Source organism: Colias eurytheme, chromosome 21 (genome assembly GCF_061535395.1).
Source record: "Colias eurytheme isolate Ceu_HAF_F1 chromosome 21, ilColEury1 Martin Lab GWU primary, whole genome shotgun sequence".
Lineage (NCBI taxonomy): Eukaryota > Metazoa > Arthropoda > Insecta > Lepidoptera > Pieridae > Colias > Colias eurytheme.
In genome coordinates this window covers 7,626,600-7,914,957 of record NC_143000.1, presented here as the reverse complement: position 1 = coordinate 7,914,957, position 288,358 = coordinate 7,626,600, and the positions used below count along the sequence as shown (strand labels likewise).

Sequence of the window (288,358 nt, the reverse complement as noted above, 5' to 3'; positions counted from 1 at the left end):
GGTAAAAGTTTTGTTTTCGTCTGAAACACGATAGCGTTGTGTGATTGCGAAGAATATTTATCTCTTTACGTCAGTTTCTTAGTTTTATAAGCCGATAAAAGAAAATTTTCAAAGAACAAACTGCTAGTTTTAATTTTAGGCTCTGACAGAATCGGAAAGAGAATTTCAAAAATAATAATTTAACTTTTTATAAGCTTCTATGTTGCAAGATGCAAAAAAATGCTATTTTCAATTTATTTATTTCATCTGTTTAACATATTAAAATTATTATTACTACTCTGATCTTAAGCTTCGAACGAGCATTAAATATAGATTTGTCCCAAAAAAACGAAAAAGGACGAATTTCGAGCAACCAAAACCAATATTATGGTTTTAAAGCGGCAAACATCAAATATTTGTACAGAAATGCGTTTCATATTTTCGTCGTGAAATACGGGCAGTTACCGGGAACATTAAAAATTCAATACCGATTGCGACATGAAGAAAAAAACCAATAAAATGATACGAACAATACCCTATACTTTATACTTAAAACGTCTCTGAGTGTAAAAAATTGGCGCAAACCAAAAGCTCTTACGATTCTTGGCGTAGAGCTTTTCGATTCCGGGTGTATTTTATGTTATTTCTGCCTTAATATATGTAGATGTAACAACTGTTATTGGCTTAATTGCTGAAATACGGTATTTTGGGAATTTTATACGATTATTGGAAGTCATTGCTATTATAAAGTATTTATAATTTCTTTGTTAATTTACTAGATCGAGCATTTACATTCGAATACAGCTGAAATTTTGTACAAAATCTGTATAAGATAGTCATGTTTTGTCAAAGCGACAGACTTCGAATAATATTAAAATTGGTTTAGTTAAACTGGTCTCAGTTGATAAAGTTAAGCTATTTCCAAGTTATATTTAGAGCAAAACTCACAGTAATATAGCTTAATTCTTACTACTATTATCTTAAATGGTAAATTCATCTCAAAATATATAATCCTCTCTCTACGTAGCTTGTATTCAAATAATTCTTCATACAACTTACATTGTATCTATTAGATATCTAGAAACTGTAACGAATACTGTAAACTGATATAAAATAATATATTATTCTATAAGTATCTTTCTCATCTTGTTATAAAAATTTTAACCCTTACTCAGATCTGTTTTCTGCCGGTTAACACCCACCACATTTTTACTAGATCACCCTTTTGACAACCAAGATGGCCGAATTTTAGGTCCAACTACAAGATGAACACCAATATACATCCCGATATCACTGTTCATACTCTCAAGTAACCACTTGAGCGCGTAACTCAGCCCACAGGCCAGGCTTTACGACCTCCCCAACTATTTTACGACCAAGCCCTGACTGTGATTCGGCCATCTTCGTCTTTATTAACAATTGTATTTCCGAGCGATATAATACCAGCTATTTTTGTCACATTACTGTGCTTATGATGTTCGTGTCTGTGTTTAATATAAATGTTAAGGGCTTACGCTTATGTAAGATCAAGTATCTTTTGCATATTGTGTTGTTTAGATGACACCTACTTGTCCCTGAAGAAAATCGATCAGTGAAACAGATGTATGGATAATGCATCTGCCCACTAGGGGACGCGGGATTTCACACTCTCTCTCCATAACTTGTATTACAAAATATTAATTTATCATCAATATTCATGTTTGTTACAAAACATAGTTCCTACGTACAAATTTACAACACAAAAAATACGTATTATAAAAATATAGGTACAAAATGTTACACAACATGGTACCTATATACAAATTTATAAGGCAAAAAAACGTATTTATTACAAAAATATAGCGTACAATTAAATAATATGCTCGTAAAAATTTAATACATGGCTCCTAATACTTATTTTTACAATGTAATTAAATTCGTCTATGTCCATTTAAAAGCTATTTACAAAAGTTATATGATTAACTGTTTTAGTTTGAATCCGATCCAATTTATGGTTCGTTAAACTCGTCTACTTTTTACTTTACAATAAGACATTCACTTCACAGACTACTTATTGGAATAAATTATTTTAAAAAGCTTTCGCTTGTTTTCTCTTCATTGAGATTAAATTCATATACATATTCTTTTAGCGTTCAATTAACAATTTAAAATATATATTCTACAATTATACATTAAAAATCAATGTAGTATTAACTTCTGTTTGTTTCTATGCTAGTATTAAACATTAAGAAATTAAATACTTTTAAGCAGTTCTAATATCTGTACGTGACCACTCTCACTATAAATTGTTGAAACGTCGGGTCAAATAATACAATGAATAAATCGCATTTGAAATAGAAATCGGTAAAAAAGTCTTTAATTTCAAAGTGAATCAATGTTTAAAAAGATATGGTTGTATTTATATATGCGAGGTCTTATCATAAACTATCTTAAGCAAAACACATCCCCATAAGTTAAAATATTGAATAAGAAAACCTTTATATCTCAATTCACAATGGTCTTACACGCTAAATTGTATGCATAAATGAATTTAATTGTAATTATATTTTATATTAATTCTAAATAAATCTAGGTCTTCGTAGAATCAACTCAGTTCCTCAGGTCATGGAGGCGAGAGAGTACCGGTGGAATGCACATATTCCTTCGCCTGCATAACCTCAGGAGCTAAGCACTCTTCTTTACTCCGCTTAGCTCTTCTTAGGTCTTCTTTTCTCTTCTTGTTTCTTTTTTCTTGTTTTATTTAAACTAGGGGGAATTAAAAATGCAAATCAAGATTAATTTAATATCATTACATATTATTGAAAATAAATGTGTGCGTGTACTTAGTGTACACACGTAAGAAGTGAAACTTCTTTATGACCTTATTTTTCAAAAAATAATTTACTATATGCAACTTTACAGAAATACGTCAATCACACGTGGTAGGGATGAAAACAAGATGGCGCGTAACGGAAAAATGTCACGCGTAACGAAAAAATGTTACACTAAATTTTTTTCCAACCAAGTAAAAGAAGTTTCACTTCAACAAATAGATACGTTTCTCTACAAAAATCAAAATATAATTACGGTGCGTTTACATCAAACGAGCGACTGCTCAATCTAACCCCACTATGTCAAATTATTTTAGTCTAAACAGTCTTAGAGCATTCTTTCAAGTTAAAAATTCATTTATGGGTCAAGGTATACGCTTATACAATAGAATTCCTCACAATATTAAAGAGTTTAGTAGTTCTAAATTTAAAACTTACATAAAAAATGTACTAGTTCAGAGAGCGTACTACAGTATTCAGGAATATATGGACGATAAAGACCCATGGAGGGTTGTCGCGTAAACACCACAGGACAGTTCTTTGGCATATTATGTAGTTAGGTAGATATAAGTTACATATTATGTAAATTTATTGACATTATTTAAAAGAGCAACTATGGAGTTTCTTGCCGATTCTTCTCCATAGATACTGCTTTCCGAATCGGTGGTAAATGTTAAAAATACTATGTAATGACGATTCGAAAGTGCTACTAAATAGTAATCTAATTGAATAAATGGATGTTTGAGTTTGAGTTTGCTCTTAGTGCGTTCGAAAAGATTCCATGCAATGTTCTAATACTGAATAACACAATATGAGTTTTCTTTTACACCAAAAAATCACGAAATAATGATCTTGCTCTAGCTATATTCGTGTGATGTAAATGCACTGTTATAAGAAGTTATCGTACCTACATTTTATTTTGATGAAGTAATGAATGCCAGAAAAAATATTAATGGCCGGTTTCACAACTTCCGGATAAGTTCTGATTAGTTTATCTGAAAGTTAAAATTATAAATGAGATATGAAAATTTATCAAAAATCTAGCTATTAGGGACATTACTAGCAAATTGAGAAAGCTCTTAGTGTCTGTTATACAATATTTAAACCTCCGTTTAGACGGAGAAATAAAAGACGGTTAGTTAAACTAATGAATATTACCCCCCCCTTTATAAAAACACCATAATATTATACGATTTTTACACTCAGTAAAACAAACAATATTTATAAAAACATTCGCAAAATATTTTACGAGTATTATGGTATTCATTATTTTGTTTCTCTTAAAAGTTAAAATTCATTATTACAGCGTTATAATAAATAAACGTATTCAACAAATTAATGAGAATTTCGCACTCGAAATAAAATATGAATATTTATTAAAACAATAATCAACATTCATTAAAACAAAAGAAATTTTCCAGGATTTATTTAACTGGAATTATTTTGTAATACAAGTTACGAGAATCATAATAGATAGGTACACTAATAAAGAAAAAGTACATCCATCCAAAACCATTGCTAAATAACATATTATGATAAAAATGAATGCTATACAAAAAAGAATAATTTCAACGTTCACAGTTAAATCTATACTAATATTATAAAGCTGAAGAGTTTGTTTGTTTGAACGCTTTAATCTCAGGAACTACTGGTCCGATTTGAAAAATTATTTCGGTGTTAGATAGCCCATTTATCAAGAAAGGCTATATAGGCTATATTATATCATCAAGTTAAGACCAACAGGAGCGGAGCAATGCGGGTAAAAGCGCAGGGCACAGCTAGTAGAGAAATATAATTTAATCAGTCAAAATCAACAAACATTAATAATCAAATGCAGGACGCTACTGTATAATTCAGTCCACTACACACGACTCGTTAGAACTCAATTAGAAGCAATCCTACAGAACCCGTGTAATAATCTGACGGTCCTAAATAGCCTCTTTTCGGTAATAGCCGGCATTTTGTCAACTTAATGAAATAACTCCACACATCACCGTCCGAGCCAAGTATAAATGGTTCAATGTCTGAAGCCTTCCTTTTGTATAATTTGACAATCAAAATGGCGGAATTTCAGGAATTTTTATCAGGACTCCGCTAAAATACTAAGTGAAAATACAATTTCTGAGATACGCTTTTTAGGCTAATCGCGAATGAAATGTCTGTACCGTAATAATTTATTTACTCGAATGAAGACTGGAATGTATACAAGATAAAAAGTAAAACAACTAAAACCCAACTACGACAAAAAACGACGCTGAAAAAGTATAAAACAAAAGTTAAATTGATGAACTAATAAAGAAGCTATGAACGAAAAGATGTGAATTATATGCAATCAGCCCATGAATACAGGTAAAGTCACAAGCAAATGCTAGTAATATATATATATTCAAAATGTGCAAGTAAAAAGCTTTCAAATGATACCAAACACGGCATATTTATCTTAACTTTATTTTTTTACTCTGTATGTTTTGTCCGCTAGAGGGCGCCACATTAGATTTTGTGAAACCCCATATAGCCTATAACCAGCGGACAATTAAGACGCTTCTAATGATATGTCATTTGTCGAATTCTGATAAGTAGTTTAGAAGTTACGAGGGAACAGATGAACATACATACATACATACATACATACATACATACATACACCCTCCTTTTGCTTTGCCGTAGTCGGGTAAAAAATAAAAGACACGTTTGTTTATTTCTTGTAAACATAAAGATTACAAAGTAATTAAATAGTAACGTGACAAAAATAGCGTGGCAGTAATCGAAGTATACTGTAAAAGAATTTACTTATTTATATAGATTCCTACTTCTTCTTTCTTTAGGAATTAAATAAATAAATTAACATTCAAGATACACTGCAACCCTATTCTGTATGTCTATCAATTCATTAAAGTACTAAGAGAGAAGAGCAATATTCTGCTTCAATATTTATTAATTGATTGAAATCGGAGGCCTTAACTTCACCAGCTCAATTGTAAAGCTACTAAAGAACTTAAAGATATTAATTTGCACGTGAATTGCAAATCATCTTCTAGAAATATTTACTATTATGTTTGCTACTCTTGTTGGAAGCCAAAACTATGTTTAGATAGCAAAATTAATTCAGTATTTATACTAGTAACAAGTTAGATTTTCATTATCTTGACATAACATTCATCATATAGAATTACATTATTTAGAATAAAGAAGAATATTATACTAAAAAATAATGTTTTCTGCGAAACAAGAAAATACAAACAGTATGTGATTTAATCTGCACAGTATTGCTTCCCATGAATAAAGAATACAATGAGCCGATGTTATTGCACCATCTAAAAAGGTAATATGCTTTAGGAAAGCTTCTTAAGTTTCTTTATAACGTCGTAGTTTAGCGTATCCATTAACAGACTAACAGACTTTTTGACGTGGGAAGTTAATACGTCTGTCTGTGCAGCAAATTCCTATAAAGTGTAATATGAAAGTTTAATATTATTGTTTATATGTACCAGTCTTTAAAGTTGGTTAAGAACTGTCATTGCACTAAAATAAATAGAATAAAAAGTATGAGTGGATAATAATTATAGTGATAAACATACCTACACCTAGTATTATATTATCTGTGCCTACACACTAATTTCAATAATAAATTAAGAAATACAGCATATATTTATAGATTTATCATTTAAAAAAACCTTGTAATATGGAAAACATAAAGTAACTTTACCGCGTATAAATATAATTGAGTCGAAATTATGTAATTTTAAAGAAGTTTGTCGTCAATTTTTCTCGGAAGAAGAGACATTCTAAATCGTTGGTCGTTTAATAAAAACCTTGACTAAGTTACTTGTCAAACTTTTCGTGATCAAAGTAATGACATTTGACTTTATAAATCTTAATATATATATAAATCTCGTGTCACAATGTTTGTCCTCAATGGACTCTTAACCACTTAACCGATTATAATTAAATTCGCACACCATGTGCAGTTCGATCCAACTTGAGAGATAGGATAGTTCAAACAGGTACCACGGGCGAAGCCGGGGCGGACCACTATAACCGCTATATAAATCACCAATGGACCTATATCTTTTATATAAATAAATATTTACAATCTAGTATAAACTGTTCTTGAATATTTCATATTAGTATGAATGCTTGATAGTCTTTCACGCAACAACGGATGATCAGATATCAATTAATTTAGGCGGGGAGATAGATTATGTTCTAGAGTCCAGATTGACACAGGATTTAACAAAGTTTTAAGGACAACGCCATTAAATGATTTCGTTCAATATTGAACAATTATTTACATGCCATTACTTGATACAAAATCTTATATTGTAAGCGAAAAATTAAAATTTATAATTTATATTACTAGCCAAGAAAATTGCAAAGGAAATCTTATCCTTGCCCTACAAGGAACAATCTTATGAGCTTTATTCCTAGAAGGCTTTAACTTACATAACTTTAAATGCACTATGTGATTGCTTTCTAGGTCGCTCTATGGGTTCTTTTAATTTTAATTTACTCGACTCTATACTACTTAAAGGGTCAGTAATTAGGCTATTAATTGTATTTAAATAAGTAAAAATATATATGAGCAATTACGATCGACTAACAAACACAAAAAAACGTACAGACAAACAAAAATCGTCCTCAAGAGTTTGAATGAAAATATGGGTTATAGAGGATATTGATGTTATATAAAATAAAAAAAAAGACGCGTGGCACTCGGGGACTGCCGCGGTAAAGCTATTGCATGCTATGCTTTCAAGCCACACCTCCGTGCCCGTCGGAGTGGGGAGCGTGAGGTTTTTTCGTTACGGAATTTCTCGATTCGGTCCCCGCGCTCAAGGCCCGCGATAGAAGCTATGCAATAGCTTAATTAAATTATAAAAAATATTCCCCTCTCATTTACACACAAATATTGATATAATTCCTCAATTTGTTTACACAGCTCTTTTGAATTTAATTTCATCATGAAGTTATTTACTTGGAAATTGATAATTAAATTTCCTAGCAAAACAAAATATAAAATATCAGCTACTGCAATATTTACAGTGAATTTTCACACAATCATATAAAGGTCAACTCGGTTTCCAGTTATTTTCATTCTCTATTTAGTATTTATGACAATGATGTTGATTAATTGGTATTTATCCGTACAAATACTGATGAATCAAAACCACAACCTGCATTAATCTGATGGGAATTATTACATATACTTTCATTGGTATGCATAAGAGGAAACCAGTATAAGTTGATCTATCTGTTGTATGATTACGCTTCTGTTCAAGAGATCAAGAAGTGTGGAGCAAAATTTTGTGCAATTTTAAATTTTAAAGTAACACTAATTAGCTATGAATATTCACTAATATTTTTATAGAATGTTTAACATTTGCATGGTTCGCAGATAGCACTAATATAAAAAAAGACGGGTTGCACTCCGGGAGTGCCGGCAGAAGTGAAAACTTGATTATTAACATTGAGCATGTTTGATATCCATCCGTCTTACGCTTTTTCGATGGTCACGTGTCCTGACGCGAGTTTAAGATTTTATACCCAACGCCGCTAAAGAAGTTTTCATTTCAAAAAGTGCTAATCGCATTACAACTTAACTCAAATTGTATATTATTTAATAATTAAAAAAAAATGTAAGGAGCGTATGTTATATCGCTTGTGTATATTATAATTATGTTTTTTCTATCTTTTAAATTTGATTACAAAAAAGTAGTTTATCCTCATCTTTAATTCATCTTAATGCAAGCAAACAAACACACATTTACCAGACTTGATATTTCTCTGAAGCTAAACTAGTACCAAAACAATTAAAACAGTACAAATCGCTCGAACCTTAATTCCGAAATCTCCCTGATAATTAAATTCTAATTCCGTTACGTACAACGAATAAATCGTTGCTAGAAAAATCTCGATACATTAGAAAAACCTTTGTCTATGTGATTTTGAAACCAAAGACTGTATTTTTAGGGTTCCGTACCCAAAGGGTAAAACGGGACCCTATTACTGAGATTTTGTTGTCCGTCTATCTCCAGGCTGTATCTCATAAACCGTGCTAGCTAGAAAGCTGAAACTATCACAAATGATGTACATATTTCCGTTGCCGCTATAACTACAAATACTAAAAACTACAATATTAAGGATGGTCCCCATATTACGGAACCCTTCGTGCGCGAGTCCGACTCGCACTTGGCCAGTTTTATTCAATTTTATTTTTATTACCATTTGAAAAGCGCATGGTGTCGTATCACGTTTTCAAAAGCACACAATACTTTTACGGCTTCTTGCAATAATATTGATTCTATTGAGCGGGGGTATGGAATTTTCCAAGGCTTGTAGAATAATAAAGAAATTCTACTTATTTTATATGAGGGAGCGTGTATTGATTATTATATATTATTACTAGCTTACCGCCCGCGGCTTCGCCCACTTTGTCTAAAACCTAATAAATTAAATTTTGTTCGTTACTACAAGAACTATTGTTTAACACAAAAGTAATGAACAGTGAATTAATTTTTCACCTTACGCCGATGTGAATGTAGCGAAATGGCCAAGCCACATATTTTGACTAAGGTGTAGAGTTTGTGAAGTTAGGCCTTGTAGAGTTAGGGCGTGTAGTGTTAGAAGCTTGGCTCTACATGATATCTGATAACTTTTTGACAGTGCGAGTCATATGGGCTCGTCTTGGCAACATTTTACATGAAAATGTTTTTGGTGGGATAACCTTTTTGTGTATGTAGTTTTCGATAAAGGATATCTGATGTTGTGTAACCAAGAATTACAGAGAATATAAAGTTAAAGAGGTATCATAATTATTTATGTAGGAATTTGAATAGAATCGGCATCTGAATTAAAACTTCATTAAGAAGCATGAACTCGTCATTTGAGTTTCTTCTCCAGATAATTATATGCTGGTAAACTATTTATATATGTGGGAATAGGATAAAATATTAAGATGTATTTCATAATTAGCTTTATTTTTAGTCTGTGTTTTTCTATTATTTACTCTGTGGATATGTTGTCTGTAGATTGATGTTTATCTATGACTTGACTTGGTGGCTCGGTACGAAAAGAAATGTGTGGAAATGGAGGATTGTTAAAAATGTATTTTTGTTCGGTGTCTGGGAAATAAACAGATTGGGCTAATTTGGCGTTTTTATTTACACCATCCCCACATAATTTGGGGGCTCGTCCGGGATGGTGGAATAAAGAAAAATAAATGGAAGATTATGATTGCGGTGATTAAACCAGATTAAGACTTTACGAATTATGAACTAAGAAGACTAAGATTTAAAGAAGCTTATGATTAAACGATTACGACTTGAAGACTATATAAAACTTATTATTTACATTATTCAACATGCCGCCGAAACGACTATTAAAGGACGATGATGATTATGGCGAACCATCGCCGCGTATTTCCTTTACTGATTTAGAAAAATCAATGACGCCATTTTCGGGTGATGATGCTTATGGCGTCGAAACTTTCATAAAAGAATTTGAAGACGTTTCCTCTCTAATGCAATGGGGCGAATTAGAAAAACTCATATTTTCGAAGCGGCTCCTCACGGGGACCGCCAAGCTATTTTTACGTTCACTAAGTGGGATCACCACGTGGGATACACTTAAGTCTGAGCTCCGCGAGGAATTTGGTAAGAAGTTGAACAGTGCAACTGTTCACAAGAGACTTTCAACACGCCGGATGAAGATGAATGAGACTCATCAGCAATATTTTTTACATATGAAGGAACTTGCAGTACTTGGGAATGTTGAAGATGAAGCCCTGATGGAATATGTCATCGACGGTATTAAAGATAGTGAGTCCAACAAAAATATTTTATATGGCGCTTGTAATATTAAAGAATTCAGAAAGAAGTTAGACATTTATTCAGAAATTAAGAAAAAATCATATTATTCACCTAATAAGATTCAAAGTAATTCAGTATCAAAGTCCATTGGCATGAAAATTCAAAAAACATTAAGAGTAAAGAGATGTTTCAATTGTGGAGATTTAGATCATGAGTCGCCTAATTGTACTAAAGGCATTAAATGTTTTAAATGCAACTTGTTTGGCCATAAATCAACTGAATGTTCTAAAAGTATAAAGAAGAGTTTGGAAATTATGTCAACTAAGAATAATATTGATGTGAGACCTTTTAAGAAGCTGAAAATAAACAATATTGATGTAGAAGCCCTGATTGATACCGGAAGCGATGCTAATTTAATAATTATGTCTTATTTTAGGAAGATTCAAGGTGAAAAATTGTTATCTTATAGTTCAGGAACCACAGAAACTTTAACTGGAATAGCTGAAAAGGAAATTTATACAAAAGGATCTTTCACAGCAAAAATTGAAATTGATGATTGTTATTTTGAAACTTTATTTTATGTTGTTGATGATGGCGCTATCCCTGTCAACATTATATTAGGAAATCCTGTACTGAAAGAAGTAGAAATCAATTTTAAGGCTGGAACTATCACTGCAACAAGAATATTACACCTTACAATGCTAGAGAATGAAAATGAAGATATCACAAATATTGAAAACAAAGAATATAAGAATAAAATACAGAATATTATAAAAGAATATAACCCCAAAAGATGTACTAAAGAATCAAATGTAAAACTTAAAATATTATTAACCGATGATGTACCAGTTTATCAGAATCCACGACGATTGTCACCTTTGGAGCTTAACATTGTTGACAAACAGATTAAAGAATGGCTTGATGAAGGAATAATAAAAACAAGTAAGTCTGATTATGCTAGTCCAATTGTGCTTGCAAAAAAGAAGAATGAAAACTATAGATTGTGCGTTGATTACAGGAAATTGAATAAGAAAATTATTAAAGAAAGATATCCACTACCACTCATTGAAGATCAATTAGACAGATTAACTTATGCTAAAATGTTTACCTCGCTTGATTTAAAAAATGGATTTTTACATGTGAATGTTCATATTAATAGTCAGAAGTATACATCATTTGTAACACCACAAGAAAATGGAATGTTATGGAAGATTAAGGATGGAAATAAATTAATGGTTGTACCTAAGAAGATGCAAAATGAAATTATAAGAAAACATCATGAAAACGGACATTTTGGTTGTGTTAAAACTGAGGAATTAATAAATAGAAATTATTATATAGAGAATTTAAAGGAAAAGATTAAAACAAACATTGATAATTGCGTGGAATGTATACTTAATGCAAATAAAAGAGGAAAGAAGGAGGGATTTCTACATGTAATAGATAAAGGTGATTTACCATTGTCTACTTACCATATTGATCATCTAGGACCGTTGACATCCACCAATAAAAATTATAAATACATTCTTACCGTTGTAGATGGATTCACAAAGTTTACATGGATTTATCCGACAAAGACGCTATCCACCAATGAAGTAATAGATAAATTAAACATTCAAAAACAGACGTTTGGCTCGCCGCAACGAATCATAAGCGACCGCAACACTTCATTTACATCCAACATGTTTAAAGAATACTGCGAAGAAGAAGGAATTATGCATCATACGATCACAACTGGTCAACCGAGAGGAAATGGTCAAGTTGAGAGAATACATAGAATTATTATTGAAGTTTTAAGCAAATTATCATCAGACGACCCTACGAAATGGTATAAACATATTAGTAAATTGCAAAGATGTTTGAATAACACATATCAGAGAAGTATAAAGATGTCACCTTTCCAACTGTTAACAGGAATCAAAATGAATGATAAAGATGATGATATTTACAATAAAATACAGGAAGAGTTTCAGCAACATTTTTACAACGACCGTGAAGAATTAAGAAGGATGGCGAAAGCAAATATTCAGAATATACAAGATGAAAATATTAAAAATTATAATAAAAAGAGGAAGAAGTCGAATAATTACGAAGTAGGTGATTTAGTAGCGATTAAAAGGACACAATTTGTACAAGGTTATAAACTTTATCCAAAATACCTCGGCCCGTATGAAGTTATTGAGAAGAAGAGAAATGAACGATATAATTTAAGGAAGATAGGTCAGGGTGAAGGACCTCTGAGAACCTCAAGCTCAGCTGATATGATGAAGCCATGGGTAGCGACTGTTGACTCATCTGGGACAGATGATTCTGCAGGATGACCGTGTGGGAATAGGATAAAATATTAAGATGTATTTCATAATTAGCTTTATTTTTAGTCTGTGTTTTTCTATTATTTACTCTGTGGATATGTTGTCTGTAGATTGATGTTTATCTATGACTTGACTTGGTGGCTCGGTACGAAAAGAAATGTGTGGAAATGGAGGATTGTTAAAAATGTATTTTTGTTCGGTGTCTGGGAAATAAACAGATTGGGCTAATTTGGCGTTTTTATTTACACCATCCCCACATATACTTATTGTTATGTACGAGAAAGTATCGTAATAATAATATTTCATAAATAATAAAGATATTGCTTATAATACCTTACTATTTAAAATGATCCTTTTTTCAGTTCTGAATAAGAAGCAAAAACTCGGAAGTTTTGGCGCAAATCTTAAATAGCGGAACCTAAATGGACTTACAAAAAGGTTGTTTGCAAAGAGAGATTGTATTCCAAACTCCCTGATTTTCAATAGGGAATTCCGATTGTTCACTTCCGATAGATTTAAAAACCTAATATAAATCTTATCTTCTTATTTTATCCGTGGAACTAAATTATTTCGTAGACTAGCTTTCCGTCCTCGGCTTCGCCCGCTTTGTCTAAAATCTAATAAATTATATACTAAAACCTTCCTCTTGAATCACTCTATCTATTACAAAAAACCGCATCAAAATCCGTTGCGTAGTTTTAAAGATTTAAGCAAACCTACATAGGGACATAGGGACAGAAAAAGTGACTTTGTTTTATACTATGTAGTGATGAAGAGAGGTTCGCTGAAATTGAAGACTCAAACATCGTGTTAAGTCAAATTAAATTCAGTTTCATGTTTCTGTTATAATATAAGCTACTTTCAAAATTATCATGTAAAAATCGATTAAAGCCAATTTTTCAATTGATATTGAAGTTTTCTAGTTTCAAATGTATATTCTTAATACTCTTAGGGTGCTTTTCCACCATTAATGTGCGAGGATGTATAGCGAGGAATGTGTTCAAAATAACAAATAGTATCATTTCAAACTTCAAACTAAATGATGCGATATGATTGGTTAGTAATAAACACATTTAAGGGTGAATCTGACTAAATAAGTATTTTTTATATACGCTGATATAGTCATAAATGTAAAATTACTCTAATGAAGGTAATACACAAATATTCAACAATTTACATCAATAATGCAACGAATTCCCGTTCGCAACTAATAAATCACTCGTTTTGACCAGTGGCCAGTAATTTGATGATTGTGGAAAGCAAATAGAGTATTTGTGCAAATAGTGATGTAGCGAAACTGTAATATAGACCCGTAATAGGTAGGTATTGTGAATAGTTTACATTTATTGCTGTAACTGTACAGCTTAATAATGTGAAAGAATGTCAAAAATAACGCCTGTGTTATCACTACATAGTATAAAACAAAGTCGTTTACTCTGCCCCTATGTCCCTATGTATGCTTAAATCTTTTAGAGAGAGTGATTCAAGAGAAGGTTTTAGTATATAATTTATTAGGTTTTAGACAAAGCGAGCGAAGCCGCGAGCGGAAAACTAGTATATTAACATTCAAAAGATCATATTTTTTCAAATAGATCCGATAGTTCCTGAGATAAACTCGTTATACAAATAGGTTTAGGCTTCAGCTTTATATTATTATTTAGTAAAACTTATTTATGCAGTTTATTTTGTTGTTATGCTCTATTATAAGTTAAAAAATTGATTTTGATTTTTTAATGATGACACTACTCAACGAAAAACACGTTACATTGCTGTATCCACATAATATAACATAACAAGCAGTGAAAAGCAAACAATAGCTTGAGATCATTTTTAATATTATGTAATCTATCACACTTGGACTACACTAGTCTCTGTTTGCGTGATTAATATATGCTGATTTTCAGTCTCATCTGTTGGGTGAATTAATCAGCTGTCTTTAGTGTGATATAATTAAAACTATAAATAAGTTTAGTCTTTATATAATTATATTGGGATATAATAAAGATAAGCTTTATTAATAAGGCTTGTTTACTTGAAATTGATGTAAAGCTTTGAAACATTACATAGTATATTTAACCCAATTTTTTAACATTTTACCTTACTTTACAGCTAATTATTCTGTTAATAAAACGTAAGTTAATTAGTAGGTATATCAGAGACTGCCAGGCGATGGAGCGGGGATTTAGTGCATCATCCGGTGAGATGAGGCGGCGTGAGACGTGTTCCGCTCACGCCGCCCCATGAGGTCAGAGCTGGCGGGCTCATAGTTTGTGTTGGCCTGGAGACGGGCAGCTGCTGATGGGGTCACGGACGAATTCTACCTATACCCGTGGCCCCGTCGTTGATGCGGCTTGACGGAACACAGTGGGGTTTTGGTCGGTAGGAATCCGACATAACCCACGGCCCTTTCCCCGGAGGCCGTGGGTATCTATGCAAGATTTCCCCACTTAAAACAAATGTATATCACAGACTGTGATGTGTGATGGTAATGAAAAATTCATTCATGTACAATTAGCAACACACGCACATACACACACTATTGTAAGAATTACAACCACAAACTAACAAGGGTAAAAATCGCCCAATAAAACGCAACCAATCAGCGTTCACAATTCATAGCCATCACAAAAACCCTGTAAAGGCACCAAACGTTAAATCGTTTCGCGCCAACTCAAGCGAAGTTCGAGCCAATAATAGACGCTTCCAGAAGCTTCTAGAACAATCCAGCCAACTTTGTTACATGATAACTTGACCGGAGTTGCGAATGCTCCAAATGTACGTGACGATCTGGCCATCGAATAAAATTGTATAAAAGTTGGATATTGCTTCGATACTTCGTTCAAATCGGTTCAGTTCGCTATGATTATGTAAATTTGGGACTCGAAGTATTGTAATAAAATGCTGGACTGGATATTGTATTTACCTTTCGCAAATAGTATTGAAATATGACTATTACTTCGATACAAGATATTAAGAAGTCGGTCGTATGTTAGACCGCTTAGGAAACAGGATTTTCGTTTTGGATACATAATCCCGCGCGGAGTTATTTTGATCTTATTCGTTATAGGAAGGTAAATTCCAACTACCTAATGGCAGGCTAAAGGATTTTTATGATGTGAAAATTCTTTAGGCATGTTGAAAAAAATTTCAAAGTCGCAACACCGTCAATACCGTCACGTAAGGCGACGAAAGAAGTTTCACTTCATCACGACACGACACGTATACTCGGGACACACGCTCTTTTTTTTTCTAAATAATATTTACATGTGTATTACACACCGGGGCTTTATACACTAATAAAATAAATCCTTTATACGTGTTTACAGTATTTTAAACGTTTATAATATTCAAGACGTCTTGAAAAATAAATCACTACTTAAATTTCTTTACATAAAATTCTTAATAGCATAGCGGATGAAATCTTCAATCTATCATGCCATTGACTCGAAAGGAGTACCTATCTAGGTATTTGCTGACTCAGTGAGGTCAATGTACCGTACAGGGCCTGAAGTTAGATAGACCTTATGAAAGTATATAGACTTAAGATCGAGATAACATGATGTTCATTCTCGAGAAACCTATATTTTTTCGGGATAAGTATAGTTTTGTTTTCCATGCCATTAAGAAACGAAGTTTATGTTGTAATACTTTCGTAAGCACTGTCGTAGTTCTTAGAATTATGTTTCAAAATCTTATATCCACGGACAGTTTCTAAATTCATGGGATAAAACCTTTTTCCAATTTATTTATTACATTTCTATTTATAATAATACTTAACTATATCATAAGAATTCATATTATCATAACACTATAAGTTTATCTTATCACACTAATTTCCCGATATTATATTTTATTCTGAACTGTTTTATAAAAGAACTTTACATCAATTTCCAGTTTCAATTGTTACGTGAAGATACAAGAGCAGCTTAATACAAGTACACGCCTCGGAAGTTAAAAGTTTCCATTTTTCAAACAATTCGCTATAAAACTATTAAAAGCTTTATTTCCACTGGAAAATTTTGTATTTGGTAAAGATGAAACTTACAATCCATTTTCCTAGTATATATGTCGTGGCCATATCGTAGATTTGCTCATTTCATGAAATGGCCAACATAGTTTGATCAGATCGTTAAATCGTCAACGTTTCACGATTTGGTCATCGACATTTGGCCAGATCGTATAAAATATCTTAGAGAGTCCATAAAACATTAAAAAATTCAGAATATTTTAAGAACTTGTTTATTGTCATTTAAGTTAGTGCCGCGGTAGCGCCGGCGAATACCAGAAGCGAATGGTTTTTTCAATAGAAAACAGTTAGGTTAGGTTAGGTTAGACTTTAATAAACAACGCACGAGCCGAGCGAGCAAAGCCGCGTATAAATTAAGCGCGGCAAACCATCGAACATAGGCGCGCGCGGCGGCCGCGCACTATGTAGACGGGATCGCCGCGCGCGGCGACGCGAACATTGCCGCGCTCGAACGTGCCGCGGGGCGATCCGCTCACTGTCGGTTTTTGAGACCGCATCAAAGGAGCTTCAGGCGTTCGCTGGCGCGCCGTGTGGACGGTTTGTAGTTTTGGTGATTCGGCTCGCGCGGCGTATACGTAAAAATGGACAACGAAAAATGCCGTTTACTAATACAATTGTATGGCGCTAATGAATTTTTGTGGAACAGCAAATCCTCCCAATACCACAATAAATCACTGAGGTATGCGTAGGTAGGTACTGATGCGTGGGTAGAAATCAGTAAGAAAATGGATATTATACCTATTCCTGACTTGAAAAAAAAATGACTACACTTTTGGCGTCCTACAGAAGAGATGTTCGTGATGGATCGCCTGCCGCGCGCGGCAACTACGTTCAACTTAAAATATATCTACATATTGGCTCGCGCAGCAAATGAACGTCAACTCTGGTCGAACATTGGCTCGCGCGGCTGCCGCGCTTAATTTATACGCACCTCAAAGCGAGCGTGCCGCGGCAGCGGCCGGCGAGTGCCAGAAGCGAATCGCTTTTTAAAAAAGAAACAAAAATGGTCGCATTTCGTGAAATGGCCATCCACGTTTGACCAGATCGACGATCTGGCCAAATGTCGATGACCAAATCGTGAAACGTTGACGATTTAACGATCTGGCCAAACTAAATTGGCCATTTCATGAAATGAGCAAATCTTACGATATGGCCACGACATATTATACACTAAATAAATTATTTATGTAACTTAAAAGGTAATGTTTATACACTTTCCATCTGGATCAAAGAAAAGTAGAGCCGCACACGCACAAGCTGAAAAAATAAGTTGCGAATAAAAACTAGTCAAGCTAAGGGGAAAAGGTAGGTTTACAACTTTATGCAATTTGATTCGAACGATTGAAATTAAAAAGGTACTAAAAATACTCTTCAAAGAATTTATAACACGACATTAATTCATAAAATACGAAAGAAATGAAAAATATTATGATGATGGCGAGTTGCCCTAAAGTTTCTCAACTAAATGACAATTGGTGGAGAAACTTCAGTAATCAATGTTCTAAATGAGCGTCTATAAGCCATTCGGCAAATCGGTTGAATCATAAATTCATTTCAAAACTTACTATGAAAATGCAGGCATTTCAATGTTTGGTACCTATTAAGGCTGTTTATTAGAAAGAAAGAAAAAATTTATTCATATACCAACTTAAAACTAAAACGTACAAAAATAAGGTTACAAAAAAGAAATAATAATAAATAATTAATTAATTACACAGTATAAGTGTGATATTCGTTTAAGCATATGCACATACGAAGGTGTAGAGTAAATATTTAAAATAAAGCTCCATAGTTTTCAATTCGTGCCATTTATTGTTTTAGCGCTAAATCAAATGAATTATTGCGAATAATATGGAAAACTTGTTTACTCATATGCAAAATCCATAATTAATTAAACTTTGTCGGATTCCTTAAAATTCAATAATTTTAATACCAACATTTTATGTTATTCCTTAGAATAAAAAAATATATTTAAAATTGAAGCAAAATTTTGTAAAACGAATTTCGTCGAATCGAGAGTTTTTTAATGACTATAAAAAAAACTGGAATTCAATTTAGTGAAACAAAGTTCGGTGACTCGATAAATGAAAAATATTATTATTTTTAAAACCAATCTTATATATAAAAATGAATCGCAAAATGTGTTGGTAAGCGCATAACTCGAGAACGGCTGAACCGATTTCGATAATTCTTTTTTTATTATATTCCTTGAAGTACGAGGATGGTTCTTATGTAGAGAAAACGTAAACATGTACCACGGGCGAAGCCGGGGCGGACCGCTAGTTTTTATATAAAATTCACGGTTGTTACAATGTATTATTTCTTACAAAGAAAAGATAAATATTTGATTTATCTACGCCACCCACCGGTCCGCTCCCACGTTCAAAACTTTAATTAAAACAACAAATAGATAAAACATAACAAATTATTAGTATAAAATTAAATCTTGAGGATGTACGAAATTATATATATTCAGAAAGCTTATCCAATCAAAATCATAATAAAATTTAATAATCTATTGATATTACAAGTGGGTATAGGCACAGTATTACAATATGTGGTATAGGTACTAAGGTTAGTGTGTTAAATAAGAACGCTACCTATATGCTATTAAAGAACCGTGACATGCAAAAAATTGATATCCCTTCAAGCATTCGTATAGAATATGAAGAAAATAAATAACATAATACTTACCTATATGTATAATTGTATAATAATCTGTCGAAAGAACGATTTTTTCTATTCTTGTTGTTACCAAATATTTCCCTTCAATACACTTGTTTAGATATAGAAAATAATATGCCTTAGGAGAGACCTATGCCCAGCAGTGTAAAGAGAAAGGCTGAAGAGAGAGAGAAAGAGAGATAGAAAATAACTCTAAGCCACTTACTTGAGGAGTGAAATTCGGCAAGGTATTGCAAGCGGGCGGCGCCGCGGTACTCCCATAGTGTTGCTGGTATGACGAAGTCAGGATCTTCTTGTGAGCCGATGCGTGCGCGCGGTACGCACTCACACTTAACTTCATGGTCAAATTACTTGGTCAATGGTCAAAAGATTTACACTTTTACCACTAGTTTATAATTCACGGTTGTAAGTACATGATCAAATTATTAGATAAAAGGTTAAAACACTTTTACCACTATTCACAGTTGTAAGTACGTGGTCTAATTTTGTGAATGTGGTCAAACAGTCAAACCTTTTTTACCGCTAGAGTTCCTAATCCACATTTGTAATAACATGGTCAAATTATTGGGCAAAAGGTTAAAAGGTCAGAGCACTTTTAACAATACGATTTATAATTCAAGGTTGTAAGTACATGGTCAAAATATTCGTGAAATGGTCAAGTGGTCAATCCACTTTTACTACTATTCTATCTATGTTTTTCACTGTAATGAACGGTTCATGTAAGTAATGATGTTCAAATAATTGGTCAAAAGGTCAAAGCACTTTTACCACTATGCTTTCTAATTCACAGTTTTATTGTATCGTTTGTTATATCCATTTACGCCATCGTTTTCGTGCCATCTGGAACAAAAGATTTCAGTCGTGAATTATATGTTGCGTGGAACAATATCCTAAATGATACCTACGCTACGCTATTTAGTTTTGACAAATTATTTGCAATAAAATTAACGTTGGGACCATTGTGTTGCTTTTTTTTAATTCATTGTGTATAAATTTAGTATAGTTAGGTATATTTGGAAAAATTGTACATATGTTATCACTGTTATAAGTGAAGTAAAGTAAAGTATTGGTGAATAAACGAAATTAATAAACGTATGTCACGCAATTACTCTACAGCAGTTGGTAAAAATTGAAACAAAATGTATCACTTTTGCTTCATTATATTCGGAAATAATTCAGTAATAAGGCTATGTGCAAACATTATTATTGTGGAATGTTGAGACCACGCGGCGTAGGTCGATAACCAACTCAACTCATAAATATTAAACATTGGAAATGGAAACTATTGGTATACTTAATTAATTTATAAATATTTCATGTGTTTATTCAAAATAGGGTAATTATAAAAAAATATATATATCTTTGTAATTCCATGGTAGTCAGGAGAAACATACTTAAGTTATCATTGGAAAGTCACTAAAACAAGTCGTAATTATGTAAAACATAAATCGTCGAAGGCCCGAATTTAAAGTCATCGAGAAGTTCATAAAACTGGCAGGTTTAAATGACACAAAAAGTTCCAGGACGACTTATCGTCGCAAAAATTTAATTTTCATAAAGTAAAAGTTACTCTTAATGTTGGAAAGGTTACATAAATATACTTTGAAAACTTTATAGCTCTGAGTTGGTTTTTAACGCAGTGGTTAATAAGTCATGAGTCTATAAATTTTTTTCATTTAAATTTTTTATTAAACTGTTGCATGTGGAACTGAATTATCTATACGCAAATTATTAAAGGGATGTCATGATGATCAGCGTTCTGACCATCATTTTTCTTTTTGTCATTGCGTACTAAGACCCCTGTAGAACCGCCATCCTGTTACAAATGAGCAGAAATTTTGTGGGTCATTTGTAACAGGATGGCGGTTCTACAGGGGTCTTAGTACGCCCCCCCAACGGTCCAGGCCTTGTCGCGGCGGAGGGGCTCAGTAGCTCAGAGTTATGGCCCTCTGAGTGAAGCGAAATTGGACCAGCGAGGGGCTGAACGGCTGGTTTAGAGTCGGGGAGATTCGACCGGCCCGACGGCCAGGGCTAGGTGTGGCCCAGCGGCCGCTGTGTGCGGCGTGGGATGGCGGCCAGAGGTCGTGGCTTGGCGGACCCCGTGTCCACTAGGCAAAGGTGGCGCTGAACGGCAGTTGGGATTGGAAAGCCTCGACTGACCCGACGGCAGAGGTCCTGTTTGTGGGCCAGAGAGGAGCCGGCTTTAATGCGGCGGTGGATGGCGGCCAGAGGTCGCGGCGCGGCGGGCTCGCTGGTTCAGCAAGCCACGCCGTGCAGCGGAGGGCGGGATCCCGACGCGTCATTGTGATGACGCGCGGAGACTCTTGCAGAGAGGTGTGGAGCGGCGGCCGCTGTAAAACGGCCGTCTGCCAACTCGTAATCCGGTCCGTGGGACCGGACCGAGGGCCGCCACCTCTGTTGAGGTGGGGGCTGCGAGGTAATCTCTATAAAAGTGCGCCGGAGGGTCCCCCGACGTGTATTTCACACATCGGAGGACCTTCCGGCGTGCCCCCTCCGGCCGGACGGTGATGGGGTCGGGGGTTCGGGGGAACGCGGATGATGGAGCGGGGAAAAATCCATTGTCTGCGCGTTGGTGGCGTAAGCCTTCGTTCCAGCAGCCACCAGCGAGGGGGGTTCTAGTGGTGGGCCTGGAAACGGGCATCTGCTGGGCGGGACACGCGGTAGAGTCGTAACCGTTCCCGCAGTTCCGTCCAAAGCAGCGCGATGGAACAGAGTGGGGTTTTAGTCGGTAGGAATCCGACATAACCACGGCTCCATCCCCAGGAGCCGGGGGTATCTAAGAAGATTTCCCCACTATAAAAAAAAAAAAAAAAAAAAAAAAAGGGGTCTTAGTACGCAATGACAAAAAGAAAAATGATGGTCAGAACGCTGATACCGGATACCTTAAGATACTGTAATATAAAATATTACAGTATCTTAAGATAAAATATTATAGTATCTTCACCGTGTGTGACGCGCTTTAGAGCCAATTAATCGAGGAAGGCTATGGCTATATAATATCATCATACTAAGACCAAAAAGAACGGAGCAATGCGGGTAAAAATCCAATCGTATCTTGCTACAGATAGAAAGAACCACGATTTTTTAATTGCACATCAGCATCCATTACACAAAATTAATACGCGAAGGATCAGTATTAAAAACCTATTTATCTTATTACATACATCAATCAATACTTAGATAGACACGAAATTGCTTTTAAATTGCACGAAAACTTTGTAATCGTATTTTCAAAGTAAATACTGAATATCGAAGGCGGCAAGATTGGCAAGTGACTTTCCCTTATATTATCTGTAGTATATCGTAGTAGGGATGTGTCATGTGCTGTGTGGATGTGGTATCGATAGAATGGAAACAATCGGAAAGGAAGATATTTGTATTAAACCATTGCTGTCATTATAACATAATATCTGTAACATAACTTTTTGTTGTTTGTGTACTTTTATGCATGAATATAGAATCCTCATGCCGCATACTTCTATAATTCAGATAAATAACCCATTAATATTAATTCATTGCATTTAAAATGATTGTTCGTCAACTAACCTAACATAATAACTGCGAAGTAAAAGTTTCAGCGTCTATACTTATCGTGAAGTAAATTATCCGCGAAAACACATAAAAATATTTTAATACGGTCGAATTGAATAAACCTGTTTTGAAGTCGAGAGTCGTTGATGTTTTGAAGGAGTTAAACATTGTTCTTGCGATCGATATTTGGCATCGATATCGATATTTCGTTGTGAACATCACTAAAGGAACAAGTGGCGCCGCTGGGTCGAGTGAGGAAATTCCCAGGCATAGCGGGGGAAATTAAAATTCGACTTTTGGTAGACGCTCCTCACATTTATAATTATCGGTAGATGGGGTTCATGGTTGTTTGTTCATTGTGTTTTTTTGTAGATTATCATGTACATATAAATGTCCATTTACATAATAACTATAGATGCTAATATTATAGAAGAATTTTTTTTGTATGTTTCGAAACTAGTTAAGGCATTTTCGGGTTGTCTGGCAGAAATCGCTTACAGCGATAAGACCGCCCTCTGTACATGTTATTACTTGTATAGCTCTTATTTTCTAATCCTGTATTGTGTGTGCAATATAGAATTTTGAAAATATTTTTACTAGCAACGATAATAATTTCCCAAGACACCAATTAATTTATTTACGTAAAATTATTTATGTATTAGTTATTAATAGCACAGGTAAAAGCGTAAATAAGTTTCTTCAGAAGCTATAACATTCAACAAGCTTGAAAAATAATAACAATTTTATCAAGTTAGAGTTTAAAAGTTCTAGACGTGTAAACTCGTTCGCAAGTGCAGTGAAAAATCTCATGGATTATGCACATATTCATTGGTTCAGAAATTATTCTGACTTCAAATGAGGTTCCATTTGAAAATTGATAAATAAACATTGAAATATGAAAAGTAAACGCTTTTAAAATACGTTCTACGTTCAATTTAAGTTTAACCAATAATGTGAATTTATCACTTAGACTCGATACTGGTTAATGAGGTAAGAATTTCATAATTAAAAATGCTTTGTCTGAAGTGAAACTTCTGTGGCAAGATTCAAAGATACCAAAATCGTCGTTTTACTCCATGACGTGAAGGCATTGCCATGACGCGACCTTGGAATTTTACCCCCAACGCGCCTAAAGAAAATTAAAAAAAAATGGTAATGCACAAAACAAGTAAATATAATTAATACTGAGTGACATACTATTTTAATTAATATAAAATCTTCTTCCTTTGAAATGAATCCGAACTGTCCCATTAAAAAGATTTCAACATACAGAATCGAATATTTTAACTATCACAGTTGTTGAGTATATAAATTTATAATGTAGTTTATGTGTATCTGTGAATGCTATGGTACAAACTGTCTTTGTAAATGTTTGAAGTTTCTCGTTTTGACACTTGCTGACATCTGTCCTTTTCATGGTTGCTCTGTGCTGTACTGCTGTGTAATGTAATGCGTTTATCTTTTATTAAATACATCGGTTGTAAAGAAGAAGTTTTATTGAAAATATTACCAAATCCCAACAGGTTATGGGCCCAGGCATATTTAAAATATATTTTCAATAAGAGAAATCTGTAAAAGAGCAAGATTACAACCGGTGTAAAAACTAACCTAAAATGGAGGTTGCGAACTCGATGAAAATTGAGAAGTTTGATGGGAGAAATTTTAAACAATGGAAATTTCAAGTTAAATGTGCATTACGAGCAAAAGGATTGAATATCGAGAAGGCAAGACCTACGGAAACCAGTTCGCAAGTGCAATGGGACAAAGATGATGGCATGGCAATGTTCATTCTGACATCGTCCATGGATTTAAACCAAATATCTTTAATAGAAAACTGCGAGACTGCTAAACAAGTTATGTCAAAATTAGAAGCTATCTATGAACAAAAATCTGAATACAACAAGATGTTGATTCATGAAAAATTTTATCAATATTCATATAATGGCAACGATACTATGGCACAGCATGTGTCCAAGGTAGAAAGCTTGGCAAAGCAACTACGGGAGACTGGTGAGAAAATCAGTGACACAGCAATTATGACAAAAATTCTAAGTACATTACCATCAACATACCGTTCACTTAGACAGGCATGGTTGTCACTTGATGAAGGAAGTCAAACAATTCAAAACCTCACTTCTCGGCTAGTAGATGAAGAAGCCAGCCTTGCCAAAGATATAAATGTTAGTGAGACAGCATTAGTGACATCAAAAAGTAATTTCATATCAAGAAGTGAAAATAAACAGAAAACTTCAAAAGATCAACAAAAAACAAGTCATAGATTCATATGTTATAATTGTAACAAAAGAGGCCACTTCGCTAGAGACTGCAGACTGCCAAAGAGAAAGCATGATAAGAAACCTAACAATATGTTGGCTTTCAGCGCTGCACTGAAGGAACATGATGAAGAGGCATGGATTCTTGATAGTGGAGCCTCAATGCATATGACAAACAAGCGGGACTACTTCTGTGAGTTTAACGAGTGCCAAGAGAACAATTCTGTTAAATTGGGTAACAAACAGAATATAAAAATATGTGGTAAAGGAACTGTACTGATAGACAAAAAGGTTAATGGTTCATGGGAGAGGTGTAAACTTGAAAATGTTTTGTATGTACCCGACTTGAGAAGAAACTTATTTTCGGAAGGTGCTGCGACAAGAAAAGGATATATGATAATGAAGACCAATGAAAAGGCAATGATTATGAAGAATAATGTTGTTGTTATGATGGCATATCTATCAGAAAATAACCTATATGAGTTAGATGTCAAAACAATAAAACAAGAAAGTTGTAATGTTGTGCAAACAGATATAAAAGTTTGGCATGAAAGATTGGGACATTTAAATGTGAAGGAACTTCAGAATATGTGTAAAAATGGTATAATTCCTGTTACATTGAGTGGAAATCAGGATTTTATTTGTGAAGCGTGCCAATATGGAAAGCAAGCAAGGCGCCCTTTCTGTAAATCAACCAGAGGTCCAACACAGCCTGGTGAAATTGTGTACAGTGATGTTTGTGGCCCTATAGAAGAACTTTCTGTGTCTGGTATGAAGTACTTTGTTTTATTCAAAGATGGAGCTACAAGCTACCGCCATGTTTACTTCATAAAGCATAAGAGCGAGGTATTTCAATGTTTTCTTAAGTATAATGCAATAGTGAAAAACAAATTTCAACATGATTTGCACATATTACATACAGATAATGGTTGTGAATATGTGAACCAAGAATTTACATCATATCTGGAGAATAAGGGAATAACACATGAACGTACTGCCCCTTATACCCCTCAACAGAATGGGAGAGCAGAGAGAGAGATGCGTTCAATCATGGAAAGTGCAAGAACTATGTTGTATGCGAAAAACATTCCTTTAAACTTGTGGGTAGAAGCTGTCAACTGTGCAATATATTTATTAAATAGAGGTACATCAAGCCAAACAGGAAATGTTACACCATTTGAACTGTGGCATGGAGTTAAGCCTAACTTGCAACACATAAGAATATTTGGGTCCATTGGTTATGTACATGTACCAAAAGAAAAGCGAAAGAAACTTGCAAAGAAAAGTGTGAAGATGTTGTTAGTTGGGTATGAACATGAGAACTACAGGATGTTTGATCAAAATACTAGAAAGATTATAATATCGCGGGACGTGAAATTCGATGAATACAGTATGCCAGAAGAAAAACAAAGTTTTGTAGAAGTAACAGCTTCACAAGAAAGAGAACAAGATCATTTTACAAGGTCTACTCCAGAGGATGAGTTTCAAGAAAGCAGTACTGATGATAGTATGAAGAGCTCAGAGGATTTAGATGTAACTTATATCCCTCCAAGAAGTATATGTTTGGAAGAGGAAGAACTGAGAAACATCACACTACGTCCACGTCGGAATAGAAACCTGGAAGTAAATATAACTGAATTAGAATTACCTAACACTTATGAAGAAGCAATGAATAGTCCAAATTCTCACCTATGGAAGAAAGCTATAGATGAAGAACTTCAGTCACATGAAAAAAATAAAACATGGATATTAACTGATCGAACTGAGAAGAAGCCTGTTTCTTGTAAATGGGTGTTCACTATAAAGAAGAATAGAGATGGAGAAATAGTACGATTCAAAGCACGACTGTGTGCACGTGGGTTCACACAAGTCAAGGGCGAAGACTATAATGAGATTTTTTCCCCTACTAGCAGGTATGATTCCATCAGGGTGCTGCTGAGCATTGCTGCGAGAGATGAACTGCATATCGAGCAATTTGATGTGAAGACGGCCTTCCTGTATGGTGAGCTCTCCGAGGAAATTTTCATGGAGGTGCCCGAGGGTTTGGAAAAACAGTCTTCAAAAGTATGTAAGTTAGTTAAATCTATATATGGTCTTAAACAATCATCGAGATGTTGGAATGAAAAATTTAGTTCTTTTTTATCTTTTTATGGATTTAAACCATGTCCATCTGAGAATTGTGTATTTGTAGGATATTTTAAAGATGTTAAAGTAATATTAATTCTTTATGTTGATGATGGTTTGTTACTGGCTAAAAGTAAAGTTGTTTTATCTGAAATAATAAAAATATTCATGCAAACATTTGAGATTAAGACTTTAGACTGTAATTCTTTTATTGGAATGGAAATAGATAAAGGAAAAGGTTATATTAGTGTAAGTCAAAGTCAATACATTCAAACAATAATTAATAGATTCAATTTGTTAGATGCTAAGGGTAGCAGTACCCCCGCTGATGTAAATGTAAAGTTGTCTAAGAATACAGTTAGTGATAAACTTATTAATTTCCCATATAGAGAAGCGGTGGGAGCATTGTTATTCTTATCATCAATATCTAGACCTGACATAGCTTATGCTGTAAATGTTGTTAGCAGGTATGTCAATAATCCAGGTCCTTCACATGTTATAGCTGTGAAAAGAATTCTACGTTATTTAATTAATTCAAAAGATATGAGAATTGTTTATCAAGGTAATGCTGACTTAGTTGGTTACTCTGATTCAGACTTTGCAGGTGATATGGATACTAGAAAATCTAATACAGGTTATATATTTCTTATGAATGGAGGTCCTGTCACTTGGTCTAGTCGTAAACAAAATACTGTGGCATTATCCACAACAGAGTCAGAATATATGGCAGCTAGCGAAGCCGCTAAAGAAATTTTATGGCTTAGGCAATTTCTTTGTGATATTGGGGAGCCACAAGGCTCAATAACTTTAAATGTTGACAATCAAAGTACAATAAAATTGATACATAATCCTGTGTTTCACAGAAGGAGTAAGCATATAGATATAAGATACAACTTTATCAGAGAGAATGTTGCAAATAAAATTGTCAATATCAAATATGTTGAGAGTTCAAATCAATTAGCTGATTTCTTAACAAAAGCTTTGCCAGCAAATAAATTTAATTCTATAAGAGATAAGATTATGAGAAATGTTTAATGTTATGTAAACTTCATAAATGTGCCTAATGTTTAACTTTTGTAAACTTCATATAAGTGTGTCTAGTATTTAACTTTATATAAAGTTAGAATAAAAAGTGTATGTAAGTTGAGAATAATATTTAACTTTATATAAATTTGGAATTAAATGTGTGTAAGTTGAGAATAAAACAGTTTGTAGTTTATGTATTAGAGGAGTTATATTTTGTTCTTTATGAAAAATGTATGAAGTTAACTAGAATATTTTATGTTTGTTTAAAAAAAACATTTAGTTGTCAGTTAAGTTGTTATGTCTACCTTATAAATTTAGGTGGGAGTGTTGAGTATATAAATTTATAATGTAGTTTATGTGTATCTGTGAATGCTATGGTACAAACTGTCTTTGTAAATGTTTGAAGTTTCTCGTTTTGACACTTGCTGACATCTGTCCTTTTCATGGTTGCTCTGTGCTGTACTGCTGTGTAATGTAATGCGTTTATCTTTTATTAAATACATCGGTTGTAAAGAAGAAGTTTTATTGAAAATATTACCAAATCCCAACAACAGTATTAACTATCCCGAAAAAATATTATATTTAAAATAAATTCCCCAAAAATTTACGTAAAACAAGTAAAAACGTATGTTTTTCAAGTTAAATCCATAATGATGCTCCAGCCTCCACCATCTCACCAAAATGCATTTTAACGAGATCACGCCGCTCTCAAACTTTCATTTTAATTATATTTTTCATTGTTTTAATGAATTGCAAATTTTTGGTCAACTCTTCGAGGTTTTCTTGCGTTTAATTTGTTGCAGTGGCCATTGTGACTTACTTTTAATGAAACACCCTATTAGCATTTAGGTATTTTATTTCTTTTTTATTGCAAATTTTTTTTGTATAATTTCATTATTTGAATATAAGATGTCTCTACAAAGTACAGGTACCCTTGAAAACTTTTATCATCTATTGTTATAGTTAGACGAAACTAAACATGATAAATTACAAATACGAAAAATGTCACGCGTAACGAAAAAATATTACACTAAATTTTTTTCCAACCCCGATAAAGAAGTTTCACTTCATTAATGTATGTTGTAATCTAATGAAAATAAATGGTATTTCATTAAAATCAAGTCAATCAATGAAGCATTTTTATATGTATATTAAAATCCATACTAATATTATAAATGCGAAAGTAACTCTGTCTGTCTGTCTGTTACTCAATCACGCCTTAACTACTGAACCAATTTGCATGAAATTTGGTATAGAGATATTTTGTTACCCGAGAAAGGACATAGGCTACTTTTTACCCCGGTAAATAGGATAGTTTTTATCCCGGAAATCCCACGGGATCGGGAACTATGCGGGTTTTTCTTTGACTGCGCGGGCGAAGCTGCGGGTGGAAAGCTAGTCTTAAATAAAATATTGTACAATAAGCTATACTATCTTTTATACAAAACATTTCAACTTACGCACGATTCGTTACTCAAATTACCGAGATTGCGGTAAACAAAATCCATAACGCAAATAATATCTATTATTCCATATTCAATCTAATAGAGAACCATTATTATATTGGTACGGGGAAACGTATGATTACAGTATGAGTTTCTTTTATACCCAGTTTTGAAGTAAAGGCCGATTTTTCAATTTGATTAAAACTTGTTCGTCGAATAACGTATTAAACAACCATTTCAAAAATGTATTCTATTCATTTTCTGTTGGTATACAAAATACACTTTTATATACGAAAAGTAGCTGGAGAAAGTATAAATCAGGCAGTTTAAAGATTTTCTTCTAACGGATCTACAGTACCCCGAAAATTCAATGAGGAATCGGATAAGACTTACAGCTGCTCTATCTCTCTGGGAGATTATGACAAAGCAAAAAAGAGCGTGTGTGCAGAGCACACGCCTCAGAAGTGAAACATCATTGGCAAGATTAAAGCTTACCAAAATCGTCGCCTTCGTCCATGACGTGACGGTATTGCCATGACGCGATTAGGTTTCACTTCGATAGGAGATTTATGATTATAAACCTTGTTGTATGTAATTTAACTAATGCGTCGTACGTTGTGCTTTCACTCCTTACAGGATATTAGGACTTACACTCCTTACACTAGATTCAATATAGCGTCCTCTGAAGGAGCTTATTCAGAGAGATGTTTTATTTTGAATTTATATTTTTGGTTTTATGGCATTCAAATGCTTTATAAAGAATAGAAAAAATTCGATCCCGCCTCGTGATCGAGAGATGTTTTAATTTTTAATTTTAAACCATAAAGATACAAATGTTCGTTGTAACATTATTTTTCTTTAGTCATACCATTTCGGTACCTAACATTTTGAAATAGTTCTATTTATTTGAGATAGTATTCAATTCGATAAGTAGAATATAATTATATAAAATATAATATTACGATTGTATTGCAATAACTGCATAATGTTGCTAATATGTAAAAATGTATTGGTAAGCAAAAAATTATTTGAATTTGAATAAAAACAAGGTTCACAAACAAACTCGTTTACTACTAACACGCTCTTATACCCACCATCAATCATAAATGTACTTGTAACTTAATATCAATTAGCACACAATACGCAAATGGACTGGATCAATCCAACGCTGCAGGCAATAAGCAAATTCTCACCCACACGAATTACATAGCATTATTACTGCGAAATAGTTACATTTGTCATTCATTTGTCCCATGTATTATATCACTGACCCTGACTCCTTTTTACGGGAACAACAAAAAAGTAACCCAAGTAAAGTGAAACAGTTTTCAAAACCGGTCAAGTATTTTCAAAGCTTATTTGACACATCTAAATAATAATTTTCCTCTTTAAAGCATTAGTATAGATGTATGATATAACTATATTTACAAGAAATACATATTATTAAAAGGGCTCTAGTCACTACCTAAGCCCATATCTTAGCATACCATGTACATTGTACATAGAGCTTCTTTATATATTTTTTTCTATTTTAAATTTTATTTAAACTTTAAAAAGGACGTCCATTTACCTTTACCCTTGACAATGTCTAAAAGGGTGTCCTTTTTTTCCGTACTATGTGAAAAATTCATAACTTTTCTGTAAAAAATATAAAAAAAATATATTTTTCAATTTCATGACATCTTTAATTCTAGTTTCACCGTACCAAAATAACATTGGTAGAATACAGGGGGTTTACAATATTATGTCTTATTTGCTTATAAGCAGTATTATATCCAGTGTGAAAAAGTGATGGCGCTAGACGACCACCAGCACTGTTTTTCCACTATAGAAATAATACTGCTTTAAGACGCTATGCTACGGCAGAATTAGGTTACATCTTTATGATCAGCATTCATTCTCATTCTAAATTGCGCTCAGGTGGCGACGGGAATTGCTATTGCATATCAACGAGCTTCGAATATTAATCACTACAGGATCGAGATATTTGGTACGTGTGAACTACGTCATCGCTGCAATATCTTGTAAACCTTCGTAATATTATGCGTGTTATGTACATGATAGTTTGACACCTGCAACTATGTCAAATTAAACCGTAACTCTATGTTATTTGAATTTAAGGTAAATATAAAATGTTGTGTGGATACAATAAATCTATTAAATGTTTTATTTCCTACTAGCTTCCGCCCACGACTTTGTACGTGCATCCCCGTTTTTCCCCGTTCCCGCAAGAATTTCGGGAAATCCTTTCTTAGCGGATGCCTACGTCCTATACCTGCATGCCAAATTTCAGCCCGATACGTCCAGTGGTTTAGGCTGTGCATTGATAGATCACTATATCAGTCAACTTTGAGTTTTATAATTAATATAGATAGATTTTATACATTAAGCGGTTTATGAAAAAGAATTAAATATTATACACCAAAGTAACTTAAAAATTGGATTGTAATCATTCATATTAATTATTGCCTTAAATGCGATTATAATACCATACCCATTTGCTACTCTTAATTCCTTTTCATTTTAATAGATTTAGATAATTACTAGCTTTCCGCCCGTGGCTTCGCCCGCGTTTTCAAAGAAAAACCCGTTCCCGTAGGATTTCCGGGATAAAACCTATCCTATGTCCTTTCTCGGGTATCAAAATATCTCTATACCAAATTTCATGTAAATTGGTTCAGTAGTTAAGGCGTGATTGAGTAACAGACAGACAGACAGAGTTACTTTCGCATTTATAATATTAGTATGGATATCCAGCAACAAAAATAACCTTAAATTATTGTCCCCTGTATCACCACAGTTCCAATCTCGATATATTCCGGTGTACCACGCTCAAAACCAAACACGGCCAATAAATTGCTTGTTAAATGGTGCCAAACCATTGTAACCCCTACAGGGCAGGATTAAAATGCGTGATTTGCGTGCTTTGAACGAGAATTACGGTAATAGACTTGGAGTTTAGAGGTTTCAAAGGCCTTATGATATGCTAATGCTCCGTAGTGCTTTATGTGCCTTTGACGATTCATGGTATGGTCAAAATCTGCGTACCAATTCTGAATTAAGCTTTTAAATATGTTGTGGTAGAAAAGCTAAAAGTAAAGTAAAAGGATGTCAATAACTGAACTCTTCTAGGAAAATACAATTCGTTGATTCTATTTCATTATACCACAGCTTAGAAACTTTATTTTTAGTCTAGGAAGAAATAAATGGTACAAATACATTTTATACACAGCGATAAAAGTAGCTCATGTTTGCAGCTGTACGTATATATTTACTGCACATTGCAGAAATTTTCGGTTTAGTTACGTCATCAGTCAAGCTCGGCAAGAATTTAAATAAAATATTCTGCTATTTTTCTGCACAACTACATCGAATTTTCAAGAAAAAAACATCTCATACATATAGCTGTAGCGACACTATAGATTTCAATATCGTTCAACAGAGACACTTTCAAGCCACTATCCTTCAATCGCATGAAATAGGATCCTACACACAATCCGACTCAAAAACATTGGAACGTAAAAGCACGACTAAGGTTCGAGTAAAAAGGATTGAAATGAAATGAGCCACGTAAGCTTCTAGAAAGATTCTGTTAGCGATATTTTATTTTTAGCGAACGGTGTGCAATTTTATATGGAATACCTAGAGAGAAATCCAATACATTGAATGGAATGGAACTATTAATAATTCGCGTTGGATTTACTAATTATTTCAAGTGTCAAAAGGGGTAATTTGTAGCCTAGTATATACAAGGTACAAACCTAAAATTCTATATAGCATTTAATTAAGGTTATAATTATTGCTTAAAATATTCCAACTACAAATTATGCTTTAGTTTTTTAGTTAGTAGCCATTTTACACTATCGTAATGTTAAGTCACATACAATATTTATAAGCAGACATTAATTACAATAATCAAATATCGTTTACTAGAAACCAAACATACAAATAAAAATTAATACACATTACACAATCAAAATAAAATAAAACTGATTAATAATGCCTGGCCTTTATATGATAGATATAATGGCCTTTATATGTTTTTAGTAGGTACATGCAACATGACTACTGGAAGTTTCCTCAGATTACGATAGCTTTCTACGAGTTCTGCAATATAACTAATGGAATGCATGCATACTTTAACCCTTTCCCTCGGGGAAAACAGGTATAAGTAATACACTTATACACTTCTATTTTATTATTTTTAATTCCTTTCGGCGTATTTTATAACGTAAATTGTTTACAACATCTGTTTAACTTTGCAATACGTTTTTAACAATACTTATTAAGTAATATCAATATAATATATTTTATTGTATCTGGCCCTCATAGCAGGTAAAGATTAAAAAGTTAAATTTAAAAGATTAATATTAATTCACAATTATACAGCTCAATTACAACATTACAACATCCAGAAATGAAGACCTTATAAACAAACATTCACAATATAATAAGATTAAAAACTAATCAGGAAATCCATAAATAATAAATATCCACATTAAGCCTATTCAAAGTTGAAGTGACTTATCTCACCTATGAGATCTCGTGTAAGACGAACTTTCAATGGATCCTCGAATAAAACGGAATGTAGGACATTTATTTATTACTAGCTGCTCCGCGCGGTTTCACCCCCGTGGCTCCACTCCTGTTGGTCGTAGCGTGATGATATATAGCCTATAACCTTCCTCGATAAATGAGCTATCTAACACCGAAAGAATTTTTCAAATCGGACCAATAGTTCCCGAGATTAGCGCGTTCAAACAAACAAACAAACAAACTCTTCAGCTTTATAATATTAGTATAGATTTGAAACTTTAGATAAGTATAAGTAATAGCAAATATGATGAAAGTGTTTTTGGTAAAGTTTATCCTTCTTTTGTGAGATAACGGGATCAATATAGTTATTAGGACAGGGATAGAATTTGGGGTCATACCTAAGCGTACATGCCAGATACCTATAATCTACCTTCAAATATATTTCGTTCGTAACTATTTTAGTTTGTTGCTGTTTACTAAGGCGACAAAATATATGTCATTGTTTTTATATTACAGTGCAGATTTATCGCATGTCGCATGTTTCATCGCGATGGATCAAGTGGAATACAGATGGGGGTCGATGAGGAGGTTGTATTTCAAACCTCGGGTAATCCAAACGCATACGAATTACGATCATTATTTATTAACAACCCAAACCCAAAAATTAATCTAAGAGACTGCAGTCTGTGTGAAAAAATCACCCTGAAAAAGAATATTGAAAATATAATAACTCATAATATAATAAAGATTGTGTAACAATATAACTTAAACTTGCAAGCTTGCTACGGCGACACAATTTAATGATTTATATTTACGAAATAAAAATAAATTATCTTAAAGACAGTTAAAATTTTGCGATAGTCTAAGAAAAAAATGTTGTGTGGTTTTATGAAACCACGGTAAAAGTGAAACTGTTCGAACGGTTCCGAACACTGCTTTGTGTAGCGCATGTCGCGTGACGGTCGGCTGCCGAGTAGGTATACCTACTCGGCAGCCGCGATACACGCGACATGCGCTACACAGACCAAAAAGTTTGAGACGATGTAATAAAAGTTTCACTTTAAAACAACGTAGTAAACATTTCGATGTCCTTAATAAACAATCACATTTAACTACAACATATCAGCAAGCCCTTCCTGAAAGTATCAGAAGTGTAAATTACTTCTACTTCATTTTGCCAGTTTCACTCAGTCTATAATAAGGGTCAAACCCATTCCCATAATATGGAAGGACGTTAGAACATTATCGGAATCGAGAAGAGTCTTCTTATTTTGATACAATAAGAACGTAGTGTAAATTATAGTGAACTAATCGTCCCGGATTGACTCGGGATAATAATATATATCTTATATTTTGTTACTCGTTAAAGATGTAACTTTTAAATGGTAAATCGGTGTAAAATATTTGAGTTAAACTTTAATATACAAAAAAAAACAACTTTATCATGGATTTAAACCATAGAAATCTAAATAACAAGACACTAGAAGTCGTAAGCGTGCGTGACCTTGTCGCCACTCAGGTGATTTGCACATCACCAGTGCATTCGTCACTGTTCAGTTGCTCTGGAGACGTATGAGTGTATACATGGTGTGTTTCAGCAATTCCCATTGCGGAAATTCTTCCACAAGTTGTAATTATACTTATAAAGGAATAATATTTCATCGAAAAAATATTTTTTTTTAGAAATAATGCCGTTTTTCCTTAAAATTATAGAATATTTACAAGTATTACGAGTGTCACCATAGTAATCGAAATAACAATGAATGACACAGTCGACCATTCTTTTTATCACGTTTGTTCGTATTGGAGCAAAAAGTCTCATATACTTAGGGATGTTATTCTAAAATAAACCGTAAATTCGTGCGTTAGGATACATATTCAAAAGCTTAATTTAATAGATAAGTTAGTTTTCACTAAAATCAAGCTGTCCAATAAAAGGCATAGTTTACTTGTGTGTACTGTTTAGCTTTCGGTTTGAATGTGTTGATTTTGGCGACAGCGGTTTTCATACGAATTATGACATTATAGCACTTCTATGTGTCTTGTTATTTAGATTTCTATGATTTAAACACTCGCTACATAGTTAAACAAATAGTCTGTAATAATGGTTTATCTGAATATGTACTAAATAGTTAATATTAATCAAGCCTCTGTGCCGAATTTCATTCAAATTGGATTAGCAGTTCTCAAGTTAAAGCGTATCAAACATCCAATTAACCTTACAAATTTTCACGTTTATACTATAATTTAATACCTAATTAACATTGCGATTGAGATACGACTTATTAGGTATAATATTAAGATTAAGTTTCACATTTAATATGAAACTAACTTGAATAACAAGTAATCAACCTGTATACAATGAGTCAATCAATTTACTAAGAGCTTCTTGAGCAAGTTTCAAGACTACTAAATAGATATAATTTCATTCTAGTAGAAATCAACAAGACTATGAAATTAATAAATTTAATTACAATTTAAAGAATAAGGAATTGTCAAGAATACAAGAATTCAATATAACATGCATATTAATATTATATGTGAAAATTAAAAGAAAATCAAAGATACAAAAAGTGTCGATCATTAAAGATTGAGTTAGAGAATGATGTTTAAGTGCTCTTAGAATTTTTACCTTAAATATTACCCTTTAGATTCGAAGATATTATGTAGATTTTAGATATCTCTATCCTTAGTAAAATCCATGTAAAACAAAACAAGCCAGGTGCTCTCAATAACCTCACGAAATTCACAAAATTCATAAAATTATAATATCCAAAGCTGTCTGTATTGAAGTATTAGAGCCGCACAATGGTCAGAACTATTTCCCCAGGGATCTGGCCGTCGGCCAAAAATTTTAATCTCGGTCATTTCAAAGCCAGATACTGAGGATATATTTATTAATAAGTATGTGTTTTATTGAGTATATTATGAGTATTTAGCAAGACTTTAACGGATTTTAAACGCGATTTATCAACCCAATTATTCCGTTAAACTTTAATTTGTAAATGTATAATACTCTCAAAATCAAGCATTAAACAAATCCATTCATGCCATTGTTTGATTTATGTGCTCTTACATATTCTTATCAACGAAAACTATATCTTATCTTACTTCCTATTCTATCCTATTTTACTAATAAAAATGTATGAGCTCGGAATATACGTACTGATTATTTGATTAGCCATAACTACGAGTATCTCATCGAACCTGAAGGAAATTTCGTATAGAGTTAGATTGTAGCCTGGATATACACATACAATGTACTCGCACATGTATAGTCGTGGGTTCCAGCTAGTGCTATGTTTTACTTATTGGAAATGGCAATAAAACAACGAGACAAGGTGTTATAACGTCTGATTTATTTTTGGCACAATATGACTTATATACTATATTACTATGTGCTTATTTCAATCATAACTCATCTGTGAAACGTGTGCTTAATCTACCTACGTGAAAATATACAGTCGATACGTGTAGGTATGTAGTCGCTACATACCTACACGTATCGACTGTACATAATAACATATTTTGTAATATGATGAGAAGCCTAAAAAGTAGGTAATTTCTAATATTATGATTGACTAAAAATGATAAAAAATATCCTTCAAAATAAAAAAAAAGTATAGAAAAACGATTCTAAGCTTCCAAAAAATCACTCTAACAGCAAAGGAAGATGGCCTATATTCGCAATCCTTTACAAATATCTGAGACATTCATCAATCATGTCACGAAGTTTGCTTTGGACCGATAGTCTCACATTTCTATACGTAACACGCTTTTCGTTGAGCTAATGTGAATTGAGTGATGATTTTACGATGACATCGTATGGATGTTCTTATGAGATCATCTATAGATGCTACATGCTACAGCGCCTGAATAATAAATACATAAATAAATAAATAAATATTATAGGACATTTTATTTAATAAATAATAAAAATAAAAATAAAGATAGAGAAATCCAATAAACCAATAATATTGTAACAAACATGACTTTCTTTTAAAAAATATAATAATATGAGAATGCATGTAATAGTAGTCTAGAGAAAATACTGAAGAGGCTTTTATTAACGTCATTATCATATACAACAATTATGAATGAATGAATGAATGAATGAATACTCTTTATTGTACATACCTACACAGAAATACAGTTTGATACATGGTTGAGATAACTTATGACTAAATTAACTTATGATATATAAACAAACTTAAAATATTATACCTATAATCATACAAAATATTTTTTTTTATTGCTGAAACCCACGGCGTCACTCGCGTACCAGTATCTACCAATTTTTATATAAATTTAGATCCAATGAGCTTTTTTGCTAAGGAATAAAAAGTATCTTTCCATCTTTCTAAACAAAATTTCATTTATAAAAATGAATTTAAATAAATATTAGATGAAGTTCCTCTTACTTTATATTTCATGAATATTTATTTATTCCTTGGAGATTAGTCAAAAAACGCGAAGGAAGCTCCATCCTGTAATCAATATAGACCTATCTTTATTTTTTTCAAGAACAAACACTTCATTAAATTTTTTACGAACCAAAATCTGTAATATCTTCAACATTCGCAATATAAATACTATTCAAAATATAAAAGTATGTTCAAAAATAACACTGACAATAATATAAATGATATAATATTCACTTTTTTATTACATAGTATTAAATAATGGTAAATCTATACTAATATTATAAAGCTGAAGAGTTTGTTTGTTTGTTTGTTTGTTTGAACGCACTAATCTCGGGAACTACTGGTCCGATTTGAAAAATTCTTTCGGTGTTAGATAGCCCAGTTATCGACGAAGGTTATAGGCTATATTTCATCGCGCTACGGGCAACAGGAGTGGAGCCACGGGGGTGAAACCGCGCGGAGCAGCTAGTGTTGTAATATGTAATGACGTTTCAAAAGTGTCTTTAAGAAGTCTAATTGAATAAATAAATGTTTGAGTTTGAGTTTGAATGGGAAATTTACATTTTTTTTAATACAAATAATAATAAATCTTGAATCACATGTCCAAATCAAACTAGTTACTATTGCTACACTAGATTTATTACATTTTTAACAACACAAAAAAAAACATATTTTCACCTTCTTCAGAAAAGATTTTCTTTTATTAAGAAAGGGGTTGAAATATAAATAGGGTTAAAGGATATCTTTATAGCCAAAGGGGCACATTACGATTTACGATATCTTAGTATTTTCAATCGTTCCTCGTAACATTTGTTACTCTAACCTTATCTGAATAAAAAGACAAATGTTTATGTTGAATTTTATCAAATTTGTTGCAGAGTATGGGATTTTACCATGATTTTTCAGTACATTTGGCACAGTATTAGGCGTTAGCCTGGCTATATAATGTACTAGCTTTCCGCCCGCGGCTTCGTCCACGTTTTCAAAGAAAAACCTGTATAGTTCCCGTTCCCATGGGATTTCCGGGATAAAACCTATTCTATGTGTTAATCCAAGTTACCCTCTATATGTGTGCTAAATTTCATTATAATCGGTTCAGTAGTATTTGCGTGAAAGAGTAACAAACACACACACACACATCCTCAAAAGCTTTCGCATTTATAATATTAGTAGGATACACCCTTATGGAAGCATCTTTTTATCATTATAAACGTCTTCAATGTTTTAATAGTAATAGGTAGTTAGCTGGTAGATATAGTTTACCAAAAAAAAACTAGTACGAAAATTTGCTGAGTATAGATACCAATAATATATCAAAAGTCCTATAAAATTGTGTCTAAGGCTTCAATTATAAATTTATCAACATTTTATGCTTAGCCTTACAAACATCTATCTACAACTATATACTTAACAATATATTCTTGTAAGTATTTATATTTTTACATAACATTAAAACATATCTTCTACTATTCACATATTAAATTGATTAAACTTCCGTACCCAAATCTATCAGATAACCTACATACCGAAATCTATGCTTATTACAAACGATATAAAATTGCTTATCCAACACTTAGTTCCAAATTATGCCATCCCATTTGTACACAATACCTACTTTTGAATAAAACATACACTTAGAGGGAATGAAGGCGATGGAACCGAATAACAAGGATATAAAGAAACTAGAAACGATCATGATTAGTTTGGTACTTAGTCATAAGGACTAGAAAACGGTACTGTTTATTTGCACGTCTTAATGTTTGTTTATATACTAATGTAGAGTTAAATGTTAATTAATAATCATATAGAAAAATATAACTTTTATGTTACGTCAGTTAATAGTTTTCCTTTTTTCCATTTCTACACAAACATAACTCAAAAGAAGCTGTTGAATATAGGTAAATTAATACTGTACGAATTTTGGTCATATTGTGTGCAAATATTAAGTATGTTATTAGTTATCTTACAACAAATTATAGTATATTTTATGAAGCAGGTAAAAATTTATGGAACTGCTGACTGATCTATTAAATTTAAAATAAAATAAGTCGAACTATTGAAGTAAACTCGTTTATTCAATTATAATAAGACTTTGACTACTTTTTAAGCCTTAAAAAAACCTCATCTCGTTCCAAATAAAATAATAAATTGGTCGTATTCAGTTACTCTACATCCATGTACAGCGAACTGCAAATAACTCGTTGACACAACGAAATGGAGGCGCGAAAAAGTCCCTACTTATTTCGCGCCTGAAATATTAACCATTGTAAAGCGCGTCACGCACGGTGAAGATACTATCATATTTTATCTTAAGATACTGTTATATTTTATATTACAGTATCTTAACGCATCCGGTATCAGCGTTCGGACCATCATTTTTCTTTTTGTCATTGCGTACTTTAGACTCCTGTAGAACCGCCATCCTGTTACAAATGACCCACAAAATTTCGCGTCATTTGTAACAGGATGGCGGTTCTACAGGGGTCCTTAGTACGCAATGACAAAAAGAAAAATGATGGTCCGAACGCTGATACCGGATGCGTTAAGATACTGTAATATAAAATATAACAGTATCTTAAGATAAAATATTATAGTATCTTCACCGTGTGTGACGCGCTTAAGAGTTTGCAATAAAAAAGCGCGAACACAATTGTTGATTTAAAAATAGATTCTCGTAGTTATGTATTGTTCATAGTTGTGTGAGCACATAATATTATGAGCATACAATTGTAATCGAATAATAATTTATGACATGAAGTTAAAATTACATCAACAAAGGATTTTAATTTAATATTAGAAAAAATAAAATTAAAAAAAAATGTTGTGTGGTTTTATGAAACCACGGTAAAAGTGAAACTTATCGTACGGTTCCGAACACTGCTTTATACCTACTCGGCAGCCGACCGTCACGCGACATGCGCTACACAGACCAAAAAGTTTGAGACGATGTAATAAAAGTTTCACTTTAAAACACACTATGAACGTTGTCCAGGAAGCTTGTCCAGGTTTCGCCCAGTTGACCCGGGACAAATAATAAAAATACTTTCTCTTCCTGTAGTTTCATATCAATAGAATGGTGAGATGTTGGCAGCTTTTTAACATGTTTTTGTGAATTAAAACTACATACTATCTAATATTTGGATACTTATATAACGATCCTGCTAGAATTGCAAGTTATAGCTCCATATACTATAATAGACTCACGTTATTTGCTCATAAGACTGTTAGCTGTATATTAATCCCTTGTAGAAATCGTAACACGTGCTCTATGATTTGATTTAATAGAATCTATCAATTAGGGTTGTCGACACAATAAAAAAATAATAAAATTGTAGTAAATATTTATCAAAATTATGGAAAGATACACTTTTATAAGAAACGGCAAAAAGGTGAAAATAAAAAAATATATTTGGTAAATTACTTTCGTCAGCTAGATTTTTATGTTTCATCTCGAAAATGAAGTCAAATACAAGTCAACGCAATTTTCACGTATTCTATATTAGGTATTTCTTATTATTCTATTATTCATAATATTATTGTAGAAATATAAGAACGTAACATTCGCAGCCCTAATTTCAATAGACTAGCATATAGAATTCGAATATATGCTTCAATATCTAGGCTTCGTATTGAAATATCGACGTTATTGCGAGCGGAGTTGAAGATTCTGAGTCAATATTATTCCTAAAGATACAATATATTACGGAGTTTCTACTTTGTTCGATGAATATTAATCACGATTACTAGCTTGTTGCCCGCGGCTTCGCCCACTTTGAATGAAACCCAATAAATTATTTATCCTAAAACCTGCCTCGAGAATCACTCTACCTATTAAAAAAACCGCATCGAAATGACTGATAGACACAGATCTCGACTTTTTCAAATGTGTAGCTGTCTGTGGATTGGTGTTTCACCACAGACAAAACTCTTTCTTTCAATATTCGCGTTTAATATTCTTCGTTTAAAGATAATCTTGCTTGAACACAAGTTACACTCTAGAGCATTTGTCAACGTTCAGACGTTACCAAATTGCGTGTTTTTAATGAATGGTGTCTTCTGAAATGTCGCGTTAGTGTAACTGCTAATTAAATGTGTAGATTAAAATGAGAATTTTAATGCCTAATGAAGTCGGTTAAAAAGTACGAATACATGTAATATATACGTGAATAAGTGTAAGTGCGCCACCATTGTTCTAAATAAGTTCTATATACAGATAAATAATATTATACTAATTAATAATGAAGATTTTGATATGTTAATATGTTATCATTATTTTTATTTATTCAACTTTTTTAAAAGCATCAATTTAGCTTTCTTTTTCAAATTATTACCGACCATTGTAGCTACTTAGACTGACTTTATATTCAGTATTTTATATTGCTTCTAAAATTACAGAACCTTTATCAAAAGAAAAGTAATTGACTGAATATAATCTGTTACAATATACGAGGCGTTGTGTCGGAAAGATTTCAATGCTTTATGGTTTTGGGAACGAATCGCTCTGTGTAGCAGAAAATCTACAATTGTAGATCGAATAACAACCATTTTCTCAGTGTGCATTTATGTTTTAATATAATATTAATTATTAGATAAATAAAATTAAGTACCACATTAATAATTATTTATGTTATATTGTTATATGTTAAATCTCAGTGCATAGAGCAATAATAGTACTTAATAGAGTTGCTAGCATTTCATTATACGTCGATTTTTTTAATTACCTATATTATGTTTATCTGTTCCATAATACTCGGGTACCACCATAAAGACGGTACCCGGATCTTTGGAAGGCTTACGTGGGGACACGGATCCAACACGCAGAGGCCCTTTCGAGAATTTTAATGTGGTGTGGGCTTAGATCATTAAGTAATGATCTAAGGGTGTGGGACACCAGCCGCAGCCTGCCCATGACTGCACTATAGAGATACAGCCCTGGGCAGTCCGCGGCCGATATAGGACTATTGCAGGGTGTGGAAATTTAATAACTGGGCTATGGATTATGGGATGCTAAATGGACCTATATTATTAACTAACTGCGCCCCGCGGTTTCATCCGCGTAGCTCCGCTTCTGTTGGTCTTAGTGAGATGATATATAACCGATAGCCTTCCTCGATAAATGTCTTATCTAACACCGAAACAATTTTTAAAATTGGACCAGTAGTTCCTGAGATTACCGTGTTCAAACGAATAAACAAACAAACTCTTCAGCTTTATAATATTTATAGTATAGATTCCTGTTGTTTATTTTGCAATAAATTATTCGAATTCAAAAATAAATTTCTACAAAACCTTGAAAGTTACTCCCATATTGTAATTCTATCCAAGGACGAAAACTCAGTCATTTGTATAACAATTCATATACGTTTTAATTATTCATACAATTATTCAAATATCTATCTTTCGAAGTCATTTATAACCATGTTTGGGATGTTCTTAGAAATTTACGCATCTATATTCTATAGCTCCATTGTAATATTATTATCGTTATTAAAGGTCAACGACCGATTTTCTTTTCCATTCATCATACAGTTAAGGGCTTGACACACTGTATTTATTCCGTAGGGATTTCACACGTGTATACGCGACCTTACTGCCGGACAGATTGTAATTTTCTATTCATATACCCAGTCTTATTTCAGACAACTTCTAGGTTCTTTTAAAAAAAATTAATTACTTACTTCTTACTTCATTTAAGTCTTTCAGTGACACGGAGACCATCTTCTTACTAGGGTTTAGGTCAAAAATCACCACGCAATGTGTTGTGTTAAATAAATAAATAAATAAATAAAGTCGTGTGGCACTCGGGGACTGTCGCGGTTAAGCTATTGCATGCTATGCCTTCAAGCCACACCTCCGCGCCCGTCGGAGTGGGGAGCGTGAGGTATTTTCGTTACGGAATTTCTGGATTCGGTCCGCGCCCTCAAGGCCCGCGATAGAAGCTATGCAATAGCATAAAAATAAAAATCCTTTATTTTTAGATGCGTCTTTCTTTTGATTCTTGGACCTATTTTCGTATCATTTACACATTAATTTTATTTATTTCAAGATAAATAGATTCTAAAATCAAGCTAATATAATTTCTAAGCCAAAGATGTTTAAAAAATCCCACACGTTTTAATTAAATTATTGATACGAAATGTCATTTGAATTTTGACGACAAGTAAATAATTTGACAATAGCAAATAAACTTTAGCAGAATCAAACAAAACTTATTAAGAAAAGCACAAATTTCCAACGTTTAATTAACATTTAAATTAATGTTTAAATGTAACGGGAATTAAATGATTTCTCTTTAAAATGTATTCGGCAATTACAGTATACTTATAAATGTAATAGGTATAATAGCTAACTTATCCATTTAAGAATTATTATAATATAATATAATAATATAATTATATATATTATATATTATAATAAAGGGCGTAGGGATGTGACGACCCCATCGCCCACGGTTGGAATATCTATTGTCTACGTGACAATAGATATTCCACCCGTGCAATCAGTCAACCCGCAGGACACCTTGTGGCGGGGTGTCGGGGAGTAGCGACCCCGCGGGAACCGAGTGCTCCCGGGGGAGGCCCCTGTCTTCATCTCCGGCTCGCCTTCAGCGGCCGGTCGGAGTGAAGCCTGACGAGGACAGGACCCCCACCTCTGGCTTGCCTTAACCGGCCGGCCAGAGTGGAGTCGCGAGAGCTTTTAGCTCGAAGGGTGGATGCGAAGCGTAAGTGGCGAGTGGGCACGTGATGCTGGACCCTCAGGGAGCGCGTGATCGTAGTTTAAAGTCCAGGGACGCCTCTCCACCCTTAGCTGCTCACAATATGTTGCCCCCTTGTCGCACTATTGCAGCGACTTATTTCGGGGGCCCATACAGTGAGAGGGCGAGTCACCACCTGCCAACATATTTTTACTTTCTTTTAGTAAAAAGGCAGGTGCCATAGTTTCCCATAGTCCTCAGTACCAGTCCATTTAGCATCCCAATCCATAGCCCAATCATTAAATTTCCATACCCTGCAATAGTCCTACATCGGCCGCGGACTGCCCAGGGCTGTATCTCTATAGTGCAGTCATGGGCAGGCTGCGGCTGGTGTCCCACAACACATTAAAATTCTCGAAAGGGCCTCTGCGTGTTGGATCCGTGTCCCCACGTAAGCCTTCCAAAGATCCGGGTACTGTCCTTCTGGTGGTACCCGAGTATTATGGAAATGAGAAACATAATAATAATATAATATTATTATTAGAAATATAAGTTTAAAGTAAATTTTTATATACCAAGGGGATTATTGTAGAGCTAATATGTATTAATATTACTTTTAGTGTTTCTGATATATTTTTAATACGTTCGATATTAAATATGAAAAAAAATATACCTATTTACATAAAAGTGAAATACAAAGGATGCATAAATTAAAAGGGACACGCTTCTTATCTCGAAATCAAAATACTTAGAGAGTGTAGTGCACTATCGAAGTTCTCACGCTAATGAGGCATTCTTTGAATTTCTGCTCTCCTGGTACCTTGTCGGAGTATGTACTATAATAATTGTGTACCTATAATTTTTTTTCGTAATAAAATATTTTTCCAATACTATCGAGTTTTCTATGAATTCTTTATAATATTATATTCTCCCATGGAAATTTTTATGAAATTAATTTGAGAGAGGTAAGACATAGCTTCAAGCATCGGGACCACCCTTTAAAGCTAGACTCAGCCATTTAATTAATAGCCTAACTTTTTATTAAACGACTCGTATGTAAAAAGAACATTTATTCGGTCATTCACCTCTATAATAACTGTTAATTATCTTTAAAGAGCTTCGTTGAAGCCGGGCAAATTAAGTGAACCCGAATACTGTTTAATTAAGATTACGTCGTCATAATAGGCAATACATTTTAATCGGCCACTGATGTTCATTAAGAAATGATACTTGTACATAATTACAGGACAGGGTTGATTAATTTTAAAGTTAAATTTAAATTGTAAACCCCGTTTAATTTGAAGATAGTTCAGATTTTGTTAAATATTTTCATGTAGAAAGAAGCTTTATTTCTATCTCAATTTTTACTTTCGAATATTTAATACTTATAGTGTGTAAATATTGCTCTATATGAGAGAGAAAAAATATATTAAACGGGCAAATAAATCGAATTCTATAGGTGATCTCGCATTTCGATCTCCACATGTAATTATGAAAAGTATCATACTATTCTACAAAATAAAAAAGACGTGTGGCACTCGGGGACTGCCGCGGTAAAGCTATTGCATAGCATGCCTTCAAGCCACACTTCCGTGCCCGTCGGAGTGGTGAGCGTGAGGTTTTTTCGTTACGGAATTTCTCGATTCGGTCCGCGCGCTCAAGGCCCGCGATAGAAGCTATGCAATAGCTTAATAATTAATCGCAAAATTAGTTTTCGGTCAACATGTTTATTATTTATAAAGAAGAACAGAACAGATTACCATCCCATGTTTTCCATTAGTTTCCATTCCCTGGAATTATTTTTAAAATCTCTAACACACAAATCCAAACAAATGAGAAACACTAATTTATTAAACAACAAAATCTATAAGTTTCATTCTCGCAAAGGGCTACGAACACTATTTAGGGCCGATTTTTCAATGCTTGGTTAAAACTTATCCGTCCAATAAAGTGTTACACGATAATATTAATATACCACGGAAACTGACAAATACGGACAATTAGAATACGTTTTTAAAATGGTAGTTTTATACATTATTCGACGAATAAGTTTTATCCAAGGATTGAAAAAGTATAATTATTCAAATTTAATTATCATAACAGTATTTTTAAATATGCAAATTGATTTCACCACGAGCGAACATTTCATTTTGTTGGAAAACAAACAGTTTTAACATAACAGTTAAACACTGCAAGAATTGGGTTTACCTGTCTCTATATTTTTACTCTTTTTTTAACGCATAAGTTATGTTATGTAGTAAATTGAGTATTAATTATACTGGAATTAGTTAAAGCTGGTTTAAAGTTAAGACTGAATATGATTTTTATGGAGTAGAAAAACTAGGTTTATTTAAATCTAGGTTCCCGCCCGCGGCTTCGCCCGCGCAGTCAAAGAAAAACCCGCATAGTTCCCGTTCCCGTGGGATTTCCGGGATTGCATCATTTTCTCGGGATAAAAAGTAGCCTATGTCCTTTCTCGGGTATCAAAATATCTCCATACCAAATTTCATGAAAATTGGTTCAGTAGTTTTTTTATTGAGTAACAGACAGACAGACAGAGTTACTTTCGCATTTATAATATTAGTATGGATTTGTCGTTGGCCTCTTTGATGGTTTTCTATGAAGAGCTATTATTGTAATAAATTAAAGGGCTTTGATACCTTAGAGTGAAAAATGAACACACTATAAAACTTTACGAGAGAAAGTTAAAATACAATTTACATAAATACCAAACTTTATGGGATTTATTATGGGATACACGAAACGAACTCACTTTTAATAATAATTCATCAATCCTTAAACCAGGATGTATAACGTCATTAGAGGTATTATTATAACACAATATAATATTATCATAATCGTTTATTGTAAATCGGAATATGCTCTTAGCAATAATACCGAATATAACTTTAAGATCAAGTTCGTCTACCGAAAATGTTTGTTCAGTAACATAACGCAAGCAGAGCCTAAAAGGTTTGCTATTCTGTGGGTAATTTACCCTCGAAAACGTAATAATATATTGGTTATATCACATCACACATTGTTACAAGAATTACATTGAACCGTGTAATTGGGTTACATTCTTTCTAATTACAATCAATATGTTTTCAGGTAATTTATTTAAAAAAGAATGCAATTAAAAATAAGAAAAATGAATATAATTTTCATTATCTTTTCTACTGGAAGAACCCCGACCAGTCAGAATTAAAAACACCTAAGTCTGATAGAATTTGTGTGCGAACCGCTATTGTAATCCACTAGCTGTGCCCCACGGTTTTACCCGCATTGCTCCGCTACTTTGTGATGATATATTATAGACCTTCCTCGATATCGGCTATCTTACCGAAAGTATTTTTCAAATCGGACCTGAGATAAGCGCGTTCAAACAAACTCTTCAGGTTTATAATATTAGTATAAATAATATCGGTTCAGAACTTCTTGAAAGGAAAACTCTTGCATGTATGATATAGAAACTAAGCGCATTAGGTACCCGTTAACAAGAAATTGCAACCTTTATACTTGTTTATAACGCATCAAACGAAGATACTACAAGGTTTCTGACACACCAATTAACTAGGAGTACGAGCTTTCGATTAGTCCGAGAGTCAACGAACTTTAAAGCTATCTAATTTATTTTCTTAAAAATATAATACTTTACCAGTTAACACAGAAATATACTTCTACGTGTCTGAAAGTGACATATAATTTATGTTTTCATGTGTTAGTAAATGCTTTTATTAATTTTAGATTTTGACGCTTTTGATAAATAATTTTTTTCCTAGAAGGACGGTCAAGTCGCGTCGTAGAAAAGGTCGGATCAAGCGTTTTATATTGTAATAATATTATTGTAACTTTTCTGTTTGGTACTACTGTGCTGGTAAGCGAAAATTTATATTTTCTTTTCTCGTTTATATTAATGTAAGTCAATAAATAAACATCTAATTTTTATGTAATGCAATTCGATTTCTTAAAATCGATGGATTGAGTTATTTATTAAAATAATACATAGATGTTGAGTTATAAATATATGAAACCTTCGTTTGGCAACACAAAGGTCCATTTTATCCATAAAATATAGCATCTTTTTAGTGAAGCATGCCTATTTATTCTCGAAAGCTATGAATAAAATTGAATATAACCTATAAATCAGCTCTAGGACTACACAATTTGAGATTGTGCCGCATAACGTTTACTACGTGCTATGTGCTCTGCCAAACGATATTGTCTTTATTCTGTAATGCACCGCACTTAACTTTTGGCACATTGTGTATGGATTTGAGAAGCTATAAATGTCGTTTTGGTTTAAAGTTTAAACGATTTTCTAGTTGTTTGATCAACGATCGTCACGATTGTTACCGAGTGTTATATCACTTATCTGATAGATATTCAAAACTTTTATAAAACACTTCAAAAGTCTATTTGACAGAATTTCGTATGCTGTGGGCAGCACATAATTACACCCCCATCACCCATAATTCATCGATTATATTTAATTCCTGTTAAATAAAGACGATTGCCATTATTCAGAAAATGTGGAATTTACACTCGTTAAACCATAACCCTTAGAAGTTGGAATAAGTCAAAAATACCAAAAATACCTTTACCCAAAAAAATCATATTACTTTTTTCAATTTCATTCGGTTTCCCTTCAAGAAGTTTACTTTAGTTAAAGTCAGCCCTAACCACTTAGCAACCAGGCACTTTATCTTGTCAAAAGCATTAAATTGATTCGCTGTTTTTGCGGCACAACATGTACAAGATTTATCACCAATAATCTTCCATACAGTAAATCTTCGACTTGTACGTCAACAAGAAAAAATCGTATAACCCATTTGTCTCTGTATCCAACAAAGTGTTCGTTTCTTATAAATATTTTTATACTTCGCAATCTGGGTGAGAAATATTGCAAGACATTCTTGTAGCAGTTTAGTGTCCGTATAATTTATTTGAAATACGACATAAAACGTTGTTTATGAAGCTCTATATTTATTTAAAAATGCTATTTATTTAAATACTTGAACTTGTTATATGTTTTAGTAATAAGTTTTAACGTATATTTCCCTTGAATAGTGAGACTTGTCAATAAAGAGGTATTTGAATCTATGATGCAATACCCCAGTTAATTGTAATAAAAATAGTCGATTTGTAAGAGCACGTAGATCTTATATCTCTTAAAATAAAAATCAACAAGGAAACAATTTTATCAACCCCAGAAGGAACTCAGGACTTTTATGTGTAGTCAAATATTCATAGTATTCTATTCGTAATGCCGTTTCTGGTAGGAATTCGATAAGGTCTCTATTATATTGAGCTAGCGATATATTCTACGTCAGTATATATTTTCTTGATCATATTATTTATTTCATTTTGAAGCATTACTTAAAACGATAGAATGTATGGATTGTATAAACCGCCCATTATTTGATATTATATTATCAACAATTATTATCGGTTTGGATTTTAATATTTCCATGCTTATAAACCCTTATAGCGTGTTGGATATTTTTACAAATTATTTGTAATTTTAATTGATAGATAATGTAAATTGAACATATAAGAGAGAGGTTCAACTGCTACTTATGTGAGAATTTCAGTCTCTACCAACACAAAAATTAATAGCACGTGAAGAAATATACGAGTTATCCTTAAATATTTCGCCTAAATAAATCCTGCAATGCGAAGTATTCCAATATGAAAGTGTTATAGATTCATACCGATCTCAAATTTGATCAATTGTCACAAATCTCTAGAGTTATCTGATTTCGCTTTACCCTCTCATTTCTACATTTTATAAGACCGTTTCAATTTTGCCCTATTTTACGTATACTAGCTTGAGCTTGCGTCTTTCCTCGCGTTGTATCCGGGTCAAAGGTAGCCTTTATTAGGTATCTGACCCAGGATGAAAATAAAAGAAATATGTAATTTTCTAATAATATACCTAGCTATCTTTTAGTGAGAAAATCATGACAATCGATTCAGTAATTTGGAGCCTAGTAAAACCAAAACAAACAAACACACACACATAACTACTGCTTTAACGTCTTATTGAGTAAGAGTTACTTACCTCAATAAGACCTAGATCCATACATTCATCTATCATCACAAACTATATAATATTATAAGGGCAAGTCTGACAGAATTATTAAGTTCAGGGCATCAGTAAAGTAGATCTATAATATATAAACTACTAGCTTTTCGCCCGCGGCTTCGCCCGCTTTATCTAAAATATAATAAATTATATACTAAAACCTTCCTCTTGAATCACTATCTATTAAAAAAAACCGCATCAAAATCCGTTGCGTAGTTTTAAATATTTAAGCATACATAGGGACATAGGGACAGAGAAAGCGACTTTGTTTTATACTATGTAGTGATAATTGAACGCAATAAAATGCAATAAAGAGCAGCTGCAGAATTTATGGACGCTTCCCATTAAAACTATAGAGGGTCTATGTTTGGTCAAAGTTTTGATTTATACCAGGCTGCGACTGATTGCTCTGAACATCACTGAATGTATAACTTTCGATTAATCCTGTGTTAGAGGCTTAGTCGAAGATGGTCATGGTATTAGCTGCATATTGTTTTTTATTTATTACTTTATTCTTAGCTATACCTTGTTTCACAGATGATAGAAGTAAATAAAACTTAAATAGTTATAAATTTATAAAGAATAGAAAAAATTCGATCACGAGGCGGGACTCGAACCCGCATCCTTCGCGCCATTCCGGGGCGGATGCCTTACCAACTCAGCCACTCGTGACCCGCCCGGATGCGGGTTCGAGTCCCGCCTCGTGATCGAATTTTTTCTATTCTTTATAAATTTATATTTATAAAGCATTTGAATGCCATAAAACCAAAAATATAAATTCAACTTAAATAGTTTTCACAAAAATTTGTGGGACGTGATTTTATGATAAGAATGGGAAGAAAATTATGTTCTTACGTATTAAATATTAATTCGTTCATAAATTAAGCTGACTCAAGAAAATTGTAACAACTTTTCCCAATCATTCAATTCCTTTCATTTATTAGATAAATCAAGTGGTATCAATGGTGAGAAAGCTACTTTTTACAATTGATAATGAATTTATATTCTAGAAAAGTGTTAATACAATAACATATTAACACTTCTAGTAAACAAATTAATGATCTATGTCTGTCTTTATGAAAAATGCCGTAAGTTCTTGGAAGATACCTTGATAGAAGAATTTCTAGCCGGTTTTTCTGCGTAGAAAATACTTTAGGACACGGTGGTTACTGGGAAAACTATGTTATGACGATTCTTAATTGCTTCTAGATCAAGTCTTATTGAATGAATAAATGTTTAAGCTTGAGTATAAACAATGTCCAAGTTCTAGAAGATTCCAAACCAGATCAGAAGCTGCCAGGTACCCGTAAACTGAAAGGCGTGAAGCCCAATATAAATCAGACTCGGATTTAGATCGATGACGCCAGCTGACGGCCGCACCCGTGTCAATGTGTCGACGGTTTGTGAATAATTGCTGAGAAGGCTATTAGAGATAATTCTTGTACTTTTTACAGGACTTTTTACTTCAAAAATAATATTTTTTTAACTGAGTCATCATTTGTACCTTCTTATATGTGGGACCAGCTTTCGGCGCGTGATTTAAAATAAAAACCCGAATAGTTCCCTCTCCCGTGGGATTTCCGGGATAAAACATATCATATGTGTTACTCCAAGTTACCCTCTATATGTGTGCAAAATTTCATTCTAATCGGATCAGTAGTATTTCAGTGAAAGAGTAACAAACATACATACACATACCTACATTTCTTTTGTTTTTGAGAACTTCTGTTTTAACTTAGCACGAGTTCTCGTTTTTCGTATATAAGATGGTTTATAGTAATAGGATGTAAAATTGTGTTAAATTATTTATGAGCTACTGCAGTATGCTTAAACTTGGCAACTACATAGTATTATAATCGTTTACAATAAAAAAAGAAAACTTACAATGTTGTATATTATGCATGTTATGTATATGTTGTATGTTATTATTATGCATAAAGTTAAAATAAACTCTAAACTAACTGTTGGATTCACTATTAAAACCTGGCTTTGCTTGTTTTGTATAAGCTGTAACTATCCTTCCACGAATCCATATCATTTCCACGAATAAATTTTAACTTGACTTAAAGTTTAACTTTAGCCAACTATCAGTAAGTATCTACATAATATTATAAAACAGTCTTCCACCGGACCTCTGTGTGTCTGTTTACGATAAACTAAAAACTACTACATCGAATTTCATCCTATTTTCACAAGTGAATAGCGTAGTTTCCAAAGAAGATTTAATTACATAATTCATTATGTTTTAACTACACGAGCGAAGCCGCGTGCAGAAAGCTAGTTACTAATAAATAGTTCCTCGCTCTCGATATCAAGGTCGGCCCCACATCTCAATCACGGACATAATGAAGACCTTCACTCGTGAGGGATTTTGGGCAGAAATATAAAATGCTAGTCAGCTGATAATTCTTAATTATCTTTCGTGTAATATAGAGATACAATTATTTTTTGTAAGGCATATTCGATATGATATGATAGTCCTCACATATTGTAATAATCATCAACGGGTTAGAATCAGTGCGTCTAACTAAGATCTCATGAAAATTTTTGATACACAATAAACTAAAACTATAATACACTAGCGGGTTTTACCAGCATTTCTCCGCTCCCGTTGGTCTAAGCGTGATGATATACCTATAACCTATAGCCTTCCTCGATAAATGGGCTATCTAACACCGAAAGAATTTTTTTCAAATCGGACTAGTAGTTCCTAAGATTAGCGCGTTCAAACAAACAAACAAGCTGTTCATGTGAGTAATATCATATAGATTTCAGATTACGATTGTTTATTCTATTAAAACGATCAATAAAAACATTAAAATTCAGGTTATTAACAGAATTTTTCAAACATTTTCTCAAAATATATAAATACGTATTTTTAACCCCATTAATCCTGAACACAAATGGAAGGATGAGTATATTTTATAATCTCTATGTGATTTGGCACTCAGCGGCCTATCCATTAATGTTCGTACATTTGAATCTCATACATTGAGTATTTGTGGGTTATATGCTATTATTGTGTATGTGGTGGTATTTATGTTAATGTGTTCTAAGCAGTCTTTTAAATATTATCTTATATATAAAATTCTCGTGTCACAATGTTAGTCTGCATACTCCTCCGAAACGGGTGGACCGATTCTCATGAAATTTTATGTGCATATCGGGTAAGTCTGAGAATCGGCCAACATCTATTTCTCATATGTACCACGGGCGAAGCCGGGGCGGATCGCTAGTGTGTATATAAAAGCACGACTAGTGCTATGTGAGTTTCATAATCTATAATATAAAGAAAACTAAGGGATTTTCAGTATCACACTCAGATTGGTGTTATTTTTATTAAAACTTATTTAAATTTGTATGAGGTATTACGGCTTAAGATTCACATTTCTATACAATTTTCTGAATAATGTAAATCGTAATACTTACCATTAAACAAATAATATAATAAAAATTAGATTTACCCTTAAGTAAAAAGGTCATCAGGTAATCAATACACTATATACTTCACAAAGACTATTTCCAAAACATTTTAACCAAAAACATTGTTTACAAATCTCTTCAGTTACCGAAAACAACATTTAAATAACCATTTGTACTGAAATCAAAACAATGCGAATAAAAGCTTAGATATTTTGTAATCTAAAAGGTATTGGGGAAACAAAAGCTTTTGCAGATGGTTTATATCATACAATGAGAGTATTAATTTTCTTAAATTATATCTCACTAGCGGTCCGCCCCGGCTTCGCCCGTGGTACATGTTTACGTTTTCTCTACATAAGAACCATCCTCGTACTTCAAGGAATTTAATAAAAAAAGAATTATCGAAATCGCTTCAGCCGTTCTCGAGTTATGCGCTTACCAATACATTTTGCGATTCATTTTTATATATAAGACTAGAGGTCCGGCCCGGCTTCGCCCGTGGTACATATTTCGCAATAAAAGGTAGCCTATGTCCTTTCTCGGGTATCAAAATATCTCCATAACAAATTTAATGCACATTGGTTTAGTAGTTTAGGCGTGATTGAGTAACAGACAGACAGACAGAGTTACTTTCGCATTTATAATATTATTATAGTATGGATATAGAACATATACATAATGTGTGTCTATGAAGGCTGTTTTGTTACTCTATATTATCTGAATTAAATTAAAAATTCATCTTGATTTATTTCAATGAACCAATCTATGAAATTTGAAATATTATTATTTAAACTCAATATGTAAAAAACGATTGTACCTACAAATTATATCTGGATATTCCTTGCTTGTTTTTGAGTAAATAAACTTTATTTTATTTTTTTATCTCTTTAAAAATCCAGAGCTGTGGACAAACGTTTGCATTATATCCGCATATTATTCATATAACCACTATATTTCAAAGGAAACCATCGGAATGAAAAATCAAACAAAAATGTTCCTCTTCAGGGGTGGATAATATAACTCCCATGGGAGGCCCGTCCCTACAGTGAAGAGAAAAAACATAATAGACTGATATTATGGTAATGAGGTGGATGATGTTTCGGCTTGTATTTTCTTGTTTTTTATTTTACGCGAGTATTTAAAAATATATATTACTAGCGGTCCGCCCCGGCTTCGCCCGTGGTACCTACATGTTTACGTTTTTTTTCATAAGAACCATCCTCGTACTGCAAGGAATAGATTCCGCAGCTCACGCGATGACAGAATTTTTAAAGTGAAACTTCTTTATCGGGGTTAGACAAAAATTTAGTGTAACATTTTTGCGTTACGCCGTACGCGTGACATTTTTGCGTTACGCCGTACGCGTGACATTTTTGCGTTACGCCATACTCGTGACATTTTTAAGGTCATAAAGAAGTTTCACTTCTTACGTGTGTACTCTAGTACACGCATACATTTTTTATTAAGGAATTTTCTACACCTTGGGTTACATTATTGCATTATTTATAAATATTTCGAATGTTTCATTTATGTACCCCCACATGTTGTATGCTCATATTATGTTGTAGATATCTATCAAATAACAAAAATGCAAAAACAGAGCATCAAACATTGCAGGATAAATATCAGTAAAAGCAAATGCAATCGAATACAATAAAACACAATTACTCCACTTAATCGGTAAGAAACAAGCGTAAACAATCAAGGCAGGACAAAATATAGACACTCAATAATCACTGATAAATCTTAATTAAACACGAGTTGAAACTAAGAAATCTCCAAGTTTTTCCAATTAAATGCAGAATAATGAAGTCGTAAACAAATTCTTTTCCTTTCGTTAATTACAAGCTCGGATAACTGATGAAGACTGAAGACAATTAGAAGAATTTTCGAGAAAAATTAGGAAGGGTACGTTGGCGGGACTCTCTGGAATGTTCAGTAATTAATTTTGAATAATCGAATTCTTTTTAGAAATGACTTCCGGCTGTGAAAGATAATTTTGAAACAAGACGGTAAAGGGTTTAAAAATTAAAAACTTTGAAGATTTTTTCAGGATTGATGTTATACACATATTTAGCATCGAATCAAAACTCGCGTAAACCTTATTTCCAATTTAACCACTCATAGAATTCACAACAATAAAATCTTAATACTATTATAAAGGCGAAAGTTTGTAAGGATGTATGGATGTATGGATGTATGGATGTTTGTTACTCTTTCACGTAAAAACTACTGAACCGATTACAATGAAATTTAGGACTCATAGAGAGGGTAACTTGGATTAACACATAGGATAGGTTTCATCCCGGAAATTCCACGGGAACGGGAACTATGCGGGTTTTCCTTTGAAAACGCGGGCGAAGCCGCGGGCGGAAATCTAGTAGTAACATACGTATTAGAACCTACATAAAACACATGGCATTCATTGTATGCTAAAATATATATTACACTCTAAATGCGAGGCCATTAATTAAATCACATCCTGTCAGATAACGTATTAGTCAAAGTAAAAATTCCGACGAACCAACGCGAAAATATTCATTCCCCATGTGGCACATTTTTTTCAAATTATCTGTCATTATCAATGAAAAATGGCGGCGCCCATTTGTCAAATGTACATTGAACTACGCGGAGGCGTTATTCAAACTCGTTCCCTTAAATGGGGCTTAATTTCTTAGGTTATCACCCTTTTAAGAATCTTATTCAAGTATTGATAAATATTCGGGACAAGGTCTTTCTTCTTAAAGATGGAGTTTTCCTACGCCTCTATACTTCGCGATTTACTCGTGGTACCTACTGTAAATCGGTTCATTTTTTGTTTTGTTCATTTATTCTATAAAAACAAAATCTTCAGGAAACTAACTATTTCTATTTAAATTGAAAACTGTAACCTAAATATTAATGTATATATATTATATGTGTATATTATATGTAGTTAGTAAAAAGTTGTAAAGTTTTTAACCATTTTACATTGTACTGCATTGTAGACCCAGATAATATAATACATATTGAAGTAATCTTAATTAGAGATTAGAATTAACAAGAGATACGATACCTACATGTAGGTGTAGATTATTGATTATATACTAGAATGCTATTATACCAGGACGATGAAGAATTTCTAGATTCTTCTAAGCCTTTGATGAGAAAAGTTTTGCCACGGCTGCCGCTTGATCTAAAATCTAAATAGTAAAGTGCTGTTAAATTATAGACTTTACATTTATTTCCGCGGCTTATTAATAAAACCATAAAATTAATTAACTCAATTACAGAAATTTACTTTAGGATCATTATATTACGAAGCTTTTAACTTCTGAATGTTTATATTATGTACTAGCGGTCCGCCCCCGCTTCGCCCGTGATACATATTTCGCAATAAAAGGTAGCCTATGTTCTTTCTCACGGTCTAAAGATTATCTGTACCAAATCTCATCAAAATCGGTCCAGTAGTTTATGCGTGAAAACCATACATACATACATACATATTACATACATACAAACCCTTCCTCTTTATAATATTATTAGTATTAGTATAGATAAATATACTCTCATAAATTAAGAAGCTAAATAAATTCTCTCCTATAGCAACATGATGAAACCAATGTAATCATTACCCAAATTAACTCAAACCTTATAAAAACAGCTGATATAATATTGAACACAATTGACTATAAATCGTGTCTATATTATTCACTAGCTGTGCCCCGCAGTTTTAACCGCGTTTATCCGCTTCTATTGGTCTTAGCGTGATGAAATAGCCTATAGATTTCCTCGATAAATGGGCTATATAACGGTGAACGAATTTTTCAAATAGGACCAGTAGCTACTGAGATTATCGCGTTCAAACAAACAAACTCTTCAGCTTTATAATATTAGTATGGATAAAAAAATCCCTTTTTCTCAGTAGCTTCTTAAATATCAGCTTTGTACATTTTCCTTGACCAAAACATCAAGAACACATACATTCTCCTATATTTAGGACACACTTGACGCTGCACCTGACTGACATGTATGAATAACAGCTATTCATCTCCAATGTACTGACAAATCGCGTCTGTGACCTAGGAAAAAGACGTGTGGCACTCGGGGACTGCCGCGGTAAAGCTATTGCATGCTATGCCTTCAAGCCACACGCGCCTGTCGGAGTGGGGAGCGTGAGGTTTTTCGTTACTAAATTTCTGGATTCGGTCCCCGCGCTCAAGGCCCGCGATAGAAGCTATGCAATAGCTTAATAAGGCCTTTCGTATTGTATGTATGGAAAGTATGATAATTGGTGTCTAAAATTATTGAATAGAATTATGGGCAATTTTTTCATTCGAAACCATAGGTTAAAATGTATCCCTATTCTGATAGACTCATAGAGAATAACATAATTATATAAAATGCTGAAGACGGACAAATAAAAGACATTCTTGAAATGGTTGTTTGATATGTTAGAAGAAAAAATAAATGGAAACCCATCGCTACAATTGCTTTCAGATGAGACGAAAGTCTAATATTCCTAAGGAGCATATTCACAAAAATTTTTTTTTCTCCAGAGCCTCGCTCATCGTCGCAGAGTGGCTAGCTTATCGGTTTTTTACCGGATACACTTTGGTGAGTGCGCTGCGGAACTACACGAACTTGTTCCGCCATCCCCATTCTTCCATCGATCGTCGAGGCGCACAGATTCTAGGCATCGCCATACGGTGGACGTTCCATGTACCCGGACTAAGCGGTTCGATTCCACATTCTTCATCCGAACCGCGAGGGACTGGAACGCGCTTCCTGAATCTGTGTTCCCCGACGAGTACAATATGGGGGTCTTCAAGCGAAGAGTGAACCGGTACCTACTAGGGAAGCGCGTACCATCTTAGACCGCATCTAGCTTTCCATCAGGCGAGATTGTGGTCAAGCGCTTCCCTATCTAGAGTAAAAAAAAAAAAAAAAAAAAAAATTTAATGTCGATGTGAAACCTTATTACCGTGTTTTATAATTGTTTCTTAATAGTTAGATATAATTTTTTTAATCATTAAACATCGTAGTTTTATTCAGTACATCATTTAAAAACAAAAAAATAACATTCAACATCATTAATTTTATTCAGTACTAGCGGTCCGCCCCGGCTTCGCCCGTGGGCCCGTATTTACGTTTTCTTTACATAAAAACCATCCTCGTACTTCAAGGAATATAATAAAAAAAGAATTATCGAAATCGGTTCAGCCGTTCTCGAGTTATGCGCTTACCAACACATTTTGCGATTCATTTTTATATATAAGATTTCATTTAAAAAACAAACAATCAAACAGTAGTAGTGTGGTAGGAGTAAAACATGACACATGAAAATGTAAAGTAGGTGTAAACAAAATGGCGTTAAGTTGAACAAAAGAAGCCCAGTAAATATAAAACAATTGGCTCAAATTGCAATTAAACCGGCAATTAATTTAATATGAACGCCGGCACAACTTAATTAAAATTACAGTAAACGAATGCGCTCTTTATTATACGCCTCCATTTTATTTTCTGTGTGAAACTATGAAAGAAAGTTTAAATCATAAAATAATAAGAAATGAACGGATTTCATTCTATTTTGTGCTCATTGTGATTTGTGGGTGGAATTATTGTATTTAAGCTCTTCTTTTATTAATAAAGTCAATATTATTAAAACTTGATGTAGTAATAGTAATTAAGGCGAATCTTTGGAAATAAAATTCAAGGGATTGTCTATATTATGCAATTAAATATTATGTCCTTTGTTAGTTAATATCAAAACTTTTGTAGTTTGACATGATAATATCGATATCAAGTTTCGGATAACATGTTAGTGTTATTAATGAAATCGTAAAAAGATTATTTACCCTTTTTATAGCGTATATTTAACATTATAACGTTTATAGACTGTAAAATTTTAACCATGGTAGTAGGTATACAAAACAACTGTCAATTTTTACGTAACATTCAAATCTAACTCTGAATGTAACGTAAAAATTTACTAATCTCACTCGTTTACCAATATATCAATATGATAATAAGTAAAAGAAGATAAGAATAGATAGATCTTTAATTTAGTTAATTATATCACGCCTCATAATATATTTAATGAGCCTACCTACGTTACCCACATTCAAATACTCAGACCCATTTGTGCCAAAATGCAGGAATTACGTTGTCCCAGATTCTGTTCGCATCATTAGCGGAAGTGCTCGCTTTGTGTTTAAAACAAAACTCAACACGTGTGATAAACTGGAGTACTTTTTATATTGAATCTAGGATATCTTCTAGGTTACCTGGATTTACGATTACATCTATGTCACTAGCTTTAACATTTAATCTAAGACTAGCTGTGCCCCGCGATTTTACCCGCATTGCTCCGCTCTTGTTGGTCTTAGCGTGATGTGATGAATATATAGCCTTCCTCGATAAATGGGCTATCAAACACCTAAATAATATTTCAAATCAGACCAGTAGTTACTGAGATTACCGCGTTCAAATAAATAAATAATATTAAAGTATAAATTATAAATCTTGTCCTAGGTTTTAATCCTGATATAGCTGAAATATTTGCTAACAATTTTCGATTAGTTTTACAATATTTTTTGCTTTACAATGTATGTTATAAGCTTTGCCGCTGAAAGTCAGCATGAAACAGTTATACTGCTAGCAGGTTTCTTTTTCTATTTTGTTGTTGTTTCAATAAAGACGATCTTCTATTACTTTTTGCCAGAGATGAAAGCAAAAACTTATTGCGATGTAAAGTTAGTTTAAACGGAAAATAACAAATAATTAAATTCAAAACTATACAACTTGTTTATTTATTTAAACATATAAGTTTGTGTGCAAGTCAATAATAAAGAATACTTTCAGTTGTTCAATTCTTATTTAACATGAAGTTAGAACATTTTACAGCGAGATCTGTCAGGAGCAGAATACTCAATTAAAAATGCATTTTAAAATTTTATTCCAGAAATTCATCGCCGGCAAATTTTAAGTTTACTTTCAATCAATTCTCTGATGAAGTATTTTAAGGATACTTGGAAATAATGGTAAAAATCTGAACAAATAGATTGCTTTTAAAATAATTTCTTCTGATTTCAAAACACACATACATAAACATAGATATACACTTTAAAACGTTTCAATGTTTTTCACACAGATTAATCAAATGATATTTTACTAGATTTCCGCCCGCGGCTTCGCCCGCGTTTTCAAAGGAAAACCCGCATAGTTCCCGTGGGATTTCCGGGATTAAACTTATCCTATGTGTTAATCCAAGTTACCCTCTATATGTGTGCTAAATTTCATTGTAATCGGTTCAGTAGTTTTTACGTGAAAGAGTAGCAAACATCCATACAAACTTTCGCCTTTATAATAGTATTAAGATTATACTGTTTACGGTGTCACAATCTTTCAATTCCATCTATTCACTTAGCTGTATTCCCATTATTTATAAATCTACTCACAGCTAAGATCAAAACAATAATAAATGAAGTGCCAACACACATACAGTATAATAATTTGATTAATCTGAAGCTAGTATTCACAGGAACACAGTTTCACAGCCGACCGGGTCCCTTACGAAGCCTTGTCAAGACATCTAATTCATTGATTGATTTATCATATAGATAACACAATTGACAGCAAGACAACATGGTTTGGGGCTGTTTGATAGATTTACGAGGTATTGTACAATTTTAGTTGAACTCTCTGTACGCTTGAAATCTGACCAATTGAACAACAATTAATTTAAGAAACACTTAGTTATAACATACAGATACACTGCAGATTTTGTGGTGATAATATGAAAGAAATGCAATAACTATTCTGTCAGTCTTATTATTCGGAACTGCAAATTGTGATTTTTTTCTGATGCGCTACATGTTTCTTTGATAAACGCTACATCTTAAAACTTACGAATGAGGATGCTTTTTATTTTTTTCTACACATTGATACTTACTAATATTATAAATGCAAAAGTATATTTGTTCATGTCTCTATTTGGTCCTAAACGTCTACACGTTCGTTCTACACGTCACAACGGAATTTTTGCACGCCTCATAAGCGAAGCGTTGAGGTGGGTACTACTGTCACTTCGCGCAAAACATCTGATTTTTCAAACTTAAAATGTCTTTATGTATCATTCATTGCACTTGTAAGATAATACATACACACTAGGGTGGAGTGAAAAACATTTTTTTTCATTTTCGTTTCGGCATACCTGTAAAAAGATGTCATTATTGCTCATAAATACACATGCAAAATTATATTTTGCAGATGATACATTTAGAGGTGCCCCCAACATCATGAACTTTCAGAAATTCAAAAAAATTAGTCGAAAATCATTAAAGTTTAATTTTGACAAATTAACGCTAAATCAGATTCTGTGTTATCTCGTTGGTTGCCAACGGGACGACACAGAATACATAATATTTCAATATATAAAAAAGTGGCTATCGCTGGCTACCAGTGGCTCTGGTCGGTGGCCCGTTTGCGCCGACTCTTATTGTAGGAAACGTTGATTTTAAACAGTGCCGTTAAGGAAATAACACTAATGTTAGTAATATTTCTTAATTAAATTTTACACGTAAATACAATTAAGATCATAGTTTAATATTTTTGATGTGAGTTCTATCTATAATTTCGCTTAGTTACAGTAAAGTGTTGCAAGTCAAAATACGACAAACGACATGTTGTCCTGTATTTTGTTTGCCAGAGAAGTACCCAGTGTCTCAATTACCAACTTATACTGAAGCTAAGAAACTATTACTATGAATATATTAGATATGAATTTAAACCTGATAAAATAACAAAATTCATGATTTATCCGAAAGATTAGCTACGGAAATGTTTGATGTGTGGCGAAAAGTATCGCTTCCCACTATTAGCTTTAATAGAGTACTACAACTTATTCGACACACCATATTCGATGAATATAGACGCTTATTAAAACCTTACCAAGACCGACAAACTAACAAAAAAGAACAAGAAAAGATAACTGAAGTATTTTGTCACTCAGTACCAAAGGTTATTTGATATTTGAAGTTGCAAATGCATTTTTTTTTAACTCTTTTGTACTTGCTCAAAAGATTATACCGACTTAACTATGTGGCAAGAATGTAAGAAAACTGAGCCTCTGACTTCTAATTTATCTGAAGAAACCTTAAAAGACATCGTGAAAAGCGGTTTGACTACGTTTCAGAATATCAAAGATTTTCTATGCCTTGCCCAGGCCGTAAAACATATTATCAAATTGGTGACATAAGCTTCAAGTGCAGTTTGCTGAGAAAGTAAACAAAATGATTTTATAATGGCAAAAGCATCAGTATCACGACTGCTAATGCCTAATTTTGAAAAAAAAAAACAGCCTTATCTATACTAATATTATAATCTATACTAATATTATAAAGCTGAAGATATTGTTTGTTTGAACGCGCTAATCTCAAGAACTACTGGTCCGATTTGAAAAGTTCTTTCGGTGTTAGATAGCCCATTTATCGAGGAAGGCTATAGGCTATATATCATTACGCTTAGATTAACAGGAGCGGAGCCACGCGGGTGAAACCGCGAAGCGCAGCTAGTACTAAATAATTACTTATTTCTGATATTTTCATTCCTCTATAATATCATTTTCATTAATGAAATACTAGACTAGAGTAGATAATTTTTGAAACAAAAAAAAATCGCAGTCGGATGAAACCCATTAGAAAAGGAGGGGAATATGATGAAAATTAAAGGAAAAATAAATTACGGTCAATCCGAGTTCGGGAAAAGGGAGGGGGGAGCTTTTAAGAGAAAAAAATGGTTTCTCTTGATTTCCGACAAAACTACAAGTCCTACGGAAAAAAGTTCAATGGCAAAGTTGTAGATAATAAAAAGATCTACAACTATTGTATTGAAAATTTTTTCACATAACCTCAAAATTTAGGTGAAAAATTCAAAAAACCAAGTTTTTGGTTTTTTATTTTTATCTACTTCAAAATTTATTTTTTTTCTACGAAATTTGGTGGAAACTTGCTTTATTATGTCCCAAATACACTGTAATTTATTTGACTGAAAATATTTATTTTTTCGCCTTATTTTGAATTAATACCAAAAAAACAACCTAATTTTCAATCGAAAAGTCACCCGTCAAAATATCAGCTTTTTTCAAAAACTTGGGGAGCCTTTTATTTATTGAAATCTCTACTTTCATATGGTGTAAAAAAAATAAACATTACCATAGTAAATGTTCTCAGAAAATGCATACAAACAGTGTGAAAATGAGCTTTTACTAAATCAGGCACACTTCTCAAACTACCTGAAATGTTTTTATCGACATCATTTTGCTTTTGAATATGCTGTAAAATATTATACTTAGAACAGATAATTTTTTTTCTTTTGAAATATTACCGAAAAGCCGATACAAGAGAAGATATAGAGTTCGAGAAGTGTGCCTGATTTAGTAAAAGCTAATTATGACACTGTTTGTAAGCATTTCCTGAGAACATTTACTATGGTAAGGTTTATTTTTTTTACACCATATAAAAGTAGAGATTTTGATGAATAAAAGGCTCCCAAAGTTTTAGAAAAAAGCTGATATTTTGACGGGTGACTTTTCGATTGAAAATTAGGTTGTTTTTTTGGTATTAATTCAAAATAAGGCGAAAAAATAAATATTTTCAATCAAATAAATTACAGTGTATTTGAGACATAATAAAGCATGTTTATACCAAATGTCGTAGAAAAAAAATAAATTTTGAAGTAGTTAAAAATAAAAAACCAAAAACTTGGTTTTTTGAATTTTTCATCTAAATTTTGAGGTTATGTGAAAAAATTGTCAATACAAAAGTTGTAGATTTTTTTATTACCTACAACTTTTCCATTGAACTTTTTTCCGTAGGACTTGTAGTTTTGTCGGAAATCAAGAGAAACCATTTTTTTCTCTTAAAAGCTCCCCCCTCCCTTTTCCCGAACTCGGATTGACCGTAATTAATTTTTCCTTTAATTTTCATCATATTCCCCTCCTTTTCTAATGGGTTTCATCCGACTGCGATTTTTTTTCACTTTTTATTATTTTTAAAGGGATCTACCCCAGTGTATACGTTAAAACAACTAATCAGGCTATTATTTAGTGTATCACAAAGAAGTTTGTTATATAATAGACTTGAAGGCCATAAAAATGCTGTGATTAAAAAAGAAATCAAAGTTTGCGAAAAAATCATATTTTTCTAATTTTCAATTGGGTTGGGGCACCTCAAAACATCAAGACAGGTAAACAATATTTTATATGCTGAATTCACTCATTAAAAGGCACCTTTCTGTCGCTATGCTGTTTGAAAAAAACAAAAAAAAAATTCTTTCATACATTATCACTCCACCCTAATACACACACATAATATTAAGAAAACAAAAATAAATCTATATACATATAATAAAATCGTAGGAAAGTCAAAACTGTACATTGAATATTTTTTTTAAAGAATACATAATCCATGATCTATAATCGATATAGAAGCCAAAAATATAGTTTTTAGAATTTTTGTCTGTTTGTCTGTTTGTCTGTTTGTCTGTTTGTCTGTTTGTCTGTTTGTCTGTATGTTTGACCGAGCTAATCTCGAAAAGTACTGCATAGATTTACTTCAAATTTTGCATGAATATTCCTAAGAGGTCAGGTGAGGATAGTTTAAACATATTATCATGATATCACCTTCGGGGGAGGAGCTGTGAACCTTTATTTTTCTTACATATTCCGTGTACTACGACAGCGTACAATCTAAAGACTCATGTTTAAATGTTGGTTTCGAGTAAGCCATGCTATTATCTAGCTTTACAAAATAAAAACTATGTCATTTACGTAATTTGGGCAGAGAAACAGTTTAATGAATTTAGTAGTATAAAGACAAATCTGAAACAGCGCCATCTATGAGATTTCGTAAAAATCAAATCAATTTACATGTTAACACTACTGAAAATACTGTTGAAAATTAATAATTTAAATATAATCATGTTATTTATTTAACTCTTTAACCCATATCTTCCCTTCCCTATAAGGTGCGCTTATATTTCGTGTGAATATACTACATTTTTAAAAGTGAGGGTAGATGTTTATTATTTTAAGTCAAACTAGACACCATTACAATCTCAGAGCAATATTACAATTAATCTAATATTGATTGTGTTCATTGGTTACATTTTTAAAATCTTCGTGTTTTATAAATTTATAAAGAATAGAAAAAATTCTATCACGAGGCGGGACTCGAACCCACATAATTTCGTGATCGAATGTTTCTATTCTTTATAAATTTATTATTTATAAATTTATATTTATAAAGCATTTGAATGTCATAAAACCAAAAATATCAAATTCAATCTTCGTGTTTTGTGAATTTTCACCATGCGTTCCCACAAAAGGTAAGTTGTTACTTTTATAGGTATTTATTATTTATAATGATTTTTTAAAGTGAAACTTTTATTACATCGTCTCAAACTTTTTGGTCTGTGTAGCGCATGTCGCGTGACGGTCGAACCGTACGATAATTATCGTACAAATACGATAATTTTGTGCCTAAGTTTCACTTTTACCGTGGTTTCATAAAACAACACAACATTTTTATTGGTTTTATAAAGGTTTTATATTACACTTTTAGAATGAAATAATAAAATGATGAATTCTTTTTGACTTTTACAAGATTTTGAGGTGTGTTGGGAACAGTAGTTTGTTGATAAAATTTTATTTGTAAGTAGCTTTTTTTATAGATTTACAGTTAACTTTTGATTTTGTTATTTACAGATTCAATGCTCATAAAATTATATCGCCTTTGGAAGACGATTTCTGCTGATATTTTTACAACACCACTTGAAAATTGATGATTTGATGGTAAAGATAGTAGCAGTGAGGATTAAGTGGAAATTAGTAATCATCCGCTTCGTCAATTTTTGACTGAAGTTAATGTCCGACGTCCAATGGTTCAATCATTGGAAGTATCTCGGGAAATTTTGGAGGATATTTTTCAGGAAGGAGAGGAGGGGCAGCCAACCACATATCAAAGTACTACGTTTTAGTACCGAAAAAAATGTTATTACCAAATGAAACATAAATTTTGCACTCACAACTGTACAAGTTATGATTTTTATTCTGACTTTGCTGTTATCTGATTATAATATTTATCGTTATGGCTATCGACCGTACTGGGATGAGAGTACATGATATACTCATCATCCAGGATTGCATAGAGCATTTTCACACTGAAAAAGATGTTTTCTTTGAATCGTAGTTGCTTCATTTATTTATTTTTAATCATTTTACATAATATGTTTTATATTTGCCCATTTTCATTTTATTTTATAAATAAAATGGAACCAACATAACTTTGTTGTACGTATCATTTCTCTATTAATAACCCGTAGGCATATTTTCCAAGCGCCCCATTTAAAGTGCGGTTCTGAAATTTTAATGTATAATACTTTTGCCTAATATAAGCTCAAGCTCATTTTTAGATGAAAATAACAAAGAGAACTTATTTATTAAAATTTAGTAGATAAAAGAAATTATGTTACGATTTTATAAGAAAACACAGTATATTTATCAGGCGGCGGTGATTTTCCAGGCAAAAGATATTCATCAGCTCAATAAAATTGAATAGTATGTTGTTAGTTATTCTTTAAATTCACAGATTGTAATGAGCATTTCCGCATGCAAGTTGTATCGTAGTTTAGATATATCATATTTTTACACACCTTTACACTTGACACATTAAAGTTCCAACAAAACCCTCAAATTTTTGAGCAGAGTTGAGCAAGATAATTTAAAAAATGTGCTGTGTTAAGTATTATAGAAAAGGTTAATTCGTTGATAATTATTATTTCTTCATCATTTACATGTTGTTAAATGTTAGTAAAAATAAACTTTGACTGTTAATACTTTTGTTCAGTATTTACCTGTATGATTATTGCTTGGTAATTAATATGTATATTTTCATGTCGTAAGTATAGTAGCTAATTATAAACATAAGTGTGATGTGAAACTAGCTGGATTTATTTTTACACACTCACAGCCATATATTTTATATTAAAATAGTGTTAATAGTTAATCATAATATTTTTTCACAATTAAAAATATTTCCTTTTTTCTGATGGTATGTAAGTATGGCATCGAATTAAACCGCGCTGTCGTTTCGTTCACTAAAAGTGATGTTATGAGGACCGAATATGTAGCCGCCTCAACTTACGGAAACGAGAGTAACCTGCGTTGTCTGTTAGTTATTGTATAGTCGAATTTAACGTTACATGGAAATTGGAATCTAAATATATTATGTATACTTATATTAAATCTGTACATGAAATATATTTCCTAAATAACTATCACGGGGTGATTAGGGATCGACACTGATGCCAACGAAGCAAACAGTAAAATTTTTGTCCGTCTGTCTGTCCGTATAACCGTTATAGAAACAAAAACTACTCGACGGATTTAAACGAAACTTGGTACAATTATTTTACATATTCCTGAGCAGAGCAGTAAAAGTAGAGTTAAAGCTACACAGAAATCATATTGTATGAAAGAAATGTTCTCCTTATTATATAAAAAATATCTCCCGACATCATAAATGTATATCTTTTATGGTTGACTCACAATAACACGTGTAACTTCCGATAGCTTAGGAGTTCGAAGCTTTCTGATTATATTTGTCTATAAAACTCTCAGTCCGTTTCAACTCAATTTTTATTTTCATGCATCAGTGCCACCTAAAAAATCTTTATCTCGAAAATCGAGCAAAGCTAAGAAAATGAGAAATAAGAGTTCTCAAGAATCGTTAGAGGTAAGAGGCTTACTATAGGCCGAAAACAACATGTGTTATGCCGAGAACCTGAAACCGCTTCACAACGAGAATTGCGGCTCACAGCTGACCGCGAACGGCATGTACTATCCCGTGAGACCGAAACCTTCACTGAGAGGGTATAATGTCTCACAGCTGATCACGGCCGTCATATTTTATCTCGAGAATCTGAAACTTTTACTCAATATGAAGACCGTTTGACAAATGATAGGGTGCACCATAATATTATTCGATCTCTTGAAGATGAACATGAGCATAAGCAATGACTAGAGTAAGGACGCGAATATTACAATTAATTGAGACAAAAACGATTAATAAGTTTGTTTAATGAAAGATTAAGAATTGAAACTATTCGGTCTCTGGAAACGGACGAATAGCGAGAGGCTCCTCTTAGTGCAGACAGATTTCGACATAGTCTTAATGACTTAGATTAGAGGTAAACATAGAAGATCAATCTACGAATTCGGTGGTGGGGTCCGACAAATATAAAAGTGGGTTTGCTTATAACCTCACAATTGATTACAGATCATAATAATAGTAATAATGCAAGAAATTTAGTAAAAGCAATTAATACATACGCAATACCTATTCTCACCTATTCTTTTGGCATAATAAATTGGTCAAAAACAGAATTAAAAAACATCCAACGCATTATTAACGTAAATATGAGCAAAAATAGAAAACATCACCCCAGATCATGCATTCAGCGCTTAACTTTACCAAGAATTGATGGAGGCAGAGGATTTATAGATATTGTCAACCTACACAATAAGCAAATAACTACTCTCAGAAAGTTTTTCCATACTAAAGCACCCACAGTAATGTTACATAATGCCATTGTTCAAAATGATAAAAAACTAACTCCACTTAATTTAGCTGATAATACAACCCAACGAAATGAGACCTTAATCAGTAAGTGTGATAAACTAGCAGCATGGACCCAAAAGTCTCTCCACGGAAGGCATATACAACACCTTAATTTGCCTCATGTAGATAAGGCAGCATCAAATGCATGGCTTAAGAGAGGGGAGCTTTTTCCTGAGACTGAAGGTTTCATGCTAGCTATACAGGACCAAGTTATTGAGACACGTAATTATCAGAAGCATATTATCAAAAATTTACCATCAGATATTTGTAGAAAATGCAATAGTGCCCCAGAGACCATTCAACATATAACAGGAGATTGCAAAGCAATAACCCAGTCCGATTACAAACACCGGCATGATCAGATAGCCAACATTATCCATCAAAAATTAGCACAAAAATACAAACTTATTTCGTACGATAAAACACCATATTATAAATACATACCAGAAACCATTTTAGAAAACAACTCATATAAATTATACTATGATAGAACTATTTTAACCCTTAATAGGGCGGAGGTAAAAAATATTAAAAAAACAGTTTTTGTGTTATTATTTATTCGTATATTAGGACCTATTTTAATCGTATTCAAGAAAATCTAAGAATATATAATCATAAGTACGCGAAAATTGGGTGGTAATTATTTGACCTTAGCCCGTCAAGGTACAAGAACTAGAGCTGCTACAGTCCCTAGCTTCTCTTTCTTCTGGAGCAATATGAAAGCTTTTGAAGCATGGTGTAGCACATAAAGCTACTTTGTAGATGTTACAAATAATTCTCGATCGTTTTTGAATGCTTTTCGTGCTACATAATCGACATCTAGTAAATTTTTCCTGGTTTTCTGGGTAGTGTGGTACAGAAGAGCGTCTGATTTCAGCGGGTACTCCGAAATTCCCACCTTGTTTATTCTTGAAAATAATACTTGTTGTTCTTTTTTTGCATGTGAATCCATCTATTAGACTCCGAGCCAAACGCGCATATTTACAGTTAGCACTTTGGTATGCTATGCCTTGGAATCTTATCTGACCAATTTTGTTAGTGCCCCAAAGTGGTGCTTCCGAGATACTTTCGTCACTGCTTTCAATATCGGAGAGATTTCCTTCTAAAATTATCTCGATTGCAGTGTCCGAAAGCTTCTTTTTCTTGATGTTAGTATTCGACATTTTCTGAAATAGCAATTGCGAGAAGGGTAATGGTAACTATATAACCACCAAATACTATAATATGTCGGTGTAACCAGGCAATGGTATAAGTTTTACCACCGAGTTTACAATGATTTTCTGAATAGTACAAACTTCATTTCAAAAATTACTATAACAGTCATGCAGCTAAACATATTCAATAATGCTACCAAATATCACAAAACCATTTACCGGAATCTTAGTAGAACAAAATTATAACTAACGCAACCACATACCTCCAATTTTCAAATTTTTTCGATACTTTTTTTTTAATTGTTGGTAGTTTGTAAACTTTTTCAGTTACGTTATTGCCAGGTCTAATAAAAGTTTATACACTATTTACACCTTCCAAAAGATGAATTTATGAAATCATGCATAAAACGTTCCTTGGTTTATGGTCAATAAACTGAGGTGGTAACCAATTGGCCTTTGCCCTATTAAGGGTTAACAGACAAAACCATACATTATAACAGACCTGATATTACACTCATTGATAAACATGGAAAAAATGCACTAATAATAGATATAGCTGTACCCAATACTCACAACCTCCCAAATACCATCACTGAAAAACTTACTAAATACACAGAACTTAAACAAGAAATTACAAAAATGTGGAAACTGCAAAATGTTATCATAGTGCCCATAGTACTCTCCACTACAGGTGTTATACCCACTCAACTTCACAAATACATAGAATTATTACATTTACCAAAACATACATACATGCAATTACAAAAAGCTGCAATATTAAATACATGTAGAATAGTACGCAAGTTTCTTCAGACAGAGAATGAATGACACACAACCAGTTTAAAAATATAATTATATAGCTTACACTTGGTTTACGCCCGTGTATTCTATTATTACCAGCTGATCATAAGCTGTGAATGCAAAGCATTAAAAAATAAATAATAATAATAATAAACTCTTTATTGTACACCAAATAAAAACAATACAAAAGAATAACAGCAAATAGGATTATTGTACAATAGGCGGTCTTATCACTAACAAGTGATTTCTACCAGACAACCTGTGATCAAGGAAATGCTGGAAGATTATAATTTTGGAGGTGTAAAACAAAGCAAGCATTACTTTATTAAATAAGTACCTATAGATAATATAAAATAAACATACATACATAATATAATAAAACATACATACATAAAAATATATATATATATATATATATATATATATATATAATTATATATATAAATATATTTAGTATGTGCGAGTTAGAAATATAAATACAAATGACGTTACAGCGAAAGATAATAATTTTTAACCAATCTATCAAAGGAAGATATTGTTTGGGCGTGTTTTATTGTATTAGGTAAAGCATTCCAAAGGTTTATAGCACATACTGTGAAAGAGGAATGATAGAAATCTGAATGATGAGATGGAATCAAAAGAGAGAGATTATATGCAGATCTCAACACAAGGCTATTGGAACAAAGAAAGATCATCTTCTGTATAGGCGATATTAACGTAGTATGTTATTTTTGTAATGCTTTAAAGTGGAGTAAGGACAATTTTAGAACATGTTTCATCAGGTTAATTCGTATGTATGCAGTTTTCGCATAGCAACGGAGGGGAACTCGCGGGGCGTCAAGTGACGCGGGCCACGTACCATTAACATGCTTAGTTTGTGGTACCCAGCGCGAAAGAAAGTCATCGTGTTTTTGTTTTGTTACTATGTAAACTAACGTAATTTAATACTTAGGTACAATATATTCTATAACGGTGCGCTCAAACTGTTAATCTACATTTAATTTAGATTATTATTTGAAATACTAAGTAATGTAGAATTTAAATCACATTCATTCATGTTTTCCTCAGATTTTCGATTTCCTCCGATTTTAAGATTTTCTTATCAGTGTTCAATTTTATAAGAGACAATTAAGAACATTCAAAAATAAAGTGTCACGTATTTTTTTAAACGACGAATGACGAAAAACGACGTAATCGCGGACGAAGTCGCGGGCAACAGCTAGTTAATTAATAAATAATTATTAAAAAAAATTATGAGGCGTGCACTTTTGGATTTTCCAAACTATTTTATAATATGATTCTTGGGTTTGGAATAAGGGGGCTAGAAAGCGACATAGGTAACTTTTTACCAAGTCAAAACAATTAATTCCCATGGTAATCTCCTTTACCTATGTGGGTAAAGACGCGTGTGGCTAGTGAGCTATAAGAACAAGACCAAGTTTTCTTTTCTTTTTAACTTATTTTTTTTCGAATTAATCGTTGTAGTTATTATCATAATATGTAACCGTAAATCGTTTTATTTCGCATGTGGTGTTAGCTTTTAAGTAGTTGTTACATTTATGTAAGTTATTTTGTAATCTTTTTTTGTATGCTTGTACTGATGTAATAACTGTTGGCTGACCATAAATAAATAAATAAAGACCAGGATTTACAAGACAAGGTAAAACCCAGTGTACCCATGCGTGATATGAGGCAGATATCACATGTGTTCACTGATCGATTTTCTTATTCTCTTCGCGGATAAAACGATCAGCTTTCGTTGTCCTCTTGAGTACGCTTACAAGTTAACCTTGTAACAAGGTGATACACTAGTACAAAATCTCATAGAACGAACGTACAATGAATAAATAAATCCTTTATATTATATCAAATCAAAGAAAATATGCTTAGCGTCATCATTTTCTTAACACTACTTTTGGCACCGACTTCTCGTAAATTGCAGATAAAGCCTTTTTATTGTATTGTGATTGGCACAAAATATAGCGATACAGAACTCATTTACATATAATAATGTTGTATATGTTTACACATAGAATATTGAGAATTTGTTGAATACATACTTTCAAAAAGATATTTATAATATTAATATCGTTTACAATACATATATATTATATACCTTTTGATTGAAGTGATTCACAGATGTATGATTGAGCCATTCAACTTTTCTGCTCTATGAATATAATAATTAAGTCATTTTATGATTGGATGGATCTGTATTACAAGGAATAATCCATACTAATAATATAAAGCTGAAGAGTTTGTTTATTTGAACGCGCTTAACTCGGGAACTACTGGTCCGATTTGAAAAATTCTTTCGTTGTTAGATAGCTCATTTATCGAGGAAGGTTATAGGCTATGTATCATCACGCTCCGACCAACAGGAGTGGAGCCACGGGGGTGAAACTGCGCGGAGCAGCTATATTTCATAAAAAAAGTGCACGCCTCATAATTTTTTTTTAATAATTATTTTTGTTTATTTAATAACAATTAAACCACATCGAATCAGACCCTGAAAAATGAAAGGGTTCTATTCCTGAGCATACTCAAGCGTAAGAGAAAAAAAAAGACTCGATTAGTAAAGTATTTCGGTCGCTATCGTGTTAACAAGAAAAAGGATCCGCACATACAGACACACGGACGTCCAAGACAGAACTTTTTTAAACTGTTTTTTAACTAGTTTAAATAACAAAAATGACATCAAAAATATCATGAACGTTAAAAATAGTGTTTTTTCTTAATATGTGTGTGTATGTATTATCTTACAAGTGCAATGTATGATACATAAAGACATTTTAAGTTTGAAAAATCAGATGTTTTGCGCGAAGTGACAGTAGTACCCACCTCAACGCTTCGCTTATGAGGCGTGCAAAACGATGGTGTGAACACTGGTACCGGCGGCTTAGTCGCGTAGGCGTTAGTCGAAAAAGTGCTGCCATACTTAAAAAAATAATTTAGTATTAATTTATATAAGTGAAGATTTCCACCACCTAGATCTTTGAAATTTTGTATTTATATTCGTTGAACCTCAAACTTACAGGAAAAATTAGTGCCATACTGTTACTAATCGTTCAAAATACGAATAAAATCTTACAATAAAAAAAAATCTTATACACATTCGCCACCTCCCACAGGTATGGCATTATCACACTTCTATTTATAATCATTCAGGAGTTGTTGAAAAAAAAATTTAGGGTGGTACAAATGGTTCGGCGAAAAAAAAAATTTGCAGATTTTCGGCGGTATGGCGACCATTTGGAATCGTCCGAAAAGTATGGCATGGCGATTTTCGTAAATGGCAGCACGACGATGGTTACCTGTGCAAAAGTTAGCCTGGTACAAATGGTTGAATTGTTTTTTTTTTAAATCAACACATTCGCGTCGGTATGGCGGGCTGTAAGTCACACCGGAAAAGTATGGCATGACACTACCGCCTACTTCTTTTTTATGGGCTATCGGTAAATTCTAAAATTTTTGTGTTACAAATTGTTTGACTTCGCTATTTTTCCGACGAGTTCGACTAACGCCTACGCGACTAAGCCGCCGGTACCAGCGTTCACACCATCGTTTTTCTTTTTGTCATTGCGTACTAAGACCCCTGTAGAACCGCCATCCTGTTACAAATGACTCGAAATTTTGTGTCAATATCTCCCGGTCTAGTTAATGTAAAAGTTATACGTATGTTAAATGTGCAAATATTAAAATAAAGTCTCATCTTTTTCAGAGGAGAAACACATATAGTTTAATTTAAAATCCCTTATATATATAAAATAAAAACTAAAAATAAAATGTTGTTTTATTTTATTTGCTGACCATACACTACTACAAACGCAAAAATTTCTCCAAGCTAATTTACCTGTAACTAGCTTTGCACTGGATAATAGTAACAGTTTCTCCCAAATTAAACTTAATATACATTAGTTTAAATAAACGTATTCTGTAAAATAGTTGCAATTCCAATGCGGTTCTAAGAAGCCGTTTGCCGTCAAGTTTCGATCTTGTTAATTGCATTTCTTGTTTGTATTTGAACAATACTCCATCTAAATGCCAAGTTAGTTAACCTCGCCATGGAGGCTGAACGCAAAACCGACGTTCATTACAAGCAAAATTGGGCAAAGTCCAACAAGAAGCATATTAGCACCCGTTTTTAGGGTTCCGTACTTAAAAAGGAATAACTTCGATGTCTGTTGGACCGTTCGTCTGTCACCAGGCTGCATCTCGCCATAGTAAGACAGTTTAAATTTTCAGAGATGGTATGTTTCTGTTGCAGCTATCACAACAATTAATAAAAAATCCAGTTAATTACAAATTTGCAGAGCTAATCTTTTTTTGCAGTTAAACTTATATATACGGAACCCTTAGTGTCGCGAGTTCGACTCGCTCTTGACCGATATTTTTTTACAGCTACTGAGCAGGGGCGTCAGAAAGTCCTGAAAATGTGGAAAAGCTCTTTTGTACTGTTATATTTTCAGTAAATAAACAATCGTTTAAAAAACTAAATTATGTAAGGTCAAATTTGACAAAATATACAGCTCTAGAAACATTATTTTTATTTATTTTCCTCATTTCTCATGCAACTAAAATGCGCCATAAAGAAGCGTGGGTCGTGGGTACAGTTTATGTATAACAATGTCGTTATCTCACTTATTTATACTGCAGAAATAATGTTTGTTTGTAAGAATGAAAACATTTCTAAAAGTAGAGAATTTTAGACATCGTTTATAGATACAGAAGCCAAAAATCTAGTTTTTAGAATTTTTGTCCGTTTGTCTGTATATATGTCCGGGATAAGCTCAAAAACTACTGATTAACTTCAAATTTGGTACAAATTAGCTTGAGACCTAAGGAAGGACCTAGCGGGTTTTTCTTTGAATACGCGGGTGAAGCCGTTGGCGGAAAGCTACTCTTAGATATAATAGCGTAATCTTAACGATAGAAAAATAAATTACTCTTGCATGAAAGCTTTTATCTTTAATACTTCGTACACTATACAAAATTCGTACAAGTATACAATCACGTTTCGGCAATATTGCGTACAAGCAATTAGCAGCAAATGTACCAGAACATCCTAATTTAGGTTCCGTCCGACCAACACGGCTTCATTGGGAGCACTAAACCGCAGAACGTTATCTAAATTCTTAACTGTTTTCCGTATAAATTCTGAATACAAGTTTATTCGAGCAGTGTGTTTTCAAATTTTGTGTAAACTTTTACGAGTAACGTTCAAGATTTGCGGATAAGAGTTTGAAAATTCTATTGTGGTTTATGAAACAGTTGTTTTGTTGTGCGTTATTTTTTTTTAACATTACTACTATTATGACAGATCCTCTTTCTAGTAGAGTAGTAGAGGAAATTTAACTCACATTGAATAATAGAGAAATGAATCTTTACTTTTGTTGAATCGTGTAATTTCTATAGGTAGCTAGTGTAAAATAAGAAAATACACGGAAGTACAAATAAACTGCCATACTTAAAAATATAACACTTCTTAAAACTAAAATGTTGGGGATACCAACAATTTTATAGAATTAATTGCAATACACAAATACTAAAATACAAGATTAGGAGTACTTTCTACTATTACCTATTTAGTTTTTAAAACGTACTCTGAAATTCAGTAAATGATTATAGTTTACAAAAAGTTTTACAACGCATGTCCAACTGTATTCGAGTTTAACGTCACTGAAACAATATAAAATATATCCTCTGAATCTGAATGCAGCACTGATTTTGAATGTTGTTTTAAATGTTTTATTGTTATAAAAAACGTCCACGAACTGACATGTTTGTAGTTACAAAGATAAAATATGGAAACAGACTTTTTATCCAGTTAATTGTAATAATTTTATGATATCAAAGTTAAAACATATTTTAAATGATAATTTTATAACATTGATTGTAACATTCAATTATAAGCTCATTTATTTGGGACAGCTATGGGAATCATTTCAAACTTTTGAGAGATTTAATGGACTAATAGGTACTTATTTTTACACATTGATTATATCTAAATATATCTATCGACAAAGTTAAACACAAAAAGGGCACGTGAAGATGACTTAAAAAACCGGCCAAGTGCGAGTCGGGCTCGCGCACAAAGGGTTCCGTAGCAGCAAATATAATAAATTACAGTTAAATCAACCTATCTCAAAAACTATAAGAGATACTTTGATCAAACCAAAAATCGTTGAAAGAGTTAATTAGCATGCATCACCTCTATTTTTTTTAGAATTTTATACCCCGTAGTTATAAAAATAGAGGGGGGGGGACATACTTTTTACGACTTTGAGAGCTGATATCTCAAAAACCGTTCACTTTAAGAAAAATGTTTTTTAGAAAACTTTATATCATTTTAAAAGACCTTTCCATTGATACCCCACACGGGTATGTACATCGAAAAAAAAAATTTCATCCCTCAGTTACATGTATGGGGGGCCCCACCCCCAATTCTTTTTTTTACTATTTAGTGTCATATTTTTGTAGCGGTTCATACAACACATATTCCCATCAAATTTCATCACTGTAGTACTTATAGTTTCCGAGTAAATCGGCTGTGACAGACGGACAGACGGACAGACGGACAGACGGACATGACGAAACTATAAGGGTTCCGTTTTTGCCATTTTGGCTACGGAACCCTAAAAAAGCTCTAGTCAGTTGCCGTTTATACCATTATACATTTATTTCCTACAAAAGGACAGACAGACACAGTAATATCGACATCACCTGATCCCGGTCGACCTTTATACCTATTTTATGTATTTACATAGATATACACTTGCATTGTACTCGTCGATTCTACACGTGTAACGAAGATTTTAGATCATATAATATTTACTATATATATATTTTCTTATAAAAAGAGAGAGTTGTTCGTTATATCAATTATTCGTTGACTTGTGAAGATAATATTTCCTTTTTCCTTTTATATATAATTATCTGATTTATTTATACAAAATGTTACAATATACATATTTACAGACTATAGATTTAGAGCAAAGATGTAGAGAAATTACATAGATATAGAGCAATGTATTAAAAATCTCTTGGTAATGGTATAAAAACTGAACATATTACAAATTACAAAAATGTTGTGTGGTTTTATGAAACCACGGTAAAAGTGAAACTGTTCGAACGGTTCCGAACACTGCTTTGTGTAGCGCATGTCGCATGACGGTCGGCTGCCGAGTAGGTATACCTACTCGGCAGCCGCGATACACGCGACATGCGCTACACAGACCAAAAAGTTTGAGACGATGTAATAAAAGTTTCACTTTAAAAACAAATCTGCTACTATAAAAAGACAAGACAATATATATTATCCCCCAATGTAATCGCTGTAAAGCGAGTCGGCTCGACTGCTGGTATGTAAACCACTGCTGCAAACTGTCTGCTTCCTTGATAGCTTTGTAGCGGTGGAGTGCATTTCTAGCAGTCATAATAAATTGCATTTTTACTATCATAATTTTTAAGTCATTAATTGTTACTAACAAAATGAGTCCTGGTTACTTGAATAAATGAATGAATTTTTATTATTATTATAAAAAAAGTTGCTATAAAATACCTTATAATTTTACCAGAATTCATTTTTAACTTTCTCAGTATTTCTCTTGAAATCTTGGATACTAAAATTCTCTGAAGAAACACTTGTCTAAAAATAGGCATACTTACGTAAAATCGTTTACATCGGAAGATTTCATTTCATGAATGCTAATATGGATGTCATTAATGAGCTTATTATGTAAGTCTGATTATATGTACCTTCATACATACCTTCTACATAAAATAAACTATTCGAGTTTACGCTCATTTTTTAAAATAAACATATCTAATTAAAGTTACCTTTTTTTTCTTCCGCGTGAAAATGGAATTAAAAAATAACCACGAACTCTTACAACTTCTTTGTTTTTACGTTTATTTTTAAAACATTTTTGTAGATATAAATCTACTGTTTTAATTTTACTGATAGATAATTGAATGTTGGTTTTTCATAATGAAGTTAAGGTAGTCGAGATTATAATTCTTCAGGGATTCTTACACAAAATAAAGAGAGGATATCGAGTTGCGGAATTTTTCCTGTATATATGGAAATTAAATACATCGACTAGATGCTGTACTATTTTTATTGTTCTACCAAATTATTTAATCCTTTTAAACTCTTCCACAAACAGGCATACAGTATTGTCAACATACATCCAATTCCAATAGAGATTGTATAGCTTATACAATCCCATTGTGTACTCACAGCGTCCTCTGACGGCTTGAGATCCAATGATAACGGCTTTATACATCGACTGGATTTTAGCACAATATCTGTATTAAACACAGTTTTAGCAGTTAACAGTTTTTTGTTCATTGGAATGAACCGATTTAATATTGTTAATTAAATAATAAATAGTATCAAGATTATCTATAGCTAACTATTATAATCGATAGACGTCCAATTCCAGTATGTTAGGTAATCTTTCTATTCTTATCAATTAGGAAAAATCAGAGGAAAATAATACGTAAGTAGTCTATACTGTTATCTTCTTAGGAATTACCTAAAAGAATACCAAAAAAATTTAAATCGTGATCTATTCTATTATATATATCTATTCTATTAGATCTATTATAAGATCGAAAACCAACAATCAAACTAACTTAACCACTAACAAGTGGCATGTTGTAAGAAACAGTCTAAATCTGTCCACACTCCGAATTTAGTTTACCTAACTTGTCTAAATTCTCGCCAGCAAGTGCTATTTCAGTCTCTATAAATCCAAAGTTTACTGAAACTTGTAAACGAGCTAAAATTAGAATCTCCGAGACAATTGCTTCATGCAGTCGCCATAAATTCACTCGAGTGTAAATCGTATATCACTAGTCTTCTGAAAACAGACACGGTGTTTACTTGACGAGATAGTCAGGGAGCTGCCGGTGCATTTGGTTTATGGTTCATTTGCATGTATTTTATTGAGTTGTGATTGCTTTGTGAATGTAACTGTTTTTTATATAGTAATCTTTCGAATGTATATTAGACAAAACGTTAACGTCAGAGCAATTCTAAAATAACAAACTACTAACCTCAAAACTGAATTTTGTAAAGGAAGACAAAACTATAATCTTTACCTAATTTTATAGCAATCTCCTCAATGAACTGTGAAAAATATGATACCTACACCTTCTTACGCTAACGTTTATAAAAATGGAATAATGTTAATAATCGTAAACCACAATGACATAATTGTAATGTAAGCTTATCTTCAGAATATGGCTCTTATAACAACAAAATATCAGGCGACCTTATTGTCCAAAAACAAGGGACACGAGTTCAATTAAGGCCTAACCCTTTGTTCTATCTACAACTGAGATAATTACAACCATATCCCTCACAAATCTTTTAAAGTGGAATATAGACAATCACATACGTTCATGGACCCGGTATTGAATTTATCTAGTAATATTGCTCTTTACTTAGTCCTTAAGTTACTTTATTTATACTAAAAACAAGTACATAAATCTGTATATAAACATTTTTTTTAACCAGTTATACTGCTACTGAGCGCTTTCAAGCTATGGGTAGAACTTTTTAATAATAATAAGAAATAGGTAAGTTGGTTGTGCAGTAATAATTATAAGATTTTATTGATTAAAATATAGTGCATTAGGGGAATTCCGGATTTGGGGTAATTCGGAAAATTGTGAATACTACTTCAGAGCATCGTTTTATTATGAGTATCATGAAGGTATTGTATGAAAATTAACGGGTTTGATGGTAATAACATTCTTATTGGTTTAATCAATAGTTACGTTTAAATTTAACACTACCTATTGCATTTACCCGTCATCCGGAATTACCCTAATGCACCTTATACATATTATATTTAAAGTATAAATCTAAATAATATAAGAATAAATAAATTTACTTATAAGACATTTTTTATATTAACTAAAATGTATATCTACTTCCTGGACTATAAAACATTTTCCGCAAGGTGTAGTAATTTACGTGAATTTTGTCTGCCATTTTGGATGTTACTATTCTTCTGTGGCACAAATTTTCACGTTTTCGTTTATTTTTCATATTATTTGCTAGCATAATATAATTTTGAAAATAAAATTGTATTCTTCTCTAGTTACCAGCACTAGCCTGCTATGCTCTGGAACATCCAGATTTAAAACTTAAATAATGTAAAATTGTTCTAAATATATTAAGTTTGTGTTAATCTATTAAAAGGTTTAAATTGTATCTTTCCTCTATCTCTATCTATACTAATATTATGAAGAGTTTTTTGTTTGAACGCGCCAATCGCTAAGACCATCAGGAGCGGAGCAATGCGGGTAAAACCGCGCGGCACATCTATCTATATATATATAAAACTCAAAGGTGACTGATATAGTGATCTATCAACGCACAGCCCAAACCACTGGACGTATTGGGCTGAAATTTGGCATGCAGGTAGATGTTAGGACGTAGGCATCCGCTAAGAAAGGATTTCCCAAAATTCTTGCGGGGATGCACGTACAAAGTCGTGGGCGGAAGCTAGTCTAGTAATAAACGACAGAACAAAAAACTTAAGAATGTATATATCCACTTAATACCTATACTTCTTTATACAATTATTACTTGAAAATATTTTATGAAAACGTGGTTTATAATAAACACTCTAATATTTAGTAGGTCAGGAATATCTTTATTTTACTACCCAAAAATTATAACATCAGTATTCCAAACCTGTATTCCCTATTCCCCTTTATATACATTAAAAGTCTCGCAAAAAATTATCTCTTCGTGGAGATTAACTGGCGAAATGATAAAATATTCCTTTTACTCTACTTATAAATTGTGTCCCGTATGAACGTATATTTGAATACTGTTTAAAAATATACATACAATGTCTAGTCACTTTTTATTTTAAATATTTTTAAATCAAAAACATATTTATTTTTCTTACACATAATTTCATTTTTAAAATAGCTGTGTGACATGAATAACTGTAAATTACTTTTCATTTTCCAATACTTAAAAATACTCTAAAACTATATTTTCACCCACATTAAGGATGAAAATTCTTTATTTTCTTTTGCATATAGTTTGTAAGGCATTCTTATTTTCCTAAGTAATGTGAACAACAACAACAAACGTTAGTCGGTACTACTAGTAATTTACAAGAAACTACAAATTAAATTAAAACTTTTTACCGAGCGCTTCCAACGAAGCGGTGACAATTAAGGCAGCTCTATCTTTTACCTTATTATATAGTCCTGGAATAGTCAACGATAAAATATATAATTAAAATATGCATATGAAGTCTCATTCATTGTATTTTTGTGGCAAATAAAAATGATAAATTATTACATGCAATATTTTTTTATTACAGACAGTAATTGATGGATCATGGAACCTTCTAGTAAGTTTAGAAGAAAACCTGCAGTGTCTGGACTCTTTCTTAAGTTGATTACAGTAACAAAAAAACTAATATAACAAATATACTGCAATTATTTTAATATAAAAATTAACGCACTTAAAATGTTTTTTTAATCTATACTAATATTATAAAGCAGAAGAGTTTGTTTGTTTGAACGCGCTAATCTCAGGAACTACTGAGGTGAAGGTACTGAGCTAAAACCGCGAGGTGCAGATAGTTCTCAATATTAATCTTTATGCCCTGACTATTCTTCCAATGTTATTTTGTTATACTTAAATATCATTCTCTAAGTACATATAGATACAAAGTTTATCATGTAAATACAGATTAATAAATACAGTACAGGTTAATGAAAATCGAGACACAACTCAGAGATTTAATACCTGAATAACCTGTCATATTTCGCATAAGATTTACACAGGCTGTTTGTTTTGATAAGCATATTCGTCACTTGTTTGTATAATCTACATAATACATGTAATCTACGCGTACTGAATATTAAGTTATTGTGACAAATAGGGGTGACTTTATCGCGGGATCATAACAAAAACGAAGTAGGTTACATTCTAACTTATGTAAATTCCATTTATCATACAAACTTAATGATGTTCATTTTCAAACTTGAAGAAAAAACCGAAGATGGTATTGATTACATGTGTAAAAGAGCAACTATGGAGTTTCTTGCCGGTTTTTCTCCATAGATACTGCTTTCCGAATCGGTGGTAAATGTAAAAAATATGTATTGACGTTTCAAAAGTGCCTCTCGAAGAAGTCTAATTGAATAAATAAATGTTTGAGTTTGAGTTTGAGTTTGTTAAATATAAGTTAAATATAGCATGTGGTGTTAGCCTATAATTAATCGTTGCACTTGATATGTAAAATTGTATTTTTCCTTGTATGTCTATAAATAGTGTTAACAATTGTTGGCTATCCTTTTTAAATAAATTAATTAATTATCAAAAATTTATAAAAACATAAAATTGCTTTAATGTAGGTTGGAAATATTAATCCTCCCGCGATATGATCTGAAAAGTTCTTTTTATTTGATAGCCTGTGAAATTTATTTTTCTAATCCAAAACTTTTATCATAACTTTAATTTATTTTACTACGGTTATTCCAACCTTTTTGAATACTGAGAGTGAAATATAATTTAGAGTCCTAAAAAGCCTACATTATCGACACTGAAATGTTTGAAAAGAACCTAATTCTTTATAAAGTTTAAATTTACAAGATCCATCCTAAAGGAAAAGGGAATTCTAATAAAGGTATGACAATTTTATTTGAAAAGAATTTCTTCCCATAAAAATTATTTTTAATGTAAGTTTTAAGTAAGTACCTATATATCAATTAAGTTTAGTACCTATCATATTAATTAATCTGCAATATAAAACGTTTTAACCCCAGAAGTAAATTGACCCGAAAATTGAATATCAATCATAAAATAATTTGTTATATTATACTGCTCTCGATACATCACTACATAGTATAAAACAAAGTCGCTTTCTCTGTCCCTATGTTCCTATGCATGCTTAAATCTTTATAACTACGCCGCAACGGATTTTGATGCGGTTTTTTAATAGAACGAGTGATTCAAGAGGAAGGTTTTAGTATATAATTTATTAGGTTTTAGACAAAGCGGGCGAAGCCGCGGGCGGTAAGCTAGTGCTTAATATATTTTGATCAATTATATCCTCATAAGACTACCGCAATCAATAATACTTTGTTCAAACACGAGAACGAAGCCGCAGGTAACAGCTTGTATTTTTTACAGAAGCAATCTAGAGTCCAGATGATGAATTTATAGTGAAAAGTATGCAATAAAACAATTGTAGGTGTTGTAAACTAAACATGACCCGCTCACTTTTGATATTTTTGAATTTATTTTTCATCTTTATTAGATTTTTGAATCGTTCCGCTTTGGTGCTTCTAAGTTTATTTTCTCGAGACATTTTCGCTTTGAGCCTAGCTCAAGTTACAATTTTTTAGATAATATAATTAAGAAAAATGAGGATAGATAAATATTAAAATCAGTAAATCTTATTTTATGTTTATAAATTACGAGACCCATGATAAAATATTACAGTGTACAAAGCCTGTGTTGTTTTATAATAACTTGAAACTACAGAACAAATACGATTTTCATATTATCAAATTCCATAAAGTCACAGTCAGCTCATCACAAAAATAAAGTAACTTTAAAAGTGTCATTAAACGTCCCCAAATTTTTATTAAGCACGTTCGTATCATGCTTCTATAAGAAAATAGTCGAGAATCTTATAAAATACTCCAAAATGTAATCCCAGGTTTTAGCAAGATAAAAGAAAAGTTATCATATGGGTTACATTCAGCGGGAAAACCCCAATTTGTAATACTCCTTCCGAGCTCGTCGGAGTACCCTTGAAAATACTGCAGTATTCAAATACTTTCCTCGTTTGGTGATGTTATATTTTTGTCGACTTTCGAATAGCACATTATGTCGTTGGTCATGTTAATCTATACTAATATTATAAAGCTGAAGAGTTTTTTTGTTTGTTTGTTTGAACGCGCTAATCTCGGAAACTACTGGTCCGATTTGAAAAATTCGTTCGGTGGTAGACAGCCAATTTATCGAGGCAGACTATAAATCATCACGCTACGACCAACAGGAGTGGAGCCGCGGGGGTGAAACCGTGCGGAACAGCTAGTGTTTAATATTTCGTTCTCTTCCTTGGGCATTCTTTTTGTTCCAACATTTGTCTGTGCTTAAACTTAATCCATTTACTTGAGGAAAAATAGTCAGGATACAAAAATGTCTACGAAAACTAGTAATTTTTATAGCATAGTAAAATAACATGCATTTGCAAAAATACAAGTATTACCCAAATTGTAAAAAAACTTTTTCCTTTATTAGAATATTTATTTACAAACGACAAAAATAAATATTTGCAAGTATTGGCAGACATTATAGCAGGACTTTGCCAACCACATTTGCATGGTCTAAAAAACTACTGTTTCAATATTCCGACATGGAGGTTATTCAAATAAATTATTTGCGCATTAACAATTCCTTTACAAATAAATATTTCAGAGGATACATTAAGGGTATATTAAGTATTTTATTCAGGCCAAAATACTGTTTATCTCGACGTGACCTCTTTAATCGGGTCGCGTATGTTTTTTCATTTATCGTCAAAATAAATTGGTCTTTCGAGACTGATTAAGTTGTAGAAACGCCTTAGCACCCGTCTGGTATATTAAATGTTTCTTTTCTAAGCGAATTAAGCGCGTCACACACGGTGAAGATACTATAATATTTTATGTTAAGATTCTCTATTATAAAATATTACAGTATCTTAAGGTATCCGGTATCAGCGTTCTTTTATCCCGAAATTTTGTGTCAGTGTTTCGGGTCATTTGTAACAGGATGGCGGTTCTACAGGGGTCTTAGTACGCAATGACAACAAGAAAAATGATGGTCAGAACGCTGCTACCGGATACCTTAAGATACTGTAATATTTTATAATAATCTTAACATAAAATATTATAGTATCTTCACCGTGTGTGACGCGCTTTAACCTTGTTATGTTGTAAGAGATTTCCTCCTCGTATTTTATAATAAGTTGACTTAATAGTGAGGTACATGTATGTAGTAATTAATTTAATATATAGGCTCAAACGAGTTAAGAAACACGTCTTTAATTTTGCGTAGTACCTATTAAAAGTTATTGAAATATTTTTGGCTAGAGCTTTTCGTCTGCTTTCTTAGGTTTACGTTTTTCATTTGGTACTGAATACTAAATCTTATCATTTTATTATATTTATTTATTATATTATTTACTGTGCTTATGTAAGTATAAATCAACTTACTAATCAATAATCATAAATTTCGATTGGTGATGTTATTGAGTTAAATAAGGTGAACGCAACTTTCCTGTATATTATAGTTTAAAAATTTGAATATAAAAACGCATCTTAATCTTAAACCTTAAATACCTATAAAGATGCATCATTTATATCTTACTGCTATAAATAATTGCATGCATTGTTATGCATCTTAACTTTAATCCAAGCTATTGTCCCATAATCCCATAATACCTTCATTCATAGCTCAAATTTGAAACATATTGTTGTTCCACAATGGATTCAAACCCGTAGTTCATTTTAAATGCTCGCTCGTGCGGGTAATACCAATTATACGGCTTCTCACCTCGGTGACAGTTGACTGTTAACATGTCTATGTTTATTTTTAAACTTTATGTATACCCACATAAATTGCGTGTTTATTTTCAATTTTAAGTTTTAATTAAGAAATAGCTCTATTTCTATTATTTTTTTTATCCGATTCATTAGTATTGAAAAAGAATTAACGTTTAAAAAGAATGAATACATTCATTAAAATCATTTTTATTATTTTTTAAAATTCAGGCAGATGTTCTTAAGAGTCATTGATAATATCATAAACTTTCGGATTCTGACCTTATAAAATACAAATTACAATATTTAATAAATAAGTTTGATTGTGTTATTCGCTTTTTCCCGTAAAATTATATTTTAAAATGTTTTTAATTCTCTATCACATAACAATTCAGCCATGTTATTAATGACATCATTTACATAATAAAATAAATTTAATAAATTTGAAAATGTATTCACAAATTTGTTAATCAACTCGTACTGACACATCGCCAATTAATTAAAACCATGACAACAGTAAAATGAATTTTAAAATATGGACACTAAAATCCACTTTCATTTGTCACCTTTTTACATACCAACTTTATTTAATTTATTGCTCTATCAAATCGATTTTAATTAACAGTCAATTTGAAGTTATTATTACAGTTCAGTGGTTTCACCTTCAAGGGATGAAAGATACATATGACTTCCTGTCATTAATGAATGCTTGCTATGTTTAATTGAATTTGTATTAATTACCCTGTTCTTCATTATTCTCAGCTAAAATTAGCGCTTGTAATGGTACTAGAATTATTTCAAAGTGTACATAAATGTTCTGGAGAATTTACACACTGAAATTGTTAGACAATATAATGAATTTTATAACCAAATTATGATGAATTTCTTTATTGCTACAATGAGAAAATATAAAGGAATAGGAATAAGGAATAAGTTAACATTGTAATATATATAATGAATGTACTTGTAAAACAATTTCAATAAAATTATTTTGGTATCATACAGGTGTAGACAAAACATTTATTTTGTCACTGCTACGTGTCTACGCTGTCGTAGCAAGTGCTACGAAATTTCGCTCTACGCTGCTTCTGCTATAACGGCACGTGTGATATGAAATGAAACTTACTTCTTTGTGTTATAGAACTAACATTAAATTTTAATATTCAACATTTTATAATATATCTGTAAAAAATTGTTATCTTATTAATTAAACGCAAACATACGTTATATGTAGGTACATATTATAATAATACGATCATCGGACTTGTTTACCTCTTTTAACATTTTTGATTAAAATTACATACTAATAAAAACATATAATACGGTAGGATTGTATGCTAATTGTCAGGCAGTGTTCGGCCGATTAGCAATTCAAATATAAACCCACGAGACTGTGAATGTTCGGTGTAATACTCCGTAATACCCGAATGTATATTGCCACAAATTTTATTGAAATATCTAGCTATGTAATAGCTTAAACTACCTATAGAGAAATTTCATCGAAAAATTAGAAGTAAAAGTATACTAGCTTTCCGCCCACGGCTTCGCCCGCGCAGTCAAAGAAAAACCCGCATAGTTCCCGTGGGATTTCCGGGATTGCGTCATTTTCCCGGGATAAAAAGTAGCCTATGTCCTTTCTCGGGTATCAAAATATCTCCATATCAAATTTCATGAAAATTGGTTCAGTAGTTTGGGCGTGATTGAGTAACAGACAGACAGACAGAGTTACTTTCGCATTTATAATATTAGTATGGATAAGTGTATTTGTAACTAGCTGGAACCCGCGGTGTCACTCGTGTACCTACTTACCCTCGTAAAAATTAGCCTATATACTAATCCGGATTCTAATTTATCTCTGTACCAATGTTCATACAGACCTTATCAGCTTGTTTGCCTGAAAGAATAACTAACATCTATAGATTCTTACAAACTTTCGCGTTTAAAATATTAGTAGTATAAGTGTAAACTCTTTATATAAGTATGTTGCCAATTTAGTTGACTCATGTTCGCATTTTTCGAATTTTTATATATTATCGATATTATTCTGAACAAATACTTTAATTCCATAAGTCTTTCCAATCACGATTCAAGGTAACAAATGCTTTGTTCCACTAATCTCCGTCAAGAGACTCATATAAAACAAAATGGCGGCAATATTATACCGGTGCATTTACATCAAACGAGCGAATGCTCATTCTAACCCATTGAGATAATATTAATATGGAGACGACACCGCCTACATCACTTATGTTCCGCTCAACATACGTCATATGGCGTATGTTGAACGGTTTTTTTTAATGGTTTTAAAGTGAAACGCATCAAATATGCCTTCGTGTGTGTTACGATATTGCACAAATAATACAAATAATACAGAAAAGTGCAAAGGAATAACTTTCATTGGTAAGTACCTAACTAGATAATAATTTTTAAAACTTAGTTAGAGCAAGAAAATGGCGCACAGATTTTGTTCGTGGTGTCTCCTCCATACGTAGTAATATTATCTCAATGTTCTAACCCCACTTTGTCAAATTCTTTTAGTGTAAACAGGCGTAGAGCATGCTTTCGTTGTTCTTAGTGCGTTCGAAAGATTCTATGCAATGTTCTAATAGTGAACTACACTGAATACGAGTTTTTGTTTACACTAAAAGATCACAAAATAATGGTTTGATGTAAGCACCATAAGACAAAAACATAGAATCGATAGCTAGGTCATTCATCAAACCGTGGTGACAGATTTGATAAGGGCTGAAGTATATTTATAGCTATAATATTCGTTAATTGAAGGTCGTATTGAAAGTGATAAGCCCTCTTGTGTTTGAACCCAATTTTCTGTTGCCAACGACCAATTTTCTGTATTGTGAAATAGGTATTCTGTATGTGGTAGATGTCATTGAGAATCGAATAAAGGGCAAAATTTGATAACTGAATACCGTAGCTGTGTCTGGGGGCCATTAACGGGTCATAATAGTCTAAAATACATAATATTTTTGTCGGCCTTCAGTCTCTTGTTTATTTTTGCTATGTTACATCGGACAATACACTATTTCTGATCCTCCATCATTGAAAAAACCTAAAATCTCGCATTCGTTGATATACTGTCGATATAGAACAAAACACGGTTATTTTTATTGGACTTCAATATTGCCTGTAGTTCTTGCCTTTATGACTCATTTCCTATCTACCATCTCGCTCACACAAATGCCGCTTATGATGAAAATGGTAATACAATTCCGTGCGAGTGACAAGGACAAATAGTGATAGACGTAGTATAAAATTCTTCGTGATCCATGACTGTGGAAAGGAAATCCAGAGATAAGAATGAGAACAATCTAGAATAGCCAGAGTTTTTGATAAAAGGAAATTAATCAAGACGAACCTTTAATACTTGTCTGTTTTAACAATGCCGGTCTGTTTTTATGTATTAAAACTAGCTTATGTTACAAACATATGAACGAAGATTATTTTCATACTACGTCTGTCAAAACTTTAATAAAAAACGGCTTACTTTTTGAGATACTACAGATATAACTAAACACATTACTTTCTTATTTACTGTCTTACTAGATTTCCGCCCGCGGCTTCGCCCGCGTTTTCAAAGAAAAACTCGCATAGTTCCCGTTCCCGTAGGATTTCCGGGATAAAACCTATCCTATGTGTTAATCCAAGTTACCCTATATGTGTGCTAAATTTCATTGTAATCGGTTCAGTAGTATTGTCGTGAAAGAGTAACAAACACACACACACATCCTCACAAACTTTCGCATTTATAATATTAGTAGGATAGGATTCAAAAAATATCAAATTATATCGATTTGTTACTATTGGTAATAAGAAAGATCACAATTTATGATATAAAGTTTATTATCCACTGCTAGCTATGCGCCATAATCCATCCATTAGCTATAAACTATAATAAAACCCCAATACTTTAGAAACTAAACGAAGCAATTAAGAAAACGTTTAAAAACACAACTTTGTACCAACTACAATTAAAGTATTATGAAGGAGATTAATTTGAGCCTTCATTACAAACTTAATGATCTGAATCTTCAATCATTTATTATCTCTCTTAATTACTGGTTTAAATGGCGATAAAGCGTGCTTTTTTATAGAATTACTAGCGGTCCGCCCCGGCTTCGCCCGTGGTACATATTTACGTTTGCTCTACATAAGTCCATCCTCGTACTTCAAGGAATATAATAAAAAAGAATTATCGAAATTGATCCACCCGTTCACGCGTGATGCCATGACCAAGGAAAACGGGTTTCATTTTTATATATAGATTCCACGGCTTGATTAATTTAACGCCCAACATTATAAATGATATAAAGAACACGGGTGAATTTCTCATAAATCACCACGGAAAAGAAGGTAAAGACTCAGTTTGAGATCATTTTTAGGTTATGTAGGGTCAGCATCTTAAATTAATTTTGTTAAAATATTATGTATTTTAATGTAATACTGCATTAAAGATAAAAAAAAAAATCACTGACACTTAGTTCAACTGTTTGATATAAACTAACAACATAACATCGTAAGGAAGTAAAAATAATTTTAATACATACCTACATGAAATTTATAAACATCCAAAAACTTTACGTACTTAACTTCACGCGTGTTCAAAACTTTCTCATTCAAACGTAATCTCTATTTGCCTCTCCCCAAAACCGCAAAGCCGCAAGTACTTATCTCTTTAATTAAGTCGAAGTCGCATCAGGTGCAAACTTCCGAATGTCTCAGACAGACAAAATCTCTATAGATACATCACTCAGTTCTCAGTGAACGATAGAAGGATTAAGAAGTCGTCTCTAACCGTGAACCGCTTTCAAAGCGTTCAAGCGATTCCAGCGCTTCCCAAACGGAGATAAAAAGCAAAGCGAAGCTTAGATGAAACTGTGGAAGATATATTGCGGCGCTGCAGCGAACTGTGTCATTACTTTTTGTTGGAGGAATAGATTGTCTAACAGCTTGGTAATTTTTAGATCCCGCTTTCTAACGGAACACAAAAGTCTTTTCAATCTTTTGAGTTGAAATGCTTTGTAGAAACATTACTTACAAACAAGTATTGGATTTGATTTTAATTTATTAATGCATTTCCAACCACGAGCAACAAAAATGTATTTTTACCTCTTTTCTATATGGTTGTTTTATTCGCGTAAGGGCTGAATTTTCAATCCTTGGTTAATACTTATTCGTAGAATAACGTATAAAACTACCATTTTAAAAATGTATTCTTTGCCCGTCTTTGACAGTTTACGGGTGACATTTTAATATTATCATATTGTATTTTACTGTTCTGTGCATGTAATACTTTATTGGGCGGATAAGTTTTAACAAGCTTCTTGGTTTTAACCATGTATTGAAAAATCGGCCCTAAGTTAAATAAACTAATCCAGAATATAAGCAATCTTATTGCCAAATAGAAATCCAATCAGTTGTTTATGAAATAATAATGAATATGTATCTACAGGTAAATTAGCTTGGAGAAATTTTTGCATATGTAGTGGTGTGTATATTACTCAGATCTTAGAGCGCGTTTCCACTATATCGTTCTGGCCTATACAAAAATGTTTCGATATCCTAACATTACTATTTAATTTTATACTTATTCCTAGCAACACTTTTGTTTTCAATAAAAACAAGTTTTTATTTGAAAGAAAATGGTTTTGACTTTATAAAAAAAAATATATCATTCAATTTTACGTCCTTGAGCAAACGACAAGGCGACTACCGTGAAACAATAAAATATCGTGTCCATAATAATTTGTTTCATAATTAATATTTGACCATAATAATTACGAAACAAAACAAATAAATAAATCGTCACTTGATAGTGGAAAGTGGAAACACGCACAAAACCAGAATAAACCAGTTTACGCTGTCCGCAGGTGCCACGTGCAGTCGTTTGGTACCGTTAGAACATAAAGCACATTTCATTCAAAAATTATAATTATTATGTACGTAGATAGTTTAATTGATAAATTTTGTATTTGTTGATTGTTGTTATTATTTGTTATTATTGTTATAATATTTGTTGAAGTGAATTACATGTCCCGCAGCCGGAGGCCCCAAATGAAAACTCAGATGTACTTAAAAACTACAAAGCTAAAATGAGACTTTTACACCCATGTCTGCACGATGCAGACCGGAGTTAAAGAATGAATTTATACAGTTTAATAATTATAAAGACGTAAGCTTGGATGCTAACTATGGGAAATCGCATCCACATTCTATTCCCGTGCGAACGGCGTATTCAGCAGTTTTGTATGAAGGCAGGGCCATAACTAGTGTTTAATTTGTGTGTAAGTGTTGTAACTTTATATTGTTAATTCAATATGGCTCCAGTGTTAAAACATGGTCGAGGCAAGCCTTTGACTTCTCAAACTAAAGAATTAAACTTTAAATGTCGTTTCTTTTTCAGGTTAGTAAATTTTTCATTTTAGTAACATTGTTAATGTAAAAGTTATATGTATGTTAAATGTGCAAATATTAAAATAAAGTCTCATCTTTTTCAGAGGAGAAACACATATAGTTTAATTTAAAATCCCTTATATATACAGGGTTACTTGTAAAACACCGGCAACCTCGCAGGACAAGATAGCTAACATCATAAGTAACAACATTTCGACTTTTGATAATTTGTTAGATTTTATTTTCATACAAAAATAAATATTCATTTAATTTTCCGTCTGAATATTATAAACTCTACGCCTCCCAAAAATTACGTAAACAAAAAGCGAACAAGAGGGGGAAGGGGGCGTCGCGTCGTCCATCCGATAATTAATAGAACATAGACTTACAAATGTAAGGAGAGTATAATAAAAGTTTAAATATCATTTAAAAATAATTTATTGCGTTATGCCAAAAGTCGTAGAACAAATGTTGTTACTTATGATGTTAGCTATCTTGTCCTGCGAGGTTGCTGGTGTTTTACAAGTAACCCTGTATAAAATAAAAACTAAAAATAAAATGTTGTTTTATTTTATTTGCTGACCATACACTACTACAAACGCAAAAATTTCTCCAAGCTAATTTACCTGTATTTGTCTATATCTAAGGTCTATATCCTCTTAATACAATATTTTACATGTCAAAATTTAGTGGGACTTAAAATATAAACGCAGTCACTGATTTAATAATCTCAAACACAAGCGTTGCTAAGCTGGGCTAACTATTTCAATGCACGCCTGCTGTGTTGTACAGTCTCCCGTCACCTAATTTAATATGGGGCTGATGCAATTCACATCAATTTTCTTTACAGAGAATAATGTATGAACAAATTTCTGTGCTTTGCCGACTGATTCTATTGTATAAGCTTATTTCTGCCAACTTCTCAATTCATGATAATCAAATAAGCAGGATTATTCAGTTAGATCTTTGGAGTGCTTCAATTTACTCAAAAAACAAAAAGAAACTGTCCAATCTAGAATATCTATAAACAAGGCTAATACACTGAAACTCAAAAGGCATCTCAAGATAGGGATGAATATACTAAAATCCTTCAAGAGCAAAAGAGAAAGGCGATCACCAAGAAAATTAGGGTCGACTTGAAAACACTCTAGCAGCGAGATTGACAAATTGATGTAATTGAATAAATTAAGCAGCGGCGTGGCTACATTGGTTATCTGTCGCTTACGGCGTTATGGAAGTGGGGAGATCGGAAATTATTATCGGAGAAAACTTGAAAAAATACTGGCTGTTTATTGGTTAATGTTTAACTCCTAAGGAATTGAATCTTTGATTGGTGATTATTGTAAACTAGCTGCTCCGCGCGGTTTCACCCCCATGGCTCCACTCCTGTTGGTCGTAGCGTGATGATATAATTATAGCCTATAACCTTCCTCGATAAATGGGCTATCTAACACCGAAAGAATTTTTAAAATCGGACCAGCAGTTCCCGAGATTAGCGCGTTCAAACAAACAAACAAACAAACAAACAAACAAACTCTTCAGCTTTCTTGTAAATTATTGTATAGTAATTATCACTATTATTGTAATATAGTAGTGATTATATTGTAGGTAATTATGATTAAAAGGTTTGTTTAAAAGCGAGATTTAATTCTAAAATTATTATGAAAGGAAAATTTTTAAACATGAAAAAGAAACGATTAGAAAAATTCTATAAATTTATAAATTAATAATTTAAATGCCATAAAATAATAAATATCAATTCTAGAAAAATTCTTTCAGTGTCAGAGAGCCCATTTATTGAGGAAGGCTATATAATATTTTTTTTTTTTTTTTTATAGTGGAGAATGCATTTAGGCATACCCAGGGCACTCGGGGGAAGAGCCCTGGGTTATGTCGGACTCACCCTGCTGAGTGCAGGGTCCTACCGACTAAACTCCACTGTGTTCCGCCGTGCCGCTTTATTGACGGGGCCGCGGGTATTCGGTAGAACCGCATCCGCAGACCCGTCAGCGGCAGCCTATCTCCAGGCCCAACGCGAATGTGGCGGGAAGCCGCCAGGTCCTATATATTATTATAATCTCGCAAAGACCAACAGGAGCGGAGCACTGCGGGTAAAACTGCGAGCGCAGCTAGGCTCTTTGTAGAAATGCTTTCCCAACCAGTTTTAAAATTAAATCTTAAGTGGTTTATATTAATCTAATTATGTTATCATGATTCAAAAGAGACGAAGTCTTATTGAAGAAATAAATATTTAAGTTTTGAGTTTAGAAATCTATCTATATAAAAGAAAGTTGTGTTAGTTACTCCACTTATAACTCAAGAACGGCTGAACCGATTTAGCTGAAAATTGGCAGGGAGGTAGTTTAGAGCCAGGATAAGGACAGAGGATACTAAATATGTACCACGGGCGAAGCCGGGGTGGACCACTAGTAAAATATAAAACGAAGTTTATGATTTAATGTACCTACGTATTTTTTTTTTCTAAATATTTTTTTATCATTTTCATTGTTTTGAAATTTCAAATCAATTGGATTTTATTGTGAAACTATGATATTAATTATCATATAAAAGTTTATAATAAAATATAAATCCTTGAAGATAATATCATCCCATCACAATCCACATTTATAACTGACAATTCAGATTGGTTAAGTTTGTTGCAGCTGACACCGAATACAAAAACTTTTCGAAGCAATAAAAATATTTTCGTATGAATGATTTATGAGAACTGTAAATAAAATTTCCACAATATTTTATAGCTTGATAATTTAGATGACAAAAGATTATAATAATTTATGAGTAACCAATTATTATTATTAGAAGCAATAATTATCTTCACTTGAAATATTGAAACAAACAAACACAACCCTTGAAATATTCTCGAATTCTCGATTTTGATACTGTATTTTAATATATTTACACAATATTTATGAATATGATTACATAATATATACATAAAACTTATCAATGTTCGTATATAAAATTCATATTTACTTACTTTACATATTTAAGGCCACGTAGGTACCCGACTTAATCATGTAACAAATTGTACAAACACAGAGCCACTATTTTATTCAGTTACATTCTTGAAACTTTCAGGATTGTCGCAACTAAAGTGGGGAATTACCGTAATGTTCATGTTCGGCCTTTGTAAACATTTGACTACGACTCAAGGGACTGTACTCGTATGGATTAAACTAATTTTACAGTTCCTGCAGTTTCTGTTACGTATTTAATCTTGTTTTTTAAATCATTTGAATTTTGTTAAGTATTATCTACATATTAATATGAAAATCAAAATCTTTGTACACAATTTTACGTTAAATAGGAGCGTGAAGTATTCAAACAGTGCAAAATGAAAATATTTTTTAATACTTTATAGTACAAATAAGAAAGGACAAAGCAAAAAAGAACAATATTACAAAAAGCATCATTTGTACAACTGGCGGCCTTATTGCTGAACTTCAATCTCTACTAGGCTCTACTCGTTATAATGTGCATAAAAAAACATATAGTCTATAAACAGAATTACACGTGCAATTGCTACAGACACGCATGCTTTGTTGACGGTTCTGGCACAGTATTACAATCCATACTAATATTATAAATGCGAAAGTAACTCTGTCTGTCTGTCTGTTACTCAATCACGCCTAAACTACTGAACCAATTTTCATGAAATTTGGTATGGAGATATTTTGATACCCGAGAAAGGACATAGGCTACTTTTTATCCCGGGAAAATGGCGCAATCCCGGAAATCCCACGGGAACGGGAACTATGCGGGATTTGCGCGGGCGAAGCCGCGGGCGGAAACCTAGTATTATACCATATTGTTTAATCCATGATCTATCTTATATCTTCCGTGTTTCCAAGTATTAACCATAGGAACCTCAATAAAATATACTTTAAAGGGCGTAAAATTATGAACGTATAAATTGATAAAATGTTATATTTTAGAACATCAATTTTGCTTTATGTCGACGATTGCTTTTATAACGGTTTTTATATTGCTTTTGAAACGCTTTCTGAGTCCGAGCTCTCTTGAGTTTCTTACATTTTCCTTTGCTATAAATAATCAAACAATGAGTTATTATGACGCTTCAAAAACATTAACGAAACCACAAGCGTACTTCAGTATTTATGATACCAACTTACAAGTTAAATCTGTACCATTGACTGTGAAGTCCCATGTCCCCTAGTAGGGTAAGGGGCAGATGCATTATACATCTGTTTCACTGATCGATTTTCTTTAGGGACAAGTAGGTGATCATCCTTCTGTGTCCTGCCAGAATGAGACATTTTTTTTCTTCATCTGCACTGAGAATCGAACCCAGGATCCCTGGGTGCTATACTCACACGTCAACCACTGTACCAAGGAGGCAACCTTATTGACTGTAGTAACTACAAATATATAGTTTTACGAGTTAACTTAGGATCTAATATAAAAGTTTTCAGGCTGAATAACTGAGAATCGTGTGCACATCAAAAATCGATTCCAATCGCATTTGATACGGAATGAAAAATTTATAGCGCTCAAGTTATGTTAGCGAGAATGTTACTGTAAACTTGTCAATAAGGAATAAACAGAAGAGGCTACAACGCTATTACTAATGACATCATAATAAATATGTTACTAGAAAATTAGTATCTCAATAGTATACTGTCATAGTTAGTTAATACCTACGTTTTTGACATGCTATTTGTGTAAAAAAAGAATAAGAAAATAAATTTAATACATCTTATGTCTAACTGTTTAGGAAATATATTTTAAGAAATTCGCATATCCTTCTCATTATTGATTTAAAGCACTTGACGAATTATCGAATACTGGTATGATCCGGTATTTCTATGATTTAATTTTAATACTATCCAGTATTAAAATCTACTATCTACATTACTGTGAAACTTAATGAAATAAAATTATGCCCCACACACTCCACTATTATCTCAAGACACATACAAGTATGATTCAAGGAATCATTGGAACATACTTCCAGTTACTTCTACCATCCTAGATGTTCCAATATTTTACCTCAACCGTCAAAAACCCGACCCCGAATAAGAGTAGTACTTGACAAACGAGATTGGCTGAATCCAACGTCAAACGTGATTTGTCACTGTTCAATGTTGTGTGGCATTTGACAGCGCTTCTATTACTTACACGAGAAACTAAAATAGAACGGAATAACATTTGATGCATACATAATCGGGAACAAACCCCTTGATATATAGTCGATCATGTTTCGAACAATAGTATGTTACTAGAAGATAGATTATATTAATGTAAAAAAATATTGCAATGTAAGTAAGTAGTATTCTTCGGATTACAATATTATCTTAGTATGAGATATTCGCTACTATAAGAAACTTTACAATTTTACAAGTTTTGTAAATTTATCGTAACATTTTATAAACTTACTAGAAAATAATAAAAAGTTTTCAGTTGCAATTACGTGAGGAAAACATGCAGTTGTCAAATAGATACAACGGAACAAAAAAGATCTAAAGAAATAAAATTTCTGCAAACCAAAGTCTCTACTTTGAATTTTCTTAGTGTGTTAATCCAAATAGAAAAAAATGCGCTTATAAAGCATTTGAATGCTATAAATCGAAAATATAAAAAATTGCGCTACCAATAAAAGTTGACTCTTGTTTTATAATTTGAAAAATGTATCGTTATTAACCTTAATTGAATAGGTGACGATGTAATAAAAGTTTCACTTTAATAAACGATTCAATTTAAGATATATAATATAACTTTTACACAATCCAAACACATAATTTCAGCAAATTTCTCTAAATTGAATTTGATTAGGGTAATGGAGAGAACTCGATCATGAAATAATTGCTAATTATTAAATCCTACAGTCTGCTAATTTATTTATCCTGATTTTGACAAGTATTGTTGAGTTTGATAGCTTTCTATATAAATAAATGGTGATGAGCTAAAGTGACGGGCCCTTTATTATAAGTACAAGATAAGGTTGCTTCTCCGACAATATAAATATTCAAATTCTATGCTTATCTGTACTTGAAATTTCAAATCCGATCAGCTGTTAAAACTTGATCAAAATATAAAATAAATAAGCATGTTTGCAATACAGTGTAAAATAACTTCGAATCATAATTTAATATTTAGCTTATTCAGAAGGCTTCATCTAAATTAATGTAATTTACAATTCATATATTTTGTCTTACTCAAACACAAACATAATTTCAAACTTAAAACCTTGCCAATAACAAAAATACATACAGCTATATAGCTAATTTAACTTGGTATAGATACCAATACAGAAACATATCTATTCAATTAGGTATACTCACAATAACATACCTGAAACTTGAAAACAACTAAAATATGATATTTTGTCTCTCGTATCTATCGTTTATAACATCGTAATGAATAAACTTTCTGTCCATATAAAATATAGTATTAAGAGACAAATATAAACTCAGTGTTCATTGAACCGTTATAATTTACATTATTTGTTTTCCTCTCGACATTAAAAGGTACGTGGAGTATTTACGGGGCGAAAATTGCTTTTATATTGGTTTATCTGTAATCGTCCCACGTAAGATACGAAACTATTTCATTAGGCGAATAACGCGATGTGAATACGAGCGAAGTGATAGCGGTTTAATCCGTCAGTCCTCGGATCACAGACACAATAGAAAATCTATTGTGTCTCGGCCCGATCGGGCCGCTCGGTGGTCAATGGGTTAAAGCATAACCACGGATTAATAAATTTATGTATTCTTCCTGCCAACCCTGACACACTAAAGCCAAAATCATTTTGCACGGATGATCTGTGAAAAATAAAGTATTGGAATTTGGAATTATAATCGATAACTCTTCATTTTTTTATCTATCTCTTTACCAGACTTTGCAGTATAAAAATTGTGTTAAGGACGATATTCGTACATTATCCAGGCATTTACAGATGTCAGGATCAATTAAAAATGTGTAATGAAGTGTGTATTGCAACAGTTTTATGAAAAAACCTCTCACTATAAAAGTTGGTTTAGTTCATTACAATTAACTATCAGAAACAATAAACTCTTTCGTTAATTTATCGCTCCCGCTACCGCTACCGCCTTGCTCATCAATAACACCCACCTAAGATCCTTAGATTGACTGCTCCACGTTCAGAATAATCGCACAATAGACTGCAGATAATACGGATATTCCGAACTCTTTTCAGAAGTTACGAATCTGCCTCAATTGACAATTTATTCGTAATGCCACTCGTTTCGGTCACTAAATTGGATCTTGGAGCAGGTGAATCATGTCGTTAACTAGATTCTTATTCAGCTTATATATACAAAATATGATGAAATGGAACCCTTGTACCTAAATGTAATAATTTGATTATTGCAAAGAGCCTTTGAAAGTAGGTGGTATTAATGTTGACGCTTTTGCGATTGATAGATATTTTTTTAAGTTGCACTATAGAACTACAGAATAATAAAATTAACTTCATCTTCTGTTAGTAACACATGTCATACAGGTACTATTCTGAGCCGGTAAACTTTATTCTGCCAATATAGAGTACATCGTAATCATCTAACAGTATAAAATAAAAAAAGACGTGTGGCACTCGGGGACTGCTGCGGTAAAGCTATTGCATGCTATGCCTTCAAGCCACACCTCCGCGCCCGTCGGAGTGGGGATCGTGAGGTATTTTCGTTACGGAATTTCTGGATTCGGTCCCCGCGCTCAAGGCCCGCGATAGAAGCTATGCAATAGCTTAAAAATTAAACTATAAAACTCCACAACCTAAGAATAGATCCTATACGACAAATTTCAAAGTATAGGCTCACATACTTTATACTCTACAAATTCCATTTACGATAAGCCCCCCTAGTCAAGTGGCTTTCTGTTAGCGTAGCGTTCAATAGAATAGACTACGAATGTATGAGATTAACGTAGGCTGCAGATAAACGTATCTACAGGTTACGTCAATCTCATACATTCGTAGTCTATTCTATTGAACGCTACGCTAACAGAAAGCCACTTGACTAGGGGGGAAGTTCTATAAATGTAAAAGGCATTTCCACAAACAACTAGGGCGTAAAGTTCAGGATGTACGCCTACAAAGTACAAACTCTAGAATGCAATATGCACTAGAATAAATTGAACGCCGTCTGAAATAGATTGATAAAAGCATGTCTAAGGATCTTGATGATCATCGTGTAAACGAGATTAATAATATTCACATTTTATTTATACCGACTAACGTTGTTTTTATTTAAATACTGGTGTGCTTTCTTTTGGTCAATGACTGTAGCGATTATATATAAATGAAAAAACAAAGAGACAACCTCTATAAATTAAAACCAATTTCCAACTGAACTAAGTACCATAGTGACAATATAGATCTCATGATAATATGATGCATGCTACATGATGCATAACCAAATAAATAACTAATAAGTAATGTGCATACGTCACAATGACCTTTTAACCGGCTAACAATAGGCCACACAGAGCGAGCAGCCTCGCGAAGCAATTGCTGCGCCAAGCAGCTCGGTCAGTGTATGAAGAAAGAAAAGACATTTAATTCAACACACATGAAAGACTTAAAAATAAAAACAGAAATTAAAAAGAATGTGTGGACATGGTTCTGCCGAGAAAAGCGTCACATGCGCTTTCTTCTACCGAGCTACATCCATGTAGATGGAACTGCCTCGCGCGGAATTAGCTTCGCGAGGCTGCTCGCTCTGTGTAGACCCGCTTATTGGTAAAGGTCAATCTACTAAGGCGAGAAATCTTCATCACCAGCTAGGATATAAAGAAAATCGATAAGTGGATCTGTCGTTTCACGCTTGGAGATAAATAACTTATTAATAAGTCGTAAATTGTATTTAATATATATATATATATATATATATATATATAATTATAAGATATATTTAGAAGGATTAAGAAATAATTAGTAGGTGACACTAAACCCTAAAAAATAAATAAAGTTACAAATTAAATTATTATTTTTTTTTTATTTGAAAAAGCACAAGATTTTAGACAGTTTTCGAAAATTAATTATAATAAATACCTAGTGATCGTTCTTACTTCTTTCGTTTCATTTAATTTGTTTAAAAGCAATTCATACCGAACATTGATGTAACCATTTACAATAAATAATTCCAATTAGTTTCATGTCTCTGTTAAAACTTCTTTATCGTAATAACGAATAGAAATAGTTAGTTGAAAAAGCGTGATTTGATATTTTGTACAGGTGAACAATAAAGATAACAATATTTGAGTTTTTTTTCATCTGTCCATATAATAATAGTCTGCTCAAATAATCATATTAACTATTCAAAACCTAAAGAAAACTATCATTGTTTTAAATTGAAAGTACGTTTTCTTAGCTCGTGTGAAAACGAATATCAATTGGTTTGTCCATATAGGTACAGAGAAGATAAAGTTCACACATAAAGCCTCCACATTGATAAAAATACGTCTAGAATATTCGATTCCGTGCCAAAAAAAGATCTAGCCCCATTTATTATAACTATCGGTCACTTTCGGTCATTCCGACGCTATCATAATGGATTGGCTTCGCTAGAATAGTTTTACGTGTTTTTCTCGTTAACAAATTAAACTAATAGATAGAATAACGTTTGTATTTTCTGTATTTATACAAACAATAAAGACACATGCACAATACCTATTAGAAGAGTCTTTTTATACTATAGATTATTTATTATATAGTTAAGAAAAAGCAAAAAAAAAATCATGCCAAATAAGGACTATATTGCACCGTTATACATAAGTCAGATGACTTATGTATAACGGTGCATTTAGACCAAGGAACATAGAGCTACAGCAAGAGCATCCTTTCGTGATCTTTCAGTGTACAAACAAAAACTCGTATACAGTGTTGTTCAGTATTAGCTGTACTATTAATACTCTTCTGCGGTATTAGAAAATTGCATAGAATCTTTTCGAACGCACTTAGAACAACGAATGAATGCTCTACGCCTGTTTACACTAAAATAATTTGACATAGTGGGTTTAAAATTAGAGAATCGTTTGCTCTAAATGCACCGTAATAATAATGTTTACTTTATCGTACCTTAACATATACCTCCTTGTCAGATGTTGGTTTATAACAGCATAGTAAAATAAAGAATCCTTATTACCTTCATAGCGAAATAGTTAATACTTTTGCATTGCTTTTTAAGACTGCTCTCAGAAGTTTCAGTCGCTTTTAAAGTTTAACGCAGAAAATATATCCTTCGTAACTGACTACTTAATAAGAATTTCAAGGAATAATTATTTATTAATATTTAGTAAGGTTTATTTCTATAATGATGTTTTCCTTGAAGTTATCTGTTTTGATAATCTGTTCATCTTTTCACGTGAATTCTTGTTATTTGTTTGTTATTTTCTGGAATGAAAGTATTGAAAATTTAATTTTATCTATATTATTCGCTCCTCTAAATTTTTGTTGTTGAAACATAATTGATAACTATTTTATATATTTATAACAGCGAAATTAAACATGTAAATAGTCATGACAAAAGTTTAAAGTATATTATAACAAATTGAAACTGTAAAGTCTGTTTCGTAACACAAATATTTGCATACTCTAATAGCACGGAGAAATAATTAATTTATTTTAAAAGAGCAACTATGGAGTTTCTTGCCGATTCTTCTCCATAGATGCTGCTTTCCGACTCGGTGGTAAATTATAAAAATATGTTATGACGATTCAAAAGTGCTTCTAGAAGAAGTCTTATTGAATAAATAAATGGTTTGAGTTTGAGTTTTAATTTAAATTAAACATGAAAATAGTCATGACAGTGTTCTAAAGTATTGGAATAAAATGACTGTAAACTCTTTTTCGATACATAAATATTTTCATACTCTTATAGCACGCAGAAATAATTAAAAAACTCTTTCACCAACTTTAACAATGAATCATACATTTGAGCTAAAGTTGACTGATCGCAATTGCAAATACGCCAAATGCTATTATTTTATGTAAATTCGACACTCGTTTCGTAACTTCATTGGTATTTGTTACTTTGTTTTCATTGTTTTACGTGTAACATTTTAATTGGAGTCTCCGAGTGTATATTTATGTATATGAATAAAATATAATGCTAATAAATATGAATGAACTTTGGATTTTTGTTAATTCAAAAATTTGAAATATACCTGTGTTGAATTTGACATGTTTGGTTTTATGTAATTGAAATGATTTATAAATAAAAATGTATAAAGAATAAAAAAAAATCGATAAATGTAAATGTGTTTATGAACTTCTGTCTGTCTACAGTCTGCGACAAGAGTTCTTTTGTTTTCATAACATATAATGGTAAAGGCCTATAAATATCAACAACATTCACTTAGGTATATTCACTAACCATATTACAGATTTGGGACATAAATTTGTATCATCTTTGAAGAATAAAAGAAAGTATTTAACATACAAACAGGCAAATGCTGTTAAATCATTCATATAGTAATTTTTATTATACATCATTGATAATTTTTTTTGGATTTGTTAGAGCCAGCGCGCACGAGCAACTTTGTCTCCGCAACTATTTTGTCTCTCCACCCATGGGCTAGTATGAAAGTGCGCGCTCGTAGCGACGCAACTCCCCATACAAATTGATGGGAGAGACAAAATAGTTGCGGAGACAAAGTTGCTCGTGCGCGCTGGCTCTTAAACTTTCTCAGTCTTCTTCAACTGTAAATAGCTCTATAATGCTTCTTGTCTTTTAGAAAACGGTAAGTACCTGTGTTACTATACAACAAAATCGTGCCAAAGCGTTTACAAGAATTAACAATTTACTGTCAATGTAATATAATTACCTTACCATTCATCTTTACAAGAGACTCTTGTATGGAGATTGGAGATACTCCAAAATATGCTTTCAATTACTTTCCAATAGAAACGCCCACGAACCTGGTCCTTAGCTTCCGACTGTTGATGGATTTTCGATTCACCAGTAATCAAATTTCACACCCTAAAGGGCTTTTGTTAAAATTCCGCGAAGTATCTTGGACGCTTTTGTTTAAATACGACTTGACATTTAAATAAATTGCCCACTAAATATAGCTGACTAACTTCTTTATTTAAATGTATTTAATAGTAGACCAGGAGATACTGACACAAAATTTCGAGTCATTTGTAACAGGATGGCGGTTCTACAGGGGTCTTAGTACGCAATAATAAAAAGAAAAATGATGGTGTGATCGCTGGTATCGGTGGTTTAGTCGCGTGGGCGTTAGCCGAACTCGTCGGAAAAATAGCGAAAGTCAAACGATTTGTAACACAAAAATTTTAGTATTTACCGATAGCCCATAAAAAAGAAGTAGGCGGTAGTGTCATGCCATACTTTTCCGGTGTGACTTACAGCCCGCCATACCGACGCGAATATGTTGATTTAAATAAAACAATTATTCAACCATTTGTACCAGGCTAACTTTTGCACAGGTAACCATCGTCGTGCAGCCATTTACGAAAATCGCCATGCCATACTTTTCGGACGATTCCAAATGGTCGCCATACCGCCGAAAATCTGCAAAAAAAATTTATTTCGCCAACTTTTTTGTACCAGTATTGCATTTGGATTTTTGGAGAGTATTTGATAAAATGTGACCATTATTATATTTGCCATACTTCTAGTAGGGGGAAAAAGTGCTGTCATACTTGAAAAATTAATTTAGTATTAATTTATATAAGTGAAGATTTCCAACACCTAGATCTTTGAAATTTTGTATTTATATTCTTTGATCCTCAAACTTCCAGGAAAAATAAGTGCCATACTGTTACAAATCGTTTGACTTTCGCTATTTTCCGACGAGTTCTACTAACGCCCACGCGACTAAGCCGCCGGTACCAGCGTTCACACCATCATTTTTCTTTTTTTCATTGCGTACTAAGAACCCTGTAGAACCGCCATCCTGTTACAAATGACTCGAAATTTTGTGTCAGTATCTCCCGGTCTATAGTGTTTGTTTTCTGTGATTTGCCCAAAATTGTTAGCAGTAGGTACACTTGACATCTGAAGAGTAGACAACTTACGTATATATTCTGGGAATCACCGTTATTATATCTTGTATGTTTATTTCACACTCAGTCACTTATTTTAGTACACAACAAGAGAGAGTCAGCTAACAAGGTTACTGGTAACAGTCACACACACAATAAATTTCAACACACCGACAAGGAGGATTTAGGTAAACTTTAGAAGTATCATTTATAATATAAAATACGACATGTTCAACAATTTATATAATGAGTACAATATTAAAATAGATCGATGTTAAAATTTCTAATTTTGAAATGGAAATATTCCAATGGTAACATTTTCAACGGCTCATCACGCACTCCAGTAATTTTCCAAGAAGATCGACATTGGACTCTACTAATTATATAAAGTTGAGGGGTTTGTTTTGTTGGCGCCTTATTCTAAGGAAATCTTTACTGATTTAAACAAATTTTCCAACGTTGGATATGTACGTAATTCTTGAGTGCAGTAAGCTATATATGTACCACGGGCGAAGTCAGGATGGATCTCTAGCATCTTTTAAATAAATGGAGTGCATACACCAAACATGCAAACTACGACACGTTCTTTCACATACTTTCCACGTAATTCTTATGAACAAGTACTCACTTTCTAGCTTAAAAATTGTGAACTACACGATCCGACAATTTATCTTGAACATTTCTCTAAACGACTATACTGAGAAGAGCCCTGAATCCGTAATTATATCGCCCATCTTAAGTACTGGGAAAACCGAATTTTAACGTTAAGAAATTTTGTTATATCTGGTTTCGTGACTGATGATTATCTAAAGTCTATCTTATAATACATATACAGGGTGTCCCACTATTGGTATACTAAGCGCGAAGAGACTTGTAGTTTAGCATACACTGATCACGTAAAAAATACTTAAACAACAAAATTACGTCAAAAATTTTTTGCTAAATTTTTCCTGAAAATTCATGTTTTCTTCTCTAGCTTCGCGCAGCCGGCATATACCGCTTCGCTTATGTGAGCATTTTGTCTATGAAAACATAATCTTAAACGATAGCTCACGTGCTGGTGGTAAAGATGGGCGGGTTGCTTGTTATGGGTGTACACATAGAGTTTTAAGAATTCATCTATTTGAAAAAAAAATGCGTCTGGAATTTTATAAGTATTTTTTACGAACTCAGCGTATGCAAAACTATAAACTCCTTTGAGCTTAGTATACCAACAACGGGACTCCCTGTATAAAGACGGTATATTAAAAGAAGCCGTATACAAATAAAATAGTTGAGTTTAGAAATGAATTGAGAAAGGAAGAAAGAATAATATATTTAAAAGGAGAAAATAATCAGAAATAGGTAAACGTTATAAGTATTGTCAATTATTTAAAACACCATTTTACAAATCTTCAAAACCAATGTGTTAGTGACCACATTACAAGCACAATCTCAGCTCCTGATCCTACATAAAACAGCTATTAAACTGCTCAAAAGCGACAAATTTAAAATTCTCTGAAACAGCATTAGGAGCCATCAAGAAAATGTTCATAATATTTATCCACTTCAGAGTTAGTAGTGACGATAAGTAATTGAATACGGAGGTTCTTACAAACTTTTAGTTGACGCAAACTTGGCGAGACCAAGTTCGTAACTTTCTCGCAGAAAAGGTCTAAAATATAATAGGTATACTAATTAATTTTACACGGATCCTGTGAATTTCGCTTCCTTAGACAAAAAATAAACAAAAGATATTTAAAGTGTTGTCCTTAATTGCACATTGCACAATTTGTAATTTTAATCTATCATAATGCAGTAATTTACAGGATAAAAAAATAAATAATTATTGATATTCACAATACTTTAAAGCATTTTCGTATTCAAGTTTTATTGGACCTATTGTTTGTTCTCCACGCTTATAACTATCCTGTCTGATATAGAGCGATAGAAAATGGCCGTTATTTAAAACACAAGCTGCGCTCCGCGGTTTCACTCGCATGGCTCTGCTCCTGTTGGTCTTAGTGAGATGATATATAGCCTTCCTCGATAAATGGGCTATCTAATACCGAAAGAATTTTTCAATCGGACCAGAATCCTGAGATTAGCGCGTTCAAACAAACAAACTCTTCAGCTTTAGGTGTTGCCCTTTGCCATTCATAAAATTATATAGCATCTGAACTTGAATGAATATATTTTTGAACACCAGTCTAACTAAACGTTTATGTTAAAATGCCTAATTTGAAGACATTGTTAGTCTTTGAACGTATATTTTACGAATTCAAGTCAGCACACGACAGAAGTCGCACGAATACTAAAATATAGCGGCTGAAATGTCACGGAGGATTAAATTGTAGGGTTTAAACTGATTCAGGTACACTATATCTTATTTGAATTACATTTTAACATAATAATTAATTATAATTACGCCCTTGATATAATTGATAAGGCCGTTATTGGATTTTTTTTTTGTAGAAGGATACAAGCTACGCTGATATACAATACAACAATTTTAAATATAATAAAATTGGAAAATAACACCTTCTTAGGATATCAGAAATATCACATATGCTTGGTGCTGTGAAGGAAGGTGGAATATCACCTACGAAACGGAATCTCCTCAATTATTAGATTTACTTGCACAAATCAGGGAAAAGAAAAAGAACCTTTTATCTTTTTCTTTTATTCAATAGCATTTATTCGTTGAAATAAACTCTACATGAGGGCGATGACGCGTGTCACAAAGTATGCATTTTAAGACGTTTTTGATACAGATTTTAATAAATTTGTATTAACGTTTTCAACGAAAATAGCTAACAAAATTATAATAAATAAATAAATCCTAATAAATAAATGTTCAAAGCTCAATTTCTTATGCAACTATACAAACATGTTCCTCAAAACAAAACTGCTACCGTGCACTTTGAACCGGACGCACAAATCGACGAAAATTTTAATCTTTTTCTCAGTAAAAAGATTACGTCCCCAACTTTGTCCAGCTAGATGTTATTCGTAAATTTCCCTTGTTTCCAAAACAAAGTTTTTGAACGAACGTAAAGTTTCTCCAAATATTTATCGAACCTACGTGCCCTGTAGTAAGATAGCAGTTAACATTAAGTGGTCATAAATTAAACTTATCTTTGAATTTGTTAGCAATTTCCTATCAAGGGTTGGAAGATTAATTACGAATATTAATTAAGTGACCAAATAAATTTGGATTATTCTCAAAATTATGTGTTTATCGATGAGCAAAGTAAATTAAATTGGTCGGCTAAAACTTTATTTATGAACAAACAACTAGAATAATTCTCACCGGAACTTGAAATGGGAATACTTAGTTCAAAGTTAAATAAATATGATAGATATCTTACGAAACCGATTTAAAAGACTTCCCTTTAATATGAAAAAGGTTTACAAAGAATCACTTTGTAAAAAATTTAAAGAACACTTTGTAAAAAAACTTTACAAAGTAATCGAGACAGAGGCAAAAGTAGAATGATATAGGTATCTAATGAGTGGAAATGCTAAAAATCACCACATTTGACAAACCATACAAATAATTAATTATTCGATTTCAGTATAAAAATAAGTATTAATTAATTATATCTTGAACCACTCAATCCCCTTTACAATTGTATTAAAGATATAAATCCAATGTACCAGGCGACCAGAACATTAAAGGAGTCTTTGTTTACCCGGCGTCGTAAGCCGACAATCCAATCAATAGCAAATAATCTATTTCCTGGTACATCGGCAATCTCGGCTGGCAAACGAATTCTACCAGTACTTGAGTTATGGCCGTAGAATTTTATTTACCGTGATATTTGTTGGTATTTTGAAGTATTTCATTTTTGTTTCGGTAAGAAAACTACACTAGGCTTTATTTTACATGTGTATAGCATTTGGCATTACTATTCAATATACCTATTGTTTATCAAAGCGATTTTTAAATTCCAGACCACCTGTAGGTATAGTGCCTATTATTTTATCATCAAAAGATCATTAAAATGATATAATGCAATATCAAGAATATTAATTTAAATACGTCATTTAATTCCACATAAATATTCAAACCCTAACAAAATATACGAGAAAAAAGATATCAAGCAAAATCACATTTTAAACTTCATTAGTCACTATCAAAAATAATCTTTATCAGCAGTACAATAAGGTATAATTTGGTATAAAATCTTCATCGTTCATTCGTTCGATCAAACAGCGTCTTTATTTGCATTTATTATCCCTAATAAAACGAAATATGAACATATTTACGTAAAGGCATGTGCTTATGACTTAACCGAGATTCCTTACACAATTTTATAAAGAAGTCTGTTGAAAGCTATTACACATTTAATATACTATGTCAGTAAACAAAACAATGGTATTATCGTTTGTTTTTACGACGTAGAAATAAATAGGCATACCAGTAGATACACCTAAATCCGGCTCGAAGGATCACTATAAATATCGCTAACTACCCTAAAAATAATGTGAATTGGGTTACTAAAAGGTTTTTTTTACAACTACCTACTAACTTACTGTCATAGCTAAACACTTATAAGACAATAAACTATTTCAATAATATGATAACTAATAAAATATACGATACTAGAACTCAAACATTATGACATGAAGTAAAAATATATTACATCAAAAATGAAATGAATTGTTAGAACAATTCATTACAAAAGCTGTACAAAAATACACAACATCGTTTTGACGTTTTTATTTCAGCACCTGTAAAACATTTTCTGTTTTCCTTTAAATAAATGAAAGGTCGGAGTGTAGTGGCGTCTTCAACACTCGTTTCCCACTTGTCCGCAATATAATTATGCTGACACGAGAATTTCAGTATTCTCATAAAGTACATATTATATCTCTCAAGCTAACAAGTGAAATTCATTTAGAAATGTAGATTCTTATCTTTATGTTCTTCTACAATTGTAAATGAAAAGCGTCTGCTCGCTTGCTAAACGTAAAAATACCTAAACACCTGATCCTGGTCATCAAAATTATGCTACTTACTGCCTAATTAGTTATTTACTTAACTAATACAAATATAACGAACTCCAGTGTGACTTCAAACCTCGTTTCATACTTATTAAGACCTTATTCGTCCCCTACGTCCCTACGAACGGCTGAATGCAATCAGAAAAAATCTGTAAAACAGATAACTACAACCAACAGTCATTGGTGACGCTATGGTACCAAAGACGACTATTATTTGCGTCTAATCCAACGACTAAAACTGACACCATGACATCACTTGTCTCTGGTTTAATCCATGCTCTGTGGTCTATAGTCTACAAGCTATCTGGCTTAGAATTGAAACGGCGATGTCCGTAGAGGAATGATTCAAGCGTAAATCAACTCGGGAATTTCCGCACATGAAAATTTCCGCTAGATTTCTCTGACCTTAGAAAACATGAATTTAAACTGAAATTTCCACATCTGGTGGTGGTTTTAATACACTTAATAATGTTCATATTTTTTAAATATAATTATAAATTTATTTGCGACCGTGTAAAAGTTTTTATTACAAAAAAGCTGAAATAATAGTAACATTATGCCATGTTTTATAAATAATCTGAATATTTAAAAGCGAAAGTTTTTTTAACGTTTCATATCACTCATACCACATTTAAAAAAGTTGTTAAAATGATTAATCGATCGTCTTAATACCATTTTCACAGCGTGGTATTAATTCTCTACTGGTCATGGAATTTACATAATACATAATTATTATTTATTACTAGCGGTCCGCCCCGGCTTCGCCCGTGGTACACATTTACGTTTTCTCTACATAAAAACCATCCTCGTACTTCAAGGAATATATTAAAAAAAGAATTATCGAAATCGGTTCAGCCGTTATCGAGTTATGCGCTTACCAACACATTTTGCGATTCATTTTTATATATAAGAAGATTGGACACTAAGTTCAAATAAAGGATGTTATAAATGTGTTGCACCAAAGTCATCCAAAAGCTACCAAACCATACGATCCAGTTTAACCTACAACTAACAAGACCAAGATGATAGCAAACGATATTATATAACAGATTCCAACCTCAATTTACATCGACATTAGACGTTGTAAATGGCTTCTATTAATTTGAACTTGCTTGAAATTCATGTAAAATTCATGTTAGAACAAAAGAGTTAGAAGATGTGAGATTTTACGCGATGGAAATTGGAAACTCGCCCTAACTTCATATTTTAATATAATAGATGTGAGATAACGTCTTGTGATAAGATTTAGATACATTTCTTATAAAATGCATGAAATTATAAAATCTTTTATCTATCTATACTTATAATATTATAAAGCTGAAAAGTTTGTTTGTTTGTTTGAACGCGCTTATCTCAGAAACGACTGGTCTTTCAGCGTTAGATAGCCCATTTATCGAGGAAGCTTATAGGCTATATTATATCATCACGCTTAGACCAACAGAAGCAGAGCACTGCGGGTAAAACCGCGGGGCACAGCTAGTTCTAAATATTATAATGAAATAACAGTTATAAAGAGAAGCGGTTCTTAAAACCTTACTGCATTAAGGTGAAATTCAAGATGCCCAGTTTTGGTTTTACAGTTGTTTTCTATTCAAAATTGTAATTAAAACATATCAAAATGTGTAAGAAAACAACAAGCCACATAACATATTCCACAACACATCAAAGAGATTACAAAATCCAAATATGAAATACATTTGACATTGCGATTTAAGGGTAGCCCCGGGTAAGACGATAAGCCACCGATTTGATTTGAGAGTTAGGGCCAGCACTGATCTGGCGGCATTTTTCAGTGTTCAAAATTATTTATTTCCTTCAATTACAGGTCTTAAATTAATTTATGATTGGAACACTCCTAGTAAGTAAATAAAATGCTTGTCAGGAGGTTCCGCGCTTCCTTAACACTATTACATAAATAAAATAATATAATGATCGAGTATAATGCAAAAACATAAAGAAAAACAGAATTTAGGAAAATAGAGATTGTGTGTTAGTGTGTGTGTTTTTGTGAATGTGTGTGTGTGAATGCGAGAGTGTGTGTGAATTGTCAAACTATTATCGACATTGTCCACATTAAAACAATATTCAAAAGCGCACCGCGGCACCTTTCGCATGTGATGCACGATCGATGCTTCTCGGGCATAAATTGTTATTATTTGATTTTGAATATTGTACTATTCAGGGCAATGTCAATAATAGTTTGACAATGAAAAATGTTCTGCGCTGCGCTCCGCCACATTAGCGCTGGCCTTTATGTTATGACATAGATACTACATTTATTGTGTTACGAATGTATTACAAGATATATATTGCCAATGTTTTGAATTGTGCCCTTGTATTTTTTACTGTCACACAAATGCTGAGTGTATTTTTGTATGAATATCACTTGGTCAGGATTTGTAAGTTTCTTTTTATTCGAATATTGTTTTAATACTGTTATTCTCTGTACATTTCATCTACACATATAGATAATAAGGATAAACTTTTACGTTGAAATGGTTAATTTATGAAAAATATAAGTAACTGAAAATTAATTGAATTCAATTGGTTTGCTAAGGACATTATAAAAAAGTTTTCTTGTTTCCATTTATTTAATCAAACGTAACCAATTATCATCAAAAAATACGAAAGTTAAGTAACAAATATAATCCAAAATTACACTGATTTGTCCTCTCTAAGCAGCTTAAAATTCGTTTCCCATCAAGCCCTTTGTAATCCGGATGAGATCGGACCTAAATCGCCTTTGCACATGGACCTGAACTGATGAGCCATAATACTATATCAATCCTTTTAATATTATACTATAACGTTAAAACCATAGAATCTGCAGTAATACTATTACTTTTCTGATATTGAAGATCTCTGGGTTACTGAGTGCCTCTCTCACTAGATCATAAACTATTAAATACCTAAAAGTAGGTTACCTACCCTTCGATAGATTATAATCCTGCAAATCAAAAATGGAGAGTTATAAATTCTACTGAACTTTTTATTAGCTTTGTTACCTCACAACTTTCGACTGGATGAACGGATTTTGATATATTTTTATTTGAAAGCTCCTCCTATCTTGTCCCTTTCAAAATTTGTTAAAAGTAATTATTTAAATTAAATTCTTAAATCAACATATCATTATTATTTTAATTGTCTCTACATTTCCCGTTATTGTTGTTTAATTACTATGTTAGTACTATATCTTTGATAAAGCATAAAATACGCTTGTTAATATCCAAAGAGGTAACAATTTGCCAACCGTGGCGACTGCGGTGTTGTTAAATTGAAACATGCTCTCCGAATGGCATACATTTATCAATGCTTTTCAGCCTTGTGGTATTTAATTTATGCAATTTTAATTAACAGCTGATCACAACAAAAATATAGTTGATATGCTCAATGGTTAAGTGTTATATGTATAATTTGATAACAAAGATTGCATTTCAATTTGGATTTTACGGAATATGCATAGTAATAATTACCTGGTCACATCATATACCGCATTTTAAAAACCCACCAATCAAACTTTAGTATTCACAAAAGTAGTACACAGTAGTCAGATAAAACGATACAAAAACATCAAGAAGCTTTCACAAACACATTATTTCGTTACATTATTTGCAGCACAAAGTTACAAATAGGTACATACATTCTTTTCTCGTCAGATTGTTCTATGAAACGTATTTTAGTGTATAAATTTCAATATTGCAACTTCAAAGAACTGCATACAATAAAACTACAACAAAAAGGAAACTTGACAAATCAAAAGAAATCAGAATGAGGAATGAAATACATTATCATAAACTCAAACTCAAACATTTATTTATCCAATTAGACTTCTTCTAGAAGCACTTTTGAAACGTCATTACATATTTTTAATTACCACCGATTCGGAAAGCAGTATCTACGGAGAAGAATCGGCAAGAAACTCCATAGTTGCTCTTTAAAATCATTTCAGTATTACAATTTAATTTTACAAAATATGTAACTGTATATTATCATAATATGCCAAAGAACTGTCCTTTTTAAGTGACAACCCTCCATGGGTTTTTATCGTCATAGAACTTCAAATACAATGCTAAGAAATCAAATAAAAATTGTACAAATAACAAAGTAGGTACTCAAAGTTAAGAATGATTATTTTAATATAAAATTAATGACCCTGTATCGTATATAGTTAGTTATCTTTTCATACGGTATTGTATTGAATTTATCAAGAGTTTTTTTGTTTGTTTGTGTTACATCAGTCAGTTCTAGTAACTGTCAGTCAGTCAGTCTATCTTAAATACAAACATATTAATTGTTAATACTTACTTTTTCGATAAAGTTAACATCATAAACAACATGTTTTCTTTTATGCAACAATAAACACATATATGACTTCTGCACTGCCCGTCGAAAAGCTATAAAAATATGGCTACGCAATCTTACCGCATCCGGTCTTCCTAAGACCACTTTATAATATAAATATATATACAATTTAACATATACCATACCAGGCTCTCATGAATTATGCAGCGGTGCCAATATACGATTTCAATCCGCACAATACATTTCTATACAACGTTTAATGTTCCTTTTTCTTGTATAGAATGTCTTCATTGTACACGCAATTTTTCTTTTATTGTTTTTTTTCGTACCAATTTCTCTGGACTGTACCTAGTCAAACTATAGTGAACGTATTTCAACGTTAAGGTCATTTATTTTCTTTGACAACACAGCGTAAAGCACGTACACGTAAAAGATTTTTATTCTCTACCTCAGGCGAGCACGAAATCTATCGTCAAAGTATTCGTATCGTCATCGAGAATATGACGTCATTATGACATAAAAATTAGTTCCTTTTATATACGGTAGGGGCGCTTTTCAAAAACACGCGCTTTAATTCCCAAAAATGCTCTCCATTACGATTCGAATACGTTACGATAGTTTTCATGGTGACCCCTGATCACGTTTATTAGTTTCCATGTTTACTACATGTAATGTAACCATTTAATATCGTTGTTATTGTCCTGAGAAACCTTTGCATAAAAAAACATGCGTTACGAAATGCACACACAGATAACTCACATTTAGATTTAAATTTAAATCCATTTAAGTGAAGTCATCATAATTTTCTATAAAATCTTGAAATATATCACGGAAAAGATAAACTATTTAACTGAATATGTTATATTTGTTTCATAGTACGAATGTTTCCTAAAACTTTCACAACATCCTCGACATTCTGTCGCCGAAATAAACTCTCTCGTCCGATTGTAAAAACTTGAGCCGTCTATCTGTATTTTATGTGATTTATGAATAAAACAATAAATAGTGTATTCGAATCTTAAATACACAAAATACTGAGGTAAGGACCATTATAATGTGCAGTATGTATTTATTATCTAAGTAGGTATAGTAATTAATAGGCGCTGGCGTTGGTAGAATTTTTAGTTGTTAGTAGCTTTTGAGTTAAATGCTTACAAAATATCTTATATGTATGTAAAGTAGCAAATTAGTAATTCATTATGAAGGCTAGCTATCATAATAAGATAGTAGAATCTACAATAAGGACATGTTCTAATAAATTTATTAATTAAACTAACAAAAAATATAGAAACTCTAATCTAACAAAAACTGACGAACATTATCTACTTATAAAAAGCTGGGTTCTGTCCTTGGCTTGATTAAGCTTATTTTCCCTAAAATGTTGACATTGGGTTCTTAATCGAGGGCAAAATTTTGAACGAAAATTCTCAATGTCATTAAAATGCTTTGGTAATGATCACGCTAACAAAATAGTATTAAATAGGTACGTTATTTGTGTGTCATGAATCCAACAAGTTGGCAGCCCTGATTTTTTTTAGTCTACAAAACTTGCTGGTTTTGATATTTAGGTACTCGAAACGACGAGTGGAAATTTTGCTGCTATAAAGCCATAAAGGGTTGCCATCTAAACATATAATAAAATATACTCACAAGCTTATATAAAAATATACTCATGAAAATGAAACCAATATAACAAACGAACCATTTAAATTGATTTTTATTTACTCAGCCATATTTAAACGGCATAACAAATATTTACGGCTTCTGTGAATGAAAAATCGTTTCTATTGCATTTACTTATTAGGCTAAAAGCTTCTAATTTTAGCTTATATTTTGTTTCCTTTCGTGTTTATGTTAATAAAACGTTAACGCATTATCTTATTTTTCTTTGGTCTCGAATCATTCGTATTGATTTTGCACGCTTCAACCCTTCTAATTGTGTCAGAAACATGCAATTAACATTCGATATTTTTAATTCTTAGACAAAAGAAAAACCAGATCAAATCACTTTTTCATAACACATTTGTACAATTTACATTACCGAAACCGTTAAATTTCTCGCCGTTCCGTGTAAAAATCCCTTTCAAGTGTTGTTTTTCAAAATAATAAACAGCAAACACAAAAGAGAACAAAGCCAGTAAAACATAGGCAAATACATTTCAGGGAAATCGAGTTTCCTGTCCTGAAAATCACTTTTCATATACTGTACTAGAATTACCAATTTTCTAGGAACATTCTTTTTTGAGACTTGTTCGTATTCAGGTTTGATTAAATATGTATTTCGCCATTTAAATTCTGAGTCCGACCGCTTTTCTACGCTTGAATGTACTGTGGTATATCCCCGTTTTCTTTTTGCTATAGTACAAGCAAAGATAGGTACCTATGTAACTTTATTCATAGTGAAACTTTTAAAATGTACGATAAGGCCAGTACTTAATTAAAAAAGTACAGGACATTCTAGTTGCTAGCGCTTGCTGGCAACAAGTAACATTACCATCAAACCTTCTCAATTTATGCGCGTTTAAGACGATTTGCGCGTTTAAGGCGCATAGTTTAAGACGATAAAACACATACAAACAAATATACAGTATACTTAATTGAATATAAACAATTCTTTAAGTAATTAATTTAATTAATTCATTCAAAAATATAAACAATTAAATTGATGTTGCTCTAATACGTTTGACTCGTAATTATCAATATGCTTCATCACACTCATTTTGCAACATCTTTCTTAAATATATTTCCAAGATTTCGGACTTAACAAATCACGATCTCAAGAGCCCTTAGACGAGGCAGACGACAAGTACGATGTAATGGGCTCCCAAGACCCTCACCTGTAACTTAAGATTGGTCCCATAATATCGTGAAGCTCTTTAAAAACGTATTGTCAAGATTCCTTGTTACACTAATTATGTCGTATAATGTTTAAATTGAATAAACAGGCGATTCATAATAGAATGAATATAGTCGCGTATATAGTATAATAATAAATGATAGTCGCGGAAGAATTCCAACAAATACCCGCGGCCCCATCATTAAAGCGGCTCGACGGAACACAGTGGGGTTTTAGTCGGTAAGAATCCGACATAACCCACGGCTCCTTCCCCGGGGGCCGTGGGTATCTTTGGAAGATTTCCCCACTGTAAAAAAAAAAGGCGATTCATAATAGCTTATTTGTTTCAAGGTATCTGTTAAGATGTTTTTAAGGAAAAGGAAGTAAGGAATGATTAAGTAAACAACAAAGTTTTCTTTATTATCCCAAACTGGGGATGTTTAATATTAAATGCGTGGTAAAAGTTAAATCACAAAACAACGTATTTATTGAAACTTATCATGCTAAATAATATAACGCTTTAATAATGAACCAGCATGAATTTCTTTTAACTACTCTAAGCCTACTGGTCCGGGAGCCAGCAGCAGATTTTATGACCAAGTTCCTCTCAAGCGGTAATTAGTAAAATGCATCAAAGTATAGTATTATGAAGCCTCGTGAACGTCAGCTGGAGCTCGGTTGGGGGGAAGAGCGGTTGTAGCCTCCCGTATCAGCTGACGGTTTTTCCACCAAGATACAGCCAGCTGACATATATATTTATCCACAGTTGCATATAAGCTATCATCAGGTAAATTTTTGTTTGAGAGGAAATAACGGAAAATAAATTTTTCTTTAAATTTAACTTTCATGTTCGAGACACCAGCTGACGTATAATACACCATGTTGTAACCAGCTGACTATTTTTTTTCGTTGAGCTATTGGGTTAGCTACAATTTGACAAATTTTTAGCTGAGAGGAAATGAATGAATGAATGTATTTTTTTTCCTATGTGCGTGGGAGGCTACAACCGCTCACCCCCCCCAACCGAGCGCCAGCTGACGTTCACGAGGCTTTATAATACTATACTCTCATGCGTCTGACGAATTATCTCTTGAGAGGAAATAGTTAACCAAATTTGCACCTGGCTCCCTAACCATACCTAAATCATCATCATCTGAGAAATTTAGATGAGTCAATTCCCAATGCATAGATACAATAATTTAATTTTCTTTCATATGTAAACCAAATATGAGGTCATAATACGTACATGCCAATCAATTAAATCAATACATTTCAGGTATCCCATAAAAACAACACAATTTAATTAGCTGAAACATATTTTAATTTCACAAAGTATCATCGATATTAAGCATTGCACTTTTCATTACGCTCACGTAAAAGACTTTAAATGCTCGTCGACATTTTATAGTTTTCATTCAAGGGCTCAATTTGATAGAAATCGTCATTAAAATTCAATAAAATCGATGAATTAAAATACAAATTAAAATCGCATGCTGAATAGCTCAAGTTACTAATGCATTCAAATTTTAATAAATATTTTTGCATCTAGGTATGCTCCGCAGTTGTAGCTGTGGATTTTTTAGGTTTTTTTTAGAAGCGTTGTTAGTTTTCTTTTTTGTGCAAAGAACGTAGCAAACAGACAGTCTGACACATTTACTATTGTTGTTTATATACCTAATTATAAATCTCTTTTACAATAATCTTTAAGATTGTATTCCATTACATGAACTTTGAATAAATCAGAAAAAATATTGTTCATTTTAGTTCAGAAATACAAATAGGTATGGAATTCCGAAACCATATCACGTTACGAATTTTTCTTTTAGCCTTGTTATTTTGATTTTATTCTTTTTATGTATAAACATTATATATTTTTATTCTTATATATTTACGGGTGAAGATTGAAATACAATTGCTCTATATCTCTAGATATTATATTCCCAATTGTTTGCCATCACATTTTATATGGAGAATAACTAAATAGTATCTAATAAAAATAAGCAAATAAAAATCTTATTAAATTTGACTGGTTAAAACCGTAACCAATGACTAAGTTTTTTTAATTATTTTGCGTATAAGTTTTTTAGGGGTCCGTGGATCATGGTACGGGTCCGTTTTTGGAAGGTTGAGAAAGGCTGATCTAACGAAATAACCTAGTTTCAATTCAAACGTTGTTGTGTTCCTTTTCACTGATAAGTGTATAAAATTTGGATTAAATCTGTCTGAAGTCGTTCAATTTAGAATCCTAGAAGGCGTTTACAGTCGGTTACATACAAACATTCAGGTGAAGCTGATAAAAGCGTATGAGATTATAATCTACAACGCGTGACCAATTGCGTGTTAGATCACACACGCGTTCACCAATTATTGGTCTACAACGTCACATATTGCAATGAATATTAAACTACGTTTAATACACAAATCCAAGCCAATATTGATTCACGATCACGTTTCCCAATCAGAGATTAAGCCCCATATAATACTTGATGTCCTGTATAACGTAATAATCTCCTTCGAGCTTGTAATATGTTCTGCTAATCTCTTTGCAATGATTTATAACAAATTGACTAATATCTGTCTAAGGTTAATTCTAAAGACTGGAGATAGCTTAGTTAACTCTTATTAAAGAAATGAATGGTTTATTTCACTACAATCAATATGCTTTCTTATGTTTTTATACATTTTGAGATAAAATCTGATTAGTGAACTTTCTGTATAATATACTATTAAAATTTATTAAATAATATTAGAAATGCTTTTGTAGCAAAACATATTGTATTAATAAACTTTACATATAATGAACCGAGGACGTACCTACCTAATAGTCTTAATATTCGTTAAAACAGTTCTTCTACGTAAAACAAAATTTTTAAATTTTCTGTATTTCTGAAATTGGACTACAAGACAAATAGATAATAGATCCCTGACCATCGAGATTGGGCTCGATGCGTGATAAATTTGGACGAATGTTAGCCCTTAGGACGCATGGCCTTGTCTGGACATAATTGAAACGTGACGGCCGGAGGACGGCAAATTTCACTTGTTTAATTTATAATCATCGTTGTTTTTAGACTCTGTAGTGTAGTGTAGATTTTTGTTCCACGTATCTGTTCAATCCTCAAAAGATGGATTGTTTCAAAATCGTCAGTGAAAGCAGCTAACTGGTAAAGTTATTTCAGCAGTACTTTTTTTTAGGATAGCAAACGAGCAGACGCCCCGCCCATAAGCATCCACTCCACAGGGAAGTGGATGTGTTGCTGTCCTCAAATAATAACACTAGAATGTCTGAAATTAAAAAAAAGTAAGGAGCAAGAGATTCTACTTATGTACTGTGTATTTTCTTTCCGACAAAATCTTCCAAACGGCTTCCAAAAGCTTCCAAATATTTAATATTGATTTTATATGCAATTTATTAATGTGACAGTTACTATTTATACAGCATTAACATAACCAATAAAGGAATGATATAATGCTTTAACATGTTCAACCCGCGTACCATGATGTCTTATAGCAGTATTATTTCCAGTATGGAAAAATGACAGCGCTATATGGGTCTAGTGCCATCGCTTTCCCACACTAGAAATAATACTGCTATAAGATATCATGGTAACCCCATGGTTCCACAATCTTTAGACACCAGGAAAAAACGCAGCCAATATAAAATATATGATTACTGAAACAATTTGTCACATCTCTACCCTCTACATAAGGAAAATGGTTCACATTTCTACAGACTACATACTGATATTATTGTTTAAGAAATGAATGATGACGTACCTCTAATTAATTTGTGTAACAGTTTTGGAGAAGCTTGATAAATTACTACACATACACATATTATTATACATAGTTGTTGTCTAACTCTTGCTCAAGTTTCATCATTTCATACATTTTATCTTTACTAATATTATAATGCTGAAGAGTTTGTATGTTTGAACGCGCTTATTTCGGGAGCTACTGGTCCGATTTGAAAAATTGATTTGAAAAAAAAATTGAAAAGAGCCATGCCAAAATACCATACTTAAATATTATTTCCATATTCACATAAGTAAGTACACCATTTCTTCATATTTAGTAATAATTAAAGTGTGTCCGTTTCTGCAGTTTGCAGTTTTTAATTAATGGTAGTATAGGTACAACTAATCAGTCGGCCATTTTGATTTGTGGTTTGCTTCCAGTTAATGAACACTGCAAGCTCTATTTGTAAAATTGGAGAACAATAGTAGGTACGGTCTGTAATTTAAAATATTCCGTTGTATTATTTACATCACATAATAATTCAAATAAAGCTTCTAATTAAGGGTGTTCATTACCAAACCTAAGAGACTATAGTCACATAACAAGAATAAGCCCGTTTTATGAAAACCTCTAACCATAATTACTGATCCAAAATGTCAGTATTCCATCAATACCGGTCTGGTGAATACGAATAAATATTAAATTTTATCAAGTTAACGAGCGTTGCGAACGTGATCTTCAAGTCGACGAAGGCCTGAACAATACCATTCTAACGAGGAGCGGCCCTTGTGACAAAGGAAGTATTAAATTACTTACAGCTTACTTTTGCTTCGGGCAATAATAGACTTGACAAGCTAGCATCAGGTACTCTTTTCAAGGACTCATTTTTCGTGGATAATGTCGATGTTGCTATATGAAAAATGAAAATATTCCCCGAAATTCGTTCTATGGAATATCTACGCTTTTAGGGGTTTCGCTGCACTAGGATATTAAGGACTGCAAAGGTTTTAATTTGAAATTTTCGTGCTCGTACGCTGAACGGAGTTAAAAGTTAAGAGGAAAAATTGGTAAGTACTCAAATGCCTTAGTCTCTAGTATAAAAAATAAAAAGGCACTTATAACATTAACTCTTAATGTTACTTGAATCAAATATATTATAAATGACTCTATATAATATTATTTTATACGCCAAATTCATGTACACAAAGTAACCACATTCTCTGTCAAGCTATCAACAACAAAATACCTATAAAATGTTATGATTCAGTCTACGCTTATTAAGCACAGCGAACTTTTCATTTTATACTCGATGAAAACATAATTTATAATTATTGCGAACCCAATGTATTATTATAGTGTTCTCGAACTTCAAGCAAACATCATTTTCGCTACATTTATTTGCTACTAGCGGTCCGCCCCGGCTTCGCCCGTGGTGCATGTTTACGTTTTCTCTACATAAGAACCATCCTCGTACTTCAAGGAATATAATAAAAAAAGAATTATCAAAATCGGTTCAGCCGTTCTCGAGTTATGCGGTTACCAACACATTTTGCGATTCATTTTTATATATAAGATATGCAAAATTCAGCATTAAATATGCATGTAGAAAATTTTCAAGGGATTTGAAATTACCATACTTAGTATTTTTAGTTTAATTCTCTTTTCATTCAGTAACTATATCCTTTGACGTTCAAATTGCGTTTATTTCAATGAACGTGCTAAATTAATTTGTCTGCAAATTATTCAAATACACTGGTTACAAAATGGCGAACTTCTGAATAAGTTAACTGTGAAACTTATTACCATGTAATAATACGGATTTAATGTATTCAACACGTTGTGTATTCTCTTTGAATTAAATAAAACTTCGTTATTATTTTGTTTTGTTAAAATCAATTGTTATTTTGTGAAATAAAAACTTGATATTCAATAAAAATGTTTACTTGTTTATTATGATCTATTGTTCAATATGAACAATTAAATTTACTTATTTATAAGAATAAATGGTACGGCAGCTAGTAACGTTTAAAAAAAAGTCATTTTAGTATAGTTGGTTTTTTGATATACTGTTCCTCTTGCTATTTCGGTTAGAGTCCGGGCTGTCTGGCTGGCCGCAGTGGTTGCGTTTAGTAGTGCGCATCTTATCTGCACAGGAAAATATCCTTAATTTAAAGTCATTTTTTAACGCGTAATTTTTAATCTTTTGCCTTTAGATCTATCCATAAGACATAATTTTTTTATTGCAAGACGTTTTTTTCGTTGTTAAATAGGTGCCAGACGCAATTTTTTATTTCGTTTTTATAAAAAATTCAAATTATTTTAGAATGTCTGTAATTTTCATGTTATGTTCTTCAAACATAATATAATCTAAAATTAATTAGCCAGACGCTAATTTGATTGTTAAGTATTAAATATGTACAAATAAAAACGTAGTGAAAGTAGGTAAGCATAACAATTTGATGATTGTGTATATGGAGAGATAGTTTAAAGTGCAAGAGAGATAGAAAGGGTCGGCCGTGAAAATTAAATAACAATAAACAATAACTTTTTTTTTCGAAAATATAAGATGGATGGAAATTGAATTGTTCCTACTCTAGGATTCCCTGTGTTGTGGGAACAAGTACCTTCCATGGTACATTTTATTACTTAGGCTAAAAAATAAACTATGTATTAGGGTACATCAACAATCTTCTATACAAAACAATTTTTTTTATTACTTAACTAGCGACCCGCCCTGGCTTCGCACGGGTTCGCAATGCTGATACTAAAATATACACTACAGAAAACTGTGAACGTTGTTTAAAAAAACATAGCGGCCCGCTCCGGCTTCGCACAGGTGTAAAATATATAGCCGGGCGACCGGCCGGTACCGCCACGTTACGTCCCGCAATTTTTCAAACTCAAACTCAAACATTTATTTATTCAATTAGACTTCTTATAGAACTTTTATAACACTTTTGAAACGTCATTACATATTTTAAAATTTACCACCGATTCCGAAAGCAGTATCTACGGAGAAGAACCGGCAAGAAACTCCATATATTATATCCATACTCTTCCATATCCATAAATCTGTAATATCTTCGAAAATATTCACTTAAATCATACGGTGTAAAGGGCCATATAGATCTATATTAAATGAACAATGTATTCAAGGTATTTTATTGATTAAGGATTAATGCTGTATTGGTTAAAATCGCTTCGAAAATAAGCTATTATTTGTCGCAAAAAGTAAATGACAAAAAAAAGTTATTGTGGGTTATCCATAAGAGATAGACATATTATTATACCATCACGGACTTTTCTGTAGACCTTTTCAATGTGTACAATACTTAGTACATTATTTTGATAAAACTCGTAGGGCGTTTCAGCCTGCGTTTGCAATGTAAGCGGAAAAAATGTAGTTATTTACGACATCACATTAGAAACCTCAAGAATAACAGTACTTCTCCACTATTTAATGGATGTTATTATACATATAAACCTTCCTCTTGAATAACTGTTCTGTTAAAAAAAACCGCATCAAAATCCGTTGCGTACCTAGTTTTAAAGATTTAAGCGTACAAAGGGACATAGGGACAGAGAAAGCGACTTTGTTTTATACTATGTGTAGTGATGATGATGATAACAATTATGTATAAATCTCGTGTCACAATGATTGTCCTCAATGGACTCCTAAACCACTTAACCGATTATAATAAAATTCGCATACCATATTGTGCAGTTCGATCCAACTTGAGAGATAGGATAGTTTAAACATGTAGGTACCACGGGCGAAGTCGGGGCGGACCGCTAGTATACCTATATAAATTCATGCTAACTTTTTAGTTAAATTCAATACAAACTTAAACATGCGAGTGTGTGTGTGTGTGTCGTGTGTGGTGTGTGTGTGTGTGTGTTGTGTGTGTGTATGTGTGTACATCAATATTGAAGCTAATTTTTTAGTTGTCTCAAGCTTCCAATTTCAAAAACTCTTCAGTCTGAATGTACGGTATACATTACTTTAATTTATTTTTCACTTTTATGTTTTTTTTTTTCATTTTAACTTTTATTTATAAGAACAAGTGTAAATAATATTGTATTCTTGAAATTATTTCCTGTCGCATAATTTATAATACACTAGCTGATGAGCTGCATGCTTCATTACTTTTATTTATTTATACACATTATTTAATACTTAACAATCGAATTAGCGTCTGGCTAATTAATTTTAGATTATATTATGTTTGAAGAACATAATATGAAAATTACAGACATACTAAAATAATTTGAATTTTTTAAAAAAGCGAAATAAAAAATTGCGTCTGGCACCTATTTAACAACGAAGAAAACGTCTTGCAATAAAAAAATTATGTCTGATGGATCTATCTAAAGGCAAAAGAGTAAAAATTACGCGTTAAAAATGACTTAAAATTAAGGAAATTATCCTGTGCAGATAAGATGCGCACTACTAAACGTAACCACTGCGACCAGCCAGACAGCCCGGACTCTAACCGAAATAGCAAGAGGAACAGTATATCAAAGAACCAACTATACTAAAATTCTCACTTGTCAACGTTGGTAGCTCCTATACGAAAATCCTTTCAAAATACCTCAATGATCGAGACGTAAATACACAAACTTCAGTCAAGCTACTAAAAAGTAGAGTGATAAAATTCATTTTATTATAGGTTTCAGGAACAAGCGAATTGAAACCTAATTTATAATACTGCAAGTCAGCTTTTCCAACATAACTAAATGCTCTTCCACTAAACTAGATTAACCATTAAGGGTTGAATCTTTGAAATTTGATTCATGAAGATAATAAAAATCTATTGTCGACATTTTTTAATGAAGCGGCTAATATGTAAAAATGTAAATTTCTGCTAATATGAGGTCTTTTTGAATACAAAGGCTCTTTATGTGGAGCAGTAAGAAAAAAATTATATGACTATAAATATAAAATATTATTATACATAGTATAATAAATTTGTGCTTACTTAGCTTATGTAGGAATTTTTAATTTAATAACCGCCTTTATAAGGAGAAAGTCTGTAATAATTATGAGTTTTCTTATATGTATCAAAATATTAATTCCACGGAATTAAATACAATCCTATAACTAATATTATAAATGCGAAAGTTTGTGAGGATGGATGAATGCATGTACGCTTTTTACTCTTTCACTACAAAACTACTGTACAGACTAAGATAAAACTTTACAGTAGTATAGGTTATACGTTAGAATAACACATGAGCTAAAGCTATTGAGTAAATATATCTGAAATTACCTACCTCGAAATAACGATCCCCTATGAGTATTTCATGTTGGTACAAAAACATAAAATAACACGTTTTTTTGCTGACAATCTTGATATTGTATATAAAAAATTCTGCTTGTTATCCTGACGTATCCTTCATCATTTGATTGATATTCCCTTGAGAAAATGTTTAGTTATTCGATATTATTATATAGGCTGTAACTAGTAGGTACCTACTCCCGTCCGATTAGGGCCCTTCTGGCCTCCTCCACTCAAGCGCAGCTCAAGCCGAGGTTCGTGGTCCCCGTCAAGGGGGGACGCCCTTGTGCATATCGCTACCAGGGTGAACCTTCAGTTCACCCCCGCGTCCGCGTTAAAATGTAAAAGCCCTTCTGGCTAACATTGAGAGACACCACACAAAAAAAAAGGTACCTACTGTTGAAATAAGTTTTTATATAATAAACTAATGAATATTATATTCTTATCGGTTTTTAACTTTCGTAGGTATTTATAAGACAAAGAATTTACGAAAATGAGAAAAGTTTTTGTAAGTTAGAATACCTTATAACAATAAAGCTTGCTATTGGCAAAAATAAGATATCATCTCCTAAAAGATTCATATTTTTAATATTTAATAATCAATTTTGACGTGACAACGTCTTATAATTCGATAGCCAGCTGCACGCACGAAAAAACATGACTCCGGACTGAGGACTGAGGCGTTCCGTGGCTTGAAGTGCAAGCGAGAGCGCGGAACGAGCGACATGGTCCGGGAGCCAGCAGCAGATTTTATGACCAAGTTCCTCTCAAGCGGTAATTAGTAAAATGCATCAAAGTATAGTATTATGAAGCCTCGTGAACGTCAGCTGGAGCTCGGTTGGGGGGAAGAGCGGTTGTAGCCTCCCGTATCAGCTGACGGTTTTTCCACCAAGATACAGCCAGCTGACATATATATTTATCCACAGTTACATATAAGCTATCATCAGGTAAATTTTTGTTTGAGAGGAAATAACGGAAAATAATTTTTTCTTTAAATTTAACTTTCATGTTCGAGACACCAGCTGACGTATAATACACCATGTTGTAACCAGCTGACTATTTTTTTTTCTTTGAGATATTGGGTTAGCTACAATTTGACAAATTTTTAGCTGAGAGGAAATGAATGAATGAATGTATTTTTTTTCCTATGTGCGTGGGAGGCTACAACCGCTCACCCCCCCCCAACCGAGCGCCAGCTGACGTTCACGAGGCTTTATAATACTATACTCTCATGCGTCTGACGAATTATCTCTTGAGAGGAAATAGTTAACCAAATTTGCACCTGGCTCCCTAACCAACAAAGAAGCACAATCGGCCGTTGTCACGTTCAACTATCGTCAGTAAATCGACTTTACAGACAACCAATTTTTAACAATAAACGATAAATTCAGGTGTGAATGTTTGAATCCGATAAAAATGATGCGATTCTTTTAATCATTATTAAGTCATCATCAACCTAATGTACCTAGCTTAAGAAAATATCAAATAGTAAATAAATAATAATAGTAAGTATAGTAAATCAGTTCAGAATTTAACCGTACGTGTCAGTTTGGTGCCAAACGAGGTTCGATCAACCGCAAACCAGCTGCAGGTGATTTCATTTAATTTCATTGCAACACTCTACTAAATAATATTTGATTAATTATCATTAGCGAGTGTTAATATGTTTATTGGCATACCTAATATGTAAGTATGGCTACGAAAGTTGAAATGGCAACTCTTTACGTTTCTAAAGAAATAGTTTTAATATTATTTTAACGTTAATTTAACCCATGGAGCCCCGAACGGCCGGATCGGTCCACGACACAATAGATTTTCTATTGTGTCTGTGATTCCGGGGCCTGAGTTAATAAGAAATATATATATCTCTTGAATATAATTTTATCTTATTGAATGATCTTAATAATGACAATAATATTTATTACATTTTAATAATTATGCACTATAAAAGTGAAACGACTGTCCTTTACTACTTATTTTCCTTTCCTTATATTACACTAGCCGCTCCGCGCGGTTTCACCCCCGTGGCTCCTCTCCTGTTGGTCGTAGCGTGATGGTATATAGCCTATAGCCTTCCTCGATAAATGAGCTATCTAACACCTAAAGAATTTTTCAAATCGGACCAGTAGTTCCCGAGATTAGCGCGTTCAAACAAACAAACAAACAAACTCTTCAGCTTTATAATATTAGTATAGATGAACCGATTCTTATTTATATCAAAGTCATTAATCTCATTAAAGTGAAGTTTTAGTGTTGTGTTTCTGAAATGTGTTGTTATAATATAATTATTCTCTAATCTATTTTGATACCTAGTTTTGCACTACATTCCACAGAAATCAAACCCTGAAACTTTAAAAAGGAACTCTTTCATAAAACACCAAGTACTTATTCAAATATACGCTTAAAAGAGCACACATTTTCCGCCGCTTTCACAAGTAACACAATTTAAAGTTTACATATCCGTTCCTGTCTACAATTTAATATTGAATAACGTATCACTTCCGTATTTTGCCAGTTAATTTCATATCAAAGCTGAAGCGGAAGGCCGTGGCATATAAGTATGGATTTAGCATATATGGTGAAACTGATTCAATTTGTAACTCACTGATAGGAAATGTCGAAAATATTGTTAGAGCTAAATAATAAGATAGAAATGTCAAATGCCTCTAACATAATTTTATAACCTTAAAGCCAAAAAGCCTGACCAGACAAATACCTACGAGTTGCCTTTTTTTCGCATTTTTGTTATAATTAATAGACATGGACTAGACCATAGAGCATAGACATATCTAATATCAAAATAATATAAAATAACGAAAAGATGAAACTGCTTCAATTTGTAAGGTGAAAATCAGAATAATTCTAACCCAACCATACATTATATCGATTATCGAGCGATGTCGAGTCTATAATAGTCTCGCTAGTATGACAAAACCCGACTGTTTTTCATATATGTATATAGATTCACCAATACAATACAATACTTACTAGATTGGCGCAGGGACTCAAAGTGAGTCTTGGCCTCCGACAATAAGAGCCTCCATTTAACTCTATCTGCCATTAATTCAATTCAATTTCAATATATTGATTAATCAGAATGTCGAATGCAGTGTAACCTCTATTTGACCTTAGTTTTACCCTTAGCATTCTGTAACATATGATTGTCCTTATACCCTTTCTATCAGATGTGAGCACGTGATTTATAGCCTTCATAACCGCAATATAGATTTCCTAGCTTTTTCTTAACTTCCCAAAATCTATGTTTGGAATGATAATATCTTCCAGTTCTAGGGAAAAAAATTGGTTGTCTGTAAAGTCGGTTTACTGACGATAGTTGAACGTGACAACATCCGATTGTGCTTCTTTGTTGCTCGTTCCGCGCTCTCGCTTGCACTTCAAATGGAACGCCTCAGAGCGAGGTAACGCCGCATGAGTTATGTTTTTTCGTGCTCGCATCCGGCTCTATCGAATTATAAGACGTTGTCACGTCAAAAGGTGTTTTGTTATATTAGATCTAGATCTAGCCATGTGTTTGGACAATGATGTGAATAAATATTTCCTATTGTATTTATAAATATACCTATAAAACTGTATACTGATGACTATATATTAGATAGGGCTACTTTTTATAATGTCCAGTATAGTATCTTATTTTATCATTCGATCACTATGTGTTTGTCATTTACCAAATTCATCAAGGAGTTCTGTGTTATGTTTTAATGTGTAAAAAATATTTACTAATTATAATTTAAGCTACTGAATGAATTAATATTCCACTATTTTCACAGTCGAAAAAAAGTAAAAATTTAGCTCCTACAAGGTATGTACATAGAAAAACACATACAAAATCAGTTTCATAGCTATAACGCTGTCAATTTGCAGAGTATCCCGGTAATGATGTTAGCAGAGCGCCGAAGCATGCAGACAACGGGCCAATTTAATTTTGCCGTGTTACCTACGATGTAGGTACGGTAGTTTTACTTTAGATAAATAGTTCAGGAAATAAACCTTGTTACGCTGCTAACGGGACGAAAATAACGTTTTTAACGGTGTTTCACGATACTTTTGTCATTTTATTGATGTGTAACGAACAAAAATGCCGATAATTTGAAAAATAAATAAGTTGTGATAACACAACATATAAATGTTAATACATAACATACATACATAACAATACCAACTGATAATTTTTGCTAAATTGTCAGTAATTTCAAAATAGCATAGGAGTCATAAATTAATTAAATTATACACCTGAAATTCAAAGAAATATGTGCATATTAATCAACCATGACACACTAAAATGTTCGAAAGTTTTTGATTAAGAACTGGCTTAATGAAATAACTCCAGTAAAGTTACACACTGCACAATTTCATAAATCAAAAGAAGCAAACATAAGGCTTGTGTGACTTTAAACTTAATTAGAGGATTCTTAATTAAATTTGTCAAGTCAAGCGTTAGAGATACTCTGTTGTTTAACTTTTAACCGTCTCTATTGTTATGTAACTGTCATTTTATTAAAAAGTTCTCATGTATTTAAGTAGATATAATCGAGTTGTTTACTGGCTGTTTTTTTGTTTTCGTTTTTTTTTTGTTTTAAAAAGTAGTTAGTTATGATGATTAAAAAAATGCATTTCCAAATTTAAATTTCTCACCAAATTTTCTTAACTGCCATGCAAGTTTGGCCCGCTTAAAAATAATAGAATCTGTGGTAAAGCTTTTAGTATTTAATTTAAACATATTAAAGATATAGCGATATAAATATACGGAAGTTGTGAGTAAAATAAAACGTTCAATATCAAACGAAAATGTTTATATCCACTATCGTTTTGAAAGGATAACTTTCGCTTACAAACTGCAGTCTTACGACACCAAAAGCTTTGTAGGTTGTTATTGTGTCATGATAGATAAATTGGAAGCTGGGCCAACGTGTTGTCACCGGATTTACGAATATGACAAAAAATACAACACGTTTGCCAATTGCAAAACGAGCGCTAAAACTGAACAGAATAAACAACCAAATTTTTGGGTTTATTTTTGAGGGTGAGTAATTTAGACGGATTTATGAAATGTTTAGATATTACCTATTTAGTATTTAGTATACTAAGCGCGAAGGGACTTGTAGTTTTGCATATACTGAACACGTAAAAAATACTTAAACATCAAAATTACGTCAAAAATTTTTTGCTAAATTTTTCCTGAAAATTCATGTTTTCTTCTCTAGCTTCGCGCAGCCAGCATATACAGCTTCGCTAATGTGAGCATTTTGTCTATGAAAACATAATCTTAAACGATAGCTCTCGTGCTGGTGGCAAAGTTGTATGGGTGTACACATAGTTTCTAACAATTCATCTATTTGAAAAAAAAATGCGTCTGGAATTTTATAAGTATTTTTTACAAACTCGGCGTATGCAAAACTATGACTTCCTTTGAGCTTAGTATACCAACAGTGGGACACCCTGTATAGCTCTATTTTATTTGTTTTACATTACATAAGTTCAAAAAAAGTGCACGCAGAAGCTTCTCGAACAGTAAAATCATGACGAGCACTAAATATATCAAAAAAACATTTTAAGTCATAAAAGATTACAATGAATTGAGATTTAAATCTATTGTTAAGTGTTTAATTTCTTAAAAGACTCTCGTAAAGTTGAACGCAAGAAAAATGCTAATTTTCTCAATGTCGGCTCTCTTACCCGAAATAATATCTAGGTAATTTAAAACCTCTTTATATTTATCCGATATTTTTACGCAATGCGATTTGTGATTGACCTTTGTAAAAACCACTTTTATTGAACAAAATTATCCGATCATTTTTATTTGAAAACTTTATAAGTAATAATTATTAATACAAGGTTTGGATTTGTTTTCTATTTTCGTCAGAATATCGCCAACTTCCATTATGTTTGATGCGTAAATGTAGTAAATGTAGTTGATAGATAACATCTAAGGATAACATAAAGATATTTGGCATTTTTTAAATTCAAGAATTATTACGCACGCGCTCCAAAACTGTCAATATTTATTAATATCTTAATTTTACTCCGAAAAAACTATATCTTTTTGACCTAGTTCGTAGGTACCTATTTATCAAGTAAAAATCTGACATAAGCTTTCTTTTCTTTCTTTCAAAGCAAACTTGAATTAAAATTAAATAATCCGTACTAAAGGTCAAAGGAACTAATAAACCACAGCTCATTTATTAAGGTGGGAACCGAATGCAAATCGGAAACTACGTAGAAAAGTGACCACAGATAATATAATAGTACAGATAACTTATAGAGCAGCTGTGGCGCGCTAAATTCCTAGTTTTTGAATTCGTGCACAGAATAAAAATTTACGTAATTGCTCCTTTATGCACGTTGAATGCATTAATCCTGTTAATGCTTCTATTATCGCTTTCTGTATTGAATTTAATTTAATTTTACTGAAACGGTAAAGTTCAACCAACATTTTATATTTGATTGAGTTCTAATAATTAAAGTTCGATAAAATTGCTCGCCGTATAAATAATTAATTCATTTAAAAATTGGTATGAGAATTTTAATTATAACTATACCTAATTGTAAAGAAGAATATACTTAGTTTTACTACAAAGTCTCATATGACAAAAGAAAATCGTAAAACTTTTATGACTGCCATTCTTAAATAGCATCAGAGTAGCATAATAACGCCTATTAAATAAAACTACTCTAGTACAGTTAAAAAATTGTTAAATAGCCAGCTATATCTAGTCTCTGGCCGTCGGCCAAATTCTCATTGCACTGTATAGATAACTACCCGACCAAATTGAGACGTAATTTTTTATGAATGCAGAACAAATAATTGGTTTTGTAGCATTTTAGATTTTGCTATTCGAGCGCAATGCTTGATTAAAAGAAAATCGTCCTTCAGATTACAAGTCATGTTACATTCATAGTATGTCTGATTTTTGCTTTTAATGGGTAATCCCGCTACATAAGCTCGGTTAGAATTTATATATATACGTATACTAGCGGTCCGCCCCGGCTTCGCCCGTGGTACATATGAAAAATAGATGTTGGCCGATTCTCAGACTTACCCGATATGCACAGAAAATTTCATGAGAATCGGTCCACCCGTTTCGGAGGAGTATGCAGACTAACATTGTGACACGAGAATTTTATACAGGATGTCCCACTGTTGGTATACTAAGCTCAAAGGAGGTTATAGTTTTGCATACGCTGAGTACGTAAAAAATAATTTAAAAAATCCAGACGCATTTTTTTTTCAAATAGATGAATTTTTAAAACTCTATGTGTACACCCAAAACAAGCAACCTGCCCAACTTTGCCACCAGCACGTGAGCTATCGTGTAAGATTATATTAGAGAAGCAGTATATGCCGGCTGCGCGAAGCTAGAGAAGAAAACATGGATTTTCAGGAAAAATTTAGCAAAAAATTTTGGACCCAATTTTTTTTAAAGTATTTTTTACGTGATCAGTGTATGCAAAACTACAAGTTCCTTCGCGCTTAGTATACCAATAGTGGGACACCCTGTATATAAGATATTCATAGGTACAAAGGAAATTTTAAATAAAGATAAGATATAGAAACATTATCTAGTTTTTTTCTTGTTTTACGTATATTATCAGCACCTCCGATTTTCATTTCATTCATCAGCTCAGTGTTATTCAAGATTATATTTATTATTCAAGTTATTCAAATTTTTTTTTTCTTCCTTTTCGGCAAACCTATGAATAAGAAGGATTTCTCTTTACACTTTTAATATGTTCATTATATTAAGTAGTAAAACAACATAATAAATACCTATACATATGTAATGAATACATCATCTACTACATTAAAATTAATGTCAACAAACATACTCCCACTCGGAGTTCCACACGAGTAATCCTAACTTCATTACTTACTCATTTTATAATACGCTAACATACAGTTTTTAATAGAAAAATCTAAGCCTTCAAAGTCTCACATAATTAAGAGTGAAAGTGGAATAAAATATTTAAGTTAAATAGCATAAAAACTGCTACGAATTGCGAATTTAGTAAGCTGTAATTAGGTAAAAACATTTTCAAAGTATCGATTTATAAAATACCTTCATTACGCACATACACACGATATATCTCACAATCGGTACAACGAAGTCAAATTGATCGAGACATCTAAATAATAAATGAGAAACTTGAAAAACAATACAACTTGGTGAGTAGTTGGAAAACAAATAATTCATTCTCTTAAATATGGGCGTGGCGACTTTAGACGCTTACGGTTCTTCAACAAACAACTTGTTTGTTGGATAATTGTGTGTCACCAACAATGTAAACATCGTTAACTGCAAAGAAATTGCTAGAAATCTTCAAATGCAGTTCCCTTGAGATTGCAACTTGCTGGCCTTTTGCATCGCGACTAGAGAATGTAACATCTACACAATTAGTATTTGCATGATATAAATTTTCTAACATTTTCTTCTATAATAAAACTGAAACTTTTATTATACATCGTCTAAAACTTTTTGGTCTGTGTAGCGCATGTCGCGTGACGGTCGGCTGCCGAGTAGGTATAAAGCAGTGTTCGGAAAGTTTCACTTTTACCGTGGTTTCATAAAACCACACAACATTTTTTTTTTATCTATTTCTACTTAATATTATAAAGAGGAAAGGTTTGTAATTATTAATGTATATATGTATGGTTTTCACGCTTTAACTACTGGACCGATTTTGATGAAATTTGGCACAGATAACCTTTAGACCCTGAGAAAGAACATAGGCTACCTTTTATTGCGAAATATGTACCACGGGCGAAGCCGGGGCGGACCGCTTGTTATTTATAAAATCAGTAGAAAACGTTATAAGCACTTTAATTTTAACTAACTATATTCAACCATATAGACTCATGGCTGTTGATATTGAAAATTTAACCGTTAAAAAAATAATTGCATTGTTATTAATCTTAGATGAGATATTCCAATATCAGTAGGTACTAGAACCATCAAACCCATATCAAGTGAAACTTCCCAAATACCTGCCCAATTTATCAAGCATCGTTCTTGCTAATTTGATCTCCCAGTTAAATCATATATTTTAAACGTTTAATCTAATATGCTATATATGCGAACCCTGACTTCACCCAGATTGAGCAAGATAAAAAAATATCCTGTCAATCCTGAATAGTGTGCTTTCTATTACTGAAAAGATTTTCATAATCGGATCCATACTTCTGTCTACAAACACACAAAGTTTGAAACTCTCCTCTTTATTATATTAGTATACCTAGATAAAACTCACAAGTTTTCTCTTGAGATGTTCAAATCACTTCATTTCAAATTCAATAAACAAATCAATATCCGAAGGGCCTGAAGGCAATCTTATTGGAAATCGTAAAACAGATATAACCCGAGTTATACCTTAACCTCATTTAGGTAGTATAGGTTTCAGGCTGCCTTCGCTCTTCCTCCTAAGTTTCCTTATGCTATAACCCGTAGTTTTAGTATAGGAGAATCTATTATGCGTGGTTGTATAATAATATTGCAGCATCCCTGTTGTACTCCTTACATTTTTTATAGGAAAGACAATTTCAGTAGTGAAAGAAAAAGTTATTGTCAATCCCTGTCACATCACAATGATTTCCCTTCTCAATATTCTGGTTTAAAACGTAAATTAATTAATTCATTGCTTGCCTTATTCCTTTTTAGAAATCAGCTTAACTAAAAGAACAGAAAAAACAAAACGCTTGCTTCAACCATTAAATATCGCGAACATTCCGTGAACTATTTCAAAAGGACATTGGAAGCCCAATAAAAGCATGCAATTTAAATATAATGGTGCAGTATTTCTTGAATAATCTTGAATAATCATGATGTAATCAACAGGAAGTTATCAGACTTACAGCCGTTCGCAAAGGAAACGGAGTTCAAAAAATCTACATAGATATTATTTAAGTAGGTACCTAATAAATAAGATAGAGCAAATCTTTCATAATAATAATAGAAACAAAAATATATCCAATAGCTTTTAAATGTAACATATCATTAAATCGATCGCATCGATATCGGTTCATCAATTCTAAACTTATGAAAGAACGAAATCATATTTGTTCAATACATCATAATATAATATTCGCAGGCTTATAAACTATTAATCTTACATACTAATAAGTTAATAACTACTAAATATATAATAGTCTAAATAATCTAAAACTCACCATAAAATATTTTATATATTCCAAAACTCAATTAACACAAAACTTTCACAAAAATCATTAAATCGAATTAAAAACACATCACACCACATAAAGTTAATAGAGATTACCATAATCTTTATCGATAAACTATTTCATCGTAATTCGATAACGTTCGGTGTTGTAGAAATTTGAATTTATCCGCTGGCGGGAGTCTGGTTAAAATCGCCGAGCCCCCATCCGCAACTTCGGCACATCGTTTCGAACTGAGGGATCGCGATTCTGTAGACAGTGATGTGACTGGTTATCGATAAAATCGTCAGATCACAGTTTATGCATTGTTGCATAGCAATTTCTTGCTAAATCTAAAGAAGAGCATTGTATTGTTGTGAGCTTAAAGTTTAGAATCTTGTTTTACTTTAAAGAGCTTGGAATCGTAAAGGTTGCTTAATTTTTTAGCAAATAAGAAAAAAAAATTACAAAGATTTGATTATTACGTTTGCATATTATTTTATAAGTAACAATTTATTATTTCAAATGTTAGTTTCACATAGACAAATCACAATTTTCAAAGTACATAATTTCATCAACATTTTCATTTGCATTAATAAATCATTAACTTACTAAATAATGCAAACAAGCACCACTTAAATCTATATCAATATAGTAACTTACCTTTGAATCCCACTTAACACCTCGGAGTTATCTATAAAAGAATGTATCGACAAAAGTCTATCGACCCCGCACATCCATGTCTTCCTTGCTTCCAGCGATAGTAAGCATAACATTGGCTGAAATCGCGCATGTGCAAACGATGTTTTTCTCAACTGATAACTTGAATCGTCTTCCACTAAGCCTTATATTCATTGCTGAGTGATGACCGAGATATCGATATGGATTTGAAAACTATAATAATATACCTACTTGTGTATAACTTGACCTGATTGTAGTTGATAGGATTCTTAACAAAAATCCGTGGAGCGAGCATTCAGGACACGTATAAGTTAATTATATCTTCCAGTATTATCTGCGATCTCTATTTCTATTGGTAATTTATGAAGAAATCAATGTTATTACTTATTAATACCGAAAAAAATACTGTGGATTATTGTGTTTAATCGAGTTTAAAATATAGAGTTTATTCTACGTTCATAATATGGCAAGTTTAAATTGTAGAGTTTACCAATATAGGTGTTTATACGAAATTTCTTTCTTACAGAAAATTTCACATCGGTAGAGCCTTGGTAGAGCCATTTGCAAGTTTCTTCGAGCCTAACACATGTCAATATTTGTTCAGTATGTGTATTGGTAAACAGTACGAAACATTTTCCTGCTTATACGGTTTTTTCGCCTTTCATCTGTACCTATATAGTATTGATATGTTGACAAACTCAATTCTACTTATTCTTTGATACGCACCAGGTTGACTTTTGGTGACAAGAATTATAACCATCAGAATGTGTGGATTAGATCAGCTTTATTGGTAAAATATCGAGTAATGCACCTCTTATGTAGTGTCTAAATTTTCCCATATTCTTTATGACAATATACTTAATAGATTATAGTGGCTGGGAGCCGCTGCATGCAGGCCGATGACTATTCTTGAAGTATTTGGGCACGCCGCTGTTCAGCAGTGGACGTCTCACAGTTGATACAACGGCGAACTTTTTCTGCATAGCAAGCTTATAAGAATACGGCTTCTTCGGTTCTACGGTTACTTCAGATTTTGATCGATTCGGTTTTATAGTCAATGAGCTACGAGACTCAATGCACTAATGTTTACAGATAACACATGTGTGGGTATAGGTATGTATCCAGACGTTCCCTTTTGGAGTCTGGGGTCACTGATCTATTTACCTGACGTAAACACTTAAACGCTTTTCAATTTATTTCACACTTGACTACCCATTGTTGAGATTGTATGCAACGTAGAAATACTCAAGTTAATGTAAAATTAAATTAACTTTTATCATTTCAGAAGATACAAGTTACATAAAAGTATTTACAAAGGCCAATTAAAAGTTTTCGTTTATAAATCTTTAAGTTATAACAAGTTTAGACTTTAATAATTATATTGTTAGTGTACCGAGAAGCTCTAAAATTCTAATAAAACCTATAGGTATCTAGCATTCGATGTCCATTATTAAAATGTTTTGTATGAAGTAGAGAGGAAACGAGTTAAATCGTGATATCATTAAAAAAAAACATGTGGCACTCGGGGACTGCCGCGGTAAAGCTATTGCATGCTATGTCTTCAAGCCACACCTCCGTGCCCGTCGGAGTGGGGAGCGTGAGGTTTTTTCGTTACGGAATTTCTGGATTCGGTCCCCGCGCTCAAGGCCCGCGATAGAAGCTATGCAATGGCTTAAAAAAATTGATGATAATGCCTGACGGGTAATAAACATCATTAGATTCTATCAGGCCAAAGTCCACTAAGAATGTGAATGCATACATGATAGCCTAAACATTATTGCAGTAACATCTGTTCCGCAGATAAATGTTCATTTATATCCAAGAATTAAGTGATTAGTCTTCTGTGCCCTGTGTCAGTACAAATTCTTGTATTGACTAAAAATTCACAAACATTCTATATATTTGTTTATGTATAACATTTTACCCACATTTCCTGAAAAAGGGAAAACAGTGTACCTATTTATAAACCTAAACCGTAATCTTGATATATTTCACGCAATCAATGTGTACATCCTAATATCGAGGTTATAAATCTCTGCTGTATTTATTTACAAAACGCGTTAGGGAAAACTGGAAACCCACCGCCCTTTTATTACTATCTAAAACCACTTTATATGGATATACTTTGAATAATTGTCAGTCTTATGGTGCAGAAATAAAAGTGGTCCATTGGAGTCTCAAATCAAAAGGTATGTATCAATCCATCTTAGTAAAAAATGTTTGAAAAGCTACATATTATATTACGTAAGAATAACGCCCCAGTAGGAAAACTCTCGGTCACGTTTGTGTTATAATTATAAGCTTTTATTATGTCATCTATGCCGCTTTAAATACAACATACTATATAATAGGAAAACAGAAATGGTAATGGTCTATATATAGTAAACCTTTGTTATCATGATTCAAAAGTGCTTCTTGAAGAAGTCTTTGAATAAATAAATGTTTTAGTTTGAGTTTGAAGAACCCTTTCACACGAAGTTATTACGAGAAGAGTGATAGGTCCAACTAGGATGAGTTGGTGAGTCTTTTACACCTTGACTTACCTTTAACCAAAGATAGATATAAAATTTTGATATAGCAATAATAATTCTCGTGTGCACTGTATCAAATCCTATTCGCACTTTGCCGATTTGAGGAAGGCTGTTATTATAAACCTTTCCTAAAGGCACGTTCTGCACGACGCTTTTATTAGTGAATGCAATTAAGTTATCAAAATAAAGAAAGAAAACAAAATAAGTTTAAAATTTTACATTTATTCACGAATACTTCACTTCAATGCTTACAAAAATTCTTAATTAAGATCTAAAATCTGGGTTTATTTTTATTGGAAAAGAAAATTATTTTGAGATTGAAACACAAATTAAAAAAATTATATTATTCTTAACTATATCAATGAAATCCAGATTCATTTATCAAACCAATTAATCTTTCATAAAATTCATTAAAATCTAAGAAACATAGAGTAAAGTACCTTGAACCGCTTCAAACATCATGAGAATTTGATATTTAAATTTTAGCATTCAAATGGTTTATTAATATAAATTTAGGGATCACGAGTGGCCGATTGGTCAGGCATCGCCCCTGTAAGAAGACGCGGATTCGAATCCCGCCTCGTGATCTAATTTTTTCTATTCTTTAAAATTTATATCATGAGATTTCCAAACACAAAATAGTCGTCAACACTTCTATCAACTCCCAAACAAGACACTTTACCCTATCTAACCATACTTATTCTATCGGGATAAGGAAAAAGGTTCCACTGTAGATTATCGTGAGTGATTAAATTTTTTTCCTCCGCTTTTCCGGCGTTGTCTGGAACAAAGCTTCGTCAGCGCGTATGAGCCGGTTGACCGCGCGGCTTAGCGACACATCTGTTGCCAAACAATTGATTTTTATTTTATCTGTGCTTGCTGTGTATGGCAATACTCTGTTTGGTTTTGGCGGGAAATCGTTTGGGGACTGTTAATTTTGAGTATAATGAGATAGAATATAGAGGATGATGGTTTAATAGTTTGAAGTGGATAATTTAGGAATTAAAAGAAATTACGAATTTTGCTGCTTAATAAGGTATAAAAATATTTTTTTACGTTACATTTTTTATATAAAAAGCCATATCATTAATAAATAGGATGTTCTATAATAATTAATCACACAAAATATTGCCATACGTAATAAATTATACTAATGAAGACGGTAAGCAGATTGTGTAAATTTAATCACCCATCGTGAAGTAAGATGATGGTTAGTCAAATGAAACAATGTTTTTAAAAATTTAGAAAATATACCTTTAATATTGTGATAATAATTCAACAGTCCACTTACTTTCTCATATTATGCTAATAATAAATAATTTGTAAACTTGTCAAAATATCGTCTAGAATGTTGTTAAACTATTTTTTTAACTTATAATTTTAATTTTGATTGTGACAAACATCATAAAAAGGCGCTTTTATAATGCCAATAAAGTTATAAAATCGTCTTCTTAAATTTTTATAACAGTGTTGCCACTGTAACATTTATTTATCCTTAAATTCTCACGAATTATAGCAAAAAACAGCCCATTCCATTCAAAATTCAAAAAGCACATTCCATTTTTTCTTTTACTTTCTAAGCTATTGCATAGCTTCTATCGCGGGCCTTGAGCGCGGGGACCGAATCGAGAAATTCCGTAACGAAAAAACCTCACGCTCCCCACTCCGACGGGCTCGGAGGTGTGGCTTGAAGGCATAGCATGCAATAGCTTTACCGCGGCAGTCCCCGAGTGCCATACGTTTTTTTTATTAAGTTGACAACACCAATCGACATTTTGACAAGTTCACTCATATAAATATCTACGTATAGACATGCATTACGAGTCACTTAAGTACATCCTGTTTTCACGAGTAATGACAGAAGTTGTCAATAGTTCCCCCATTGATACAGCCCAAGTTTAATAGTTATATTGCGTTGTTCGCTTCAGCATTTGCATGACATAATTTAAATTCACGGTACATTCACAGTACAAGCTTTTGTTTGAGTCATGCAGATGCAGAATCATTTTAAGATTAAGTTTCCACCCGCGACTTCGCTCGTGCTCGTTCAAAAAATTGGAACATGCAATATTGTAATGTACTTTCTATGATCGAAATATTGAAATTCTATTATTTTTATGCCCCAATTTAAACGAGGCGAATGGTAAGATAACTTTTCATAAATCTATATGCCGCAAAAAGTTATAGCAACAAAACATTATTTATAGAAAATAAAAAATGTATAGTTATAAATGGAGAACTAATCCATATCAATTTTCTGTCAATACTCGTGTAAACTATTGCTTATAATTATTATACCATTACTAATATTCATTCAAACATAATAATATCCTAATGAATACCATTGTACTTTTTAAGGCAGTTTATATTAGTCCCTTAAAATTTATTAAGTATACCAGCATGCAAATAAATATATTTTTTTAATTGCATACACCCAAAAAATTACACCCAATATCCGTCTTATTCTTCTGGAAGATTCGAAAAAACCTTAAGGCATTTTATCAAAAATTAAAATAATTAAGTACGTCATACCGTCGTTAACATTGTCATAAATATCATAAATATGTACCCAATGTACTCGAAAACCAATACTTATTATTAATCAATTAAATAATTACCTAACTGAACTAGATTTGTGACTAAAAATTCGATTATTATTATTATTGAACACAAAGACAATTCCCTCACACCCGACTAACATCCTTGAATTATAAATATAGTTTAAATAATTGTATAAATTAACGTTTATAAATAATGTACCTATTCTTATTAAATCCAAAATATTGCCCACATATAAATTTTACTCTAATATCGTTGCGAAATAGGTTTTCTCTAAATAAAGGGCTTCTTAGTTAAGTAATGTTCAATTAAAATTATTTTATTGTGTCACTAATTCTCTAAAATTAAAAATATCATATTTTTTATCCTTCGAGCCGGATATAAATAGCAGATTTAAATACAATTCCGAAGTTATAGATAATAATACAAACAAATTTGTATGGCAAGACAAACGTTGTAATAAATTTAATGAGGATAAAGCAACTTAAAATATTTTTGGAATGTACTTATAATATTTTTTCTTAAGTTGCAATAGAAGTCGAATTATATTCGGCACAATCATTTATTCTAATTGAGCAATTAAAATCAATTCAACAAATTTTAAATTACCTACCAATACAATAGCTAGAAAGAAATCGTACTGATTTCTAGATTTAATTTTCATAAAACAACATCAATTTCGCAACGATGTTTCACGTGTAGTTGAAATGATGACATGTATAAACAAAGATGTCATAAAGGATTTAAATCGCGATTTATTCATTATTATACTTCCAGAATGTATTTATTGACTAGTACAATAAAATATCCTACGTACAACCAACAAATAGTCCGCAACTGAAACCTGTCAAAGCACCATAAAATTTAAAAAAAATTAAAAAAAACGTTCGCAAAAATTAGAACACTTAATTGCTACAAAAAATTATCGTGTTGCGGTTTTGGTCTCAAATATATTCTACACTCCACACACGACTATCAACGAATAAACCGCGATTTAAACCCGTCAAAACACCAAAATATCAACCAATCACTACAAATGTTTACCAACCCGGCGTGGTATAATTGGCCAATCGCCTCATCCTCCTCGTATTACGGTCCTGGTCTCTAATATAGGGTATATTAGAGACCAGGACCGTAGACCGCACACAACTACCAACGAATAAACTGCGATTTACGCCCTATAAAAATCAACCCAATTTCTCCAAAAAAAGACGGGTTGCACTCCGGGAGTGCCGGCAGAAGTGAAAACTTGATTATTAACGTTCAGCATGTTTGATATTTTGGAATGGTATCCGTCTTACGCATGGAATATAAGGGCTAAAAAAAATCCGTCTTACGCTTTTTCGATCAGGCCACGTGTCCTGACGCGAGTTTAAGATTTTATACCCAACGCCGCTAAAGAAGTTTTCACTTCAAAAATCCTGCCCTAAGCCCTTTAAAATGTTTACCAACCCGGCGTGGTATTGGCCAATCGCCTCATCCTCCTCGTGTTTCGGTCCTGGTCTCGGATCTTCTTCTCCATTTCAGCATTGGTCAGGGTTTCAAGGTGTGGAGCCCATATTTCCGCTTCTGATGGTTGGCGGTATGGCGTCTATGGTAGAAAAACATTGGATTAGGTATAATTTTAAATATGTTTAACTTAAGTGTAGATAATCCTTACTTCCTATGTATGCTTAAATCTTTAAAACGACGCAACGGATTTTGATGCGTTTTTTTTAAATAGAGAGAGTGATGCAAGAGGAAGATTTTAGTATGTTATTTATTAGATTTTAGACAAAGCGGGCAAAACCGCGAGCAGAAAGCTAGTAATATTATAATCGATAAAATGTGTTTGTTAGTAATTAGTAATTACATTGTTTTGTTTATGTCTTTCTTTTACATCGGAATAGAGCGATTTTATGATTAATTTTTGTGTCTGGATATAATAAGGAGGCTAGAGAGTAACATAGGTTTAATTTACCCTCATTTTTTAAACATATCGGTCCATTGAGAAATTCCTTTGACTGCACAGATTGTAGTTACTGGCCGAAAGCTTGCAGTTTATAAACATTATGTTACTTATTGGAGAAAAAAATGAAATAAAAATGTTGCAAAAGCATCCTTTTCGTAAACGAAGTAACGTTAGTATTATAACTACTAATATCATCCAATACAAATTATACAAGGTATATTATGGATGTATATATGTTCTCTGTGTTTATACTATTTTATTTATGTATTTTAAACTTTATAAATGCACCTCTTGGCCATAAACTAATACTTACACTGTTTTTCTTTGACCACCAGGTTGTCTGGAAGAGATCGCTATCTTAGCGATAAGACCGCCTGTTGTGCTCAACTGTGTCTATTTATTTTATATATTTACTTTTGTAATTTTTATTTATTGGTGCACAATAAAGTATTTTTGTTTGTTTGTTATACATACCTCAATAGTGGGCAAAGCTTCACTGAACCCATACGTCCGTTGGTGCCAACCCAGCTGGCCCCTCACACTGTAAGCGATCCCAGTTACAAATTCACCGCCCAACCCCAATTCTGCACATAGCTTCATTGCAAATTGTTCCGGATTGTTCTCCTTTTCTGACATATCCCATTCCACCTGGAACATAATGTATTTTAGTGTGGAAATAATAAAAAAAATAGTAGTTATAAAAATACTAGGTTTCCGCCCGCGGCTTCGCCCGCGCAGTCAAAGAAAAACCCGCATAGTTCCCGTTCCCGTGGGATTTCCGGGATTGCGTCATTTTCCCGGGATGAAAAGTAGCCTATGTCTTTTCTCGGGTATCAAAATATCTCCATACCAAATTTCATGAAAATTGGTTCAGTATTTTAGGCGTGATTGAGTAACAGACAGACAGACAGAGTTACTTTCGCATTTATAATATTAGTATGGATAGTATGGACTAGCAAACCGGGCGAACTCCGTTTCGCCACCAGAGACACCTTTTCTTTGCTATAAACCTCACTGAGCCCGAGACCTTTCCAACGAATGCAAAACCGTGGTGCAAACCGTGTGCAATCGGTTCGTGCGTTCTGGAGTTATAGCGTCAGGAAGGAAAACCCGACTTCACTACATAGTATAAAACAAAGTCGCTTTCCCTGTCCCTATGTCCCTTTGTACGCTTAAATCTTTGAAACTACGCAACGGATTTTGATGCGGTTTTTTTTAATAGATAGAGTGATTCAAGAGGAAGGTTTATATGTATAATAAGATCCATTAAGTAGTGGAGAAGTACTGTTATTTTTGAGGTTTCTAATGTGATGTCGTAAAAAATTACATTTATTCCGCTTACATTGCAAACGCAGGCTGAACCCTACGAGTTTTATCAAAATAATGTACTAAGTATTATACACATTGAAAAGGTCTACAGAAAAGTCCGCGATGGTATATGTCTATCTCTTATGGATAACCCACAATAACTTTTTTTTGTCATTTACTTTTTACGACAAATAATGGCTAATTTTCGAAGCGATTTTAACCAATACAGCATTAATCCTTAACCAATTAAATACCATGGATACATTGTTCATTTAATATAGATCTATATGGCCCTTTACACCGTATGATTTAAGTGAATATTTTCGAAGATATTACAGATTTAAAAATTGCAGGACGTAGCGTTTGCGGCCGCCCGGCTATGTATTTTATACCCGTGCGATGCCGGAGGCCGGAGCGGGCCGCTATATTTTTATACCTATACAACGTTCACAATTTTTCTGTAGTGTATTTAGTATCAGCATTGCACCCGTGCGAAGCCGGGGCGGGTCGCTAGTATTTTTATATAGTAGATTTTGTGATACTTTGTAATTAATAATTACTGCTTTATTGACAAGATGCTACATTATAAACATATTCCAAATCATCAGTTAGAAATAAATTTTGTTTACAGAAAATTTTATGATAGAATAACTACACATGAACAACTACTACTTATGATAATATACTTTTCTATTATAAATCATTGAAATGGTATAAAAACAAAACATTAAAACTAATATTTAGTCCAGTCTAAAAAAAATAATTTTTAAATTGTAAGAGTTCTCTATAAATAATTTAACATTAACTTACGGTATCAACCAAAGACGTGTTCCCCACATGTATATTCAACTTAATAATGACTCGTTGATCGGTAGCCTCTTCCAATATGGCTGGTGGCTCGCTTGGAAAGGCCTCAATTTGCTGCTTAATAGATGATGCTATGGCCGGTATGAAAGTGCTTGTGTTGAGTTCTAAATCATCGCATAGAACTTCGGCGAATTGCTCTGGGGTTATAATTGATTCTGTGAACGAAACATATTAAAAAAAATTATTGCTTGATGTCATAAGCAAGATTTTTAAAAAAACTGCATTGCTTGAAATTGTAACAAGAAATTTTTATTTTTTATCAATCTTGATCAAAAAAAAATTATTGCATTATAAATACATCAAAATTAAGTACAACCATTTTAAATATACTCAATGTATAGGTAACAGAATTTAATAAAAATTAATATTTATTACCATTCTTGTTCCAAGTGAATGTATCCCTTAGTTTCTGACCTTCAATCTCCATATCAAGTCTGATGGGCACAAGAATTTGCTTCTGTGAAGCATTCTCTAACATAGCCGTCATGTCTGTATCGTCAAAGCAGAGCGGGAATGTACGGACCTGAGAATAAAATAAAAAATGTGTGCGTGTACTAGTGTACACACGTAAGAAGTGAAACTTCTTTATGACCTTATTTTTTCAAAAAATAATTTACTATATGCAACTTTACAGAAATACGTCGAATCACGCGTGGTAGGGATAAGAAAAAGATGGCGCGTAACGGAAAAATGTCACGCGTAACGAAAAAATGTTACACTAAATTTTTTTCCAATCCCGATAAAGAAGTTTCACTTCAATTAAAGAATAATAACCCACTTGTCATAAAATATAGCACAATAATTATGGTAAGAATTCACACTATTTTTATTGTTATGTAAGAAAAACTATATGTTAATTATGAAATGTTTAATTAATTAGACGTAGAGTGATGATTGTTAAATGAACGTTCAGCCTAGTCATTCATTTAAATAGGTATTGAATGGGTTTAATTCGTAGTTATTCAATCAAAAAGCAGATTCAACCAGATGACGTATTATGTCGTCATCTGGTTGAATCTGCTACGTATGTGCTTATTTAAGTTAGAAGTAGTGGATCTACTACTAACTTAAATAAGCATCATTGCATCCTCATTAAAATTCAGTCAATTTTACCTTCTTAGTATGAACTCTGGTCCTACTGATGGGTGTAGCTTGAGGCACCGCATCCAAATGTGACGAGTTCGGCATGACAGGCAACCAGGAGGGATTGTGCGGCTTTTTGCTCTTACCCTCTCTAGGCGTTGCCATCTCTTGGCTGACTGACACTGCTTTATACCTGTTGCAAAATTAAATATTGTGATCATGTTTTGTGAAGGTGCATGTGTAGATCAAATTGGTTACAACAATTAAGTACAGATGTGTTTATATAGGTATTATATAGGTACCTATTTGTCGAAAGATTTCCGCCGCGTCTTTATATTCGCGAGTTTATCGCGACCACTACACCAATTTCCATTGTATTTTCACTAACTGAATGTGGGGTTCTCAAAAATGCTTTTAGTACATAATATATTGAGCTCATGTTAAGCATAAAGATCGTTGGGTGTTCAGATCACGCTGATAGCACAAATTGATATAGATATGTGTTTGATGTTTATATGTATAAACTGGGATGGGGTTGTACTTTTTCAGAGACACTATACTCACATTTTTTATTGTTTATTACGACACAACACAGGAGGAGAATAAATTGACTTATACAACACACACACAGAACATAAAAATTACTGTAATATATAAATAAATGTTTAGATTATACAACCAATCACAATATGTATGCAATCGAAATGAAACAAGATAATAATAACATAACAAAATATTTCTGTCTACCCTCGTTTCGGGCGATAATTAAGTCGCGGTACGAAAGCTACCCGCATACGTCATACAGCGACTATACTTTGAAGTAACAAATAATATAATTACGAATTTACGAGTGAAAAGAACGTCATGATTTCTTTGAATTGCACCATGAATTTTAGAGCGTTGAGATGTCGATTTTTTAAACGGGCCGTGACTTTTCATAACAAACTGCTGTTCTCTTTCCGCGTAAATGCGTTTTTCACTATCACTACATAGTATAAAACAAAGTCGCTTTCCCTGTCCCTATGTCCCTATGTCCCTTTGTACGCTTAAATCTTTGAAACTACGCAACGGATTTTGATGCGGTTTTTTTTAATAGATAGAGTGATTCAAGAGGAAGGTTTATATGTATAATAAGATCCATTAAGTAGTGGAGAAGTACTGTTATTTTTGAGGTTTCTAATGTGATGTCGTAAAAAATTACATTTATTCCGCTTACACAAACGCAAGCTGAACCCTACGAGTTTTATCAAAATAATGTACTAAGTATTATACACATTGAAAAGGTCTACAGAAAAGTCCGCGATGGTATATGTCTATCTCTTATGGATAACCCACAATAACTTTTTTTTGTCATTTACTTTTTACGACAAATAATGGCTAATTTTCGAAGCGATTTTAACCAATACAGCATTAATCCTTAACCAATTAAATACCATGGATACATTGTTCATTTAATATAGATCTATATGGCCCTTTACACCGTATGATTTAAGTGAATATTTTCGAAGATATTACAGATTTAAAAATTGCAGGACGTAGCGTTTGCGGCCGCCCGGCTATGTATTTTATACCCGTGCGATGCCGGGCCGCTATATTTTTATACCTATACAACGTTCACAATTTTTCTGTAGTGTATTTAGTTTTAGTATCAGCATTGCACCCGTGCGAAGCCGGGGCGGGTCGCTAGTTTTTGTATAAATCAATGTTTTTAGTTACTTCTTTCATTAAAACGCAAGTTTAATTAAATACAAAAAATCATTGTCATTACAAAAGGTTTAACTATACCACACATATGGAATATTTGTATTAATAAAATTAAAAGAAGGAAAAAATTATAAAACATTTAACACAACACAATTTAAATACTTATTTCTTTTGTATAATCACAAAATACATAATAGTAGCTAAACGCTAGTATAATATATTTACAGTACGTATATAAACTAGATAAAAGCCTATAAGGTAAATTTATGGATACAGATTTCAACATTCACACATCATACTTACGTTACCGTAACTTCTGTAACAACCTACTCAAAAAAGTAAGGCGAGTGTTCGAAGAAAAATTATTCGTCGAGGCCGGTAAGGACACTAAAAAAATGTGGGGAGCTGTCCGTAACGTGTTAGATCAGGACTCATGTACCTCATCATGCACCGAACTTCTTAACACGCATAGTAACCCACTGGAATCAGTTAACACCATAAATAGCTTCTTCGCCAGCGTAGGTAAAAATATGGCTAATAAAATAAATGCAACAAGTCAACCCAAATTTGCAAACTCAAGCTTAAATTGCTCAATGCCTAATTCGATAGTTTTCTTGGAGATCGATGAAAATACAGTTGATGGTATAGTAAGTAACCTCCGCATTGATAGTGCCCCTGGGTGGGATGGCATTACCCCCAAACTACTTAACGCTACCAGATCAAAACTTGTACCTCCCATCACACACATCTGTAATCTTGCTTTAACTTCGGGTATTTTTCCTACAGCTCTCAAAAAGGCTATCGTACATCCGGTTTACAAGGCTGGGGATAGAGATAGTATAAATAATTACAGACCAATTTCAGTACTGCCAGCTATCTCCAAAATTTTAGAACGAATAATATACAAGAACATGAATAGCTACCTTGAGAAATATAAAATCATCGCTGACAATCAGTTTGGTTTTCGAAAAGGCATGTCAACAGAAAATGCAGTCGCTGCACTTCTAGAATTTTTAGTTAAAAATATAGACAACAAACTAAAGTGTATTGGCATATTCCTCGACTTGTCCAAAGCTTTTGATACTGTCTCTATCCCTATCCTACTAAAAAAGCTCGAGCGAATTGGTATCCGGGGAACGGCTTACAAACTACTTGAAGATTTCCTCTCGAATCGAACTCAATCCGTTAAGATTGGTAGTCACATCAGCACTGAAGAATCTTTGGAATTTGGCTTACCCCAAGGTAGTTTACTATCTCCACTCCTCTTTCAAATATATGTTAACGAACTTTGCCAACTTGCTTATCCTTCTACACGTATCATAGCATATGCTGATGATACTGTCCTTTTGGTGAGTGGCCGTGACTGGGATGAGGCAAAGAAAGGAGCGGAAGGTGCTTTAAGTGTTGTTCAAAATTGGCTTTCTTCAAACTTCCTGAGTCTAAATGTTCAAAAATCTAAATTTATTACCTTTGCCAGTAAAATATCTGCCATTCCACCTGAACCCTCTTTCAAAATTTTAGCTCACTCGTGCGATAGAGTAAATACCTGCAATTGTCTATCTATAGATAGGGCCGACACAGTTAAATATCTCGGTGTCTGGATAGACTCTTGCCTTTCCTGGAAACAGCACCTTAACGCTATCTCTTCACGAATAAGGAAGTTAATCTTTGTTTTTAAAAAATTACGAATCCCTGCTAATAAAGACGTTCTTAAAATAGTGTACACCGCATTATGCGAATCAATTATTGGTTACTGCATCACCGCTTGGGGAGGTGCTCCGAAAAACAATATTCTACAAGCCGAACGAGCTCAAAGAGCAGTGATTAAAACTCTTCTCAACAAACCCTTCAGATATCCAACGAAACAAGTATACACTGATTTTAAGGTACTTACTGTGCGCAAAATGTATATACTCCGGGCAATGATGAAGAAGCATAAAAGCCTTCCCGCAACTAAAAGTAAACTCTCAGATAAGAGGCGACCCCCGCCGATATGTCCAGTCATATATACTAATACTAAGCTTGCAAAAAGACATTACGACTACCTAAGTGCACATCTATATAATAAATTACATAAGACACTTAATATACACAACATGAACACATTACAATGTAAGTCCAACCTAACTAATTACCTTCTAGAGCTTAATTATGATGAATGTGAACACTTGTTAGATCATTATATTATTTAATCCAAACTACAAACTAGAAAACACACACACACACACACACACACACACACACTCTTACACACACACGCACACCCACACACACACACACACTCAATACGTATATCCTTTCTTTTAAATTCTTTTAGATTTTTTGTTAAATTTCTCTCATATGTATAGGTACATATTTTTTTTTGCAAAGAGTTTATTCTTTAAAGTCATCAAATTTTCGGCTAAAGTGATACTTGCATAGTATAGAATTGTTATAATATTCAGGTATATATCTTGTATCAACGGACGGATAAATGTCTCCTGTAACACAGGACATTTCCTAGCATAGGAGACATTGTTCAAATATTGCAATTAATTGTACCTACAGCTACGGTTTTATGTTTTACTTATATGTAAGTTATCCTATAATTGCATGTACATGTATATTTTTTGTTGTCAAATAAAGAATTTTATTTATTTATTTATTTATCAATAAATAGTTTATTTCATGAGAGCATTTTTGTATATTTTGTGTGTGTATTTAACAACCTGTTTTATTAATGGACATGCCAGCCATCACAATATTTTCCTTCACCAATTCGAGTAGTGGTGATCCATATGCACCCATAAATTTAAAATGCAATTTACAGTACACCCGTTGTATTTTGATAATCTATTAACAGTGCAGTGTCAGAGTATCAAATTTGTTCGATTATAGAGATTAATGCGAAAAAATGACTTAACAACTAATAAGATGTTATAGGTAGTTCTGTTTCAGATGTGTAGAAATTATGCTTCATTTGACACGTTGGAATTAAAACAATATCTTCGAATAGAGTATGGTTGCAATGGCACATAGAAAGTAATGTCATGAACTAAGGTGGGATTACGTTTTCATTGGCGGAGGCTAGGTGTTGCCCCGGAATGGCAAATAGACACAGATTTGCACGCTGCCATGTTATTCATTATATTTAAAACATTAAAAAATTTCTCATTTATAAAGCATTTGAATTCTATGAAACTAAATATCAATTTTTTTAATTATATACTACGCATAAATATTATTAAATACATAAATTAATAATGTGTGTAGCCACAATTCTCTATAGCCACCTAACTGGGTACAGATATAAATCAAATAATAAAATTCAATGCCAAAGAAACACACTATTGAATTTATAATATGACTAGCGGTCCGCCCCGGCTTCGCCCGTGATACATATTTACGTTTTCTCTACATAAAAACCATCCTCGTACTTCAAGGAATATAATAAAAAAAGAATTATCGAAATCGGTTCAGCCGTTCTCGAGTTATGCGCTTACCAACACATTTTGCGATTCATTTTTATATATAAGAAGATTTATATTACTATGAAATGTATGTTACTATGAAATGCAGTTCCATTATAAATTACTAGCTTTCCGCCCGCGGCTTTGCCCAAATTTCCAAAGAAGAACCCGCATAGTTCCCATTTCCCATTCCGGGATTTCCGGGAAACCTATCCTATGTTTTAATCCAAGTTACCCTCTATATGTGTCCTAAATTTCATTGTAATCGGTTCAGTAGTATTTGAGTGAAAGAGTAACAAACATAGACACACATCGATCCTCACAAACTTTCGCATTTTTAATATTAGTAGGATATTATGTACATATGTATTAGAATACATTTTGTATGACTTCAATGTATATAAAAATCGAATGCTAAAAAAAATCTTGGTAGAAGAAATATAGGAAACATAAATATCATACTTACTTTTCATCATTACCCTCAATAATATCCTCTACTTCAGAAGCTTTCAACAAAGATACAGAACTTGAAAGAACGTGAGGCCCCAAACCGTTGTCGACTAATCGTTTCCTCTCTTCATTCGTGAGGGTCCTCCTGGCCATGCCAGGGTACTTCTTGTATAGAGATCCACGGAATAACCGTAAATAATTTCCAACCTGTAAACATAGAAAGTTTTATGCATATCGCCTAATAGATGTACTTGGAACTTTGATTATCATATAACAAGTTGGAAAACACAAGCAATTTTCGTTATAAACGCTTGTTTAATAACATATTTGCAGTAGCATAATATATAAGTACCTCAGACCCAACGCAATAAAAATCACCCCCTTCTTCGATCTGAAAGCTTATCGGCTTGTCGCCGTAAGTTCTTAATGCCATATTGCTTGCTTTTGTTCTTCTCTTCAAATAACTTCACTTTATAATTGTAATAAAATAATTAACTCAAAATCTAAAATCGTTGGGAACTGCCATCAATAGTGAGATTGACAATTATTATTCAAGCGACGCACAAACGTCAAATGTGACATAAGAATATAGATATAAGAATATACCAAAGACTTTGTTGATAAGTGGTTGGTTGTTAATAATCTTGGTTGTTAAAATAAATTCCAAAGAGTAGAAAGTTGTTTAAATCCAGACTTTAAAATGATTCAATTAAGGATTCAATAATAATTAATCCTAGATAATATAAAAGATAACAACAATCTACTACTTTCAAAATAGCATTGCGCCCTGAAATTCGAATTTTGAAGTTATATTTGAATTTTTTTATGAACACATTTGACTTGATTTTTGATTATTATCATTCCTTTCAAATAATGGATACGATGTTTAGCAATTAAAATTAAAAATATATAAATAGATACCCACAAAATAGCAGCATTTCAATTTCCATCTCACAAAAACGGTACAAAAACGAACACGATACGCATATATGTACTATTTGTCATGGGATTAGCGTACATTTTCATATTATGAGCGGTATTTCGGGCGTTGGGCGTAAGCATGGAACTTGGAAGTATATAGGCGTAAGCAAAAGGCATGAATGGCGAACAAGGAATTGATGTAAGCGCCGCACCACAGAACAGTAAAAGTAGATAGAAGTGTGATGTGGGCGTGGCCCACGTGTCAATGATAAGTTTAGATCACCTAACTTGCTCTCAGTTGTGCGCAGAAAAATATTCGAGTCGGTTGTCAGCTGTCAAACCTTTTTTCCATATTTATTCATTAATTAGGACGTGTTGTTCGTTATAAAGAGTGCAAAAATGATAGCAGACGAAATAATATCAGCAATGAAGGCATTTCATACCGTCGGTAAGTCTTATTTTAATTTATTTTAATTATATTTTATGTTATAACTTCGCTTGTCGTAATTTGTCAAAATTGTATACAAATATCTAGTCAAAATGAACCTTAATCCATAAGAAATTAGTACTATTATAGATTGAACAGCAAACAAGACTTTCTGGAATATTATTGCAATAAACAAACGAATGTCGCTTTAGTGATGCTTGTGGTGCATATCGACAGTATCGATACTTTAGAAAAGACAAACATTATAAATATTAAATTTTATTTTATTTTTCCTTAGCTTTCATTTGTCTAATTTATTTATAGATTTCCCAAAGAGGCTAATTTAAAAGAGAAATGGATAAATGCAACGTGACGAGTTAACTGGATGCCGAACAGTACTAAGCGGTCTAACAAAGGCCACCGATACATCAAACCTACAGCAGTTCCAAGATTTAAAATAATGCATATTTTCTGTTTGTATTTTGTAAATATAGATTTATACTATTCTATTCCGTTTTTTATTTAATAATAATAATATAAAAAGACGTACTTAGTAGTAATAAACATACTCCAAAATGTGACGCATTATACTATACTCATATAAAAGGAAGAAAAAAAAATACACAAAAAATATTTATTTGTGAATTATCGATAACAAGGCTGACATCCCTCAGAGCATAGCATCAGATAAATATCAAGTTAATGTCATTAATGTTGAGTGACACAAATTTCAACCTTATCTCTATGTGTTGCGTTTCAAATTTATATCTATCGAAAACTAACGCCCTCTGTTGTGGAGTAGCTGAATGTTTTCGAATTTGGAATTTCTGTGCAATGAGAAACAAAACAGCTAATATACCTAGGGATGTTATACTAAAATAAACCGTAACATCGTGCGTTAGGGTACATATTGAAATGCTGAATTTATAACCTAAGTCAGTTTTTACTCAAATTAAGCTGTCCAATCAAAGGCATAGTTTACTTGTAGTGTACTGTATAACTATCGGTTTAAATGTGTGGGTTTGGCGACACTGGTTTTCATACTAATTAGACATAGACCGGGAGATACTGACACAAAATTTCGAGTCATTTGTAACAAGGATGGCGGTTCTACAGGGGTCTTAGTACGCAATGACAAAAAGAAAAATGATGGTGTGAACGCTGGTACCGGTGGCTTAGTCGCGTGGGCGTTTGTCGAACTCGTCAGAAAAATAGCGAAACTCAAACGATTTGTAACACAAAAATTTTAGAATTTGCCGATAGCCCATAAAAAAGTAGTAGGCGGTAGTGTCATGCCATACTTTTCCGGTGTGACTTACAGCCCGCCATACCGACGCGAATGTGTTGATTTAAATAAAACAATCATTCAACCATTTGTACCAGGCTAACTTTTGCACAGGTAACTATCGTCGTGCAGCCATTTACGAAAATCGCCATGCCATACTTTTCGGACGATTCCAAATGGTCGCCATACCGCCGAAAATCTGCAAAAAAATTTTATTTTGCCAAACTTTTTGTACCAGTATTGCATTTGGATTTTTGGAGAGTATTTGATAAAATGTGACCATTATTATATTTGCCATACTTCTAGTAGGGGGAAAAAGTGCTGTCATACTTGAAAACTTAATTTATTATTAATTTATATAAGTGAAGATTTCCAACACATCGATCTTTGAAATTTTGTATTTATATTTGTTGATCCTCAAACTTACAGGAAAAATAAGTGCCATACTGTTACAAATCGTTTGACTTTCGCTATTTTCCGACGAGTTCGACTAACGCCCACGCGACTAAGCCGCCGGTACCAGCGTTCACGCCATCGTTTTTCTTTTTGTCATTGCGTACTAAGACCCCTGTAGAACCGCCATCCTGTTACAAATGACTCGAAATTTTGTGTCAGTATCTCCCGGTCTAACATTACAGCACTTCTATATGTTTTTATAGTGCCACAAATTTATCTGACCCGGTGACAGTGTCACTGATGTCGCTTTCTTTTATATAAACAAAATATTCCGTATGAAAAGTCTGTGAAAATGTGACATTTCAAAATGGCGGCACGTAGTTCCAGTTTTTGCCACCGGGTCAGACTCGGGGGTCAGATAAGTTTGTGGCACTGTACTGTTCTGTGCGCCGCACCATGACAGCATGCTAGGCGTCCACTAGGCGGATCGGGCCGGGCCGCATCGCAACGCAAAAATACGCCGGCCTATGTTTTGTATGAAACATCGTCCATTAGCGACGGAAAGGGTCGGGGCGGGCAGCAACGTATTGGCGGATATCGCTTCGCAGGCGGATTTCTGCCGGGGCGGTGCGCTGCGGCCCGGCCCGCCCCGACCCGTCTAGTGGACGCAGGCAGGCGGATGTGAGCGGCGAGCGTCTGTTAGATAAAATCCGCCTAGGCGGTCCGCCGCGCCCCGTACAGGTGGACGCAGGAGCAAACAGCGCGTCCATTAAGAGACGGCCCGTTGCGATGCGACCCGCACCGATCCGTCTCTAATGGACGCCTAGCATTACAATTTATTGTCTATGCATTATTACTCCATGAATGAAATGTCAAATCATTGAATGAAAATAAAAAATAATTCAGTCAATTTTTACCAGTTGTAGGGGGAGGTACTCGCCGCGTGCTCCAGTCGTTGTTTTTAACGACAATAATTGTCTGAAATTTTTATATAATGTCTTCCCGGACAGGAAATTTCAAAAATCCATTCTCGAGACCATGGATGACTGAAACTGGAGCAGCGGCGGCCGCTGGAGGTGGATCAGTGGGACTGAAAGGTGTTGTTGCTGGCGGCATAACTGGTGGCATTGAAATTTGTATAACATTCCCAACTGAATATGTGAAAACACAATTGCAATTAGACGAGAAAGGTGAGTGCTTATCGTATGATACTTTATTTGATCAGTTTATGTCACAATAACATTAACGGAATCTGTAGAACTGCGATAGTGCGATCGCGGCGATAACATTATCGAACATTGCCGAATAATATTTTTCCGTCTAAAAATAAAAATTGGAGTTTACGTCATCCACACTCAAAGTATAAATATTTAATTCACTTCAGAGTCTGAAGTATGGAAGGAACAAATTTATTTTCCAATAAGAATCTTGTTAGTGTCGTTTTCGAGGTTACGTTACAATGAGGCGCTAAGTCGTATTTGTAAAATAATACTTTACTTAGCGACATGGACTTTGTTCTTTTTAATGTACGCGGGAAATAAAGATTAGTGATATATTGTTACATGTATCAGTTTCTTCAAGGTTATTTTACTCTAATAAAATAAAAATCTAACAGGAATATTAATTATATGCTAACTTAGTTACATTTCACAAAATATTTCCTTATATATTTGAATATGTTTACATTACTCCACAAACCTATGTTTATTAAGTGTTTGAGTTCATATTGTTATACTTATATACATTTATCTTTCCAAAAGTTTTAAATTTCATGTTCAGCAAAATTAAAAATACATTACACATCAATAATATTTGTAGGTCATAGATTCTTGTTACATAATAGACATCATAATAGTTGTTGCAATCATTACAATATTCTTCCTTTCATAATATTGTAATAAGTTTCCTGTTATTAAATAGCCTGTTCTGCTGATTTCAATAGCAAATAATATAAATTTTCCTCTAAACCATTAAATATACCACTAAATAAAACAGCTCATTAATGGTAGCTTCATAATTAAGTAGTCAATATTGAATAAACATGGTTTGTATTAAAATAAAATTTGTGTTTGTTTAAACATTAATTACTATTGTCTATATATAGTATTTATCATTAACTAGTGGTCCGCCCCGGCTTCGCCCGTGGTACATATTTCGCAATAAAATGTAGCCTATGTCCTTTCTCGGGTATCAAAATATCTCCATACCAAATTTCATGCAAATTGGTTCAGTAGTTAAGGCGTGATTGAGTAACAGACAGACAGACAGAGTTACTTTCGCATTTATAATATTAGTAACTATGGATTATCACAACAATACAGTTTATTTAGTAAGGTTGTTGTGTCTCTCTCTATCTCTATCTCAGTATTATTTCATAGAACACTCTATGAAGGGGCTTAGACATACTTACACAAAAAACATTCCTAATTTATAAAATATATGGAATCATGTTCATTATATTATCTGAACAAGGTTTGTGATTATTCTGTAATATTAATGGTTATTTATTAAAAACAGAACTACAATCTATATGTATATATAAAACTCAAAGGTGACTGATATAGTGATCTATCAACGCACAGCCCAAACCGCTGGACGTATCGGGCTGAAATTTGGCATGCAGGTAGATGTCATAACGTAGGCGTCCCCTAAGAAAGGATTTTAGAAAATTCATCCCCTAAAGGGGTTAAATAGGGGATAGAAGTTTGTATGAAACTTTTTATTCCTTGGATGTATTTGCATGAAATTTAGCACACATATAGAGGGTAACTTGGATAAACACATAGCATAGGTTTTATCCTGGAAATCCCACGGGAACGGGAACTATGCGGGTTTTTCTTTGAGAACGCGGGCGAAGCCGCGGGCGGAAAGCTAGTAAACTATAATTCTCAAAATGTATTATCTAACGCATGAAACCATCTGAATGTAACAATTTTAATTCATCATTATTTAATCTTATTTTTAAATTGTAGTCATATGAAAATTACATTTAACATAATTTCAATATAAATATATTTCAAATATGTAGTTGATGATAACTGATAAGAGATTCAAAAGTAGTTAAAGTGAAGATGATAACAAATTGTATGTTGTCACTTGTGATAAGAATTATAGTTTTGTTTATAAAGTGTAAATGAGGCGTGACTGGGCCAATTTAAATAGCTATGTGTTATTGTGTAAAGCTTTTAGTTAGAGTGTGCTGTTTTTTTATAATAAATTCCTTTGTTTGATTAAATATTACACTGTTCCATTGGAGCTTATATGGGGGTCTTGGCCTCCGAGACAAGAACACTTCATTGATCTTGACTAATTAAATTTATGGATAACTAGCTTTCCACCCGCGGCTTCGCTCGCGTTTTTAAAAAGAAAAACCAGTTCCCGTTCCCGTGGGATTACCGTGATAAAACCTATCCTATGTTTTAATCAAAGGTACCCTCTATATGTGTGCTAAATTTCATTGTAATCGGTTCAGTAGTATTTGCGTGAAAGAGTAACAAACATACACATACACATCCATCCTCACAAACTTTCGCATTTATTATATTAGTAGGATTTTATACAAATAATAATTATTATTGGTGGCTTTTAATAAGTCGGGCATATAACCTTAGAAGGTATTAGGTAGGTATTCCTATAGACTTTGAAAGTATGTTAACTCTTCTAATCAAATCAAATTGTTTAAAGATACCTACTATGAATAGTTAAAAGGAATTAATGTTAATAGTTTAAAGGAATTAATATTATACAGGGTGTCCCAAAAAGTAGTGATATACTGAAGCTGGGAGGTAGAGGACTTAGAGGGCTATCCGAATCACCCCCATGTGTGTTATGCGATTTTTCGTATTTTCGGAGTTATTACATTTTTTTCAATTTTTCATCTATCGCCGAGTACGATGAGATTTTTATTTATGGTGACGTGAATTATTGCGCTAGATGCTTGATTTTTTTTGTGTGCTAAGCTGAAAGATAGGCCAATTCAGTATGGTAACATTTACTATCGTTAGATCTTTGAATGGAATAAAAAAAACAATTAAATGCCAAGAAAGATAAAATTACCCAGTATGTTTATAACTTCAAGGGCCCATAAAAAAATAAAATCACATAAAAAAGGTTTTCCATTTGGCTTTTAAAAACTTGCTCTATCGATCAGGTAGCTACCCTAAAAAATTCATTTTATTATTCTGAAGGCTACAATCGAAAAATTGAAATCTTAATGTGGTAAGTGCAAAATTTTTATTAACATGATGATCATTAAAACCAATAAATAGGTGTTTAATTACCAGAATTTTTTTAAAATAGCCCCGCTGTTGCTCAATGCAAGTGCGACATCACCGTAAAAAGTTATCTTTTTAATGTCTGAATGTTCTTTTATCATTTTTAATGGTTTCTTCTGCTACTATGAATTTCCGGGTTATTTCGTCCAAATTGTGGCAGTCTCTCGTCTTTGTAGTATCCCCACGGAAAAAATTCAATAGGGTTTATGTCCGGAGACCGTGGAGGTCAGCCTAAAGGGCAAAAATACCCTGAAAGATGGATTGGTCGTTGCAGCCTGCGCATGCGCCGGTGACGCCTACCTTAAAGCCTGGCCTCCACGGTCCCTCGACCTAAACCCCATTGAATTGTTTCAATGGGGATACTAAAAAGACCTCGGCTACTTGAGAGAATGCCCCAATTTGGACGAAATAACCTGGAAATTCATAGTAGCAGAAGAAACCATTAAAAATGATAAAAGAACATTCAGCCATTAAAAAGACAACTTTTTACGGTGATGTCGCACTTGCATTGAGCAACAGCGGGGCTATTTTAAAAAAATTCTGGTAATTAAACACCTATTTATTGGTTTTAATGATCATCATGTTAATAAAAATTTTGCACTTACCACATTAAGATTTCAATTTTTCGATTGAAGCCTTCAGAATAATAAAATGAATTTTTTAGGATAGCTACCTGATCGATAGAGCAAGTTTTTAAAAGCCAAATGGAAAACCTTTTTTATGTGATTTTATTTTTTTATGGGCCCTTGAAGTTATGAACATACTGGGTAATTTTATCTTTCTTGGCATTTAATTGTTTTTTTTATTCCATTCAAAGATCTAACGATAGTAAATGTTACCATACTGAATTGGCCTATTTTTCAGCTTAGCACACAAAAAAAAATCAAGCATCTAGCGCAATAATTCACGTCACCATAAATAAAAATCTCATCGTACTCGGCGATAGATGAAAAATTGAAAAAAATGTAATAACTCCGAAAATACGAAAAATCGCATAACACACATGGGGGTGATTCGGATAGCCCTCTTGGTCCTCTACCTCCCAGCTTCCGTTCATCACTACTTTTTGGGACACCCTGTATAAATATTTATGTAATGAACACAATATAAACTATTGTCATTGGTCAATGATTCCAAAGTGCATCCATGATTCTAATAGTGAAGATATTTTTTTAAGTAGTTTGGCTAAATCTAGTCATTGTTTATTGATATTGCAGTCGCATAATTTATTTAATCGTGCTATATGAATAACACGCACAAAGTATCTTTATTAATCTAATCTACCAAGATTCCATCAATCGCTGTATAAAATATTCTTTAACGAAATTTTCAGAATGACTTCCAACTATTTCGATCAATAGGCAAGCCCTTCCCCATTTCTTAATGTAGGCCAACCCAAACAAAACAGTTCCAAACAGAAACAGTCAACACGACTCGGCTATCGTAATTCGTCAATAAGACCAAGCCTTTATTATGCCCTTGCTTATTTATTCGTGTTAATTTGAATCAAAACAATCCATTACTTTGATTGTTTAAGCTATTATGATTCGAAATGTAAAAGATCATTATAGGTAACTATACGTATTATAAGAATTGAAATACATATACCTAGGTGATTATTACTTAGCTACATCCGAACAGTAGCATAGAGTCGAGGGAAGTTTGTAAAATCTGTATATTTATAAATCTACAAACATTCGTAGGTGTATACAATCAAACACGAGAATAAATTGATCTCTATAAATACCCACAAACTATGCACTAAATTGATGCGGGCTATAAACTTTCAAATGACCGCGCGATGCAAAAAAAACTGAAGAAAGTCCCAAGTCCAAAAGATTTTTATGCGCAATCTTCAACTCTATCATAATATTTATTTCGAAAATAAGTCGTCATTATCGCATTATTTTTAAGATTCGTTTGATCTATCAATAACAGAGCTATCGTTTTTCTTTCATAACTAACTTTCCGCCAGAGGTTCCCCCGCGTAGTCGAAGAAAAACCCGCATAATTCCCGTTCCCGTAGGATTTTCGCGATAAAACCTATCCTATGTTCTTCGATCAGGTCACGTGTCCTGACGCGAGTTTAAGATTTTATACCCATTACAGAAAAAGTGCTCAACGCCGCTAAAGAAGTTTTCACTTCAAAACAAACATTCAATATGTACACTTTTGACTTTCCTACGATTTTATTATAGGTAGTTATGTAAGTATAGATAAAAAAATAAACACGCTTAAATTTAATTCTTTTATTGTCACCGATCCTTGATAAGTGTACAAAGTTTGAATTAAATCTGTCTGTAAAGTGGGTCTAACTCGAGTCTAAAGCAGTCGATTACACACAAACATACAGATGCAGCTAATAAACGCGTGTTAAAAATATTATTATATAGGTCATTCACCAAAAGAAAGTCCCAAAAATACATCGGAAAATTCCAATGTAAACCTCGTATAATCTAATCATTTCTGACTAGTTTCACAATATCTTGCGTAACAAACATTAACGTGACTTGTATTAACGATGTTATTGCACTCTACGCACTTGACCTAGAAATTAGTTTCCATATCGCTTGATACAAACCTCTTTTGGTCATTTGTGGCTATTACCACTTATATAGAAATAGAGGGTTATGTATGTGTCCAAAATTAAAAACAACAAATATCCGTCTTCAGTTCTGGATGAAATGATTAGGTTCTTATTTCTATCTAATTTCCAAATTTCCAATAAGTTTTTGTTAAAAATTGAAATTAAAAAGTATAGAACGAATGTTGATGTTCATTACTTATAATGTAATTATTCAATTTTACAATGATATAGAATATTAAATATTATGTTAATTAAATGTTTGCTGCGCTATTACCTTTTTAACAGTTGAACCGTGAACGGTAAAGATTCCTATTACTAAATCGTATTTAGTGAAACTTCAATAAATTAAATTAAATCCTTTATTTGTACTAAGCTTCTAAACGTCTGATAGGTACAGGTAAATTAGCTTGGAGAAATTTTGCGTTTGTAGTAGTGTATGGTCAGCAAATAAAATAAAACAACATTTTATTTTTAGTTTTTATTTTATATATATATAAGGGATTTTAAATTAAACTATATGTGTTTCTCCTCTGAAAAAGATGAGACTTTATTTTAATATTTGCACATTTAACATACGTATAACTTTTACATTAACTAGACCGGGAGATATTGACACAAAATTTCGAGTCATTTGTAACAGGATGGCGGTTCTACAGGGGTCTTAGTACGCAATGACAAAAAGAAAAACGATGGTGTGAACGCTGGTACCGGCGGCTTAGTCACGTAGGCGTTAGTCGAACTCGTCGGAAAAATAGCGAAGTCAAACAATTTGTAACACAAAAATTTTAGAATTTACCGATAGCCCATAAAAAAGAAGTAGGCGGTAGTGTCATGCCATACTTTTCCGGTGTGACTTACAGCCCGCCATACCGACGCGAATGTGTTGATTTAAAAAAAAACAATTCAACCATTTGTACCAGGCTAACTTTTGCACAGGTAACCATCGTCGTGCAGCCATTTACGAAAATCGCCATGCCATACTTTTCGGACGATTCCAAATGGTCGCCATACCGCCGAAAATCTGCAAATTTTTTTTTTCGCCGAACCATTTGTACCACCCTAAATTTTTTTTTCAACAACTCCTGAATGATTATAAATAGAAGTGTGATAATGCCATACCTGTGGGAGGTGGCGAATGTGTATAAGATTTTTTTTTATTGTAAGATTTTATTCGTATTTTGAACGATTAGTAACAGTATGGCACTAATTTTTCCTGTAAGTTTGAGGTTCAACGAATATAAATACAAAATTTCAAAGATCTAGGTGGTGGAAATCTTCACTTATATAAATTAATACTAAATTAATTTTTTAAGTATGGCAGCACTTTTTCCCCCTACTAGAAGTATGGTAAATATAATAATGGTCACATTTTATCAAATACTCTCCAAAAATCCAAATGCAATACTGGTACAAAAAGTTTGGCGAAAAAAAAAATTTTTGCAGATTTTCGGCGGTATGGCGACCATTTGGAATCGTCCGAAAAGTATGGCATGGCGATTTTCGTAAATAGCTGCACGACGATGGTTACCTGTGCAAAAGTTAGCCTGGTACAAATGGTTGAATTGTTTTTTTTTTAATCAACACATTCGCGTCGGTATGGCGGGCTGTAAGTCACACCGGAAAAGTATGGCATGACACTACCGCCTACTTCTTTTTTATGGGCTATCGGTAAATTCTAAAATTTTTGTGTTACAAATCGTTTGACTTTCGCTATTTTTCCGACGAGTTCGACTAACGCCTACGCGACTAAGCCGCCGGTACCAGTGTTCACACCACCGTTTTGCACGCCTCATAAGCGAAGCGTTGAGGTGGGTACTACTGTCACTTCGCGCAAAACATCTGATTTTTCAAACTTAAAATGTCTTTATGTATCATACATTGCACTTGTAAGATAATACATACACACACATATTAAGAAAAAACACTATTTTTAACATTCATGATATTTTTGATGTCATTTTTGTTATTTAAACTAGTTAAAAAACAGTTTAAAAAAGTTCTGTCTTGGACGTCCGTGTGTCTGTATGTGCGGAGGATTTTCTTGTTAACACGATAGCGACCGAAATACTTTACTAATCGAGTCTTTTTTTTTCTCTTACGCTTGAGTATGCTCAGGAATAGAACCCTTTTATTTTTCAGGGTCTGATTCGATGTGGTTTAATTGTTATTAAATAAACAAAAATAATAATTAATAAATAATTATTAAAAAAAAAATTATGAGGCGTGCACTTTTGGATTTTCCAAACTATTTCTTTTTGTCATTGCGTACTAAGACCCCTGTAGAACCGCCATCCTGTTACAAATGACTCGAAATTTTGTGTCAATATCTCCCGGTCTATACGTAATAATTATAATTTTTGAATGAAATGTGTGCTTTATGTTCACGGTACCAAACGACTGCACGTGGCACCTGCGGACAGCGTAAACTGGTTTATTCTGGTTTTGTGCGTGTTTCCACTTTCCACTATCAAGTGACGATTTATTTATTTGTTTTGTTTCGTAATTATTATGGTCAAATATTAATTATGAAACAAATTATTATGGACACGATATTTTATTGTTTCACGGTAGTCGCCTTGTCGTTTGCTCAAGGACGTGAAATTGAATGATATATTTTTTTTTATAAAGTCAAAACCATTTTCTTTCAAATAAAAACTTGTTTTTATTGAAAACAAAAGTGTTGCTAGGAATAAGTATAAAATTAAATAGTAATGTTAGGATATCGAAACATTTTTGTATAGGCCAGAAGTCAGAACGATATAGTGGAAACGCGCTCTAAGATCTGAGTAATATACACACCACTACATATGCAAAAATTTCTCCAAGCTAATTTACCTGTATCATTTTAAAAGAAAATATTTTGTACTAGCGGTTCGCCCCGGCTTCGCCCGTGGTACATCCCGTTTTCTCTCCATAAAAACCATCCTCGTACTTCAAGGAATATAATAAAAAAAGAATTATCGAAATCGGGTCAGCCGTTCTCGAGTTATGCGCTTACCAACACATTTTGCGATTCATTTTTATATATAAGAAGATTATTCTATGATAAAGAAAACATTTTCCTACTTCTGATTTAATCACGTTACAGTATCCTAACAAACTATAATCATTAAGTATTGCTATATACTAATACTCATTAAATAAAACATTTTTCCAGGCGGTACCAAGAAGTACACGGGTATATTCGACTGCGTCAGCAAGACAGTAAAGGGCCATGGCGTGCTCGGTCTCTACAGAGGCCTCAGTGTGTTGCTGTATGGATCCATTCCGAAGTCTGCAGTTAGGTTTGTATCGACATACGTTTATTATGAACTTTTGTAGGTAATGCAGCAGTGTGTTATTAGGTATTTCTGCATCTAATAAGGATATACTGGATAGGATAGTACCTGGATGAGATAAGTCTTCAGCCATTACCAATTAGATCGACAATAATTGTGCAATTATTTGTGTGTTTTCATACTTATTATTTTTTGGCTCAGTAGAATAAAGAATTTATTCATACATTAATATTGTATATGAATAAGGATAACGTCAGTGATGAAATACAAATTTTAAACCCACTATTTTGACAATATTAACAGAAAAATTGTCGTAGCTTAGAAATTCGTGCTAAATATATTAAAATGTTGACCAAATAACACTAGGAACTAATTGAATTATATTGAAGTAGCACTAAGGCACTAAGCTAATTGTATTACCCCTAATAGCGGCTAATTAGGAAATAAATATTGTCCTTGTATGTATATTGTATCGGTTAATTGAAGATTACCAAAAGACATACAGGTTAAAAAGAACAATAGCTTCAAACATATTATCATGAAAATGTACTAATGTAATACTTCATACACTTTGCATACGCCATGCATTTCACACACACGCGTATAGAACTCTTTATGGATAAATTTCGATCACAAGGCAAGAACTAGTAATCAACAGTTTCCTATATTCAAACTGACCTCATACAAATACATCCCATCTACATTACGATTTCAAAAACACGTTTAACCTTCAACTTGAAAATTAACATAAATATTACGTAAATCTGTTATCGAAGATTCGTCAATTCACAATTGGCCAATATTGCACGCCTCATAAGCGAAGCGTTGAGGTGGGTACTACTGTCACTTCGCGCAAAACATCTGATTTTTCAAACTTAAAATGTCTTTATGTATCATACATTGCACTTGTAAGATAATACATACACACACATATTAAGAAAAAACACTATTTTTAACGTTCATGATATTTTTGATGTCATTTTTGTTATTTAAACTAGTTAAAAAACAGTTTAAAAAAGTTCTGTCTTGGACGTCCGTGTGTCTGTAAACTCTGTATGTGCGGATCCTTTTTCTTGTTAACACGATAGCGACCGAAATACTTTACTAATCGAGTCTTTTTTTTTCTCTTACGCTTGAGTATGCTCAGGAATAGAACCCTTTCATTTTTCAGGGTCTGATTCGATGTGGTTTAATTGTTATTAAATAAACAAAAATAATAATTAATAAATATTTATTAAAAAAAATTATGAGGCGTGCACTTTTGGATTTTCCAAATTATTTTTAATTCTTGTTCTTTATCGAGAGTTGAATAACATTACGCATATTATATGTAATATGAATTAGCTATAGCATAGGGATTTTGATGGACTTGTGAATAGACTCGTTGGGATGGGTTAAAGCAAAATATGATCATTACCATATACAATAAACATATTGTAAAAAAAAAAAAACTTGAGGACAAAATAGACCATCTTGGTCACAGTTTTAACCATAGAAATCTAAATAACAAGACACTAGAAGTCGTAAGCGTGCGTGACCTTGTCGCCACTCAGGTGATTTGCACATCACCAGTGCATTCGTCACTGTTCAGTTGCTCTGGAGACCTATGAGTGTATACATGGTGTGTTTCAGCAATTCCCATTGCGGAAATTCTTCCACAAGTTGTAATTATACTTATAAAGGAATAATATTTCATCGGAAAATATTTTTTTTTAGAAATAATGCCGTTTTTCCTTAAAATTATAGAATATTTACAAGTATTACGATTGTCACCATAGTAATCGAAATAACAATGAATGACACAGTCGACCATTCTTATTATCACGTTTGTTCGTATTGGAGCAAAAAGTCTCATATACTTAGGGATGTTATTCTAAAATAAACCGTTAATTTGTGCGTTAGGATACATATTCAAAAGCTTAATTTAATAGATAAGTTAGTTTTCACTAAAATCAAGCTGTCCAATAAAAGGCATAGTTTACTTGTGTGTACTGTTTAGCTTTCGGTTTGAATGTGTTGATCTTGGCGACAGCGGTTTTCATACGAATTATGACATTATAGCCCTTCTATGTGTCTTGTTATTTAGATTTCTATGGTTTTAACCTTGGTTGTGACATCCCTGTTTCTTATATGAACTGTCCTCGGGGAATACATAAAAATCCTTTCAGTCCAATGAAATAAAGGATCACGTAGTGACTGTAAATGAAATTGGACCTGTACTTTGATTTGTTACAAGTGATGCAATTGCATTTTAGAATATCAAAAGCAAAAATTAACTAGTAGTAGGTACATACTTTTTTAATAAGTGAAACTATAAAATAATTTTGTCTAGCATTCTGTAAAGAAATATACCTATCCATTTTTCTTTTTATCTCTCATTAACGAAAGAAAATCTCTCAATGTATCGATTAAGACTTCCTACGCTAACAAAAACGTGATCTTCTCTAATTAATATCGTGACAGGCCAATTCAATTGAGATCAAATGGCACACACGCATATCACCGCAAGATGCTTAGGAACAGCATGATAAGAAGTTCATTGAGTCATACGGTCGGCAGATAAGTTCTCAATGACATTCCGGACGATTACTTTTGTGACTATGTGCATTTGTTATAAGATTCTTTTAATTGCTGTTAAGACTTAAGACCCCCTTGTATGAGTTCTTGCCTTGTCCTTTTACCGGTACAATGTATGTGAGATATTCCGCGGCGACTAGTCTCCGAGACTTGCAGGATACTTGAATCGCCTGTGCGTATCGCAATGGGAGAATGGCCTAAGTTCTCAAAACGTTAGGAGTCAAGGACCGTTTCCTTTGGGAGACCTCTGGCTCGGACCGCTTTTGGATAACTTCCGCTTATAAGATAAAAGCAACCTTGAGTATATAGTAAATAGTAATTGATCATATTTTATCAAAACAAATATTTTTTTGTTTATATACTTTGATTGATATGTTGTCAGCAATGTCGCCATGGCTTCCGCGTCGTGAGACAGTGCCTTGGACAGTGTCATACGAGCTATAATACAAGGGATAGTACAAATTTGAATACCCTGAGTTTTATATAGAAACCGTTTGATGTTTTATATTATTAATATATACCGCTATTTGTTATATAAGTTCTTATCTTAAATTATATCTTATTTGTCCAGATACGATCGTATTAGATATAGTACTGCAGTTGTTTATGTCAAGCGATATAGTCTACAATTTTTAACGTCATTATGAGTAAATATCATTTATCAATGCTGATAAGTACAGATTTAGAACAGATAGAACGGTAAACTTAACATCGCGATATTTGATAAATAACACGTTTAATATCGATGTATATCATTAGGTGCCTAGGTAACAGCAATATAAAAAAAGCCTTTTATCAGTGCGCTGAAAAGCATAATAAACGATTGCCTTAACCAAAATAAGAATATTAAAAAATGAATAGGTTTCCTTTTACCTTTTAAATAAGCACGTGTTGCACCGCACCTGTAAATAACACCCCTTTAGATAACACAAATCCTATCGCCGCATGATGTATCACACATTCTTAAACCCCTGCAGATAATATGTGATAGAAATCAACTTTGAAGGACATTACACAACTAGAATTTTCTGTTAGAACCATTATATTACATAGCTATTAAGGGCCAGTTACTTATTCAGAAAAAAATAGAAATTACTTTACTAGCCACATGTAGTAACTAAGAAGAGCGATAGAGACCAACAAACCGCCTCAATTTCAGATTCGGAGTGTTCGAGCAAGCCAAGCTATACATGATCAATGAGAATGGTACTTTATCGAACTCCGGCAAGCTCATGTGTGGTCTCGCAGCTGGTGTGGCTGAAGCGATATTCGCTGTGACCCCCATGGAGACGGTCAAAGTGAAGTTCATCAACGATATGAGGATGGAAAAGCCGAGGTTCAAGGGATTCTTCCATGGAGTCAGGACTATTGTTAGGGAGGAAGGTTAGTTGCGGGATCTTTATATATATACGGAGGGTTTTTTTAGAATACGTGTTTTTTTTTTATTTTGAAGGATGTGTATTTGTATTAATTGGGATGGTAGGTTCTTTCAGCGTCTACGACATTCATCATTAATCATTAACAGACTGCTTTAGAGATGCTTTTGTTAAGGAAAAACTCATCGATAAACATCGAGATCACTTTGTCCTTTAGTTTCTCTGCCAAAAATAATGAGTACAAAAATAGAAGTCATGACTCTTAGCCAATAAAAACAGAATTGGAGTAAATATCAATACCATCATAAAAACACTTTCCTTAAAAATTCTCTAGATAACATCCACCACATTTTGACGTGACAACGTCTTATAATTCGATAGAGCCGGATGCACGCACGAAAAAACATGACTCATGCGGCGTTACCTCGCTCTGAGGCGTTCCATGTAAGGCTTGAAGTGCAAGCGAGAGCGCGGAACGAGCGACAAAGAAGCACAATCGGACGTTGTCACGTTCAACTATCGTCAGTAAACCGACTTTACAGACAATCATTTTTTTAACTCAAATTTTACATATCTTGAATTCCAGGTGTCGGCGGCGTATACAAAGGGGTGACAGCAACAATCATGAAGCAGGGCAGTAACCAAGCGATTCGGTTCTTCGTGATGGAGTCACTAAGAGACTGGTACAAGGGAGGGGATAGAGATAAGCACGTGCCGAAGTATATTGTTGGACTGTTCGGTGGAATTGCGGGTAGGTGTATATTTTGTTTTTTCAAGTGAAACTTCTTTAGGCGCGTTGAGAGTAATATTTCAAAGTCGCATCATGGCAATACCGTCATAGAGTAAGGCTACGATTTTGGTATCCTTGAATCTTGCCAAAGAAGTTTCACTTCTGACACGTGCTCGGCACACACGCTCCTTTTTTTCATGTGTAACATCTATTTCCATGATTTATTTTAATAGATCAAATTAGTAAAGGTAGGTTTGTATTTTTAACCGACTTCAAAAAAAGGAGGAGGTTATCAATTCGGCCGGTATGTTTTTTTTTATGTATGTACACCGATTACTCCGAGGTTTCTGAACCGATTTACGTGATTCTTTTTTTTGTTCGATGCGGGATGGTGTCGAATTGGTCCCATAAAAATTTTATTCGGATAGGCCCAGTAGTTTTTATTTTATGAGCATTTTTGTCTGCATATTTGTAAATGTTGCGAGTGCAAGTTTGAAGTCGGTTGTTTTTAACGCAGTTATCACTTGTATATTTTATAGTAAAATTTGTTTTTATAGCAAAGATTAGGTGAAATGCCTCGTCCAAACGTTCGTATAATGTGCAAATGTATGCTCTACATAATGAATGGAAATAATATTTGCATTAAGTCGTCGTGTGGTATGCGTATTCGTGCTAATGTTGACGACCGTCTCAATTGTAGTTTAAATAAAAATAAAAACTATAAATAAATAAATATGCTATTTTGTAAAGTATTTCTTTGTATAAAGTTTATCACTAATTCACAAAATTATCACGGATAAACAACAGTCGTGTTATCTCTGCGTGTCAAGTAAAATCATGAATGTGGACTTATTTCAAAGTATTTTCCTTGTATATAAGGGGTTCCTATCTTTATTTTATAGAATACTAGCGGTCCGCCCCGGCTTCGCCCGTGGTACATATTTACATTTTCTCTACATAAAAACCATCCTCGTACTTCAAGGAATATAATAAATAAAGAATTATCGAAATCGGTTCAGCCGTTCTCGAGTTATGCGCTTACCAACACATTTTGCGATTCATTTTTATATATAAGATTCATTGATTCGTATAGATTTTTTATTATTTTTATAAGAATAATTATAGCTGCGTACACCAATAATACATAGTATAGTATTCCAAAAATAGAATGAAGCAAGGTTTAATAATAAATTAATAGTTATGAAAACAATATAATAAAAAACCTATTTATTTTATTCAGGAGCCGCATCAGTCTTCGGTAACACACCAATCGACGTAGTCAAAACCCGTATGCAAGGTCTCGAAGCCGCAAAATACAAGAGCACATGGGATTGCTTTATCAAAACATGGAAACATGAAGGTCCCCTAGCCTTCTACAAGGGAACAGTACCACGACTCAGCAGAGTTGTATTCGACGTCGCTATAACGTTCACTATCTATGACAGCATTATGGACGTCTTCAACTACGTGTGGAAGTAACCACAGACAACACAACCACAGATAAGACATACCATAGACTATAGAGTTAGACTATGCTTTTTTAAATGACGTTTGTCTATGGACCTAGTTACCTTGGTGGTAAGATTCAAATTTTGTAAATAGAATTGTTTTTTTTTTATTAGATTTGGTATTACGTTATTTTGTCGAATTCAATTATATTGTATAACAATAATGGAAATGTTACTATGTAGAATCGCGTTTTTACTCAAAGTAATTTTTGTATAGCGATATTTAGATGTTAGGCGACGTATTGAAATGAAACTGTATTTATTATAATTATTAAATCAGTTTTCAGCCACACTTGGTACAAATAAGCGGAACTAGATTAAGTCTAATATATTTTTATATTAAACACGTGATGTAGGTTTGCTGTGGGCGTAGATGGAAGAATCTACTTTTTTCTATGAGATATTTTCTTATAACCAAGTACTTTAATTGTTCAACTATTTTTTATTATAAATATGATCAGAAATCAGGTTATTTATCTCATGTTTCGCTGAGATATCCATTTTATGGCATGTGCCTCTTTTGTGTGGTATGGCCTAGTTTTTGTATTACAGTCTTTTCTATATTATCTACAATATTTTATATTTTATAATCGGGTTAATAACTGAAGGTTTCTTGAAATAATTGCATTTCTTTTCTATGCCTTTTTCTACGATTTTCATTGATAGTTATTATTTTATTGTTTTAACAGAAATATTGTAATGTCGGCTGTGTTTTGACGAGGTTTTATAGATTTTATTTATCAGATTATTTTATTCATGTTTTGACTTGTTTCTTTAAGAATCTCTTTCAGTGCTCTTCGAGAGTTTTCATTTCTTGACTAACTTATTTTGTATTTGATTTTATACTATGTGAATGAAATTAAGCATTTCTTGTCTGCCTGTTTTCTATGCATTTTGATAATAATTATTATAGTTTAAGATCTCTCATAAGAAGTAAAGGACTTTAACGAAACGCGAAAACTGAAAACTATATTTGACGGTAATAAAAGAAAATTATCTTTTCCGAGCCCCTTTACGTACTTTTGAGAGATCTTAAATAGACATTCCGTTTATTTATTATAAAGTTTATTTATTTTTCTAATTTCTTATTCGCATTTGATGTTAAATGTTACAATTATTTATTATTTGTTTTTGATTTTAATAAAATGCCAAATAAAATTAATGTGTTTTATTCTGTCCAAGTTAAATTTGTTCTTTTAGAGCTAGCGCACCTATGGGCTCGTAAGAAAGTGCGCGCACGTAGCGACGCAACTCCCCATACAAATTGATGGGAGAGACAAAATAGTTGCGGAGACAAAGTTGCTCGTGTGCGCTAGCTCTTACAGTCGTAACGAATTCCATTCTAATTTTCATTTCTCTGACTAATTACTAACAGGAATGAATGCATTTTCGCATGCTTCAAAAATAAGCAAGCTTCCGATAGTTTGTGATAAAATGGTACTGTATCAAACAGAACAAATTATTATTAACACAAATACTTAGATTAATTAACTAATAATTACCACATATACATTTGGAGTTTTAACGAGTGGTATTAAGGGCTATTTTATTTTATCACTCTGGACGGATTGCTTAGAAAGTTCTAACGATTCTTCATTGCGATTCGATAGGTTTGTTATATTCAGAATAATTATGATATCTTTAACCCATATTCAAGGTACCTAACTCCTAAGTAGGTACTTATAGCATATTTTGAGCATAATAAATTCAAAATGATACTGTTTGCACAGTAGAACTTTAAACGGGAAAAACAAGGTAAGGTTCTAAAAATTGAATGGAAGTAAATACAACAATTTGAAAACAATTCATTTAATAAAACAGTCAAACACCAATACATATATAAAAATTTACACAACAATTGATATAGAATTATAAAACTATCACATTATATCACCAATAACTATGTTACAGGCAGTGACCAAGGCAATAAAGGTAGCTATAATAACAATAAAATCAATCCAACATAAGCACAGGATATATCCATTATAGATATACCTACCTAGTCATTATGTTTCTCTGATTTTTAATTAATCTTATCATAGAAAAAGAAAAACACCTTTTTGGATTATAAAAAATTAAATCTTACATTGGTTTCACGTTCAACTATAACTCAAACAATCTTATGTAACATTTACTATCTTACTGTGTTTTTGTTCATAAATATTTTACTCACGAACAAAATTATATTATTTAAAACGCATAATTCTTATATTTAGCGAAAGAGATCCCGGGAACGCATCTATGGTCAATATTAAAACTGTCAACTAGCGCCATCTCTTGTTCGTTTAGTGCAAAGTCGAAAATGTTCAAATTGTCTATGATTCGAGATTTCGTGAACGACTTTGGTAGAACTGCAATGCCTCGTTGTATCTGAAAATAAAATTAATATTAAGAAAATATACTTAGATATCTTGTCCTTGGATTTAGACCATTTATTTATGTGAACTAAATTTATATTAAAATCAATTATTATGCAAAAACAATATAAAAAGAAAGTCTATGCAAATTCAATATTAATTATAATACAGTCAATAATGATAAACTTGTTCAATGATTACAAAAACAATAGATTAATTGTAGGTTATAATTTGTAGCATGTCTGTAATTTTTTATAATACTAGCCGCTCTCGCGGTTTCACTCGCATAAAAGCGGAATAAAAAGTAGGTATGTCCATTGTCTATGTATTAATACAGACTACTTGTATTAAATTTATTTTTACACACCCTTTAAGTAGTTTTCGTGCGAGTGGGTACAAAAATACATACATTCAGTATCAATTCTCACATCTATGTACTTAATATAAATAAATAAAATAAAACTTGAATTTCAAATTAAGAATTTTCTTATAAGCTAATTCTTATAGCTTAGCTTGTGAACTTACCAAATATTTCAAAGCGATTTGCGCTCTAGTTTTTCCATACTTGTCAGCTAAGGCACCAAGTTTAGGGTCAGATTTTATTACATCCTTCCCAGCGAATTCTGGTCGAGCGTCTGATATAAGGCCTAGGGGAGTATAGGCTACCGGTTGTATAGAATGCTTCTTGCAAAAATCAACCAACTTGTGTTGTGTTAGAGTTGGGTTTATCTGTAATTTTTTTTTACATTAAAAGTATAGAGTATTACAAAAGAAATATCATGATATTTACTATGAACATAGGGAAGTGTGATTTATATATAATTTATATTTGGAAAAAAATCAATGATAAAATATTTTTATTTTATTATAATTGGTTTGTTAAAACTAATTGTTTGTATAGTGTTTATCATGGACGTATAAAAAAAGACGGACGCCGTATTACGAACAAACAACGTGAAGCCACCATAGTAAGCTAGCGATCGTGTAAAGACAATAAACACGCACACACTCTCACCATAGTAAGCTAGTCGGCCGCCATTACGTCGTGAACTACCGACTGATTAACTGCGTCACTGTTTCACAAAAAATATTTAAAATGCCGTCTTGCGTGGTTAAATGGTGTCGCAACAGTACAATTTTAAATAACAAAACACAAGGGATTACATTCCACAGGGAAGCAAGTTATTTCTTTTATGTTTTAATGACAAAATTATTACGGCAAAATTTATAAAAAAAATACAGCCGCCATTGTCAACAGGACAGCTGTTGCCATGGTAACATGGCACACACACATGGATGTTTCGCCGCCATTACTAGGCTTCACTCAATGTTTAGGCGATATACCGTCCGTCTTTTTTATACGTCCATGGTGTTTATTTTATCTGAAACTAGCGATCCTCGAATTCGAATGTTTATACTAAAACCTTCTTTGAGAATCACTAGGTATCTATTATTAAAAAAACCGCATCAAAATCCGTTTCGTAGTTTATAAGATTTAAGCATTTAGCATACATAGGCACATAGGGATATATGACAGCAACAGAGAAATCAACTTTGTTTTATTGCAAAATGCAATTTAAATGGTAATGTTACACATTTTTCATTAAATTAAATCGAAATAATAATTAATTTACGTCATAATGTGTAATTTTACAATTTCCTGTGAATATTCAAATTATTTTTATCAGTAAATTAGTAATTATATGGCACTTTAATTTGAATGTCACATTATACATATATATTTCTTTATCAATTTTTTTTAAATAAACTGCTTTCAATAAATAAAAAATGAAGAAAAAGTTAAAGCTGACTTTTAACTTTAATTTTAAGGTTTAATTTTCTTTGTTAGAAACAGGTAATTTTCCATTTTTGTTAAAAAAATAAGCACAAGCAACAAGTATGAAATGCATTTTCTCTTCTTTCATTCTCATCACCAGAATGAAAAAAGGATGATATAAGACTAATAATACATACATATTATTATTTAATTTATTTCAATACAATAGTCTACTGTGCTGGTTTATACCCCAAATCCTATAGAAAAAATTTTATAATTTTAATTTATTTCCAACCCCCTAAGTGGCTCGTAATCTCAACATTAATTAAAGGCCTTGGAACAATACAGACTAAAAATAATGGAAATAATTATTTACCTCCACTTGATTCACGACAGGCTTAACTTTAGAACTGTTCAATATCCTCTGAAGCTGTTCCTCATTGAAATTGGACACTCCAATGGATTTAGTGAGACCCAAGCTTAAAGCTTCTTCCATGCCTCGCCATGTTTCTACATAATCTATTTCTTGGTCGTCACCTTTAGACTGAAAATACGTTTTTATTTAAAGAATCTATAAAAGAAATTAGTTTTAAAACTCCTGATTCAAGAATGGTTGAATGCTGCTTCAATAATGATTATACCAGTTAAAACTCTTTGATTTTTTTGGATAAAAGTCAACCCGCATGAAGCTGGGGACTGGGGAGAGCAGCTACTTATTATGTAAAGAAAAATTAATTTTAATTATGTATTAAAAAATAGAAAAAAAAATCTTTTTTTTTTGCTACATCATGGAATTTTTCTATAAAACATGACCTTAATTTTTTGGTGAATTCATTATAACTCACATCAATTGACACAGGCCAATGTATAAGATACAAGTCCACATAGTCCAATTTTAACCTTTGCAGGGATTCTTTAAGTGCAGGAACTACATCTTTTTCTGCATGACAATCATTCCATAGCTGAAACAAAACAATTTTATTGATTCATTACTGATAGAAGTAGAAGAATAAGGTTTAACAAGGTAAAATATAAAAAAAAATATTTAGCAGACGATAAAATTTGTAATATTTTGAATTTATTTCATTTTTACAAATTATTGTAACTAATTTGATCACCGATTCGGAAAGATTTTTGGATCGGTGATAAATTTAAAAAATATATTATGAGAGATAAAGTGCTTCTAGAAGAAGTCTAATTCAGTAAATAAATGTTTGACCATACCTTAGTAGTCACAAACAGTTGATCCCGAGATACAATTCCCTCCTTTATTTTGTTGTTAATCCCTTGACCGACTTCCTCTTCATTCTTGTAACAGCTAGCCGTATCTATATGCCTGTAGCCTGCATCTATACCCCATTCAACAGCTTGCTGGTATTGACCAGGTTCGGCTTTTCGCTACAAGTTAATTTTATTATTTATATTTAGCTATAGTATTTTAAATTAGTACTTGTAGAAGTAGTGTGATTTTTATTACATAATTTTTTTATGTAATGTGTGTATTTGTTCATGATAGAAAGTGATTTTTGGTCATTGCATTCTATTTTTTCAAGTATATTCCTCATTTTTTAAATTAAACAAATTGATTAAAATTTCATAAATATAATGAATCAGATGATATACAAAAAAAAGGTGATTTGGGTTCAAATTGTGGACTAATTCTTTGGTTTATCAAAGCTGTAAATGCATATTTATTTTGATGAAATATACAGAAAATTAATATTTTTTTCTCCCATGTGGTCCTTGCGTAGTTTTTGCAAAGACTACTCTTGAAGTTATATGCATAATATTATTTTATCACAATTCAAAACTATACACATATAAATGTTTCAATTTATTGGATCTAATCTAATATGACCTTTAAATGACATTTAAATTGACGAAGTTGTAAATTTAATATTGAATAAAAAGTCTTAATTAAATTGAGAGAAAAGTTTGATAAAGTAGGGTTTGTGTTAGTGTATATGTGTTATAGCCACAGTTATATATGTGTTATAGCTATAGTAATTTTTAATTTGTGAGCTCTCAGAGAATTGATAATTTTTTAAATTGTAATTCATAATTTTTATGATGTATATAATCATAGAGAAAGGTTGATTATATTTATAAATTAAAAATAGATATACAAACTTATAAAGTAATAAGTAGCTTTAATTATTTTTATAATAGGTATACCTATCAGCTAGAAGATTTATAAAAGTAAATATTTACCGCATAGGTTCCAAGTCCGACAATAGGCATTTCTAGGCCATTGTTTAATTTAACAATTGGAGCTTTTAAAGCCATATTTAACAATAACTATACAATATGTACAGTAATTATTAAAAAAAAGTTAGTAGTTGATAGAAAACGAATAAACAATTAAATACTTATCGTATTATTGAAAAGGGTTCTTATATAGTTTCAAGATAACTTGACTTGACAAATTTATAAGTGCAAATACAATACTTATTCAAATGAATATTGATAAGACCAAATAACCTTTAATAATCATTGAATTATTTTGTAATTTGTAAACAAGCAAATTTAAATTTGCGGTCGGTCGTGGTTCTGTCATACAAACTTCAGAGCCATTGCCATATCTAAAATTTGAATCGGGTTCCGTTCATAAACCTAAATAATGAAAATTTAGGCTTTCGTGGATAGAGTCTGTCAAGCGAGTCGAGTCCACAACCCTTTTACTGATTTCTTATAATGGCAATACTATGATCTGTCAAACAGATTGTCACAAATTCTGTTGTAACCTCGTAATAATCCGGTTTTTGTTGAGTTTTTTAATGTTATAATGCCGAAACCTATTAAAAGTAGTGTCAGGAGCTTGTTGTTTACAATGATTAATAAATATAATCATGTACAGAGTTAATCTGACGACGTGTTATCGCAAAAACGACGACTTTTGGATGAAATCGTTTCAACATCAGGTAGGTTGGCAACAACGTGTTGATACTTTTAGCACAATTGTCTAACTTTTTTTATTTTACTGTGATGTGATCACGATTTCCGTTTTGGTTTAGATCCAGACGTCGTGTTCATGACCTTGAAACTTACTGGGACATCTATAAGTGAAAACTACTATAAAATTGTTGTTTTTTTTCAGCCACCTTGGATGATGAATTAATAAAAAGCACAATTCATAATTTAGTTAAGCAAGTCATAGCCATAGAAGACAATAAAAAAATGAAATCTGAAACAGACTATCTGACAAATTTGCTGCTATGACAGGTTACTTTCATCATTTCTGTGCGTAATGATGATACTGGCAGTGATTTTTCATATGAAGGCATTGAATTTCTTGTTTCTGATTTTAGTTCTGATTGTGACAAATAAATACTTACATTGAAATGGTTTTTTTTTATTTATTTCAAATATGTTTTTTTTTATCAAAAATTCAAGTATCAATAAGTTTTCAGCGTGCTATATCAGTGTTGACACCTAAGATTTTTGAATTTGCCGCCTTTTTCATGGGACTAGACTCGCTTGACAGACTCTATTGGCTAGGTTCCCAGGACCCAGGCCTAAGTAGTTAAGGAATGAAGAAAAGACAGACAGGCGGTATGCTTATTTTAGCTATTTTTAACTTTTACTGTACATACCTAAATGGTACCTACTTTTAAACATGGTTGAAACTTGAATCACCACTGAATCACAGAGAAAAATATAAGAATTAAGAACTGTGTCGCTAACTCTCGTTAGAGAGTACCGTAAAACGGGGTGAATAGAATTCACGGGGTGAATAGAAATATTCTTGGGAAAAAGTCTAAAAGCCTGATATTTGAGAACTACTTCAAAAATCGCAATAGTGTTTTTAGTTTTTACAATGGCAACATTTTTTTGTTGGTCTGACAACATTTGAATAGTATGAAGTTAGCAATTTATGTCATTAAGTGAGTTCAAAGTGCAACGGTTGTATGTATGTCTTTTGTGCTCTTATTAACTTCTCTCTAGTTATTATTTAAATTGTGTTTTTGATTGTGAAATAACTTTATTCAACGGTGAAGTGTATCCGGAATAAATTGAAAAGGTAAGTTTTACTGATTAGTTTGATTTTTATTGGTAAATTAGTAAAATAATTGCACCCATAAATATTTATGATTAAGAGGTGAATAGAGACGACTGAGGGGTGAATAGAAACGCCATATGAGGTGAATAGAAACGGCAAAGGGGTAAATAGGAACGAGAAAGGGTTTAATAGAAACGCGAAAGGGGTTTTTAGAAACGCTTTTGATAGGGTTGGCACTTTATGCAGGTTGTTGAGTTTTAACTTTATTACCTAAGTACCTACATTTTTAAAAAGTTGATTTTTTAATATTTAATAATTAATTTTGTGTACGCAGGTATAGTTGCGAGCAATATGCCACGCAACTACAAACCGGACCCTCGGGGTAAGAAATATATAAAATATGACCTCAACTTAATACAACAGGCTGTTAATGAATATTCTGCGAGTAATTGTTCTCTGGATACTATCTCAAAGAAATATAATATACACAGATCTGTTTTATACAGACACTGCACAAGAAATATGAAAAGTCAAGGAGGTCAAACTGTTTTATCCAAAGAAACTGAAGAAGAATTTATTAAATATATAAATAAATGTCTTTTATAAATATATAAATATCTTTTATTTCATTATCTCTGTGACGTCACTACCACTATATAAAATATTTTGACAACCCTATCATTTTTCTCTATTAACCCCATATGTCGTATCTATTGACCCCGTATTCCGGGAAAATAGAAATTGACCAGGTTTTTGTCTTTTTCTCCTAAGTAGATAATAATTTGGCATTAAAATTGTAATTAGCTTGTAAAATAGCAAAGGACTCCCACAATGAAAGCAGCTTTATTACCCGAAACTTACAATGTATATTTTTAAAGTCGGTTTGAAAGTCTAGATTGTTTCTATTTACCCCGTTTTACGGTAGTATATTCTTTGGTCGCTAATATCAGCTGTCAAGTGTCAATTGTCATTTGTCAAAACTCACGTGTGCTATATTATGTGTCCAATGTCATAATAAACTATTTATATAATAATAATTACAGAACATTTTCCAAAAAAGTTGTAGTACAGACTACACGTGCAAATACTTATTAAAAGTTTCAAATTCAAACAAGTTTGTAAAAGAACCAAATACCAGAAGAAATGGACGAAGAGGTCAACAGCGAAGCATTTCGCAGTGTTGTTAATTTTTTAGAATCAAATGTACCACGATCAGACGTAGCCAATATTAGAAGTGAGCTAAAAAAAGATTTTGTATTAGGAAAATCTAAAAGTAAAGTTCAAAAACAGAAAGTAAAGAAACGCCGAAATAATCTGCTATCACGCAACGAAAAAAGGAAATTGGGTTTTTATTCTATACCACGTACTAATAGTGTAAAATATAAGGATGTAGAGGCAATCAACGCAATATGGATAGATTATATTTCTGAAATGCTAGAATTGGATAAATCAGTTCCTGATCCAATGAGTAAGAGATGGGATATATTTACGCAGATTCTCTATAAGGCAGATTTTCACGGCAGCTTGCTAGAGGTGGTGCGTTCAAAATGCCCTAGTTATGTTGGTAAAAAGGGTATATGTATTATGGATACAAAGAATACTTTAAAAATTGTCTCCAAAGATGATGTTGTAACAACCATACCTAAAAAGGAAAGTGTATTTGATATGTACATAAAGAATGTGAAAATTACTCTTTTTGGTAAACATTTATGTATCCGGCCAGCTGAACGATCAAATAAGAAATTCAAGAATAACTTCCATCCAGATTTATAGAATTAAATATATTTAAGTTATAAATTGTTTAGGTATTTCATTTCAGAAATGGGGCATGCATAAACTACCTATGTGTATATTTTTAAATATAAATTGATTTTTTTTAAATATATAATAAAGAATTTAGATTTCTTGACAGATTTTTTTGCTTTATTACAATGTTTTATAACTTGATAAAATAAATCTTTTATTGAGGCATTCAAAACTCAAACAAGATACAGAATTTAGATTTGATTATATAGAATTAAAAACAAATTCTCGTTTGCCCTAGTGGGCTAACAGGCAGATGCATTGTCCATAAATCTCATCAGTGGTTGATTTTCTTTAGGGACAAGTAGGTGTTCTCAGCCCTCTGTATCCTGCCAGACCAAGACATTTTTTTTTCTTCGCCCCTCCAGGAATCGAACCGGTTCAGTTCTAAACTCACACGTCAACCATTATACCAATGAGGCGGTTGGAATTAATAATAATTGCCCTCAGATTACTATGTATTCAGTTATTATTCAGTATTCATTGTATTGGGTTTTGTATTTATGATGATGATAGTTGGAGTTGTAATAAATACATATTTAAACATAAATTTAAAAGTATTTTATCCTCCCCTCTATTAGATCATTTTAATAGGCAATATCTATTCAGTTTTATCTTTATAGATGTGACCTGCTTAAAAACATCGATTAAAGTGGGGAAACTTGAAACATATATATCAATTTTAAAAATCATCAGGCAAATCCCTGGTCCTATAATACATATATTTTCTTTCGTATATCTAAGAAGCTAAGGAGCAAAATAACAAGTATCTACATTACTTTTTGCCACAAAAAAAAAAACTGTCAAAGCCACTGACCTCCTGACAGTGTATATGACGGTATATGACGTTGACATTTGATTCATAGTTCCTGGTTCATACTTCATCGCGTTTATTTTTGAAAATAAAAAATAATTTATTTTCAGTTTGCTATTTTATTACTTTTATAAAGCCATGGCAAACAATTCAGATGAACCAGCCGTGTTAGCTCACCAATGTTATCTGAAGAAGGACTATACATCCGCACTACAACACCTTAATGAATTAGAAAATCTTGTTGGAAATAACAGTGTCTTGTTGAAACGTATACAACATAACAAAGCAGTAGTGGAGCTAGCTGCTAGTGATATGAAGAATGTGGCTAAGTTCAAATCAACGTTAGCAGAGTGTACCGGCGTTTCCTTCCCTGACGAAGATGTCAAAGAGACAGTTTCGCCTTTCGCGATTTATAACTATGCAGTGGTTCTATACCACTCACGTTACTATTATCAGAGTGCTATAATACTAGAAAAGCTGTTAGCTTCAAAAGTAGTTAAGGACAAAAAGTTACTACAGCAAGTAGTGTTGCTCTTATTGGAATGTACACTATGTAGGCGTACTTACGATAAAACTATAGAAATAGCAAAAACACATGGCGAGGGCTTAAAATCGAATAATGAGGTGAGTGATTTGTATCAACGTTTGGTAAGCAGAGCTCAAATATTCCTTGGCCAGAAGGTACAGTTAAAGGCTGATTCTATAGAAAATGTTTGCATCATAGCCCAGCAACAGTATATAAACGGTAATATCAATGATGCTGCCAATACTTTGGGGCTTTATAGATCTTTACAATATAATTATGATGTAAGAAATGAGGGTGAAGATATATGGGCAGCAATAAACAATAATCTTGGTGTTATATTTTTATCAATCAAGAAACCGTACATAGCTACTAAGTATTTTCAGAATGCTTTAAAAGAGCACTTTAAAACTATGGAGAGTGAAGACAGTGAAAGATTGATTGCATGTAAGGACAGACCAATATATGTTTACAACCTAGGATTAGCATTACTTGCTACGAAGAACACTGAAGGAGCTTTTGAGTGCCTCGTTGAAGCAGCGAGGCATTACCCCAATAATCCACTAGTATGGGTTCGATTAGCTGAGTGCTGCATTAAAAAATGTTGTTGTGATGAGGCTCAGAAGTTCATAGTTAAGAAACTTGGCAGTGGGTCCCATACAAAAGTCCTTGTTGCCAAAGAAAAGGAGAAATATTCTTCGTCTGGTGAATCCTTTGCGATACCATCACTGTCATTAGAATTTGCAGCACTATGCCTGAAAAATGCTATCACATTACTGCCTAATCAAGATCCTCCTGTAGATGTGTCGGTACCAATGATACAAGCACCACCTGGTCCACCAATAAACTGGAAACATAGGTGTGAATTGAAGAATTCCATATTAGTTCTACAGAGTTACATCTTTTTACACCTCCAAGACCCTTTGGCAGCGTTAGTTAGTGCTAATGAACTTTTAAGCCAAGCAGATGCATCTAAGAGTAATAAAACTTGGGCACACATTTACGCAGCAGAAGCTTTAATTATTCTTGATAAAACAGTAGAAGCGATAGAACATTTACAACCAACTATGATACATGAATTAGTATCAGGGTTGCCAGATCAAATGAGAGACGTTATTGGAGTAGCAGTATGGGCAAAGGCAGCTGTGTGCAATATCTTACGAGGAGATCTCTTACAAGCAAGAAAAGTGCTGCAGCAAATTAGTTCTGCAAAAGTTTTACCTTTACAAATGTATGTTGAGATCTGTTTGGGCAATGTAGAGAATTGCCATACCATTTTACGTAAAATACGCTATACTCATGTATCACAATGACATAGACATAAATTTTTATAAAAATTGTGTTTATATTTTATATTAAAAAGTAAATTATTGATTTTTGTTTCAATCTTCCTAGATGAGTATTAGACGGTGAATGACGAAATAAATCAAAGAAAAGAAAATTGTGTACGAATGTTGTTCAGTCAATTAAATTTGCAATTGCAGATTTAGCTAACTTGTTATATTAGAATTTTTGAAAAATTGTTGGTTTAAATGGTGAAAATTAAGTTTTTCAAACGAAACAGAACAGTCAAAGCAAACAGTGTTTACTGTTCTGTGATTTTAACACGATTTTTATATTGGATTGTTCTCTCAATTTAATATTTGATTTTTGTATTCGTTAATCGTTTAAATCCTTTAATTCCAAGCCTTGTTCCAAACTATGTTTATTTGAATAAGGTAGAATGGAACTGAATGGAACGCATCTGGGCTCTGGCATAAGCCAATCTGTCATATTTTGACATTTCGCTATTGCAAATTTTATTGAAATCAAAACATCGATAGCACAATGAGATGCTTTTCAAAATACAGTATAATTTTAAATGTAAATGAGTCATAACAATACCATTGAATCCTATGATAATGAAATAGACAACAAGGATTTAAAACAAAAATGTAGGATCGTGAACAGCAATGGGTAGGAGGGGGATATTTTTATTAGCAGCTATCGTGGCTACATTGCATTTCTCCATTATTCTATTTATGTTGAGCCCATTGTATTTTGCTAAAAATTCTCATTATGGAGGTAGTTACGCAAATCACCTTTCTTTGAGGCAGCCAAATGTAAACTGGTGCAAAGAATTGAAGTTTCGTGTTCCACCATCTAATAATGTCGTAGCTTTGGTGTCCTATCCTGGAAGCGGTAACACTTGGCTGCGATATCTCTTGCAACAAGCTACAGGTTTGTCGTTTTTATTATTGCTAGAAAATAATTGAGTAGGTACATTTTTCCAATGGACAATACTTTATAATCCAATAATAGGCTACTTCAAATCAAGTGAACTTTTTAATTTGGTTTGCTAAAGCATTAGTATAAGTCTTATTCAATATATACAGGGCTGTTTTATTTTTATATTCATACTGTCATAATATCTTAATGTATATAAATCTCGTGTCATAATGTTTGTCCTAAATGGATTCCTAAACCACTTAACTGATTATAATAAAATTCGCACACCATGTGCAGTTCGATCCAACTTGAGAGATAGGATAGTTTAAACATGTAGGTACCACCGGCGAAGCCGAGGCGGACCGCTAGTATTAAATAAGTATAGTTAGGTAGTTGTAATGTTATTTCTAATAATTGCAGGCATTATGACCGGCTCAATATACATGGATTATGGTTTGAGAGTGCATGGCTTTCCAGCGGAGAATGTGACGAATGGATCAGTATTGGTTGTTAAAACTCATGAAGGCCCTCCGTCTGATAACAAGTTTCAAGCCGCTGTATTGCTCATAAGGAATCCGAGGGATGCCATATTGGTATGAATAATAATATTAAAATGTTTGTTGTTATGTGTTTGAAATATAATTAAAATTTAAAATAATGGTAACAGACTCCAGTATACATTTTTTATATTCATTATTCATTTTGTAACAAATAAATTGAATTTGAATTAAATATTATTCTAAAATGGTAGTTATTATTTTTTTTCTATGCCTAAATGTTTAACTGCTGTATGTTTGTTATATTTTTTTACACGCTTTATTAGCTTCACCTGTATGTTTGTAACCAACTTCTTTGGGCGCGATTTTGACCCACTTTAAACGGCCAGATTTCGTTCAAACTTTGTAGATTTATTGAGGACCGATGACAATACACTAATTTGATAAAAATTTTCTATTTTTTAGTTCGGTTTTCTATAAAAAGAGTGTTTTTTAGTTTTTTTAAACTAAGTATTATTATTATTTTTGTTTGTCTTCATAAATCTAGTTATTTTTATCAAGAACTTATACAAACAATGTTCCTGTGTTTTGCATGTAATTATAAAATTTTATCATTTTATTAATTTTTAAGAAATATTTGATGAGTAATCATCAACTTAAAAATACTACAGTATGCTGTATTTGTATAACATAATATTATGTATTTAATATATTTGTATTTTTTTGCTTTTTGTCATAATATCTAATGGCTTCTTATTTTGTTTGTATTTTCAGTTTGTCCCGCTGTACATCAAGCTTATAACGAGTATAATAATTATTTAACCACGAAAATAATTTATACAATAAATACCTACAAAAGGTTAGATGTACTTTATTTTTGACCATTTTATTTTTTATTTATTAACAAATCCTTATTGATTGATAAAATAAACGTTCCTTATCCTTTACTTAATTTTTTATGCCACATGATGATTCCTGCTTGCATTTGCTTTTGTGTTTTTTTTATAGAATATTTAGATAATAAAATATAGCACTCATAAGATTATAATATTGTATTGATTGCAATGCAATGGTCGAAAGTGATCTAAAAAATTATAATACTTACTATGTACTATGTAGTATGTACATAGTAACTCAATGTAATAAACAGGGTTTTGATAAAAAAGTTAAATTGTGAAAACTTTTTATGTAAAAATAAATCTTATGTTATAGATTAAAATAATACCATAGATAAACTACTATAGATGTAAGCCAAATTGCACGCCTCATAAGCAAAGCGTTGAGGTGGGTACTACTGTCACTTCGCGCAAAACATCTGATTTTTGAAACTTAAAATGTCTTTATGTATCATACATTGCACTTGTAAGATAATACATACGCACACATATTAAGAAAAAACACTTTTTTTAACATTCATGATATTTTTGATGTCATTTTTGTTATTTGAACTAGTTAAAAAACAGTTTAAAAAAGTTCTGTCTTGGACGTCCGTGTGTCTGTATGTGCGGAGGATTTTCTTGTTAACACGATAGCGACCGAAATACTTTACTAATCGAGTCTTTTTTTTTCTCTTACGCTTGAATATGCTCAGGAATAGAACCCTTTCATTTTTCAGGGTCTGATTCGATGTGGTTTAATTGTTATTAAATAAACAAAAATAATAATTAATAAATAATTACTTATTAAAAAAAAAATTATAAGGCGTGCACTTTTGGATTTTCCAAATTATTTTATTTTTATTTTAGCAAAATTCCATATTGTTTATTTCAGGCTGATTTTAATAGAATCCACAAGGGCCATATAGGCACAGCCCCAAAGTCTGCATTTAAAAGAAAAACAAGGGAACATAAATCTGGTAAGAAAATTATAGTTAATTTTTATTATTTTTGTAGAATCAATAAATTATCTCTCATGTTTCAAATTCTTCATTTATTTATTTAATTATAATTTACAAGTGTACAAAATCAAATTTGTTGACTTCTGAGGGATGGATTATTACAATTGATTGTCTTGTCCATTTGATTCTTTGGTCACCTACAATATGCAAATTGCATTGCAATAATATATTGTCTACGCAGTTGGTTAATCTCAATCGGGAATGGCTGCCATGGTCGAAACAAAATCGGTGCAGTCGTTTTTAAGTTTATCGCAAATAGACTGATGCGTCTTTGTTTGATAAAATATAGTGATACTAGATTTCCGCCCGCGGCTTCGCCCGCGTTTTCAAAGGAAAACCCGCATAGTTCCCGTTCCCGTGGGATTTCCGAGATAAAATCTATCCTATGTGTTAATCCAAGTTACCCTCTATATGTGTGCTAAATTTCATTGTAATCGGTTCAGTAGTTTTTAAGTGAAAGAGTAACAAACATCCATACATCCATACTTACAAACTTTCGCCTTTATAATAGTATTAAGATGTGTGATTTAACAAATTTAATTTATCTTTCAGACTGGGCGACATATGTGTCAGTAGAGCTAAGATCTTGGGAAAGTACACACAAACATTGGTTGAACGACTTTCCTGGGCCCATTCATATTGTGTTCTATGAAACTTTGGTGGACAAAACCAGACCGACGATGCAGGGGATTTTGGACTTTCTAAATCATACTGTTACGGAGGTGAGGTATATTTTCGAATTGAGGCCATGAGAGCCAGAGCGGCCTAACTTCTGAAACACAAGTTTGCATAGTAAGGAAAAACAATGAGCCCTGATTTCAAAATAATTGTAACTATTTTATTAAATATATTACATCATTATTTTGCTGTTTTGTTCTCTTAATAAGTAATATTCTTTCTTTTAGTGATTTACTGCACCATAGACACCTTACTTTACTGATTTATTTTCAGATAGGCCACTATTTTAGTAATTTTGAATGTCTTAATTATTAAGACATTCAAAATTACTAAAATCAAATCAAGTACAATACCCTTAGAAGACAAGATACATTTAACATTGTACTGATTGGTTTTCTTTTTATAACAGACTAGCTTTCCGCCCGCGCTTTCGAAGAAAAACCCGCATAGTTCCCGTTCCCGTGTGATTTCCGGGATAAAACCTATCCTATGTGTTAATCCAAGTTACCCTCTATATGTGTGCTTAATTTTATTGCAATCGGTTGGGTAGTATTTGCGTGAAAGAGTAACAAACACACACATACATCCATCCTCACAAACTTTCGCTTTTATAATATGTATTAGTAGGACTAGTTGCGCCCTCTGATTTTACTTGTGGTTAGATTTAAACAGCAAATATGGGATACATTAGTAGTGATCCTTTCTGATAATTTAGCTTTCAATAGATTAAATAATTTTATGTTTATTATAGGAGGACATGAACTGCGCGATGTACAACAAAGAAGGTATTTATAGAAGAAGAAAAAAATACAAAGATTTCGACCCGTTTACGCCGAACATGTATGCGGCGTTAGAAACTGTCAGAAATCGAGTGCGGGATATGGTCATAGATTATCAAAGAACTCACAATCGCACAGAGTAAAAATTGTTGCTCATAGATAAAAAATAGTGCAAATTTGTAGATAAAGTAAAAAATTATGAATTGTTTTCTTTTCATATTTAGAACAAGTGATCTTGTCTATGAACATATTTTTTTTCATAATGCTATTGACTATTTGACTCAATGCGATTAAATTTTATTTTTATATTTATATTACCATTTTATGCAGTGGCAGTGAGTGGCTCGTAAACTTGTGTCGTCAAATGTCCAAATATTAACTGTTTTTTTGTACCTGAATTAACAAAAAAGTTGTTTTTTTTTTAATAATACTCATTTGTATTTGTTACTTACATTATTTTAAATAGACTAATGGAAATTTCTTAGGCCTAATGCTATAATTCTAACAAATACCCGCGGTCCCATCATTTAAGCGGCTCGACGGAACACAGTGGGGTTTTAGTCGGTAAGAATCCGACATAACCCACTGCTCCTTCCCCGGGGGCCGTGGGTATCTTTTCAAGATTTCCCCACTATAAAAAAAGGCCTAATGCTATTTATATGTTTTTGTTGTATAAGTGTTGTATAGGTGTTTAATTAAATAAATTTGCATATAATATACATTTACATTTGAATATTCAGAAACCCCGAAAAGATGAAGTTCCTACTTTAACGAACTATGTACTTAATTGAGGAAATTTATATATTTATATTTTCTAATATTATTATACTGTTATGTACAGTGGCGGTACGTTCATACAAGCCGAAAAGCCCGGCTTGCCTTAGAAATTCGCTAAGAGACAGGAAAATACCTTTATTCACGTTTGAATATTCGCGCGCAATGAGCAACTCCGAATTCAATGAAAACTCACCTACAATAATATAATATAATATGTATAATACGCCTAGCATAAAACAATGACGAATTCGAGTAAACTTTTAATTTCATCCTTCTTGCTATCGGAATAAGGTCGTACCTTTTATTTGGACGTTACAACCTAAATTCGATGGATTATAAATAGTGCGGTGTCTCGCTTGCACGCGTGGGCTTTTACCGGGCTTTGCGCTCATCTCTTCTAACGTATGAAATTTCGTCGGAGTAGATACATACCTAGCTATAGAACTCTATAGCAATTTCTAAGGGAAAAAAGGCCCGGCTTTTTAACAGTGTGAAGATAGTTACGATTGCGCGAACGAACGTCGTGAATATTATTGTTAAATTATAGTTTGTTTGAGCGGGTGATTATACCGGTGTAATTTAGGTTAAGTTTTTCGAATTTTGTGGTAAAATAAGTGTCGCGACAGCAGATTGTGTTGTAAATTGTGGTGGTTTGCTTTGTGCTCAGCGGGGGAAAGGTAAAATCATTAAACTTTACTGAAAAACAATTAATTTCTTCATCAAAACCAACTCCCGATTTGTGCATTACCGAAACTAGTAAGTCACTTATACGAAATTTTAATTGTAATGTTTACGAACGATTTCATGAATGAGAATTACTTAGAAAAAGCCTTTCCCCAGCTGTTGAAACTTGCACATATTTTGTTAGTTACGATTCCTGCTAGTAAATAGGTAGTAGTTCTTCCACGGAGCGTGCTTTCTCATCGTTAAATCGTATTCATAGGTACGTATTAATTATTAAGAAATACGTATAAGTATTTATTTGGCCAAGAACGCCTTTCTGTATTAGGTATCAATAATTGCCATAGAAAAGTAGCTGTTAGGTACTTAATTGAATTCTAAAACAAACACCTACTTAGTTACTTTCTATAATTCCGATGTTATAAAATCTTTCCTTCAGAAAGATTGGCGTTTTGAATTAGAATATAAATGATCTGTACAATTTTATTAATAATATAATGTCATACAGTTTTATATAATTTATCGATTTTAATTTTTAATGATAAACGTTTGACTCAACTGTTTGAGGGCGCGCGTGTTTAAAAGATTTGATTCGGTATGTAGGTAATATGTTCACATTTTTTTTTAAGTTTTATAACGAACATAATTACACAGTATACCTAGGTAGGTATCTTATTCATGAAAAGGGTACCCATCAAACACTTTGAAAAATTTGGGCTTGCCCAGTCCTTATACCCTAGGCACGCCACTGGTTATGTAGTTGTTTGTTAGTTGCTTTAGTTAGGATTCCTTTAGCAGTTTATACTTAGTTTTTACTTTTTTATCTTTCCAGACGATTAGAATTTCCCGATTATAATTATAAGATTGTAAATAATGTTATTTAGTATAAGTAGGTAAATGTAATGTGTAGTTAAACATGAATGTTCAATGTGTGATGTTTTACTTAGAATAAATAAATAAAAGCATTTTTAACATGTTAACACTGTTTATGTAATCTTCCAATTTATTTTGGTAAAAAAGGGATATTGAAGAAATATTTCCCATAATTTCTTGCCTACTACTCACAAATAATGGTTGCAATGTATATTGTCTTTAGTATCGTGTTGATAATATTTAGCTCATAAAAATCTATAAATGATTAGTAAACACAGTACCTCTAAGTAAAAACCACGTAAAATTTCGTCATATAATAAATTATATACCCAAATTGTTAACTTTGCTGCAAAAACGCCAACAAATGTGTGTATGCGTAACTAATTTTGTCTTGGCGTTTTTTTCACGATTAGTATGACTTTAAAATTCATCATTTCTAATAAACAATAGTGATATTTCAGTGTAAGGTAAATAAATTGATTCTTGCTTGCTCAGCCACATCTAGTCTTATTAATTCTAGTCGAATCTGTTATTAGATTAATTGTATGTTGTCTTGAGGTGCTTTTCCACCGATAATGTACGAGGATTTGTAGCGAGGCATGTGTTTGTAAATAACCAATAGTATCGCTTCAAATTCAAAACTTTGAATTATATTAAGCGACTAGCTTTCCGCCCGCGGCTTCGCCCGCGTTTTCAAAGAAAAACCCGTTCCCGTGGGATTTCCGGGATAAAACCTATCCTATGTGTTAATCCAAGTTACCCTCTATATGTGTGCTTAATTTCATTGTAATCGGTTCAGTAGTATTTGCGTGAAAGAGTAACAAACATCCATACATACAAACTTTCGCCTTTATAATAGTATACTAGATTTCCGCCCGCGCCTTCGCCCGCGTTTTCAAAGGAAAACCCGCATAGTTCCCGTTCCCGTGGGATTTTCGGGATAAAACCTATTCTATGTGTTAATCCAAGTTACCCTCTATATGTGTGCTAAATTTCATTGTAATCGGTTCAGTAGTTTTTACGTGAAAGAGTAACAAACATCCATACATACAAACTTTCGCCTTTATAATAGTGTTAGGATTAGGATTAGGATATTATTGATTTTTACAAACACATTCCTCGCTACACATCATCGCACATGATCGGTGGAAAATCACCCTTATATAATGGGTTTATTAATATTGTAGTTAGTTTAAGTAAAAATGAACATTACAGAACTCATTGAATATAACATTATATGCATCCCATTGAAACAAATCAGTATTAGAATAATTGAAATGCCAAAGTTAATATACGTATTTATTATACAGTTAAATTATGCTTGGAGAGTATGTGAAAATGAGATTATTTTTCTGTATTCTAAATAATAGTGAGTAGAAAATTAAATGTTTAACTTCTTTTTTGGTAATGTTAACGTTATAGCCGTCCAGAAAATCAATATACCCTTAAAACTACTATACCTAAAATAATGATTTCATCTTGTATTGTTAATTGTAAAATAATTTAAACTAATGCCCAATGTTGCAATGAAAACCATACTGTTTTTGTGAATAAATGAATAGATGTAAATATTTTTTTCGTTTTATTTTATGTATGCCACTTCCATTACAGAAACACTCCGAGAGTGAACTAATTTTATCAACGAACATTTGCTTTATTAAAAAGAGAAAAAAGATTCGATTCTTTCATACACACTGAAATCTCTATATATAGGCAGTTATAAAGCATGTAGCTGTGTACATAATAATATGTATACTTTTTTCACTGATTAGACCATATCTCCAGGAGTTTGTATCCGCACTAATGTGATTTTACCGCAATTGCGCCATTAAGTGCGTCGCAGTTCACAGATTTTAAATATGAATTAAGAAACATAACCACACGAATGTGCGCAAATCTATGCAGCGCGTGGGCAAGGTATTGAAAACTGCCTGCCAATGCACATACTAAAATGTAGGCCTGTGGCACAGATTAGATACAAGCCTGTGGCTACTCGGTTTATAGTATTTGAGATTTTTTTTAATGAACAATTGGATAAATAAATATTACTAAGTATCAAAAATATTGATAGATTTTGCAATGATATTAAAATATTGGAAAATTTGACGTATATTTGTAAGGATCGAAATTGAAATAATAAGGATTTTACCAGTAATGTTTAGACATTATACAGTATACTTAACAGTAAATACTCTTGATGGAATCTGATTACTCTATGATTCGATATAATGTATGGCCTTAGCTTATGACTTGCGTTTTGTGTATGGGATAAAGTGTACCTCATGATTGACTAATATGACTTGAGTATCAGGAAAAAATGCAGGAATGAAAGACAACAATATCATAAAACTAAATATGCTTTATTTCACATTGCGTCAATATTAATTGGTCACAAACAAGTTTGCACGACGACGGAGCGGAGACGCTCCGTGATTTGTATTACAATATAAAATATATGCAAATAACAACATTCTCCGGCTCACAAATAATTTATGCATTATACATAAAGCGGTTAAGATTCGCTCTTTTCAATGTTTCATTTATACCCGCACTTTTTACACTAAATAGAAAATATTAAGAGAAACTAAAACAAATGAACTGACGTCATCTCACGTCACAAATGTGACGTGTCACAACCCGCCATTTTTAATTATTGCATTTCTTTGTTAGGATAATATAATATTAATCGATATGAAACAAATAAATATTCTATTTAGTATACAATGTACTGGCTCAAGAAAAGTCTAAAACATGAAACATTTTAATTCATGAAAGCTTGAAACATTCCTTTTGTTAAAAAATAACTGATACAAGTTTCGAGATTTCATAGTCATCCTTAACCGTAGTATATAACTATAATATATTTCATTAAGTTTTGGCAGCTTGTAAACTATGAAATCTCATCACTTTTACAAATTAATAAGCGATTTGTTATAATTTCAATTAAAAATAGACCAATATTACATTCATATACAACAAGAATTGATCGGCATTCGGAAACTATGCGTTATACATATAAAATTATTGTTATTAACAATAATCGCAAACTCAACGAGCACGCTTAAATTATGACCAGTAAAATTTAACCTCTAATAACATGTAATTAAACTCTTAATATTATACAAAATTATCATCAATATCACAAAAAATCGATAAACTCAGCGCTAATTCTTCATATACCGGAATACTTAATTTTTGTCAAAAATACATAATTTTGATACATAATTAAAACTATTTATAAATTCAAACTATATTAACGACACCTCGGTTATAAATATAACGCATTATACAAAGCGAAATAAAGTAGAAAGAAACGTGAATTTACAAAGAAACAATATTGTTTCCGAACGAGCGGAATCAACGGAAACATCCGAGTCGATTTGGCAAATGTGAATTCGACTACGCAATAGAACTGTACAAAACGTATACAACATAAAGAAATGCTATTATACAAAAAAATAAAACAAAACTTTACAAAAAAATGTCTTTACTTAATTCCGTTCAACGTAACGACATTTAGTTTTCGATGTGGAGGCAACGTCGCGCACATCTAAATCAGTCTATATAGTTCGCATTCGTACATCGTTCAACAAAACTACAGCTCAATATCAGCCTTCGTACTAACATTCTCTATCCGCGAGCCGGTTACACCGCAACGATACGATATCGTATCGCACGCGTCGTGCACGACTATTTTAAAATAGCGTCACGACATAACACACCGACTCCACCCTACGACGATATCTCTTTCTCTATATTTAATATTCATATTCACATGTACGATATGTTTCGAGTTAATTAAACTCCACTTGAAAGGTGATTTCATTTCTAAGTTCCGTTTCTATTTTATGAAACGACGCCATTTCCTGTATCGACTATTGATTTTTGACATAACCTGTGATAAACGTCAAACACCAAACATCCATAGCCCATAGGGAATCGTATTATTTATTATCTATCGTCGTAGGGTCTCATTTACCTAAACACCTCTCGGCGCAATTCATACCTAGTCGATCCCAACCGAAGTGACACAGGCACTCCGCACCCCATTCCATAGACATTAAAAGTGTGGCTAAAATATTTAATTTATTATGAAAACTGTCATAATTTCTTTTAGATAAGGCATATCGTATTTGTTCATATTATATCACACGTTTAAACGTATTGTGCTATGTCATTGTACAGTGACAAAAATATACGATACTTAGTAAGTTAAAAGTTTATTAAGCTTTTATCTTCTAGGCTTTGTTGCACCATACTTTGGTTATAGTTAAAATTAATATCAAATTTAACAATAACGATGACTTTTACAGTTGCTTCGAAATGTGTTGGGTATTTTTAAGCATAGTTAAAGTTATCAATGTCGCAAGTCAAATGACATCTCATTTTGTATTTGACGCTTCTGACAGTTATGTAACGTTAACAATAGCTTTAACCGGTGAAACACGAGCGGTTAAAGTTAGTGTTAAAATTATGACGTCATCTATAAAATTGTCAAATGGCGCAAAAAACTTTTCGTAACCGTAACTTTAAAATGTTTGTTATTGCTAAAGTAACATGATGCAACCCAGCCTAAGTCAAAAATGTATTAAACTTTTAACTTTAAGTGACTCTCGTAAAGTGTTGTCACTATAAATTCTCACTTGAACACTGTGACATAATAATTGTCATGATCGATGTTTGGACATTTAGGAATATATTCAAGATGACTAGCATTCAAACTGCCGTTTGAACTACGTCCTCACTATATATATCATTATGTAATGTATTCAATACTGAATGCAGGTAAGATGTAACCAGGTTACGAATTAGATTATTAACCTGATTTTTTAGGTTCTGTCAGAGAAATAAACGTGTTTTTATATGTTTTGTATTTACACGTTTTTTCCCATTTGCGTTATCGGACATAAAATTAACGGCCATAATCTTCTGTCAATGTCAAATTAGAAGAATTTTATTTCATTGGATCAGTTTTCGACATTTTAGTTTAAAAATTGACAGCTCAAGATATTTTTGCCTAATTTCTTTTATCCAAGGCATGAAATGTTTTCGGAAAGTTTGGACGTAGTTCAAAGTTGGATACTATGAAGTATGTACACTAAATAAATTCCCACTAATGTTAATATTGGTGTTGTGTCTGTTATGAAGCAACTAGAATTCATCAATAAACAACGGACGTCCTTCACGAATAGTATTTCAATATACTATAAATACTATATATTAATAAAGTATATATTTGTACAAAATTGAAAAAGCCACGGTAACCGATTATTGCTTCTTAATGAGGTAAATATTTTATATATTTTAATATAAATTCTATATTTCGTGAACGTTACGCGTTTTATAATTAATTTGTTTTAAACGACAATGGTTGATGATCATCGATAGTTTAGTAAATCGAATACTCAAACTCTATTTTGAGTCGACGTTGAGTTTGAGTACCCGAAAAACATGTAGAAATTGTATCTATATTGTTTGTGTCGAAAGATAGTTTAGCAAACGATCGATTTCTCGAATGGTATGCTTTTCGATATTTTAATGAAACACTGAGCGGATAACAACTAAGTAGTTGAATTACAGGTTGATCGACTAGTCGACAAACATCGTAACGAAGTATGGGAAATAGTTTATATAATGAGTGTTCTCTCTCATTTTAACCTCAAAATATTAATATTTGGACAACCAATCAAGCGATAAGTAAAGCACTTGTCAGATTAATCGACTACTAAACGAATTTACTCGTTAATTAAACAACCAGCCTTAATCAAGTGAATAAATAAATAAAAATATTACGACTGATCGCTCGATTAGTCGTACAACTACAGCAGTTCATTCACAAATTCATTTATAAGTTATACACAAGTAATGAATCTTCGGATCGATCGCTCGACTAGTCGTCTAACTTGTATTACAAATGTTCCGATTATTTTCTATCAAGGCATTACACAGATGCAAATCGACAACCACACAACTGTTATCACAAATTAACGAACAATGTCCATAATATTATGTCGGTGTACAGAGGGAATCGCAGACTTCGGATCGATCGCTCGACTGGTTGTCCAACTGATGCACGAAATAGTTTCACAAATAAGTAGACCCCCCTTTTTGCTGCACACCATATTATTGCTATGTATACCATATCTGGAGGACTATCTTCTACCCATAGTGAACTATATCGTGGGTTCTCTGTTTAGTGTATACCATATCGAACATGTCTATTGTCTATGCGAACTTTGTATCGAAAGGGACTTGCACTGCACACCAATTATTGTTTGACTGTATTTGTATACCATATCATGGGGGACTATCTCTGTACCATATCGAGCGTGTCTATTGTCTGCGAATTTTGTGTTATTGGGGACTATATCTGCATATTCTGTGGGGATTATTTCTGTACGAGTGATTCTGCGTAACATAACTATATCGTGGGGGTGTTCTTGTACCAGACTGTCTTCTGTATTGGGGGACTATCTCTGTACCATATCAAGCGTGTCTATTGTCTGCGAATTTTGTGTTGTTAGGACTATATCTGCATATTCAGTGGGGATTATTTCTGTACGATCTTATATTGTATATCGTGGGGTGTTTTTGTACCAGACTGTCTTCTGTATTGGGGGACTATCTCTGTACCATATCGTTGTATCTTGTATATTGCATATATCTCTTGATGCTATATGTGCGGTCACCGCAGTGCCCTACAGCGGCGGCAAACACGCACTGCACCCACTTCACCCCAAGAGCTCATCTCTGAACACGAGCCGCAGAAGATTCCGCCGCACAGTCTGCAAGGAAAATGTTAATGTTTATTAAATTATATAATAAAATGTCAATTGTTGTAGTGTTTAGAGAGGTTTGTAATCAGAATAGAAGTTGCAATTTTTGAAGAAATTCGCAATTTCTATATTGTGAAAAGGATAGTAAAATATCAATGGTACGATATCAAAAATGTATGTGCATAAATTTACGTTTTTGTCTTATAAATATCCTATCCTTAATTTGATTAAGGAAGTAATAGTTCCATTTTGATTGACACGTGATTGCGAGCTGGTCACGTAGCGTGCAGCATCCCTGGCAACCTTTACCGTGGCCAGCACAGCACAACGGGTTGCGGCAGCACACCGCACAGCACAGCACAACTACGCACCTGCAGTGGTGGCGGCGGCGCGCGAGCCAGAACGGGTTGCGGCAGTGCTGGCAGCGCGGCGCGGCGCTGTCCGGCAGCCACACGACGCCGCGCGCCTCCTCGCCCACCTCCACCTCGGACGCGCTGCCGCTGCTGCTGCCGCTCGCGCCGCTGCTGCCGCTGCTGCTCACCTGTGGACGACGACCCTAATGAGCTCCTTGTACACTTTGAACATGTAATAGATTGGTCTAAAATGATGGTATGAGATCCCACTTATCCCACTAAATCCAAAATTTTATGTATATCGACTAGGTTGCCAGTCAAAATTTGGCCGCAAGCATTGTTAGTTACATTTTTTTTTCTAATCAATTTTCAAAAAACATTTCGTTCACTTGTTATTTATATAAAATGCACTATGTACATATATGTATAATGTCTACATCATGGCAAATCATATAAAGATTCTAAAAAATCACGGTTGCCGTTTTGCACCTGGCCGCAACCTGCAGGTTCCTGATCCCAACTTCGCAGGTTGATGATTTCGATCCATTTATACGTTCACGCGCGGCGTAACGCCGGCCCCCGCCAAAATTGGTTGTCTGTAAAGTCGGTTTACTGACGATAGTTGAACGTGACAACGTCCGATTCTGCCTCTTTGTCGCTCGTTCCACGCTCTCGCTCGCACTTTAAGCCTTACGGAACGCCTGAGAGCGAGGTAACGCCGCATGAGTCATGAAAATAAAACATACTTAATGTCTCACCGTATGCGTGTCTATCTGCGGGGGCGGGGGCCGGCGGTGCGGCGCGGGGGGGGACGCGCGACGTAACGCCTCGCGCGCTTCGCGTAACTGACCGCTCAGCTCTTCTACCACTTTCTGTGGGATAAAGGTATATGTTATAGTTATGTGTACTTAATGCGATGGCAAATTAAACATTGCAACATTATTAAAACATAAATGACATCAATTTTTCTTATTTGATTAGATTTTTTTTTAGATAATATGCAAACATCAATATCTTACACTCCTAAACTGGCAAATTATTAACATGCATTGCAACATTATTAAAAAATAAACGAGGTCAATTTTTCTTATTTGATTAGATTTTTTTTAGATAATATGCAAACATTGTGACTGGCAACCCGTCTCGGGTTGAGACAAAAGTTGAGAACACATAGTTAACACATAGTTAAGAATTCATCTAAATAGAAAAAAAATGCGTCTGAAATTAAAAAAAAAAAAGTTTCCGTAATTAGCGTATTCAATAGATTAAATCCCCTTGAGCTTTACACACTGCCGTCGTGACACCCTGTGTAATAATAATAAATCACTGCACTGCACACTACCGTTAGGACACCCTGTATAACAAAAAATCACCTTCTGATACAGTATAATCTGGTGCAGCCGCGCCTGCGTGGGGTTGTCGGCGGGCGGCAGGCCGTCCAGCTCGTGGTGTGCCCGCACCGCGCCCGCCCCGCACACGCACCGTGCCAACGCGCTGCACTCGCCCGCGCCCGCCCCCGCGCCGCACACGCCGCACCAGCACGCGGTGCTGTACCGACCTGGGGGGAAAAAACGAAATGATATACAGGATAGGGATTTAAATTCACCTAGAGTGTAGTAACTTGTATAATTATAATTAAGACAAAGAGAAGATCTCAAGAGAAATTTAATTTTTTTTAGGAATTACATATTGCGATATCAAACTGAAAAAATCTGTTAAAACTACACACTGTACTTCATTGAATGGAATATTTGGGTGAATTATAAATTACATGATGAATCAAATTATGGAAAACCATGCAATAAAAAAATAGCACCCCTAAAAATATCTTAATCAAAGACGAGGATCTTAAGCAAACCACTATTTCAAGTCTTAGAATAGTTAGGAACTGTATTTCATTAATTTATGCTGGTATAAAACATACCTGTACTACAATGACAGCAAGCCGGTCGTCTTGGCGACGCTGGGCAAAGAGTAAGTTGGCTCGGCACTCTGCCTCTGGACGGGTCCGAGGTTCGAATCTCGCGCGTTTCACCGTCGCTCTCTGAACTAGCGCCGCTCGATGATACGCCACCACCTGAGGGGAAAATAAAATAATATTTTTACTTAAGCTTTTTAATTTGAAATTAACTGTTTTATGTGAGAACACTTGTTGTATAAGTGATTAAGGGCCGATTTTTCAATGCTTGGATAATACTTATCCGTCCAATAAAGTACTACACGATAATATTAAAATGTCACGTTAACTATCAAATACGGGCAATTAGAATACGTTTTTAAAATGGTAGTTTTATACATTATTCGACGAATAAGTTTTATCCAAGGATTGAAAAATCAGCCCTAAAAGTAAATTATATTCTACATTTTTTGTAAATTGAAGGTCTTTTTATATTATTTCATTCGTAGTGTGCGATGAGGTGCGGCTTACGATAAAATATGTAGTTTATATCTATTTTACTGATGACCTTTTTCGTAGATAAAGGGTAAGTGTAAAAAGGTGAATTTTATCGTACATTATATACAGTCAAAATTACAAGATAGAAAAACAACATACCATTTAATTCAACTTCTAAAAACTTCGCCGTAACATCAACAATGCCATTAACAGAGCCGTTGCTAACACCGTTTTCCCGATTATGATTCGTCGAACCATTGACTACATTGTGATTGACTATGTCCCCCTCTGTGGAGTTGCAATTGTCTATGATCGGGGTTTCCCTATCGGACGAGTTCCGGTTGTCTATGGTGGGCGTGTCTCTGTCTGACGAGCTTCTGTTGTCTATGATTTGGTCTAATCTCGGTGGGCTGGGGTCTATTCTGCTCTGTGGCGAGTTCTCTGGGATATCGAACCCGGTTGACGATTGGTTGCTCGATTCTGATATAGATCGCCACGTTATACTGATGTTTCTCGTTCTACCAACTTCTCTTGATGTCTGGAATAATTTATAATGTGTTTTAATATAAAATCATTTGAGACACACACGCCTCCATTGGTAATTTATTATGATTGGCTCAGAACAGTTATTTCATACGACACACAATTAATGACTTCATAAATACGATAAATTCAGCTCTAACCTTAATTATTAATAAAAAAAAGACGGGTTGCACTCCGGGAGTGCCGGCAGAAGTGAAAACTTGATTATTAACGTTGAGCATGTTTGATATTTTGGAATGGTATCCGTCTTACGCTTTTTCGATCAGATCACGTGTCCTGACGCGAGTTTAAAATTTTATACCCATTACAGAAAAAGTGCTCAACGCCGCTAAAGAAGTTTTCACTTCAAAAAAAAAAAAACTACACTCACATCGGCCATCTCTATAACATCGGTGTATAGATCGCAGTCGAAAACGTTCCGCTCGTCCACCGGCGTGCCGCTATCCGTGACGTCAGCACACACGTCACCGTTAACAAGCGGTATTTCGTCTGTCTGTTTGTTGTCAGCTACGGAAGCGAGCTCCCGCTCGAGCGATGAAGAATTGCTGGTAATGTCGCGCGGTTGGCTGTCGAAGTAGTCTGGGTGGAGGCTGACAACCTAGAAGAAAAAAATAATAATCAGCTTATTTTTTAGAAGGCGAAGTAAATTGTGCAGGAGTTTTATTCATAAAAAATATGAAAACAGAAACAGAAACCGATGTAAAAAAGAGTGTATTAAATAAATAATATCTTCTCTTATAAAATCTGGTATGTCAAATAGAAATAAAGGGAAGATCACATACAATTCTATCCCTATGTAAGTTTAAATCTTTAAAACTACGCAACGGATTTTGATGCTATTTATTTAAATAGACTAGCTTTCCGTCCGCGTTTTCAGAGAAAACCCCGCATAGTTTCCTTTCCCGTGGGATTTCCAGGATATAACCTATCCTATCTCTCAAGTTGGATCGAACTGCACATGGTGTGTGAATTTTATTATAATCGGTTAAGTGGTTTAGGACTCCATTGAGGACAAACATTGTGACACGAGATTTATATACATATATGTATTATTAAGATAAGATAGAGTAGTACCTGATCCTCACTCTCGGCATGCGTTAAGCAAGTCTGCGGCAAGGAATCCACACAACTGTCCGTGAGTGCGACGCCACACTCCGATCGCTCCTTCTCTTTCTCCCCTTCGATGGTTCTTCCGTTCACTACTAGTGATAATTTACTGGAAAAAAATAATTTTATTTAAATTTCACTGTTTTGATATGAATTGAGCGATATAAAGTTGGTTTTGGTGATGTTTGTGGAATTTTTTATGTACTTTTTAGACCTTCGATAAATAAACGCGCGACGTCATATTTTTTTTTATTTGGTTGGCAATCTTGATTTTTAGGATTTTTACGTTGAAAATATATTACGGATTTTATTAATTCTATAAATGTTTTAATTTCAAGTTATCACAATTAATTCTTTTATTTCCGAATGCATCTTCACAAATAAATATGACAAGGTCTACTCACATAACATCTGGCGCTATGCTGGGGTCACTACACCGCCTCTGCGTCGTTCGCTTCTCGCCTTCATTCAATAAGTTATCACAGGATCGCGTTTTTGTCATGAAACCTACAAATTTACATGTCATCTAATAATTTTGTGCGTGCGTTTTATACAAAAAAAAAAAAAAAAAATTGGTACTAGTAAGGTAAGGTTAACACATTATATCAAAACGCTTGTTAAACTGTCGAAGTGTGTTTGGAAAATTCTAATCAAAAGAAACAAGCATTAAGCAAAGTCAAGCTTATTAGTATTTACATAAACGTGCGTACCTATTAACAAAGAAAAACATATTTTAACAACTCATTCGCTGGCCAATAGCAAACTAAAATCAACCTTATTCCACTGACTTAAAGTCGTTTTGACGTGACAACGTCTTATAATTCGATAGAGCCGGTTGCACGCACGAAAAAACATGACTCATGCGGCGTTACCTTGCTCTGAGGCGTTCCATGTAAGGTTTGAAGTGCAAGCGAGAGCGCGGAACGAGCGACAAAGAAGCACAATCAGACGTTGTCACGTTCAACTATCGTCAGTAAACCGACTTTACAGACAACCAATTTTTTACAAGAGCATAATCTCGTACCGTTATGCGGCAGCGCGGGCGCAGCATCCGGTGCAAACAGCGGCGCGGGCGGTGGGTCGAGCGCTCGGGCTTCGCCCTCCGCGTCGCCCTCGCCTTCGACTCCGCCTAGGCCTCCCCACCATATCTGCATTGAACGCACGCTGCATTCTGGCCAGATCACCTGTGGAAGAATACAATATAGTAATAATTATTTATGTGGTTTATTTTATATTTATTAGTAATTGGTGGCCGATGAAAGTAAAATAACGTGGTGAAAGTGGATACGGCTTCGATGCAATTAATGTGAATTTAAATAGGCTATACGTGTGAAATTTTAAATAAATGAAATTAAAATGGTAGAACAATTAGAATAAGATAATTTTACACCGCGTTTTGATTCAATTTGAAGTGAGAATTCATAAGCCCATGTAAAATACACGAATAAAAAAATTAAAGATTGAGTTCTAGTCTCAGTTTGACTGCAGCATAAAAAATAACCTGTCAACAAATGACACATTAAGCCCGTGCTACACTCGCGGCGTGCCCGCGACATGCGCATACCACGTACCTGATCGATGTTGGACGCATAAAAGTAGTCGCGAGGCGAGGCTAGCAGGTGTCGCACTGTTTTTCGGCTGCTACACACGACCATGCACGTGTGGGCGAGCTTTATCTGTTGTAGTGCGAGTGTTCCACACACGGTACCTGGTCGTGGTTGGGCGCGTACAGGTGGTTGCGGTAGGCGGGCGCGGCCAGCAGGTGCCACACGTGCGGCGTGCTCGCGGCGCAGTCCGCGCGCTCGCGCCGGCTGTTGCACAGGAACGTGCCGAACATGCACGAGTGCACGTGTGTCGCCAGCTTTATCTGGAAAGTGCGGAAATTAATAAATAAATAATAAATAAAATAAATCTTTATTTCACCTTTTGGATATACAATATTGATTATGAGGCTCTGGCTCTCTTGCTAGGCATAGCCTGTGTAAAGAAATTGAGTTGTATAATATGGGAAAAAATAGTATTCCAAAGGATGGGTATGATGATGATTCCGCAAATCAATTTAAATTGTATCGGAAAAACGAATGTAGCTGCTTAATTTTATATGCAAATAGATATTTTGTCCTGAAATAGCATTAGGATACGATTACATCGCAAAAGAAGTGAAACAACAAATTAATTTTCATTTACTTTTAAGTAGTTTGATAATAAGTTTGATCAAGTTAAGTTGCAAGATTTGCCTGTTTCATTGGTCTTACAAAAACAAATCTATACGATTTTTCCTATAACATAACTTTAGTTATGAGAAAAATACGACCAAAACATGACTCATCATTATATTCCACGCCACTCACCAAATAAGCCTCATTGAACTCAAAAGCGCATGGAAACTGCAGCATCAGCTGATACACGAGATGCAACCACTGCAAGAAGATCGGCGACCGCTCGTTGGGGTCTTCCCCACCAACCTGGTGCCCGCAGCGCTCAGCGAACTTGTGCCCGAAGTCGAGCCATTCACGCTCGATTAGTGTGCGGAAACCCTGCGACACATACAATTAATATTAAAACAATGAATATCAAGTGTTGTTGTAATAACTCAGGCCCCGGAATCACAGACACAATAGAAAATCTATTGTGTCGTGGACCGATCGGGCCGTTCGGGGCTCAATGGGCTAATGTGTATTATAGTGTGCATGTGTCGGGGAATTCTAATTACACTTACCATACTATTTAAGTGCAGGTATTGTAAATGTTTGTATATTGTATGACTTCAAAGCGAACAAAAACAATTAAAATTGGTCAAATAAATTGAACTATTTCCTAAAATAGATAGTTAATTGATGAAAAGAAAAAAAAAACACTAGATGTGAAATTTAAAATGCTTTATAAATATAAATTCTTCTTTCTTCTTCTATTCTTTATTAACTTATAAAAAAACATATACATGTGTGAACGTTGATTGACATGTGTGTGCGTAGAGCATATACGCATGTGTATATGTACGCACACACTCACCTCGAGCGTGCGGTAGTGCGGGTCGAGCAGCAGCTGCGCGGCGGCCACGAGCTGCGGCGTGCGGTCCCAGCCGTCCGAGCAGTGCACCAACACCGGCCGGCCCGCACACACAGCTCGCGCTACACCGCTCGCCGCTCGCGCTATACCCGATAAATACTGCGGCCATAACGTCCGCTCTAGATTACTGTGCCAACTGTAAAACGAAAATATTATAATAAGTCACAAAAAAAAGACGGGTGGCACTCGGGGACTCCCGCGGTAAAGCTATTGCATAGCATGCCTTCAAGCCACACCTCCGTGTCCGTCGGAGTGGGGAGCGTGTGGTTTTTTCGTTACGGAATTTCTGGATTCGGTCCCCGCGCTCAAGGCCTGCGATAGAAGCTATGCAATAGTTTAAAACTTAATTGAACATCTTTCTCGAAGTTATCTCTAAAGAAAGGTGCGAATAAATAAAATAAAAAAAGAAGTTATAGACACTAGAAGGAATACGGTAATTTCAATCTTTAGGGCTTTACACTAGAACCTATTAGCCATACAGTGTTAGGGGTTAATGTTATATCAGCAACAAGTTGTAACATAAAAGAAAGATGAAAGGATATAAAAATCGCAGCCAGACACTTTACCCACTAGAAACAGCATTCTAAATTAACCCATTGAGCCCAGAACGGCCCGATCGGTGCACGACACAATAGATTTTCTATTGTGTCTGTGATTCCGAGGCCTGAGTTATTATTGGGGCAATTTTACGGTTAAAAATAGAAATAAAGCTGGTTACACACTTGGCCTGATCGCTCGGCTCGGCCACCAACGCCCGCAGCTGCTGGAAGCTCTTGCGCACGTGGTGTATGTTCGGCAGGCTCATGAACTGTATGTCCGCGTGCGGGTAGTACTGCTGGCACTCGCAGCCGCCGCCGCGTGCTCGGTTCGTCACCGCTGAGGCGAAGGATCGCGCGTCCACTATTAGCAGCTTGAGTTGCTGCAATATATTAATAATTGAGGAATTACAAAATAAAAAATTTGAACAAAAAATAAACACGCATAATTAAATAAACAAGAAAATTAACGAACATCATAATTAACTCATTTTTTATTGACTGTCAAAGACATCCTTAGAAAATTTTGGCCCTCACTTCCAAAATACAGCTAAACAACAAGCCATATGAACTTGATCCTCGCACATTCCGTATTCATTCCAAAATTTATCACGAAAAATAACATTATACTTATATAGTAATTGTTTACACACACACATTCTAGTTATGCTCCAAAAAACATTCAACCATGCTGTCTGGTCTGGTCAGAGGAGATAAGAGGAGATCAGGTCTGACGATAGTGGGGAGCCCTATCGTCAGACCTTTTTAAGCGTCTGACACATTCCTTACTCATCTCACCTTATTAGGCGTCTGTTTGTCCGCATTACACGCAGCTACGAACGCAGCTAGCAGCCCCTCATCGTCACTGGAACGCCAGCCAAACCAACCCACTTCTGGTTGAGAGGAGCGAGCTATTACCGCACCTACACCACTCGTCTCCCCTTATGAAGCGTCTGACACATTCTCCACTTGTCTCACCTTATTAGGCGTCTGTTTGTCCGCATTACACGCAGCTACAAATGCAGCTAGCAGCCCCTCATCATCACTGGAACGCCAGCCGAACCAACCCACTTCTGGTTGAGAGGATCGGGCTATTACCGCGCCTGTACCACGATGCCGCCATACTACCGCTGGGATGCGGCGCATAGCTCGAAACCTGCAGGAAATAAATGATTATTTCACTCACATATTCAGAATTTGATGCTTGTTTATTGCGCTTTTACACTCAAAAACTGTTTATTGAAAACCATTTTTTAGGTCAATAAAAGTAAAATTATTGAGTGCTCGGGATTTGGTTCATAATATGCTAAGAAATTTTTTATACACAAGGTCAATGAGAGATAATTGTTTTTATGTAGGTAGTTGTATAATAATATTTCTCTCACCGTGCAACAGACTCAAGTTGTTCATCACCGATGGTCGCGGGTACTATCAATAGAGGTGGGTACGAAGAGCACAGTTTGTATTCCGCATTGGCAGCTGTCACTCGCCACGGGCCTTTTGGTGAGAATCCCAACCTTTCCAACTGGAAAACAAACATATTAAACTGAATAAAGAGCTTAACGACAAATAAGCGTTAATTATATGAATCATTAATTTTGTCAAAAAATATTTTAATCTAATTTCCGCAATAAATAAACTGTATGTTAAATCAAATGAAAAACAATATGCGTAACAATATTTGTAAGTAAGTTACGTCAAGCTACGTTTAATAAAAGGATTCTATATCTAATTTCACAATAACAATATAAATAACAATCAACTAATCACAAAAACACTAAACATACCAACCAAGCAAAGTGCGGGTAGTTCTCACCTCTGGGCCGAACCAATGCCTCTGCGGCGCGTGCGAAGCGCTCATTAGCGCTCTGTGCACCGACGAGGGCGGTTGTTCCTTCGCCCACGCCGCGTACGCAGCTGCGAACGTTTCCTGTAGCGACGTGATCGGTGTTATCGCTGTACCGAGCCGCCTCCACCATTCTAGACATTGCTCGCCTGTGTTGAAGGAACATCTGTAAAGGGAAATTACTTTATAAATACATTTTATTTTTATTTTCCTCTAATAAATCGGAATGCTTTTACTGCTTAATTAATATTATTAGATCGTTATCGAATAACATGTCCCTTATTTTTATTCAAAAACCAATAGTTCATAAATAAAACATGTTATTGAATATCAGTTGCAAAATATTTGAAGAAGATTCGTAATTATTTGTAAAGTTGCAGCGATTGCAAGGCAGATAATTTGCTTACATTAAGTTAACGTAAAATTGCATTGCAAATTCCGTCATGTTTGCGTGTCTTATTTTATAGTATGCTGTCACACTTATTTTTGGTGTCATTTGGTGTCGTGCATGCTACTAACCGTAACAAATAAGAACACTTTATATGTAATGTGCGACAAAATTCATGTAGAATATATTCTATTGTTATTTATATATACACTTTAGACCTTTTATGGTATGGTAAATGTTAAATTAAAAAATCTCAAGTGTAAAGTTTTTTTCAACAACAACAAGAATTCCAATGCAAGTGTAGTGCCACAATAATAAACTCTTAGCAATGATCTCACCAATATTTGCTGGCTACATTATACAATTCCGAAATCACACCGTCTATCTAACGCTGAGCATTCAATATTTGTGTACATATAGCAAATGAGAAATGGCCAAGTGTTTGCTAGCACTCTGCAAATGTTATGCGAATGTTTGCTTGACACTCGTTGTGAGGATAATATTTTCTCGGAATATAAGAAGTGTTCTAAGACGTTTTCATAGAACTAGCTACTAGATGATGCCCGCCGCTTTGTCTGTGATTGGTTACACTTCAACTTGTATTTATTTTATTTAGTCAAGTATCATCAGGTACCTAATAATACATATATAGTTATATATGTATTTGCTTTGCTTTTCTATAGTGTTATAGTTTTGTAGCGACATTAGTTTTCTATTTTGCAAATGGAATTTATTTCAAATTTTCTTTTATATAAATTCTTAAATACACAATTTCTTAATAATATCCAATCGTAGTTTTCTGGTGAACGAAGTGCATTAGGAATCAGTTTCATCAATCATCCATACATCTTAAATATCTCATTTGTACTATCAGATAGCTAAAGTACCTATTATTCACTCATATTTTCAACGTTCGTTTAACTGTTCGACAAACCAGCGTAGACTCATTATTATTTATCCACTTACGAGACATAACAACACACAAAATCATTAGTTAATTAGACCACAAATAACACAGCAACTAATCTTATTATTAAGCATTGTAATCAGGAATTAGTGACAGTTTTCTAGGTCACCTCCAAAAGCGGACAAATTGAATAACGCCCCATTATCATGCTATCGAAGGAAGTTTTTACTTTCTTTATGTTGTGTGCTATCAGTCATTAACCCCGTTACCAACAGATGGTCCCTTATCAATAATATCCGTTGGAAGTGTTTGACAATTATACAAATATAAATGTAAAGGGAAGGATGTGATATGGTAAAAATGAGTGGGATCCTTCGCTTGATTTTTACTTGATTAATGTATAAATATTTCATTTTAATATTTAAATGATTTCATATTCTTATTCGAGATTTACTATTCGATTTATTTCGGACAAAATAATACAAAGGATCACTTATTTTTCAGCAAGACATTTAAACACTACACTTACTGCAAATTAAACTAGGGCATTACAAGTCGTTGAGGCACTGAAGGCCCGGCATCGTTCCACCTAATTCTATTCTATCGTGTCTACTTCTCTAGAGAGCATACTATGCCCTATAGAGTGAATATATTCAAATCAAATCAAATAAGTTTATTTGGGTCGTATATACTCACTTTAGCTGCCGTCCGTGTTTGCACAGCACAATCAGACAGAGTCGATCCCTGATCTCCAGGACATCTATTTATCTTAGAGGCACTATTTATCATAATCTATCTACCTCCTAATTATCTACATGCAGTATAGTATCTACTTCTCTACAGAAAATGCACTCACTTTAGCTGCCGTCCGTGTTTGCACAGCACAATCAGACACAGTATATCCCTGATCTCCAGGGCATCTATTAATCTTAAGGGCACTGACGATCCGGCGCCGTTCCGCCGTTTCGGCTGCAAGTGTAGGCGGTAGTTGGACATGGCTATGGTGCCGCCATCTGACGTCCTGCCGACCCACTGGAAGAAAAATTTAATTTTGATATATTATATAGGAATTTGTGGTTTATTTAAATACATCAGGATAGTCGTCATATTGCAATCTTACCTACTATTGATTGATGTGGGGTTATTGAAAACTGTTTCTTATGTACAGTAAATAAAGAATATTCAGGTCTGAGAAGTAAACACCCACTTTAGAAAAAGGCTTAATATTTTTGAATTGTGCATTCGAATCAATTTATTTACAGTCACCATTGAATAGAAAATGCTTTTCCTTAAAATTTAGGTATGGAAATATACTGAGATAATGAGATTTTATTCACATGCAATTGTGTAATATTCTTTGTTCATATCTACGTACATAAAAACGGATATAAAAATATTAACTAATAAAACATTATCTCATTAATAATTAGCCTATTTAATAAAAATAATTATTCCAATAACGTTATAATTACAGCAACTGATCGTGCATTGAACTCAAGCTCGACCTTTGCCAGGTTTGCATTCATGTGCATTTGTACAATGCATATCCTGTTTAAATTCAAACAGATATAACTAATATTACATAAATCAAAAGGTTTATATGAATGCAAAAATAAATATTCAACTGACAAAATGTTTGTTATTCTTTTACAAAAATTCTCAAAAAAATTGATGAAATTGTAAATTCATACTATAGACGGATAAAGAAGTCAAGAGTTTTTTGAAGTGAAACTTCTTTAGGCGCCTTGGGAGTAAAATTTGAAGGTCGCGTCATGGCAATACCGTCGTGGCATGTGTAGGACGACAATTTTGGTATCTTTGAATCTAGCCAAAGAAGTTTCACTTCTGACACGTGTGCTCGGCACACAAGCTCTTCTTTATCTATAGCAGGCTGAAGCTGGTACTATGTTATAAGAAATTAAGAAGCCACTCAATTCCTTGCATTTTTCCTACCAACACTAGGTAGGTAATTTGTATTATTGTACCCATAAGGTACAATAATACAAATTTTATTTGAATATATGTATAGTGTACACCATTATCGTATATAAACACTCAGATACTCATATCATGTTCAAATGCTCATCCCTTTAACATTTGTAGTATAAAATCTGAATTTCTGTCACGTTGTACCTACTTCGTCTGTTGGCATGTTTATGGAAGATACACCTTGAATTTGGTATCAGTTTATATACTTTCTGGGTACAAATCTACATTGTTTCAGAGTTCGATAAAATTCATGTCATAGAGTCATTTGTTATGGTGAAAACAGGAACACGTTCACAAATGAGAAATATGCTATACTGTATTATCGTTGGCATATTTCTTGAAGGTATAAAAACATTACTATTATTTACAGAAGAAATGTATCCATGTGTTTAGCATATTAACCGTTGAATGAATCAGAACACGAGCAGTTCATGTTAGACTGTCGTTTAATTAAAAAAATCAATATGGTATTTGCTACCGTGCATTCACTTATCTTTTCAAAAAATCAAAGAAATATTAACAAATTAATTTACACAGTGTTGTTTGTTTGGGAAGACTCTACCCCATTAAATTACTACAATGCATTTGCTCTCAATTAACATTTTTGCATCTCAATCTCATATAACATAGCTCAAGCGGTTACCTGCACGAACTCTCCGCATATGGGCGTGAAGCCGGCATCCAATCCGGGCTCATCGTAGTGTGTGCGCTGGCGCGGGTACAAGTCCGAAGCGCGCACGCGGTGCGGCGGCGGCTCCGGCTGCGGCGGCGCGCGGTATCGCTCGCGGTCGCTCATCTCGCTCGACGCCGTTGCCACCTGAGCGGAGAGAATATGGGATGAGCGAAAATTGAATATAGGATGAGCGAAAGTATAATATTGGTTGAGCGAGGATATTATTAAAGTTTGTAAATATGTAGCAGTGGAAGCTAGCTTGTGTCTGTATTATGTATATAATTTAAACTTATATATATAGTTATTTCAAATATCAACACTTCATTCTGTACGTTTTCATCCGTATTTTTTTGTACTTATAAACTGTACGTTAGTGACATATTACTGAGTCTATTGGAAGAAGCAGAATTTGCCGTCACGCATTTATTTGTCGAGTGCGATAAGTATCATATTATGCATTTGAGCTATAAAGCATATCACAATGTTTATATCTTCAGGCTACTCTTTCGACAATAGTCACATCCAAACACCCAACTTATCTAACTATACTAAAAACAAAAACCTTATAGAAGAACACACGTAACGAAGTTCTTTTCATATTTGGCATACACTGCAAACAGAACAAATAGCACTTCATAGGCACATTGCTGACTATAGTCTACTATATGACTGCAGAAAGCCAGATTAGTCTATATTATAAAGAGGTATAGAAAGTCCAAGATATAATTAAACAAAGACACTTCCACCAAGTTTGGAGTTCAACTTGTACTGATAACTTATTTCGTCGCAAGATACCGTGCAGGACAGAGAGGAAGGACTTTCCTTCTCGTTTCGAGCAAAGTCCAAGTGTCCTGCCAGTCGTTATATGATAAGGACTTGTAAGGTTGACGTCTGAGATGGACAACAAATGCATTTCCTGGTTGCATGTTGAATGATGTTTGTGGTGTAAATTATACTGCTTATTACACTACTGACTATACAATATACATACATAACTATAACTACATTGCAATTTTAGTATCCTATACATTTGTTACTTAATGCTTTTTGAAAGTATCAATTCAATCTTATATTTAAATCTTAACGAATCAAGTAAATTTACAAACAAGTAGAAAAAAAATGTATGCGTGTACTAGAGTACACGCATACGTAAGAAGTGAAACGTCTTTATGACCTTAAAAATGTCACGAGTATGGCGTAACGCAAAAATGTCACGCGTACGGCGTAACGCAAAAATGTCACGCGTACGGCGTAACGCAAAAATGTCACGCGTACGGCGTAACGCAAAAATGTTACACTAAATTTTTGTCCAACCCCGATAAAGAAGTTTCACTTCAAAAATTGTATATGTATCAACAAAATAAAATATACAATTCGTCCATAAACGTACAATAAACAATAAAATCATTTGCTCACATACTCTCTATGCGTTCAATAATATGTGATTTTCGCTCTATTTCCCTCTAGTCAATCAGTAATTGTGTGTAATATAATCATTCAGCGCCTAACAGGGAACCGCCCATATATGATCAATGACTTTTGTACTATAAATTTATGATAAATTTTTATATTTAATAGTGAATAAGTAATAATATAGCTGAACCGCAAACTAAGAACTTATAGAATATAATAAAAATTTAAGTACTTATTAGGAATTCTTTAATTGAAGAGTTTTCCTGATAAACTTATAAATTAACCAATTGAATACGTATATAAAAAACAGTTAAAACCAAATTCAAATTCCAACTGTTTAAAAAATAAAAAATTATTGAACATAATATTCTCAAATCGGAAACGCATCCTTTACAGATTGTGTTTCACCAACTTACAGTCCAATAAAACATTATCATTTTGTTCAATTGCAACAAACAGCTCAAACAAGCAAGGAAAACGTTAATAAAACCTCGTCAAAACCCTTACGTATGAAGACCATATAAGTAGCATGTGAAAAATGTTTGTGATTCATTCAAAAAACAAAGAACAAAGTCCTGGGAGCATTTTCTCACGACTCGACGTGAAATAACGACAAAACTATTGCATAATATACCTTATGCAAAGTCCATTGTGTATATGTTGTATCGAAATCTATACTAATACTAGCGGTCCGCCCCGGCTTCGCCCGTGGTACCTACATGTTTAAACTATCCTATCTCTCAAGTTGGATCGAACTGCACATGGTGTGCGAATTTTATTATAATCGGTTAAGTGGTTTAGGAGTCCATTGAGGACAAACATTGTGACACGAGATTTATATATATTAAGATTATAAAGCTGAAGAGTTATTGTTTGAAAGCGCTAATCTCTCAACTACTGATCTGATTTGAAAAATTTTTTCGGTGTTAGATAGCCCATTTATCGAGGAAGGCCTTAGGCTATTAGGCTATATATTATATCGTCACGCTAAGGCCGTAAAACCGCGGGGCACATCTATTAGTTTTATATGTAGGTACATTACAACGTGTATGAGAAAGAAGTAAAGCCAAATATCTGATTGTATATACCCACTGTAATAAACGATGACACGAGATTTACTGCCCACAAATTTTCTGATCAATATCTTGCCTTTTTAATAGAACTGTAGGATAATCAATCTTAATCTTAATACTATGTATTATAAAGGCGAAAGTTTGTAAGTATGGAACTATGGATGTATGGATGTATGGATGTTTGTTACTCTTTCACGTAAAAACTACTGAACCGATTACAATGAAATTTAGCACACATATAGAGGGTAACTTGGATTAACACATAGGATAGGTTTTATCCCGGAAATCCCACGGGAACGGGAACTATGCGGGTTTTCCTTTGAAAACGCGGGCGAAGCCGCGGGCGGAAATCTAGTAATCAATAATCCAAAAGATAGCAACCTTACGCCACAGAATACTTAATAGTAATTATCTAACTTACGCCTTAAAACTTTTATAGAGCAATATTAAAAATATATCTAAATTACAAAATATCCACGTCAATAACGCTACTATTTATAAACATAAATCATTATCATAACTCTAAGAGCATTCCATCCATGATTAATGTAATTATTTCTTTTATGCACATACGACTTAATTATATAACGTTTACGATGATTCTTATGTTTTTTGTTCAATGGGCTTGGATGAACTTTAAAACTTGCCTCGTCATGATTTAACCACAAAAATATATCATGTAATATGTAAAAACAATTGAATAATATTACTACAGCATACTAGCAATGGTTGAACATTGTTGTATTAAATAGTAATAAATATTATGCTACCAAATTTGCCCACTCCAACAACATAAATAATGCCCATATATTCCAAACTTCTGGCCAGCTAAGACCGCTAAATCGTCGAGTTAGGGGACCTAAACTTTCAAAACAAATATCTCGTTTGTAATTCACGACTAGCAGCTCAGAAGCTTTTCAGTGTAATTCTGGGAATCGCGCGTATGTATATCCTTTCAAGTTTGTGGGCGTTAATTTATTTAACCCGGAACAAATCTCGATTCTCCCCTCCTTTGTTAAATCTTTAAGTGCATTAACATCATAAATAAAATTCGTTAATATCCTTCCTTCGAATGAAGAAGTTTAAAATTTAAATTATTCATGGGTTCATTCACTTCTCGATTGTCCATACGCCTTTAGTTTCAACTTAACTTGCGTGTCGATTCCAAATGTTCTGTTTATAATAAAATAATTTACATCTATAAAATAAATAACACTGCTTTTCTTTGTTTTATTATGTATCTTTTGATTGCAATTTCAAGTTGTTCTTGCAATGCTTGATAAGTTTCTTTGTAGATTAGAGACACATAGAAAAAGTAGTACAATGATTTGCGATACAATCTAATGAACCAGACGTTCATAAACAAAACGATCGTGCCTAACTTTCCATGTATGGGGCACTAACAACCAACTTCCTGTTTGTGTCTACGAACAATTTTACTCGTCGGAGAATCCCCGCTGCAAGCGTTACTTTACTGTTTAATTGTTAAACAAACAATGCGTGTATCCAGTCCATTCATAGGAACAAATGCGACTTTCCCACAAACAAAAGTAAATCCTTAGAGTAAACGAGAGAATTGACTCACGGCGCCCACATTAGGCAAAACAGCTGCATCATTGCCGTGAATAAAGGGAACGGACAAAGATAAGAAATAAAAGCTTTCTATTACACTGAACAAATTGAGACATTATAGCCAAAACCTATTAGGCCAGTACGATCGTGGGTAGGATTCACTTCGACCTCTTAGCCTAATCTTAGAAGCAATTTCAGTTGAGAGGCAAAAAACAAGCTAACCTATTCAATCCCACTACAATAACATATAATAATAGACGCGAGTGTTTGTGAGGATAGGTCGATGTTCGTTATTCTCACACAAAAACAGCTGACCGGATTTTGAGACAGGATTAACACAAATTACGGGGTAACGATTAAAACTGCGGCTGTAAGCTGATGTATTTATAGTTCATATTTTAATAAAATGTTGCAGGTCTAAATTTCAACCTAAATAAAATTATAACACACAGAATATTGCTTCAATACATTTATTTATTCATCATTACGACATGCCATTAAATAGTTCAGGATCCATCGCCCATTTTTGCACTTGATTACTATCAAGCTAATTTTCTGTGAGTAGCTTTATTTTATATAGCTTAGTAGTAGCTTTATTTAAATATTTCAGAACCATCAAATCAAAATATTTTATCCTTGTAAGCTACCACAATCGAGAGTTTCGTACAAGCAAAGATGGGCGATGGATCCTGAACTAAAAGGTTATTTGCTCATTGCGACAGTGACTTAAAAAGTAGTAACTTAAAGTAGGCAGAGCAACTAAACTACATAGATCAAGAGAAAGAACAAAATCTCTACCCGTACAATGTGCGACAAACATCCATCTCACGAGTCACGTAACCGCCCTAAACCCTGAGCATAAAAACAGTACCAACTCCACATTTATTTATAACCGTTAAAGGCAATAAACATCGCTTTCTATCCGATGTGCCTACTACGTAACATTCCCCAGTGGTGACGCAACGAAGCGCCAGCGCCTATGAACACACAACAATAAAATTATGCTCTGAATCATTTATTAATATAAGGGCGCTTGTGCACTACAAGGAATTTTACTGTCCGGCATTCCGATTTTTTACGGTCCGGTGTGGCATGAAAAAACCGATGAATTGCTTGTGCACCTGTCCGTCTTTACTCGGATCAGTGCGGTACAGTTCAAGGAAGTTTGGCGGTATAATGCTATCATAAATGATTGTTTTTGCATTTTACAAGAAATAGAAAAATATAGAAGGTGAAATATTATATTATTTCGTTATAAAAAAAAGTAAAGTTCCGTAAGAGATTTAAAATGCGTGTTTCACTTATTTATTTTAATCGGTGACGAGGAGCTAAAGCTATTCCCACTTGAACTTTAACTTACCAACACTTACTTAGATAATAATTACACGACTCGACAAAAAAATTTTCGTTCTTTGTCCTAAAGTTTATACTATTATTTTCCAGTTAGTTATGCACAAAAACGAAAAGAAAATACCTTTTTTCGGTATAAAGTTTGCTTTTGTGATAGTTATAATAATTATACTCATTTTTCAATTTTTTCATAAATTTTAATTGATTTTAATATTTTTAAAAAGACCGCGCGGTGAGAGTGGGGTATTAACGTTTACACTGTGCCGCTAGATGGCACCCGAGTGATAAACAACCATTAAACAACCATCAGGTGTTATTTACAAGCCCAGAATAACTTAAAATGTCGTCACGAAAGTGCAAATACGATGCTGATGCATTTTGTTTTATATGTGGTCAATTTATTAAAGTTCGAGACGTGAAATATGAACTAAAGACATCTTACGTTCTCTGTGAAGCCTATGAAGCATATTTTGACTGTCCTGTACGGAATCAAGATAAGCCATGGGCTCCACATGTTGCTTGTAGATATTGTAAAAGGTGTTTGGAAGGTAAGGCAAATTACAAATTTTAAGGCCATGGGCTGCAGGATGTCATTAAAAGTACATATGCTGCATACTCATTTGGATAAATTTACAAACAATATGGGAGCCTATTCCGAAGAGCAAGGAGAACGTTTCTATCAGGACATCATGAATTTTGAACAACGCTATCAAGGCCAATACAATGAAAACATGATGGGCGACTATATTTGGGGTTTATTGAGAGAAAGTAGCTATGAACATAAAAGAAAAAGTAAAAGTGTGCACTTTTAAGTTATTTTCCACTTTTCTGTAAGCTAATTTGATAGTAAAACTTAATAAAAATAATAAACATTTTTATTTCAATAGTTTTATTTTCAATCAAAAATTAAAATCCGAGATTTTTAAAAATTTCGTTCAATCAGTCTTCTAAGCACAAAAGCAAAGTTTTTCATGCCATATATTTTTTTTCCGTCTAATTACGACCTAAATACCGAAATTTAATGCTTTGCAATCAAAGTCAAATTTCATGGTGACCCGTTGTTATAGGTCAATGCTTGGTCAATGTATATAAAATAACAATACCGACTTCTCAAATCTCATTGCCAACTAAAAGAAAGTAAAACAAGAGCTTGCTTTCAATTGGCATATGCAGTAAAAACAGTAAAATCCAAGCAAGTGGGCATTCGAAAACAATTATACCTACAGCGACTCGTAGACAAAAAAACCATCCGGAATAGGGAAAAGTAAAATGTCGGACAGTAAAATTACGTATAGTGCACAAGCTAGTATATAGATTAATGGCGTGCCATACCGGACCGTAAAAAATCGGAATGCCGGACCGTAAAATTCCTTGTAGTGGACAAACGCCCTTACTGCAATGAGCTAGATTAGTTATTGTGCGACGTGTGACGTCACGCGTCGCTTTGCGAAATGAGAGATGCATTACTTAATAACATTACAAGTGTTTTAATCATTTGTTGCACAACAAAATAAGAATACCTATAAGAAATGTTACACCATTTATCGATAAAAATCAATTACCTAACATATCGTAAAAGTGTAATTTTACTGTAATTTGCGAGAAATACCAAAAGATTAATAGTTACTCTTCAATATAACGAGAGTCAAATGAACGATATTCATTTATGAAATAGGCATGATGTTTAAATAACATTGTAAGAAAAGTTTATTGCAAGTATAAATTATAAGTACCTTGCAACCTTGGCGTATAACTCCAGGTTAAAAGTATTAAAATTTAAAAGTACTAAAATATTTCCTAATCGCATTTAAATGAAATGCAAAATTATTTCAAACGCCACAAAATCACGTCATTATTTCGCTAACACTGACTAATTACACTCATTTAAATACAAAAGAATTTTACCATCCGCGCTTTGCTATCATAACTGTTCACAAAGTGAATTATAAAATCGATATATTAATAATAAATAATTCCACTTTGTGTTCAACTTCACCTTCGAACTCTATAAGTACTCGCATAGTAGAGTTTTCCTTTTTAAATTCTAAATTAATCGATTTTGTCATGGCTGGTTAGTACATTTGTTATTCATAATAATTAGATAATCGATTTAAACTTTCTGTATTATGTAGCTCACATTACTTGGAAAATAGTATGATGATATTTAACACACAGAGAATAAACTTACGAACAAATTATGATTTACGAATATCCACTTTCAAATCAAATAAAAAAAATGTAATTTAGCACCGGAAAATCCGCATTCACAGGGTGATTTTTAAAGTGCATTACAAAAGATTAAAACAATTAAACGCAGCACTAGTTCCGCGTGCACAAAGCCTTACAAGCGAACAGTGGGCGGGTGCCACCCACAGGCGCATTCACCCGCGCACGAGCGACCGAAAAAGGCTTCAAAGGCGAAACGTGGCTTTGTACGCGACTTTCTTTGAGATTATCTCAAGTTACGAATCACCCTGTATTCAAGTCAACTTTTGAAGCCCTTTGTTTAAATGTATTCCGCTTTAATCCGTAGGTGCTTTAACAGTCTACTTCAGAATTCTCGAGTTGAGCTTTGAATGAAAAAATATCCTAATTTCCTGTTGGGTGAGGGGATGATGTACAATATGCTATTTGTATTTCCTTTTTGCACGACTCATAAGCGAAGCGTTGAGGTGGGTACTACTGTCACTTCGCGCAAAACATCTGATTTTTCAAACTTAAAATGTCTTTATGTATCATACATTGCACTTGTAAGATAATACATACACACACATATTAAGAAAAAACACTATTTTTAACGTTCATGATATTTTTGATGTCATTTTTGTTATTTAAACTAGTTAAAAAACAGTTTAAAAAAGTTCTGTCTTGGACGTCCGTGTGTCTGTATGTGCGGATCCTTTTTCTTGTTAACACGATAGCGACCGAAATACTTTACTAATCGAGTCTTTTTTTTTCTCTTACGCTTGAGTATGCTCAGGAATAGAACCCTTTCATTTTTCAGGGTCTGATTCGATGTGGTTTAATTGTTATTAAATAAACAAAAATAATAATTAATAAATATTTATTAAAAAAAATTATGAGGCGTGCACTTTTGGATTTTCCAAATTATTTGATATCTGATCTCAAAAGCTTCTGTGATTTTGTTTGTAAAGTTTTATTTTAAACAGATGGATTGAATCTCGTCTTTCGTATCAAGATGATGTTTAAAATGGTCCTTATGGAATGTCACAATAAGAGAAATTCTCAGTGTTGACTCAAATCTGGGAGTCTAGATTTGAGTTCAAATTAAAAGATTATCTGGATATTTATTTAATTTTTTTTTCTCGCAGCTACATTGGCGCTTTAGTTTACAGATGAGCAAAACATTTACGTTAATAATATGACACAGCATAATTAAATAAAAACAAAAAATATATCACGTGATACAATCAACGTATCTATAATACGTACCTAATTAACTAATTGACTACAAGGTAATTACTGGCCAATTTTTTGATCAGAAAACAATAAACTATGTAGTTTTTATGAAATTTTTTTACTAGGGACAATCATTAAGTAAGCATTCATAAAGTAAGGTCACACGTGTTAAAAACTGATGTCAAGGATACTAATATTATATTATCTATACTTATAATATTATAAAGCTGAAGAGTTTGTTTGAATGCGCTAATCTCAGGAACTACTGATCCGATTTGAATCATTCTTTCGATTTAGATAGCCCATTCATCGAGAAAGGCTATAGGCTATATATACGCTGAGACCTAGAGGAGCGGACCCACGCGGGTGAAACTCCGGAGCGCAGATGCCAGATAGTAATTAATAAAAGTAAAATACATTTTAAATCAGTAACGACAAATTTTATAAAAAACTCTCTTAATTGAATGATTACCAATAATTAATTACCAATAATAAAATTAATTACCAATAATACACAATAAAGTCAACAAATTTTCCACTACCTACATTAGAAAGACTCACAGAGACTTCTCAATAAAACCGTCCCACGACTTTACGACTCCATCGAAACGTTGGATCAATAGTTACTTTGTAAACACACCATAAATATATTATTAGATCATCAACACTAAAACAGAGCACAAAGTATCCAAACATTAGTCATTTAAGCCATCGTCGGAACCGTGCGGGTGGGCAACTAAAGTTAAACCGACTCAATTAACTAGACATCTGTTTGTATCGTCTCCAACCGCCCCGAGTGTTTATATATTCAGTCGTGTAGCTGAGTTTCTACCACAAGTTCGTTAACCTTAACTATTTGGTACCCATAAAAACCTCAGGCGCATCGAATATTCTAGACGACAAAGCGAACAAGTTACGGTTCAAATTTGTATTCACAGTTACAGTGATAAAGTTTAAATTAGAGTGGAGATTGGTTCAATAGATCTAAGTGATAATATTCATCAATATCCGCTTGGAGGGGACAGAAATTGCCTACGGCTAAATCTCAAGGTGGTCTAAAGATACGGTATCGTTTTATCTGTCTGTCTTAAACGAAGTTTTTGCAACATTTGGTTCAACGACACAAACAATCTTTTTATAATTTAAAATTGCTCTACTAGTTTTCTCAAACGATCTCTATCTGTAAGTACAAATATGGATTTTCAAGTAGCTTTTAAAATCCAATGTACGTAAATTATTCAGCTTTTCCAAACAGTTACTTAATCGAAAGGTAATACAATACAGGGCAATCGTTTTAATTATGTAACAGAAGTACTGGAAAACACTTATAAATTCACTTCCCTGTTCAAACTACTATCGGCATTCACTTATCATCAAAGAATACATAATGAGTCTATTATAGCAATTTAGCATTTTATAACAGAACTCAGTAGACACTTATTTCTTGCCCAATTCAGAATTCTGTATGTTCCCTTATCATATTATCTGGAGAGGTGTGATCTATTTATATACGATAATTTCTAGACCTTAGATATCAGGGAAGTTGTCTATGTATCAACTATTGAAAATAATATAAATCAAAAATTTTCATTTATAATTGCAGTGGCCATAAACATACTGTACTTTGTAGTCGGTGATGGTTATCAATATGCATGAAAATAATTAATATAATAAAAGCTAGCATTTCAAGTAGGTATTTGAAAATATATTTTTAGCATGTTGTCGTTTGAACTTCACCCAGTAAAAAAGTCTGTGAGATAGCTCTTCCGCATTTATTTATACCTAGTACATTTCACACGCCTAGATACCATCTGTTGAGTAAAAATAGAAAAAGTATTTCATCTGCACAGGCACCAATACTAACCAAACTATACGCCTGAAATTTGGAATCTCCAAGTTCCATAGACGATCTCAATCTTTGATCAGCCGCATAATCACATGGTTCCATTTAGTTTCGTAGCCGTGACGTCACATGCGAGTGGGGGGCCTACGATAGGTGATGTACTCGCAAGGACGTTCGCAACGTGTCGGCCGCCGGTTGGCCAATCGCGGAAACGCCACGGAGGCGAGCCCTCAATGGCGAAACGTCACCGCTCAATGCGTTATGCCAGCCTGGTACTCCGCTTTGAATAGACAAAGGTCCGTGGGATATTGCGACACGCGACCCATTCACGGCCCGCTTGGGAATTGTTCGTGGGTTGAATGGGCGACTTTTTAAGAATATTTTTATTGATTGGTAAACGCTTGACCGAGATAGCGTAGCGTGAGACTATGATTTCGAAAAAATATGCACGTTGAAGTAGCTTCTATTAGACAGCAATGCTAATGAATTCTGATTTAAATCTTCTATATAACCTTATCATTAAAATGCGATATATGTGAATGTAAATGCATATTAAACAGAAACATTTATACAGCAACGTTTTTGACAATAACGGGTCTGTAAACGAAAAATTAAAAAGTGACCCTAACAGTCTAAAGAATTTAAAATCACCTGACAACGGGCTTTTGAATTGTGATGAAAGTGAATTGAGGTCACAAACAAAGATGGCATAATATCCGTGTTCAAAAGTTTTTTTAGGCTAAGGTTGCCTGGCCTGGTTGAGATAAAATTTATTTATATATATTAAAATTCAGAGTCTGGCTTCTATTTTGTTTTCTGGGATGTACAGAATGAGATTATTTTGAGAAAATACGTAAAGGGTAAAATTTGTGTAAAAACTTAACTTCTGGACGCTCAAAAGAAGTAGAAAACAGCATAGAGCACAGAGCATGATGAATAATGGCATAATAAAATATATTGTTTAGACATCGGTTTAGAAACCTATTTTACATAAGATGCAGAGTGCAGATACGAGCGCTCAGGCAGATATACGAAATACACAATATTATAACCAGTCTTGAGATAATTGTTTAGGTCTTGGCAAAATAAAGTTCGCCCTGGCTCCTGCTAATTAATGTTTATGAATAAAATATTGCAAATGATTTAATTTTAACTAAAACGCTTTTATATTAAGTACAGATGGAGTGTATTAAATATAATAAAGAACAACTGAAACATTGATAAGATATCGAAACAAAATACGATTATTTGAAGATACATTAAATAATTACGAAAAATAACAATGTTTCAATAATTTTATCTCTGAAATTCAGTTATAAATAAACATACCTAGATAAATTTGTTATCGCATTTTTTGTCCCGATAGGTACCTAAATGTTATGTAAATAGGTAGGTATGTATAATTCAAGCAGTTGATATAAGAGTATCAAATGAATATAATAGAAATATTTACATTGCATTTTAGTAAATATCAATACATATAATAAAATTCTAGAAAAGTGGTGTCTGTACAATGAAAATATGTAAAAAAAAATTAGCAGGGGTTATTACTAAATCGATCCCAAACCCAAAACTGTTGTTAAAAAAATTTTTGTCTGTTTGTCTGTTTGTCGGTTTGTCTGTTTGTCTGTTTGTCTGTATGTTTGAACACGCTAATCTCAGAAACGGCTTATCCGATTTAGATGCGGTTTTCACTAATATATTGTGGTAAGCTTCATTTAACATTTAGTGTTTATTTCATGTCAATCGGTTCATAAATAAAAAAGTTATGACCATTTAAGTAATCACAGCGAACATTTGCTAAGGCATTCTATACATGAATTACTTTATTACGTAAATTATACGCTAAAGTTATTCCTTGACATGTCCAGATGATCATATTATCGAAAGTCCCCAAGCGTGGGGGGGGGGTGGTTATGCTGAGGGGGTAGTAGGGGGGGTCAAAGGACCTTTATTTAGATTTTTGCTCATAAGTCTAAAACCTGCACAAATAGCATTATGGTTACTTCTAGGTAAATTTTCTATATAAAAGGTCTTTGAAATTATATCGTAGGTATTATATTTTTAACCCCCGACGCAAAAAGAGGGGTGTTACGACCGCTATGTGTGTATTGCGTGTCTGTCTGTGCCACCGTAGCTCGCTAACGGGTAATACGAATTAGATGCGTTTTTTTGTTACATTAGTTGTTTATTATATTATATAGGGGTAAGTGGGAATGAAAAAAACGAATGTTAGTTGTTAATGTAGGTTATACCCAAGTGATATATCAAATGAAAATAGACGACATGTCAGAAACAATTAGTCAAATTTTATCAAAATCGGTTCATCCATTTATTTGATATAGGGGTAAAAGTGGGAGTAAATAAATGAATTTTATCAAATATACTCAAGTGACGTATCTAATGAAAGACATGACGTGTAAAGTACAATAAGACATATTTTATCAAAAGTGGTTCATCCATTTATTGGATATAGGTATTAAAGTGGGAATAAAAGTTGTCAAATAATATACCCAAGTGGCATATCAAATGAAAGGGCATGACCTGACGTGAGAAGTATGATGAGGCATATATAATCAAAATCGGTTCATCCATTTATTGATTTATAGCGGTAAAAGTGGGAATGAATAATCGAATGTGGTCAAATAATAATATAATCAAGCGGCATAACAAATGACGTGTGAATTACAATTAGTCATGTTTTATCAAAATTGGTTAATCTGTTTATTACATACTAGATTTCCGCCCGCGGCTTCGCCCGCGTTTTCAAAGGAAAACCCGCATAGTTCCCGTTCCCGTGGGATTTCCGGGATAAAACCTATCCTATGTGTTAATCCAAGTTACCCTCTATATGTGTGCTAAATTTCATTGTAATCGGTTCAGTAGTTTTTACGTGAAAGAGTAACAAACATCCATACATCCATACATCCTTACCAACTTTCGCCTTTATAATAGTATTAAGATAGGGCACCTTAGGGGTGATAGTGGGGATAAATAATCCATATGGAGTACCAAACGAAAGGATATGACATGTACATAATATATAGGTATGATTAGACATGGTTTAAATCAAAATCGGTTCTGCCATTTACTAGGGGTGATAGGGAAAAGTTGAAAGTCTGTGAAAGTAGAAGGAATATGGGAGCGGGAGAATAACCACATCCTGGAAATTTTGAACTCTTCTTCTTCGTACCTAAGTTTTATAGCTCAGTTTAGTAATAAATTTTACTAACAGTTCTTTTGTGTTATTATTTATTTTATTTCTTAACTTTATAATAATGTGTAAGTACTTATAATTTAGTTGTATATGATAGTACGTGTCTCAAGACGTGTTTACTCAATAATTGTGTGTTTAGTAGTAACTACTATGCAGTCACTATTCCGCGCGGACGAAGTCGCGGGCACAGCTAGTACTTTAATATTGTTATTGTATTTAATTGAAGAACTGAGGATAAAAATATATTCAGTAGCAAAACCTCCTTTTAATTAGTAACAATTAAAACTAAGTTTCTAAAATGCAATAAATCAAAAACGATTCCAACTTAGCCTCGTGATCTCGCATAAAATTACGAACTATCGCCATTTTTTGCCGCCATACTTCCACGCCATCGTAGTATTTTATCCCATTTAGTTCATTCATAAAATCCTCCAAGTACAGCGCCATGTCAAGGCACTAAAAGGATCCTCAAGACAATTAGACGCACCACTCGAACAATACACCACGGATGTTAATGAGCCTTGTTCTCGATAGCTATAGAATTAACAAATTTCAACTCTATCTCGTCGCATTGTAATTCCATATCGAGTGGCAGATACATCGATGGCGTGCCAAGCATCTGGCGCAATGCTTATTCTATTCAGTCGACGTTGAGTCACGGGGTTTCTACAAACGGAGTTGATTGAAGGCCATTTTTAGCTCACGTATGATATAATGATAGTAAATACAGGCGCCAGATGTTCGATCGCGCTCAATCATGCCGATATCGTAAAAAGCGAGACAGTAATTGCAATGGGAAAACATTTACAGCTCTAATGCCGACCATTGAAGATCTCCTGATGCAATATAGAGATATGAAGATGATGAGTTTGCTTTCTTCATAAAACATTTAAATGTAATACAAATACACGATCTCAAGACACTTTCGATTTTATGTAAAGCTGTGCAATGTTTTGCTTATAAATTAAATCTTGTCCATTTTTTTCGTCAAGTGTCAATCAACCACTACGTGATTAATTGAGTTTAAATATCACGAATCTTTATACAGACTTCATACGCAACAAGGAACAGAATTAACTGCTGATGAAACTAGCTTCGCAGTAATCTAAAATCTTGTCATTAGAAGCAATTTGCCGTCAATGCTCGTTATAGAATGGATTGGAACGTAAGCCCAGTCTGGTCTTGACCACAACAATGGGTACCAGGGAGCCGGAGCCATTCAATAAAGCGTAAACATGCCTGAGTAATGAGTCAGTGGTGCAGCGGTACTTATTGTACCCGCCATATTAAACCACGATAAAGGTTAATCGGCAAATTAACTGGTGAACGCTTTGGCTGCCGTTTGGTAAATAACAACCATTCTACATCCTGTTAAATCACTGATAACATTAAAAAGGAAGTAAGTTCTACGAGAAATAACAGCGCATTCCATCGAGTATAAAATTATTTCCTCTGACCTTTAATATTAGCTACATCGTGCGCTTTTCTCGCTTATTAAACTTTGATCATGCCGACGCGAGGCAACAATTTGCATGTATCGAAACAACTTATTACTACAGACGCAACTACACGTTTCGACAAGCTATTAATAGCACTATCAATTATATTTCACTTCTGACACGTTATATAATAGTACTTGATGTTGGTCAATTGTTCGCAGAGTTATAAATTGCGTACAATGTTGACAAGATTGTTGGTGAATAAGACAAAAGATAGGGAAAGTTAGCTTCTCCGTCGTCACCTTGCGCGCGTCATTGACCCATAAAATTACTTGCAAGATTATGGCGAGGAAATTAATTGTCTTTTGTTCTTTAAACCAACCGACGGTGTTTTCTTTTTAGCGTGAACAATTGTAGTGGGATATTAGATAATGAAGCTTCCGTGTTGTTTAGCGTGATCAGGATATCTTCATATAGTCATGATGGGGGCAAAGAGTTTTTATTATTTGGCTCTCTGAGCGGAATATAAGGGAAGAAAAATGTCTACCTATCACCTAGTATCATTGTATTTTTTTAATCACGTCCCTTTCTCGAACTTCTAAATCTGTGAATTTTGAAAATTCTTTGTGAAGGTAAAACATCACAAATATTTTTAATTCAATCAGTCGATGAATCGACAGGACGTACTAACGTCCCTGTTAATGTAAACTGCAAACTGAGACAAAGTATGTCATTCTCAATAAAGCAAATTGTTGCCCTTTGAAGGGTCTGCAGTTTGCACCAGATTCACGCATCTTTATTAACGTTTTCCGTTCTTTGTTCAGTAATCTAAACGTTTTACAGTTCAATTAGTTTAATGAATTTATAAGATTTCCTCTGAGAATACATCAATCAATACTGGAAGGCCAGATGAGTTTTTTAATGTTTTATTTTAGTAATGAGGACTGAGTAAAAATAATACACAATTTAAACTGTTTTACAATTAAAAATACATTAACATTTTCATATATGTATTAAGTTTATGAAATACTCTACTTTAATATTGTTTAAAATTCAACAAGGTGTACCGATTTCAAGAAGAAGCAAAATGAAAACAATCCATGGAAAATTATGTTAAATTATTTAAGCATATTTATGATTACATTATTGTTTCATAAAATTCACATAATTGTTATGCATGATCATTTGTATTGGATTACATTAATTACCCGTATCAGTTAATTGTTTATTGAATTAAAAAGGGTTTTCGCTCCTTATCATTAATAATACATAAATCAATACCTTATCAAAACAAAGCAAATTTGCAAAATTTGAGAGCGCTACAGTCATATCATTTGTTTATATATCATTTGTTTATTTTGTTAAAAGATTAAACTTGAAATATAATTTAAATTTATTTAATTTCTATACCTGGGACCTTTTGGGACCTTGGAAGTTATCTTTATATTAGCAAAGAATAAAAAGTTCCAAATCTTGCAAACAAGTATACGTAAGTAACCTTCCTAAGCGCTGTCTTTTAATAAAAAATAAATACCAATAAATAAGAAACGTATAGAAGCAGTTTTAACGAATGTAGCACATTATGGATGAATAAATGCGATTCAATCTTTATGAAAACACACCCTAACTAAAAGAAATAAACCATTCATCTATACTAATATTATAAAGAGGAAAAGTTTGTAAGTATGTATGTAAGTATGTATGTATGTATGTATGGTTTTCACGCAAAAACTACTGGACCGATTTCAAAAATTCTTTCACCATTAGAAAGCTGCATCTTTACTAAGCAACATAGGCTATATTGCATTTTCAAAAAAATTAGAGATCCTTACCAAAAATGCAATAATGTAACCCAAGGTGTAAAAAAATCCTCAATAAAACTTCTGTCATCGCGTGCGCTGCGGAATCTATTGAAGATAGAACAAAAAAATGTTCTACAGTATTATAGAATGGATCAATATCTACAAGAAAGTCCGCGATACCATATGTCCATCTTCAGTAGTTATGTTACTACAACAACTTTTTTACGTTTTCAAAGTAAATAGAAGTGCCGACAGTAATCAAACCATGTTATCCATACACATATATTAATCCTTATCCCATTAAATGATGTTTTATTACAGACTGTTTCAATACCAGCAAAATACTTTTTAAATGAAAAGAATTGGATATTCCATTCAAAAGATATAACGAATTTTTAAAAGTGTCAATCTACAGAAAATAGTAGTAGACCGGGAGATACTGACACAAAATTTCGAGTCATTTGTAACAGGATGGCGGTTCTACAGGGGTCTTAGTACGCAATGACAAAAAGAAAAACGATGGTGTGAACGCTGGTACCGGCGGCTTAGTCGCGTGGGCGTTAGTCGAACTCGTCGGAAAAATAGCGAAGTCAAACGATTTGTAACACAAAAATTTTAGAATTTACCGATAGCCCATAAAAAAGAAGTAGGCGGTAGTGTCATGCCATACTTTTCCGGTGTGACTTACAGCCCGCCATACCGACGCGAATGTGTTGATTTAAAAAAAACAATTCATCCATTTGTACCAGGCTAACTTTTGCACAGGTAACCATCGTCGTGCAGCCATTTACGAAAATCGCCATGCCATACTTTTCGGACGATTCCAAATGGTCGCCATACCGCCGAAAATCTGCAATTTTTTTTTTCGCCGAACCATTTGTAACACCCTAAATTTTTTTTTCAACAACTCCTGAATGATTATAAATAGAAGTGTGATAATGCCATACCTGTGGGAGGTGGTGAATGTGTATAAGATTTTTTTTTATTGTATGATTTTATTCGTATTTTGAACGATTTGTAACAGTATGGCATTAATCTTTCCTATAAGTTTGAGGTTCAACAAATATAAATACAAAATTTCAAAGATCTAGGTGGTAGAAATCTTCACTTCTATAAATTAATAATAAATTTATTTATGAAGTATGGCAGCACTTTTTCCCCCTACTAGAAGTATGGCAAATATAATAATGGTCACATTTTATCAAATACTCTCCAAAAATCCAAATGCAATACTGGTACAAAAAGTTTGGCGAAAAAAAAAATTTTTGCAGATTTTCGGCGGTATGGCGACCATTTGGAATCGTCCGAAAAGTATGGTATGGTGATTTTCGTAAATGGCTACACGACGATGGTTACTTGTGCAAAAGTTAGCCTGGTACAAATGGTTGAATTGTTTTTTTTTAAATCAACACATTTGCGTCGGTATTGCGGGCTGTAAGTCACACCGGAAAAGTATGGCATGACACTACCGCCTACTTCTTTTTTATGGGCTATCGGTAAATTCTAAAATTTTTGTGTTACAAATCGTTTGACTTTCGCTATTTTTACGACGAGTTCGACTAACGCCCACGCGACTAAGCCGCCGGTACCAGTGTTCACACCATCGTTTTTCTTTTTGTCATTGCGTACTAAGACCCCTGTAGAACCGCCATCCTGTTACAAATGACTCGAAATTTTGTGTCAGTATCTCCCGGTCTATAGGTATACTATTCGAGCAGGCCGTAGTGCGTTGGTTCACGGAATATGCGTCTTGACGGAACACAGTGGGGTTTTGGTCGGTAGGAATCCGAGATAACCCACGGCCCCTCCCCTGGAGGCCGTGGGTATCTATGAAAGATTTCCCCACTAAAACAAAAAAAAAAGGCCGTAGTGCGGGACGGGGTAAAGGTGATTTTCATGTGATTAAAAATTAAGCCTATAGTAGACTTTTCACTGTAACGATATCGCTATCTATGCGGGTGAAACCGCAGGGCATTGCTAGTATGCTATAAATAAGTTAATACCTCTGACATAACATTCCCATAACCTAAATTCATACATCACAAGTCACAATGGAATGCCACCTCGATGCGGGCTCATTGATACTTACAGCAAGAACCTCGTTATTACAATAGTATATCGTTTTTACAATAGCTGCTACAATAGCTTTCGATTTAACGAACATTCCGCGATCACGAAACCCGGCTGAATCGAGGTCGTTTGTAATTTAGATACAATTAATTGCGTAAAATTGTATTCGCAATGCTCTAGGTAGACTAGGTTTTAAGGTGATGAATTAATTTTTCTAACATTTACGGCCCTTTTCAAACCTTCGTAATTTTTATATTATTAAAGTTGTCGTGATGAAAATTCTTGACAAGAAAGTTCAATAGTAACACAATACGTCTACCGTTTTAGAAACATGATTCCATGATATTTTCTCGATAGAAAAAAAATACAAAGTTCTCATTGTTATTTTTTTATAATCTCTGGCATCTTCAAAATAACAAACGTAAAGTTACGACTTTTTGGATATTAACTATAAAATATACAACCTATACGTCTACCGATTTAGAATTTTGAAATATGCGATGGTTTTGAAATAAACAAGAAATACTTGAAATTAGCGCGCGACCAGCCAATATAGCGAGAGCCGCCCTGTACCTTCCTACCCCGATCGCTGCACGAGTCATTCCCGCTACGGCCGTCACACGGGGAACTTGTGTCGCTCGCGCAATCGTAAAAAAGGGTGACAACACGATAAGACAAAATGAGACAAATGGGGACAATAAAGAAAATAAGAAGAAGAAACATAAAGGTTGGAGAAAAAAGAATGCTTACAATTGGAACAAATTAATGAAGAAGTTGGTTTTATTTTAAATTTGATGATAATTGTATTATAGACGATGTTTGATATGTACCCCTGTTTTAAGTACATAACGAATGTGTAAGATTTTTTTCATTTATAGCATAGATAATCTTTTCAAAAATCCGGAATCCAGAAGGAAAATAAACCCACTGATTGTTCACAATGTGAACCCACTCCTTCGTAAGTACCTTTATTCAGTCAAAAATGTATGTTATCAACGTTCTACTGGTTTTATCGCATGATTCCATTTTTAGCAAAAAGCAACAAAGTGCAAAGAAATAAAAAATCATGGTGAACTTAGTGGAAGTATGGCGGACGTGTTATGGAACAGGAGCTCATTGGAGTAGTATTATATTTAAAAAAAATACGAAAAAATTTCAAGAATTACATTTCTTAGTAGGTGGTAGATAAGTATGTTGTATAAAGAATTTGATGTTGATATTTATTTCATTTATACTTGCTACACCTGTGCGGGAAATTGCTTAGTACTAAAACAGGTTTATATTCATATTTACATAGTAATGTGAGTTTTAATTTCGAAAAATTTTGTGTAAGTATATTAAATTGAGTTCCTGGGTGATCTGGAAACACAATTGGGCCCGGAAGATGGCGCTGCAGTCACTCCTCCTAATCACATGAACCGATTTGGATGAATATTTGTGTGCACATTTCATTGTTGTGGGATGATTGGTTGATTCGTTTTCACATTAGCTAATATTATGTATTTTTGTTGTAAACTTAATTTAATGTTTATAAAACATTATTATTGGTATAAATAAGCCAGTGTTCGTCTCACATTGCTGTACCTGCCTACCTACCCTACCAGGGCCTAACTTTGTTCTGGCTATTTTATTTTGATTATTTGTAATGAATAATTACAATTATAATAGAGTGCAAAAAATAAATACATGCGTCAATATATTTTGTGTTTTTTTTTAAACAATTTTTCTATTTAAAAAAATATCATTCCGACCGCGGCTTTGCCCGCTTGGAATTAGGTTATATCGTGAATCCTGTTTTATCCCACAGAAGTGTTCAGTTCGGATAAAAAGTATCCTATGTGTAAATCCAGGCAATTAGCTATATTTTATCAAAATTGGTAATGTAGTCTTGACGTGATTAAGTAACAACTAACAAAAAAATATACAAATTAACATCCAAAGTTTCGCATCAGCTTTACTGTATTAGTGATATCTTCCACTCTTGACTTTGACTGAGAAGAATTAGGGTTTATAACTTCTTTCAGAAATAGTACCTTTCATTTCTGGGCATGATGTAATATCTACGTCAGCATCAAATTCTATCTAAATCAATTCAGTAGTCCGCGTTATTGATTACCATTTCATTTTTTCAGAGTAACAATATTTATTGTTATTTTAAAGATTATTTATAACCTGTATTATTTTGTAATAAAGTAAACATTACGAAATAATAATAATTATTAATAATGTCTAAGTAGTTGTTGGAAAGAAGATTATTTGTTTATAAGCAAGAAAATAAAACCAATAAATCAACAATTGAATAAATGTATAACAATATTATAACTGTATGACGACTCCATACATGTTTGTCCCGAGTCGGCCAGCGGCAGCGCGGCGAGTTTGCAAGAATGACTTCGCGCACACCCGCGTTCGCGATAGCGAGCTATTAGACTCCGCCCGCCAAGCAGTGGATTTTTTTTTGTGTATCGTCTTAAAGTACAGGAGCTCTTTAAACAGTACTATTTCCAAAGTGGGAAAGAGATAGAGCGCTAGACCGGTCATCTATAGCGCCGTCACTTTCCCTCACTGGAATAAGTACTGCTATAAGACGTAAAGGTAACCCCTCAGAGCTTGTGCGAGATTAATGCTAGCACTGGGTATTTAAAATTAGCTCGTACTTTATGCACGTGTATAAATAAAGTACTGTCTACTAGCTCATTAAGTACTGATTAAGTTAATCATGCTAGAAAATAGCCCATGAAATTCTTTAAAGCGGCTTAAAAGGAAATTGAAAAATCGTACGACTATTTCTGGATATAGTTAGTCATTTTCTGCTAACATAAAAAATGTCAGTGTATTAAAATTTTAGAACCTTTAGAGATTCATTCAGAATTTGCTTTACGCAGGGCTAAAACTCTTGATGAGTTTTCTTTGTCTATGCCACGTTTAATGCAACGATTAGAAAAACAATACAATATTAATAACAAGACTTTCAGTTAGTCAATAAAATATAACAATAGTCTTCCGTGAAGAAGAAAATCATATTAATGTTTTACAAAGAACCTTGTAAAAGTATCCACGAGTCACGACATATCTCTTACCAACATTACCTATAACATCATAAATTCCTTTTTTAACGAAACATAACTTTATGAAGAAGTATTAGACGGGAAAAAATTTAAAATCAATTACTATACTAACTGATTGTAATTAGGAGAAGATGAAGGTTCTCTAGTGAGGACAAGGACATAACTTCACGACATAGAGGGGTCATGTCATATAATATCATGTTTGGGCCACACACCAAGGTAAATGTGAACACGATATCATTTCAAAAGCATATAACAAATAACAATTATCAGACACTTTCGGAAATTAACCTTGGAAATAAAAATTACTTTTTTCGAGTTCAATTTAAATAAATGAATAGGTATATATTTAAATTTAAATACATACATTAATTTTGTAATTTAAAATGTATTCGCTTTTCACCGTGATAAGATAATAATTTCCATTTTCAATTCAAAATAAAACTTAATTTGAACATTAATCTACGTCACATGTAAAAACTCCATCTACCCACATAATCGAACACAATAGAGAAAACAGTTGAAAATTCGAAGGTTCACGTCAGTACCTCTTTGTACTCCGGCGAAGGCGGTCGTGGCGGGTATTTGGACGCCATTCTCGCGCCCGCACCGCAGCCCTGTGCTGCGGGCGGCTCATCTTCAGGGTAGTACAGGTGCACGAAATCTTCCGTGTCCAGGAAAGTATTGATCAGCATGCTCTAACAGTAACAGTCACACTTCGCACTAAACACTAGCTATCGATAGAGGAAGCACGTCGAACGATCTTAAAGTTCTATAACGATGCATCTTTGCAATAAATATAAAACGTTAATATGTAATAAATAATATAATCTACGCGTGTATAATATGATCACAATAGAGTTCACATCCACAGTGTTTTTTTATCACTACGCTGTCGCTCAAATTCCATCACTTATCTGTTAGAGGAAAAAAACTATTTATTGCATGGTTGTCATAATACAATAGATATTTTCAACGTTTGGCGCTTATAATACGATGCTGGCTTGCGAGGATTTCACTTAATGTTTTTCATAAGAATCAATTATGTATTCAAACCTGTTTAATAATTTATAATTTATGAATATTCAAGGTATTTTATTATAAACAAAAGCAAATGAAATAGTCGTTAAGTATTCTGATAAAAACAGGTTTCGCTTGTTGATATTTCTATAATCTATAGAATATTATTATGCGAGTTACAATGCACTTTAGGGTTTTCACATTCCATTTTCCGACTAGAATATAATCGTAAACGATAAAATATTGTAAAATAGTTGAGATTTATGGTCTATTGTTAATGTTTCTTCATTGAGACATCTGTTGAGCAGTATAGCGTCATGAACATCAGTCATTTTTTGCATAAATAAACATGGATTGCATTTTTGCCATCACCCTCTACTTCCTTAACTAATAGCCTCACTATAATGAGTCAAAGCAATCTTATTATACGAACATGTAGTTCTGTATACAATACATTACAACAATGCTGTAAATGGTAGTTATCCTACATCCACGTTTCTCCCAGAGCCTTACGTAAGTGCCCGACTCACACGCGAGCGCTGCATGTCGATCGCCCTTTCGACATGCAATCATAATGTGCATTGTATATTGTTTATCCGTCTATTGTATACAATACCTACGTTATCTCTAATACACTTGTTCCTTCAACATCGGTCAATGACCAGGGCAGGCGTAATTTTGTTGTAAAGCGGGGAAGAATGAGATTCATCTCTTCATTCTTGATAAGTCCGTAAGTTACACTTTTTGTTAAAAAAAACATTATTGTTATTAAAAAGCACCCCAAGATCTTATCAGCTTTATTGCTCAACTTTCATTTTAGTCAATATTTTATCTTCCTACCCGATCCATTTTCCCAAAAAATCTGAAGTAAAAATGCAAAATAATAAAATCTTCAGCTAAATTGAAACGTTTATAGTAAACAAACTATAAAATGGTGAATTATAACTCTTTAAATATTCAATTTGATCACGACCTCGTTATTCCCGCGACAAAAGCCGTCGCTTCCATATTTAATTCATTGCTAACATTTGTACCTATTCCTTGGTCGTCTAATTCCTTATTAATCCTTCAAGTATGTCAATCTGATTCTACGTGTATGTCTGCTTAACCTTTATGATTGTCTATCATCATCACATCAAGAGATACATCTCTTAATCATATAATAGGCAACCTTTTCGACCTTCCTCATCCTTATGTAACGTGGCTATCAAGCGTGTCCTCTGATTGTATTGGTATAGGTTAGTTTCGTGCGTCAGTTACAAATTGGTCCTTATTTGAAGGTGTTAGAGTCAAAAATTTCACTTGATGGGAATAAATAAATGCGGAAACCAGTCGACTCGGAGAAATAGGATCGTTCTACTTGGATTACACTGCTACTGGTGTTGAGTCGACGTATTCGTAAACGACTGCTGGATAATTACTACCTTGATACTTATTAGATTTATCAATCATTTCCTATAGAAAAAGTTTTCAAATGGTCTTGTAATAATCAAGCGTTCGATTTCATTTACCTCGATATTTTGTTTTTATGTGTCCTGGCCGGTCCATTAAGCATTCATTATAAAAGTACTACTTGCAGCTAATTGCTCTTTTAAATGTATATGAGCAATAAAATTATCATAAGTGCAACGGACTTGCATAGTTTATTTTATACCATTAAACCTACTTAATACATACTTACCGTAAATATTATTCTTATAATAAATTATCTAAGTAAGGACATTAAACTATTCGATGGTCAACTAAAGAAATCTTGTTTTTGTCGTGTTGGTTTAATATTTAGAAATCGCTACTAAGGGATAAGGTTGCGTATACAGTATGAAATCTTTGTTTCTCTGTACTTTTGCTTGTATGAAATGAATTCATTTATTCGACTTTTATTCTTTTAGGACTATCTACCTCTGATTCTTCATAATATGAATATACACTTCATATTTTGAAACAATGCCTTTCCAAAATCAGAACAGATAATACAGTGAAAGATCCGAGTAAAGACCCGTAACTGAATTGAATTTACATTATAAGTGGATGAACTTTGATTCCGCGTAGTTTCATTTACTATTGCGTTGGTAAACGTAAACATCTGACGGATGTAAATGATTATTTTTATTTTTAGCAAAAAAATGCTCATTAGTATACTTCATCTATACAAATTACCAAAAATTGAGTTTGATTGTAAAGTTAAAATGCGGTAGATATAAGTTAACAGCTGCTTTGTTAAATGAATTTGAAAGGACATAATATCAATTATGCAATATCTATGCAAAAACACCTATAAAAATCTATGCGAGTTCTAGAAAAATCTCATCTAACCATCGACAGCTTCAATCACGTATTGTTATTTCTTTAACGTTCGACACATAAAAAAATTATACTTGACGTCATGAATTTTTCTAACTAGTCAAGAAGTGCTAATTGCGAATATTCGTGAGTCCTTAACATGCTGTTAATGATGCTAAACATACGCAATATATCAAGCTTACAATAGCTTTTATTTAATTTCAATTCATTAATTAGCTAAAGGTTCTGTAAATCATACACATTGTCACGGTCACGAAAAATCTTAATTAACTTCTTTTAACCGAATGTGAATTCTCAAAAATTGATATTACGTAATTTTGATGGTTTTAGGACCTCTCCTAGGTACGTTAAACTTTTCGGATATCCATCCATCCGTAATAAAGGTTATCGTCGATCCCTTATGTTTAGTATAGCATGTACCTACCTACCCAATTTTCAGTTCAACAGAAAGTTCCCGCTTATAACTTTTATCATTTCAAAATTCTCGTTCTAAAAATCAATTAAACATCATGCTAATTCAAAACTCCCAACATTTTATATCTTATACCGCATCGAAGAATTAGGAAACAACCACAGATGGTACGAATGAATGAGATAAAATGGCAAAAATATTTTTTCCACTTGCCATTATTAAAGGATGTAAATTGTAAAGAGTACGAATCCCGCAGACACTTGGCGGATGCCCGCTCCAATTTTATTGCGTGCCGGCGTCGGAATGCGGTCAGCGGCGCCTATCGCCCTCATACATCGACGGATAAAATTTTCCAAGTGGAAAACAATTAGAAAATCAGTTTTGCACCGTTGGGATGTTTAATTTGTAACGATTTGTGTGATTATCTCAATTTTCAAGATAATAGAAGGAATATTTAAGATGATAAGATGCGCTTGAAAAAATAGAGATTAAAAAGACAAAAATGCTTCATATGATAAAGCACGACTAGCCAAATTGATTGCAAAGATCAAGATCTTGAAAATATACAATCATTAATTTAAGGCGTAAATATACCATTTTATTTGTAGAACTAAGACAAAAACATTAAGCAATTACTCACGGTGAGGAATACAAGGATCTTGAACACAACGATACTGAAGTTACAGTTGTACACAATATAAACTAATTAATTCGTCAACACGTCCTGTTTATTCAGGATTCTGCCAACAATAAGATCAATAGTAACATATAAAACCGTCTCCAATAGCTGGACCGCAAGCATTATTCAGTTGCCTCTCATTCACCATTCTCAGGTTACACATCTAACCGACATTCCACTGAACCACAATACGAGCGAGGGATATTAGAGCTTAGCACTTTTGCAATAGTGGATTTTTTCGCAGTTCCAATTCGACATTTTTGCCGTTACTCTTGGCGCGGTTTGTATTTCTGAAACACGAGAATCTACCGTGACTGCATTTTAGTTTGACGTCGCGTTTCAAATAGACCGACACCTAATACAAGAGTCTAAAATTGCAACTGGAATATAGTGTTACATTTGTACACGTATTTGTTGTCTCATTCGTCAATTTAAAATGTGGCATGTAATCGAAGCGAGACATCGACTGATAAATATTCAATTTCATTTAAATCTTCAAGAAATAAATATGGCGATGACAATGTATGAGGACAAACCTAATCATTTTAGAATATCTAGGTCATAAAGAGTTCGCAAAACATTTTTATTACTTCCCTGAGATTTAATTCACCTCCAGTCCCAAGGCTTCGTGATATCATCGCGAAGAACATCACGTAAATACGTGCATTTCGTTCCGAAATATTCTAATCACAACCTTCTGCAAGTATTAAATACGAAAATAACATTCACGATATCATAATGTGTACAGATAGCAAAACAAAGGCCAAGTGCAGCACGCGGTTTCAACATTTTTGTATTCAATTGAAACCTTTGACATCTGTGTTTAATTTCATTGAATAAATCAAATTGTCAAACATGTTTTCACTCTGTTGGATAAAACAGAACCATGTTTAAGAGCAATCAAGTTTATGAGATTAGTAGAGCAAGGTCGTTTTCCCAGTCAAATGAATATGGAACGACCTTGCCAATGAAATTCACTTCTTGTGTCCTTTGTTGTTGTATTTACCAAACTAATTTACGTAGAGGTATAACGTTAAATGTCTTCAAAGGTCAACTATAGGCAAACGATGACAACATAGGTAAATAAACAAGTTTTTAATATAAGCATCATAATATATATGCCACATTATATAATTAAGGTTGGACTTTGTGAGACTAAACAGGTATTTATAGCTTGACAAGTCTAGCAGTATTCTAACAATCTCGGTTGTTTCAATTATGGGGAACAACAAGCATCACAAAATTATTTCTTAATACCTTCAACTATGAAACTCATAATCGTCTTTTAAATTGATGCACATTGCAAAACCCATGAAGCTGTAGCATATATTTATAGCGACTTAAAGATAGCAAGCACGGTGTAACTGGCCAATGGGGAGACACCACGATGCGTTGCGCACAAAACAAGTACGAGCGTTACAAGCGTCGCGTTCCGACCATGACCTTCACCGGCGTACAAAGTTGTAAATAATAAATTGCAAGGAACTATAAATAACAACTCGGCCATTAATGTACGATTAAAATTTGTGTCGGACACGAAGTCTGGAGATGTTGAGAGGACAAAGAATTGGAGGATGATTATGCATTTTCATTTCTTCGGCGTTTCATTAGTCATCCAGCCAATATACCGTTCCGTATAGTACCCGTTGAAGAAAATGAAAATAGTGCATTCGATACAAGGTACATCACAGGAGTATTAAATACATTATATGAATTTGTATGCGTATCGGACATTGTCTAATACGTTAGTACATCCTTTAAAAGTCAAGATTGAATGAATGGATAGTGCCGGTGTTAACACTTCCGCGATGAAAGGTAAAACAGAGAAAACAACCTTCAAGACAGTGACCAATACAATTACAAAAGAAAACGACAACACTCCTACGATGTCATAGCTATATATACGTTATAAATAAATTGGTTAGATAGTTTTAGATCGCTAATCACATGATTGTCTCGACACATAGTATTGGTTCTACACAAATATATCTAGTATTGGTTCTAAAATGTATCACAGTATAATGTAGGCTAGTTTCACATATAGATGTTCATAAAGCGAATAAAATAATTAATGTCTTTAAAACATTTGGTACGGTCACATTCTCTGATAACAAGGTCATCTAGATATTATCAATCGAGGCCACATTTGTCCAACTGCACGCATGTTCTTTAAAGACCAAAAGCAACTGATTGCAGTAGTACACTGGGGTAGATCCCTTTAAAAATAATAAAAAGTGCAAAAAAATCGCAGTCGGATGAAACCCATTAGAAAAGGAGGGGAATATGATGAAAATTAAAGGAAAAATAAATTACGGTCAATCCGAGTTCGGGAAAAGGGAGGGGGGAGCTTTTAAGATAAAAAAATGGTTTCTCTTGATTTCCGACAAAACTACAAGTCCTACGGAAAAAAGTTCAATGGCAAAGTTGTAGATAATAAAAAGATCTACAACTTTTGTATTGATAATTTTTTCACATAACCTCAAAATTTAGGTGTAAAATTTAAAAAACCAAGTTTTTGGTTTTTTATTTTTATCTACTTCAAATTTTTTTTTTTTTCTACGAAATTTGGTGGAAACTTGCTTTATTATGTCCCAAATACACTGTAATTTATTTGACTGAAAATATTTATTTTTTCGCCTTATTTTGAATTAATACCAAAAAAACAACCTAATTTTCAATCGAAAAGTCACCCGTCAAAATATCAGCTTTTTTCAAAAACTTTGGGAGCCTTTTATTCATCAAAATCTCTACTTTTATATGGTGTAAAAAAAATAAACCTTACTATAGTAAATGTTCTCAGGAAATGCTTACAAACAGTGTCATAATTAGCTTTTACTAAATCAGGCACACTTCTCGAACTCTATATCTTCTCTTGTATCGGCTTTTCGGTAATATTTCAAAAGAAAAAAAATTATCTGTTCTAAGTATAATATTTTACAGCATATTCAAAAGCAAAATGATGTCGATAAAAACATTTCAGGTAGTTTGAGAAGTGTGCCTGATTTAGTAAAAGCTCATTTTCACACTGTTTGTATGCATTTTCTGAGAACATTTACTATGGTAATGTTTATTTTTTTTTACACCATATGAAAGTAGAGATTTCAATGAATAAAAGGCTCCCCAAGTTTTTGAAAAAAGCTGATATTTTGACGGGTGACTTTTCGATTGAAAATTAGGTTGTTTTTTTGGTATTAATTCAAAATAAGGCGAAAAAATAAATATTTTCAGTCAAATAAATTACAGTGTATTTGGGACATAATAAAGCAAGTTTCCACCAAATTTCGTAGAAAAAAAATAAATTTTGAAGTAGATAAAAATAAAAAACCAAAAACTTGGTTTTTTGAATTTTTCACCTAAATTTTGAGGTTATGTGAAAAAATTGTCAATACAAAAGTTGTAGATCTTTTTATTATCTACAACTTTGCCATTGAACTTTTTTCCGTAGGACTTGTAGTTTTGTCGGAAATCAAGAGAAACCATTTTTTTCTCTTAAAAGCTCCCCCCTCCCTTTTCCCGAACTCGGATTGACCGTAATTTATTTTTCCTTTAATTTTCATCATATTCCCCTCCTTTTCTAATGGGTTTCATCCGACTGCGATTTTTTTTTGTTTCAAAAATTATCTACTCTAGTCTATAGCCTATTGCGGTTATAATGTGAATAGTATAAATAACACCACGACATTTAATATAACGGATATGTACACAAGTTATAGGTATTTGCGATATTTCCTGAATCAAAGCATAAGATTTATGTAGATTAGATTGTACGAGTTATGTATGGATATAACAATTCTTATTTTTATTTCCGCTGTTCAACACATAAAGGCATAACTAGTTATTATTGCAATACTATAATTCTCCTCATTTAAAAACCTTGTTCAAGTGAAAGTTGATCTCGGAAGGAATAACTTCCTGAAAAGAAGAAGTGATAACTCAAGTAGTATTTTGGGATAAAGCTCGCCAGTAATTTACTTGCTCGCAAGTCTTGATTATCTACAGAAGTCAGAAAATTGTTCAAATAATAGACCAAATATATATCAATGAATAGAAAACAAATAATATTGTGGTCCGATATGCTATGAACTTTATCATGGCAAATGACCGAGGTGATATGGTTGCGCGATAAAAATATTCGACTGTATGGTGACCCAGTTCCCTACAGGCCACTCAAAAGTGTGTGTTTGTTTATCACTGAACTGGAACACTGGCTTCCTAAATACAAGTTACGTGTTAAAACTGTTATCTTATCAACAAGAGATAATGATAGTAATGTTTATATTTATGCAATTAATATTCGCTGTACGCTCTTAATTTAGGATCATTGTAAAAGTTCAAAGTTTCAAGTTAGTAGTTAGTTTTTCGTGGTCTATACCACGTGACCATACAAATCGGTAACGATTTTCTAGGAACTCAGCTGTAACTTTCCAACCTGCGCATTAGGTTTTGCAGCCACGTGGCTTGACCAAATACTACAGTATATTATATTTTAATTGAGTCTACAACTTTACAATCAGACTCTTAGTGTTCTATATGAATATTTAATGGGTGTTTGAAAAACATAGTTCATTCAATAAAAATAGTATAGCGAGTTGTGTCTCAAATATTGTAAAAGTTCTAGTAAAGACTTGGCTGTGCAAAACATTAGTGAAGAACGTTTTTTCTTTACTTCTGTTGTACATGCAGAGTTTAATATAATACAAGTTGTTATAAAACCGGTGAAATGCCGAAAATCCGCAATAGATCTGTTAACCAGACATGCGCAGAAGGTTCTTTTGGCCACGTGGCGTTTTCCAGTTGCATAACCTCTCAGTTCTCACAAATACGATATGATGTCCTGCCAATGTGTATGTCTAGACTGTATTGATGCATAGCATATTATGTATGTAGTTAGGAGTTTTGCCACGCTGTACGTTGCTATGTATGTATTTTAATTGCAAGACCTATTACAATATTATAATTAAGTTTTTCTGATAATGAGATAGATTTTTCTTATCAGATTTTAAGTCATTATATAAATCGTTCTTACCGCAAACTTAATTAATAGTAGCATACAATTATTTACGTTATCAAAATGTTGTGTAATAAAACATGTTCATGTTATGATTATATTTTAAAACTTCTTTCTGAGTTATATTCGATATGTTTGTTTTGACTTTACGTAGTCATGCAAATATTGCAAGCGGTTGCATTGTGTTAAATCGTTGCAATTGTTAGTAACAGACCAGATTTCACCCATTCGCCCGTACCAATAAGTACCAGGAAGCAAGAAACGAGAATGTGTAAGGCCACGCCTACAAGCCCTTATAGTATAGTACTATAGCCGAAGTCAGCCACGTTGCACCGCGACACTTTCATACTCAAGTTCTTTTGCTAATATGCACGTGTATAGCAACTTGTCACCTTATCTAACAAGTGAATGAAACGAAATTCCAACTGAAAGTAATAAACTTTGGAATGTAACTACTGCTACTGCTAGGTACAAAATAATGCCACAAAAAATTCACAGATTCATTCACTAATTTACGTCCAAATGATGAGCCAATGTTTTGTACTAGTGACCTCGTACGTAATCACAATATAAAGTAATAACAATCGAATATTTTGAGATCTTGCAAAACGGTATAATTATTGAGGAATGTTATCAGAATATTTAACGGCGCGCGTATTATAATTAATCCAGCGTGTATAATGATGTAAATATTTTAAAGGTGTGTGTTACACAAATATTTATTGAATTAAATGTGTAAAAATAGACTATTTGATCGAATAATTTTGTTTCATTAAGTAAACGCGCCATAATGTACTGTAGACGCCACGAGTACACCATGCCGTGGGCCGACATATTCGGCTCAATAGTGATAAATTCTGATCGATCACCACATAGAAACACAAAACAACATTCTTTAGTGCAACTGTAACATGTGATACTGTAATTTAAAGCATTATTTCCGCCAGCACCGTATTATTTGTAACCATGTGTCGAACACGTCGGCGCACAGTGGATCCAAATTCAAGTTTCATGGACCTAGGATTCAATATCGGTCTATCGCGCTGATTTTTTTTTTCAAGACAGATTTTTGAACACCGATCAACTTTTTCTAATGGTAAAAATCCCCTAGGCGTATAGTTTTTGAGAAAAAAAATTGTTGAGTTTTTTTTGTATGGAGAAAAATCTTTATTATTTTTTTTCTCGCGTTGCTTTAAATTGCGAATGCTTAGATTCATATATTAAGTAAGTCCGGATGATATAGTATCCAGAAAAAAATAAAATATCTGCATCGACTTGCAACCCCGCGCAGGAATGATCGATAAAAATTTCAATTTTCCTATGCTCTTTTCTCTTGTATTACCTGCGTTTTGTTGCTCAATACTTGCTTATTCGTACCCCTTTATGACATTAATGAATATTGAGAACATTTCAGCCCACTAAATACGTTAAGTTATATTTTTATATCTTAAAAATTTTCAAAAACGGGCAATTATAAAATAAGTCACAGTACAACGTAACCCGTGCCTAGAAACCAATTAAGTAACGACAACAACCTATCTGGAATGCGGTGTTAAAGCATCTACAGACGCTCCGATTTGGTTGGTGCCAACCATCCGACCACGACCAAATCGGAAAGTGTAGAGAGCGGTCGGTCCGACATAATTATTATTAATATTGGTTTGACGTGGTCGGATGCGAGGGCGATACCGACCAAACCAACTTCCTATCCGATCCAACCAAATTGGAACGTCTGGAAGCTTTGTTCCGACCAAATCGGCTCATTCCATAGAGTAATATAGGTAATTGGCTCATTCATATTCGCAACGCCGCCGGTGTAGGACGTCAACATGAACGCCGAGGGAGTTACGGTCACCGAACGTGACATATTAATAAAATTGCTGGAACTATATAAAGACTTTCCCTGTTTGTGGGACTTAAGTAACAAAGATTACGCAAATAGAGATGCCAGAAATCAAGCGTATTTTATTATGTTAGAAGTATTAAAAAAAATTGACAGTGCGGCTACATTAAAAACCTTAAAAAATAAGTTGTAAGAGCCGCATATGACTGTAATTTTCTCTATTTCTATAGTAGAATTTAGCCTATTCTCTTCGTACTATGGTCAACTGACATATTACTCTATGGTCAACTGACAGCTGGAAGGCCAACCGTCGGACAATCTGTAGCAATGTTGGAATGGTTGCCTTGTCGGTTCCGATATGGTTGGCACCAACCAAATCGGAGCGTCTGTAGATGCATTTAGTCCCAGTTAGTTCCGAGTATATTTAAACAACCTCGTTAGTGCCCAATCGTTAACGAGGTCCAAGTACATAAACAACCTCGTTAGCTTTAACGAGGTTGTTTATATACTCGGTCGCATTTAATCCTGCATGCCCTTACTACCTAGTACTCTTAATTGATATAAATAAGCCGCACATTACAACGCACTATACAATGGCTGGCTTGAGTACTAATTTGGATATGTTCCTGATTATGAGGAAATTTGGTGATTTGAAGAATTTCAACCATTTGTTTGAAGTTATCATCTCAAAAATCCCATATGAACTGTCTGAAGAAGATCGCAGTAAACACATAGATTTTTCTCGTAGAGTTATACACATTATAATGAAAAAATGGTCTGAGTCAAGCCGATCTCTGAAGACGTTTCTGACTCGGGAAAACAATAAAAGGTGGTTGGAATCTGACATCCAGTGGCCTACTTGTGATTCGGTGGACTTGAATGTTTTGTTTGATGATTGTGCGGATGTAGATGAAGAAACTCAGACCAACTTTTCTTCTTCTATAGTTGAATCAGTTCCAACAACGTCCACTGCTGAAGCAAGTACATCCACTGAAAAGATATCTAGAGTTCCATTCCAAGATTTGAGCAATAAACAAAAAAAACGACGATCCGACTCTACTATGAGTGAAAAAAATGAAGAGGAACTTTTTTATTGCTTTACTGAAAAATTAAAAGCTAACGGCAAAGCAGCTTTTGCGAAAATTTTAGAGCATTTGGAAAAATACCCTGATACTATACCAAGTGTATCAGAATTTTTGTTTATTAAAAAGAAGCAAGACATTCCAGAAGACAAATCCTTGGCTGTTTTAACATCTCTTAATCTTTCCAAGTATATAAACAACCTCGTTAAAGCTAACGAGGTTGTTTATGTACTTGGACCTCGTTAACGATTGGGCACTAACGAGGTTGTTTATATACTCGGAACTAACTGGGACTAACACCGCATTCCAGATAGGTTGTTGTCGTTACCTAATTGGTTTCTAGGCACGGGTTACGTTGTACTGTGACTTATTTTATAATTGCCTGTTTTTGAAAATTTTTAAGATAAAAAAATATAACTTAACGTATTTAGTGGGCTGAAATGTTCTCAATATTCATTAATGTCATAAAGGGGTACGAATAAGCAAGTATTGAGCAACAAAACGCAGGTAATACAAGAGAAAAGAGCATAGGAAAATTGAAATTTTTATCGATCATTCCTGCGCGGGGTTGCAAGTCGATGCAGATATTTTATTTTTTTCTGGATACTATATCATCCGGACTTACTTAATATATGAATCTAAGCATTCGCAATTTAAAGCAACGCGAGAAAAAAAATAATAAAGATTTTTCTCCATACAAAAAAAACTCAACAATTTTTTTTCTCAAAAACTATACGCCTAGGGGATTTTTACCATTAGAAAAAGTTGATCGGTGTTCAAAAATCTGTCTTGAAAAAAAAAATCAGCGCGATAGACCGATATTGAATCCTAGGTCCATGAAACTTGAATTTGGATCCACTGTGCGGCGCGCAGCATTCGCCATAGTATAAAATTCCATTGCGGACCTTACGAATGTTAACTTATTTGGCGTCACTTTACAATATAATCCATTTATATTTGTCGGAGACTTCACAAAACCACAGATATGTAAACTGAATGTTGACGAGAGAGCGTATTTGGGGTATATCCATATTATATTAGGAGGGTTGCGGTGTCGCATGAGATATGCGACGATCGCGCGCGGCAGCTGCGGGGCAACTGGAAGTCGCGCGGCGGAGGCGCGCGGGACGGGACGAGGGGACACTCGCGAGGGGAGCCGCCGGCGTCTGAACGCTTCGCATCCACGGTCTAGAGGTTGACTCGTAAATTGTGCAACGTAAGCGGGCGCGTGCGTACTTGCACAGTGCACACCTAGCTGCTGCTTCGGAACTGCAAAAAAGGCGCTTTTCTACTTTATTGCATGTATCGAGTAACGAATCGTTTTCCGCGGGATACAATAAGTAAGAGGATGTAAGGCGTTTAAAGCAATTTCGCGTTTTTGTCCGGCTTCTTTGCATTGTCGTATGTAGAGAAGTCCAAAGCAAATATTCCATTCACTCGCAGTCGCCGAGTAGGTATGCGGATGTTATCCAAGTTTGTAAAACACATAGTTACCGGTGTTTTGCTTTCCATTTGAAAATATTTCAATAAATGAGCAATTTATATGAAGTCGCCGTGCTAATTAAGGACTTTCTACTTCTAAGCCAGATTCTATGAATAATTCTTACTTAGAAGCTATTAACTTCTAGGTTAAATTCTGAACATGTTAAAATAATAAATAGTTCGATGTATTGTATAGTTTAATATTAATAACATTAAAAGTTAAAACCATGGGTGTATCGAAGTAAACCATTTCTAATCGCTATGGCGACAGAGAACTTTATTACCACAATGTCACGAAGCATTCAAAGTACAACCAATTTTATGAACGAGTAGTAAAACAACTTTATTACACTACTAGGTACTTAGTTTATAAAATTTATGTTACATATTATGTACTATAAAAAACCTGGATCCATGGGTGATGTTGAATTTAAATCTTTTTAAGTAGTTAACTGTTTTTTAGGTATTTAAAAAATTTTACAATTTAGGTAGGTACTTTTTTTATTCAATACCCTATATTTTTATAATTATTGTTTACACAACTTTTATTTTCATTTTTATTAAATACTTATAATATGTAGTTACTTAGTTCATAAAATTTTGTGAATAAATTTCAAACCGGTGTGTATGGCTGTTACTAAACAAGTTTCAATGTATGTTATTCTATATTTTTTGTAATTTTTATGACAGAATATCTTGTGTCTATAGTCTATACCGAATAATCTACATTTTCATTATTTTTTAAAAATATTAATTGTCCCTAATTCTCCAGCAACCCTCACTAAACTTAAAACAGGTGAAAAATTTTCACCTGTTAAGTTTAGTGAGGGTTGCTGGAAAATTCTAATACAAAATAGCCAAAAAATTAACACCAACATATCTCCATCTGCAAGGTTGCAAAGTTCCCCCTCAAACAACTGATAAACAATGTTATCACGTCACGATAAAATGTGTATAAAACTAACTGCGTATTGATAACCCCCAAAATGTAAGACATAACAATTTTTCATTCAATTACCTATAACAAAAATTTAATAATCCGTTTTCGTATAGAAAATCATATAAAAAACATCACAATGAAATTGTTAAGACTACAGTGAAGATAATGAAACAGCTGATAACAATAACATTGTATGTAGTTCAAGGTCGAATGAAAACGTAAATAAAACCCGTCCATGGAAAATATTTTAATTGGAGCATTCTCAAATAATGTAACGAGAACTATTAGCGAGTGATTATGTATTTTTTGTAAATCATCCATCAAAATTATCCTGTTTAAAAATAATTATAGAAATATAATCAACACCTTCATATTTTATGAATTGGACCTACCTAGAATCAATTGTGCATTTTTGATTTAAAAGTAAACAATACAACAAATATATCGGTTTAAAGTTGTAAAAATTGCAGGCAAATTGAGATTTTTGCAAAATTAAATAATTTATTTTATAGCTCTACAGTCTACATAATATCATAAGCAAATGGAATTTTCTGGAAAGTCTGCGTAGGACATTTTAAATGAGAGCTTTTGCTACTATAACATTTATAGTAGCAAAAGCTCTCATTTATTATTTACTTTTACTTTATTTACTATAACATCGTTATAATCTCATTCCTTGAAGCAAGATTACATTAAGAAATGTTATCAGGTAGGCTAGAAATCATAAACAAAAAGTAAATTTTAAACATTAACTTACAAATTACCATATCAACATGTAATGGTTAAACAATAGATACACAAAAAACCTCATATTATCATTTTTGTTTACCTCAAGGCAAATTTTAATTCACGTGAAACCGAAAAGATTCCATAAGTCCTTATTAGCATAAAAAATAAAGGTCTTAAAGGTAAAAAAAAAACAAAAAGCCCGCCATAAGAACATTCGAAAAAAGAAAACGTTCTACGTCCATCGAGATAGAATGTACTACGTACTAGAGAGGCGATCGCTACTACACTCTCTTTAACACGAGCTAGAGGTAAGAATCACAAGTCTCTTTAGTCTGTGTCGGACTGTGCCCCCCGCTTGCCGCGTCAACACGTGTTATTGCTCTGTTCAAAATGCCTTCGTGTTTGCTTAGATATTGTTTTAACAGTTCCCATAATACAAACAAAGCCCGAGGAGTGACTTTTCACCAGTAAGTTTCCTTATTATGAGTAAGTCATGCATTTTACTAATATTGTTATCATTTTGCGAAAAATCACCACGCGTTCTGCGTTTCGCGCCATTTTTCATAGACTAACAGCACAGACGTGACACTATCGATGAGTCTGTTAAAAAAATGTAACTGGATTTTTTTAACTATGTATATACAATATCTACTAGGAAAGATTACCGTGGTGTAGTACCTAAATATTTATACTTTTACCCGACTACGCAAAGTAAAACGGTAGGTTATATTAAGTAATATTTATTTATTTACCTATTTTTATTTATTAAAAAAAGCCTAATCAATAGTTGTTCCAATAGGATTTATAAATTATTATGCACAACAATTACAAATAAACACAACATTCACAGAAACTAATACAGTAAAAGTTCCTTAATCGCGCTTCCTTTATTCGTGTTTTCACTATTCGCGGATTAAAAAAATGCGACCCAATTTCTATATTCACGACTAAAAATTTTTTTTATTCGCGGATTTAATAAGTACATACATAATAATAAAATTATTCCAATAGGTATCTTACCCAATATCCTTGTCAAATGGACTAATAAGAAAGTAAAATAGATCTTATAACAAGTTTGCCTAAAGTACATAATATTATGTTCTTAAATGATATCGCCGAGGCCTTTGACACAAGCCGCCTTTGTCGCAAGCCACCTCTGCAGCGATTGATGTTTTTGAGAATGTAAATAAACAGAATGGAAGCAACCTTATAACTCAATAAATAAAGTATATTTTTAAATGTAGTTCCGTTTATAGTAAAGTTACAAAAATTGTGATCGAGTAAGGGGGCGTCCATAAATTACGTGAGGTGTTTTTTAAAATTTTCTGCACCTCCCTCCCCCCCTGGTGAGAAGTCGTGAGAATTTATTCAACCCCTCCCCCATCCTCGAATCTCGCGTGAGATTTTTCAAAATGTGAGTTTCTTATACGTAAACGCCATCAACATTGAATCATCGTATCCATTTAAATTACATCATGAAGCAAAAACTGATAAAACTATTGATTACTACACAAAACGACAAAAGCTTAATAAATTGATATTATTTAAAGGAAATTAAAATACATAGTTTAATATAAAATCCTCGTTTTATTAATTCCCTAGTATCAGTACCACCAGATAGTACCGAGTAAACAGATTGCACAATGTGTCGCATCTGCACGCATTGCTTAATCTTTGAACTTGAAGCCACGCCTCGCTCGTTCCACACGTACCCCACCACATCGGCCGCGCGCAATGTTTTTGTTTGGAATAACCCCTCTAGTAATATATCTCGATGTCTACGTCTTAACTCTTAATGAACGTAATTCGGGAAAGTTCTAGAAAGAATTCATGGGAAAGTGTTCTGTCATGTGTGTAGTCACGTAGCGTCACCGATAGTAGGACAAGGGCGTTCGGAGTCATGGTTTGTTCCATTAATATTACCAATGTTAAGGAAACGCCAGACTTGTTTATTCGTTCGCCTGTTGTTTTGTATGACGCGTATATTCTCGAAGTCAAAAATAAATTACATAATGATTTTGAATTTTGAAGATCTTCATCATTTGAATTATATTCGGAAGCAGATTCTCTCATGCGTGCATGTGCATGTGTTTTGTATAAGCACATGTTATTTTATCTTGCCCTCTTATCATTCTTCTGCATTCATAAATCAAATATAATTTTTTATTTTTAAGTATGTGGGATCGTATTTTATTTTGATGAAATTTAATATACTTACAAAACAGATTAAAATCTGGTTTTTCAACAGACCGTAATTCAGAATATTATGTAGTATGTATAAATATTTAATTTAACAAATATTTTTGAAGTGAAACTTCTTTATCGGGGGTGGACAAAAATTTTGTGAGACATTTTTTGCGTTACGCCGCGCGCGTTACATTTTTTGCGTTACGCCGCGCGCGTTACATTTTTGCGTTACGCCGTACTCGTGACATTTTTTTTCTTATCCCTACCACGCGTGATTCGACGTATACTTTCTCCAGCGGAGTAGGGATATCGTATCGTTTTAACGTACGTCCTACCACTTTACTTGACCGTTTTTCTATTGCACTCGTATTTATTTCCAACGCTCTATGGTGACGTGATAATATTATATTAAAGTGATCAGCACAATCAAAGTGTTTATTTTAATTATTCTAATTCCAGTGAATTTAAAAAAAAAAGTAAGTAATTACATATCTTTTTCTAATACTTAGGTGTAATTATGGTATTTATTTTTCTAAGTTATTTAAAATTAACCTCACTTTTTGATTGTATTTTTCAATTTTTTCAATTTTATTATAATATGTATAGATAATATTTATAGATACACTAGCACGTGGGTGGAATTATGTATAATTTTTTTCTAATACTTGAATGTTATTGTGGTACATATTTATTTTTCTAATTCTAAAATATTTACAGTTATTCTCAGTTTATGATTGAATTTTTTAAAACACCAACACGTGGGCGTGATCATGTTATTTATTTTTCAAGTTATTTAAGCTTAACCTCTGTCTTAATATGTATATATTATGTACTATGTGCGTCATTAATTTCTGACTGTTTCGAGATTTGGTGCAAAATAAAACAGTGTGTAAATAAAATTAAACAATCGAGTAAAAGTATAATTTCATAGATAACACGTTGAGAAGTTCCCTGTATAAATATATAATATACATATTATCTTGTATAAATACATACATAATATGCCTATAGATCTTTACTCAATTGTTTTATTTTATTGATTTTTTACAAATTTTATTTACACACTATTTTATTTTGCACCAAATTTCGAAACAGTCAGAAATTAATGACGCACATATTATATATACGTTTTAATATAGAATATTTTTTATTTTACAACCTTTACAACTTGATCATTAGGAATTTATTACCTCTATTGTTCGAACAAAAATAAGTTACCGACTTTAAGAACGTGCCGACAATGTAAGTAGGTACACTATTGTTTCTTAGAAAACATTTTAGGAGTATACGATAATAAATCTATGACTCACGTAAACACGTGTTTGCTTGATTGATGTCAGGTGTTCAATTATAATTTTATGAATTCAAAATTTATAAGAATAAACCTTAAACTCTCTGTCCAATCAAAATCCGCCTAATTCGAAATCCTTTATAAGCTGAAAACGGCAGTGGCCGGCGTAAATATTCAAATAGGTAGCGAGGAGCGAAGCGACGAGCATCTTAGGTTAACTTTTGAACTACCGCACGAGCCGAGCGAGCGAAGCGAGCGAGTTGCAGCAGCGGCCGGTGTAAATATTTAAATAGGTAGCGAGGAGCGAAGCGACGAGCATCTTAGGTTAACTTTTGAACTACCGCACGAGCCGAGTGAGCGAAGCGAGCGAGTTGCAGCAGCGGCCGGTGTAAATATTTAAATAGGTAGCGAGGAGCGAAGCGACGAGCATCTTAGGTTAACTTTGAACTACCGCACGAGCCAAGCGAGCGAAGCGAGCGAGTCGCGGCAGTGGCCGGCGTAAATATTCAAATAAGTAGCGAGGAGCGAAGCGACGAGCATCTTAGGTTAACTTTTGAACTACCGCACGAGCCGAGCGAGCGAAGCGAGCGAGTTGCAGCAGCAGCCGGTGTAAATATGTAAATAGGTAGCGAGGAGCGAAGCGACGAGCATCTTAGGTTAACTTTTGAACTACCGCACGAACCGAGCGAGCGAAGCGAGCGAGTTGCAGCAGCGGCCGGTGTAAATATTTAAGTAGGTAGCGACGAGCGTGTGACTAACGTATTTCTTTAATATTGTATATAGTAAATTATTTTTTGAAAAATAAGGACATAAAGAAGTTTCACTTCTTACGTGTGTACTCTAGTACACGCACACATTTTTTTTTTAAACGAAGTAAGTAAGTAATACAATTTATGATGATAGCAAAAATATAAATAACTACAATTTTAATTTTCCAAGCAGAATATCTTGTAATAAGACATAAAATATTTGGCTTGTGCAATGCCCTAACTAACTGAATTGAACATTATGAAATTGAGTTCATAAATGGGCATAATAAAAATATTGAATAATTATCTGTTGATGCCGCTGTTAATTGAAGTACCTACAGCTTGATTTTCCTGAAGATTAAGATATTCTTACTTTCATTCTCTACTATTTATATATACTAATATTATTGAACGCGCTAAAGTCAGGAACTACTAGTCCGATTTGAAAAATTATTTTCGTGTTAGACAGCCCATTTATCGAGGAAGGCTATACTAATACAAGTACTTTCGATATCAGTTTAAAGTTTTTTGTTATCTGTAAATTACTTACGGAAAAATCGCCTGTGCACACTTAACGATTACACCCTGTATAATATATATCATCACGCCATACGGGTAAAACCGAACAGAACAGCTAGTTCGATAATAAAACTAATCTATCTATGAACAACCCCTCTTTAAAATACATTCAATCATCAAAATCTGCTATTCAAATTTCAAACCACGATCAAGATCAGACCAGTGAAGTATACTTACTTACCATTTTTACACGCTTTATATTAGCTTCACCTGTATGTTTGTAACCGACTTCTTTGGGCGCGATTTTGACCCACTTTAAACGGCCAGATTTCGTTCAAACTTTGTAGATTTATTGAGGACCGATGACAATACACTAATTTGATAAAATAAATAATAGTTAAAAAAAAATAAAAAACACGCTTTTTATAGAAAACCGAACTAAAAGCGTGTTTTTTAGTTTTTTTAAACTATTATTATTTTTTTCGTAACTCACGTGTACTTCACATTGTTTTAACCCAATACGCAAACGTGCTTATTAAATACTAACATGAGATATACCTAGATATTACCTACTTACTATACTCGAGGCGCCTATGCGCTATGGCTTCCCGCCGGCCTTGACCACGAGGTTAAGGGTGCCAGACGGTATATAGCGACTCGTCCCTTCTCATGATAAGCTACTTCTACGGTCTACCATTATGACGTTTTGCGCTCGTAACCGGGTCGTTGACCTAATTGGTCTGGAAAATGTTGCGTGTGAAAAATGTTCGGGTTTGGTAATACGAATTGTAGCCTGTAGGTAATAGGAATAGAGTAAATGTTCGATTTTATAACATCACATTATTATAACCTATTGAATTTCTAAGAAAATCACACGGAATGCGGATAGAGAGATATACAAAACAGGAGATAAATATTAAATAATAAATTTATGTGCAAACAAGAACATTGTTGCACTTATTTATTAATCTACGATAAGCAATAACAGCAATAAAATAACTAATGCTTATTTATAGTAGACTAGTTTTCCGCCCGCGGCTTCGCGCGCGTTTTCAAATAAAAACCCGCACAGTTCCCGTTCCCGTGGGATTTTACGGGATAACACCTATCCTATGTGTCAATCGAAGTTACCCTCTATATGTGTGCTAAATTTCATTGTAATCGGTTCAGTAGTAGGTAGCAAACTTTCGCATTTATAATATTACTAGAGGTCCGCCCCGGCTTCGCCCGTGGTACATATTTCGCAATAAAAAGTAGCCTATGTCCTTTTTCGGGTATCAAAATATCTCCGTACAAAATTTCATGCAAATTGGTTCAGTAGTTTAGGCGTGATTGAGTAACAGACAGACAGACAGAGTTACTTTCGCATTTATAATATTAGTATGGATTATAGTAGGACGTTTAGCAATAAACTAATGTTTATTTATAGTAGATAGTGGTTTAGTACCAGCTAGTTATTGACGCACGTAGTTATCGGTTGAAAATTAATTTAAATTATTTCTTACCGTAAACATCTTATTTACTTATGGCATTTATTACCTGAAACAAAATAGATGAACATTATTATAAATATACATCACACAGAATTATTTAAAGCGTAATAATTAAATCATTTTGACCAAGATATACACCCTAAGCTAAGTAATAAATTGAGTCCACTTCAAGTTTAGCACATTTGGTTATTGGCCTAGATTCTGGGTCAACACCCAGCGGTAAGCGCATATTCAAAGTCCTATAATAGAATATCTAATGGCCGTTCCCAATATCGTATCTATCTTCGGTTTGACCGTACTAAAGATAGAAAATGCTATCTATCTTTTGCTAACTATCGTCTGGAGGACTAACTGCTTTAACTAGAGGTATATTTTTCTCTTGGAATTTGTCTATTTGAGCGTCCCAATAACGTTTTGACAGCTGTCAGCCAGTAATGGCCGTTCCCAATATCGTATTTATCTTACGATAGATAGAACCTTACTAGCTATCGGAGATAGCTGTCTATCTATAACCGTAGTTTGAATATTGGGAATGGCCATAGCCCATAAGTGTCCACCAAATATGTACCTACGTAAGTATATTAAAGATTTTACAAATGGTAGACTATTTAACTAACTTCAGACCGAATTCTGTTGATAGGTACTCTACTTGTGTATGTTTTAACATATTTCTAAAATATTTCCATGTGAAACAATAGTATATCTTCGTTTAGTTTCCATATAAATCTTGTATTTCAAATACTCTTAGTCCTCAACCCTATATGTAAGTATGTTAAATTAAATTTATTAATATCCTTGATATATGTCTAACACAAGTATTTATATTTTATAGTCACAATATGATCAAAATTCAAACATGATCGCCATGAAAACGAATCCGCTAATGCTCATTTCATAGACACACAACATTAAGTTGCCTTGGAAATATAGTACTTCAAAAGAATGCAAATAAAAAATAAATAAAATCACACAAGCGCCACTTATCGCGACATTGTGATAACCGTTATCAGTACCACACACATACCTTACGGCGATAAGGTTACTTATAAACATTGCTTGTGTTTAATTACAGCCAGGTACGTATTATACAAAGAAAACAAACAAATTTGCATGAGCAATTTAATAATGGTAACAGGATATATTATTCAATTCAGAATTTGGAAGAAAAGTACCTATTCAGAGTTAAAACGTATCAAAAGCTAAGAATATAAACAGTATTTATTGTACACTAGCTTTCCGCCTGGGGCTTCGCCCGCTTTGTCTAAAACCCATTCAATTATTTACTTAAACCTTCCTCTTGAATCACTCTATCTATTAAAAGAAACCGCAACAAAATGCGTTGCCTAGTTTCAAAGATTTCAGTATACATAGGGACAGAGAAAGCGACTTTGTTACACGCTTTATATTAGCTTCACCTGTATGTTTGTTTGTTTGTAACCGACTTCTTTGGGCGCGATTTTGACCCACTTTAAACGGCCAGATTTCGTTCAAACTTTGTAGATTTATTGAGGACCGATGACAATACACTAATTTTATAAAATTTTCTATTTTTAAGTTCGGTTTTCTATAAAAAGCGTGTTTTTTAGTTTTTTTTTTTAACTATTATTATTTATTTTATATTATGTAGTGATAATCTCCAACATTTAACATCACTACAACATAACGCTCTCTATTTGTAAAGCAATACAATTTTACTGTAGGGACTAGCTAACTTAACTTTGTCGTGTAACGAGTTTGAATAAATATTTACAACAGAATGACCATAACCATCATCAATTCAAAAGAGTAGCATAGTAGCATAAAAATATGATTTCAAAACCTTATTACCTACCTATTTAGGGCCGATTTTTTCAATTCTTGGATAAAACTTATCCGTCCAATAAAGTATTACACGATAATATTAAAATGTCACGTAAACTGTCAAATACGGGCAATTAGAATACGTTTTAAAATTGTAGTTTTATACATTATTCGACGAATAAGTTTTAACCAAGGATTGAAAAATCAGCCCTAAGTCAATATTACGAGTGGGGTAAAATGTTTCCTTGTCAACCTACATATAGTCGAGCCAATTTAATAGGCAACATTTGACGTCTATCAATTTTATCTTCGAAGAGAGGTAACCTGCATAAAAACATCGATTAAAGTGAATTAATCAATACGGATTTGAAACATTTGTCAATCGAATTTATTAATTTATGATGATTTTTATTCACAAGTAATCAATGCATTCGATTCTAGATGTCAGATTTCGATTTTTAGAGTAACGTCTCTGGTATTTAAAAAGAAAAAAGGTTTATTGACACAAAATTGTAGCGACGTTAGTTCTTCAATTCAGAAATTGTTTATTATGTTTAGAATGGTTTATCAGTAAAATGAAATCTTAAAATTACTTGTATCGGTCATTATTATATGTAGTCGTAATTGAAAAAAGTTAAGCAAATGTGCAGTTCTAACAAAACGAAATATCATGTTATTCTATGTCGTCGTTACTAGGTTACGTTGTTGAATTTTGTTGAACTGTCAAATGTTGCCTATTAAAATGGCTCTACTATAATATGTAATATCAACGATACGACATGTAATTTTCTAATAGCTTGGAAAAATACTAGAGAGAGAAAGCTTTTAAACTAATAAAAAGTGTCAGTTAAGAGGTTTATGTACGTAACCTTTATTGACTTGTTTTTTTAACTGAATCTTATAATCTTTATTTTGAAAGATCCTTTTATAATGTTATAGACCCATATAAAAACGGGATAAACATTAAAATTAGTCGAGAAAAGCCCGCTTGGTTTTTGATTCCTTTGTGTAGGGTTTTTGGGATTTATGAATACTTAAGGGATTATTAAGAGTTAGTTCCAATTTTATAGATATACAGTTTTAATCAGGATATAAGGAAGTAGGCCTTAGGGTATCTAAAATTTAATAGTAGGTATACTTAGTTCAGGAATTTCAGTTAATTTGTGTGCGGTGCGTTATTACGGTGATAAAATGTAGGCAATAAACATGTAAATTCTAAATCCCTACTTAATATTATAAATGCGAAAGTAGCTCTGTCTGTCTGTCTGTTACGCTTTCCCGCTTAAACCTCTCAACCGATTTTGATGAAATTTGGCACAGACAATCTTTAGACCCTGAGAAGGAACATAGGCTACCTTTTATTGCGAAATATGTACCATGGGCGAAGCCGCGGGCGGAAGCTAGTATCATATAAAACTGAATCAATAAATATGTATTTTTAACTGTAAACAAAAACTCCAAAACATGAAGTCGACGTAGCAACACAATTCTCATTCCGAATTACTCATGACTCAGGTCACGGAACAAATTGTACTGCCTATATCAAAATATACTGCGACGTAAACCAGGATGAATAATTAGCATTGAAATAATACAGACGGTGTCAATGAACCCGCATTCGCATATTTGATAAGCTCAATCGAAACTCAAGGTCGGAATGATTGTACTCACATTGAAAATAACATTTTTGATGATTAAAAATATTTACTGCTTCTACGATTTCCTTTTAAATTTTACTAACAATCTTTCCCTCTACTAATTTCTAACCTTTATTTAACTCGCTTTAATAGTAATAGTAGTATTAGTAGTACATACAACAATTATTCCAATTCCTCATTGTGGAAATTATAAATAATAATAAGACTCGAATCTCTACATAAGTAGAGTCAATAATAAATTATATGTATATGCTTACTAAGTACCTATCTATACTAATCTATAATACTCTATACTAATATTATAAAGAGGAAAGGTTTGTATGTATGTATGGTTTTCACGCATAAACTACTGGACCGATTTTGATGAAATTTGGCACAGATAATCTTTAGACCCTGAGAAAGAACGGCTACCTTTTATTGCGAAACATGTACCACGGGCGAAGCTGGGGCGGACCGCTAGTATTATATAAAGCTAAAGAGTTTGTTTGTTTGTTTGAACGCGATAATCTCAAGAACTACTAGCCCGATTTGAAAAATTCTTTGGGTGTTGAATAGCCCATTTATCGAGGAAGGCTATAGGCTACATGTATATCATCACAATAAGACCAACAGAAGTAGAGCCACGCGGGTGAAACCGCGCGGAGCAGCTAGTTTATAATAAGACTAGAATCTGTACATAAGTAGAGACGTAAATAAATGGTATAGGCTTGATGAGTATTACAAATCTTTAAGCCTTCAATGTATCAGGTAACTTAATCTAATACCGACCCATCGCAGCTTGAGTCTCAAGATACGCTTATCCGGTTTAAAACACTTAATTTGAATACTTTTAAAACCTTTTAGGGATCATGAATAAAGCCTCTTTAAATTTTTAAGTACTTTGACACTTAGAGCGTATACGCACTATGCGGGTAGCCGCATTGCGGGTAGCCGTCCGGCTGACCGCAAGGACAATTATGTACGTAATATTCATTTCTATGCGCACTGCGATGCGGCTACCGCAGACCGCACAGTAAGAAGGGTAAATGTGTGTAACTTCTTTGTGTAAATGTAGTAAATAGCTGCAACTTCTTCCTATTCCATCTTTGAAATGGATTGACATGACGGCAAATCGCAACGGTTCTTCAACCGCACGTTGCGGTTGCGAATGCGGCTGCCCGCGATCCGGCTGGCCCACAGACATGTATATTAAGTAGACAACGCAAGTACCGCGATCTGTATGAAAACCAAGCGTGTCATATTTTTTGTACTGACCTTGACGCGTTATGACGTCACGAGCGCGTTTTAGTGATGGTAATTTCATTTTACGCTAAATCGATTAGGACGCCACTCGCGCGGCGATTCTAGTATCGTCCTATCCCATCGAAGTAAATCGAAAGAAATCAGATCAAACTAGATCTATGTCTAACAGGTAGTTAAATAAATGAATCGTAATCGATTACTAAATCGATTCAAGACAGAAAAATGATAATTACCATAGACAGAGGAATGATAAAATAAAGTTATAAACCTTTTAATATTCTAATAAGTAAACTAATGTGTTTTAGCTTTTTCGTACATATGCCCAATAGCTGGGTCCACACCGGCCGATCCACCGCGATCCGATCGCGCGCGGCAGGCGCGCGATCCAAAGATGCGGGCGGTGTGGACGTGCCGCGCGCGATCCATACACGCGTTTTGCCGCGCGCGATCCCTACCTCGTGCGATCCGTTAGCGGGCGGTTTTTGTACCCGCTTCAAAGGTGCCTCAGTTGCGTGATGCGCGCGGTGTGGACGGTTGTGTTGGATCGCGCGATCCACCTCACCATGGACATCTCAGAAAGTCGAATATCTCAAATTGAATAGCATTCATTCTTGCAAAATTGTGTTCCACTTCATCTGAAACTAACTCTGCGTACAGCTGAGTCCCAGATTCCAATCGATTTTTGTAAAGTTGTTTCACCCAAAACCGTCGATTTCTTTTTTTTGATTTTTTGCGCAAACATTTCAGTATAATAAAAGTTACTGCTGCAACGGCAAGACGCCGCCGTTGTACGTGTGACTCCATATCGTACATGAGTTAGACTGGCTGAATCACGGATCGCCTTAGGATCACTTGGAGCGCATATTTTGGATCGCAAGTTTTTAAAGTGGATCGGCCTAACAGGATCCACGATCCATGCTCCGCGATCCTGGATCGCGGATCGCGGGATCACTGGATCGGCCGGTGTGGACCCAGCTATTGAGTTACCATGTACTACGTACTAGAGAGGCCATCGAAAGAAAGTAATGAAACTGTCAATCAATCAATCTTTATGTCCCGTTGCATCGATCCATTTTTCTTTTATGTTCGGGTTACTTGGAAAACTGAAAAAACAAACACAGTCTAAGCAATAAGGAGTTTTCTTAAAAAACTCCCAAGATGACACTTTAACTAATGGCGTCCATGTCATAATATTTACTTTTAGTACCTTTGCATTAAAATACTTAAAAGTTCTAGGTCAAGTCGTACTAAATGACAAAAAAATTCTATGCCTTTTTTTCTGAAAAATTTCTCCTTCAAATTATCATTTTTCTGTTCGATTATAAAATCGATTAGAATCGAGAACTGTTGCATCAAATGAACATCACTAACCACAAAATTGGACAGAAAAATGAGAACAGAAAAATGAGAAGACGCTATTCATTGCTTGTTATCATACGACGCGATCTTTACCGTGCCAAGTAAAAAGCCGCAATGTATTCCGAATCATTTCGTATGATTTGGTATCCGTGTTTGTCACGATCGTTTTCCACAGATATTCTTTATTTGATTTTAAAATAAATAGTGCATATTCTGATTAGAAAATTACTTACCGGTGGAAGGAAACATCTCTGCTAACTCGGCCACTCACAGCTGTGGAGTTTCTACAGTTTATAACGGCGCAATTCGGCATTTTACTTTATTCAGCTTCACGTCTTTCCTTGGCGAACTGCAAGCGCGGACTGAGTGTGCCAGCGTCAAGTAAGTTTCATAAACTTAGTTTGGACACGGGAAGTACATACACTCGCTTAGTCTATCTTGATACATGTCTGTGGGCTGGCCGCATTCGCAACCGCATCCTGCGGTTAGCCGGACGGCTAAACGCAATGCGGCTACCCGCATAGTGCGTATGAACCCTTACGACGTCTATAAAATTTCAAGGGTGCATCCATTATATAGGTAGTTTATTGCACGCCTCATAAGCGAAGCGTTGAGGTGGGTACTACTGTCACTTCGCGCAAAACATCTGATTTTTCAAACTTAAAATGTCTTTATGTATCATACATTGCACTTGTAAGATAATACATACACACACATATTAAGAAAAAACACTATTTTTAACATTCATGATATTTTTGATGTCATTTTTGTTATTTAAACTAGTTAAAAAACAGTTTAAAAAAGTTCTGTCTTGGACGTCCGTGTGTCTGTATGTGCGGATCCTTTTTCTTGTTAACACGATAGCGACCGAAATAATTTACTAATCGAGTCTTTTTTTTTCTCTTACGCTTGAGTATGCTCAGGAATAGAACCCTTTCATTTTTCAGGGTCTGATTCGATGTGGTTTAATTGTTATTAAATACTTAAACAAAAATAATAATTAATAAATAATTATTAAAAAAAAATTATGAGGCGTGCACTTTTGGATTTTCCAAATTATTTATTATTTTTATAGGATAATGAAAAAAATGTATTTAACACAACAACACTACCGGGCGATGAAATATGTATGATATTTTTTTCAGTATATGGCCTGAATAGTAGTAACTCTGTAAAATATATCAACCATACAATAAACAATTTTTTCCAATAGAAAACATATATTATAGTACCTCAGACACAAATTCCTGAAAATATAGAATTGTATAGATATTTAATATACACAATGTGCGGTTCCTTCTCTACTATACCCAAAATTTAAACGATTTACAAATTTGCGAGTATAATTTCGACAGGAGTTATAATTTAAATATTTTTTAATATTTTTATGTGAATATATGAGAGCAGATGAGTGACATGTTACAAACATGGTATTGGACTATGATGTATAAAAAAGCTTTAGATACGTTACCCGCTTTCTATTTTGGCAAGAAAAACTCAGCTAAGTGCCCGAGTTTCACTTAGTCACGCACTTTTCAGCGTCGTGGCTGGACGTTCTTTTAATTAAAAATTATTCTATATTCATCTCTTTCTTATAACAGATAAGGCGTATGTTGACATCCATGTTGTTTCCCTTTCTCGGAGCGATCGGACGGAGTATAGGGCCATATAGTGCGTTAGTAAGTAGGTATGTATTAATTACGCTGTTTTTAGTGCAATGATGTTGGCGTATGCCGCGTCTACTAGTATAATAGAGTCATTGGTATTGGATATGAAAATGTGGAAGAACAAATACGTCTTATATGTATTACCCTATCTCTATATGAAGGGAATGAAGTATAGGTATTATCTCTATATATAAAAAAATGAATCCCTATTTCCCTTGGCCACGGCATCACGCTTGAACGGGTGGACCGATTTCGATAATTCTTTTTTTATTCCTTGAAGTACGAGGATGGTTCTTATGGAGAGAAAACGTAAATACCACGGGCGAGGCCGGAACGAACCGCTAGTGAGAAATAAAAATGTCAGAGATAATAGGTACACGCTTTTCTGTTCGAGGATAAATGCGTTGTGAAAATAATGTGTTTTTGGGCCGTATACAAATATGGCGTATACATATAATAGGTATCATAGATACCTCATAAAGGAATTAATGAACAATTTAAAGAGCATAGCCTTTATTAAACATCGCCATTTAACTAACGGCCTGGATAAAATTCAGCCATTAGGCAGGAGCTAAATTAAACGTTACATTTTAAAAACGTGCGATGTTTGATAAAACTTCAAAGGTCTCTCGAACTTGGCATAGAACTTACATTATGCTGATTTTTTCAGTGTCTAATAAATTTGAATAAACTAACAACCTAGTCGGGCATTGACGTCATCCCATTATTAAAATCTATGATATTTTCATGCGTGAACTATAATATGACGTCAATGGTCCTTTTAGGGCCGATTTTTCAATCCCGAGATAAACAGTCTAATATCTACCCCTCGAATAGATTTATTCAATTATTTATCTAACTCATAACGGCTCGCCTATTTTTCAATCGTGATTTATTTGATGAACAACTATCTGACCAAATATTTCCATATTGGCAGCTCTGCTCTCGGAGTGGCGAAACAAACATATTAAATTAGTCAGGTTAGAGCGGGATAGAGTCAACTCTTGCAATTTGTCAACAACCGTCATTATGACTCACGTCTTGTATTGCTCTTGTCTTCTATGATTGTTGATTGTTGTTTTGATTCGAGTAAAGAGTTTGGTTAAATTTGTGTTTCAATTTATATATTTTACGATGGAAACGACATACTTAAAGGCAGCGTTCGGCAAATTTTCAATGGCATGGTCATCAGTACTATCAAAAACATCAATTTCAATATGATTTTAATTGATAATAATTATATAGAAAGAGGTTTAATTGTTAATAATTCTACGCTCTATGTTATGACATACGAAAATATCCCAAATTTGACGCATCAGTTGTCAACTCAAACGCCTAACCGTCGAATAACGCGCTATCTGGCCGTTGTAGTCCATTGAATGAGTCCCTCCAAGGGGGGTCTAGAGTGCGTGAGTTAGTAACGTAAGATGTTTCTTCGGAAACATGTCAAGAGTCCCTAGGTAATAAACATACTAAAACCCCGGGCCACTAGGAGGAGCCCCGGAGTGGGGGGAGGGGGGAAATGGGTCCATTTTTTTCATTTTTCGCTTAAATCTCAAAAACGGTACATGTTAGAGAAAAACTTTCAAGGAAAAGTTGAAAGGCCATAAAATTATCTACAAGTTGTACCTGAATCATTTTTTCCTATATCCTACCGTTTCTGAGTTATACGCAGTAAAACATGATTTTGGCTCAAACAATTTCCACATCAATCGATCAAAAAATATTTCTTTCTTCAAAAAAACTCAAATGTGCAACTTGTGACCAGTACTGATAGATTGCTCTTAATTACGTCTATAATTGGTAAAATAAACACATTCCTCCATGGAAGCCTTTAGGAGGAATCGATTGTCAAAATATTATATTAGGGCAGTTTGAGTTACTGAAATTGATATTTTTATTTTTTTCTTCCAAAAAACTCAAAAGTGCAACTTGTGACCGGTACAGATAGATTGCTCATAATTAGGTCTATCATTGCTAAAAATACCAGATTCCACCACGGAGGCGTTTACGGGGAATTGAATTTTATCAGGGTAGTTACGATACATGAACTTTTTATTTTTTTTCTTCCAAAAAGCTCAAAAGTGCAACTTGTGACCGGTACAGATAGATTGCTCATAATTAGGTCTATCATTGATAAAAATACCAGATTCCACCATGGAGGCGTTTATGGGGATTTGAATTTCATTAGGGTAGTTAGTTAAAAAGTTCATGTATCGTAACTACCCTAATAAAATTCAATACCTCCTAATCGCCTCCATGGTGGAATCTGGTTTTTTTATCAATGATAGACCTAATTATGAGCAATCTATCGGTACCGGTCACAAGTTGCACTTTTGAGTTTTTTTGGAAGAAAAAAATAAAAAGTTCAAGTATCGTATCTACCCTAATAAAATTCAATTCCCCGTAAACGCCTCCGTGGTGGAATCTAGTATTTTTATCAATGATAGACCTTATTATGAGCAATCTATCTGTACCGGTCACAAGTTGCACTTTTGAGTTTTTTGGAAGAAAAAAATAAAAAGATCAAGTTCAGTAACTCAAACTACCCTAATATAGTATTTTGACAATCGATTCCTCCTAAAGGCTTCCATGGAGGAATGTGTTTATTTTACCAATTATAGACCTAATTAAGAGCAATCTAACAGTACCGGTCACAAGTTGCACTTTTGAGTTTTTTGGAAGAAAAAAATAAAAATATCAAGTTCAGTAACTCAAACTACCCTAATATAGTATTTTGACAATCGATTCCTCCTAAAGGCTTCCATGGAGGAATGTGTTTATTTTACCAATTATAGACCTAATTAAGAGCAATCTATCAGTATCGGTCACAAGTTGCACTTTTGAGTTTTTTTGGAGAAAAAAAATAAAAAGTTCAAGTATCGTAACTACCCTAATAAAATTCAATTCCCCGTAAACGCCTCCGTGGTGGAATCTGGTATTTTTATCAATGACAGACCTAATTATGAGCAATCTATCTGTACCGGTCACAAGTTGCACTTTTGAGTTTTTTGGAAGAAAAAAATAAAAAGATCAAGTTCAGTAACTCAAACTACCCTAATATAGTATTTTGACAATCGATTCCTCCTAAAGGCTTCCATGGAGGAATGTGTTTATTTTACTAATTATAGAACTAATTAAGAGCAATCTAACAGTACCGGTCACAAGTTGCACATTTGAGTTTTTTGGAAGAAAGAAATATTTTTTGATCGATTGATGTGGAAATTGTTTGAGCCAAAATCATGTTTTACTGCGTATAACTCAGAAACGGTAGGATATAGGAAAAAATGATTCAGGTACAACTTGTAGATAATTTTATGGCCTTTCAACTTTTCCTTGCAAGTTTTTCTCTAACATGTACCGTTTTTGAGATTTAAGCGAAAAATGAAAAAATGGACCCATTTCCGCCCTCCCCCCACTCCGGGGCTCCTCCTAGTGGCCCGGGGTTTTAGTATGTTTATTACCTAGGAACTCTTGACATGTTTCCGAAGAAACATCTTACGTTACTAACTCACGCACTCTAGACCTTTTTATTCAATGGACTATTGGAGCGGCAAATAGATTTATTCCTCAAATAACGTAGTTATTCGATAGATAAGTCCTATTCGTCTATTGAAAAATTGAATATTTTGTTAACTGAAGAATAAAGTTTATCTAGCTGTTTATCTGGGCATTGAAAAATCGGCCCTTATTGTTTTTTTTGTAAAAACATAAGTTATAAGTTGGATGTCTCATGATGTCAACTAACCCAGAATATGTAAAATGAATAATCTACTTGAGCAGTGTCTCCTAGTAGATATTTGAGACGGTAGCGTAGATATCGACGAAAAAAAGAACTACCATGAAAATCTAAGTCTTGTCATATTAATTTTGAAAATGATAGAAATTTTAAAGTTCAAGAAAGAATAAAATTTAAGGCAGATTACGTATACTCTTCTCTTCTATAACCACAGATTAACAGTAGCTAGTTTAATATCATTGCAGCATTGTCGAGACCGCGATGTAAATATGACTTCGACATTGATCCTTTTAACTTGATTACAATAAAATAACAAACAGCGAATAATTTATAAAAATATCAAATTTGTGAACGGACTTTGTACCTAATTAAGATGATAAAGGTTATTTTCGAATGTTTAAAAGCAACGTTTGTTTACTCGTTTTCATTGCTCCGTAAAAACAGACTGTTTGAACAAAACTTTAATAAAATTAACCACGTAATTTCCTTTGTTAAAAGTTAAATTTTCTTTAAATTCAAAGAAACTGCGATTCATGATCTGACTTAAAACTCGAGACATTTTTATACATTGTAATAATTAATAATAATTGGAAGACCTTTTTTAATGATTTCACTTTTAGCTTTATAATTTTAAGATGACTTAATTGTCCGTAAATTGGGTATTTTCCTTATTTTGTTTTTATTTCAATTAAAAAATAAAAAGAATGTTATTACTCTTCGCTTAGATTACAAAATAAAAGACAGATGGAGCGATGCCGAACTAAACCGAATGATTTATCGTCATTTCCAAAAAGCTATGTGTGCTGTCATTTCGCCGTTGCACTGTACGAACACGGTGCTTCTGTGTGCGTGTACGTTACCAGATAATGAAAAATTTCCCAAATTTTTGCCCGACTACGGAAGAAAGAGGGTTATGTTTTTCGAGTGTAGGTATGTATGTATAATATTTCTTTGACACGCCCTGCAGTATAAACTGTTGGATCGATTTTGAGTTGTGACTTGTGAGGTGTCATTGCAATCATCTGAATTATGAAGGTAGCTGTGGTGGTAGTGACGTTATAGGCTACATAAATTATTAGCAGTCATGTTTTAATTTTTATTTTAATATAAATTCGGGTTTTTGATAGTTATTATTTTATAATATTGTAAAAATTATTTTGTTACATAAAGCACCTATCTACTAAAGTTATACATGCACAAAATAATTTTATTCAATTTTTATTAAATAAATTACATTAAATTTATTAAATAAATTACATTAAAAAAGTTTTTATTTTTCAAAACATATGAATGCGAATAGCGGTAGTTTTTAGTCGAGAATGCGGGACATTTTATTTTCATCATATCCATCATGGAGTTCACATGAATTAAATCGCAAGCGAAAACGACGCTTTTTATAAAAGTAACAAAAAAAAAATGTGAGCCGTCATGGGACGCCTGGCAGATGTGAAACATCGTGTGTGTGTACAAGTACATACGTGGCGACCCGTCGCCATGGCAAGCGTCGCCACGTCAACAATTCGGTTTACAAGTGAGCCTATAGATGTTTCACATCAAAAATGTATAATGCTTTTTAAAATAATCTAATAATGACCATGAACTTTTATTGCACTATATAAATAATCACATTCACGATCGAAAAATCCAACAGCACTACCCCGAATATCTTTTAACCATTTTACCCCTAAAAATGGCAAATTCATTTTCAAAATACTGGCAGCACACGTTGAAGTTTTGAATTCCTTCGTATTTGTAAAATTATTATTTGTATACAAAATTAAATAAGCCAAATAATCTACAGAAAATCTGTAAAACGATGTTTTATCTTTTTGTTTGTTTTCGGGAACAAGTTTTACAGCGTTTTAATATCACAAGACAGCATTTTTTTACTTAAATATCAAACCCCTTTTGACGTATTGCATGACACTAGAATCGCTATAGCACTAGCGGAGGAACGTATTCGTTTTTGATTTCGTATTTTCTTTGACAAGGGCGATGAATGATTGACATGCTCCATCTGTATTTTATTTTGTAATCTAAGACTCTTCGTATTTTGATAAGCTGCCGAAATTGTATTTTAATAGACATCTTTTGTTTGATTGTAAAAACGCATCAGACGATCTTCATCGGACAAAAGAATTGGTGGACACCGATATGATATTTAAATATAAAAAATTCTGATAAAAATTATCATTTATATGTTTTCCTTAACCTTGAAGGCTTGATTAAGATCACTTAAGTCATACAAATGAAACCTTTTCTTTAACTTATGTATTGCAAATTTTTGATTTCAAGATTATAAATAATGAAGACCCGGTGATATTCAGAAAAGATGATTCTACGTTTCTCTGAGCAGAAATTGCGTGGCCTAATTAAATCTGTACTAAACAAAAGACAATCGGAATTGCCAGCTATATGAACAGTTCCAAACAGAAACTAATTTCCATGCAAACGACGAATAAAAACAGCTTGAAAAGAACTCCAATCGTGATCGAGTCCCATCTTTACACCAAAACATAACCTATACAAATTGGTGTAAACTATCAACAAACGAATCCACCCAACTAGAAAATAAACAACCCATAGTAATTTCCACCTATTAATTCAAAGCATGAATTGCATCTTGCATTTAGTATGCGTTAGCAATCTCGACTGTCGCCATGGGACCGGACCGAAATAGCCTGAACGCATCCGTATTTTAATGTTTTACACAACACGCTTGTGGTCTTATTCGTTTTATAAATAATATTACATTCGTTATGTGTGCATGGATATTACAATTAAAATGGAGGTGGTAGTTGGATTTATGCAACATTGAGGTAAAGGGCTAAATGGATTTCATTAGGGATAGAAATTGCAATGTAAATGGATCGAAAATTACGTGTTAAATCAAGATGCTAAGTTTTGTCTTGCGCGAAGAAAGTCACGTGCAAAGATACTGATTTTTATCAACATAATGGGTTTATGTAAAAAGCGATAGTCATAAAAAGTGATAATTTATTTCTAGCGATTATTGTAACAAGCAAAAAAAAATAGAAAATCTTGTCTAAAACATATTCAAAATGAACACCTTCCCACCCACCATTACCACCACAAAAACGTGTTTTATATTCTTCAAAAACTTCAATTTCAACTATTACAAACGACATCTCAATATAAATTCGCGATGCGCCAAAAATACCCACTCGCAAGGGACATACCCTTGCATCGATGCGCGCACGCACCGAGTCAAGGCCGCATCTGGTCGCAGCAAGCGTACTGATGGTATCTTATTTATTGCGACGATTAAAAGGGACCTTTGAAAGAGAAAATACGTACCATTATTTATTTATTTATTTATTTAGCCTTTATTAATCCATGACATTTCAACACAAATTACAGCAAAGTACACTTAAGAAGATAATATTAATATTTATACGTACCATGTAACACGCAATTACAATTATGGAATCACCATTTCGTACTTTTATAGCTTGCCGCCGTCTTTGCACATAACAATAACAAAACAATCGTATTTTGTTAAGATGGTAAGAAAGGCTTTTTTATTCCCACTCTTACCGTAAGAGTGGGAATAAAAAAGCCTTCTGCTACGAGTGAAGACGCTAGCACACAGTAATGCAATGCAAACCCTTAAAATTTTTCGTTTCTGCCCTGCTATGAATCATCTTCAAACCATTCCTAGATCCTTAAACTTGTCTGAAGCTAGTAATTAAATACGCCTACATTGGTGTAAATCTATATGTTAAATTTTACGCAAACTAGGTTCGCCTAAATGTACGAAATGTAACTCAATATGTAACAATATATTATTGCAATACATGTATCCAATACTGCTAAAACAGGTTCTATATCATAAACAGGACAATGTGATCGTTATGTAACTAGTTAACTTAATAACTTAATTCTTCTTAATGATCTGATCGTTTTAAAGGATGCAAATAAATTGGTATTTCTTGTTAAATTATGTACTACTAGCTTTCCGCCTGCGGCTTCGCCCGCGTTTTCAAAGAAAAACCCGCATAGTTCCCGTTCCCGTGGGATTTCCGAGATAAAACCTAGCCTATGTTACTCGTGGATAATGTAGCTTTCGAATGGTGAAAGAATTTTTAAAATCGGTCCAGTAGTTTATGAGCCTATTCATTACAATGAAACAAACAAACAAAGTTTTCCTCTTTATAATATTAGTGTAGATAAGAGAATTGAGGTAAGGTTGTTTATAAGATTTAATATCTGTGTATATTTGCAGGATGTCAACAAGATTTTTAATATTTTATTTACAGCTATATTATTAAGGTTTAGGAATGAGGTTAAATGAATCGAGGGGACTTTACAGAAGAAATAGGATATTATGTGTAATGGCACAGATTACTAAATATACACCACGTAATTGGCGGGGGTAAGAAAAACCTTATCGAATCGAGATAGTTACCTACAAGTAATTGGCGTAGGTAAGAAAACCCCTATTCAAACGTGAGCTTTATTTACCTCACCTAACCTTATAAAAAGTAAACAATCTTACAAATAATAAATTTTATAAGGGATAGGTATAATTAAACTGAAAGCGTTATCGAATTGGCCCAAAATTCGTTTCAATAAAGTTTACGTAATTGCCAAATCGAGAAATATTTAATTCAAACGTTACATCAAGCTCTTGCTTGATGTAACGTTTGAATTAAATTATTAAATTATTTATTTTATTCCTGGTTTGTGTTTTGTTTTGCAATGTCACAATAACGATGATAACACTGGTCAACAATGATTTTGTTGCCCTGGATGTGAAAGTGGTTTTGAATAATTTAATGCATATATTATATATAAAACTATTAATGGTTTTGGTAGATTGGCTCTAGTTTTTTTTTAATCCTAATTTTCTGATTATAGACTCTAAAACGCAGCATGAAATAGAAGGTATATTTGTTTAACATCATTTATTTATTACAAAGTTTTACTAATTATTTTGTTTTAGTATTTAATTAATTCAAATGGATATAAAAATAGAGAAAAATCATTAAAACTTATGAAATAGTACAAGGAAATAGATTTTATAAGCTTCTCTTCTTAGTTAATTTTGGGACAATACTTTTGTTATGGACCATCAGGAATCTGCCATCATGTGACGTTCCCATATACCCTGGTACCTTTATTCCATAATTTTTACTTCTTTTTCGATGCGTTCTTCCTGTTTCTCACAGAAATTTCGCAGATTTACTGGATATCTAACCAGAAGACTGTGGGAAAGTGTAGCTTTATGTTCGTAATTGCTCATAAAATAATGAAGTTTTTTAACAACTGTTGTGCAATTTCTTTATAATTTGGTGTTTTAAATTTACCTTAAATTTATCAATACTATATCTCTCCATAATTTACATTCCGCATCAGTTATAAAATTTTGTTAAATTTCCATCTTTTATCAATTTTCGATACGCCCGTCCTATAGGGCCGTCGGGTATTCTTCTTATACTTCTAGATTCCCTCAAAGGCCTAAATTCTCATATTTATTAATTATTCCTAATTAATTTGCTTTGTCTAGTTCTATTAATAAAAACATCAAGGGAATTTCGTATACCTATCCACTTTGCTGACCAAGTGCTACTGGGTTTCTTCAACTCTATACAAACCGGACATTGTTGTTCATAAAAATGATTTTTTTACAGAAATCATGTATTATTCTGATATTCTACAGCCAGTTTTATAGAATAGGGTTATGTCTGAGCGAATAAATGTGCAGAAAACATAATTCACCAAAAAATAAACACTTGTTATTAAGCCGTATTCTGAAGGGCCGTAAGAAAATTTAATATATGGAAATCCAAATTAAAAAAAAACTAGAGCCAATTAAATATTTTTAATGATTACATTCGCAAACTGGGTACTTGAATTATATAAATCTGTAGAAATATCCAGGGCAACAAAAAAAAATTGTTTTTTTGTTGAGCTGTGTAATCTTTACTTCTTAATGAAAAATTACTGGGACCGTGCATTTAAGAAATTTTCTTTATATGGTCGAAACAATAGAAACAAAGAGATTAAGAGATATTTTGAAAATTGTAGGCTAACTTTTCAAGATAAAGCGATACAGCTGCAAGTTTAATTATTTATTCAACTTAATTACGAGTTATGGAGTTAGTGACCCAAGATTTATTTTCAAGTTATACGAGATTAGACACACGCACGTAATGTTTTTATTATGTGTAAGTAAATTGCGTTTAAATATAATTTATAGCTGATAACGTAACATGAAATGGGAGTTAATTGATTAATCAAAGTTTATAACCACATCGTAATAAAATAAAAACTATATAAGTAATTTAAATATGTTATTTTCTAGAAAAAATGAAAACCTCTCAACTAGCATGTATCACGCGACCATACATCGTCATTGATGTAGCATCATAGATATACTTATCTAAATTAGTTTTGGAATGTTACATGTTTGCGTATTAAGACGATACACAAAAAAAAATCCACTGCTTGGCGGGCGGAGTCTAATAGCTCGCTATCGCGAACGCGGGTGTGCGCGAAGTCATTCTTGCATACTCGCCGCGCTGCCGCTGGCCGACTCGGGACAAACATGTATGGAGTCGTCATACAGTTATAATATTGTTATACATATATTTAATTGTTGATTTATTGGTTTTATTTTCTTGCTTATGAACACAAAATTATCTTCTTTTTAACAACTACTTAGACATTATTAATAATTATTAATTATTATTATTTCGTAATGTTTACTTTATTACAAAATAATACAGGTTATAAATAATCTTTAAAATAACAAAAAATATTGTTACTCTGAAAAAATGAAATGTTACCTAATTACGCGGACTACTGAATTGATTTAGATAGAATTTGATGCTGACGTAGATATTACATCATGCCCAGAAATGAAAGGTACTATTTCTGAAAGAAGTTATAAACCCTAATTCTTCTCAGTCAAAGTCAAGAGTGGAAGATATCGCTAATACAGTAAAACTGATGCGAAACTTTGGATGTTAATTTGTATATTTTTTTGTTAGTTGTTACTTAATCACGTCAAGACTACATTACCAATTTTGATAAAATATAGCTAATTGCCTGGATTTACACATAGGATACTTTTAGGAACTGAACACTTCTGTGGGATAAAACAGGATTCACGATATAACCTAATTCCACGCGGGCAAAGCCGCGGTCGGAATGATATTTTTTTAAATAAAAAAATTGTTTTAAAAAAACACAAAATATATTGACGCATGTATTTATTTTTTGCACTCTATTATAATTGTAATTATTCATTACAAATAATCAAAATAAAATAGCCAGAACAAAGTTAGGCCCTGGTAGGATAGGTAGGCAGGTACAGCAATGTGAGACGAACACTGGCTTATTTATACCAATAATAATGTATTATAAACATTAAATTAAGTTTACTTTCTAACAACAAAAATACATAATATTAGCTAATGTGAAAACGAATCAACCAATCATCCCACAACAATGAAATGTGCACACAAATATTCATCCAAATCGGTTCATGTGATTAGGAGGAGTGACTGCAGCGCCATCCTCCGGGCCCAATTGTGTTTCCAGATCACCCAGGAACTCAATTTAATATACTTACACAAAATTTTTCGAAATGAAAACTCACATTACTATGTAAATATGAATATAAACCGGTTTTAGTACTAAGCAATTTCCCGCACAGGTGTAGTAAGTATAAATGAAATAAATATCAACATCAAATTCTTTATACAACATACTTATCTACCACCTACTAAGAAATTCTTGAAATTTTTTCGTATTTTTTTAAAATATAATACTACTCCAACGAGCTCCTATTCCATAATTCCATATTACGTCCACCATACTTCCACTAAGTTCACCATGATTTTTTATTTCTTTGCACTTTGTTGCTTTTTGCTAAAAATGGAATCATGCGATAAAACCAGTAGAGCGTTGATAACATACATTTTTGACTGAATAAAGGTACTTACGAAGGAGTGGGTTCACATTGTGAACAATCAGTGGGTTTATTTTCCTTCTGGATTCCGGATTTCTGAAAAGATTATTTATGCTATAAATGAAAAAATCTTACACATTCGTTATGTACTTAAAACAGGGGTACATATCAAACATCGTCTATAATACAATTATCATCAAATTTAAAATAAAACCAACTTACTTCATTAATTTGTTCCAATTGTAAGCATTCTTTTTCCTCCAACCTTTATGTTTCTTCTTCTTATTTTCTTTATTGTCCCCATTTGTCTCATTTTGTCTTATCGTGTTGTCACCCTTTGTTACGATTGCGCGAGCGACACAAGTTCCCCGTGAGACGGCCGTAGCGGGAATGACTCGTGCAGCGATCGGGGTAGGAAGGTACAGGGCGGCTCTCGCTATATTGGCTGGTCAGGCGCTAATTTCAAGTATTTCTTGTTTATTTCAAAACCATCGCATATTTCAAAATTCTAACACGGTAGACGTATAGGTTGTATATTTTATAGTTAATATCCAAAAAGTCGTAACTTTACGTTTGTTATTTTGAAGATGCCAGAGATTAAAAAAAAATAACAATGAGAACTTTGTATTTTTTTTCTATCGAGAAAATATCATGGAATCATGTTTCTAGAACGGTAGACGTATTGTGTTACTATTGAACTTTCTTGTCAAGAATTTTCATCACGACAACTTTAATAATATAAAAATTACGAAGGTTTAAAAAGGGCCGTAAATGTTAGAAAAATTAATTCATCACCTTAAATCGCCAATTTAGCGATATAGAGAGTGTTCTAGCACACAATAAAGTCGCTGCTTTGCGTCGTGACAGGCAGACAAACAATCATTTTTTCTCATTTTCAGTATCAATAAGTATAATCCAATTCAGAAAAGACTAGTCAAGCTATAAATTTATCTGGCAACAATCCGGTGTCTCCAATCAAACGCAAGGCTGTGAGACAATGCACTTTTGTCCACATCACGCCGCGCTGCATCCGCTGTGATGCATGTGTTCTGACTTGTAAGTAGATTGGAGATATTAGGCTTATATATATTTTATATTCATTTGATATTTAAATTGTATTTAATCCCTACTAATATTACAAATGCTTAAGTCCCTAAGTAGCCTTGGTCGTCTTTGGATTGGTGGTTTTATTTCCTGAAGGTAAAGTTCTCAACATTGAACATCTCCGTATTTATTCATAATAATTAACAAGTCAATAACTGCGTTAAAAACAACCGACTTCAAACTTGCACTTGCAACATTTACAAATACAGACAAAAATGCTTATAAAATAAAAACTACTGGGCCTATCCGAATAAAATTTTTATGGGACCAATTCGACACCATCCCGCATCGAACAAAAAAAGAATCACGTAAATCGGTTCAGAAACCACGGAGTAATCGGTGTACATACATAAAAAAAAAAAAAAAACATACCGGCCGAATTGATAACCTCCTCCTTTTTTTTGAAGTCGGTTAGTAATATTATGTACAATATGAACATGTACAACTAACTCAATAAATTATTATACATAGCATGTGGTTTAATAAATTATTGGAACTTATGGAATGTATTATCAATGCTTTATCGATAATAATGATTTTATGAATATAATTGCATCTTAATGTATGATAAATTAATAATAAAATAAAAATAATATTATAAAGTATGAATGGAGCCTTATGTAGTGACGCCTTCCCGCGGCGCCTATAGGCGATTATAATTATATTAAATGTATACATAAAGTTATATTTATGCAATTAAACTAATTGATGTTTACTCCATTCAATATCCATAATTGCACGTGACTTGCATTTAGACTATATTATTAGTATGGAGTATTACTAAATTTAATAATAACTGTTAATATAGTAAGAATTCGTACATAAATACAATATACAAAATAATAATCATATGAGCAAAGAAGGAAACAGCAAAAACACAAAGTAATTTTAAACGTGATATTTTTCTATTACAGGTTTAAAAATAATTGCCAGAAATATGAAATAATAGCTATAAATACGAATTTGTGTTGGATATGTCGATCCTAAATAAATGGAAAAAAGGCAAGGATAGAAGAAGAAGGAAAACAACATCATCATCATCAACAATCAGCATTATCAGCTCATAATTGTCTATTGCTGATCACTGATAGATCTCTCTTATGGCACATCACTAATATAAGCCCGGTCTTTGACTTGTGACAAAAACATTAAGCAACATACATAATAATATTAATTGTTAAATTGTCAATCTGTACACAGAGAACCACAATTGATTTGCAATACCCCTCGCTTAGCAAATCTCATATAGCTTATTAGGTTAGCTAACCTAATAAGCGATCGGAAATGGAAAACATCTCAACAATGGTTCATCACTTTAATATAACCGGATGGCCGATCCGACTGATTGCCTGCAATGCTTAATTCTTACCGACGATCATTCAAGAATTGCCTATTTCATGCTTCAGTGCCATCTGTCCGGCTAAGTTTGAACCTTTATAGATTGAAGTTATTTGATTTGTCATAATCACAGTAGAGGAAAAATGTTAAAATATTAAGATAATTCTTACTTTATTTAATAGAAGTAGCTTCGTAGTTTAGGTTCTTGGCGATCGTATGAACAATAGTGTTAAAACTATAGCCAACTTGTTTTTATACCCTTAACTTCTACGTGAATTCGTCTACTTATATTTTGCAATAAGAATCTTGTTATTTAACAAACTAAGCAGTACAACTACAATCTTCATACTTTATGAAGTCTTGGTGAACCCAATACCAATTGCATTTAAAGATATGTTTGCTTGTTTGTTTTAATTGTGATAACGAACTTCAAATCGACAGTCTACATCAAAACTTTTACTTTTCATGTAGATTTCTATTATGAAATATACAAGACATCGTATATTCCTAAAGAGATAACTCTCTGATGTGGTCAATATACCCAGCATTCTATTTAAAACAGAGTGGCAACCAAGAATAACCATAGTTATGAAAGAATATCACAAATAGCTTTCATAATTACCGGCAAAGAGCCTAGCATACCTAACACATTACTAAGACTTGTTTACATGGCTGCAAATAGAACTATAGGGTCAGAGACCTTAGATTCTAGATCAATTATTATTAATCAGAGTCGATAGCTACGTCATATGTTTTGCTACGTGATACGGTGTTTGTATATTCAGCAAATCAGTGCACTTCTAGTGTGAACTATTCAAGGTTCATTTGTTAGAGAAATTCTTATCATTAGGTACCTACGGCAGAAATATTACAACAAGATAAAAATAAAAAAATAAAATAATCGCTCCTTGCCGATTTCGGCTCCAGCGACTGCTATGTGTCGTCGTTACGGTGGGTCAACAATGCAATGCCCTGTCGTGCGCTCGGAGAATGGAGATGGCTTATGTAGTCAATTTTAGCGAGGAATGTGCGGTCACATTTAGGGCAGGTCAAAACACCTCCTTGATAATTATAATAAATTACCACAGGTGGTCGGGATTTGAGCTCATCGCGTTTGGCAACAACAAGATAGTAAAGGAATGGTTAAGTGGTTCAATCGGCAAGAAGTATATTAAGCAGATGCTATTTCAAAGGTTTAAAGTGAAACCCCAAGCCAAAAAAGTTTAGCCAGTGACGACAATATGAAATTACTATGAATTGCTGTGCCTACCGAATCTATCTAACAATGCTGACCTTTCGATATTTTCTAAATAAGTTATCGAACCTATTACATGTAATGTACACAGCTATGCACAGTAAAATTTTCAAGTATGAAAGGTATAAAAGCCTGAGCCTTAAAAATACAAAAAAGAATAAACGATCAATACAAAAATATTGTTGCGTGATCAATTCATATTAATCCTGAATTGTATCAAGGTAAAAGTTCAATAAACTATCGGCCTATAGGTACAAAATAGAACCCGACATAATAATTGTTTCCCTTATAATTTACGAGTTGCTTAAAACAATGTAATGGTAAATTGCGAAATGTAACTAACCACTGGTAGGTATTCGGGTCAAGAAAGTAAAATTTACATGGGCGGCGGTTGCGTAATTTCTTAGAAGTATTTTGTTGACTGGCTTTGTTTTAAGAAATAATGGCGAAACAATATAAATGTAAACAGCATCTATTTGAAATATAATATATTATTATGAAAAAACTGCTGAACCGATTTTCAAACAAGAAATTTGGCACACACATAGAGAGTAAGTTGGATCAACACATAGGCTCATATCATAACGCTAAGACCAATAGGAGCGGAGTAATGCGGGTAACACCGCATGGCACAGCTAGTGAATAATAAACGGGAGCCACAACCAGTTTCGAATGAATGCAGTAATTTTATTCACCTCTTTTTATGCAATGATTTACGTACAGAATTTACCGCCAATTAGAGTGCACGCTCTCTCTATTATAATAATATAATTGCTGTTGGTGTTAATTAAATGGCGATTGTGCATACTATCCCACGATTTGTCTGTTTTTCAACAATATGAATCACTCCTGCCTATGTTATGGAAGGGAAATTTGTTTAAAAAAATTAAGTGCTTCATAAATGATTATAAACAAAACATATTTGTGTTTATGTACATTTTCTACACAGATTAGTTTTTTTTAATTATGTATATCTTTATTTTAATTAACTTTTACTTCGACACTGAATAAATGTCTTTTGACCCACTTCTAAATGGCCAGTGTTGGGCAAGTAGAGGCCATCACGATAGTGATTGACATCTTACAGCCTCATCCGTATTTCAAATTGGGATAAGCAGAACTTTTACTACAAATTGTGATGATTTTTTAAAGATTGTTATGTAACAAGAATAAACAGATACAAATAAAAACCCGCGAATCATATGCCATCTACAAACCAATAATTTTGCATCGAAAACGAGCGAAAATGAATATCAATATAACGTCTTATATCATGAATCAGAAATACCTTTCTGAACGCATCTCTGAATTCTCACTATAAAAGGCTTTATGAAAAACCGGTATAATAAAGATTCTTATACGAAATGACAGTACCTACATTTATCGACATAGTTATAAGGTTTATATTTATTAGGTACTACTTCCTTTTTGAAATTGAACTGTCTGTTTGCATGATAAAGTATTCATTTATTTTTATTTTATATTGAAGGTTTTTCAGTAAATTGGTCGTTTGGTATTCGATTCATTTACATATTTTGAAAGATATGTACAAGTTGATGAAACGAGTAAATAAATTATTATTAATAATTGTTGGTTATAATAATTCGTAAAATAGATGAATAATCAAATTAACGAGATTTTAGTGATAAAACTCATTGTACAACATGCTGAAAAACGAAAAATCTGTATAACATTCAAAATAAGCTTTAAAAAATGGATGAAAATGGATTTTCAAAACATGTTTAAAAAGAATCGAGGTCCTCGTACTCACATAATATACATGCAATTAGAGGCCTGGCGCCGGCTTTTACAAATAAATGTGCGCTAAATCGAGCCGACTGCAGCTTTATTTGGCAGCATCACTTGTTACGATTATAGGGTAGGTACTTAAGTCTATTTTTGGTATAAAAAGTGGCATTTATTATAATATATGTGCAAAAAAACATTAAAATAATACTGTCAATCCGAGTACCGTTATGTATTACACGTATTTTATGTGATCGTGTAATATTTTTTTAAATATTTTATAACATCTAGCTACAGATGGGTATCCATACTTATATCATAGACTAATATAATCAAGAAGACTTACAATCGCCATAGTAAAAAACGTAACTCGTTTCTCAGTTCCCAATTTTGTCGATAGATGTCACTCACAGTAGCATTTGGCATTTTTATAAGCTTTTTTATACGTTTAAGAACTAGATGTCGCCTTAGAGCATTAAGTCGGTTTAATGAAGCTAAGAGATGTCGCTACTAAAAAAATCAATGTGCCAAATAGTATCTTGACGTAAAATATAATACGCAAAAAACGTAAACTATAACGTAAAATATAATACGTAAAATATAATACGCAAAAAAATATTTTTATTTAAATGTTATTTTTTGCTCTGAATCGCGCAAGCGAAATGTTTTCGCTACAGAGCATATATACAACTTTCCGACATCAATAATCGGGGCCTTTACGGCCGGCCGGTCGAGTAGACTAGTCTCTCCCTTTTTCGATTGAGGAAATCCACCTCCACATCATTTTGTTTTAGTTTTAAAGATTTAAGAAGCGTAAAATAATACTTTCTTCATTTTTGTATTTTGAGTAAACGTAACACTAATATCGGTTAGTTTGACCAGAGGCGACTCGTGACAAAATTGTATGGGTGTTTAATTAAGTATTGAACTAAAGTCTAAAACAAAGAAAATACAGTAGCGTAGTAAATTCATTACAAAAAAAAGCACCACAATAAGGGTGCTATTACAGATTTTTAACAAAAAACGCTATTTTACGGTACAATTTTAACTCAAAGCATGAGAACAAAGTAATATCTTAAATTAAAGATAATAATACCTATATTCAGTTCTACGATCATCTTATAAAAATTGTACGACGTCATACAAAATTGTCGCTGAAATACGTTTTTCCCAGCACAATGATCGCATAAAATGCAAAAAAATGGGGTCTAAAACGGTACAATTTTAAGAAAATTAAAAGCCTAATCTATCTTCCTATAAATTATTGAGGGATATATAGTCCTTTATAGATTCTGATAATTTTTTTGTATCTAAATCAAAATTTTATTTCAATTACTAGCGGTCCGCCCCGGCTTCGCCCGTGGTACATATTTACGTTTTCTCTACGTAAAAACCATCCTCGTACTTCAAGGAATATAATAAAAAAAAAAAAAAGAATTATCGAAATCGGTTCAGTCGTTCTCGAGTTATGCGCTTACCAACACATTTTGCTATTCATTTTTATATATAAGAGATTATATATGTATGTTTATCAGCCATCTGGTTTCCATAACACAAGCTAAATTAAAAATACTTGTCGATTTCTTCATACATTTTGCTATCGCGAGTCGCGACTCGCGGGTCGTCAGACCGCGCTCAGAAGCGCTCTTGGAAGGACGGGTGTATCGCTCCTCGTCCCAAAAACAAAACGAATTAAAAAAAGATTATTGTGCGTGCACTGTCGTTTTCGTGATTTGAAATATTTGATACTTTATAAGAGTAAACTGTATAAGTTTCATATTCCAATTATTTGTAATATAAAATTATGTTTTAAAAATTACCTTGCCTGAGATGCTCTTTTTTATGGGTTGTTGAATAGATTGGTGGGGTAAAACAATTCAAGATGGCGTCGACGAAAATTTGACTTTTTTCGTGATGGGTGTCATTTTCATAGTTTTTGGGGTAGCTATTAACGAATATGAGGTCAAAACTGAAATCCAAGATGGCGCCGACGAAAATTGTACATCTTTTCGTCATGGGTGTCATTTTCATGGTTTTTGGGGTAGCTATTAACCAATATGAGGTCAAAACTATAATCCAAGATGGCGCTGACGAAAATTTGACTTTTTTCGTGATGGGTGTCATTTTCATGGTTTTTGGGGTAGCTATTAACGAATATGAGGTCAAAATTATAATCCAAGATGGCGCCGACGAAAATTTTACATCTTTTCGTCATGGGTGTCATTTTCATGGTTTTTGGGGTAGCTATTAACGAATATGAGGTCAAAATTATAATCCAAGATGGCGCCGACGAAAATTTTACATCTTTTCGTCATGGGTGACATTTTCATGGTTTTTGGGGTAGCTATTAACGAATATGAGGTCAAAACTAAAATCCAAGATGGCGCTGACGAAAATTTGACTTTTTTCGTGATGGGTGTCATTTTCATGGTTTTTGGGGTAGCTATTAACGAATATGAGGTCAAAATTATAATCCAAGATGGCGCCGACGAAAATTTTACATCTTTTCGTCATGGGTGTCATTTTCATGGTTTTTCGGGTAGCTATTAACGAATATGAGGTCAAAATTATAATCCAAGATGGCGCCGACGAAAATTTTACATCTTTTCGTCATGGGTGTCATTTTCATGGTTTTTGGGGTAGCTATTAACGAATATGAGGTCAAAATTATAATCCAAGATGGCGCCGACGAAAATTTTACATCTTTTCGTCATGGGTGTCATTTTCATGGTTTTTGGGGTAGCTATTAACGAATATGAGGTCAAAATTATAATCCAAGATGGCGCCGACGAAAATTTTACATCTTTTCGTTATGGGTGTCATTTTCATGGCTTATTAACCAATTTGAGGTCAAAAATAAAATTCAAGATGGCGCCGACGAAAAATTTGACATCTTTTCATCATGGGTGTCATTTTCATGGTTTTTGGGGTAGCTATTAACGAATATGAGGTCAAAACTATAATCCAAGATGGCGCTGACGAAAATTTTACTTTTTTCGTTATGGGTGTCATTTTCATGGTTTTTGGGGTAGCTATTAACGAATATGAGGTCAAAACTAAAATCCAAGATGGTCGTCGAATTTCAAGATCGCGTCATGGTAATACTGTCGCGTTACGGAGCAAGGCGGCGATTTTGGTATCTATGAATCTCGCCAAAGAAGTTTCACTCCTGACACGTTTTCTCGGCACACACGTTCTTTTTTATTTTATTCTCTTCGTTTAAATGTTTTAGATAAACTTTATTTTAAATAAAGTTTAGCGAATATAATATTTAAAGTTAATAATATCTGTCAGAATATTATCACAGATGATGATTGCCACAGAGTTGCGTTTTATATTACATTTCTAAAATAATATGCATTTCAAATTTCAATGTTCTTTAAAATTGTTTTTTAAGACTTTCTACAAAACTGTAGTTGTTAAAGTTTTTGTTATTTTATTTAAGTTAACTTTAAAGGAGTAAGAAAAATATACCTAATTATCGACGGTTATATTGGGGATTTGGTAATACTGTCTCAAAAACCTTGGAAATGACACCCATGCCGAAACGATGTAAAAGTTTTGTCAACACCATCTTGGATTTTAGCTTAGACCACATATTGGTTAATAGATACCCCAATAACCATGAAAATGACACCCATAACGAAAATATGTAAAATTTTCGTCCGCGCCATCTTGGATTTTAGTTTTGACCTCGTATTGGTTAATAGCTACCCCAAAAACCATGAAAAGGACACCCATGACGAAATGATGTCAAATTTTCGTCGGCGCCATTTTGGATTTTAGATTTGACCTCATATTGATTAATAGCTACTCCAACTCCTTGAAAATGACACCCATGACGAAAAGATTTCAAATTTTCGTCGGCGCCATCTTGGATTTTAGTTTTGACCTCATATTGGTTAATACTTAATAGCTACCCCAAAAGCCACCCACATTTGCAAATGTGTTTGCTACTTAGGAAAAGTTCAGTTTTGACGAATTTAATTTATTTCTTTCCGACTGTTTCTCGGAATAACATACATTTACTAAGAATTGCATAAAATGCCGGGTTTAATAATATATTGCCGGTATCATAATATTATGTATGATAATAATTCTTAAAAAAGTATTTTATACATTTCTTAAAAAGCTTCGATATTGTATACAATTCATATTCAAATTGTTGTAAAATAGTCACACTTTTT

General features: G+C 33.2%; 8 protein-coding genes, 2 long non-coding RNA genes and 1 other non-coding gene across 12 annotated transcripts; 6 read left to right on the top strand and 5 right to left on the bottom strand.

Moving 5' to 3' along the window:
- The first annotated feature begins 9,877 nt into the window (after window positions 1-9,877).
- Window positions 9,878-11,752, top strand: LOC149899301 (uncharacterized). Of its 2 annotated transcripts, none has more exons than XM_090114348.1 (2): window positions 9,878-10,606; window positions 11,034-11,215. In XM_090114348.1, exons 1-2 carry the CDS (start codon window positions 10,150-10,152, stop codon window positions 11,087-11,089), a joined length of 513 nt encoding a protein of 170 aa, XP_089970474.1. In that variant the 5' UTR covers window positions 9,878-10,149; the 3' UTR covers window positions 11,090-11,215. The 2 variants fall into 2 exon arrangements, with proteins under 2 accessions (XP_089970474.1, XP_089970473.1); XM_090114347.1 differs by adding an exon at window positions 11,616-11,752 and having other exon boundaries at window positions 9,975-11,539.
- Window positions 11,753-52,379: 40,627 nt separating this feature from the next.
- TRNAS-GGA (transfer RNA serine (anticodon GGA)) lies at window positions 52,380-52,455 on the bottom strand. The gene has a single exon. It is a non-coding gene; the product is annotated as a tRNA-Ser (tRNA).
- Window positions 52,456-142,556: 90,101 nt separating this feature from the next.
- Window positions 142,557-156,271, bottom strand: Snr1 (SWI/SNF related, matrix associated, actin dependent regulator of chromatin, subfamily b, member 1). Its single transcript, XM_090114593.1, has 8 exons — window positions 156,070-156,271; window positions 155,734-155,924; window positions 150,145-150,307; window positions 149,407-149,554; window positions 148,975-149,186; window positions 147,331-147,504; window positions 146,358-146,496; window positions 142,557-143,186 (listed from the first exon to the last, which is right to left on the bottom strand). Exons 1-8 carry the CDS (start codon window positions 156,148-156,150, stop codon window positions 143,095-143,097), a joined length of 1,200 nt encoding a protein of 399 aa, XP_089970719.1. The 5' UTR covers window positions 156,151-156,271; the 3' UTR covers window positions 142,557-143,094.
- Window positions 156,272-156,868: 597 nt separating this feature from the next.
- LOC149899298 (uncharacterized) lies at window positions 156,869-157,574 on the top strand. The gene is made up of 2 exons (XR_016457989.1): window positions 156,869-157,086; window positions 157,390-157,574. It is a non-coding gene; the product is annotated as an uncharacterized LOC149899298 (long non-coding RNA).
- Window positions 157,575-159,644: 2,070 nt separating this feature from the next.
- LOC149899297 (putative tricarboxylate transport protein, mitochondrial) lies at window positions 159,645-175,659 on the top strand. Its single transcript, XM_090114402.1, has 5 exons — window positions 159,645-159,936; window positions 168,765-168,891; window positions 172,622-172,845; window positions 173,425-173,589; window positions 174,809-175,659. The coding sequence occupies exons 1-5, from the start codon at window positions 159,741-159,743 to the stop codon at window positions 175,045-175,047; spliced, it is 951 nt and encodes a 316-aa protein (XP_089970528.1). The 5' UTR covers window positions 159,645-159,740; the 3' UTR covers window positions 175,048-175,659.
- Window positions 175,660-176,875: 1,216 nt separating this feature from the next.
- On the bottom strand, window positions 176,876-181,715 carry LOC149899296 (aldo-keto reductase AKR2E4-like). Its single transcript, XM_090114475.1, has 6 exons — window positions 181,422-181,715; window positions 180,435-180,608; window positions 180,056-180,172; window positions 179,587-179,754; window positions 177,959-178,162; window positions 176,876-177,446 (listed from the first exon to the last, which is right to left on the bottom strand). The coding sequence occupies exons 1-6, from the start codon at window positions 181,494-181,496 to the stop codon at window positions 177,267-177,269; spliced, it is 918 nt and encodes a 305-aa protein (XP_089970601.1). The 5' UTR covers window positions 181,497-181,715; the 3' UTR covers window positions 176,876-177,266.
- A 2,488-nt stretch (window positions 181,716-184,203) lies between these two features.
- Window positions 184,204-185,010, top strand: Pop4 (ribonuclease P/MRP subunit POP4). Its single transcript, XM_090114560.1, has one exon. It carries the CDS (start codon window positions 184,354-184,356, stop codon window positions 184,981-184,983), a length of 630 nt encoding a protein of 209 aa, XP_089970686.1. The 5' UTR covers window positions 184,204-184,353; the 3' UTR covers window positions 184,984-185,010.
- Window positions 185,011-185,943: 933 nt separating this feature from the next.
- Not10 (CCR4-NOT transcription complex subunit 10) lies at window positions 185,944-187,724 on the top strand. The gene has a single exon (XM_090114419.1). The coding sequence runs from the start codon at window positions 185,966-185,968 to the stop codon at window positions 187,661-187,663; it is 1,698 nt and encodes a 565-aa protein (XP_089970545.1). The 5' UTR covers window positions 185,944-185,965; the 3' UTR covers window positions 187,664-187,724.
- Window positions 187,725-188,157: 433 nt separating this feature from the next.
- Window positions 188,158-193,103, top strand: LOC149899293 (WSCD family member AAEL009094). Its single transcript, XM_090114656.1, has 5 exons — window positions 188,158-188,570; window positions 188,979-189,151; window positions 190,826-190,910; window positions 191,505-191,674; window positions 192,382-193,103. Exons 1-5 carry the CDS (start codon window positions 188,303-188,305, stop codon window positions 192,550-192,552), a joined length of 867 nt encoding a protein of 288 aa, XP_089970782.1. The 5' UTR covers window positions 188,158-188,302; the 3' UTR covers window positions 192,553-193,103.
- Window positions 193,104-197,079: 3,976 nt separating this feature from the next.
- On the bottom strand, window positions 197,080-251,058 carry LOC149899292 (phosphatidylinositol-3,5-bisphosphate 3-phosphatase MTMR4). Its single transcript, XM_090114351.1, has 21 exons — window positions 250,840-251,058; window positions 238,138-238,506; window positions 215,293-215,466; window positions 213,517-213,692; window positions 211,336-211,531; window positions 210,905-211,044; window positions 210,498-210,675; window positions 209,706-209,902; window positions 208,927-209,119; window positions 208,266-208,451; window positions 207,623-207,781; window positions 206,939-207,098; window positions 206,319-206,421; window positions 205,882-206,023; window positions 205,178-205,405; window positions 204,424-204,802; window positions 203,794-203,946; window positions 203,243-203,427; window positions 202,628-202,741; window positions 201,888-202,057; window positions 197,080-201,525 (listed from the first exon to the last, which is right to left on the bottom strand). Exons 2-21 carry the CDS (start codon window positions 238,282-238,284, stop codon window positions 201,426-201,428), a joined length of 3,480 nt encoding a protein of 1,159 aa, XP_089970477.1. The 5' UTR covers window positions 238,285-238,506; window positions 250,840-251,058; the 3' UTR covers window positions 197,080-201,425.
- Window positions 251,059-278,012: 26,954 nt separating this feature from the next.
- LOC149899291 (uncharacterized) lies at window positions 278,013-279,406 on the bottom strand. Its single transcript, XR_016457966.1, has 3 exons — window positions 278,951-279,406; window positions 278,763-278,824; window positions 278,013-278,688 (listed from the first exon to the last, which is right to left on the bottom strand). It is a non-coding gene; the product is annotated as an uncharacterized LOC149899291 (long non-coding RNA).
- Between the last annotated feature and the right edge of the window lie 8,952 nt (window positions 279,407-288,358).

Coding starts and splice junctions, on each gene's coding strand:
- LOC149899301 (XM_090114347.1), top strand. CDS start 10,150: ATGCCGCCGAAACGACTATTAAAGGACGATGATGATTATGGCGAACCA.
- Snr1 (XM_090114593.1), bottom strand. CDS start 156,150: ATGGCATTAAGAACTTACGGCGACAAGCCGATAAGCTTTCAGATCGAA. Junction 155,925..156,069: donor TTTATTGCGTTGGGTCTGAG/GTACTTATATAT, acceptor CTATGTTTACAG/GTTGGAAATTATTTACGGTT. Junction 146,497..147,330: donor AAGCTTTGCCCACTATTGAG/GTATGTATAACA, acceptor TTTCTACCATAG/ACGCCATACCGCCAACCATC.
- LOC149899297 (XM_090114402.1), top strand. CDS start 159,741: ATGTCTTCCCGGACAGGAAATTTCAAAAATCCATTCTCGAGACCATGG. Junction 159,937..168,764: donor ATTGCAATTAGACGAGAAAG/GTGAGTGCTTAT, acceptor ACATTTTTCCAG/GCGGTACCAAGAAGTACACG. Junction 173,590..174,808: donor ACTGTTCGGTGGAATTGCGG/GTAGGTGTATAT, acceptor TATTTTATTCAG/GAGCCGCATCAGTCTTCGGT.
- LOC149899296 (XM_090114475.1), bottom strand. CDS start 181,496: ATGGCTTTAAAAGCTCCAATTGTTAAATTAAACAATGGCCTAGAAATG. Junction 180,609..181,421: donor TCGGACTTGGAACCTATGCG/GTAAATATTTAC, acceptor ATTAACTTGTAG/CGAAAAGCCGAACCTGGTCA. Junction 178,163..179,586: donor CTGTCGTGAATCAAGTGGAG/GTAAATAATTAT, acceptor AAAAAATTACAG/ATAAACCCAACTCTAACACA.
- Pop4 (XM_090114560.1), top strand. CDS start 184,354: ATGGACGAAGAGGTCAACAGCGAAGCATTTCGCAGTGTTGTTAATTTT.
- Not10 (XM_090114419.1), top strand. CDS start 185,966: ATGGCAAACAATTCAGATGAACCAGCCGTGTTAGCTCACCAATGTTAT.
- LOC149899293 (XM_090114656.1), top strand. CDS start 188,303: ATGGGTAGGAGGGGGATATTTTTATTAGCAGCTATCGTGGCTACATTG. Junction 188,571..188,978: donor TCTCTTGCAACAAGCTACAG/GTTTGTCGTTTT, acceptor TAATAATTGCAG/GCATTATGACCGGCTCAATA. Junction 191,675..192,381: donor TAAATCATACTGTTACGGAG/GTGAGGTATATT, acceptor TGTTTATTATAG/GAGGACATGAACTGCGCGAT.
- LOC149899292 (XM_090114351.1), bottom strand. CDS start 238,284: ATGCTGATCAATACTTTCCTGGACACGGAAGATTTCGTGCACCTGTAC. Junction 211,045..211,335: donor GGCATTGGTTCGGCCCAGAG/GTGAGAACTACC, acceptor TTTGTTTTCCAG/TTGGAAAGGTTGGGATTCTC. Junction 202,058..202,627: donor CGCAGATAGACACGCATACG/GTGAGACATTAA, acceptor CGTCGTCCACAG/GTGAGCAGCAGCGGCAGCAG.